The 264,603-nt window shown below is 39.0% G+C and overlaps 1 protein-coding gene and 2 pseudogenes across 1 annotated transcript; all 3 read left to right on the top strand.

Moving 5' to 3' along the window:
* Positions 1 to 14,375: 14,375 nt before the first annotated feature.
* Positions 14,376 to 15,722, top strand: LOC114708585 (annotated as a pseudogene).
* A 77,413-nt stretch (positions 15,723 to 93,135) lies between these two features.
* On the top strand, positions 93,136 to 243,882 carry Nexmif (neurite extension and migration factor). Its single transcript, XM_028891970.2, has 5 exons — positions 93,136 to 93,751; positions 224,059 to 224,107; positions 235,803 to 235,928; positions 236,601 to 240,960; positions 241,529 to 243,882. The coding sequence occupies exons 3-5, from the start codon at positions 235,850 to 235,852 to the stop codon at positions 241,620 to 241,622; spliced, it is 4,533 nt and encodes a 1,510-aa protein (XP_028747803.1). The 5' UTR covers positions 93,136 to 93,751; positions 224,059 to 224,107; positions 235,803 to 235,849; the 3' UTR covers positions 241,623 to 243,882.
* Positions 219,912 to 222,585, top strand: LOC114708603 (annotated as a pseudogene).
* Positions 243,883 to 264,603: the final 20,721 nt, after the last annotated feature.

Here is a 264,603-nt window from a genome sequence, read left to right as displayed (position 1 = left end):
TTTCTGTTTCTAGTTCATAAACCCATAGGGTTTTAAAGTTGGAAGGGGTTTAAAGGTCATTTAATACATTTTTTCTCATTCTATAAATGAGGAAGCTGAACTTCAAGAGAGACCACTCCACTAGAGGCTAAGCGGGGATGAAAACCCCAGTTCCTTATAGTCAGCTCTTGTGTTATACCACATTTCCACTCAGAAATGACATTTGAAAATAAATTGAAGGGTCATAATTGAGAATGGAGAATTAAGAACCTCTACAGGCCCACTCCCCAACAGAGCAACAATTTAACTGCTTCTTTTAAAGTTGTTCTAAGGACTGGAGAGATTGCTCAGTGGTTAAGAACACATACCTACTCTTACAGAGAACCCAAGTTCAATTCCCAGCACCTACATCAGTTAACTCCAGTTATAGAAATCCAACACCCTCTTATGTCCTCGGAAGGCATTTATAGTAATGTATACATACCCACATAGACACACATGCATGCACATAATTTAAAAATACAAATAAATCTTTTTTTTAAGTTACTTAAAAGAAAAAATAGTCTATTGAAAGCTTCTGAAAATGTCCTAGGGCCTTATAAGAAATGGAGAAACATTTAAGACAGTCTGATCTTAAGAACAGCAAGAGACTGTGGCCTTTAAGAAATGCTATGTTCCATATGCTCTGTGCTGGAAGCTCTACCCTGGGCATTCTGCTCTGAGCAGGTGTGGTAAAGACATGTAATGGGGGTACATGGGACTTCCTCATCCCCAGTTCCCAACTTGAGGCTGCAGTTTTACTGTCATCGAGAGCTGCCAGCAGTTTGTATCTACAGCCTGCCCCCCCCATGTGTGCTGTAACCCATTTTCTGCTGCTGTAGCAAATGTGAGCAAGTAAGCTATAAAGATTTGAATTTTACTTGGCTGTGGTGCTATCATATGGTGCCAACATCTGATCGGCATTGATGAGTGCCCTTTTGCTGTGTCATAGCATGGTAGAAGGTACCATAGGGGGAAACGGAGGAAGCATGCTAGCTCATGTCTCTTACAAAGTCAGTGGTGCCATCATGGACACCCCACCATCATGATCTCATTTTACCTCCCAAATACCACCACCAATACCATTATCATGAACCTTTTTCAATACAGGAAAGTTTGGGGTATACATTTGAACCATGGTTGAGTAGAAGCTCTTTTCCATATGTAAGAACAATGAGATGCTAATTGTTTTCTTCTCCAACTTACTCATGGGGTAGAAATTTCATTCAATATTGGCCTTGTTCCAGTGCAGTTGAGTATTGCACAATTTCTGGTCAAGGGAATGTGATTAGGGCAAAGAACTCCATGGCTACCTGTGGGAACTGACTTTATTTGGAAGATGGAGAACTCCTTTAGTAAAGGCATTATCAAAAGCAGTGGAGGTCTTGGAGAAGTTCACTTAGGACAGGACCTTCCTAATGCTGCAACCCTTTAATACAGTTTCTCCTGTTATGGTGACCCCCTCCCCCCAACCATAAAATTATTTTCATTGCTACTTCATGACTGAAATGTTGCCACTGTTAGGAGTTGTATGGTAAATATCTGATATACAGGATATCAAACCCCTGTGAACGGACTGTTTGACCCCCAAAGGGGTTGTGAGCCACAAGTTGAGAACTGCTGGCAGTTAAGAGGAGCTGGCAGAAGCAAAACAGAAGAGCAACCAGAAAGTTGACCAGAAATGAAAGAGGGAAAGAGCCTTCCTGGGAGCAGTCAGTTTAGGGGTTGGAAAGATTGAGCACATACATTGGGGAAACTCCAAATCCTCAAGGAGAAAATTAGTTTCTATAATTGCCATAGGTGTCAGTCTAAAATACCCAGTGTACAAGAAGAGTGTTGTAAGACACAAAAGCCAGCAAGAGAATGTGACCCAAGCATGAAGGACATAATAGTAAGTAAGTGCTGCCACAGGACCACGAGTGAACAGTAGTCATCACATACAAAGACATCCCAAATTTATGACAAGTAAAATTTGACCAGGCCCAGGAAGTCCAGAAGACGGAGTATTGACATTCAAGTTGCTGGGGGAAAAAGTCTCAGTCAAGAATATTCTAGCCAGATGTGTCCACTGGCGCAGTAGAGACATGACTTCTATGGAGGTAAACAACTACCTTAGAATTAGATTTAAGGCTCATTCCCCAAGAAGGAATTCATACCAGATACTGTAAATTTGTACAAAAGCCCATAGCTAGTTGAGATCATAGGCCCTAGGGGGAACTTACTATTATTGTTTTGCTAAGTGGATATTCTGTCAAACTGCCTTCTAGATATTTATGGTGTTCTCATCCTTGGGCAGAGAAGCTTCTATTTACAGTGGTCGGTGGTTGATAAGAAGACTCATAACTAGTCCTAATGCTGAGAATAAGTGACTGAGTGCTCATCTTTAAATGGGACATCTAAAAAAAACTCCACCACCCCTACACACACACACACACACACACACACACACACACACACACACACACACATGCATGCAAGGCTCAGAGAACGTTGTGGAAATGGGCTTGGAAAGAATGTGAGCTGGGAGGTGAGGAGTGCTGTGCAATGCTCTTCTAGAAATGACATGGCCATTGCTCTCATAAACTCATAGAAACTGGTTACCTTCATGAGATCAAGCCAGTCCAAATTCCCACGTGGATGCAGGAGGGGATCCTGAGGCCCTCCCTAATCAGTGAGCTATTAACAATGGCTGCTGGAGAAGGAAGAGTAAGTTTTCTTAGGGAGTGAGGCTACTGGTAGGTTGTCCATGCTTCTGTGAATGGCCTATATCCACGTGTATATGGGAAGTGTTAATTGGACTTGGTGGTTTACAAAGAAAAAAGGCCTGAAGTGGGGAGGGGGAACATGTTAGTTAGAGGGGTCTGCTGGGGGATTGGAGGAAGTAAATGCATTGAATACATGCATGGAATTGTCAAAGTATAAAAAGACAAACTATTACTTGTAATTTTACCCAAAACTCATTTGAAAATGAAGATGAAATCAGCCCAGACACCTTGCATTAAAATATATTGTTAATAGACCTGCAAGAAATACAAAGGAACATTTTCAGGTTCAAAATGAGCAGCCCAGGGAGTAATTTAAATCCACAGGAGAAAAACAGCACCAGTAAAGGCTATCTAGTAGGGTTCTTAAAGAAGACAATATTGTTTCTTCTTTCTTTTTTTCCTTGACTTATAAAGCAACTATATAAAACAACCTATATCATTCTTTGGTTGGAGTGAAAATAAAGCTGTCTTAGAGTAAAGGGCTATGAATGGTATCTCAGATCTGTAGGAACAAGTGGAGAGATCCATAAATCTTATATAGCAAGTTAATATCACAAGCCCATCTATACCTTTCTTGTGGCTTTTAAAAAAAAGTACTGATTATATTGTATTGATTTTTGACTACCAATGTGAATGTTTAACAATAATATAAAAATGGGAGTGTGTAAAGGAGCGATATAGGCATGTGTTTTATTTCATTCAGAATACTTAGTGTAATTATGAAGTGCATTCTCTTAAGTTATAGTGTATATTAGAAGTCCGAGAATAAAACTAAGAAAGTAACTATAAGCATGTATTTAAAACACCATTAAAGGGATAAAATACTATATTATACTGTCTATGGAATAGTAGAGAATTCTATAAAAGAGGATTTTTTTAAAAAAAAAAGCATATAGAAAAATAAAAATAAAAGTTCAAATGTTTACCCCACAATATCAGTAACTATTAAGTCAACAATCAAATCAAAAGGTAGATATTGCCAATTAGTTTGAAATATCAAGGTCCAACTGTATGTCATCTTTAAGAGATGCTACCTAAATGTGTTAAAGGTAAAAGAATAGGAAAGTGTTCCATGTAAATACCAACCATAAAAGTCAGAGTGGCTATCCTAATATCAGACATTATATTTTACAACAATAACCAGAAGTAGTGATTTCATAATCTGAACACTGTATCAATTAACTGAACACTCTACCCCAAGCCAATAGATTCCATCATCTCATGCACATGGAACATTCTTCTGCATAGGGCATGTGGTAAGGCATAAAATAAACCTCAGTAAATTGAAAATAATTGAAAACATACAAAGAATGTTCTGTGACCACAATAAGAATGAAATTAGAAATCAGCATTACAGAGAAACTTGGAGATGTCTGAAATATACTGAAATAAAACAATGTATTTTATAGGCCAAAGAAGAAATGGCAAAAAAGGGGAGACTTTAGAAAATACTCCAAGAGTAATAAAAATGATCAAATATAGCAAGAGTTCTTAGTTCAGGAGAGTTCATAATTTTGAATGTCTCTATTTTTTAAAATTGGAATGAATAAACTTGCATCTTAAGAAACTGTATATTACCGGGCAGTGGTGGCGCACGCCTTTAATCCCAGCACTCGGGAGGCAGAGGCAGGCCTAGTCTCCAAAGCGAGTTCCAGGAAAGATGCAAAGCTACACAGAGAAACCCTGTCTCAGAAAAAAAAAAAAGAAAGAAAAAAAAAAAACCTGTATATTACAAAATGAGCAATCACAAATGAATTAACAAATATTCGAGCAGAAGTTAATGAAACACAACAGAAACCCACTTAACAAAACCATGAGTTTTTCTAAACTTCATGATGTATATTTAGGTTCTGCCATTTACTCTAACATGAGTGAACTTGCAGAACAACAGGATGCTTAAATGAATCGGAGACAAATAAAAAATATTGCATGTTCTCATGTGTGGAATTTAAATGAATGGCAAAGAATAAAACTTGTTGACACAGTCAGGAATGATGGGAAGAAATGAAAAGGTGTAGATCAGAAGATACTGATGCAAGAAGAAATATCCAATATGAATAGATCTATAACAAATGGAGATTGAGTAATGGAAACTACCCACTAAGAAAAACAAGGCTGAGGCAGCTTCACCACTGAGTTCCACCAAGTGTTTAAAGAAGCATTAACTAATACCAATACTTGTAAAACTTGCCCAAAAATACAAAAGAGGGAACTCTTCACAATTCATTCTGTTATTCTGATACACAACCAAAGAACACACACAGAATAGTGTCTCTAACATTAATAAGTGAAGAAATTTATGAAAAAAATACTATCAAATGAGCCAGTATTGCTTTTGCATTGTTGTGAGTAAAATAAATTACAGAAACGAGCTGAAAAGTTAATTTTTGCTCACAGTTGCAGTTGGTTTCAGTCCATTGTGCCAGCAGGAGTATGTGACTGCTCACATCATAGTAGAACAGAACTCCAGGTCTGGAACAGTGACCAGGCTATAACATTCCAAGGCTGGCTCCTAGTGACCTATTTTCTAGCTAGTCCCCACTTCCTAAAGGTTCCACAGTCTCCTCAAATAGTGCCACCAGCTAGGTAACAAGAATTTAAAGTGAGCCTTTGGGGAACATTTCAAATTCAAACCAAAGCCGAGTTCTATAACATTTCAAAAAGATTGTACAACATGCCTAGTGGTGTTTATTTCAGATCTGCAAAGTAATCTAGTATCTAAAAATCATGTGTAACAAACGATGTTAATAGAATAAATGACCAAATTTATATGGTCACTTCAGTGAATTCAGAAAAAGTATTTAATAAATATAACACCCTTTCATGAAAACAATGCTTAGTATACTAGGCATAGAAGAAATTTTTTCTTAAACTGATAAGGATCATAAAAACATACTTAAAAACTTTTTAAGATTTTTTTTTATTACTTATGAGTATGTATATGCCACATGTGTGGGTGCTCACAGAGGCCAGAAGAGGGTTTTGGATTCCCTAGAGCTAGAGTGGCAAGTGGTTGTGAGCCACCTGATGTGAGTGCTGGACAATGACCTCTGAAAGAGCAGCAAGTGCTTTTAACTGGCAAGCCATCTCTCTAGCCCCTAGAGTTTTATTTATTTATTAGTTTTGAGTTTGTGTCTATGATGAGGGCAGAGGAATGCATAAAGAGAGCAGAGAACAACTTTGTGTAGTCAGTTCTCACCTTCCACATTTACATAAATTCTAGGGATTGAACTCAGATTACCAGGCTTGAATGACAAGCACCTTTACCTGCTGAGCCATCTCTAGCACTCCATCTTACTTTATGGTGAAAAGCTAAATTCTGAGCTCCTAAGTTGGGAGTGAGACAGGAGTGTTTATTTCTACTTAACCATTTCTATTAAATATTTTCCTGAACATTGTAGTTACAGCATTTAGAGAATGAAAACAAGGCTGGAGGACGCTCACTTCCCAGTTGCAAAACTTACTCCCAAAATATGGCATTGATGTACAGCTAGAAATATAGAAATTACTGTAATAAAATGTGGAGTCCAAAAATAAACGCTCACATTAATTGTAGATTGATTTTTGACAAAATTGTCACAATCATTCAATGAGGAAAAAATGTACTCTTCAACAAAGAGTGCCAAGACACTGCTTATCTACATGCAAAAGAATGAGGGTAGAGTCAACATAGTGTATGAAATTTCATCATCAAGATAGATCAGAAACTAAAATGTAAAGGCCAAACCCACAAACTCTTAGAAGAAAATGTGAGTAGATATTCCTGACCTTGGGTTAAGCAATGGTTTTGTGGATGGGACACCAACAGTAAAATTTACCAAAAAGAAAAATTGATGACCAAAATTAATTTTGTGTATTCATCAATGTAGTCCATGTGTGTGTTTGGGTGGGAGAGTGCACATGTGTGTACAGGTACATGTGGTAGCCAAAAGATAACTTCAAGTGTTGTTCCTAAGATGGCATCCACCTTTTTAGTTTGGAGCAAGGTACCTTGTTGGCCTGGAACTTATTAAGTAGGCTAGTCTGACTGGCCAGTGAACCCTATGGACATTTGTGTCTCCACCTCCAAGACTTGGGATTGCAAGAGGGTACCACCAACTGTGGCTTTTTAAAAACATGGCTTCTAAGGGTTGAATTCAGGTCATCATGCTTACAAAGTAAGTACCTTACTGATGGAGTTGTCTCCCCAGCCCCACAAATTAACTTCTGTGCTTTAAATGATACTATTAAGAATGGAAAAAGACAACCCTAGAAATGGGAAAAAATGGTAACTCATATGCTGTGGGATGTCTTTCTGTATGCTGTGAATATACGTTGCTATGATTGGTTAATAAAGAAGTTCTGGCCTATGGTTTGTCAGGATATAGCCAGGCAAGAAAAATCCAAGAGAGAGACAAGAAGAAGGAAGGCAGAGAGAGAAGAGATACCATCCCACTGTCCAGGGAACAGCATGTAATGGCACACAGGTAAAGCCACGGAACATGTGGTGACATATAGATTAATAGAAATGTGCTGAGTTTAGTTATGAGCTAGCTAGCAAGAAGCTTGAGCCATAGGCCATGACCATACAGTTCATAATTAATATAAGCATCTGATTGTTTATTTGGGTCTGAGCAGCTGCAGGACCAGGCAGGACACAGGAAAACTTCAGACTACACTCATTATATATATAGTTTATGCAATATATAAATGATGTATAAAAGAACATTATAACTCTAAAAAGCCACATGTCCTGATTTGTTTTTGTCAGTTTGACATAAGAAAGAGTTACTTGGGGAGAGGAACCTCAATTGAGAATATGTTTCCATCAGATTCCCTGGAGGCAAGTCTGGAGGGCTTTTTCTTGATTAATGATTGATGTGGGAGGGCCCAGCCAACTTTGTTACCCAGGTTTCTGCCTTGAGTTCCTCCTGTGATGGACTGTGTTATGGAAGTGGAAGTGGTAATGGTGTTTATCATAGCAATAGAAAGCAAACCAGGATTTCACCCAATAAAAATAGGAGGAAAAACTGAATAGAAATTTTCCAAAGAAGATATGTAAATAGCCAATAAGCATATGAAAAGATGTTCAGCATTATTAACTATTATGGAAATGCAAATTAAAACAATAGTGAGTTGCCACTTCATGCTCACTAGTATGGCTGTAATCAAAAAGCAGATAATGAGAATATTGGCAAGAATGTGGACAAATTGGAACCTTTATACACTGCTGGTGGGAACAGAGAAGTGCAACTGCTTTGTTAAACAATCTCAAAAAAAATTAAATGCAGTTATGTTACAACCCTACATATAATTATTTGATAATAGAAAAAGAATGGATCACAACTACATAACACATCACTGATTAACCTTGTAAACACGCTAAATCAAAGAAACTAAGCACCATTGAAATGCAGCTTTCTAACAGGTCCGGTTCCCATCAATCTTGGAGTCAGCTTCCAAGGTCACCTGTGTCCCTACTTTGCCCAGCCTGGCTGGCAGAGCTGCATGTTTCCATCCTTTTTGATTCTTTTATTTAATGCCACAGTTTAAATCAAAGACTTTTTCCCTTTTTGTTGTGTTTCAGCCGTCTGTTCTCCAGCTGTGCCAAGCTGCAACCACGGCCACTGTCATCTGGCAGGGCCACTTGTGGCTTAAGGTCTCAGATTGAGGGAAGCTTGGGCTCTTTGGTTTCTTTATGGGTTTTGCTAATGGAAAGCAGCGTACATGTGTTTTAAAGGTGTCAATTGTTTTGAAAAAAAGAGGAATATATAATTTTGTCCCTTAATACTTTGGTCTAGCAACTTGTGGTACATAGATGTCAATTCTGTGATCTTTTCTAATGTATGTACAAGTTTTTATATCATTTGTAATTGACTCATACAGACTCATCTTGTATAGTTCATAAAGACTGTGAAGGAGACATACCCCAGGTAGTTGTATGGCTCCTGGCCCTTCAGCAGGCCTGTGTGGTGCTCCCATGACTTTTCATCTGAGTAGTGTCTTTCCATTTGGATTTGGGTCTGGCTAACCTTCTGCTCGCTCCATCATTTGTCACCATGACTATTCCCATCTTCTTGGAATGGAGAAACTTCCTTATCCCCTGCCCACAGCTGCTCAAAACACCCTCAGTTACAACCCATCATGTACTGCTGCTGGAGTGCTGGGACTGGAAGAAGAAAGGGAGGTGAGAATGAAGGAAGGAAAAGCCAGCCACAAAAACCCACATCCTGTATTCTTCTAAAATTCTAAAATATACAGATCTATGGAATTGGAAGATAGCTTAATGCTTACCTCTGGCTGAGGATTGGGTTAGAGTGTGTTGTGGAAAATGAAGAGATTACTACTAGTGCATATGATGGCTTACTGGTGATAGCCCATGACGCAGAATATGTTTTGTGCATATCCTGATACTGTAATGTTGTTAGTATTTCTTTTAAAAGTCATGCCATTGAAATAAGAAATCAAAGTTCCCAAATAGGTTATCCTCCTTATTTTAATCATAGGAGACTCTAGATGCTACATCATGAGGTTTGTTCACAATGCTTAAAATCGTCATATAACTGGGTATGGTGGTGGTGGTATGGGGCAAGATAGTGCAGAGGTTCCTCTATCTTGTATTCTTGCTGAGGCTGTTTCTATCCAGGTTTAACTGATCTCCTTGTTGGAGAATCTCATGGAAACTACCCAACTCTATTCTAGGATGCTCTAACTAACTTATCTTAGCCTTTGTTAAAACTGCTTGTTTGTGCTGGACCCCTCCAGTTAATCTGTTAATCTTAGCTGCCTGTTTGTAAAGAACTTCCTCCAGCTAATCTCCAGCTAACCTCCAGCTAACAGCTTATCTTAGCTTCTGTTAAACTGCTTGCTTTAAACTGTTTACACTGCAATGTGTCCCCTTCAGCTGCCACGTGAGATGCCTGGGTGAGGTCTCTGCCCTTAAAAACTCATGGGCCACACCTAGGTTCCCAAACACTTGGGTGTGGTCCCAGCCAGTTAGACTAAAGACATTGTGTATGAGTGGTCATCTCTGGTGAGATCCCTGTAACAGTGTGTACCTATGATCCCAGCGTTCAGGAAGATGAGAGAGGACCATAGCTAGTGTGAAGATAACCTGGCTACATAGTAAGACCCTGTCTCAAGAAACAATTAGGGCCGGGCGGTGGTGGCGCACGCCTTTAATCCCAGCACTCGGGAGGCAGAGCCAGGCGGATCTCTGTGAGTTCGAGGCCAGCCTGGGCTACCAAGTGAGCTCCAGGAAAGGCGCAAAGCTACGCAGAGAAACCCTGTTTCGAAAAACCAAAAAAAAAAAGAAACAATTAGGATCAGAGTATAATAGCACACACTTTATTTACAGATCTTTGGAGGCTAAGACAGGAGGATTGTAAATTCAAGGCCAGTTTGGGCTACATAAACAGTTTGTGGCTAGCCTAAGTCACATAGCAAGATCCTATCTCAAAACAAGCAGAAAAAAAGGAAAGAAAGAAAAGAAAAGAAAAAGTGTAAGATGATGAGGGGAATATGAGAGAGTTTGGACAGAGAAAAGGGAAGAGGGAAATGATGTAAGTTTATTATTATAATCTCAAAACTATAAGAAGTAATAGAAAAAAATGTCTAGAGTTTTTTTAAAATCATACCTTTTATACAGTAGTGTTGAAAAATGAAGAACAAAACCAAGTTGTCTATAAAGGAAAGCTATTGCATAAATTAGAAACAAATTTTATGCATAAGAAACAAATTTTATGCATAGAATGCAGTTGTAAAGTATGTAATATTTTCATAGTTGTGTAGAGTATCACAGTAGGAAGAAATCTAAGATAGCTTAGTCAAGGGCTCAAAAACTTCTCCTAGAAAGGAACAGGTAATACTGAAGCTTTACTGACCAGTTGGCCTTTTCCACAACTACTTGATTGTGCCTTTATAGTGCAAATGCAGTTATGTAGGCGGAGTTTCTCATTGGGACCACAATCAACTCTATTCCACCAGCCACTTCCTAAATAACCACTCAGAGACTTACTATTAATTATAAATGATCTACCAATAGCTCAGGCTTATTACTAACTATCTCTTACAACTTAAATTAACCCATTTCTGTTCATCTATGTGCTGCCCCGAGGCTCATGACTTTTATCTCTTTTATCTCTCCTACATGTCCTGCTTCCTTTCTGTCTGGCTGGTGACTTCCAATCTGCCCTCTTTCTTCCCAGGATTCTCTCTGCCCAAACAATCCTGCCTAGCCATTGGCCAATCAGATTTTATTAACAATAACAGCAACATATATTTATAGTGTACAAAGATTGTTCCACAGCACAGTTATAAACAATACAGAAATGAATAAAAGAATGTATTTCAATAAAAATTTATTTACAAAACACACTTTCGAATACCTTCAAAGCCCCCACTTCTCTTTTTAGGAAACAAAGGCAAATAGAAGAGAAGTGTACTTCAGCCCAGGTCACAAAGGAAATTGAGAGTGTAAATTCTCTTGGAATCCCGTGGCAGAGGGCTGTTATAAATGGAGCAAGTCTGGCCCCTGCTTCCTATATCAAGGTGGAATCTGCTGACTCCAACAAAGGGCTTCCACCACTGCCATCCACCGTGATACGTCACACATAAGCTTCTTCCTCAGTACTGAGGCAATCCAACCATTGTGCCCTTGCACCTCCCAAATTGTGAGCTAAAAATAAACCTTATATATTTATAGAGGTCACTGTCTTCATTAGAGGCCAGTATTTCATTCTAGTAATGGAAAACTGGCTAATTCAGAACATTTAATGAGAAAACATTTTGTGTTTTCAATAATAAAAGTAACTGGCAGTAAGTATTTTGGACCCTGGTAGTGGGTTTCTCCACCAATGCAATAAACCAAATGTAGCCAAATTAAAAAAAAACCCCGGTTTAATCTGAGCAAAGCACTCCTAGGTGATCTCAGGGGAAGGAAGGAAGAGAAATCACATAACAAGCCTATGAACCAGAGCTTAAATACCCTGTAGGTGAGGTATTGAGCAGCCCCTGGGGAGGAGCTGCCTCTTGGTAGGCTTTCTGAGGGGCAGGGTTTGGAGGGGGCAAAGGTGGAGTTTCCAACAGAACAGTTTGTCTTTGCTGTCCTGTTATATCTTTTCAAAGCTTTCAGATACTAAAATGTAAGTACTTATGGCTGTCACACTCAATTGTAGACCTTTTAAGATAGGACTAAGTAAGTTATTTCCAGGTACTGCTTAATTGGCATCAAGTTAATACAGCCTAGGTGCTTTTTACCTATTATAAACGAATCTATTGTCATTAAATGTTACTAATGTGCAACACTGAACATTATTTTGTTATGAATATATAAGAAGCCAAATTGCCTCCCCCTTTTTCTCTAATCAGATTTAATATCAAAAAGTAATTATCTTATCTTTATCTAATGCTTTTCTTCTCAGAACATAATCTGATGTCTTATTTGTAGGAAACCCATCCAAATATATAATGCCATGTTTATCGTCCTTAATATAGCTTATATGTCTTCTAACCATACATGTTGTTTCCTTTTAATGTGGTATCTCAAACATTTGTACAATAAAGTGACTACAAAAGCAGTTATCAGGTGAATTCATGATACTTAAGAATCCTGAGAGATACATGAAATGTATAAATAACGATGAAGCCCCATTCACCAATCAGAGTCACTAACATAAAAAAAAAAACAAAACTACTTCCCTTTCCTGCCGTGTTTTTGTTTGTTTGTTTGTTTGTTTGTTGGTGGTAGTGGTTTTGCCCATTGGTAGAAGTGGGCTGCAAAATGACCAAATATCTAAAATCTAGAGAAAAAAGTTGAGGCATTAGCAACCTGGGAATTGAACTTTTATTTATGCAATAATTAAAATTGCCCAAATGAAACTTTACTTGAGCAAGTTGGTTTCCAAGCAGACATCCCCACCTGATAAACCTCTGCTAGTAAGGTGTTCTTGAGAAGATATACTTTGTTCCAAATGTAGACTTGTTAGGTTGAGTACTTAAAGAAAAATGTAAATAGCTTTCTAGATTTATTGATGAATGTCCTTTTCTTTTTTCCTTTTTCTTTATTACGAAATTTTCTACTCATTTCATATACCACCCACAGATCCCCCCTCCTCCCTCCTCCCTCCTCCCTCCTCCCACCCTCCGGCTCTCCCTCCTGAGCCACCCCACATCCCCACATCCCCCAAATCAAGGTCTCCCATGGGGAGTCAGCAGAGCCCAGCACACTGAGCCTAGGCAGGTCCAAGCCCTTCCCCACTGCACCAAGGCTGCCCAAGGCATCACACCACAGGCACTGGGCTCCCAAAAGCCTGCCCATGTACCACGGACAGATCCTGATCCCCCTGCCAGGGTGCTCCCCAAACAGTTGGAGCCAAACAACTGTCTTCTGTATCCAGAGGGCCTAGTCCAGTCCCATGGGGATTTCACGGCCACTAGTCTACAGTTCTTGGGCTTCCACTAGTGTGGCTGGTCATCACTGCATGTCTTCCCATCATAATCTCGATGTCCCCTGCCTGCAGAATCCCTCCTCTCTCTCATTGATTGGATTCCTGGAGCTCAGCCTGGTGCCTGGCCATGGATCTCTGCATATGCCTCCATCAGTCACTGGACAAAGGCTCTGTGATGACAGTTAAGGTATTCACTAGACTGGTCACCAGAGTAGACCAGTCCAGGCACCCTCTAGACCACTGCCAGCACTCCAAGGTGGGGTCATACTTGTGGATTCCTGAGCGCCTCCCTGGCACCCTGCCTCTTCCTATTCCCATGATGTCCTCATCTATCATGGTATCTCTCTGCCTGCCCTCCCACTTTGTCCCTGTTCCAGCTCGACCCTCCCATTTCCCTATGTTCTCATGCCCCACTCCTCACCCTCTGCTACCATCCCCAACTCACAGTCTGCTCATGTAGATCTCATCCACTTCTCCTTTGCTGGTTCATCCACGTGTCCCTCCTAGAGTCTTTCCCTGTTAGCTAGCCTCTCTAGAGCTGTGGGTTGCAGTCTGGCCATCCCTTCCCTCACATCTAGTATCCACTTATGAGTGAGTACATACTATGTCCTTCTGAGTCTGGGTTACCTCACTCAGGATGATATTTTCTAGTTCCATCCACTTGCCTGCAAATTTCATGATGTCATTTTTTTACTGCTGAGTAGTACTCCATTGTGTATTTGTGCCACATTTTCTTTATCCAGATGAATGTCCTTCTCAAAAGTCATATTTCAGTGCAGAATTTTGGTTTTCCTACAGTCCTGACATTTCTTTCAATCTGAATTCAGGAAAAAGAAAAAGTGAGAAGTATAATAACATGTTCAAGTGAAGCCTTTCTATTAATTTCAAATGGTCATCTACAAAAGTCCTAGAGGTCTTATATTGCTCTTCATATTTTAAGATGACTTAAAATGCATTAATTTCTCATGTGGCAGAACTCTACTACCATCTTCTCCTTGAGCTTGTTATCGATGACTGACATTGTCAGAAGTGATGCTTCATCGGCCAGGAAGTTGCCATAATCTGTATCCTGCAGGTGCAGCTTCAAGTCCTTGAGCATCTCAAGCTGCACCAGGTTGAAGTAATCTGCCTGACTGAGCACCCCAGCCTTGAGACTGCACACTAATCCCTTCAAGTAGCCATCGTCCACATTAAAATAAAAGCTCCCAGAAGAACAACTTGGCTGTGGCCAGGACAGCAGTCCTGGACTTCATTACTTATTGACAACATGTTTCTGCTCATCACTGGCAAATTTCACACTGGTGTTTAATTGCTGAACTTGTGCCTAAGTACCACCCACTAGGCAGCTTTGAGCAGATGGAAGCTGTGAACATCACACCGACACCTGCAGAGTTCTACAGTGCCATTCTTGTCGACACACCCTTGGCAGCTTTTTTCCAGGACTATATCTCAAAGTAAGACCTTGATGAGCTGAACAGTGAGATAATCCAAAATATGCTTTACAAGATCTATCTTGAGTTCGTCTACAAATTCTGCAGTTTATTGGATGGGACCAGAACAGATGGTCTCTTAGATTTGAAACAGACTGCCCCACCTTCATCAACACTATCAATTCTTTTGACAGAGCTGTTTAAGAAAGATCGTCCCAACCTCTTTCCACACTGTGGCCTCTACCCTGAGGGCTTGGGTCAGCTGGCTCAGGCTAATGACTGTGAACAGGTCAAGAATGTCACTGGTTACTACCCAGAATACAAACTGGTTTTTGAGGATGTAGGTAGCAATAAGACCCTGGGGGACCGATTCTTTGATCATGGGGTGAAACTGAACAGGCTGGTTTACCTGAACCAGTTCCATTTTGCTATCTTTTATGCCTTTGTAAAACTTCAGGAACAGGAATGTCACAACACTGTGTGGATTGCTGAGTGCATCGCCCAGCGCCATCACGCCAAGATAGACAACTATATCCCCATCTTCTAGCGTTCTAACCCAAGGTTCTCAAATGCACTATGTGTGTCTTTGTGTGCTGTGGTGAAGCCCAGGGCTCACTTGTCTGACCTGGTGAGGCACATTGTCCTAGGGTTGCCCAGCTTCCATGTCTACCTCTGGGACTGCTCTTAGACCTAAAAAGGGATTAGGGACCTCTCCCCTGATGAAGAATTGTCCAAGATCCCCTCCAAAGCAAAGAGCCTCCTAGCCCTCTGTTTACAGCCACTGACATGTTTAAGAAACATGTCACTTTCATGTCTCTGCCTAACCTGAGAACCCCTGGAGCAGTTTGAGCCTTCTTTCTTTTCTGTGGGTCATCCCCAAAGCCAAAGCCCGTGGGGAGAAAAGAGAGTGTGTGTCCTTGGAGTATGGGAGAAGTAGCTTTGCAGCCCTCTCCCTCAGCTCTGCCCCTCTGTGACAGTAAAATTGCCCTCTTTTAAAAGACCAAAAAACAAAACAAAAAAGAAATACTTTAATCTATAGCTCAGAACACAACTTGTTTGTGTGGTCTTTGCATCTCTCTTTATAGCCATTTTAATTTAATGTTTGAAATTGTAATTAGTAGTCTAAGAAGTGATGGTTAACATTTGACTCTTTAAAATATTTGTGCAAATTAGGTGTCATACTAATTTTATTGACTAGATACAACATGAATATGGTAGAGATTTCCAATAAAATTCTTCCTGATTAACTATGAACTGTTTTCATACTCTAGTAATTGGGGCTTTTGTGAATGACTTTTCAGTAATATCTCTCACTTAATAAATATCATGGAGGAAAAAATGTAAAGATAAACACAAGAAATTCCTGTGGCTACCAAGAAGCTGAGGACATAAGGTCTTGTTCCCACACACACCTTGGCTTTGGAAATTTGACAGACTAGAGGTCTAAAGTGATTAAGTAACAAGCCCAGAGCCAGTCAACTCACACTGAGCAGATGCGGGATCTGTTCTGTATTTCAAGTGCCCACTGGACCTTGAGTTTTATAAGAGTCACAGAATGTTTTTCAGCTCCTTAATTCAGACTACATAGCTGAAGAATCCAGGAAGGGTGAGAAATCTTGGCCTAATGGGTCCTAATTTCTAAAGCTGTGATGAGGATGAGAAGAAACCACTTGAGGATTCATTCTGTTCAGATGGCACCAAACCACAAAGCTAATTAGGTTACATAATTACTAGGATATGAGACCATCAGTTGGAATGAATGATCTAATATGTTCTCTTGGGCTTTATTTCATTGACTATTTTGGAGTAATTACTAGCTTATACAATTTAGCTGTCCTGTGACAATAAAGCTAAAAACAACCCTAACAACACCCCCAAAATTCCACGTGCAACTTTTCGTCTATTTTCACTTCTCTTACTAAGTAAGGCCATGTGAGAACTACTACTCCACATCTGACAAGATGAAGTCTTTCTTCTATTGTAGTTTTGATTTGTTATTGTTTTGAAACACTGTCTCACTATGTGACTCAGTGTAGCTTGAGACTTGCTATGTAGGCTGCCCTCAAGTTTGAAGTCCTCCTGCCTCATCCACTGAAGTGCTGGGAATATAGTTACGCTGCCACCTCAGACTCATAGGATCTTTGTGTCAGATCCAAGAATTACAATGAAAATTCATCACACTGTGTATTTTCAGAGGACAAGAAATCCATAAGATTTACACTGACCAATTAACCTAATAAATTCTAGTAGGTCTCATCTATGTTCAAATTTGAAACAGGTTTACTAACCATGTAGTCTTGAGTGTCAACTTTAAAGGAGCTAGAATCATCTAGCAGACAAGCCTTTGGGCTTGTGAGGGAGTTAATGTTGTGGGATAATCCTTATGTACATTGTGTACAAAATGTGTCTCTGCCTAAGGCACCTTCTGATTGGCTTAATAAAGAGCTGAATGGCCAATAGCTAGGCAGGAAGAGGTAGGTGGGACTTCTGGGGAGAGAAAGAGGGACTCTGGGAAGAAGAGAAGTGGGATTTCAATAGCCAGACACAGAGGGAGTCAGATGTACAGAATGGAGGAGAGGTAAAGAGCCATGTGTTAGAATGCAAATTAATATAAATGGGTTAATTTAAGTTATAAGAGCTAGTTGGGAACAAGTCTAAGCTAAGGCCAAACTTTCATAATTAGTAAGACATCTTTGTGTCATTATTTGGGAACTGGCATTACCAGAAAGACTGGCTACAGTTAAGATTGTGTTAGTTGAGGTAGGAAAAGCTGTAGATGTGGGTTGCAGCATTCTATGGTCTAAGGTCCCCATCTGAATAAACAGGAGAAACCAGCTAAGCACCAGCATTGATATCTCTCTCTCTCTCTCTCTCTCTCTCTCTCTCTCTCTCTCTCTCTCTCTCTCTCTCTCTCTCTCTCTCTCCTTACTGAATACAGATGCACAGGATAAGCTTCCCCATGGTCCTACTGAAAGACCATCTGGCTATTATAACTGTCCTCATAGTACTGAAGATATTTAGAGAGACCCTTGTGCCCCAACTTTTGATTATAAGATTATTGAAACAATGGGGCCCAAGAAACTGGAATTTCCTCCAAGAATTTCACGTTGGAGAAAAAAAAGTCTGAGGCCCTGGGGTCACCAGAAGCTGAATTTATCTCCTGGAAAAAAGATTTGTAGTTTGTCAGATGACCTTTCAGGAGAAATTCGAGGTGAGACAATGGTGACAGGTGGAATCACACCTTGGTCTGACTGCTGAGTTATGCATAACTCTGTCTCTTATTTAAATCTAAGCCTCATGTTAACACCCTGAATGTGGACTTGGGGGTTGACTACTAGACCTCTTTGTTCCTCTTTGTTTTTTATGTGGCCACGTTGAATAAATCTTTTTCTGGTTTTCACTATTGTGTCTTTAATTGGCTTAAGGAGGACAGGTATCTGGTCATTCCTTACTATACTGTCATTCCTCTCTTATCGAATGGAAATCTTTACTCTGTGACTTGTTTTTGATGCTTGTAAGGGCTCACAGTTGATACATTTCTGAAGTCTTAGCAGAAATTTGTTGGAACTGTTAAAGACTATGGGGACTTTTGAAGTTAGACATTGTGGTTTTTGTTTTTATTTGGTTTTGGTTTTTTGAGACAGGGTTTCACTGTGTAGCCCTGGCTGTCCTGGAGCTCACTTTGTAGACCAGGCTGGCCCCAAACTCAGAGATCTGCCTGCCTCTGCCTCTGCCTCCCCAGTGATGGGATTCAAGGCATGTGCCACCACCACCTGGCTTAGATGATGTGCTTTACTTTAGAGGTTGGTCATGAGCCTATTCGAACAAGGAGTGGAAGTTTATGGCTTAAAAGTGATATGTTTATATGTCAAGTTGACAGGGGATGGAGTCATGATAGCTGATATTGATTGTCATCTTGACAAGACCCAGAATCACCCAGGAGACAAGCCAGGGCAAGTCTGTGAGGGATTGTCTATATTGGGTTCATTGAGATGAGAAGACCCACCCTAAATCTAGACAATAATTCCATGGACTAGGGTCCTGGATTGGATACAAAGGAGAAACTGACATGAACCCTAGCATTCCTTTTTCTCTGCCTCCTGAATGTGACTACCATGTGACCAGCTGCCTTGTGCTGCTGCTGCCATGCTATCCTACCACAGGAGACTGTCCTCAGACTGGGGGTCACTGTAAATCCTTTCTTCCTAAGCTGTTTCATTAGCTCTTTCATCGTAACATCAAAAAGAGGAACAAAACCAGCCTGTGTCACTTGTTTCCTGGAGTCAGAAGGCAGCTTCCCTTTGGTTGTAGGAGAGTCAGCAACCAAAGGAATAAAATTATGGAAAAAATAAATAGAATCATCAAAAGTACAAACCCGGCTTGTTGTCACATGACTGTTAATCCCAACATGGCGGCAGAAAGAGTGCCACAAAAGCAAGGCCAGTGTGAGATACATAGTTCCAGCAATAATGGAATAAATAGTAAGATCATGTAGAAAAGAAAAGAAAAAAACAGAAAAGAAATTTAAGAAGAAACAAAGAAAGTATGATATAATTGCCTTCAGCAATATTATACATCAGCAATAACCAACACCGTGCAAATTATATCCTCTTATTTGTTTACTTGTCTTGAGGAAGGGTCTCCATATGTAGACCTGGCCTGGAACTTTCTATGTAGATCAGTTCAGTGACAGTCCTCCTCCTTTTGCCTCCTGAGTGCCAGAATCATAGGTGTGCAGCATCATGGTATGTTTTGTTTGGTATTTGGAAGCAAACTCAGGGTTCCTAGATAAGCACTTAGGAATTGAGCCACAAATTACATCTGGAAGTATAAAAACTGATATGGTGAGACTAACTCAGAGTGACCTATGGGACTAAAATTTGTTTAGTCTAAACATGGAAAAGAGATAAGGGTAAATAAGTGATCAGGAAAACAATATGGAAGAAGAATGTTTTGGAAAGGAAGAGGAAAGAGCAAGAAGTTAGGAAACAGAAGGGTTTTTCCAATAATGAAAAAACATGGAAACCAAATTAGGTAAATGCAAGAAGGGAATACACAAATTAAAATGTGAGGAAGTTTTTTGTTTGTTTGTTTGTTTGTTTGTTTTTGGTCTTCTCATTTTCTACTTTATGCATGTGGGTGTGGTGTGTATATATGTGCATGCATTTTTATGTGTGTGGGCAGGTGCATGTGTGCACATGTATGTGGAGGTTCAGGACTGAATGTCTAGTGTCTTCCTCAATCACTCTCCACCTCATACAGAGCCTCTCACTGAATCTACAGCTCCTTAATTCAGCTAGTTTGGCCAGCCAGCCAGCCTGCTATGGAGATCCAGTTTGTGCCCAGTGCAATTGCCAGTGGGCTGCAATCCCACATGACTTTTTCTGTAGGGTGTGGGGATCTGAACTCCAGATTGCATGGTTGCTGGGCAGGCACTTTATCAGCTGAGCCTTCTCCCCAGCCAGCTCCCCATGAAGGTTTTCTTAAATATGCAAAGTAAGGATGCGAATATAGTACTAAATTTATGTATAGTAGAAAGAACAAAACATGGAAAAATGTGGAACAAAAAAAAAAAAGGAAAAAAAAAGGGCAAAGAAAGAAAATTATGCAGTAATGAAAAATATGTACAGAAATTAAATGACTGTAGGGGGGGAATAAAATTAAAGTACAAATTTTAGTATGATAAAGAAAAGGTACTGCTAAAGGTGTATTTAAAAAGAAGAGCCCGGGCAGTGGTGGCGCACGCCTTTAATCCCAGCACTCGGGAGTCAGAGGCAGGCAGATCTCTGTGAGTTCGAGGCCAGCCTGGACTACCAAGTGAGTCCCAGGAAAGGCGCAAAGCTACACAGAGAAACCCTGTCTCCAAAAAAACCAAAAAAAAAAAGAAAGAAAGAAAAGAAAGAAAGAAAAAAAGAAAGAAAGAAAGAAAGAAAGAAAAAAAGAAAGAAAGAAAGAAAGAAAGAAAGGAAAAGAAAAAAAGAAGAAGAATGGTGGAAGGGTAAACATAGAAAAAGGAAGAAGAAAATGAAGTGTTGGAGAAGCTGTTTTTCCTGTCTTCCCAGCAAGTAGAGACTGCCCGTTATATGCTGGGCACAATGTAATCGACTGACCTTGTAGACCCCTGTCTTGACAGTGGTGTATGCTGCTTTTTGAGACTTTATTTCACAAGTGTCCCATGTCTACTGAGCTATGCTCACTTTATAAACGTCCCTTCTTTGTATGCCAGGGGCCTCTGCTGGTCACAGTTAGCTTTGCAGTCTATGGACTGGACAGGTGATCTCACCCTTCAGAGACCACAGATCATACCATCTGGAGTGCTGAATTTTCCAGCTGGAGTGATGTCTTGTAAGCCCACTGGGAATGTGGGAAGCAACCAAGGAAGTAAGATCTGTTCAAGTAGGAGAGCTGACTTAACATTTGGAAGAGCTCACGCGTATTAATCACCATTCTGGGCATGCAGTTGAGGTCTACGAGGCTTCTGGGGCTAAAGTGGTCTTGGGCTCTGCAAGAGATCTACAAGTTCTTGGACTCTAGACTCAGGTTCTTGGTCACCCAAGCTTCAATAGATATGAGTTCCATTTCCTGTAATGGACCTTAAATCAATTCAGATATTTGTTGATTACTCCCACAAGCTTTGTGCTACCATTGCACTAATACATCTTGGAGGCAAGACACCATTGTAATTTCAAGAGTTTGTAAATGGGTTGGTGTGTACCTTTCTCCTTTGGTAGCATGAAGAGTACCTTCTGGTACCAAGAACACTAGCCAATAGAGGTAAAGGCACCAGCTCAACTTCTCCATGTTCAATGGGTTGTGTAGGCATTGTTTTCAGCATTAGGGCCTCACCATCAGTTTGTAGAGAGCAACATTATAGTCTTGGCAACAGCCTGGGTTGTTTGGGGGTTCACATGAGACCCCTTTGGCCAACAGCTTGATCAGATGTAACCCATTCCCAGTACTGAAATTTCATATGGTGATGAGAGATGTCCAGTTGGGGCTCTGTCTCCTCCATTATTTTGGTGATTTCATGTAGATGACCTTCATATACGTATATATTTTAGGAAGCTTCTACTGTAATAGGTTTCCATACAACACTTCAAATGCCCCTTAATTTTAGATGTCCCTCTCCGTATTTCCTCCTTTGTGCCCTTCTTCCCTCCTCGTGCTCACTTCATCTGATTGTTCCAGTGCCTACCATTCGTCCATTGATAACTATCTATTCTATTTCCTTTTTCCTATGGAGATCTGTCCCTCCCCAAGTACTTTATTTGTTACCTAAACTCTGTGGTTTTTATGGACTGTAGCTTGCTTATCTTTGACTTAACAGCTAACATCAACATATAAGCAAATACATATAGTATTTGTATTTCTAGGTCTGGGTTACCTCACTCACGATGATTTTTTTTTCTAGTTCCATCCATTTACCTGTGAATTTATTTTTTTTAATGTTGGAGTAAAATTCCATTGTATTTTTTTATCCATCCATCCATTGACAGACACCTAGATTATTCCTAATTTCTGACTATTACGAACAAAACAGCATTGAGCATGGTTGAGGAAGTGTCTCTGTAGTAGGATGAAGCATCCTTTGAGTATATGCTCACAATTAGTACAATTGGAACTTGAGGTAGATCAGTTGTCGTCTTCCTGAGTTACTACCATACTTATTTTCATAGTGGTTGTACAAATTTGCACTCCTGCCAGCAACAGATGAGTGCTCCCCTTACTCCACGTCTTTGCCAGCATGAAATGTCATTTATTTTATTGAACTTGGCCATTCTGACAGATGTAAAATGAAATATCACAGTAGCTTTGATTTGCATTTCCCCAATGACTAAAGGATGTTGAACATTTTTTAAGTGCTTCTCAGCCATTTGAGTTTCCCCTTTTGGGAATTCTGTTTAGATCTGAACCTAATTTTTAAAATTGGATTATTTTGTTCTTAATATTTATTTGATACCTTGAGGTTTTATTGAGTTCTTTATATGTTTTTGATATTAGTCCTCTATCAGATGTGTAGTTGGTAAAAATCTTTTCCCATTCTGTGGGCTGCTGCTTTGTCTGAATGACAGTATCCTTTGCTGTGCAGAGAATTTTCAGTTTCATGAGGTCCCATTTATTAATTGTCAATCTAAGTGCCTGTGCTATTATTGGTGTTATATTCAGGAAGTGGTTTCCTGTGCCAATGTGTTCAAGGCTACTTCCTACTTTCTCTTCTATAAGATTCAGTGTAACTGGATTTATGTTGAGGCCTTTGATCCATTTGGAGTTGAGTTTTTGCAGGGTAATAAGTATGGATCTATTTGGATTCTACAGGCGGACATCCAGTTTGACCAGCACTATTTGCTGAAGATGCTGTTTTTTTTTCTGGTGTGTATTTCTGGATTGTTTTAATCAAAAATCAAACGTCCATAGGTCAGGCATAGTCTTCAGTACTATTCCACTGATCAACATGACTGTGTTTTTTTTTTTTTTTTTTTTTTTTTTTTTGAGACAGGGTTTCTCTGTGTAGCTTTGCGCCTTTCCTGGGACTCACTTGGTAGCCCAGGCTGGCCTCAAACTCACAGAGATCCGCCTGGCTCTGCCTCCCGAGTGCTGGGACTACAGGCGTGCACCACCACCGCCCGGCATGACTGTTTTTTTTAAATACCAGTATCATGCTGTTTTTATTTTTGTAGCTTTGTAGTACAACTTGAAATCAGGAATAGTGATACCCCCAGCAGTTCTTTTTTTTTTTTTTTTTTTTTTTTTTTTTTTTTTTTTTTTTGTGTGTGTGTGTGATATATATTTTTATTTTACAATACCATTCAGTTCTACATATCAGCCATGGGTTCCCCTATTCTCCCCCCTCCCACGCCCTCCCTTACCCCCAGCCCACCCTCCATTCCCACCTCCTCCAGGACAAGTCCTCCCCGAGGACTGTGATCAACTTGGTAGACTCAGTCCAGGGAGGTCCAGTCCCTTCCTCCCAGACTAAGCCAAGTGTCCCTGCATAAGTTCCTGGTTTCAAACAGCCAATTCATGCAATGAGCACAGGACTTGGTCCCACTGCCTAGATGCCTCCCAAACTGATCAAGCCAATCAACTGTCTCACCTATTCAGAGGGCCTGATCCAGCTGGGAGCCCCTCAGCCTTTGGTTCATAGTTCATGTGTTTCCATTCATTTGGCTATTTTTTTTTCAATAATTGAGTAAAACCGAAATTTATTATAAGCCACAGTCGCCCTAAGGACCTCCATGCTATATATACATATATATATATATATATATATATATATATATAGCCTTTATGGTTCTATGGGTTGTGGTCTGATTGTTCATTTTATATCTAGAATCCACCAATGAGTGAGTACATACATAACTGTCTTTCTGGTTTGGGTTACTCACTCAGGATGATTTTTTCTAGTTCATCCATTTGCCTGCAAATTTCATGCTTTCATTGTTTTTCTCTGCTGAGTAGTACTCCATTGTGTATATGTACCACATTTTTTTCATCATTCTTCCGTTGATGGGCATCTAGGTTGTTTCCAGGTTCTGGCTATTACAAATAGTCCCAGCAGTTCTTTTATCATTTAGGATTGTTTTAGTTATACTGATTGTGTGTGTGTGTGTGTGTGTGTGTGTGTGTGTGTGTGTGTGTGTCCATATGAACCTGAAAATTGTCCTTTTAAGATATGTGAAGAATTGTGTTGGAATTTTGATGAGGATTGTACTGAATCTGTAGATCGCCTTTGGTGCATGGCCACTTTTACTATGTTAATTCTACCAATCCATGAGCATAGGAGACCTTTCCATCTTCTGATATCTTCTTCAATTTCCTTCTTCAAAGACTTGAAGTTCTTGTCATGCAAGTCTTTCACTTGCTTAGTTAGAGTTACCCCAATATACTTTATATTATTTGAGGCTATTATGAAAGATATTGTTTCCCTGATTCCTTTCTCAATCCATTTTGCCATTTGTATAGGAAGGCTACTGATTTTTGTGACTTAATTTTGTATCCAGCTACTTTGCTGAAAGTGTTTATCAGCTGTAGGAGTTTCCCAGTGAATTTTTTTTTTTTTTTTTTTTGGTTTTTCAAGACAGGGCCTCGAACTCACAGAGATCTGCCTGCCTCTGCCTCCCGAGTGCTGGGATTAAAGGTGTGCACCACCACTGCCTGGCCCCACTGGAATTTTTAGGGTCAGTTACATATACTATCATATCATCTGTAAATAATGATACTTTGACTTCTTCCATTTTAATTTGTAACTCCTTGATCTCCTCTAATTGTTTTATTGCTCTATCTAAGACATCAAGTATTATATTCAACAGGTATGGAGAGAGTGACTTGTTCCTGATTTTAGTGGAATTGCTTTGAGTTTCTCTCCATTGAAGTGGATGTTGGCTATGGGCTTGCTGTCAACTGCCTTACTATGTTGAGGTATGTGCCTTGTATTCCTAATCTCAAGGGACTTTTTATCATGAAAGTTGTTGGATTTTGTCAAAAGCATTTTCTGCATCTAATGAGATGATCATGTGGTTTTTTTATTTGAGCCTGTTTATGTAGTGGATTACATTTATCAATTTACATATGTTGAACCATCCCTGTATCTCATGGAGGAAATCTACTTGATCATGGTGGATGATCTTTTTGATGTATCCTTGGATTTAGTTTGCAGGTATTTTATTGAGAATTTTTGCATATATGTTCATAAGGAAAATTGGTCTGTAATTCTCTTTCTTTGTTATGTCTTTGTGTGGTTTGGGTATCAGGGTAACTGCAACCTCATAAAATGAATTGAGCAATGTTCCTTCTGTTTCTATTTTGTGGGCTAATTTGAGGAGTATTGGCATTAACTCTCCTTTGAATGTCTGGTAGAATTCTGTGCTAAAACCATTTGGGTCTGGTTTATTATTGTTGTTGTTGGTGGTGGTGGTAGACTTTTTTAAAAAAATTTTTTAATTAACTTTTTTGAGATAGGGTTTCTCTGTGTAGCTTTGGAACCTTTCCTGGAACTCGCTCTGTAGCCCAGGCTGGCCTCAAACTCACAGAGATCCACCTGCCTCTGCCTCCTGAGTGCTGGGATTAAAAGTGTCTACTGCCTGGCTGCTGCTGGTAGACATTTAATGACTGCTTCTATTTCACTAGAAGTTATGGATCTGTTTAAATTGCTTATCTGATCTTGATTTAACTTTAGTAGAAAAATATCCATTTCTTTTATATTTTCCAGTTTGGTGGCGTACAGGTTTTTAAGGTAAGTCCTAATGATTCTCTGGATTTCCTCATTGTGCATTGTTATGTCTCCTCTTCATCTCTAATTTTGTTAAGTTGTATGTCACTCTCTGCCTTTTAGATAATTTGGCTAGGGAATTGTCAATATTACTGATTTTCTCAAAGAACTCTTTGTTTAATTGATTCTTTGTATTGTTTTTGTTTGTTTGTTTCTATGTTATTGATTTCAGCCCTAAGTTTTATTGCTTCTTGCCATCTACTTCTTTTGGGTGTGATTTCTTCTTTTTTATTCCAGATATTTCAGATGGGCTGTTAAGTTCCTAGTATGAAATCGCTCCAATTTCTTGATGTAGGCACTTGCCTATTAGAACTGCCTTCATTATGTACCATAAGTTTGGATATGTAGTGTTTTCATTTTCATTAAATAACTGAAATATTTTCATTTTATTCTTAATTTCTGTCTTGACCTATTTTTCATTCAGTAGTGAGCTATTCAGTTTCCATGAGCTTGTAAACTTTTGACTGTTTTAGTTGTTGATATCCATCTTTAATCCATGGTGGTCAGATAGGATGCACGGTGTTATTTCACTTTTCTTGTATCCGTTTGAGACTTGTTTATGTCCAAGTATGTGGTCAATTTTGGGAAAGTTCCATGAGGTGCTGAGAAGGTATGTTCTTTTGAGTTTGGGTGAAATGTTCTGTAAAAATGTGTTAGGTCCATTTGGCTTATGATGTCAGTTAACTAACTCCAGCATTTCTCTGCTTAGTTTTTGTCTGGACAACCTGTATATTGGCAAAAGTGGGACATTGAAGTCACCTGCTATTCTTGCATGATGGTCAATATGTGATTTAAGCTGCAGTAATGTTATTTTTATGGACTTGGGTGTTCTTGTGCTTGGTGTATTGATGTTAAGAATTGCAACACCCTCTTATTGGATTTTTACTTGGATGGGTATGTAGTGGCCTTCCCTATATCTTCTGATTAGTTTTGGTTTAAAGTCTATTTTGTCAGATATTAAAAATGGCTATGCTGGCTTACTTCTTGGTTCCATTTTCTTGGAATATCTTCCCCTGTCCTTTTACCCTGAGGTGATATCTATCCTTGATGCAAATCTCACCAACAAAATAGAAGAAACAGAAGAGAGAATCTTGGTTCCATTTTCTTTCTTGGATACAGCAGCAGGATGGATCTTGTTTTAGAATGAATTCTGTTAGTCTGTCTTTACTGGGGAGTTGAAGCCATAGGTATTGAGAGTTATCAATGAGTAATGTTTGTGGATTCTTGTTATTTTGTTGTTATGGTTGCCCCCCTTTGATTAGTTATTTTGGGATTATTTATTCCTTATATTTTCTTGGGTGTGATTAACCTCTTCAGGTTGACATTTTCCTTCTAGTGCCTTCTATAATGCTGGATTTGTAGACAGGTTTTGCTTAAATTTGGTTTTTTCATGAAATGTGTTTTTCTCCAGCTACTATGATTGAAAGTTTTGGTGGCTATAGTAGTCTGGGCTAGCATCTGTGATCTCTTAGAGTTGCCATTGCATTGTAATACAGATAGCACATCACCAATTTTTTATTTGCATTTTTATTTTATAATTTAATTTAATTTTACATATCAGCCACGGATTCCCTTGTTCTCCACCCTCCCACCCCCACCCCCGCCTTCCCCCCAACCCACCCGTCATTCCCATCTCATCACCAAATTTTAATTGAATGAAAAGCAAGTTGTATTGAGAAAAAAGTAAATCTGGGGAGTCTGGTGAATAATCATATTTTTAATCATTCACTTGAGGTTTCTAAGCAATTTCAGAACATGGCCAATTTTTCATTTTACCTATGAGATTCACCTTCATTTTCACAAGTATACAGTGAAATTTTGTATAAGCTACATGATAAAAGATGGTATCATTGTTCTTATAATGTATATGTTATTATGTTTTCTAGAATTTTCTAAGAATGATAGGTTTAGATTTAGGGTACAAACATGGATAAATATGGGTATAGTCATATATATATATGACATATATATATAATTCTATTTTTCTTAGCATACTCACTATTTTATTAGCAGATACCTATAGTTATAACTATAGATAATCTATAATCTTTTAACCTCCTTAATACCTACTGAATCAGTAGTTTAAAATTTTTAAATTCTGGTTTCTCTCATATCCATGTTGACATATAAGACATACTTTTTCTTCTTTTACAGTAATATTCTTTTGATTTTTTTCAAAAACTCTAAATGTTTGCAGTTTAGCTGAAATTATTTTAGAATTTAACACTATTTTATGCTGTTGTAATGTTATATATATATATTATTTTCTTATATTTATATATAGCTCTCTTGCTTACTAAAGTAGTCAAGAAGAACCAATTTCCTAACCCATAGTTGCAACCAACAACTAAAAATGATTTTTTAAAAAAAACTGTTTCAGGGCCAGGCAAGGTGGTGCACACCTTTAATCCCAGTACTCGGGAGGCAGAGGCAGCATGATCTCTGTGACTTTGAGGCCAGCCTGGTAGCAAATTTCAGGTCAGTGAGAAATGTCTACCAAAAATGTTTTCATCTCACAGCTGATATATTAGAATACAGTTATTTGATTTAAGAAATTAAGAAAAAGAGAAAGAAATAAAATTATGAAATTGGAAAAAAGTATAAATTAAATTATTATAAACACCACATTTTCTATTTTATTTTATACAACAGAGTATTTTTTAGATATAATTACTATGCTGGTTAAATTTGATATCATTTTGAGATTAGTCACTTGAGTTTACAGAAAAAGTAAAATTTTTTTTTTTTTTTTTTTTTTTTTTTTTTTTGGTTTTTCGAGACAGGGTTTCTCTGTGTAGCTTTGCTACCTTTCCTGGAACTCACTTGGTAGCCCAGGCTGGCCTCGAACTCGCAGAGATCCGCCTGGCTCTGCCTCCCGAGTGCTGGGATTAAAGGCGTGCGCCACCACCGCCCGGCAGAAAAAGTAAAATTTTAAGACAAGGTCTTATTCAGCCTTAAACTCATTAAGTAGCTGTGGTTGATCTTGAACTTCTGATCCTCCTGTCTCTACCTCTAAGTGCCAGGATTATAGATGTGTATCACTAGATGTAGTTTATGTGATACTGGGTATTGCACGTAGGGCTTTGTATATCCTAGAGGCAACATGAATGAGAAGTTAGTAAGACATTTTTTGATGATACAGTAACTCAGCCAATTCAACATTTATCCATGAATATGAAGAATGGCATCCAAAGAATCCTTTTCACTTACAAATGGAAAAATTCATGAATTAGCTGAAGTTGATGTTACTGCTTGGAAATAAATACACATGTTGCTGGAATATGAAAGGTGCTGAACTTTTTGAACCTTATGGTTTATCCTGGAACAGCTATGTTATCATTGACGGTATGATGATGCAAAAGCAGTGGTGGGAAATTTTCTGGTCCTTTAGTCAAGACAACTGCACCACTGTATTTTTCACCCCCGTGTACTTACACGAAAAAATTTAAATTATAGTTTTGTTCAATAATGTCCTTGATAAAAAACAATAGACTTTTGTGTTGGTTAGTTATTGTTAAGTTGCCACAAGCTAGGGTCATCTGGGAAGAGGAACCTCAATTGAGAAAATGCCTCCATCAGACGGGGTTGTAGGCAAGTCTATGGAGGCATTTTCTGACTAATAATTGATGTGAGTGGGCCCAGCCCACTGAGGCCAATGCTACCCTGAAAAGATAGCCCTGGGTATTATAAGAAAAGCAGCCGATCAAGCCATGGGGAACAAGCCAGTAAGCCAATTTCCCCATCACCTCTGCCTCTGCTTCTACCCTGTCTTCCTTCAATGATTGACTGTGATTGGAACATGTAAGCCAAATAAACCCTTTCTTCCCTGAGCTGCTTTGGTCATGGTGTTTATCACAACAATAGACCGAATTAGGACAATGCTATTTTATTAAGTCTTTACCTTTAAGTAAATTAAGAAAATTCTGTGGGATAGCACTTTTACTATGTACTGAAATATGACATAGGTCTTATAAAAAGCACTTGTTTGGTCAGAGAGCTGAGTGATAGCCACATTTTTTTCATGGAACACCATTTTCATTTGAAAAGAGAACTGGCAAAAGAACCATGGCTAGTCAGCAGGCATTGCCTCAAAATGGAATGAAGTATCCATGTTACTGCAAGGAAAATAATGGACAATATTTGTCACTAATGATAACATTTAAGCTTTCAGGGAAAAGTGGAACTTTGAAAAACCTGGATCTACCTCTGTGAGTCTGATTTTTCTAAAGAGATCAGTGATGGTAACATATATGGTATTCTGGATATTTTACAACTGAATGCATCAGAATTTGGAAGACCTACCCAAAGCCATGAAGTATTTTCTATACTATGAAATATTTTCCATATAGTTAATGTATGTCATTCCAAATTCACACATGGTGGAAGTTCCAATTAAGACACAAGATAGACCAATGTATTGAACTGTAACAGAATCTGAACCATGCATTGATAGAATATCAGAGTTCATGCTGTAATCTTAATTTAAAACCATTACCAATTGCTGAGTTTGTTACAGAATCAAAAAAGAATATACAAAATTATTAGAAAAAAGCTATTATAATATTTCTCCCTTTTCAAGCCATATAGTCATTTAAATCTAAATTTTCTTCAAGCAAAACAGGAGGTTATAGTGTGGAACATTAGTTTGAGGTGTGTTACATTCATTTATGCTGTGGGATATTTGTTTAATGATACAAAGATGTGTTGTATTATTTTTAAGTTGCATTTGTTTAACTCTGTGAAGCTGTGTTACTTTGCCTGTCTAAAACACCTGATTGGTCTAATAGAGAGCTGAATGACCCATATCTAAGCAGAAGAAGACTAGGCGGGGCTGCCAGACAGAGAGAATAAATAGGAGAGAGAGAAAAGAAAGGAGCAAGAAAAGGAGGAGAAAAGGATGCCAGGAGTCAACCACCTAGCCACACAGCCAGCTACAGAGAAAGAAGTAAAGAAAGATATATAGAATAGAGAAAGGTAAAAGCCCAGAAGCAAAAGGTAGACGGGATAATTTAAGAAAAGCTGGCTAAAAATAAACCAAGCTAAGGCTGGGCATACATAAATAAGAATAATTCTCTGTGTATTTATTTGGGAGCTGAGTGGTGAGCCCCCAAAGAGTTAAAAAAAAATAGAAGGTTGAATTCACAAGTAGACATGAAGTTAAGCTACACATTAAAAGACATTTGAAAAACTGTAAAACATTAGCACTCTTCTTACTAATATGTTGTAAATGATCTTTTTCCCATTAAAATGTCATATTTAAATGTTTAAAAACACTATATCTTTGTTAGACTATAGATGTACTATTTTAAGTAAAGTAATAAACAGAGGTTAAGTTTTCTAAAATTTACTATCCAATACAGACAATATTGATCCATCCATCCAATCAAGTACTGTTTGGGATCTTCAAGAAGATTTAAGACTATGAAATGCGTCCTGGGTACAAAACATTTGGGGACTGTAAGATGAATATTTGTGACATGAAGCTCCAAGCCTTGTTAGAAATTTAGCCTCTTGTCCGATGTGGCAGAGACAGTTATGGTCTCAACTGGGACTTTGAGTATCATGTATGAGTGCTGTGCAAATGCAAGTTCACTCTTGAAAATAACTTTATTTTCCTATTCTTACATGGCTTCATCATTTTAATGGCAAAACAAGAGTAAATATAATTCACTCATACCAGGAAAGACATATTATTAATAATAAAAACACTTGGATAATTTAAGATCCACACTAGTCTTTTGTCTATAAGTATAGAGTGTGTACCTCTTCTAGAGAAGAAAAAAACAAGCAAAAAATATACTTTATTCTCCTCCTTACTTTGTTCATTTCAGTCTTATTATGTCTGTGCTTTACCAATATAATCATCAGAAATAATATTTCAAGTATTATTCAATTGTACTTCAATTCAGAATCAAGTATGCATATTCAATTGTACATGTGCACATATGTGTATATGTATATATATACACCCATAAACAAACACAAATTATAACTATGAACATATCATGTTCAAGAACTGGCAGCCAAAGAAAGGGTCAGAGGTAGGTTTCCTATTCCCCTTTGATTACTTGTCTCCTATCCAAGTTATAATTTCTATAATGCCCAGCAGGTAATAGAAACTCAATTTGTTGTGTGAGTGAGTAGTCTCATAGGAGCATGACCAACAAAAGCATCTGGACAATAATTCCCTGCATCAAAATGGGATCCAATTTTTAAGCGAAAACAGCTGTTAAGGTCAGGTTTTGCCCTGCCCTCCAGTAAATTCACAGAGAGTATCACACACCTCAGACTTTTAAAGTCCCTGTTAATAGTGGAACTTGTTGAGAATTTAGACTCTAGACTTTGTTAAGGCTGCTGAGGCTCAGGAACCCGCTTCCAGTAAATCCTGAGGTAGTATCTTTTTAAATGTTTCTGGGGATTAAGGTTTGGAACAAATCAACTGTCCTAAACAAATTAGAGTCAAGAGTTCATAATGGCAATGGTTTGACTTAACTTTTTAAAAGTATCTTCTACGAACATAGTGGAGGTGGAGTTTGGAGTGGGAGTGAAGAAACATGCATTCCAGTTCTGGCTCTGCTGCTGATTGTTTCTGAGGATCCCTGGAGAGATGACTTCATTGCATACTCTGGATCATGTCTGTTTCCTGGAGCCTTACAGAACTGGCCTAAGAGAGTGAGAATGTGTGCAAAAGCATATTGAGCTTAAGATGAAAAGTTCAATGATCCAACTAAACTGAAGAATGAAGTTCTCTCTTATTTTCTGATATGTAATTTATTTTCTTGACATAATTTGAGAGCAGTCAAGAAAGTATGGCTCTATACCAAGAGAATCAAGTGATCCATTATGAAAACCAAATGTAGCTTTTTTTCTTCTCTCTTACAGCATCAGCTGCCCTTCCAGTTTTCCAAACTTGCATGGTGCATTTTCCTGATGTATTGTTTAGTCCACTGCTGTACCATCTCATAATGTCCTTGCTATGGCAGTCAGTAAGTGCATGGTACATGAAATGGATTCCCAGTGTAACACTGATGGTAGAGTTCCTTACCTTTTAATTCCTGTAATAGCCTGTCAAGTGGAGTCCCTACCTCTAGTGAACAAATAAGGCTCTGACCCGTATTTTAATTCCTGTTCTCTTTCAATCTTGTTCTCTTTACTACCATATTCAAGCTTAAGAGATAGCCAGACTTTTACTATCATAAATTGCATGGAGAACTCTTTTAAAATACTCAAACTTTGCAGAAAAATCATCCTGTGGAGTAACTGTAAAATGAAAGATTTAAGAAAAACCAAGAAGTGCCTGATTAACACTGGTATGAAGCTTGTCTTATTTTAAACTCTAGTGCCTCATGCTACTCCACTATTGTCCAAAGACCTGTTCAGAACAGAACATATTTGGAACTCTGAAAGCAATGTTTTGCATTAGATATGCGGATGATTCACAAGGCAATGCCTTCCTTTATTTTTGACTTGGTTAAAGTCAGCTCCATTGTCCCACTCTCTTCTTGACAGCTTCAAAATCACTCAAAACCCAGTATTTTGTCAAAGTAGTCCATTAAATTAGCATTGCTTATTCATTCAGACACTTGCTCCCGGGAGACCTCCAGTTTGTCCTTTCCTCTATATTCTCATTGTGCTTCCATAATTTAAGCTCTTGTTAACTGAAACCCTGAACTACATTCACAACTTTTCAAATGGAAAAATCCTGATGTAGTCCCTACCTCTTCTTCCTTTAGAAAATTGCAAACTAAATATAACAGATTTCTTTCTTTTTAGAATAAGAATGGAGAGAATCATGAAAGCTATATTCAAACAAAACTTACTTGAAAAATTAAAGAGAGATAAAGATAATCAAAAGCTGGTCTACAAGAAATGCTAAATTCAAATCTGAATGAGACATTAATGAATAAGAATGAAATATAGGAAAACAACAAACAATATTTCAGAATTATAAAATGTCTGTTACTTTTCCATTGATGTGACAAAATACCATGACCAAAGCATTTAATTTTGGGCTCACAGTTCTAGAAGGTTAGTCCATGACCATCATGGCAGAGAGCATGACAGCAGACAGGCATGGCACTGGAGCAGTAGCTAAGAGCTTGCATCTGATCTACAAGCAAGAGACAGAGTGTCTAACAGGGATTGTGGTGGGCTTCTGAAATCTCAAAGCCCATTTCCAGTGACACACCTACTCCAACAAGGCCACACCTTCTAATCCTTCCCAAACAATTCCACTAACTGGGAACCAAACATTCAAATTAATGAGCCTATGGGGGCCATTCTCAATCAAACTACTACAGTAAACAATATCTGTCATTAGTAGCTTTAAATGTAAATGGCCTCAAGTAATCAATAAAGAAATGCAGATTGGCTGGCTGGACTGATAAAATTAGATCCAGCTATTTGTTGTCTATAGGAAACACACCACAATGGTAAAGATTCTGACAGACTTGGAGTCAAAGGATAGAAAGGAATCTATCAAAGTAAACAGAAACCAAAATCAAGCTGACATAGCTACTGAGACATTTGATGAATACACTTCAAAGTGAGTCAAAAGAAATAAAGAAGGCTACTACATAGTTAATGAAGGGAACAATTCATCAAAAACACACAACACTTTGTCAACTGGTGTGCACCAAATCTTTGGGGTCCAATACCATAAAACAAACACAAATGAGTGTAAAATGTCACATAAATCCTAGTACAATAATCAGGGGTGACTTTATTACTCCACTCTCATCTCTATTCAGGGATTCAAGATGATTCAGTGGCACTTGCCACACAAACCTGGTGACCTGAGTTTGATCCCTGGAACCCACATAAAGGTGGAAGGAGAAAACCAAATACAAATCTGCTTTCTTTTCTCCACATGGAAGCAAGTGGCATGGCCACACATCACACACACACACACACACACACACACACACACACACACACACACACACACACACACAAATTTAAAAAAATTAGAGAATAAAATGAAAAATGAAAGTAGAGTTTACCAGAATTCTGCAGTACAGATAAGGCATTTCTAAGAGGAAAGTTTATAGCAACGAATGCTTGCATTAAAAAAATAAAATTCAGAAGCAAGACTTGATGGTCCATGCCTGTAACCCCAGAACTTGGAAGACAGAGGCGGGATGATAGGAGCTGAAGGTCATCCTCGACTGCACAACCAGTTTTGAGGCCAGCCTGGGACTGCATGAGGTCCTGTCTCAAAGAAACAAAAATCAGTTAGATCACAAACAAAATGTAATGATGTATTTGAAGGTCTTACAAAATTAAAAACAAAGAAATTCCAAGAAGAGTAGATGAAAAGAAATAATAAATACCAGTGCAGAAATTTAAATGAATTAAAAGAGTAATAAATAAAATCAACTAAGCAAAAACAATGGTTCTTTGGAAAGATAAACAGTAATATATAGTTAAACTAATCAGAGAGAGAAGAGAGAGGAGAGAGAGAGAGAGAGAGAGAGAGAGAGAGAGAGAGAGAGAGAGAGAGAGAGAGAGAGAGAGAGAGAGAATACCCAAATGAATAAAATTTCCTTTTTTGGCTCAGTCATTTATTATAAAGAATTTTTAAATTTCTTTTTTTAATTAAAAAAGTTTAAAGATTTATTTATTTCAATCTTGTGTGTATGAGTATTTTACTCATGTGTATGTATGTGCATCACATGTATGTCTGGCACCTGTGAAGGCCAGAAGATGGCATTGGATCCCCTGGAACTTGAGTTACAGTTGGTTGTAAGCCACTATGTGGGATCAGCCAGTGTTTTCAGCCTCTGGGATATCTCTCCAGCCCCTCTTTTTTTTTTTTTTTAACATTTCTCTCGCTTCCTCTCCCCTCTCTCTCCATGCCTCATGCCCCGCCCTTGTGCGTGCATGTATGTGTGTGTGTGTTTGTGTGTGTGTGTGTATGTGTGTGTGTGTGTGTGTGTGTGTGTGTGTGTGTGTGTTTGTTTGAATGGATGTACCATGTTTGTACAGGTATCTGCTCAGATCAGAAGAAATCATTGGAGTTTGTCCTTTGTGATATATCTGTTGAGGTTGCTGGGAACTGAAGTTAGGTCCTCTGGAAGAGTAGGAACTGTTCTTAACCACTAAGCTACATTTTAATAGGTTAGTTTATGGTGTCTTAAAATATTAGTTTATCTTTATAACTGGTTATTCTTTCCTATAACTACTAACAATTTAGTATTTTAGTTGTTGAGCTGCTGTGTCTTCACTTATATCTCAACAGAACAGACCTTCATGATTGTACCTCACCAAAATATCCTCTCCTCTACTTCCCTGGCATCCTAATATTAATGACAAATACCACCGAGTTTTTTCTCATTTTTCTTTTCCTCTACACCCCCACCCCCTACATAAATACAACCTGATCTGTCTCTATGATGCTACTTGTTTTCAGAGTTGACCATTTGGTATTGGGCAACCAGTTGGTGTAATCGTCTCTGGGAAAGGCTGTTTTTTTCCCAAGCTCAGCATTCTTTAGTTGCCTACAGTTCTATGTCTAGGATTGAGGCCTCTGAACCTTCCCCTGCCTATGTTAGCAAGTACATTGATGTTGTCCTTGTTCAGGTAAAGTTTAGGTAACCGTGTCAGTTCATGTATGAGATTTCTGACATTTCTGGGGGATAAAATTTCACAGCAAACTCCCTGTTCCTCTAGTTTTTTTTTTAATATCCCCCTTTTAAGATAATACTTGTAGGAGTTGTGTTGTAGATGTATCCATTGGGACTGGGCTCCACAACTTTGCATTTTGATTAGTTGTGATTTTCAGTAATAGTCTCCATTTGTTGTAAAAAAAAGTTTCCTTGATGAGTGATGAGAACCACACTTACCTGTGGCTATAAGGAAAAGTAATTAGATGTAATTAGTGATTATGCTGGTTTTGTCAAGTGGTGGTTATAGGTTCTCATTCAAGTTCCATAATTTCACTAGCCCTGGGTAATTGGCTAGGTTTCTAGTATCAGGCATCATTTCTTTCTTGCTGAGTGAGTCTTAAGTTCAATCAGAGAGCTGTTGATTACCTTCAAGGTAAGTGTGCCACTCTTGCCCCCTTAAGGTTATCATGCCATGCCAATAATTGTTGTGATTCATAAGCATCATAGCTGGGTAGGATTACTGGTTGCTTCCCTCCTTTGGAAGCTTATATGGTAACTTCTGGTGCCATGAAAGCGAGTCCTCAGGAAGGAGGCTTTCAGGTTAGCTCCAAATGGAAGCCTCTGGGCTCTGTGTCCAAAGTGTATAATGTCTTCAGCAACAATGACTTACTTTCCACATTTGGGGGCAACCAAAGACAACAGCAATAGCCTACAATGTTTTGGGAGTTTCCTGGACATTCCTAACCAACAACTCAAAAGAGAACTCCTCATGCCTACTGTTGGGGATTATGTTGTGTGATCTATGGCTTTGTGGGGGGTGGGGAGATTCATTGTCAGCCCAGATGGGAAAATTTCATTTAAACTATGTATGTCTATTACACACTGACTCATGTGTATTATAGGTATTTTAGGTAGATTGTTAATAGTATGATTCATTATGAAAATTTTAGACATCCTTATTGTTATTTTACCCTGTCCCTCCTTATTTTTTTCACTTATTCCCCCTCCCAATTAGCTCCCCTCCATTCTTCCCACTCCCTGCTTCAGATGACTTGCGCCATGCTGTTCCCCTCTCTATTTTCTCCTCCTCCCAGAAACAATCCCCTTTTCTTTCCTGGTTTCTGTAGTTACTCCAGGTCATGTACTCACATCTGAGGATTTGAAGCTAGGAACCTCAGATGAGAGAAAACATGCAATGTTTATTTTTCTGTGTCAGGGTTACTTCACTCAACATAATCTTTTCTAGTTTTATCAACAACCTGAAAATTTCCTTATTCTTTATGATAAATAGTATTCCATTGTGTATACCCACCACATTTTCATTATCCTTTTGTCAATGGGAGGACATTTTGGTTGTTCCTATTTTCTAGTTATTCTGAATAGAGGATACATGAACATGGCTGAGCAAGTATCTATGGAGTAGGATATCAGTCCTCTGGGCACATGCCAAGGAGTGGCATATTTGGGTCATAGGCTAAATCTAGTTTTAGCTTTTTAAGGATTATCTACACTAATTTTCAGAGTGAATGCACTAGCTTGCAATCCCACTAACAAGTAAGTGAATGAGAGTTCCCTTTTCCCCAGGTCCCCTCCAGAAACTCACACACATCTTAGTATGTAGCCAGAAGATTCGGGCCGCCCGGCCCGCGATCCCTCAGCCACTTATAAAATAATCATTCAGAGGCTTAATATTAACTACCAATTGCATGGCCTATGGCAGGATTCTTGCTAGCTAGCTCTTATAACTTAACCCATTTCTATTAATCTATATGTTGCCATGTAGTCGTGGCTTACCAGCAGCTGGTGTCTCTCTCACCTCTCCTTTTACTATCTCTCTCGGATTTCCCTGCCTGGTTCCATCCTGCCCTGCCATAGGCCAGTGCAGCATTATCAACCAATCAGAGCAACACATATTCACAGCATACAAAGACATCTCACAGCACTAGTATGTTTATATTCTAAATAGTACCCTGCATGTTCAAAGTATGTTGAATAGCACAATAACATGGACTCCAATAGAGAGATATCAGATCTAAGTTCTTAGCACATTTCATATTGGTTTGAATAGTTTGTTTTTGTATTTTTCATATCATGCACACATGAAGTGACCTGGACCCAGAAAGACTAATGTCACATGTTCTGTCTCATCTGAGGTTCCTAGCTTCAAATCTTTAGATATATGTACATAACCTGGAGTAAACACAGAAACATGACCTTTTCAATGTCGTGCACACATAGGACATTTCAGTATTTTCACAGCTTCCTGAAGTGTGTAAGGCAGATTACAGTTTGCTTCTGGCTTAGGAGTTCATGTCACTGCAAGTTCTGATCCATGTTCCCAAGGGCTGAAAGCTGAAAGAACTTTTGCGGGATCTTATTTGTTACCTGTTGATAGCATCTCATGGGAAGCTAGGCTATATTTTGTTCACCTTTCAATCTAGATGGAGAATTAGCTACTCAAAGGATTTTAAAAAGCTGGCTTTGTAATAATAAATTCCTTTAATCTGTTTTTATCATGGAAAGTTTTTTCTTCTTCCATTGCTTTAATTTGGGTATTAATAGCCTAGATTGACAGTTGTGGTCTTTCAGGACTTGGAGTACATCTTTCCAAGCCCTTTTGGCTTTAAAGGTTTCTGCTGAATAATCGGGTGTTATTCTAATAGGCCTGCCTTTATAAGTGACTTGACCTTTCTCCTCACAGCTTTCAATAACATTTTTTATTCTGTGGTTTTAATGTTTTGACTACAATATGTCATGGGGAGTTCCTTTCCTGGTCCTGTCTATTTGATGTTCTGTAGGCCTATTGCAGCCAGATGGACATATCTTTCTTTAGCATTATTGAGGCCAGGAGCCTGTGGCTAGACAGATCATAGGTCCTAGAGAAGAATCTACTACTATTATTCTGCTAAATGGACATAGTATTAAACAGACTTCTAGTGACATGTCATTATACCCATAAATTAATGCATCCATCAACCTTCAACAAAGAATTTTCTTTTTGCAGTGAATGGTGATTAACATAGAGACCCATAAGTGGTCAGGGTACAGAAAATAAGAGACTTTGGAGTTCTCAGCCCTAAATCAGACATCTGTATCATACCCCTCCCCCCAAAGTTTGAGATCATTGTGGGAGAAGGTGTGAGAAGACTGTAAGAGCCCAAGAAAGTGGCTGATTACAAGAAAACAATTTTTTGGACACAGAAGAGCAATTGCTTATATGAATTCATAGCATTTGAGACAGCATTCACAAGACTAATAGAAGCTGAAGCCATACAAAATTCCATTGTGGAGACGGGAGGAAGGACCTAAAGTCTCATCCCTAGCTAAGGAACTATTAGCATTGATAGCTGCTGTGAAAGGGAGAGTCAGATTTCCCTAGTGAAGGCCACACATCCAAGAGTATACAGACAGTATAAATTGGACTTGATGGGTCTACAAAAAAAAAAAAAAGGATACAGTTGGGTGGGATGGGGAGGACGGATCTGGGAGAAGTAGGAGATAGGGTGGGGCAATGTGATCAAAATGCATTATACAAAATTCTCAAAGAACTGATAAATGAGAGACGAGAAAAGGATTTAAAAAGAAAGAAAATGTTGGGGTATGGCAATGCATACCTTTTAATACTAGCATTCCAGTGCCAGAAGCAGGCAGATCTCTGTGATTTCCAGGTCAGCCCAGTATACATAGCAAGGATGTTTATCAGGGTTGGTTGCTGTTCCCTTCAAGTACATATCATATATAAGATTTCCAGAACTGGGGAAATGATAAATCTTCCTCTTGTGATTGGGTTATAATCATGTGGCACATCTGATTTTAGGATAGGGAGATAATGGGCCTGTCTTAATTGTTTGAATGCTTTAAAACTAGTGTTTTCTCAGACTGGGGGCAACGGGGAGAAGAAGTAAAAAAGATGTGTTTCATCTGGCCTGGAATAAAACAACCATCTATAATGTGAGTTCCTAATGGAGATGGACAGCCTGAAGGAGCTGGGAACATTTCCAGCTTACAGCTAGCAGGAAAATATGGACTTCTGTCATACAGCTGCAAGGAAATGAATTCTCCAATAACCTGAATGAGCTAAGAAGCAAATTATTCCCTAGAGTCCTCAGAAAAGCGTGCAGCCTGGCCAACATTCTTATTTCAGTCTCATGAGACTCTGAGCAGAGAAATGCAGCTCCCCCATGCCTGGACTTCTATAAATCTAGGATGTGATAAGTAAGTGTTGTTTTCAGCAGTTAAGTTTGTAGGGTTTTGTTGCTGTTGCTGTTGTTATATTGCAAGCAAAAACTAATTTAGTCTTTTCTCCTGGAGTTTAAGTGTATAGAAAAGAACCTCTTAGTGACAAACCAGTGAAGACATGCCCTGCAACTTAGAGTCATTATTACTTCATGGAAGTCTATACTAGGAGAATTTAACATAGCCTTATGCCACTACTATATTAATCATTACTTGAGGCTTCACCGACAAAATAGGAATATTGGTTATGTTAATCACCACTTACTTAGACTAAAAACTCAAATGAGAATCCATACCTAGTGGATGGCTATTTAGGATTGGAGGTGTGAGTACTTGATGGAAGAAGGGAAAGAAAGAAATAGCCATTTCACAAATAACAGGAGATAGATTGGCACCTTCAGAGAACAAGTAAGCTGCCCGGGTGTCTAAGAAGTTGTAATGGCAGAAGGCAGGGACTGAAGGACAAAGATCCAAGAAAACAGACTAGACTGTCAGACACAGCTTGAGATTCTTGTAAGCAAGTTAACCAATGTGAAATAAGAAAAAGTTCTGCAGAAGCCTGGTGTGTGTGTGTGTGTGTGTGTGTGTGTGTGTGTGTGTGTGTGTGTGTGTGTGTGTGTGTTTGCGTATTCATCCTTCATATACGTTTTCAAGTCTTAAAGTATTAAACATTTATTTTACAGATTTTTCTAAGGCAAACTAAGCAATGAAGAAACTGTTCCCACTTGTGCCAGGAACATAAAGGAAAAACCATGCTCTTCTAGAGGCCAGTTATGGCTGTTTGAACTAGGAACACAGCTTCAAGGGAGTATTTCCTGATGGAGGCCACCACATCAGAGAGGATAAAACTTAGTTCAACTTGAGTACTCCTATTGGACCTGATTATAAGAGGAAAGGGGCATCTTTTTGGTGATAAAATAGTTTTTGTATCCTGACAATGGTGATGGTTACATAGGAATAAAATTTCATTTATAAACTAGAGCTCCAAGGGTAACTAGTAAAATACTTACAGTTATGTGTGAGACTCTGTGTCATAGTCCCAACATTTTAAAAGAAATATATACCCCATCCAATCAATCTTGACTGAAATCTGGTTGATGTCTATAGTTTAGTCAATGTCCTGGTTTTGATTATGTCCTATGGTTATGTTATTATCAAAAAAAGCTCGGGGAAGGCTATGACATAACTATTATTTTTGAAATTCTGTGTGAGCCTGAATTTATTTTACAATTAAAAATATTTGATTGAAAAAATCTGAACACTCTTAGATTTCCATACCAGAAATTGCTAGCCTGATGAAGATGAGAAATCAAGTGAAAAGTGTTTTTACAAAGTTGTAACAACTATGAGACACCCACCAAGCCCCAACCCTGTGAAAGAAGCACAGAGTACTTAGCTGTATCTTTGACTGCTTTGTCAAGACCAGGGCTGTGAACATATTCTGAGAAACCCTAACAAAATCTCTCAATCTTCTAACTCATCCTTCTCTTCCATCCCTTAACCAGTCAACTCTGCCAGGGAAATTTATACCCAGAAGTGCAGAACAGAATGTTAAGAAAAGACCACCAGATTCATGATTGAGCTGTTTGTAAGACAAAGCCTTCAGGCCTCTGATTTACTATCCTACTGGTACATGGCTTTGCTTATTGTCATCTCTCTTCCAATCATCTGTGTGACTTTACACTGTGATATACTGTCTCACAGGCTAGTGCATGAGGTGGAAACAATGAGGGAACCAAACAGCAGAAGGCTCTGTCTGCAGTAAGCAGCTGTTTATGAAGTCCACCTCCCTCCCCTTAGAGAACATAGACACCTGACAAACTAAAGTGTGCCAGTATCTGCAGATGTGAGCATTTTCTTCTTCCCTAGCTCCGTTTGTGTCTTCTTTTCAAAAGAAAGGAAACCTCAAAACACTATCCTTGCTCTTCCAAGAATCCCAGCAAACACATCATTCACCTTGGGATTTAAGCAAACACAAATGAAAAAATGCATCTTAAAGGAGGACCGGGGTGGGGTGATATCAGTAAGAACCTTTTGCGTACACTAGTATCAGTGCAAGGTATGGGTTTTTCCCTTTTAAAAAAACACAGCTTGAGTTCTAAACTTAACCAGATGGAAATGTGCCTGCTGGAGAGTTGGAACTAATTCAGAAAAGATTGTTAGCCAATAGATGAGCCAATTTAGACCAGCATATGCCAAAAATGGTCAATCAAGTTGTCCCAAGTGTGACTCCCCCATAGCAGATGTCACTGTCTCTCTAAAGGGTTTTGAGTGCCATCCTCTAACAAGGAGGTGGTTTTTATACTTGCACACATAGACATAAATAAAACCTGGGCTTGTAGCCACCCTTCATTTTATAGCATTGTGGCCTTATCACTCAAACAGCAAAGAGCATAAGCCCCTTTTTCAGAGTTTTTAAATGAACACAGATTTTGAAATTAAACACAAGCTATGAGTTTACATACTTAATTCTAAGAAACTGTTCTCACTTCTCTAGTCATTATATGTTTCTCTGTCATAAAGACAATAGACATTCAAGACCATGATTGCTTATGCATCAATTCAAAAGTCAATATTTTGTTTGACTACCTTACCTTCTACCACTTGCCTCTTCACTTGTTCAATTCTGACATGTCTAGCTTTTTAAAATGTACATGAAAAATAGAAATTTGCTCATCTGAAAATAATCCCACCTTCAAAGGTATCTACTTTGCTAAACAATGATGACACAGTGCAGGGAGCCCATTCACATCCATTGTCTTATATTTTTCTGACAGGCTGGCAGGCTGATAGAGCTTTAGGAAACCAACGAAAGTACAGGCTCTATTGTTTTTTTCTGTCTCTGGTCGAACCATCATAAAAGCCCTTCCTGTGCCAAAGGTCAATATGAAGAATCTTAGATGCACAGAGAAGGTTGAAGTCAATTCTAAGCAAACTGAATGACATTTGAATTGGAACTCAGAGGACAGGCAACATTTGGACCTGTTGAGGTAGCAGGAAAGAAAACAGAAAGTTAGGAAATTATTTGACATAGCAAACAAACTGAAGCACAAGATTCCTGAAGATAAAGCCTACGAAGCAAAGCTGGGGAGATAGGCTGGAACCAGATCATGGAAGCTCTCAAGTGACACATTTATTTTTTAATTGGCAATATAGTTTTTAAGAGGAAAAATATACCAGAGAAATCCCTTTCAACATTTGTTCTGTCACCAACTAAAGATGTGACTTTGATCCCTAAGCTAGGTACACTGGTGTTTACCACTCTAAAGGCAATGAGACTTGAGAGAACAGAGCCAATAAATGAGGTGGACTAAAGACTCATGTAGTAGCCGTCTTTATTCAGAGTATCATAGAATTTATACTCTGAAGAGTCATGTGAGTAAAATATACAATCACAAGGACAAGCAGCACATGGCAGACAAGCTTCATGTGGAAAAACATGTTTTTCCATAGAGGCATGTAAAAAATAACAATCGCCAGTTGTAATAAGTAATCTGGAGTAAACTCACTCCTGTCTGCTACACCTGGGAGGGGCAGGAAAGCACATTCCAAGAACAATTCCATGTTTTTGAAGAAACTGAGATCACAAGGCGCTTGTCTTGTTTTCTTGGAGTTTTCTCACAAGCACTCAGAATTCTCCTCACATGACTCCATTCTTGCACCATGCTCCAACATTCCCCCCCCCGCCTTTTTAATTTTTAATAGAAAGATACTCAGAATGACTTTGATTTAAGATGCTGTAGATAAATCTAGTTGTCATTAAGCTTGTGTGTAATACTCTGTCACCAAGAACAGAGATACAAACAATGTCCGGTTCTATTGGTTACATTCTTATATTGATCAGAAAAAAATATAGAGAATAGCTTGAAAAGAAACACATATGATTAGTAGTTCTGGTATCTTGTAGAATGTAATCCCATATTTGCCTTTAATAGGAACACAAATATTATGATGTCTTATGCAAATGGGAAGTGATTCAAATACCAAGAAAAATTAGATGCAGTTCCTTCTTCAGATGAACGAATGAGTCTATTACAGTCCCAAGATCCAGGTATAAACACAGAGTCATTAATAAAGATAACAGGAACTGGATCCATCCAATCTTCAAGTTGAAGCAAAGGAGGATGAGGAACATGAGACCAATACACATGCCCAAAGGCATTCACTGCAGATGCACAGGTCAAAGCAGCTAGCATCACCAGAAAGAGATTCTCGTGTGACATAGGGCTCCGTGTGTTTCATAGAATGACTTCTCCCTTGGAGCATAGGGCCCATGTGGGCAGACTTGACTTCTGATGATATGGTCCATATCTCTTTTTGCCTTTTGGCTGGAGGTTTGCTATCTTTCTGGTGACTTCCACTGTCTCTTCATCCACTTTTCATTCTTGATGGCCTTGTTTGAGGTGGGAGGAGTCAAAGAGGAATCCATAATGTTTCAGTGGATCCATCTGCAATGACAGATGCACACCCCTTCCCAACCTTCCTCTGAAGAAGTAAAAATAGGGCAGGTTAATGCATCACTTGCTTGCTTCCTTCTGCAACAAAGCCAGGGAGGTTAGAGTGTACACGAGTATGAGTCTATTGCTAGGAATAATTCTACAACATAAGTAGAATCTGAAACACTAAAGATTTATGAATTAACCATAATAGATTAATCAAAACAGTGAGTTTCACCAGTTGGGCTGAAGAAAAAGAAGTATTAATAGATTGATGAATATCTGGACCATGAATCCCCCCTATACCATTAGATGAGCCACCAATAAAGTGAATACCTTCCTGTGGAATGGGAGAAGGTTAGACAATTTTTGAATCACAAATTCAGCTTGTATAAAAAAAAATCTCATAGCTTAACAGCTGATTTCCTATTCTTCCATAGTAACCTGCAAATAAAATTTGAAAATCCATAGAGTGCTGTAACACTCTTAAAAAATAATTTTTGGTTAAGAAAGAGTAAGATAATATAGCAAGGATCACATCCATATAACTGTTGACATTGAGGCCTCTCCTGATTTACTGTGATTCAGAATTCTTACTGAATAAGAAGAGTAAGGTGAGGAGTTAGTATTTATTTTATGACCTTGTGGTATAAATAAATCCATTCCAAAGGTTTTTCCTCTTAAGATATAATACCTGTAGGAGACAATTTAGTGGGGAAAATAAGTAAATTCAAAGGCAGTGAAGGATCCACAGGCTACACAAATGATTCCTTTAGTTGGAATTCAAAGTAGAATCTTTCCCTTGTCTCTCAAGATAATATTTGAGGACTGTCCAATGCTGTCTCTCCTAGAGTTTTAAATAGATTGGTTACTGCGTAAAGTTAGCTATTTCATAGGCTCTCCTAAGTCCTCATCAGGAAGTGGAAGGAATTTAAGATTAGATTGAATATCAGATTCCTCACCCCATGCTTCAGGGTAATTTTCAGGCAATGGAGGATATGTATTTAAAGGAGGCTCCAATAAAGGAGCTAAGGGAGTTGTCACCAGAATAGTTATTGGTGGTACTGTTTTTACTTTCAATTTTGCCTGAATGGGGAAATCATTTTTGCCTCTTTTGCCAAGTTTAAGGTTTGTTTATCCAGTTTATATTTATTCAATGAATTAGCCATCTCTTCCTCATGATTAATATCCTCCTTATCTTCCTTCAGTATTTTAATAACTGTGTGGATTAATGCCCAAGTGACCCAAAATTGAATGGGGATATTTCCCCCTTGTTTATATGCCTTTTCAATATTCTTTTAGACTCTGTTCCATACTTACTCATCTGAATTTCCTTCTTCTGGAAACCAGTATTATAATCATAAACAACTTGCAAGAAATTGAATAGTTGTGATTTTAATACTTGTGCCCCACCTTTCTTTAAAAATTGTGCACAAGTTCAACATAAGGCAAAGCCTTCCCTGGTTTCTACCCCCATTATTCTCATTCGCCTCCTTCTCTGAGGGTCCCCATTCCCTTATCTCACAGCTGACTTCGGGTCCCTGTGCAGACACCACTTGTTTACTGCTCTAAAGGGACCTGGGAGCTGATAACTGAGATGGACTACAGTCTCATGCAATAGCCAACTTTATTCAGAGCATCAGACAATTTATATTTCGAAGGTTAAAAAGAGTCACACCAGTAAAGTGTACAAACACAAGAACAAGTTGCATGTGGCAGACAAGCCACCCATGGCAGTCAAGCTGCACATGGCAAAAATACATTTTTCCATAGAGGCATATAAACAAGTAACAATAACCAATAGTGATGAATAATGTGAAGCAAACTCACTCATATCCTCTATGCCTGGAGGGCCTGAAAGCACATTCCAAGAACGACTCTGTATTTTTGAAGATGTCACATGACTTGTCTTATTTTCATGGCGTTTTCTCACAAATACTCAGAATTCTCCTCTTACAACTCCATTCTTGGACTGTGTTCTGACACACTAGTGCTTACACTAGGCGATTACCATGGGGATGAAATATGACAATGCACATCAAGCCCTTAAGATAGCGCTTGACATAGAGTACACAACCAGTAAATATTACCCGGTACTGTAATAGTTCATCTCTGTCATTTGGTTGGCTCTGTTTTCTCAACCCTAAAATGAGAAAGTAGGACTACACAGATTTAATTCCTAAAACCCTTGGATATCTTCAATATTGTTTATCATCATCATCTTCTTGAAGTCTCCTGTACTATACTATACAAATCCTACTTTTGAGCTGGTTGGAATTTTGTCTTTCATATAGAGGAAGGTTAGAAGTAACTCCCAGTCTCCTAAATATTTCATTCAGATGTACAAACTGGAAGCCTTTAGCCAAAAGTCTATAAGCCCATTTTAGGATACTCACAACCTCAATTTAATAAAGGATAGACATATTTATGCTGGGCATAGTGATGCATGAATTGAATCCCAGAACTTGGGAGGCAGAGTTATGTGAATCTCTGAATTTGAGGCCAGCTTTGCCTGTATGGTGAGTTCCAGGCTACATAGTGAGCCTTTGTTTCAAAAAAGAGACTAGAATTAATTTAGGTAAGAATACAAATGATATTTTAAAACATACATCTGATAAGAATCAATGTCTAAAATATATAAAGAACACAAACAACTCAATAGCAATGTCTTAGGGGTTTTATTACTGTGAAAGGACACCATGACCATTGCAACTCTTATAAATAAAACATTTAATTGGGGTGGCTTGCTTACAGCTTCAGAGGTTCAGTCCATTATCAACATCATGGGGAGCATGGCGGCATGCAGATAGATGTGGTGCTGGCTACATCTTGACCAGAAGCAGGATGGAGGGCTAGGGAGAAACCTGGTGCCAGGGAAAGTCTCAGGAATCCACAAGGATGATCCAAGCTAAGACCTCTAGCAATAGTGAAGAGGGTGTATAAACTGGCCATCTCCTGTAATTACATTGGTGACTACCCTAATTGTCATCAGAGAGCCTTTATCCAGTAACTGATGGAAGCAGATGCACAACCAAGCACTGGGCAGAGCTCTGGGAGTCTTCCTGAAGAAATGGAGGCAGGATTGTATGAGCCAAGGGGGTCAAGGTCATGATGGAGGAACCCACAGAGACAGCTGACCTGAGTTCATGGGAGTACATGGACTCTGGACCAACAGTTAGGGAGCCTGCATGGGACTGACCTAGGTGCATGTATGTGACAGTTGTGTAGCCTGGTCTGGTTGTAAGACTCCTAGAAGTGAGATCAGGACCTGTCCCTGGCACGTAGATGGCTTTTGAGGACCTGTTCCCCATGCTGGATTAACTTGCCCAGCCTTGATGCAGGGGGAGGAGCTCAGTCCTACCTCAACTTGATGTGCCATGCTTTGTTCAAGCCCATGGGAGGCCTGCCTTTTCTGAATGGAGACAGAGGAAGACTGGGTGGATGGAGAGGAGGGTAGGTGAGAGTCTGGGTGGGAACTGGAGAAGAGGGAGAGGAAACTGTGGTTGGTATGTAAAATAAAGGGAAAATGTTAATAAAATAGATAAAATAAAAAGCAGAATAGTTGTTACATGGGACTTATGTACAGTATGATGGCAATAGTAATAATGTACACTTGGTCATTGCTACAGAGTAGATCTTCGATGTTTTCCTCTCAAAAAACTTGGCTTGATTTTGGTAATCATTGTACAACATATGTATGTATAAAAATATCACTTTGTTGGCACACGCATTTAATCCCAGCACTCTGGAGGCAAAGGCAGGTGGATCTCTGTGAGTTCGAGGCCAGCCTGGGATCTCTGTGAGTTCCAGGAAAGGCGCAAAGCTACACAGAGAAACCCCGTCTCGAAAAACAAAAAACAAAACAAAACAAAATATCACTTTGTATACCACATAAACTCTTATTAATTCATTTATCTATCTATTTATTTATTTGTCAAGCATATCTAAATAAAATCAGGGCATAAGCCAATGATTGCCAAGTGTGCTGGGGTGGAGATGATCAGCTTACTCTAAAAACCAGAACAACTTTCAATCCCCATACATAATTGTATAGACTATGAGGAACTTTCATAAATTTTGTCTCATATCAACTCTATAAAATTAGTATCACTATCCAAATTTTGTTAATTTACTTATTGTGTGTGTGTGTGTGTGTGTGTGTGTGTGTGTGTGTGTGTGTGTGTATGTGTGTGCTGCACACGTGGATTTTTACTGATCTTTGTTTTGAGGCAGGGTCTCTTGGTTCTGTTATTGAATTGCACTCTCTAGGTTATCTGGCCCTTGAGTTTTCACCTGATTCTCCTCTCTCTGCTTCCTGTCTCACTGTAGGAGTGCTGGGATTACAGATGTGCGCCACTGCATCCAGGTTTTTGAAGGGACACTTGTGGCTCTAGCAGGCCTTGCCCTTTTCCCCCATCCCTTCTGCCTTGTTAAAAACCCTTAGATTACATTCCTGAAGCTAGCCACCAAGGTCTATTCCCTTATTTGGCCACTTCTTTCTACTGAGGCTGACTAACAAAGTCCAGCAATCAGAAGCCCCCTTTGACTCACCTAATTAACATGTCCAATTAAAATTAAACACATCATCCTAACATGGGGTTTCCCCCTTTACCTTTATAAGCCACCATTTACCTATGTGCCATGTCTGTCTCCTCTCTACCCTTCAGACAAAGTCCCCTATCCTTTCCTTTGTTCCCTTCCCCTTCTCCCTCATTCCCTATCTCCTTTACCACTGCACTCTATCCCATTCTAACACAAACCTCCCTCTCCTCTTAAAAATTATACCTGCAAAGTCATTTGCTGCTGTTTTCTGCCTGAGTCAGGAAGCAGCCACTTTAACTTTCTTCCCTGCTTAATAAAGGATCTCTCTGTGAAAACAAGTGTTTGGGTGTGGTTTGTGCCTAATCCTGGGTCTAGGAGGAAACCCCCACTGTTTGAGATTCTCCTTCAGTTTTTGGGTGGGTTCTGGGGCTCAAACTCAGGCTGAATGGTTTGCCAGGCAAATGCTTTTTATCTACTGTCATCGCAGCTGGTTAGTGATAGAACTGGTACTTAGGTTTCTAATTCTGTTTGCCTTTTTGTAGCACAACTCACCTTTTTGGTCACTCAGAGACCTAGAAATGTGTTAATATGCTCAAAGTAATATAAACGAAAGGAATACTGAACCTTCCAGAGAAATGGAACACTATTTGGCTCTCTGTTGAATAATAATGTTTAATAAAATTTTGTGTGAAAGCATTTAAAAACCACTACAAAAAATAGGACACTGTTTATTTGAGGACTTTCTGCTTTCTTCATTGGCATGGAAGACTAAATTATTTTTGTTTTTAAGTAGATGGTATAGAAAATTTAGGTGTTTGGTTAGGATGGACATTTTAAAAGAGTGAAAAAAAACCTTTGCCATGTCAAAAACTATTTCCAGACATTAGGAAAAATTGACCATTCTTTGTGGTTACTCTGTTTGTTGTTCAACACATAGGGCCTGCCATTTAGTAGTGTTTTCTTATCTCACACTTCATTGAACTGTAGGATCTTTTAGAGAAGAAGGGGCCTTTTTTTTTAAAAAAAAATGGGTCTTCTGTAGTAGGAATCTGCCTTGCACTTAAAAAATAATAGGTACAATATCCACATAGCACAGACACAAATTGAATAACTACCCATCCAGTGAATCAGCTGGCTCTTTTCTTAAGAATGCAAATTGGGCTAGAGAATTTCATCCTGTTTCCTAGTTTGGGATATGTGAAATGGGGTTATCTGGTGTAGTTGTAAGTTTTCTCTGGTCCCACCTGACTCCCACGGCTCCATGGTCCCGCAGCCGTTCAGACCCAAATAAACACAGGCTTATATTATTTACAAATGATATGGCCTAATGGCTCAGGCTTCTCGCTAGCTAGCTCTTACATCTTAAATTAACCCATTTCTATAAATCTATACTTTGCTATGTGGCTTGTAGCTTACTGGTACTTTACATCTTGCTTCTCCTGGCAGCGGCTAGCAGCATCTTCTCTGATCTGTCTTTCTCCTTCCTCCTCTCTAGTCAGAATGTCCTGCCTAACCTTATTCTGCCTGACCATTGGCCAAACAGCTTTATTTATCAACCAATCAGAGCAACAATCTGGCACTTCCTATAGTGAAAAGCAATCATATGGTGAAATTTGATTTGTAAATCTAGGTGGACAGCTAATGTCACCAATGGCTCTAACCGAGCATCTCTTGAGATCTTTAAAAATCCCTGTACTTAGAGGTCAGTGGGTGTAGCTTGTGGTCAGTAGGAGAGCATTTACTTAGCTCAAAGTTCTGTAGTGGTTTCCTTTCAGATCAAAACACTCCATCCTGTCTGGAAACTCTGTAAGACAGAAAGTAAACAACTCAAAATATCTTCAGGAAGTCCCTGAAATGAATTAGATTCACTAGGCGCTTGCCTTCCTAAGAGTAAACAAAGAGAGTTGAGAGTCAGTCTCAGACCAGCCAAGCTGCAAAGAAGACTCTGAGACCAGACTTGCTACCTAGGAGAAGCAGAAACCAGCCCAGCAGCCTGAAAAGGGGGCAGAGACCAGCTGAACTGCTTAGAAGAGGCTCAGACAAACTGAAGCACCTGGAAAGGACACTCTCCAACCTGTTGAGCTGCCTGAAGGCTATGAACTGTGCTCCAGGTTCCAAGCTTTTGTGAGCTGTGGTGGGCTTTGGTGATGCAGCTGTCTTAGATTTTTTTTCCTGCTCCTGTAAGTTATACGTCATTCATATATTTAAGTAAGTAACTCCAATAAAACTCATTGGTTTACCAAGTTGTGGTATCTGTACTTTGATCTGTTGTAGTCTCCCTATCTGAGGTGAATAAGAGTGTGTTTGTGTGTGTGTGTGTGTGTGTGTGTTGTATTTCCCCAGGAAAAAGTCTGTCACACATACAAAAATGACTTTAAAATCCCTACTCTTGTAGCAGGCTTTCTTTTGGGCCACCAACCAGCTCCCAAATTATGACAGAGACTCATTATTATTTATGAATGCTCAGCCTTATCTTATGTTTGTCCCACCAGCTCTTATAACTTAGTTTAACCTGTTTCTCTTCATTTACATTTTGTCTCAGGGCTTTTTAACCTTTCTTTCATTCTATCTGTCCTACTTTTCCTGCTTCTTCAGTGTCTGGCTGGCTGGTCTCTGGTGTCTCTCTCTTCCTCCCTTGTTCCCTTTCCATTCTCGCTCTCCTGTGTCAATCCTAGATTCCTCCTCCTACTTATTCTTTCTGCCTGCCAACCCCACCTATCCTTCTACTGCCTAACTGTTGGCTGTTCAGCTTTCTATTAGACCAATCGGTGCCTTAGGCAGGCAAGGTAAAATAAATGCAACACATCTTTACATGGGTAAACAAATGCAGCATAAACAAATGTAACACATCTTTACACAATTAAACAAATATTCCACAACAGACCCTATTTTGTTTTCTCTTCATGCTAGAACAGGAGGCAAAGTTTCCACATGAAAAAGTTAAAAATGAAAAAAAAAATCTAAATTAAAAGAGCATTGATGAGAATTTCAAACAGCTCTGTAAATTAATGATCATATGTGGGCTATACCCAAACAAATACTGATCACATTATTTGAAAAACAAATAATTTCATTTAATTCCCACTATAATCCAGTTTATAATTAATGAAACTGAACTTTAGTTAAATTAAGGAGCCTGCCTAAGACACAGGGGACTTTAAAACCACAAGATAATTATCAAAGCCAGTGAACTTGACAATAAAATGTGCTTCTTTTTTTTTTTTGGTTTTTCGAGACAGGGTTTCTCTGTGTGAAATGTGCTTCTTAAAGCTTTGCTCAAGACATTTCTATATCTAAGACAAAAGCATACAGAAATTAGCTCTAAAAGAAAAGATGAATAAGGGATGATCCTTTCAAAAAGTGCCCCAACTGTATTTAAAAAGGTAACTTCAAGTTATAAACACTTCAAAAATCATTGCCTGGGGTAGGGGTGGGGTGTTGACTCAGTGGATAAAAGTGCAAGCCTTTACAATATGATGATATGACTTCAATTTTTGGAACCCACAGAAAAATCTAGATTTGGCACAACCATAATCCTAGCACTCTTACCAGGAGATGGGAGGCCAAGACTGGAGAATCACCCAGAAGCTTATGGACCAGCTGAAGCAGAAATAAGAGACATGCTGCCTCAATACAGTGGAAGGACAGAACTGACTGCTGGGAGTTGTCCTCTGATCTTCATGGATCTGCTGTCACACACACACACACACACACACACACACACACACACACACTCCTTACTTAAATAAAAAGAAACCAATAATTTTTGGCCTTAAAAGTATATTTACTACTTGCTTTGTTGATATCTAGTTTCTTGTGTTCTTTATGTATTTTGCAAATCAGCCCTCTGTCAGATGTGGAGTTGGTAAAAATATTTTTCCATTCTGTAGGCTGACGTTTTGTCCTGTTGACATTTTGTCTTACAGAAGCTTTTCAGTTTCATGAGGTCCCATTTATTGATTATTGATCTTAGTGCCTGTACCATTGGTGTTATATTCAGGAAGTAGTCTCCTGTGCCAATGTGTTCAAGGCTAATTCCCACTTTCTCTTCTCTCAGGTGTAGCTGGGTTTGTCTTGAGGTGTTTGATCCACTTGGACTTGAGTATTATGCAGGGTAATAGGTATGGATCTATTTGTATAATTCTACATGATGACATCCAGTTAGACTAGCACCATTTGTTGAAGATGCTTTCTTTTTTCCAGTATGTATTTCCGGCTTCTTTATCAAAACTCATTGGCCATAGGTGCGTGGATTTATGTTCTGGGTTTTCAATTCGATTCCATTGTTCAACCTATCTGTTTTTATTCCAATACTATGTGGTTTTTTTTTTATTATTATAGCTCTATAATATAGCTTAAAATCAGGAATGGTGATACCTCTGGAAATTCCTTTATTCTGCAGGATTTTTTTTATAGCTATCATGGGTTTTCTGTTTTTCCACATGAAGTTGAGTATTGTTTTTTCCAGGTCTGTGAAGAATTGTGTTGGGATTTTGATGGACATTGCACTGAATCTGTAGATTGCTTTTGGTAAGATTGCCTTTTTTTTTTTTTTTTTTTTTTTTTGATTTTTCAAGACAGGGTTTCTCTGTGTAGCTTTGCGCCTTTCCTGGAACTCACTTGGTGGCCCAGGCTGGCCTTGAACTCACAGAGATCCGCCTGGCTCTGCCTCCCGAGTGCTGGGATTAAAGGCGTGCACCACCACCGCCCAGCCAAGATTGCCATTTTTACTATGTTAATCCTACCTACCCATGAGCATGGGAGATCTTTCTATCTTCTTATATCTTCTTCAATTTCTTTCTTCAAAGACTTGAAGTTCTTGTCATACTGGTCTTTCACTTGCTTAGTTAGAGTTACCTTCAGATATTTTACATTATTTGTGGCTATTGTGAAGGGCATCCTTATAAGTGGATACTATCTGTAAAGTAAAGGATAAGTAAAGGATAATCATGCTACAATCCACAGACCCAGAGAGGCTAAGTAACAAAGAGGGCTCAAGGGGGAATAAATGATCTCCCTGGAGAGAGGGAATAGAATAGATTTTGCAGGTGGCCTTGGGGAGGGTGAAGATAGGAACAGGAGAGATCAGGTGTGGGGAGGATGGAGGGAGAGACTACTGGGATTGGGGGCATTTCTGGGGTGAGGTAAAAACCTAATGCAATGGAAACTCCCTGGAATTTATGAGGGTGACCCTGGTGAAGACTCCTAGTAATGGGAGATACAGATGCTGAACCAGCCATCTTCTATAACAAGGCAAGGCTTCCAGTGGGGGACTGGGGCACCAACCCAGCCACAAAACCTTTGTCCTAAAATTTGTTCTGCCTGTAAGATGTACTGAGGTAATGGTGGAGCAGAACTTGTGGGAGTGGCCAACCAATGGCTGGTCTAACTTGAGGCCCATGCCATGAGAGGGAGCCCATGCCTGACACTACCTGGATGACCAGGAACCAGAAGTTGCATATCCCAGAGACCATAGGATAGAACCAAACATGACTGGCAAAAAAGTCAATGAAATGATTCCTAATGATATTGTGCTATACTCTTAGATCAGTGCCTAGACCACTTTATCATCAGAGAGGCTTCTTCCAGCAACTGATGGGAGCAGATACAGAGACCCACAGGCAAACATTAGGCAGAGCTCAAGGAACCCCACAGAAGAGAGAGAGGAAGGATTGTAGGCACCAGAGGGGCCAAGAACACCATGAGAACACGGACCACAGAATCAACTAAGCAGGGCTCGTAGGGACTCACAGAGACTGACTCGACAATCATGGAACCTGTACGAATCTGAGCTAGATCCTCTGCATATACCTTATGGTTATGTAGCTTTGTGTTTTTATGGGACTACTAATAAGTGGGAGCAGGGGCTGTCTATGACTCTTTGCCTGGTTTTGAGGCCCTTTCCCCCCATTGGGTTGCCTTAATATAAAGGTTTGTGCCTAGTCTTTTTTGTTTGTTTGTTTTGTTTTGTTTTTTGTTTTTTGAGACAGGGTTTCTCTGTGTAGCTTTGCACCTTTCCTGGAACTCACTTGGTAGCCCAGGCTGGCCTCGAACTCACAGAGATCCGCCTGCCTCTGCCTCCTGAGTGCTGGGATTAAAGGTATGTGCCACCACCAATGTGCCTAGTCTTCTTGTAACTTGTGCCATGTTTGGTGGATATCTCTGGGAGACCTGCTCTTTTCTGAGTGGAATTGGAGGAGGAGTGGATCTGGGAAATAGGGACTCTTAGGGGGGACTGCGAGGAGTGGAAGGAGAGGAAAATTTGGTCAGGATGTAATGTTTGAGAGAAGAATAAAAAAGGTATATTTACTAGGGGTGGAGCATGGTGATTCACATGTTTAAACACAGCAGTCAGGAAGCAAAGGCAGGAGGAGGTCTACAAATTTGAGACTAGCCTGGTCTACACTGAGAGTTCTAAGCCATCTAAATAGTGAGACTCTGCCTCAAAAAACTTTACATACTAGAGCTAAATAATCTCTGAGCTGGTGCCCCTTTTACCAATGTATGATACCACTTGTACCCTTTTCTTTTTATTTTCCTTTTTGTCCCTTATTTTTCTGAGACAAGATATCACTGTAGTCCAGGCTGGCCTGGAACTCAGTAGGTATCCCAAACTAGTCTTGCACTTACAACAATTCTGCTGCCCCAGGCTTTGAGATACTGGTAGTATAAGTCTGCATCATCATGCTCAGCTATATTTCTGCCTTTTCACCTATGTGGATAATTATCAACATTTTTTCAGAAAATGGTCTTTAGTTCCCATTTTTAGCTCTGTCATTTTAAGAGTTCCCACATGTTGTATGTGTATGCGTCTCTGTGTGTGTGTGTGTGTGTGTGTGTGTGTGTGTGTGTGTGAGAGAGAGAGAGAGAGAGAGAGAGAGAGAGTTTTGTTTGTATATGTTCCTGTGTGTGAATATTTGCATGCAGATGTATGTAAGTATGCATGTACGTGTGTGTTGAAAGGCTAAAGGTTGATGTTGAATGTCTTCCTTAGTTTCTCTCCACCTTATATTTTGACTCAGGATTTCCCACTGAACTTAGAGCTCACCTATTCAGCCAGTTTGTCTGGCACATGAGCTCCAGGGATCCTCCTGGATCCCTGCCCCAGTGTTGGGGTTACAGATATGTCAACCAGACTAGCCTTTATGTATTTGTGAGGATCCAAACTCAAGTCATGGCAAATACTTTACCAACTGAACTGTCCCCCCAGTGCCATATTTTTTCCTGAGGCAAGATTTCACTCTATAGTGCAGGCTAGCTTGGTTCTCACTATGTAGACCACATAGGCATCAAACTTGAGGTGATCCTCATTCTCCTGCCTCCCAAGTGTGTAAGACGAATTGCTCAATGGTCTTATTAATAAAGAAAACTGGAGCCAGATATTGGAGTGAAAAGTGAGAGATCAGAGAAGCAGAAAGAAGCCAGCCACGTTCTCACACGTATTTGCTTTTCTGTCCTTGCCCTCTTACTACTTCTCTCTACCCAGCTACATCACTTCCTCTTTCTGCCCAGTTCCATCACTTCCTGTCTGTGCAGACCTCCAGACCTCTATGGTTAACTAGTGCTGGGAATTAAAGGTGTGTGCCACCACGCCTGTCTCTGTTCCCAGTGTGGCCTTGAACTCACAGGGATCCGATGAATCTCTGCCTCCCAAATGCTAGGATTAAGGGCATGTGCCACCACTGCCTGATTTCTGTGTTTAACACAGTGGCTGGCTTTGTCCTTTGATCCTCAGATAAGCTTTATTGGGGTGCACAAATAAAATATCATCACACAAGTGCTAGGATTACAGATTGAAACCATCACACCTGGCACGTGTGCTTTTTAAGACAGAGTCTCTCTATATAGCTCTGGCATGCTTAGGTATTCATTGCATGTAGCCACAGACTCACAGAGATCCTCTTGCTTCAGCCTTCTAAGAACTGAGATTATAGGTATGTGCCACTGCATTCATCTCAGTGTTCTACATTCTTCAGTGTATATTCGTGTGTGTGTGTGTGTGTGTGTGTGTGTGTGTGTGTGTGTGTGTGTGTGTGTGTGTTGCTGGGTATGAAACTCTCTGCTATGTGCATGCTTGCAAGTGTTATACCACAGAGATCTCGCCGCCGCCGCCGCCGCCGCCGCCGCCGCCGCCGCCGCCGCCGCCGCCACCACCACCACCACCACCACCACCACCACCACCAGGGCCCAGTGTATGCTGTAAATTTGTCATTTGGTTCTAATTCCTCTTATTATGAAAGGCATCTTTGGTTTTAGTTTTGTAATTAAAGACATTGAAAATGTGATTTGATTAACGAATATGGTTTGTGGTAAGGCAGATTTTATTTAAAGTAAATATATTTAAATCGCAGGTTAGGAAGATTTGATTTTATAAACCATAAAATATTGGCATTGAAATGGAAATTAGAGGTCATTGAGACCAACCTTCAGTCTGACTCATGAATCAGATTATTAACTCCAACAGTCCTGACATTTTTCCTGGAAAAGTGCTTTTTTGTTGTTTGCTATAGCCTTAATGCAGGTTCTTCACCTCAGTGGTAGATGCAGGCTTCATTTTAGAAGGTTCACACTAATACATCTTAAAGCAATGATTCATTTTTTTATTCTTTTCATATTAATTTCACATCTACATAAGGAAAGTAAATAATGAATTTTTTACAAAGCTAATTGAAGCAGATACTTGTGAGGTCATCCAAGGAAAATCAGCTACTATTCAGCAGGTTAATAATGAATAATGGTGAAGGGTTCTTTTGCCAGACTATATTTAAAAAGAAAATTAAGATATTTCATATGATCAAAACAACCAATTTATTATTGAGTTTTTTCTTTGCTAAAACATATATAATTACTTTAACAAGATATGAATATGAACTCTCAAATTGTTTACCTAGTGAGAAGTATGTGTGTAGTAACCATAATTTTGAATAAATCAAGTTCCTTGTAATCCCTCAAATTAAAAATATTTTATGTAAAAATTTCAGAGCTCAACCACAGCTTTCTTTTTTGTACATTTGAAGGAATGATTGCTATTTTTCTATTTTTTCAAAAGAAATTATCAGTTAAAAATAAGTTTCTCAGCCGGGCGTTGGTGGTGCACGCCTTTAATCCCAGCACTTGGGAGGCAGAGGTAGGTGGGTCTCTGTGAGTTAAAGGCCTGCATGGGCTACAGAATAAGTTCCAGGAAAGGCGCAAAGCTACACAGAGAAACCCTGTCTCGAAAAACCAAAAAAAAAAAGTTTATCTGAGCAAGATGTGGTAGCCCACGCATGTAATCCCAGCACTGTGAAGTAGAGGCAGAGGCAGAAGTAGAATCAACAATTCAACACCAGCTACACGAGGCTATATCTTTTAAAAAACATTATGGGAGATGTGGTAGTTTGAAGGAGAAATGCACTCTATAGTCTTGAGCATTTGAATCCTTGGTCTCCAGCTATTTGGAGCAGTTTATGAGGTGTAGCCTTGCTTGAGGATACATGTCAGTGCAGGTTGGCTTTGAGAGCCTAAGGCTTTGGCTTACTCCTAGTATGCTCTCTCTGCTTCTTGCTTGCAGTTCAAAATGTGAGTCCTCAGCTTCCTGCTCCTCCTGCCTTCACTCTTCCATCATGGACTCTTATGTTTCCTCTTTTAAAAGTTGTATTGGTCATGGTGTTTTATCATAGCAATAGGAAAGTAACTAAGACAGGAAAATATTCCCTTTATTTATATATAAAATTTTCTAGTATTAAATCCTGTATCCATCACTGTGGGCATCTCAAAACAGGTTTTCATGACATGTCCATCCATTTGCCAGTGTGACTTTGTTGAAAACCTTAATAAAACTGTGTTAGTGAAGGATTGATCATCAACAAGTATTTTCAGGGTACCTCATCTTTAGTGGCCTGGTGATGTGAAGATTATTTCAATCTGAATCCACTGCAAAACACTGAGTTTAGTGAAAGTGTCAGAGATAAAAAAGATAATGATACAATATATTATCATTGAAATGTATGTAACCTAAAAGACAAATCACCTACTTCTTCTGCCTTAGGAAATCATGAAGAAACTGATTTGTGAATTGAGAGGGTGGATAAGTAGGTCTTCACTAGACAAAAAGAATGGAAGGGGCAATTTGAGCAAAGAGAACAAAATGTGGAAAAGTATGAGGATATTCTGAAATAGAATAGACATTGGTAAGAGGGGGGTGAAAGAGGAAAGGATGATTCTGGTGTTTCAGGAACACAGGGTAGAATTATAACAAAGATAACAAATGAAGTCTGGTATGTTTTGTAGGAAACAGGTAAAGAGTTCATGTTGGTATGTTTAATTGGTTCAGAAATACTTTTGAGGTAGTGTTATAGCAAGATACTCACAGATATCAGTGCCAGAGTCTGTCTTTCACCTTTGCTAGGATAAACTATTAAGAAAGAACAAGGGTCTGGAGAGATGGCTCAGAGGTTAAGAGCACTGGCTGTTCTTCCAGAGGTCCTGAGTTCAATTCCCAGCAACCACATGGTGGCTCTCAACCATCCATAATGAGATCTGATGCCCTCTTCTGGAGTGCAGGCATACATGCAGGCAGAACACTATACATAATAAATAAACTTTAAAAAAAAAAAGAAAGAACAAAAGATAAATAGAGCCAGCCACATGTTCCAATACTTTACAAACCTTTGAGAACTACTAATTTGTTAAGGAAGTATTCTAATTTGTCCAACTTTAGATAATTAGAAACTATCATTTGTATTCCATTGAGTCTTAATATACAGTCAATGCATGTACACTGGTTAGCAGTGGCCATGAGGTAAGTGCCTACTCTTTAGTCCAGGGATTGAAAGGGTGCAGTAGGGACAGAATTAAGTTCTAGTCCTCCAACTGATCAGGACTTATTGAGATTTTTCTGATATTCTCTCAATCACTGAAGTCATATTTTTATTTTCTGGTGTTTTGCTCTGTTTTAAAGGAAGGCTGGGTTAGTTTTGAAAGGCAAAGACCATTGCATTTTTGTTTTAATTTAAGTTCACACCAAGGTGAAATTTTCACACAGTAAATCTTTGAAAATTCAGTACAGTGTGCACCAAAATCCTCTAGGGACTCGTCCACTTGGTGAGGACCCAGGGTCCCTCTAGTTCTTCCTGATGTCAACTTTGATCCTTTCCTTCTAGCCTCCAGTCCTTTTTTACTCCACTAACCCATGGAACTTCTTTTTGACCAGGGATCCCATAACCATCACACTTGACTATGACTCAGATTGAGCAACAAAAACCAAAGAATGGAATAATCACACCAAAGGAAAGATCAAACATTATAACTCCAGATATACATATGCAGTACAAAACATCCTAAGTCCAGATGCAGTAGAGACATGAACAGCCAAGACAATACGCCTGTAGCGTGAATTGTTAGAAGTTCTTGTTAATACAAACAAACCCAGAGCCAGGTATTGGGTTAAAGCTGGAAGATCAGAGAAGCAAAACAAGCCACAGTCGCCTCACGTTGCCAGTTCCTCAGCTAATCCTGTTTCCTCAGACTGGAAGCCTCTGAGTCCTCATCCAAATGGATCTCAGCTAAACTGTGTTGCTCAAAGCCTGAAAGCTTAACCAGCTCTAGTTCCTGGTTTTTACACCTTATATAACTTTCTGCTTTCTGCCATCACTTCCTGGGATTAAAGGCTCTTGTTACCAAGTCTGGCTGTTTCCAGTGTGGCCTTGAACTAACAGAGATCCAGGCGGATCTCTGCCTCTGAAATGCTAGGATTAAAGGCATGTGTGCCACCATTTTATGGCCTCTATATCTAGTGGCTGTTCTGTTCCCTGACCCCAGATAAATTTATTAGGGTGCACAATATTTTGGGGAACACAATATCACCACATGTGCCTCTTCAAGAAACCAGCAACCCTACTGTGTTAGGCCCCGAGGAAAGCAATTTAGTCAAAACATAGGACAAGAACTTCAAAATAGCATGAATATGTTCGAAGACTAAGAGGATATGAATAAATGCCTTAATGAAGACTGAAAACACAAATAGTTGAATGAAATGATGAGAACAATTCAAGACATGAAAGTAGAATTTAACAAAGAAATAGAATTGCTAAAGTAAACCAGAACTGAAGTGGTAATAAAAAGTTCAGGATGTCAAACTAAAACTTCACAGTAAGCCTCACCAATAGATTACAAGACATGGAAGAAAGAATTTCAGGTATTGAAGAGAAGGTAGACTAAATGAATAGCTCAATCAAAGAAAATATTAAACCTGAAAAAATTCCAGGCACAAAACAGCCAGGAAATCTGGGACACTATGAAAAGATCAAACATGAATAACACGCACAGAGGAAGAAGAAGAAGAAACTTAGGTCAAAGGCACAGAAAATATTTTTAACAAAAATCATAGAAGAAAATTTCCCCAATCTAAAGAAAGGGATGCCTGTCTAGGCACAAGAAGCATACAGGATACTAAGTAGACAGGATCAAAAAAAAAAGCTCTCATGATACAGAAGCCACTAAATGTATAGAATAAGTAATAAAGAAAGCATATTAAAAGCTGCAAGGGAAAAAGACCAAGTCATATATAAAGGCAGGCCCATTAGAGTAATACCTGACTTTTCACTGGAAAGCCATAAGAGCCTGAATGGATCTTCTACAACCTCTAAGAGACCACAGATGCCAGCCCAGACTACCATATCCAGCAAAACTATCGATCACAATCAACAGAGAAAGAAAAACATTTCATGATATAAACAAATTTAAGCAATTTCTGCCTACTGATACAGCTCTACAGAAGACACAAGAAGGAAACTTTGTTCTGAAAAAAGGATTAACTGTACCCAAGAGGACACAAGTAATAAATAACCCCAGAATGCTGTGGGATATTGTTCTGTATGCTGTGAATATGTGTTGCTCTGATTGGTTGATAAATAAAATGCTGATTGACTAGTAGCCAGGCAGGAAGTATAGGAAGGGTGAGCAGATGAGAAGAATTCTGGGAAGAGGAAGGGCTGAGTCAGGAGTCACTAGCTAGACAGAGGAAGTAAGATGTCAAGGCAGAACTGAGAAAAGGTACCAAGCCACATGGCTAAACATAGATAAGAATTATGTTTAATTTAAGTATAAGAGCTAGTCAGTAATAATCCTGAGCTAATGGTCAAGCAGTTATAATTAATATAAACTTCTGAGTGATTATTTTATAAAATAAGCAGGGCCACGGGAGTGCAGGGGGCCTGGTGGGACCAAAGAAAACTTCCAGCTACAAATGGTGCCCAGATGTGGTGGCAAGAGTTTCTAACTAAAACCTGAGAGAGCTTAAGAAGAAATTATAAATGTAGCTAAGAGCACCTTCATAGTTCATGTCACTCCTGATGGGACGAGGTACAGTGGCAGGTTTGCAGCATGCAGGATGGAGCTACAGCATGGCAGATACCCACCAAGTTACACAAAGGTTTCTCCAAGCCATGAAGCACACTGCATGGCAGATTTAGCTTTTGCTAGTACAGACAAAAAAAAAATTGTTTCTGGGCTACATGCTGCTTTGATGGAGGCATAGATTCACTGCTTCCAAGAGTTGGTGGTGTACATGGCTCCCAGAGCTAGCACTAAACATACCACTGCCATATTGGGAGGCTGAAGTGGGTGGAGTTAGTAGCCAAGGCTTCTGCTTCAGTACTGGCCATTGAAGTTTAAAGCAATAGCTTCACAATAAGGCTGATTCAGATAGAATAAGACTTTAAATGGTTTACAGTGTGTGTAAAAGTGTACGTAGGCTTGGAAGAGAGAAAGAAATGAATATAGACAGTTATATAACGAAATAGTTTAAAAAATAAAGTCTTTACAGAGGCAGTAAAGGCAATATAAAAATAAGCCACATAAAGAGGGATATTACACAGAGAGTCTGGATTGTATTGTCTTTGGGATTTTTTTATTTTCTGGAGCTGAGGACCAAACCCAGGGCCTTGTGCTTGCTAGGCAAACACTCTACCACTGAGCTAAATCCCCAACCCCAAGGGATTTTTAACTGCAGAAAGATATTTGATTGTAAAGGCTGTTGAGTTAAACCAACATATATATTTTAAAGGTATCTTGACTTCAAAATTTGTGTCTAAGGATAAATTGCTTTGGAAAAGAGGTTCTGGTTTTGTTTCCACAGAAGATGAGAACCTATGGATTACTTCCAAACTAATATGGTTTAATCAAGGAAGACCCCCTGAGAGGTCTCCAGATGTTCCAACATCCAGATCAGCTTCAAGGCAACTGGCTCAGACAATGCAGCCTCACAGACTACTCTAGTCAGGACTTGACCATAATTCTTAATTTTCTCAGGATCCCCATGAGATTGCCAGCACCCCCATCCAACAGGTAGTAGTATGAGAAGCTACACCCAAATTCCCAAAATATTGTTTATAAATGTTTATTTTTATTTAAATGGGGTTGATTATAAATGCACTATCTTTCTAAAGAAGAAAAGGGGATAGTATAGATATGATAGGATGAAAGGGTAGATTACTGAACTTACTTTTAAAGAGTAACAATTTGGCTTACACTCTTCCTAAGATAAATCACATCAAAGATCAAACTTAAGTCCTGCAGACCCAGAGTGGATGCACGTTTGTTAGCTAGCATCAATTACATTAGATGGTATACAGAGCAAGCTGATGTTCAGTTGAGGGGTGCAACCTTCATTTCAGTATACCTCCTGTATGGGGTGAAATGAAGGCAAGAGACCCTTCATCTATACTGTTAATTCAGGACTATACAGATATTGCTTTTTTTTTCCCTCTCCATCAAGTCACCTCTAAGAGAGCTTCTTGAAAGAGAACATTCTGCCATTCCCTCTGCCCCACTACTGCTTCCAAGGTTTTTGAAAACATGTGATTAAGTATGTAAGCATGTGATGCACTTGCACTCAGCCCTTTGTCTTGCCAGTGCTGAGAAGATAGTCTTTGGATGAATATGTTCAGGGAGGAATTTATCGAGATAAGGGACCAGAAATATTGCTTCTAACCTAAGTCAGTGTCCTGTAAAGTAAATATCCACAAAGCTTATCAGGTTATATCTTCGTGTTCTTTTCAGAACTCTGGCCATATTATTGAAAAAGTATGTTTTTCTATTTTCTTTTTTAATGGTAGCTTCAATTTATTTCAGTATGCCATTATCCATTTTGCTTAACTGTATATTTGATAGAAAGCCGGTGCCATTTCTTTTTCTAATCACATATAGTCTTATCTATGCAACCCAAAACTATACAACTTACTTTTCTGTAGTTTTTCAGAGATTCCCTTGTATAGTTAGTATTTCAGTTACTTGAAATTGTATCCAAATAACAACTACACAAGACGCATGTGCTGTCTTTTGAACACACTGAGATAACTTTTGTTTTTTCTAACTTTCCTTCTGTGACTTTGTATAGTGGGAAGAAAGTACCTTTGAACAAGTAAGTCATGTGCACTCACTGGATTTCACTCATTGGTGGGTGGGGGATTGGAGGGGGGAGAACAAGGGAATCCGTGGCTGATATGTAAAATTAAATTTAATAAATAAATTCAAAAAATGAAAAAAAGTAAAAAAAAAGAGTAACAATTTGTTTAAAAATGTTTTACATTGCTATGGATTTTAGTTTATTGATACAAATTTAAAGTTAATTTTGTTATACTGTATGTATATTTCTGCTCTTGTTTAAAGTATTTTGTTTGCGCAACTCATTTGGAATTGTAGTGTATAGTTGAGTGTAACCTGTAGATGTAACCAACCATCTTATTAAAATAAGAAACACAAAACCAATGTAAAAGAGAAAGCCGAGAGGTCGGAGCTCAGAGCTAAAATCTTACCTCCTGCAGTGCTCCTACCTTCCCGAAAGAGAGCTACTTCCTGTGTGTCTGTCTTTAAATAGTCTTTCTGTTCTGCCTTCTCATTGGTTGTAAACCCAAACACATGACTGCCTCGTCACTGCCTGTAAGTACCGCTCTCCAGGTCTTAAAGGCGCATGTCTCCAATGCTGGCTGTATCCCTGAACACACAGAGATCTACCTAGCTCTTCTACCAAGTGCTGGGATTAAAGGCATGCACTGCCACCGCCACTGCCACCACCACCACCACGCTCTTGCTATGGCTCTAATAGCTCTGACCCCTGGGCAACTTTATTTATTAACATACAATGAAAATCACATTTCAGTACAAATGAAATACCACAGTAACTAGAGTTTTCCTGCCTTGCCCACAGTCAGGACAAATCTTTGTCACCCGCCAGTCCCACAGCTGCTCAGACCCGACCAAGTAAACACAGAGACTTACATTGCTTACAAACTGTATGGCCATGGCAGGCTTCTTGCTAACTGTTCTTACAGCTTAAATTAATCCATTTCCAGAAATCTGTACCTTGCCACGTGGCTTGTGGCTTACCAGCATCTTTACATGCTGCTTGTCATGGCGACGGCTGAGAGTGACTCCCTTTCCCTTCCTGTTCCCTTAGTTCTCCTCTCTGTTAGTCCCACTTATACTTCCTGCCTGGCCACTGGCCAATCAGTGTTTTATTTATTGACCAATCAGAGCAACAGATTTGACATACAGACCATCCCACAGCAGTTGAGGAATACAGATTAATAATTAGTCATCTATGATAATCAAACTTATAGTCATGTTAGTTAAATTTTCTAGGTGTACGTAGATATATTTTAATTAGGTAGGTAATCTTCAAACAGTTCAAAGACCTACAGAATATGTCATTTAAAATCTTTTAAAAACAGACTTTCCTGGACAATGAGACATGCCTGCTACTGGCAGCACCAATTTACTTCAAAGAGGAAGATGGGCATCGAAGACACTCCATATGGAGTTTATCTTCTTCTTGGCAGAAAATAGCCATTTGGGCAAGAAAGTGTTCTTGCCTAGACTGTGTGACAAAAAATGTTGTATCGACTGGACATGCAGGACCCATAGGAAGGTGACCACTGAACTTTGCAAGACAAGATGGTCCTTAAGGGTCCTGCTTCACAGAGGAGACTGCCAGATATTCTACAGGACACAGGAAGAACCAACTGAGAGACTCTAGGCCTGTAGGCTGAAGATGGATGCCCCAAAGTTGCAGAGGAATGTTGAATGACTGTTCAGACAGGGAGCTGTCTCTGTCATTTTCAGAATTTTGGAAGTTGCTTACAATGAATTTCCTGTTTACTTAGGCAATATTATATCCTTTTGGCATCTTTGATGTAGTTGAAGACTAGATAATTATAGTTTTCCTTAGTTATGATAAAAGATAAATTAGATATGAAACTTTAGACTCACAAATATAGGATAGATAGAATATTTTATTTAATTTTTCCAAATACAAATAGACTAGATATTATAACTGTAATTCTTGCTTGATAACTGTTTGTTATATGTAATTTTACTATATTAAAGTTAAAACCTTCCCTTTGGACTAGATAGAAAAGGAGAAGTGCTGTGGGATATCTTTCTGTATGCTGTGAATATATGTTGCTCAGATTGGTTAATAAATAAAGCTGTTTGGACTATGGCAGGGCAGCTTAGAAGCAGGCATGAAATATAAGCAAATAGACAGGAAGAGAAAGGCAGAGTCTGGGAGGAGATGCCAGCTTGCCACCCAAGGAACAACATGCCACCAGACTGGTAATCCACAGAACATGTGGCAAAACATAGATTAATAGAAATGGGTTAATATAAGATATAAGAGCTAGCTAGCAAGAACCCTCAGCCATTAGGCCATCCAGTTAATAATTAATATAAGCCTCTGTGTGTTTACTTGGATCTGAGTGCCAGTGAGATGTGAGTGGGAGAGATTTGTCCCAACCATAAGACCAGGTAGGACCTGTGAAACCTTCTGACTACAATAGAACAGTTAGTCAAGGGGGGGGGGCACAACATAATAAAATAACAAAAATTAGCAAACAGCTTATTAGCAACTCTTTAGAATAATGGTTTCAATTTCCCAATAAAAATACATAAGCTAACAAGTTTGATTAGAAAACAGGATCCTTCTTTCTGCTGTATCCAAGAAACATACCTTGCCATCAAGGACAGACATCACCTTAGGGTAAAATGATAGAAAAGGATAGTCTAGGCAAATTGAAGGAAGAAGTAAGCCAGTGTAGCTATTTTGATATATGACAGAATAGACATCAGACCAAAACTAATCAGAAGAGATAGGGGAGGATACCACATATTCATTAAAGAAAAAAATCCTCCTAGAAGATACTGTAGTTTTAAACATTTATGCACTAAAAACAAGGAAACACTACTATAGCTAAAGTCACATACTATCCTTAATACAGTGATAATGAGTGACTTCAATACCTCGCTCTTCCTAATAGGCCATCTAGACAAGAACTAAAAAGAGAAATGCTGGAGTTAAATAACATTATAAATTAAACAGACATATCATACATCTATAGACCATTCCACCCATACGCTAAAGAATATATTTTCTTCTTAGAAGCACATGGAACTTTCTCCAAAGTTGACCATATATTGAGACACACAAAAAAGTCTAAGATGATATTTTAAAAAACTGTACCATATCTGACCACCATGAATTAAAAGTGGATATCAGCAATAGAAACAGTAGCAGGCATACAGACTAATGGAAGCTGAACAACTCACTACTAAATGAAAATTGGGTCAAGACAAAAATCAAGAAGCAAATTAAAAACTTTTTGGAATTAAATGAAAATGAACACAAAACATGCTCCAACCTATGGGACACAAAAGAAAAAGTAGGAAAATGGCTTGAGTTCATTGGCAAAGGAAAGGACTTTCTGAACAAAACACTGATAGCACAGGCATTAAGACAAACAATTAATAAATGAGATCTCATGAAACCAAAAACTTCTATACAGCAAAGGACACTTTCAAGCAAAGTAGTAAACTAAAGAATGGGAAAAAAAACTTTACTAAGCATACAGCTGATAGAAAGTCCATACCTAGAATATATAAAGAACTAACACCCCCTTGAACTTCAAGAAAGCAAATAACCCAATTTAAAAATTGAGTATAGAACTAAACAGTTCTCAAAAGGTGAAACACAAATGGTTGAGAAACACTTTAAAATGTTCAACATTTTTAGTCATCATGGAAACACAAATTAAAACTACTTTGACATTTCTTCTTATCCCAGTCATAATGGCCAATATTAATAAAACAAATGACAGCACATTCTGGCTAGGTTGCAGAAAAGGAGGAAATTTATTTATTGCTAGTGAGAATACAAACTGGCACAGCCACTATGGAAATCAATGTGGCTGTTCTTCAGAAAGCTGGGAAAAGGACAATCCCAAGATCCAGCTATACCACTCTTGGGTATATACCCAAAGGACTTTACATATTACTACAGAGAGAGTTGCTCATCAATGTTCATTGCTGCTCTATTTATAAAAACAAGAAATGGAAATAGATTAGATATCTATCATCTGATGAATGAAGATGTAGTGTATTTACAATGGAATATCATCCAGCTACTAAGAAAAATGAAATCCTGAAACTTTCAAGTAAATGGATGGAGCTAGAAAAAAAACATCCTGAATTAGGCAACTCAAACTCCTCCTAAATACAAATATGGCATGTTTTCCCTTATATGTGGATGATGGTTTTTAAGCTTTATATATGCATGTTTCAATACAAATAACCACAGAAGTTAGGTAACATGGAGGAGGAAATATGGGGAGCTTCCAAAGGAAGTGGCAATAGAGTGTAGTTTTATAAAGAGATAAAGGAGGAACTAAAATAGGGGACTTAAATGGGGAAGAAGATAGGATTTCACAGTAATGGAAGGAATAATGGAGTGCTCTTCAAAAAGCCATATAGAAACTTACTACCATAGAAGCTTCCTAAATATATATGTATATGAAAGGAATTTAACCTCTCGAAACTGAGAAGCTTTTGCAGGGCAAAAGACACAGTCAATAAGACAAAAAGACAGCCAAGAGAATGGGAAAAGATCTTCACCAACCCCACATCTAATAGAGGATTGATCTCCACAGTATATAAAGAACTCAAGAAACTAGACATCAAAATACTGAACAGTCCAATTAAAAAATGGGCTAAAGAGCTAAACAGAGAATTCACAAAACAAGAACTACAAATGGCTGAAAGACATTTAAAGAAATGCTCATCATCCTTAATCATCAGAGAAATGCAAATCAAAATGACTCTGAGATACCACCTTACACCTGTCAGAATGACTACGATCAAAAACACCAATGACAGTCAATGCTGGAGAGGATGTGGAGCAAAGGGAACACTCCTCCACTGTTGGTGGGAATGTAAACTTGTACAACCACTGTGGAAATCAGTATGGCGGTTTCTCAGAAAATTAGGAATCGAACTACCTCAAGACCCAGCCATCCCACTCTTGGGCATATACCCAAGGAATGCTGATTCATACCATAAAGATACATGCTCAGCTATGTTCATAGCAGCACTATTTGTAATAGCCAGAACCTGGAAACAACCTAGATGCCCGTCAACGGAAGAATGGATGAAAAAAAAATGTGGTACATATACACAATGGAGTACTACTCAGCAGAGAAAAACAATGACATCATGAAATTTGCAGGCAAATGGATGGAACTAAAAAAATCACCCTGAGTGAGGTAACCCAAACCCAGAAAGACAGTCATGGTATGTACTCACTCATAAGTGGATTCTAGATATAAAATAAATAACAATCAGACCACAACCCATAGAACCATGGAGGCTATATATATATATATATATATATATATATATACCATGGAGGTCCCTAGGATGACTGTGGTTTATGATAAATTTCGGTTTTACTCAATTATTGAAAAAAAATAGCCAAATGAATGGAAACACATGAACTATGATCCAAAGGCTGAGGGGCCCCCAGCTGGATCAGGCCCTCTGAATAGGTGTGACAGTTGATTGGCTTGATCAGTTTGGGAGGCAACTAGGCAGTGGGACCAAGTCCTGTGCTCATTGCATGAGTTGGCTGTTTGAAACCCGGAGCTTATGCAGGGACACTTGGCTCAGTCTGGGAGGAAGGGACTGGACCTGCCTGGACTGAGTCTACCAGGTTGATCGCAGTCCTCGGGGAGGATTTGCCCTGGAGAAGGTGGGAATGGGGGGTGGGCTGGGGTAAGGGAGGGTGTGGGAGGGGGGAGAATAGGGGAACCCGTGGCTGATACGTAGAACTGAATGGTATTGTAAAATAAAATAAAATTTTAAAATAAATAAATAAATAAATAAATAAATAAATAAATAAGTAAAAAAAAAAAAAAAGAAAGGAATTTAAACGGAGTCATCATATAGTGAGGGAAATAATTCCTAAAATTAGGTATCTTTTACTAAAAAGTAAAATCCCCAGTAGTAGTTGTTGGTCAAAGGAGTTTAATAGACCACTTGCCCAAACATCACAGGATATCGCCAAGGTCATGATGGTAAGGCCCTACTACTGACTCCAAAACTTACTTATGTCATCAAACAAATAGAAAATTAACTGTTGCCCAACTGTAAAGCTTCACCCCAAAGACTAACATTCATGGTGCTGGAAGGTACTTAGAACTCTACTGGAAGAAAAGAGTAATTATCAGTTTCACTGAGGTACAAAACCTGTGATCTGCATAGAGACTTGTCTGCAAGATATTCTGGTGTAATAGTGGCACAAATTTTATGGGACTAACCAACCACTTCTTATTGGATTTAAGGCCCACATCATGAGATGTAATCCACACATTATACTGCTAAATTGGCCAAGAACCTGAGACAATATACTTCATGTGCCTAGAGAAAAGCCTACTACTATTATTCTGCCAAAGGAACAGCAATAAAATGACTCTGGATGACGTATTGTTATATCCATGGAGCAGAGCATTACTCAATCCTCATCCAAAAGATTGGAATTAAAAGAGATTCACAACTGGACAATGTGCAGAGAGTGACAGACTTTGGAACAATCATCCCCAGATGAGATGTCTTTATCAAACCACTCCCCTCAGTGCTCTGAGATTTATGCAGAAGAGGGAGTGGAAAGATTTGAAGAACCAGAGGCAGTGGATGACTCCAAGGAAAATGTCTTTCATGCACAACAGAAATGATGCACATGTGAACTCACAGAGACCATAAAAGCACAAACAAAACCTGCACAAACTCAAACCAAACAAAACCCCAGAACTGAGAAGGGGAAGTGGAAACAAAGCCCCACATCTAACCAAGAAACAATCTGTATTTTATATCTGCTGAGAAAGGGAAAATCAGTTTTCTCCAATGAAATGTCACTGGATATATCAACCATTTTCAAGGGCAGGCACTATGGAGTAGCTGGCCAACAAAAAATTAATTCACTGGTATTTTGTGGACTTTATATTCTGTTTTGGAGTAGATGACATAATATGGATGAACCTGGAATATATGTTAAATGAAAGAAGAACGTCATATTATAGTATGATGTATTCATGTAAAAAGTGTAGAATAGGCAAATCTACAGATTCAGACCACAGATTCATGCTTGCCTAGATTATCTGTGGCCAGAGGACAACTCCTGGGAGTTGGTTCTCTCTTTCATTGTAAGATCTAGGGTTTGTGACTTCGCAATGGAGACTCTGAAAGTCAGAAGGTCCTGGACAGATGTAATGCAGACACTAAGAGACCACAGATGGCAGGCCAGACTACTATACCCAGCAAAACTTTCAATCACTATAGATGGAGTGAACAAGACATTCCAAGACAAAACCAAATTTAAACAATACCTATCTACAAATCAAGCCCTACAGAAAACACTAGAAGGAGAATTCCAACCTAAGGAAGTAAGATGCACCCATGAAAACACAGGCAATAGATAACGCCACAGCAGCAAATCCCAAAGAATATAAATACACACACACACACACACACACACTATCACCAAAAATATAACAGGAATTAACAATCACTGGTCATTAATATCACTTAATAGCAATGAACTCAAATTGCCTATAAAAAGACACAGGCTAACAGAATGGATATAGAATCAGGATCCATCCTTCTGCTGCATACAAGAAACACACCTCAACTTCAAAGACAGACACTACCTCAGAGTAAAGGACTAGGGAAAAACTTTCCAATCAAATGGGACTTAAGAAGCAAGCTGGTGTAGCTATCCTAATATCTAACAAAACAGACTTCAAACTAAAATAAAAAAAAAAGATTGGGAAGGAAAACACATATTCATCACAGGAAAAATCCACCAAGATGAAGTCTCAATTCTGAACATTTATGCCCCAAATACAAGGGCACCCACATATGTAAAAGAAACATTACTAAAGCTTAGATCACACATCAAACCCCATACATTAATTGTGGGATACTTCAACACCCCACTCTCAGCAATAGACAGATCTGCCAGACAGAAACTTAACAGAGAAATAAGGGATCAAACAGATGTTATGACTCAAATGGACTTAATAAATATCTACAGAGCATTCCACTGTCTTCTCAGCACCCCATGAAACCATGTCTAAAATCGACCACATACTTGGTCACAAAGCAAATCTCAACAGATACCAAAATTAATTAATTAATTAATTAATTAATTAATTAAAATAAAACAACCTCCTGTATTTTATTTGACCACCATACCTTAAAGTTAGATTTCAACAACAATGAAAATTACAGAAAGCCTACAATCACATGAAAACTGAATAATGCTCAACTGAATGACCAATGGGTCAAGGAAGAAATAAAGAAAGAAATTAAAGACTTCCTAGAATTCAATGAAAATGAATGTCTTACATACCCAAACTTTTGGGAAACTATGAAAGAAGTACTAAAAGGAAAATTCATTGCACTAAATGCCCACATAAAGAAGTTGGAGAAATCTCACACTAGTGACTTAACAGCACACCTAAAAGCTCTAGAACAAAAAGAAGCAAACTCATCCAGGAGGAATTGACACCAGGAAATAATCAAATAGGGAGATAAAATCAATAAAATAGAAACAAAGAGAACAATACAAATGATCAATGAAACAAAGAGTTGGTTCTTTGAGAAAATAAACAAAATAGACAAGCCATTATCCAAATTAACCAAAAGAAAGAGAGAGAGAACATCCAAATTAACAAAACCAGAAATGAAAAAGGAGACACAATAACAGACAATGAGGAAATCCAGAGACACATCAGGTTATACTTCAAAAACCTGTACTCCACAAAATTGGAAAATCTAAAAGAAATGGATAATTTTCTGGATAGGTACCACATACCAAAATTAAATCAAGACCAGATAAACAATTTAAATAGACCTATAACCCCTAAGGAAATAGAAACAGTCACTGAAAGTCTCTGAACAAAAAAGGCCCAGGACCAGATGGTTTCAGTGCAGAATTCTACCAGAATTTCAAAGAAGAGCTAATACCAATACTCTTCAAATTGTTCCACACAATAGAAACAGAAGAAACATTACTAAATTCTTTTAATGAGGCTACAGTACCCCTGATACCCAAATCACACAAAGATTCAACAAAGAAAGAGAATTACAGACCAATCTCCCTCATGAACATTGATGCAAAAATACTTAATAAAATACTGGCAAACCGATTCTAAGAACAAATCTAAGAAATTATCCACCATGATCAAGTAGGCTTCATCCCAGAGATGCAAGGATGGTTCAACATAAGAAAATCTGTCAATGTAATAATCAAATAAACAAACTGAAAGAAAAAAAAAACCACATGATCATCTCATTAGATGCTGAAAAAGCCTTTGACAAAATCCAACACCCTTTCATGATAAAGGTCTTGGAGAGATCAGGAATATGGGCAACATACCTAAACATAAGAAAGGCAATTTACAGCAAGCCAACAGCCAACATCAAATTAAATGAGAGAAACTCAAAGCGATGCCACTAAAATCAGGAACAAGACAAGGGTGTCCATTTTCCTTGAATTTATTCAATATAGTACTCAAAGTCCTAGCTAGAGCAATGAGACAACAAAAGGAGATCAAAGGGATACTAATTGGAAAGGAAGAAGTCAAACTTTCGCTATTTGCAGATGATATGATAGTATACATAAGTGACCCCAAAAAATCTATCAAGGAACTCCTACAGTTGATACACACCTTCAGTAATGTGGCAGGATAGAAGATTAACTAAAAAAAATCAGTAGCCCTCCTATATATAAATGAAAAATGGTCTGAGAAAGAAATCAGAGAAACATCACCCTTTACAATAGCCACAAATAATATAAAATACCTCAGGGTAACTCTAACTAAGCAAGTGAAAGACCTGTATGACAAGAACTTTAAGTCTCTGAAGAAATAAATCAAAGAAGATATCAGAAAATGGAAAGACCTCCCATGCTCATGGATAGGTAGAATCAACATAGTAAAAATAGCAATGTTACCAAAAGCAATCTACAGATTCAATGCAATCCCCATCAAAATCCCAACACAATTCTTCACAGACCTGGAAAGAGCAATACTCAACTTCATTTGGAAAAACAGAAAACCCAGGATAGCTAAAAGAATCCTATACAATAAAGTCACCTCTGGAGGCATCACCATTCTGACCTCAAGCTCTACTATAGAGCTATAGTAATAAAAACAGCTTGAAATTGGCATAAAAACTGACAGGTGGACCAATGCAATTGAATTGAAGACCCTGACATTAATCTGCACACCTATGAACACCTCTGATTTTTGACAAATAAGCCAAAACTGTACAATGGAAAAAAGAAAGCATCTTCAACAAATGGTGCTGACATAACTGGATGTCAACATTTAGAAGATTGCAAATAGATCCATATCTATCACCATGCACAAAATTCAAGTCGAAGTAGATCAAAGACCTCAATATAAAACCAGTTACACTGAACCTGACAGAAGAGAAAGTAGGAAGTAGTCTTGAATGCATTGGCACAGGAGAGTACTTCCTAAATATAACACCAGTAGCACAGTCACTGAGAGCAACAATTAATAAATGGGACCTCCTGAAACTGAGAAGCTTCTGTAAGGCAAAGGACACTGTAAATAAGACAAAATGACAGCCGTGTCTGACAGAGGGCTGATGTCCAAAATATATAAAGAATTCAAGAAACTAGACATCAAAATACCAAACAATCCAATTAAAAATGGGTTACAGAGCTAAACAGAGAATTCTCAATAGAAGACTCTTAAATGACCAAAAAGACATCTAAGGAATTGCTCAACATCCTTAGTCATCAGGGAAATGCACATCAAAATGACTCTGAGATACCATCTTACACCTGTCAGAATGGCTAAGATCAAAAACACTGAAGACAACTTCAGTTGGAGAGGATGTAGAGCAAGAAGAACACTCCTCCACTGTTGGTGTGAGTGAAAAATTGTACAGCCACTCTGGAAACCAGTATGGTGGTTTCTCAGAAAATTGGGATCAATCTACCTCAAGACCCAGCTATACCATTCTTGGGCATAAACCAAAGGAATGCTCAACCATACAACAAGGACACATGCTGAACTATGTTCATAGCAGCATTATTCGTAATAACCAGAACCTGGAAAAAAACTAGATGCCCCTCAACCGAAGAATGGATAAAGAAAACATGGTACATATACACAACGGTATGACATCATGAAATTTGCAGACAAATGGATGGAACTAGAAAATATCATTCTGAGTGAGGTAACCCAGACTCAGAAGGACAAACATAGTATGTACTCATTCATAAGTGGATACTACATGTAAAGCAAAGGATAACCAGACTACAACCCACAGCTCCAGAGAAGCTAGCTAACAAGACCCAAAGAGGGATGCATGGATTGCCCTGGGAAGGGGAAGTAGATGAGATCTCCATGAGTAAACTTGGGGGTGAGGGGTGGGCAATGGAGGGTAGGAGATGTTGGATGAGAGCATAAGGGAATGGGGTGGCCGAGTTGGAACAGGGATGTAGTGGGAGAGCAATGAAAGAGATACAATGATAGATGGAGACATCATGGGGATAGGGAGAAACTGGGTGCTAGGCAAGTTCCCAGGAATCCACAAGGATGACTCCACCCTAGACTACTAGCAATAGTGGAGAGGGTGCCTGAACTGGCTTACTTCAGTAACCAGATCGGTGAATATTCTATCATCGTAGAGCCTTTCTCCAGTAACTGGTGGAAGCAGATGCAGAGATCCATAGCCAAGTACCCGGCCGAGCTCCAGGAGTCCAGTCAAAGAGAGAGAACAAGGATTCTATGAGCAAGGGGCATCAAGATCATGACAAGGAAACCTACAGAGACAACCAACCCAACTGGTGGGAACTCATGAAATTTAGACCAACACCTTTGGAGCCTCCACGGGACTAGACTAGGCCCTCTGCATAAGTGAGACAGATGTGTAGCTTGATCTGCTTAAGGGGCCCCTTGGCAGTAGGGTCAGGATCCATCCTTGGTGTATGAGCTGGCTTTTTGGAGCCCACTACCTATGGTGGGACACCTAGCACAGCCTTGAGGCAGGAGGAGGGGCTTGGACCTGCCTCTACTGAATGTACCAGGCTCTGCTGACTCCCCATGGGAGGACTTACTTTCTTGTAGGAGGGAATGGGGGGGGTGAATATGAAGAGTGGGATGAGGGAAGAGAGAGGGATCTGTGATTGGTATGTAAAATGAACAATACAATTTCTTAATTAAAAAAAGATCTATGATATGAAGCCAGGTCTTCAGGCCCATGCCATGTTGCTTTCCTTAATTCTTTTAGAACACTGTCAGGAAATGCATTCTCAAGCACAGTTTGTCACACCTACCATATTCTTCTTTCTTGTGGAACTTATCTGCAAGTCTCTGGTCTTCCAGAACAGCTGTGACTACAACCATCACTGCCAATATATATAAAAGATGGCACTGTCATAAAGAGGTGATGCTGGTGGCCATATTTTCTGTGCAATGGTTTTCTTTTGAGTCAGGTTATGCCTCTATGATCAGTAAGTGTCTGAGCTTAAATATCCTGTTCCAGTGAGTAGCTAACTCAATCATACAAGACAGGCTCTGTTGTCGGCACTGGCAAAGGAATGCAATCCCTGCCTTCAGGGGACTTCTGTCTTGAATGTCAAAAACGAAAAACAAGCAAACATATGATTTATTATTTACTTGTGTTTCATCAAGAAGGTAAAAGCTTCTATGGCAGAGAATCTTACCAAAGCTAAGGTGTAAGATTCAGGAAAGTCCTTAGAGATGTGATGTGTCATGTATGGAGAAGTTTGCCAGGTAAAGGAGGTTGAGAGAAAGAAACATACTTCTTGGGCAGAGTGAACAATATTCTTTGATTTGTTCACTCCTTCAACAACTATTTATTGAGTATCTACTATGAATTATGCACTGTTCCAAATGATAAGGATACAGTATCAGGAGAAAAAACACCTAAATCATATTCTCCTGTTGCTTACATTTTTATGGGAGAGGAACAGAAAATAAACAAATATGTGAAAAAAACATTATGTTAGACAGTAAGTGCTGTGGATATTCTAATAAAAGGAATAAAGAACGGTAGAGGATACTGATGTAAGACAGGGGTTAGAATGCAGTCTGTGAAAGCCTAAAGTAGAGACTCCTAATCCTTCCCATCGGCTGGAAGGAGGCAAGTATAGCTGTGCGACCAAGAGTGGATCCTTGTCCTGTTGCTAACTCCTTATACTCTTTTCTATTTATGTATCATTTTGTTTTTATGTACATCATTTCACTCTGCCCAGTCTTACCCAGTCCTTGCCAACACAGCAGAGTTGACCCTTATTCACCAAAAGCTTTTGATTCAGTGCGTTTTGGGGACAGTTTCCATGGGAACACGCCTTCAACTTTATAACAGGAGTCAATAGAGAATCAGAGAATTAGGATGCTCTGAACAGAAATATGCTTTTAGAAAACTTTGCTGTTTTGCAAATGTGTTTATGGACATTAATATCTTAGAACTTTAAATTTTAGTTGATTAGGTCAGACAAAGGTTAAAACATGTTGGTGGAATGACCAAATGTGCAGAAGAGAATTTTATCTCTGTGGAGAGGCACTATTCCTGACTTCTATTAGACAGGGAAGCAGTATACCTGGCTTTCATAGGAAGGGAAATGCAGCTCAGTGTTCAGAAGGCACATCTCCTTTAACAAGCATGTTTATTGAGATTGAATCTATACTGCATATCCAGAATGAGTTCCTAATACTTTGTATGGTATTCAAAGAAAAGCACTGAGAAATAGAATACGTACCAGGGCTTAGAGTGGAGGACAGGGCACCAGACATGGTGACGTTTGCCTGTAATCCCAGCATTTGGGGTGTGCAGACTTCTGACAGCATCATAATAGTAGCTATCATCTGTTGACTGTATATTTACTAAGTACTTCATGCACAGTACCACTAATCTTCATAATGTAGATAACCTTACACGGTAAATATTATTATCCTCATGTGACAGATGAGGAACATGAACCTCAGAGTGTTCCTGACACTATCACACAGCTCAAGGTTTAAATCCTAGCATTCACACAGAAAGAGGAAGAGAGAGAGGCTGATCAGGTAATTTACTTAATGTTCTGCAGTAAGTGGCAGAGCTAAGATTAAAACTCCAGAAGTTGTGCTCCTAACTCTCACACAGCTCTGCACAGGTAGCAATTTAAATGGAGGAGGGAGTTAATTTCTCTGAGAGGATATGAAATCCAGCTAATAAACAGCAGAAACAGTTCAAATAATATTTGATTCCAAAGTCTGTGATTTTTTTTGTTGTGCTGCCTTCTGACAGCATCATAATAGCTATCATTTGTTGACTGCATATTTACTAAGTACTTCATTGCAGTTCCACTAATCTTCATAATCTAGGTAACCTTACATGGTAAATATTATTATCCTCATGTGACAAATGAGGGAAAGGTGCCTCAGAGAGTGACTTGACAGCACTATACAGATCGGGATAGACATTCACATCTGCTGTGTTTACTGCACTTAGCTACCAATCATCTGAAGTGTAAGGAGCACAGGAGGTCAATGCCAGTACTGAGTGGGTAAGAGTGTGTGACTAAAGGCATCAAGTCGATGCTTTTGGAAGTTCAGTTAATATTATTTTACATGAAGTGGTGTCAACCAGCTGACACCTTCAAACTCCTATGATGTCCGCCTTATGAATTAAGGAGGTACATCTGCCACTTTCTGGTATCCCTTCCTTTCTAACTCTTTCTCTCTTCCCCTTATATCCATTGTTGTCTCTTTTCTATTTCCTTTCCCATTTTCCTGTCTTCCCTTCATAGTTGTACCCCTAAACTCTCTCTATTTCTAGGGCCATCTGAATTCAGGCAGGGAGACATGAGGACATCTGTGGGATGAGTTGCCGTCAGGGTCACATCAACCCCGAAACTTAATGAACCTCTTACAGAAACAGTGGTCCTGGTCAAAATGACCTCATATTGAATGAAGAACCTGGCCATTGTCCCAGATTTGTCAATTTTTTATTAATTTGTTGACTGAGTCATGTACAAGGAAGAACTTGGTGTTCTTTAGAGACATCCCTTAAGAGCAGTCATCTGTGGGCTATTGCTAGTGTAAGAGTGTGCATGAAATCCTCAGTTCATTCATTTATTTAGACACCACTTTCTTGAAATGTTTCTAATAGTGTCTGAATAATGTAGAAGTAAAAAAAAGGAAGCAAGGTCCCTACCTTCGGGAAGCCAAGAATTCTTAGTCTAGAAAATATGATCAAATGCATAATAGATATTTATAGTATACATGATGGCCTAAGAGCCCTGAGGAAATAGCCACTCGTTGTCCTATTTTCAAAAACCTGAGCATATTATTCTTTTTTCTTATTTATTCTTCTTGAGGGTGTCAGAAGTCAAAGGAAGCTTCACTGAGGCAGTGGCATTCAAACTAAGCCTTGACAGTGAGCAGTGGATCGCCAGAGGAGGGAAAGACTTTCCAGGCAGAGCAAAGTGCTTGTACAAAAGTACAGCGGTATGAAAAAGCATGCAGCTTCCGGCAGCAGCAGTTCCATACTTCTGGTAAAAGTTCAGCTCTATCACTTATCAACTGTGTGGCTGGGTACAAATCACTTGCCCCTCTTGCTTCCTTCTCTGTTAACTGGTAAGTATAATAATGATGATAATAATAATTTTGTCTATATTATATATCACATAAAAATCGTATAAGTAACAAATGCAATGGTTAACATGGAATTTAAATACTCTATGAAGGTGTGGATTTCTCTATTCTTTCCATCTTTTAAAAGCTACATGAAAGTGGGTGTGAAATAACTATAATTGGAAAGCACTATGCACATGTGCACCGGTAATGCTACAGAACTTCTGGGCCACAACCAAAGCCCCATAGAAAAGTACACAAACTCTGTTTTCAGCTTCTTGGCTCCAATCCCTTCTTGCCTAGTGTTGGGACTCATCATTCCATACTCTCGCCCCATGGACAGTTTTCTTCAGTATATGTTGGAGAATATGTGGACAAATCTATTTTTCTTCTCCTGTCCAAATATTCTGTTCTTATTCCTTTCTTACTTTTTTGCATAAACACTTGAACTCTCTTCTCTTTGTTCTACCATCTTCCATCTGAGAATTCCAGGAAGCCTTTAACCCACCTCTTTTATTCAAGTGTCTTAATTCTGGCATCTGGAATTCCTATGGTCAATTCCAAAGTCCTATTCACAATGTTGCTCCAGAATTTTATGTGGATGTTATGGGTCTAGCAGACATCATCAAATATACTGCCTGGTGGTCTTCTGTATGCTCCCATGGTTTCAGTATAGAATGAATGGTTGGGTTATTCTTCCGTTTAAAGGATTGTTATTAGATAAGATTAACAAATATGTTTTCTGATCCATTTAATGGGTGTGGAATGTGTACCTGTAACACAAATTCCTACATGGTCTTTTAATAATAATAAAAAAAACCTGGAACCAGATATTGTGGTAAATGCTGAAAGATCAGAGAGACAGAGGAACAAACCACAGACACCTCTTACCTCTAGGACTCTTCAGTCTGAAAAAGCCTTTAGCTGACAGGGATGCTTCTGTTGAAAAGCCTTTAGTTTCTGTCTCCTCATGTCTTATATACCTTTCTCCACCCAGTCATCACTTCCTGGGATCAAAGGAGTGTGCCACCGCTGCCTAGCTGTTTTCTCTCCTAGACTGAGTCAATGTCATGTAGTCCAGGGTGGCTTTGAACTCACAGAGATCCAGATGGGTCTCTGCCTCCTGAGTGCTAGGATTAAAGGTGTGTGCCATCACTGCCTGGCCTCTATGTTTAATCTAGTGGCTGGTTCTGTTCTCTGATCTTCAGGCAAATTTTATTAGGGTACAACAATATATCATCACACATGCCCTAACTAATTAGTATTTTCATGGGAAGCCACCACACACACACAACATGGATGCTGTTTTAGAAGAAAATGGTAGGTATTCCTGACAAACTCTATGGTTCTAAGTGTTACTGGAACAATGGACTTTCTCATTTATCATTGACAGTATTTCATTAGTGGTACTCTTGATAGATGATCATATATTTCTCAAGAAATGTCATATGCATTTATCCTCTCATAAATAATCATTTCTATAGCATATATGCATCTTCTTTCTGTAGCTACATATGTAAATCAACATTGAAAGATACACTAACATTCAAAGACAGGATAGTTTGAGTTGGAGATATTCTTGAAACCCCTCCTATTTGGGTTATAATATTATGGGAAATTAGAATTGCCTTCTATACAAAATCTACTTGGTTTCCACAAACAGACACTGAATTCTATATGATAACCTGGCACATTATTGTTACTTCTTGCCTGTCTTTTACATCTATTTCCTTCTATCCCAAAATTGGAAAGAAAGCCAGCCAGGTACTGAGATTGGCAATGTGTTGTATAGAGATGAATAAAATAGTTCTTCCCTGAAGGACTTGATATGTATTAGAGAGAGAAAGAGAGATAGAGATAGATAGATAGATAGATAGATAGATAGATAGAGAATTCATATATCTGTAATGAAGAAAGGATAACTAAGTGAAAATCTTTTTTTTTTTTTTTTTTTTGGTTTTTCGAGACAGGGTTTTTCTGAGTAGCTTTGAGCCTTTCCTGGAGCTCATTTGGTAGCCCAGGCTGGCCTTGAACTCACAGAGATCCGCCTGGCTCTGCCTCCCGAGTGCTGGGATTAAAGGCGTGCACCACCACCGCCCGGCAAGAGAGAGCCTACTGAAAATCTTATGAGCAAAAAACATGTGCTGTTAGGTCAAAAGAGAAGAATATGAATTTGTTTTGAGAAGAGTAATAGGTTGAATGGTGAACATTTCAAAGTTGTGTCCAAGTTCTAATCCCTGGCACTTTGGGTACAAACTTATTTAGGAAAAAGAGATTTTACAGATATAATTAAGTGGATATTTTGTGATAAGAGCACCCTAGTTTAGCATAGTAGTGTTTATATCTAATAAAAATGCCAATATAAGATGAGAAATTCAGAAACACAAAGAAGATCAGGAAAATGGATGGTGAGATCATAGTTATGTTATCTTAAGTAATGGAATAGCAGGAAATACCAAAAGCTGGATGGGAAACGTAAGGATTCTTCCCTAGACACACTGGAGGAAGTGTGGCCCTGCTGGCAACTTGATTTCAGATTTCTGACCTTCAGAACTGTGAAATAACAAATTTTTGTCATTTAAAGTCACTAAGGTTGCAGTAATTTATGACAGCAGCCCTGGAAACATCAAAGAAAGGCCATAGAAAGGATGTGATATTTCAGTTAAATCTTTTCATTGTTTCCACATTTATTTATTTGTTTACTTTACTTTCTTTTTTATTTAAAATTTTTAAAATTCATTTTACATACCAACCACATATCCCTCTTTCATTCCCTCCTCTGGCTCCCCCCACCCCTGCCTAATCACCCCCCGACCCACCCCTCATCCCCTCCTCCTAAAGTGTAAGTTCTCCCATGGGGGGATAGCAAAGACTGGTACATTCGGTTGAGGCAGGACCAAGCTCCTCCCCCTGCCTCAAGGGTGAGAAAAGTGTCCAACCATTGGCAATGTGATCCAGAAAGCCAGCTCATGCACCCAGGATAGATCCTGATCACATTTCCAGGAGCCCCTCAAAGAGGCCAAGCTACACAACTCTCTCCCACATGCAGAGGGTCTAGTCCATGTAAAGTTCATGAGTTCCTATAAACTTGGTTCAGTTGTCTCTGTAGATTTCCCCGTCATGATCGTGACCCTCCTTGCTCATATAATCCCTCTTGCCTTGCATTGGCACAGAAGACCACTTCCTAAATATAACACCAGTAGCACAGACACTGAGAGCAACAATTAATAAATGGGACCTCCTGAAACTGAGATGCTTCTGTAAGGCAAAGGACACTGTAAATAAGACAAAAATGACAGCCTACAGAATGGGAAAAGATCTTCACCAACCCCACATCTGACAGAGGGCTGATGTCCAAAATATATAAAGAATTCAAGAAACTAGACATCAAAATACCAAACAATCCAATTTAAAAAATGGGGTACAGAGCTAAACAGAAAATTCTCAACAGAAGACTCTCAAATGGCCAAAAGACATTTAAGGAATTGCTCAACATCCTTAGTCATCAGGGAATGCAAATCAAAATGACTCTGAGACACTATCTTACACCTGTCAGAATGGCTAAGATCAAAAACACTGATAACAGCTTTTGTTGGAGAAGATGTGGAGCAAAGGGAACACTCCTCCACTGTTGGTGAGCGTGCAAATTTGTATAGCCACTCTGGAAACCAGTACGGCACTTTATCAGAAAATTGGGAACCAATCTTCCTCAAGAACCAGCTCTACCATTCTTGGGTATATACCCAAGGAATGTTCAATCATACCACAAGGACACATGCTGAACTATGTTCTTAGCAGCATTATTCGTAATAGCCTGGAAACAAGCTAGATGCCCCTCAACCGAAGAATGGATAAAGAAAATGTGGTGCATTTACATAATGGAGTATTACTCAGCAGTAAAAAAACAATGACATCATGAATTTTGCAGGCAAATGGATGGAACTAGAAAATATCATCCTGAGTGAGGTAACCCAGACTCAGGAAGACAAACATGAGCCTTAATCAAGTAAGTGATGGAAGCAAATGCAGAGACCCATAACCAAGCATCAGGCTGAGCTCCAGGAGTTCAGTTAAATCTTAAAGGAAGACAGTATTTTAACATGAGAGGGGAAGGGCATTCTAGACTGAGGGAATAACCAGAACAAAGATATAGAGATAGAAAGTGGAGAATGTCCCTGTATTTGGAGAACCAGCTGTGTGGAGCAGGAAAAACAGGTTAGGGTTGTTTCGTGATTATTAGCTTAGGGATTTTGACATTTGTTTTTCAGGCTTTAAAGAGCCATTGAAGATTTGGGAGGCATGAAATAAGAAAAAGGAATTTCCTGTAACTTAACCAAGTTAGAGACAAGTACTGGCTTTTCTGAGCAGATAGTCATATTGGGTATGTGTTGACTCCACACATCTTAGATGCCAGTAAGTTGGTTTGTGTATGGCCAAAAAAGGTTGTATTTGTTATAGATGAATAAAACATCTTTGTCCTCACTTTGTCCTGCACTTACTCTTTTGAATCACACTCTTCATTCCTGGCAGCAGTTTCTTAGCACACATTTTGCTTTGTAATCTCTAGTGTAATATGCTTGGGACTTTGGCTTGAATGCTTATATGAATGAATCTGGGAGGCTAGTTCAGGAAACATCAGACCTCAAAACTAGGCAGAAATTCTGTTTCTTTTGTAAAGTAATCATTTCCTGTCTTTTTACCTGGTATCATTTTTTTCCATGGTATCAGGCAGTCATTATTCTCCAGACTACACCATCATTATTATCCCAATTATCAACATCAACAGCTACTAACAGAGTAAAAGGAGAACAGATTAAGAATTTTAAGTGTGGATAGAAATGAATTCACACCTTCTGCACAAAAATGTTGGGGAGGCCTTCTTGCAAGAAGGGAGATTTCAGAAGCTTCAGGAATTATTGTATAAATAGACATGTTCATTATATGCACATAGGTATATGTGAGTTCACATGCATGTGTGTATGTGAGCATGCATGTACATGTGCTTGTGCGGGTGTATGTGAAGATCAGAAGTCAATATCTGGTATTTTCTTCGCACTCCATTTTAATTTTTTAAGATTAATTTTAGTTTTAATTGTGTATATTTGTGGAGTGTGAGGGGTATGTACACATGTGTGAAGTTGCCCACAGAATCCAGAAGAGGGTGTTGGTCTCCTGGAGCTGGAACTAAACTTGGGCCTTCTACTAGAGAATTATGATCTTTCAACTACTGAGCCAATTCTTCAGTTCCATCACCACTTTATTTTTTTTGAGACAGGTATCTCACTAAACACAGAGCTCATCAATTTGTCTAAAATGAACTGCCAGAAAATCCCAGGAATCTTCCTGTTTCTGCCTCCTGAACCGTGGATTGCAGGTGTACATTGCTCTATGCTAATTTTTGTGTGTGGAATCCAAAAATCAGGTCCTCATCCTTTCGTGCTAAGCTCTCTATTGACTGACCCATCACCCCAGCTCCTTGTGAGATGTTTTATACACCTTAACTCACAAGCTTCCTTTACAAGTTCTCTGTTATGTAAAGATTATTTCTGTTGGTCCCTTTTTACTGGTGGAGGGACTACATAGCTTTGGGGAGACTCAATAAATGCCCAAAAGTATATTAGTAAGGGGCCGAACCCTGGATTATTTGATTCCAAACTACTAAAAAACAGCTCATTCTCCTTTCCTTCATGTGGGGTGTTGGTATTTTTTGAGGTGTTGGTTTTTACATCTTCCCCAGAACTGCAGTGCCAGCGAGGCACAAGGCTGCATGGTGGCTGGAGGGTTCCACTTGGTCTTCACCTTGGGAAGTGGCTAATAATGCCTGCTGATCTCTGTCCATGGTCCTGGCCTGGGTCTTAATAGTCCTCCTCACCCCACCCCTACCCCGCTCCTAAATTTCTTAGTGCTGCCAGGCCACAAACATCTTGGACAGTGTCTAGAGCTGTGAGACAGGGCCCAGCATACTGAACTGCTTGTACTGGCTTCATTGGGGGATTCTCCCAGTGGCCGTTTGCCACTGAAGATGGAAATAATTTTCTCCATACCTCAGTTTTCTAACTTTTGAATCCCTCAGACTGTTCCAGTATGTTTCAAAATTCCATTCTGCAAGGGAAGGGTTTCAAGTACCAGGATCTGTTCTTTCTCAGGCTGATTTCAAACAAAGATTTCAAATCATCTAAGAAAATGGGGATAGGCATTCCAGACACTTGATAAGTACCATTGTTTTTCTTATCTGGCTTGACTTGTGGGCCCTGCCATTGTCTCCCTCTCCGGCAACTCAGATTTTACAGCTTAGGACAGTGAGCTCAACCTAATAATTATGGCTGCTTGCTTCAGGGAAGCAGGAGGGAGGGGGCTAGAGTCTCTGCTGCAGGGCCTTTGAATAGCTGGTCCTGAATAGATAGCGTGATGTCTGAAAAACTCATTGTAAGTCACAAAGTTCTTCATTGCTATCATCTGAATCCTAAAGGCCACTCACTGGCTTAACTGCCAATCTAGTGTGTGGTCATGGCCTTTTTTTATGCATTTATAAAGCAGAGAGAGAGAGAGAGAATTTAAGGGTAAAGTATTTTAGGGTTGCAAAGTCTCACCAAGTGTGTCTGACTTATCCCCTCCAAGTTTTGCTTGTTCCCTGGAGCAAAACCTTGGTTTCAGCCATGCTAGAAATGTCACTGATTCCCAAACACGTTGCTTACCATCCTACCTCAGCACTCCTATGCTTTTTCACATGCTTCATCTGCTCTTCTCGGTATGTACCATGCTTCTACTTCCCTGGAGCTATCATATTTGCTGTATATTCAAGGATCTTGAAACATCTTTGTTCCCATGAAGTCCTTACTTACTCTTTCTTCTCACTTAGCCCTCTTTCTTTATAGCCCATTCTGTAGCTTCCTTGTGTTTATATATCCCCCACTAGAATATAGACCTCTTTGAAGCAAAAAGAATGCTTTTAGTTATTTCTTTCAACTCTGGAGACTTAATACTAGTTCTCAGACAAATAGTAGCTGAATAAGTCATGGAGTAGGAACACCCTGGCCAGTCCAGGGGATGCTGAAAGGGAAAAAAGGAAACTTTTGTCCATTGTGAGGAGGACAATACTTTTCCAATGCTGTTTAAGAGAAAGGAGGGGGTAATGAGTCAGCTTTTGGTTCCATTGTATTTAGTAGAATCTCTCAATGTATTAGGTGTTTCAGCTTAAGAAACTGGAAGATCTGATGTTAGTCTCAATTTGTTGACCTCCCAAATCTGGATGCCTTTGAGTTAGTTTGTCTTGTTCCTTGAAATTAACCAGGGAAAGGTCCAATAAACTCCTAGCCAGAGGTCATTATATGACTACCATATAGTCTCTGGATACCATGGCAGTACATTGTATAAAAAATAATATGATGATTCCCTTCCTTGTATATGCATATGATAGCAAAATAATGTTATTTCTGCCATTAACCTTCTATCTTTCTGGCATAATATTAAAATGGGCTGAATAACATCCTGTTTATGTCCTCAGCATAATAAAGAGATGCTTCTGGATTTATCTCCATGATGGCAGCACCTCTTGTGTCCTCAAACATTTCCAGATACTGCACCTCCCTTTACTAAGAACAGGTGGTGTGTGGGACTGTTGGGGAGGTGATAAAGCCAGCAGAAATCCATAGTACTTGTGGCTTTTGGTTAGAACTCTGAAAGGCTTTCACTACTTTGGAATACTAGTTTCAGAGTTCCAGAGGCTCAGAATCACCTAGATATGCATTAGGAAAGTAAGAAAGGAGTTAAATAATTTTCCCCAAAAAGAAATTACAGTGAAGTCTACATTTTGTTACCAACCTCTAGTTTTTAGTGAATAAATAAATTGTGCTCTCTATATCCTGCATAGAAGAACACAGGCCCAAAGAAGTTTGATTAATTGAACATAGCACAGCTTGTTTATGACAGAATTAAGGTCAAAATCCAAGTTCTTATAACCTAGTCTCATACTCTGTTTATCCCACCTAACCCAATATATTACTGATGGTTCTTAAATAATAGGGCCCATTTGCTCAGAAATGAAACTATCTTGGTTTGCAGTCTCACAGTGATTCTGTCTAATTTTGGATGTGCCTTATAGGAAAGATCACTTTATAGGATATTCTACTGATGGGTGATGGTGCTCTGCATGCTGTGAATGTGTTGTTCCCATTGGTTGATAAATAAAATGCTGGTTGGCCAGTAGCCAGGCAGGAAGTATAGGTAGCACAAGCTGAGAAGAGAATTCTGGAAACATGAAGGCTGAGTCAGGAATCGCCAGCAAGACACAGAGGAAGCAAGATGTAAAGGCAGAATTGGAAAAGGTACCAAGCCATGTGGCTAAACATAGATAAGAATTATGGGTTAATTTAAGATATAAGAACAGATAGCAAGAAGCCTGCCATGGCCATATAGCTTATAAGTAATATAAGTCTCTGTGTGTTTACTTGGGTCTAAGTGGCTACGGGCCCAGGTGGGACTGGATACATCACCTCTTCAGTTTAAAAAAAAAAAGCAGGGAGAGAGATGAATGATGCAAAGATTGGCCTACTGTGAGTTTCATCGTAGGCACAGCAAAGAACATGGTGAAAATTCACACAGTATCTTTATATTTAATACTGCTGTTGTGCTGGGCACAGTATTTAGACATGAGCATTGAAGATGAAAGTGCTTGCTCTCCTCTCCAAAAAGGAACAGTTTAGAAAGGGAGAAACATAAGCAGTATTAACATCCTATGTAAGTGTGCAGATTAAGGTAAACACAGATGTTATAGGGGCCCATAGGAGGATACCCAGGCTATTCTATAGATAGGGGTTGGGCCGCATAAGTTTGCTTGGAGTATTATTTAAATCAATTCCAACATCATTGAAACTATGAAGCAAAAATTAGCATATTAGTTGCTTTTCTCATCACTGTGATCAAATACCTTACCAAAAAACAAAAAAGCAAAAACAAATAAAACAAAATAAAAAAAACAAAAAACAAAAAAACCTTAGCAAAAAAAGATTGGCTCAATTTTAAGGGGATACTCTTCATCACTCTGTGGAAGACAGGGAAAAGATTATGAGGTCACATTGTGTCTATAGCTAGGAAGCAGAGAGAGAGAGAGATGAAAGTTGGTGCCCTACTCCCCTTTTTCATTTTTATTCTGCCTGAGACTCCAGGCTATGATGGTATGGTGCTGTCCACATTTAGAGTGGGTCTCTTTCTCAGTGAAACTCATTTGGAATACACTTATAGACATATCCACACATGTGTGTCCTAGGTGATTCTAAATCCAGTCAAGTTGACAATCAAAATTAACCATCATCATTAGCTATTATTAATAGAGCTATGTACAGTTTCCCTGTTCTCAAAGAGTTCACAGCCTATCACAGAAGAAAGTATCGATATAGAAGTGTAATCATGTAATTCATGCTATGATTATCTGTTTGAGAAAAATAGACATAGAAAATAGCTCACATTTAATATAGGCTGGCTATGTGCCAAGCATTTTTCTAAAAAATATGTAGTCCTTAGAATATGTATTTGTATATAAATTTATAATACAAATGTATAGTAGATAATATATGACTAACTGTATCCTATGATTGTATTCAATCATTCAACTCCCATAACAACCTAAGATTTACTTTTTTCCTCAATCACAGATGAAGAAATCGAGGCACAGAGAGATAAAAAGAACTTGCTTAAAGCCACATAGATGATGTAAGATGTCACAAGTGAGGAAGAAGCAAAAGTAGCCCCTAACATCTTTTTTATTTTTATTTTTTGGTACTGGGGATTGATTGAGCTTAGGGTTCTGTGTATGTGAGGCACACACTCTACCACTGACCTATATCCCAAACATTCCTTTTAGGTTTTTTTTTTTTTTTTTTTTTTTTTTTTTTAAATTTTGAAACAGGGCCTCAGTAATTTCCCCGAGCCATTGCTGAACTAATACTGTAGCTGAAGCGGGTCTTCAACTTTTGATCTTCCTCATGAGTGTTGAGATCACAGGCTTGTGCCACCAGGCCCAGCTTGCTCCTGGCACTCATAGGCAAGCCATGGTTTTCTGCTGGACAAAACAATCTTTAAAAAATAGCAACATTATATGAAGTTCCTCTGAGAACACAACAAAAAGAGACAAAACAAGGCCACTTCATAGTGTTGTCTAAGCACAGACAAAAAGGTCACTGTGCCACCATAGCCTTATTCCCACTTTAGTCTGACCTCTGTATAGATAACTTATTAAAATGGCATATTGCACATTTCCATTCCTTTATGATGGCATTCAACATGGAACAAACCCCCACTTTCCTTAGACCTCCCTCCAATTTACTTGACCAAAGCCAAAATTATCTAATAGACCCTTTATTCTAGCCATTTACTGTTACCCCATGGTTTTCCACTGTATTAACTTGTCTGGGGTGCCCTAACAAAATACTACAGACACAGTAACTTAAACAACAAAAATTTATTTTCTCACAATTCTAGAGGTTAAAAGTTTGAGAGCAAGCTGTTGGCCGGTTTTATTTCTCCCAAGGATGACTTCTTCTAATGGTGTCTCACATGCTCTTTTTTTCCCAATGTGTAAGTTCCTGGTATCTGTGTGTGTGTGTGTCTAAATGTTCTCTTCTTAAGTACACTAGTAGGATTGGATTTCAGTCCACACTAATGGCCTTATATTTTAACACAATCACTTCTTTAAACACTCTATTGCAAAAATGGCCACAGCCTGAGATACTGAGGCTTAGAGCTTCAGCATGTCCATGTGTATATTTTTTCCTGGCTCAATATTTTCGCTTGTAAAGGACAGTAATAAAATTGTGTTTGTTATGACGATTAAACATAAGAATGCATGTGGGTTGCTCACCATATAGTGGTTGGCACATAGGTAAGCACTCAACTAAGTTTGGATTCTTTGAGGAATGAGCCATTATTTGTGGATGAGTTTCTGCAATATAAAAGAAAGGGAAGAATAAGAGTATTCCAAGCAGGTGGAGTGGTAGACTTTAGCTAAGCCTCCCTGAAAACACACCCAGAAGTGTATCTCCTAGGTGAGTCTGAGATGCAAAAGCCTGTCCCAACCTCATAAGACACTCTATGGCTCAAGAATAAAAGAGCCCTGGACGTGTGCCTTTAACTTGACACTAACCTCTGTGTCTTTTACTTTGTCAGGAAATATATCGCCCCCACCCTATTCACACTATCTGTGTCTGTGCTGTTTCTTGGGAGGAGTTGGGTGACAGGCTAGAGGCTCTGTGAAGGGCTATAGAAGTTACACATTGCAGATCTCGAAGTCTGACCTTAGAAAATGAAGCTGTAGCAGTGGAAGCTGAGAAATCTGAAATTGAGCTCTGCGTGACTGAGGAAGGTGGGTTGTGGCAATGACTTGCTGGAGCAAGTACACACAAAGTAGCTAGCTTTATTCTCTCTGTTCTAGCGTCAACATTTAATCTTTCACCCTGGTTTCTAGTGGCGATGATTGTGGCTCCCAGACCCCAACCTTACACCCAGGGTTTCATGAATACTATGTGTTCCCGGTGGGTCGCTTTCCAATCCTGTGCTGTTTTCTGTTGGGCTCCCAGAACGTCAGAAGGGAAATGACCACCTAAGGAATTTTCCAGTGACAGCAGTCAGATCCCATTTCCTTCCCGGCCATATTCAGATTCCCTTTTTCTCTCTTTCATTTCCTAAAAAACTCGTCCCTCTCCAGTTCTCTCCCTTGTTCCAATCCTCCCGGCACAATCCACCTTCCCGGGGCTTGGGCCCTGAAGTTAAGGGTAGGTTGGATGAATAAATGCTTAACGCATGGAGCCATTGAGATATTCTTCCTGAAACTTCAGAGCGCCCCTCTCTGAACAACATAACTGCCCTCAAAGGCGTGGGAGAGTGGTGTCCGGCTGCGTGTCTGCCAGGGGAAGAACAAGCCAGTGGCGCGGTGGACTGGGCGGGCTGCGAGAATGTGAGTGGGGGGCGGGGTGGGGGTGGGGAAGGGGGGTGCGCGCCCTTTATGACAGGTGGCCGCGCAGTGCGCGCTCCCGGACGTTTGAGGGGACGGCAAGGAGGGACAGACGGACAGGGTGGGAGGGGGGCACATGAGGAAGGGACCGCAGTGAGGGTAAGGAGAGAACGAGCAGAAAAGGGAGGGCTGTGGTGGGGAAGGAGGGTAGGGAGGGGAACGCGTCCAACAAGAACAGCCGTGTTGGAGGAAACAATGGCAGGGGCAATAGCGATGGTGGCAGCCGAGGCAGTCCCACTCTGGGCACCTTTCTGAATGGGCAGAGGCAGCTCTGGAAGCAGAGGGGAGCAGGCAGCGCCCGCAGAGGCTCTGAGCCAAGCAGCCCAGGGAGGAGAGGGGGGAGGAGGAGGAGGAGGAGGAAGAGGAGGAGGAGAAAGGGGGGAGGAGGAGGGGGCCGAGGCAGGGGGGAGAACCCGGGAAGGAAAACCAGTAGCATCAGCAGCAGCCGCCGCCGCCACCACCACCACAGCAGTGGCAGTAGCGGCAGTGGCAGCATTTAGCAGGAGCGTTCCCAGCGCTAGCGGCAGTCGCAGCCGCCCTCCGCCTCTCCCGGTCGGGTCGCGGACGGCCGCAGCCGCCGCGCAGAGCCGGCTCCAGGCGCCGCGCGTGCAGCCCGCGGAGCAGGCAGACGAGCGGGCGAGCGAGCGAGCAAGCGGGCGAGCGAGCGGCGCGGTGAGAGGAGCGCTGGCCCGGGAGCCGGTGGGCGGCCGCGGAGGCTCTGACTTCCCGCGCCCGAGCCCGACAGCTCTGACTCCATCTAGTGCGGCGACGACGGCGGCGGCGGCGGCAGCGGCGGCGGCGGCGGCGGAACCTGAGTGAGCGAGCGGAGCGAGGCGCGTCCACCTGGCGGGCCCCGCGCATGGAGCAGAGGCGGCGGCGGCGGCGGCAGCAGTGAGCGGGAGCAGCGGCGGCAGCGCGAACAGCTGCAGCGACGGCGGCAGCCCAGCCTTCTTGACTGCAGCCGCCACAGCTCGGGACGCCGGCTGCCGGACCCCGCCAGCGACGTGCGCCTCGGGGAGGCGGCCTGTGAGGTGAGTGTGAGCGCTGCCATCCAGCTTGCACCCCCCTCTACTCTCTCCCCCCCCCCCCCGGCCTTCTCGCTAGCTCCCAGGCCGGCGCGGGGAGGCGGCAGCTGGAGGGGGTGGGGGGGTGCGAGGAACTGAGGGAGAGCCGAGCGAGAAGCCGGGGAAGGGAAGCCAGCCCGGAGGAGGTCTGTGTGCGAATGGCGTGCGTGTGGTGTCTGTGTGCGCGAGGGAGCGAGGCCGCCAGGGCGAGGGAGCCCGGCTCGACCCGCCGAGCGAGCGCTGCAATCTAGGAAAGGCCTGTGTGCAGCCGCCGCCGCCGCCGCCGCCGCCGGCGAAGGGGGAGGGGAAGGGAGCAGGTCGGAGCCGCCGCTCGCACGGCACGCAGGGCAGCAGGAGCCAGCCGAGTGCCACCTCCCTTCGGCTCGGTGACCCTGGGCTAGCCCCGACCGGGGAGCCCGGCACGGCCGAGGCACGCTTCGGAGCGAGCGGGAAAAGCCACGCGGCGGCCTCGGCTGGCGTCCCGGCCGAAGCCGCAGAGGTGCGAAGCCGGGGTGCCGACGCCTCCCCCCGGCCGGCGCTCCCGCGCGCTCAGGGCGCCTCTGGTCACCGCGCGGCAGCGCCACGGCGACCCGCAACAGCCGGCCGGAGCCGCCCGCCGGCGGCGAGGAGAAGTTAGGGACCCGAGCGAGCCTCGCCCAGCTTGTCACCTTTGCGGAAATTGGCCCGCTGCCCCTTCCCGCTCTCCCGGGCGCTCGGATGGACGCGTTTCTCCGCGGCTTCGGGAGCTCCTGGCTGCCGTGCCTGCAGGCACGCTGTAGCTCGGTCCCCGCCAGCCGGCGGCCGGGAGGCCGTGGGGCGGCCCCGCTCGCTCCCGGAAAGTGTGCAGACCGCGCGGTTCAGCTGAGGAATCCAGGGGTTTCAGCATGACTGCCCCGGTCTGATTCGTGAGGGACCGAACCACCCGCGCAAGGCTTTTAGTCTTTTTCGAAGTTTAAAAAAAAAAAAACAGTTGAGATCCTCATTTCGATACCAGCACTCCAGATTTTTGTCTAGCTTCTGGTAGCATTTTGAAATGACTGAGGCTCATATTTTGCTTCTGGGCTTTGGCTACTAACATGTTGAATTCTGGGCACAACAGCACACTTAGCTGTGTGGCCTTTTTTAACGTTCCATTTTCTAGACTTGTCTGAGAATACACAATAGTGTGTGGGGTTGGCAGGACTTTTTTTTTTTTTTACATCTATAAAATACTTTAGCGCTGTTTTTTTGAAAAACTGTTTTAGTTGGAGAAGCAGAGTGTGCTAACAGTTCCTGGAATATTTTGCTTAGTGAATAAAAGGTGCCCCAATGGTTTTCTCGGAACTGCAAGAGACCATTTGGGGCTTGCGGGGTGAATCGCACATCTTTACATATGAGTAGCATGACCAAACATTTTATTTACAGCAGTGACGTTCTCATGGCTGAGGAGAATTTACACTTATTGAAAATATATTTTTAGAAAGAAACAAAAAAGCCCTAAGTAACTGTCATTTTCCATATTAACTAGAAAACCGGCTAATCAAATAAAACTGGCTGAGTGTCTGAAACTCTATCCCAGTGAAATATGTGGCTGTGAATATAATTAACCATCTGTCTAGTGAGCAATTTAAATTTGGGCTGGTACATTTTTATTACAGTCTCTAATTTCTGGAAGACTTGTACATTTTACCCAGCACTAACAACAAAAGCGTATTTGCTTACTAGGTCAAAAATTTCCTTGTGTGGTAGTGGGATTTCCCTTCTCTCCCACCCTTATTTCCTATGTAGTCTCCATACTCCTGGACCCGGGAGGTCAAAACAAACCTCTTGTTTTTTGTAAGTAACATATTTACAATGAGGAAATTCAAAGCAGGTCTGGCAGCTAGTGATTAGACAGTTTTGTTTCTTGGAAATACTTTGCGAAATTTTACCTCCCACAGAACCTAGATAGATTGCATGCATTGGAGGTGAAAAGATAGACTTTTTGTGTGTTCAAATAGGGTAGGGTGATTTAACAAATTTGTAAGACATGATATCTGATTTCATTTACTTTGTCTTTTTCTACTTAATTCTTTTTGTAGGTTCCCCTGTCCTTCGCTATTTTTACTGTCTTCATATCCCCCATACCCCACAGAAATAAGCTCACAAAAATCATACCCTTTTGCCCCTTTAGGTAGTTTTTTGCACTAACAGTATCAGATCTGTGATTTTAACAACGTCGAGACACTGCTTTTTTTTTTGAGGACCACACATTCAAAATATCAAAACATAAAAGGATATTGTGCATATTTAAATTTTTCCTGTAGTGTGATTTTAACTTGAAAGTAATTACTTGAAAAAGCTGAAGAGTTTGGGGGAAAGATTAGATTTCACAGACTCCAACCAAATAGCTATTATTAACATAATTAAAAAGAACCACAGAATGATTGTGCAGCAGGCCAGAGAAAGCCATTTAAAAGAAGATACTTTTCAAACAAATATTTGCCTAAATTACAGCTCTGATAAATGGGTAACAATTATATAAGCACATGGCAGAATTTGACATATGTCAAGTCTGTTAAATAAATCAGCCTGTTCAATGAATAAATCTTCGATGCATCAATGCTTTTTAACACACACAGGCACATATGCAGGCACACACGTGCAAACCTGTAATAGCCCTGTTGCCAAAGTCGAACAACTGCAGAACACCGCTGCTTTCTCTTTTACTCACTGTCTTTCTCCCGTCTTTTTCTTTTTTTTCACAATCTGATTACCTGTAAGCTACCCAGAGAGCAGAGAGAACTAAAGATGTGCTGTCGCTTCGCTTCGCTTGTGTTTACGAAGGTAGAAGAGAGAAAGAAAAAGCGATAACGGCTGGATTTAAAACACTCAAAGACGAGCTCATGGAACTCTTAACACAATCACTGTGAAGGTTCTAGTCTCACTGAAGTATTTGCTTAGGGGAGGGACTGTCTTAACCAAAGAAGCATTGACTGCAGTTTCTCTGTTCCTAAATCTAGTACTAGAGTTTGGTTTTTTTCTTCTGCAAGCCCCTTCCTTCGTAATAGTAGGAGATTCTAGTTGGTCTTTGACTGTTATATGTAGCCCCCCCCTTTTTTTTTATCTGTTGGGACACATGTGGTTAAAATGTTCCTGCTGGCGGTAAGCAAAACAAAGAAAAGGATCAAAAGGATGATAGGGAAGGGGAATAATTTACTAAGAAGTAGGACATTAAGGGTTGTTTTTCCCATCTTGGATTTCAGATTTAAACTTTAAATTTTATTTCATTATTTTATTTCCTCTGAAAATTTGAGCTCCCTAGTTAACAGTTCCTCACCAGAGCACCTTTTCAAAACCAAGGTCATAAGGTTAGACACAAAGAACTTAGCTGGTTGTCCAGGACGCCTATCCAGAGCTGTTTGAAAACAAAACAAAGAACCTTGGACAAGAGCACAACTTCAGATTTCCTTTTAGTTCGTACCCTCACTGCTATTCAGAAAATGTGTTTTCAGGCAGAGACGAAAGCCCCTGTCATATCAAACAACATGGACATTATGCAGCAGTATGCACATCACAACTTAGGGAAGGGGCCGTTAGGGAGGCTGCTCCAGGTAGAGGCCAGGCCTTTTGTCTCTCCCCTCTCTATATGCAGTAATTCACAGACTTTGGCTAAGGAATGTGCCTTTTTTTACCCCTTGTAAGTGATATGATCTAATGTCTTTCCTTTCCTCATTCTCTAGTAGGAAAGGAGACCTAGCGTTCGTGTTGTCTCTGTTGTGTTCTATTCCATACTTTTTTTCTTTTTCCCATGCTGAAGATGGAGTACAGGACCTTATACATGCCAGACAAGCACTCTACCACTGAACTACATTCTCAGCCATTGGTGTTTTTGTTTTTGTTTTTCATTTTAAGACAGGGTCTTGTTTGTAGCCCAGGCTAGTTTTGGACTTGTTATCCTCCTACGTCCTAAGTACTGTCGTTACATACATGTGCCACAAAACCTGGATGAATTCTTGAGACTAGCTATTATGCACATGATTTTTTTCCTAAATGGTATGTCTATAGATTATCTTATTTCTTCCCATAAGATGACTTTGATTTAAGCAATTATGTACCATTTTCTCAAGTACCCTCAAATCCTATTAAAAATGTCAACTTCATTCTCCCAATGCTTTTTTTTTAAGTGTCACATAAACTAGCCTAAGAAAGAAACTTCTCCTGATTTTTATCTGGAGAGTGTTTAGAGGCTTGAGAACAAAATTTGTACACTGAACCTAAATGTTGTAGTAATTTTGACCCACCCGCCATCAAGAACAAGAATAAAGACAGATGTGATATAATACCTCACTCAAGAGGCAGAGGCAAGAAGATACTGAGTTTGAGGCCAGCCTTGGAAACAGTAAGTTCAAGGCAATCTTGGGATATGTAGTGACCCCGTTTTATTTTTTTTAAAGGAAGGGTTGCATAAAGCCCTGTGTTCAATCCTTAGCAACATCTAAACTGGACATGTGTGTATCATGGTAAAGTTTAAAATCATCCTCAAGTAGATAGCAGATTTGAGACCAACCAGGATACACAAGATCCTTTCCCACAGAAAGGGAGGGAGGGAGGGGTGAGAGAGGGAGGGAAGGGGAGCAACAGGGGCCTGAAGGAGGAGGAGGAAGATGACAAGGAGATCCATTTCATTTGGATGAAGTTGAAGTATTTCCTCTGTGGGAGATTACCAGTAGGTTAACATACGTTGTGGCATACTTGTTTCATTCTTAAAAAATTCTATGATTACTTGAAGTATAAGACACCTTTAAATTAAGAAACTCTATTTCCTAATTTGAGATTATAATTAATTTGCAAAGCTTGGTAGAATAATGAGCTTCAGAGATACAGTGACTCTTTAACCTAGTTCATTCTACCTTTGTTGGCCAAGAGGTCTTTCTATAGAAGAGCCTCAGAAGGACTGATGCTTTTGTCCACAGAATTGGAATATTGGAATATTCAAAGATATCACTACAAAATGGAATTCCGTGTTTGCACATACACATGCACTCAAAGAGGTACCCGTCTACACACTGAAGAGTGCCTGTTCTTACTCTCATGAAAGCCTGGTAAGAGCTGGGGCCCTAGAGAGCCTTAGAGGTTAAGAGCACTGACTATTTTTCTAGAAGACCTAAGTTTGATCCCCAGCACCCACGTGGCAATTCACGACCATCCGTAACTCCAGTTCCAAGGCCTCCTAAGGCATGTACATAGTACATAGACATACATGTGGACAGAACACCACACCCATGAAGTAAAATACTTCTTTAAACATTTTAAGAATTAACAAGCTTAAAGTTTTTGGAAAACCTTAGGGTTAAAAAGTACATCCTGACCACTATATTGATGAAGAAAAAAAATGTAGCACTAAGGGAAGTATGAATAGGAGACAAGACGATCTTTTAAACTGTCTGCCTCCCAGTCTTAAGTGTCTGTGATTTGCTTGTTTGCTCGGGGGCTGGAGTGAATGAAACTGTGGTTCCCAGTCTAAATATGACCTTCCTATCATGGAACAATAATGTAAACAAGAAGAAAAAAAGCGAAGCCAGTTACAAGTGCCTTGTGTTAATATTTTCAAGCTCCTATTACTTAGTTGAGCATTACCAGATTCATTGTTAAAACCAGTCTACCTTCCATCAACTAATATCTAGAACTTGAGAGATTAACCAGAACCAGGAAGAATGGAAGGAGGATTACCTAAAAAGCAAAATTTGTAAGTGAATGTTTGTTTCAGTCAAGGTATCAATAATTATCTTACCTTTCTTTCCTCTGCAGTAATCTAAATTGTGTGGTACTACTGCGTTTTCGCTGCCTCTTTTCCCAGTATTTGCCGTGGTTTACCAGGTACTCCTGTGATATAGTAACCTAGAAGTCAGTCTCAATGACTTTTCTGAGCAGAAACTCACTTTCTCTTTAGCTATTAAGTAAATGAAGCACATTCAGAAGATATGTTGCCTTACTAAGTAGAGGGATAGAAAAGGGGACATCAGTATTTAACCCAGTGGTCCCTTATTGGGGCATGAACTGGTATGAAAATTTGATGGCCACAAAGTTTATGTATGCTCTTCAGAGAACTGCATATTTATATACACATACACAATATGCATACATTTCAGGAAGTCCAATCATGAATTGTGAGTTAAAAGCCTCTGCATGACCAGTCAGTGGTGATGCACGCCTTTAATCAATCCCAGTACTCAGGAAACAAAGGCAGGTGGATCTCTGAGTTCGAGGCCAGCCTGGTCTATAGAGTGAGTTCCGGGAGGGCCAGGGTTACACAAAGAAACCCTGTCTTGAAAAACAAAAACAAGCCTCTGAACTGCCTGTTTCCCAGTTGTTAAAGAAATCCTCTTGTGTGCCTGTCATGGTCACAGTAGCTTGAAATGAAAGCCATGAAAAAGGACTCTCAAAAAAACACGTTACTTTACTCATGGTTCATAGCTCTCAGCTACTGTTCCAAATATTTTTCTGATTAAACTTCACAGGCATTTTATTATGAAAAAGAACTACTTAATACTTGCTTAAACATTACTATTCCTACCCTAAATAAGTTGCCTCATTTCAACAAATCCTAGACTTGTTAATTCTAGGATTTTTAAAAATTCTGTCTCATATACATATATGGAGAAACAATGGAAAAAAGAAGCTATGAATGTGAAAGAGTGAGGAGGGGTATATGGAGGGTTTGGAGGGAGGAAAGGTTGGGGAGAAATGATATATTATAATCTCAAAAAACAAAGAAAAAAGATGGAAACAAAATGTATGTTCAGCTCTCACCTCAACAACTTGCATATTAATATATTCCATCAAAGCTCCATCATGTTCATTTTCCCATACCCCTCTCTTTTGTGCTTTCCTGTCTGTATATTTTACTTAACCAAGAATAGAAAACTATTCTTGGTACCAATTGTTAGGTGTGGTGATGGGGTCAGAGAGGGAAATGACAGATACGTTCATGAGACCCTTGGGATTCATGGGCCTTTTGGAGTATTAGTCATTCGGGAGTGAGTTAAAAGATTTCATCCTGGAACTCTAATATCATATACTAAATGCAAATCTCTGTAAGCACTGCAAAAATAAGCATATGCCACATCTGTGCCTTGCAGTTGTGATGGTAATATGTAGAATTCCTATTCATGAATAAATGTTTATGGCATTTTGTCTTAGCAGTTTGGACTATATAGTGTATGAAGGTTAATAAAATTTAATGCTTTGTGGATCTATTAGTTATCATTTATAGTATAATTCATCAAATATTTTTGGGCATCTATTATGTGATAAGCATTGGGATATTGGGGATAGAGAGACAAAAAGAATAAAATGAATTGTCCTATCATAGCCAATTAGGTGGTTACGTCTTTTACTTACCTTTTTTCTAGTTCAGTGCATTTTTCTACGGTTTCTGTATTATATGTCTTTGGAAAATAACTATCATTATTTTAACATAGAAAATTCCTCAGCAAATATATCTCAAAATGGACTGAGACAAGATTCCCAGCTTCTGTGGCACACATGTTTCTGTTTTTATACACTTTTTTTGTTTAATAGGCTCCATTTAATCAAGAGCAACGTGTTTCTTCTCCTTGCAGTTCTGAGGGAAGATGTTCTATCATTGATTTCATTGGTGATGTAGAGCAAATAGCATTCATCATTATATATTGATGATTGCCAGAGAGCACAATCTATACATGCTGGTGTATTGCAAATGTGATTGCATGTGAGTGTGAATGTGTGAGAAGGCCAGAGATGGACATTGAGTGCCTTCATCAATCATTCTCTACCTTGTTGTGATTCAAAATTAAATGTAAAATTAAATTTTAAAATTTTATTTAAAATTAATTCTGAAATTAAATTTATCCTTTCAAAAATTCATACATATATAATGCATTCTGATTACTCTCACCCCCCATCCTCTATTATTTGCCTCCCATCCTTGCTAAGGCCTCTCTACAAGTCCCTTTCCCACATTTATGTCCGTTTTGTCCACCTTATTTTTTGAGGAAAATCTCTCACTGAACCTGGAGCTTGTCAGTTCGCTAAATGGGCTTGCCAGCAACTCCCTGGGATCCTCATGCCTTCTCTTCTCTCATGCGGGGATTGCTGTGCCTGATTTTTTATGTGGATGCTGGAGATACAAATTTAGGTCCTCATGACTGTGCAGTAAGCACTTTACCAACTGAATGCTCCAACGCCCCAGTGTCCCGGTTGTCTATCTTTGAGTGGGTTAGTTTTTAACTATTGGTGGATACTTTGGTTTTCTACTGTGGCTACTATTTTTAAAAAACTTACCCCAAACTTAATGATTTAAAACAATATAAATTATTATTCTGTAGTTGTGGATGTGAGTAGTATGAACTCTGTTTCACTAGGCTAAAGTCAAGGTATGAAAATAGTTGTGTTCCTTTTGGAGACCACAGGAGGAAACTCTATTTCCATTCATTTTGTAGCACCTAGATACTACTTATATTTCATGTCATGTTAAAGACCTTCCATATTCAAAGCTTCCAGTGGACGATTGAGTCTCCACATCTCATCACTTCAATCTTGTTTACATGTGCATCTCTGATTTTTACTCTTCCTCCTCCCTTTCCCACTTACAAATAACACTACAATTGCATTGAGTTTGCCTCAATGGACAGTCTCCCCAACTCAGAGTTAGTTGATTTGCCACCTTAATTCTATCTACAATCTTAATTCCTCCGATACCACATAACCTAAAATATTCACAGGTTCTGGGAGTCGGGTGTGGACATTTTTGAAAGGCAATTGATCTGCCTATCACAATTCGTTTTTCTTTTTAAGTTTTATTTTGCGATAATGAATAGATTGACAGGAAGTTGACAGGACAGAGGGGCCTTATGTACTCCTCATCCAGTTCTCCCAATTGTTACATCTTGCACAATCATAGTATAATTTCAAAATCATAAATTTGACTTTGAAATAGTGACTATGTACAGTTACATGCCATCATATCACACATGTATATTTGTATAACTACCAACACTATCAAGAAAAAATATTATTCCATCACAAACTACATCCATTGTAGTTTTTGTACGTTTACTCTATGCCATACCAAATGTCCATAATCAGTATTCTGTTTCCATATCTATAGTTTCCTTATTCCAAAAAATATTACATGAATGGAGTCATAGAGTATATGAGCTTTTCAGGTTGGCTCTTTTCACATAGCATAGTGCCCAGCTCCACTGGAGATTTTGTTGTTGTTTGTTTTTTTAAGAAAGGATCTGACTGTAGCCCTGGCTAGCCAGCACTCTTAGAAATGCCATTTCTTTTCTTTTTTTTTTTTTTTTGGAGGGGGCAGGGGGTTGAGACAGGGTCTCTCTGTGTCGCTTTGGAACCTTTCCTGGAACTCACTGTGTAAACAAGGCTGACCTCGAACTCAGAGATCTGTCTGCCTCTGCCTTCTGAGTTCTGGGATTAAAGGTGTGCATCACCAGGCCCAGCCGTCCCATTTGTTTTGTATATAAAGAGTTTGTTCTTTCTTACTGTTCAGCAGTTTTGTATAGTATGACTATCACAGTTTAGTTTTTCACGTGCTGAGAGACTTTACTTGTCTACACTTTAGTCTAATAAACAAAGCTGCCGTGAACAGGTTTTGAGAGAACACAATTTCATTTTTCCGTGATAAATTTTTGTATATGATTACTAGTTTGTATGGTAAGTACATGTTTAGTTTCTTAAACCAAAAACGAGTTTTGTACTTTTAAAAATAAACTACCCTAAGTTGGGCATGGTAGGACATGCCTATAATCTCAACATTTGGGAGCCTGAGGTAGGAGGAGCTGGAGCTGGAAAACAACCTGAGTTACGTAATAAATTCAAGTCCAGTTTGGGCTACATAGGGCGAAACTGGTTGGGGGGGGAGAGAAGGAGGGGGAGGAAGGAGAGAGACAGAAAGAGATACAGAGAGACAAGAGAGAGACACACAGAGAGATACACAGAGAGAGGGAGAGAGAGGGGGAGAGAGAGAGAAACTATTTTATACAGTGCCTGCCTGTAACTTATTATAGCCTACTAAGATTGACATTTTGGCTGCTTTAGTAAATTATAGAAACCTTGCCTTTCTTAACTAACTTTACCCTTCCCTATTTATAACATAATGATTTTTAAATATTTCTTCTCTATGTATTTATAACTACATCGGCTAGTGTTAGAATTTTTTGCTTCAGCTGTACAACATAATTGAGGAAGGTTAGATTTCTTTCTTCCTGAGGTTCCAAGATCATGGCTTTTGCATTTTCCTTTCTGTTTAGAGAACTTCCTTTAACAATTCTTTCAGTGCAGGTATTCTAGCAAGAAATTCTAATTTTCTTACATTTGAAAATTTCTTTATTGCTCTTTAATTCCCCAAAGTATATTTTCACTGGATCAAAGTTGACAGTTCTTTTATGAATGTGCTTGAGAAATATGTCATCCCATTCTAGCTTCCATGGATTCTGACGAGAAATCTGCTGTCATTTTAACTATTTTCCCTTATAGATAAGGTTCCATTTCTCTCTTTACTGCTTTCAAGGTTTTTTTAAAAGAAGTTTGACCATGATGTGCCTTGGCATGGAGTTCTTAGAATTTACCTACTTTGAAATACAGTTAGCTTCTTGAGCATGTGGGTTTATGTCTTTTGCAAATTTTAAGACTTTTTAAAAATAGCTATTGTTACTTTAAATCCCTGACTCACCTCCTATCATTCTTGGTTTCCTCTGATCATCAGAAACTTTTTGCTTCAGTCCTATAATTCCCAGAGACTCTGGACATTTACTCCAGCCCCCTCTTTTTTTTTCACTCAAATTGACTAATTCCCATCATAATTATATGGTTCGGTAAATGCTAACCGAACCATTTTTGTCACAGTAGTTTTAAAGTCTTTTGGTAATTCCATTTATTTTTATTTTTTCTTTGCTTTTTGTTGTTGTGGTGGTGGTTGTTTTCTTTTGTTTTGTTTTCAATACATCCCGATTGCTGTTTCCCCTCCCTCTGTCCCCCCAGGTAAATCTCATATCTTAGCTATTTTGATTTGAACAGTGGTTTCATTCAGTTGGAGATCTTCTGTTTCTTAGTATGAGGGATGCTTTTACTTATTTTATTGTTTTGTTTTGTTTTTGAGGCAGAGTCTCACACTGTAGTCCAGGCTAGCTTGTAACTCACTATATAACTCAGACTGACCCAGGACTCATGACAGTCCTCCTGTGTTGACCTTATGAGTGCTGAGATTACTGAGCCACGGTAATTAATGAGCTTGATGAATGATTTATTTTTTTTATTTCTTTTTATTTTACATGTGTGCCTGGGTGTATGTGCACCACGTGTATATTGGTGACCATGTAAGACAAGCAGCTTCCCCTTCACTCCAACTTCAGATTTTTTAAGTTGTAAAGTTGAAGCTTGCATGATGGTTAACAGTTTCTATTTTGAAGAACTGAGTCTCAGTAATGTTCAAGTGTGTTTCTCAGAGCCACACTATGCATCAATCTGATCCACAGTGATAACTATAGGCCAGACCTTAGTCTTTTCTCTTGGATTTCCCTATCGATGGTCTCTTTAAACAGGAGATAATGGAAAATCTTACTTTCAAATGCATGAAAACTGTCTTTATCCATTGTGTTTAATACTCTGCTCCACCTGACTCCCTTCCCAACCTACTGCTTCTCAATTATCAATAGAGCCTGTAAATAAATTTCCCTTTGATGTTGCCCAGGATCTGTATGTTGTTTGACTGAAACTGTTTTCCTGATCTATAGTGTGGCTGGAGCAAGGTCATTGCTGCCCTGAAAGAGTACAGCCTGGATCCAGTACTTCAGGTACATCAGACAAGAGATGCTTGAGCTCCTGTGTGTGAAAAGGGGTCAGAATGGGAAGAAACATTCAAAACAACCATTATATTATAAGGTACCCTCAAAAAGCAAAAAAATTATTACTGAGCGATGAGCAAAAGGGCATAACAAAAGGGGCCAGGGCTGGAAATCAGGAGACAGTGAGTTGATGAAAACAGATGGATTCAATGACTAATAAATATGTAACAAAGAGTCCAAGATTATAGATAAACATGATATTTTTATGACGATGGTATTAACTTGGGAGAGGGGATTAAGGGGTGGGATGAAAAGCTTCTCTTCATTAGGTTCAACTTTCATAATAAGACAAAGTTTTTTAAAATATTATAAACTAAGTTACTGTGAGGGAATAAATTCAGAAAACCATGTTCCGTACATGATTCCTGGAAACCAGTATGATTTTGGTTCAGAAAAGAATGACAAAATAAATATCACTTTGGGGTGTGTAACTGATACCACGAAAGGGTAAGTGGTTGGAGGAGACAACCTCTGTCTGGAAAAAAATCAGTTAAACAGAAGAATTTTAAAATGATATTATAGTAGAGGGTGAAAACAGGAGCTTCCAGGATCCCTAATCTTGAAAGATATGCATTTGTTCAACTTCTGACTTACAGACTAGAACAGAAATTTGTTGAGTTACTTTGGTAACTTTGATGTATCAAGGCTCTAGGACCTCTGTCTTGTCTCAGTGACTGTGTCTTTATTTTTCTTTCTCTTGTTATTTTTTCTCCTCTTTTCTAGTTCTCTAGTTTAGTTTTAAGGTTAAGTTCATTTGTCACTTATCAAAATAAGCCTTGAAGGGTAAGGGTATAGCTCAAGAGTAGAAAGTATTCAAGGTCCTGTAAAGAAGAAACCCACAAACATGTCACAATACTGAAGTGTACAGAAAAAAAAAACCAACACTTTTCTTTTAAATTTATGTATGATTTTTGTTTTGAGTAATCAAAAGTATTGCAAAACACTGAGAATGAGTGATACGACAGACATACCTGAATATATCCTCAACTTGACAAACTTTAACATTTTGAATTTAGTTGCTTTCGATTTTTATCAGAAAGAGAAAATGAAACGCAGCAGACAAGTTCAATTCTGTCCCCGAGGCCAGGCTTGTTTGTAACAACAATAAATTTGGTGTATATTTTCTAATTGTTTCTATATCTTTGCACATGGAGTTGTAGCCATAAATAATATATAGAACTGTACAGTATTTTTTAATTTTATGTAAGCAAAATCCTAAAGTATCTGCCATTCTCTTTTTTTTCCTGTTCAACAATTTATTTGAGGATTATTTTACTTTCTTAAATTCTCCATATCTTCTCTATATCTTAAAGTCAATAGTACATGTACATTATTTTTCATTATAAAAATATACAAATCATGTTACGCAAAAATTGGAAAATTCAACCAATTGATGTCTCAAGATCAGAGAGCTCAATGCCCCACTATAAATTTCAACTGGCGACGATTCTACGCAGCTCAGTTAGCCCAGTGGGCCTTGCAATAAAATACTGAAGATCAAAATTGGAAGGGGCCTGAGGGATACATCCTTGCCAGTCTCTTCACACATTCCTGAAGGAATAAACAGAAGCCAAGAGAAGGAAAAAGAACTTAACAAGAGCACACATCCAGTATTTTATTTGAGCCCCTTGGCTCCTGTTTTATACTTGAAACCTTTCCAAAACAAACAAAATGATAGAAAAAGACACCTAAAACTACAATTTTAATTATAAATGTTTCATTTTTGATAAAATATAGGGATATTTTAATATTTTAATACTAATATTTTAGTATTTTGATATTTTTTGTTCCTTTTCCTATACAGTTTTTGTGTTCCTCTAATTGTTATTTTTTCCTAAATGGAAACAGGCTATACTTACTAATTAATATATTTCCTAATGGAATAGATTTTTAATAGATTATAATGTCAGAATGCATTTTTCAGAAAGGTTTTTGTGCATTGAAATCTTTTCAATATTTGTTTTGTTTTTTTGAGACAGGGTTTCATATACATACAAATGACTCTAAAAGGACTCAGAATGTTGTATGTGAGGCCATGAATTTGAGAGGGAGCAAGGAGGTAGAGGGAGGGATTGGAGGGAGGAAAATGAAGGGAAGAAATTATGTAATTATATTTTTAATTTTAATTTTAGAAAGAAAAGTAGCAAGCACTCTCAATCCATTGAGCCATCACTCCAGCCCTCAGATATGGTTCTTTAAAAATTACCAACAACAAACCTTAGATTATTGAAGTATTCATTTAGGACAATTAGGTAGCTGTCCTAAGTGCTTGAGGTCTGACCACTGGACACCATACTAAATCCTTAGAGCTCTAAGCTCAAAATTTACATTACATGTCTCCCTCAACCATGTTCCACCTTATATATTGAGGTAGGTTCTCTTGCTGAATCCAGAGCTCACTATTTAGGCTAGTCTGGGTCATCTGTTTACTCCACCTTCTGTGTACTGGGATTACAGAAAAGCCACCATGCTGGGATTATACACAGGCCATCATACATACTTGACTTTTACATGAGTTCTGGGAAATCCAGTGCTTACTGAGCCATCCCCCCAGGACTGGTGATAGATTTTTGTTTTGGGCAGTTCATCATATTGAGACAACAAAGCACAGAGATTGAACAATTGAGTATCACACAGCAAAAAGGTATGATGCTGAGGTTAAAAATAAAATAAGTGGGGGCTGGAAAGATAGCTTAGTGGTTAAGAGTGTTTGCTGCTCTTACAGAAAACTGGAGTTCGGTTCCTAGCACTCATTTCAGATGGCTCCCATCTATCTGTAACTCCAGCTCCAGGGAATCTGATGCTCTCTTCTTGCCTCCACGTGCACAAACCCACATTCAGACAATACATATACATATAATTAAAAATACAATAGTAGTTAAAATAAAATGAAAGTGCTATTATCCTTGATATCTTAACTTTTTACATTTCTATTTGTCTGTCTATCTGTCATGTGTTATATGTATGTGAAGCACATATGTGTTACAGTGTGTTGAGACAATAGGATAACTTTTAGGAGTTAGTTCAGTCCTTTCACCTTATGATGGTATGGAACTCAGGCTTGGCAGCAGGCACCTTTACCCAATAAACCATCTTGCCAGCCTATATCCCAGGTCTTGGGTCTTGTAAAGCTGAATCTTAGCCCACTGAAACTCATCCATAGTTCTACTTTAATCAATTAAATTTGGTGCTGGTTTGCCCTTGCTGTCTTTATATTGGCCAAATGTCAACTCACAGTAGTTGTTATGAAGCCTTGCCAATTTCAATTTTTCAGTTCTCATCTCCACCCTTTTGTGCAGAGCTGAAAAGTCACTCGAGTCATGCTAGTTGCTAGTTACATTTTGACCCCAAATTTGTCCAAGGATAGTGTGTGTTTGGAAGGGGATGGTATTCAGTTACTACTATGAATCAGTGATGACTCCAGGATTGGGAACATTCCAGTCTTATTTTACTTATTAATAATTTATTTTTATTTTTTATTCATCCTTCTCTCATACATTATATCTATATTTCAGTTTTAAATAAGAATAAACAAACTCCTCTATAAAGAACCATCATTCCTATCAAAAGATTTTTCATTTTAAAATACCTATTTCTAAAATTGCATAGCTACAGCCACCTATTTTTGAAAAAGATATCAAAAATATACATCAGAAAAAAGACAAATGATGCTGAGAAAACATGTTATCCACATGTGAAGAATGAAGCTAAATAAATATCTCTTATCCTGCACAAAAATCAATTCAAAATGGATAACACACCTTAATATACATGAAACTCTGAAACTTCTAGATGGAAACATAGACAAAACACTTGAAGATAAAGACTTCATTAAAAGCACAGGAAATAATCAGCAGAGTGAAGAGACAGCCTACAGAAAAAAAGAAAATCTTTGCCAACTATATGTCTCTCTCTCTCTCTCTCTCTCTCTCTCTCTCTCTCTCTCTCTTTCTCTTTTTTATCAACTTGAGACAACCTAGACTCAGTTAAGAAAATGCTTCCATCAGATAGCCTGTAGTCAGTCTGTAGTGGATTTTTAAAATTACTGATGTGAAAAAGCCCAGCCCATTGTGGGTGGTGCCACCACTGGACATTAATTACTTTTCTGTTGCTGTGATAAGACACTATGACAAAGGCAGCTTATAAAAGGAAGAGTTTATTTGGGCTCATGGTTCCAGAGGGATAAGAGTCCATCACCATCATGGTAGGGAAACATGACAGCATGCAACAGGCATAAAGGCTGGAGCAGCAAGCTAAGGGTTTACATTTTGAACCACAAGCATGAAGCAGAGAGCAAGCACTGGGAATAGTGTGAGACTTTGAAACCTCAAAGCCCACCATCCAGGGTTATACTTCCTCCAGCAAGTCTACACTTCCTACACCTCCCTAAACATTACCACCAACTACATAAAAGGCACTGGAAGGCATTCTTATTCAAACCATCACAGAAGATTCTTTTAAAAATATATTTAACTGCCATGTAATGCAGCTATACCACTACTGAATTTTGAGTCAGCATATCAACAAAAATGTAGATACTTGCTCATCCATTTTCCCTGCTGTACTATATACTTAAATACATACACATGTATCAGCACATGTGATAAATTGGTACAATCATTGAACCAATAATTACAATCAATTGATTTTGTTCTTTATTCATATTTATGTCAGGATTCCATTCAGTATTCCACATTACATTTAGTCATTGTATTTCCTTAGACTCTTTTTGAGTGTAACAATGTGGTGGTTTGAAAGAAAATGGCCCCCAAAGGGAGTGGCACTATTAGGAGGTGTGGCCTTGTAGGAGGAAATGTGTCACTGTGGGGGTGAGGTTTGAGGTCTCCTTTGCTCAAGTCATACTCAGTGTGACACACAGTTCACTTTCTGTTGCCTGTGGATCAAGATGTAAGACTCTCAGCTCTTTCTCCAGCACCATGTCTGCTTGTACATCACCATGTCCACCATGATGATAATAGACTAAAACTCTGGAACTGTAAACCAGCCACTCTAATTAAATATTTTTCCTTTATAAGAGTTGCCATGGTCATGGTGTCTCTTCACAGCATTTGAAACACTATGACAGACACTATTGGTACCAGGGACTGGGGTATTGCTATGATAGGCCTGACCATGCTTTTGTTTGAAGGAATATGGACCTTGGGACTGTAGATTAGAAAAGCCATTGTGTGCTTTAAGTCCTGTTTAGTGGACCATACTAGTAGGAACATGGAAGGCAGTGGTACTGAGTGTGATTTGATGACTGTGGGGGCTGGCTAATGAGGTTTCAGAGGAGAATTTTAGTATGTTGCCTAGAAATCACTCTTGTGGTATTTTGGTGAAGACAGTGGCTGCAAAATTTCTGCCCTCGTCTGAAAAGTCTGCCTGAAGCTAAAGTGAAGAGTTTTGGAAAATAACCTAGTTTTGACTCTATCATGTGGTAATGAAAAGGAGCAAGCTGAGAAAGTGAAACTACAAAATGTGCAATTTGAGGAGAAAAGGGCACCAGGAAGTAGAATGAAGCTAAGTCTTGTGTTCAAGGAAATAAACAGATTACAAAATGGAATAAAAGGAGTGGTGGCCTCAGGGCAAGACCCCACCTAGCTAAGCTTCCAACTTGTGAAAAGGAATTGAAGAATAGCTTAGGTTTAGGTGTGGTGGTACATGTCTTTAATCTCAGCAGTCAGGAGACAGAGGTAGGCAGATATCTGAGATTGAGGCCAGGCTGGTATACAGATAGAGATTCTGGACAGCCAACCTTAGGCAGTGAAAGAAATCATTGAAAACAGAAAACTAGTGAACATGTAATTCAATGAGAGGGTCATGCTCTAGCCCCAGAAAGCAGCAGAACTTGATAGCTTCAACCACATGGTTCTGGCTTTAGAGTAAAGGATATAACAAAGGGGTTATGGAATCTCCCTCCTCAACTAAGGAAAGCCACTGAGGCCAGGCATGTATCAGAGATGTCCCTGAATGGAGGCCTAGAGATGCCATTGTATGAAGCTGTGAAGTTGCAGGCTGGATTGCCTTGGAGAACTCAAAATGTTAGAGATGGCAGAGTTATGGGATATCTGCCGAGGAAAACTGCTAACAGTGAGTGTAACCAGACCAAGAGAAAGAAGTGTGTTGGAGTCAACAAAGCTGAAAGGAGTTGGAGATCTGAAGAGTGCTTTGATAGCAGACATGAAGATGCAGAGTTTGGAGTTTTCCCTGCTGGTTTTCAGTCTTTTGTTCAGTATTTCCTCACTATACACTCTTCTGGAATGGTAATGTATATATTGTGCCATTGTGTGTTAAAAGTTTGTGATCTGCTTTTTTATTTTGATTTTTTTAGGGGATTACAGTTAAGAGATTGCACAAATCTCAGAAAAAAACTTTGAACTTTAGACTTTTAAATAAGTTTGAGACTGTTATAGACTATGGGGACTTTTGAAATTGGACTGAATGCATTTTTTTACATTGTATGGAGGTACAAGCCTTTGGGGGCCAGGGAGTGGAATGTGGTGGCTTGAAAGAAAATGGGCCCCAAAGGGAATGGCACTATTAAAGGGTATAGCTTTCTTGGAGTAGGTATGGCCTTGTAGGAGGAAGTGTGTCACTGTGGGTATGGGATTTGGGGTCTCCTTTGCTCCACCTATGCTCAGTGTGACACACAGTTCACTTCCTGTTGCCCGAGAATCAAGATGTAGAATTCTCAGCCTCTTCTCCAGCAACATGTCTGCCTGCATGCTGCCATGTCCTACAGTGATGATAATGGACAAAACCTCTGAAACTGTAAGCCACTCCATTAAATGTTTTCCTTTATAAGAGTTGACATGGTCATGGTGTCTCTTCACAGCAATAGGAACCCTAACTAAGACAGACAATTTCTCAGACATCAAATTTCTTTTGATGCCCTTTAAGTTTTCAATACTGCTGTTCAGGTATTCTGTAGAATATACTTATCTTGGTTTTTTACTGGTGTTTTTCTCATGATTAGACTGGGGTCACATATTTTGATGAATAACAGAGGTAATGTTTAATGAAACATGCTGTCAACATAACACTTGATACTGACTATGATCACCTGGCTGAGGTACTGCTTATTAGGCTTCTCCTGAGTAAAGTTGATCCTTCCACCTTTTTATAATGAACTTTCTGAAAAGAATAAATTTTGATAGTCTACACCTTAAAGAATGGAGAGTTTTATACCTCCTCGATAGACTATCTACACGAATTAGTTGGAATTCTTGTGCAGTAGATATGTTTCTATTCTCATTTATTATTTATTTGTTTGTTCAATCATTGTTTATGTCAATAGTAATTCATGCATATTTATTTCCAACTTTGGGGCTGTGGCCCAATACTACTTTATTATCTTGTATCTCAAATTATTCTAGCTTTGGTCTTTGGAAACATTTTCAGTTGGATCCTGTGTCCCTCTGAGATATATGTTTTTGGTATACAAGTTAATTTTTTTCCCTTTGAGCTTGGTTTTTGCTCTACTAACTTCTTCCATTAAAAGCAAAACAAAACAGAACAACATATCTCTTGCATTTGATAGCCCACAAGATTTCTGAAAACATCTATCATTATACCTTCTCCAGTCCTGTCCAGACTGAACAATTCCCCACCCATTCCATTCCATCAACATTGCTCCCATGACAGATTTATTGACTTCTTACTATCCTAGTTGCTTACTTCTAGAAACATTCCATTTTGTCATTTACTTGAATTACTACTTCCCTTTACTCTCTGTTTCCTACAAACAAGAAACCAAAGATTTTTTTTCTAGAAACTGTGTATGGTGGTACCTAGTATCCAGACTATGTCAGTGAATATGTAAATGACTCTTCGGTAATCACCCTAAGAGTTTGAGGGGAAATATATTCTTATTTTGTGAAAGTTTAATATGTTTCAAAACTACTTCAAAATTCAGTCTTTTGACCTTTCTCACTTCTTCATGAAGTGGATAGCATAGGTTGTGGTATGGAAAACTAAGGCTCCGAAACAGTGCTTAATCCAAGTTGCTGTATGAATTGTGCAGAACTAGGTTCTCCTAACCTACTCCATTAACCTTTACATTTTGTTTAAACTTCAACTGTGTAGGCCTTCAGTTTTAATATTGCTTATAGGTTGAATATCACATGTGATATAACATATGTGGAAAAAACTCTGCAATGCAAGCATTAAAGAAATAAAACTCACTTTTGTATGATGGTAGATAGTTATTGGTTGGTCAAACCAGAGCCTAGAATGTGTGTGTTAGCTTTGGGAATAGAAATGTGAACAGAATGTTTTCTTATTGTCCTTGCCTGCTGCAGATATTAAGCAGCTAGCTCTGTGTCTTTTTTTAAAAACTACTTATCAAATACTAATGGGAATGTGCTGAGGTGTGGCTAATCCCAAACAGTGTATAATCCCCAAATAATTTATATTGTAATATCCTGTCATACAGACACACCCCAGTGCCCCATCCCTGCTCTTCTATTTTAGAAGATTCAGAGACTGCACTGAGAGATTTGACAAATGGGGTCAACTTTTATTGCTGGGCTGTCTGTGTTCATTCACACACAGGGTAAGAAATTTGTAACTGTCTTGTCACATTTCCTTTATATGTGGTTTAGTGATCTTGGAACAAAAAATATATAGAGAAAATTTTTCTCCTTTACTACTTGGCCATTCCATCAATCTGAATATCAATTTGCACGAAGTATAAATTATGGTGTGTACAAAATATTTCAAATCACAGCTCCTTGGGATGAATGATTGTCATACCCAAAGAATATGAGACATTTAAAGTGTCTTGTGCAGAAAAGAAAAATAGCCGTCTATCTGTGGTGCCACCTACTGGCCAGGATAAAATGGAGAAAGTAGCAAATAGGAAGCGCTGAATTTCAAGTCCATGCTAGGAGGAGGAGGAGGAAAGAGCTAGACTTTTCAACTTTAGTGACAAATTGTGGGAAGAAATAGGTGGATATAGACACTATCCCTGCTTGGAGAGTTGAAGTTGTTGAGGATTGAGGGAACCTACTTATATTAAGTCTTAGCTTTAATGTATTATGGATCTCTAAGATCAAAGATGACTGGAGAACTTGGGAAGTGTGATGATATAATTGAGTCTAATAAAGAGGAAAGGAAATTGGACAGATTTTTTAATTAAAAGAACCTGTGAACACTGTTTCTTTGCCAATGTATCTCTTTTTACTAGAGAAAAACTAAGTACTTTGAGAACATAAATATTTTGCCCCCAAATGATTAGGTTTTGTAAATATGGTTATTGTAGTTTTTCCCTAAATCAGGGGTATCTAAGTTAATGGCACAGCCAGATTCACTGTGAGTATAAATTCAAATGGGCCTGGCTGATCTTGTGTTTAGACAGCTTTACATAAATATAGGAGACTAGAATCTTTACAAAATGTCCAATGAATTCAAGATGAGACTTTGAGGAAAAGTTTCCACACCATTTATAGATGCAATCAGATTGTGTGTAGACATATGCTGAGTATTTAAAAATTATTCCTTTTTTTGTCTGAATCTAGTTTTCATATATGACTCTTGGATGAAATATTTTCCTATTCTCTCTTAGATTTCTTCATTCTGCCTCATGTGTGTTGAATGCATGAAGTTCAATATAATAGTTTTAATTTTATTGACATGACTTGCTTAGCTGTGGCTTTACAGCCAGACATGTGGTAGTATATGCACATCTTCCCTCTTTAATCAGATGTACCTTTTTATGTCTCTAAAGTACATGAGGGTGAAAAATAAAATGCTTGGACTTTTAGTTTTCCATTTGCTTTGCAACATGAAGACTTAAAAACTATGTACTTTATCTTCTTGAATGATGAAATAAAACACCTTCACTTTTTCTATTTATCAGAAACCATCTACTTTTTTGGATTATTCAGACTCTTCTATCTTCATTCTTCAACTGTTTAGTGCCACTTCTAACAAAGCACATAGAATCCCCCTGATTCTACCAGAAGAGCAGTCATTGCTCTTAGGTGTGTGTCGAGGGGGGGGGGCATTACAGGGGCTAAAAACCAATCAGTCCATTTCTGGTATTTTCATTCTAAGTCAGCATCTTTATTTAAAGACAACTGTCTGGATCTCCCTCTTTGCCTACCCTCTCTCTTATACATAGATATTCTCTCCTCTTTGTCCTTCCTTCCTCCCGTGCTAATACTGTGGATCGACTGACAGCTCAAAAATACTCTAGTTCAGTCTCTGACATTCCATTGCCCCTGTGGTTTTAATTAGGTGTAAATTCTCCTATGCTTGCTTTGAAACATGCCTCAGGATCTTAGGGAGATGGCAGGCAGATGGGGTATTAATGCAGGGAGATGTTTCTCTCTTCATGGTGCCCATGCAACATTTATTGTCATTAAAATAGTGTCATTAAAATGAGGTGGCTGATGTTTGAAAATGAATGCAAAGTTGCTCATTGTTCTGTGGATCTAAGCTTTGAAGAAGAGGTTGAATTGGAGGCAACACTTGAACCCTGCTTATGCAATATGTATCAATGTATCTATCACTTAATAGCAAACCCCTGACATGAGGACAAAGATTCTAAGACTATATTAGGGTTGGGGGATAAAGATACCTGTCTCTTCTGCTTGCCAAGCTGAGAGGAAAAATTGGCAAAAATAGCCAGAGTACCGAGTAGGAAAACTGTAGATATTTTCTGAGCCCTGTGTAAGATTCTTGGTTAATTCCTTTGAGCCCCACCACGTCCTGGAAGCCCTATAACACATTTTTCTTTCCTAATCAGGTTTTCCTCTGGTGCCCAGGTTAAAGAGAAATTGATTCCTTTATAGCTGGTGTTTAGCTTTTGTCCTTCTGTATTCCAGCTTTGAATTGAGAAACACTCTTTTAGTCTATAGGACTGCCCACTGCTGTTTAGGCTTAAGCATTAAACAATCTTACAGATCTAATTAGTATTTATGGCCTGTGGCCAAGTCAACTAATTTTGCTTTGTAGAATTTCTAAGAGGGAAAAAAAAATCATACTTGGTGAAACTTCCTTCGAAATATTTCCTTGCAAATGGAAGTGTTGCTGACCCAGTGGAAATATTTTGTAGTGGCTTAGATTGGGAACGACCCCCACAAACATTCTTTTCTGTACTGTGTTCTTTATTACTTCACATTAGGTTAAACTGTGAAGAAATGAGGATGATAGTGGCCATATTTTGAAAAGTAGAATAGATTGAATCAACTGTCTAGAGAACACAGCTTGATTAATTCAAAACTGAAGGCCTCGCCTCCCCAGTCTCATGCTCCACAGCAGTAATTTCTTCTTGGCTAGAGGCCTAAGCATCTGTGTCCAAATCTCATACGCTTTCCTGGATGGATTCATCAAGTCAAACCTTGAGTTGCTTAGAGTTTTTTTCACCCTTCCCTAATTTCAGTTAAACTTAAAAATGAGAGCCATTAAATAGCAAAACAAACAAATACAACGATAATAACAGAACATTTTGTCCTGGCCCTCAGAGGTCAATTTAATGTGATTAGCAGCATAAAACTTCACAAAGGCTTTCGCTGGAGGATTACCAGAAACAGCATCATTCAGTTTGTTGCCATGCACTGCTATTCTTTCACTTTGGCATTATTTATTGATTGAAGCAGGAGCACAGTATTTGTACCTATTAAACCTTTTAGTTTCCTTTGAGCTTTTCCCGAGTAAAGGGGAATGGCAACCATTATTGTTGAACTGTTCTCAAGGCTAAAAACCTCCTGCATATTGTTTACAAGCATGGTTACAAAGGCAAGGACTGAGGCAGAATTGCTCTGCCTGATTTGATTCATATCAAAGGTAATGCTGTGTGCATGTGTGCATGTGCGCCCCTTTCACACAGGAGCAGTGAGCGAATACAGCGAGAGTTTTAAGGAACAGGGGCTAGAAGAACAACTTTCAATGAATTAAAACTGCATCCTGAGAAGATTCTGAAATTTAATTAGAAAATGGTTGTGTTTTTTTCTCTTGCCTCCTCCTCTCTCTCCTTTCATCCTTCCCTTTCCAACAGCACCGAAGTGAAATGATTGAATGATTCTCGGATTGAAGCTACACACCCACTGTAGGTCTGTTTTGAGAAAGGGATTTTTTTCTCCCTGTATTTAGTTGGTAGCAGCAGGAACAGCATATATAACGATGAATATAGTGGCCGTGTGGCATCTTGCCAGTGCTCATTCCCATCTCCTCTGTGCTACTCTCTGGTTGGGTAAACAGGGTCAAAGCTCTAAATGATTGGTGTGTCCACTTTTCTTAGTGTATCTTGTGGTTTCCAGTGTGTGCATTCAGTGTTCAACCACTAACCCTCTGCTATATGGCCTGAAAGAGCTGGAGCTTTGATTTCTGAGTGTAGGAATGCTTGAGTGTGACTGTGTACAGTGGATTCACCCTTGTGGCCACAGGGTCTGTTGGGAAATTTTGGAAAAGGAATTGAGCGTATTTTTTACCTAAGGAACAATAATGTATTTGAAAACATATACATAATTCAAATAATGTATTATAAAGTATAATTGCATGGTTTAAAATTGGAAATTTTTGTCTTTAGAGTGCCTATACCAAAATCCCTTAATAATTTTTCAAGTCTGTTGCCAATTGCCAAATTATCTAAACCAGAGCTTTGGCATTTTCTTGGTCTTTTCTGGCTCCTGTTTTCTTCTAGTATGTGCTTGATTCTAAAAATTAAATCATACCTACTTAATATGGTAGATGGGCATTTGGCTTTAATACTTTCCCTGAAATCGTTCCTTCTGTGCACTACATTAGGTATAAGTTCACCACATGTGATGTATATACCTCTCCAGCTGGTGATGAGAGACATAATAGGTCTAGGATCAAAATCCCAAAATATAATTGAGGTCACTGATATACACCTAAGATGGGAGAAGAGTAAGAATGTGAATGATGATAGTGAGCTGTCAAGAGGAATTAAGTACCTGCTTAGGGTGGGAGGAGGTAGGTATTGAGTAGGAAAAACCTAGAAGTGATTCTCACCCTTCCTAATGCTATGTCTCTTTAATACAGTTCCTCACGTTATAGTGATCCCAATCATAAAATTATTTTTGCTGTTATTTCATAACTGTAATTTTGTTACTGTTATGAATCAAAATGTAAATATATGATATTCAGGACATCTGATATAGACCCCCAAAGGGGTCATGACCCACAGGTTGAGAATCACTGATCTAGAAGGAGCCAACAGGAAAGAAAACTAAAACGAACTAAAAAGCACTGTGTACTTAATTATGGCCATCACCAAATACATTTTCTGCTCCTTGTTTCTTATCTGTGAGATGTACATGATGTATACCTTAATGCAACAAGTTCCAGACAAGGTCAGTCTTTTCATTCATTACTTTAATGAAATTGTATCATTTTTCATGGGCTTTATTGGCTCTTTCTTGTTCATATCCTTTCAAACTCAAAACTAGATGTACCATTTTAGAAAAAAAAATTGAGACATGCTCTTGGAAGAAGAATTTACCATTCAGTCACATACACACTAGCAGACACTTTAAAGACTCATAATTTTTTATGGTCCTTTGTGATCCTGAGTGTGAATTTGAGGGGTTTTTTCCTTTTCTGTTGAGCAGGATCTTATATTTGTAACTCAGGCTCACAGCCTAAAACTGGCCAAGTGGCCTAAGATAAACTTGAACTTGCACTCTTCCTGCTGCAGCCTCCTGAGTGTGAGATTGAAAGTGCATACCACCATGCCTTAGCTTTAAAATAAATAAATATATTCATTTGTTTAGATAAATTTAGGAAATAATTAAATACACAAAATAAAATAATGTCTTTGCTACAGGTTTTGAGATAGTCATTCTGGTATGTGTATTGTGACTGATATGTTCCTCAAATCAATTTGCTGAAAGCATCTTTAGTAATATTTTGAGAATATTTGTTTCAAGGTGTGTGGGTTGGGAATCATTATCATTGCTGTTTATAGACCCTGGATGTTTTAGCACACATAATATTTTATTTGTAATTATGGTTCCTATGCTCATTTGCCCCTTGCCTCTTCTGTACTCAAACAAAAGAAAACTTTTTTATCCCTGATGTCAGCACTTGGCTTCCTTCCATCTCACTGGTTTTCATTTTCAAAGCCCAACAATTTGCTTTCATCTCCCATTCCTTTCTTTGCTACCTTTATTCTTTAACCCTGCAAATTCATATATCCCATTCTGATCCTCACAGAATACTTCTGTCTCTGCTTCGCAGACCTCAACATTAGTGGACATAATAAGCACTATATAATTTTGCAGAGATTTCTAGCTTTTAAAGTACTTTTGCATCTATTGTCTTATGTGATCCATATCACCCTCAGTAGGTAATCAGTATGTGGTTATTCCATTCTAGCTCAAGGTCATGTAGCTAACTAAGGGTGGGAACAATAATGTTTATAGATAAATAAGTTCAACTACATTTAACTCACCATCAGTTTCCCTAGCCTAATTCCCTTTCTGCTTTTGTTTTTTGAAATTCAGCATATATAGGAATGGCTTGGCAAATATGAGAATTTTGTAAATTTGTAAAACTGAAAGGAAATCACACATGGATATCCCTAGCTGGGTCACTTGGTTCTTCAGTGCTCCATGAGACATTATGCTGAGAAAAAGAAACCAAGACAATCCTTGATTAAGCGGTCACCAAGAAGACTCATTAATAGATAGCTAGGATTCTTTGCTCTTGCTAAAAAAGGTTTGCTAATCATGAAAAACTATAAACCCCTGACTGTAGATGGACAACTGGAAAGACTAGTAAGGGTAACCATTAGTTAGTGTTTTTCTAACATGCTTATTGGGCACTAGGGAAATCTTTTTGTCATAAGACATACAGTTTCAACATGGGAAATTTGCTATTTGGGACATCTGGAAATGTCTGGAGACATTTTTAGTAAGAATTAGGTTGGGAGTTGCTAATGACATCTAATGGGCAGAGATCAAAGATGCTTCTAAATCTACAATTCATCCCTACCTCATACATACAACAAAAAAACAGTACAACTCAAGATATGAATAATGCCCAGATTGAGAAATTCTGGCCTGAGTCTCCGTTTTACAAAATTAGTTTGGGGGCCTGGAGAGATGGCTCAGCAGTTAAGAGCACTGGCTGTTCTTGCAGAGGTCCTGAGTTCAATTCCCAGCAACCACGAGGTGGCTCCCAACCATCTGTAATGAGATCTGGCGCCCTCTTCTGGCTTGTAGCCAGAACACTGTATACAAATAAGTAAATCTTTTTTAAAAACAGTTTTGTTTCCACTTTCACCCTGAGTACCTGCATTATGAGTGTACATTTGTGGATATTTTTCTTAAATATCCATTTTCAAGTTTATCCATTTAAGAATAGCCCTCAGATAATTTAAAGAGTAGAACTGTGCTCCAAAGAAATGATTGTGCTTGAAAGTGGACTTGATATTTACTTGGAGTACAAGACTCATGTGGGATTTTAGGTATATCACATATACTCAAGGACACAGGATCACCTGTTAACACTCATGTAGGTGTTTTCTCTAGTTTATTTTTCATCATTGTGATAAAACAGTGACCAAAAGCGACCTGTGGAAGAGAAGGCTAATTTCCTCTTACACTCCCATGCCCAGTTCATCATTGAGGGACATCAGGGCAGGAATTGAAGCAGAGACCATAATGGAATATTGCTAACTGACTTGCTTTCTGTGGTCTGCTCAGCTTGCTTTCCTATACAACCCAGAACAACCTGCCCAGAGGTAGCACAGCTCACAATAGGCTGAACCTACTGTCACATAAATCATTGATCAAGAAGATGCCTCACAGAAACGCCCACGAGTCAATGTAATGAAGACAGTTCCTCAATTAAGGTTCCCTGTTTCATGTCAAGGTGACAAAAAACTAACCATCACAGTGCTCTTTATCTTACTTTTGATTTTCTAATAATTCCCAGACTTCCTAAGCCTCAGTTACTACTTGTGCAGTGGGTAGAAGGGGCTGTTGTCAGCTTTGGTATATAAATCTAGTCAGAATTGCCTTTAAGCTTCCTGAATACTTTGGGAGTCTGAAGATGATTTGAGTTCTTTCATTTAGATAAGTTGAACTAAGAGGAGTGGTGAGGTGATGGTTTGAACGATTGTTGCCTGGGGTTTTTCCCTATTGTGTTATATGTAAGAAACTATTTTAACAAATTCAGCCACTGCAGCCTTCATTGTGGAAGAATGTAAGGAGAAATCCATGTGTGTGAGAGGAAGAGGTACAGACATTTGGTGAGCATTCAGGTATGTTTGGACTTTCATGTTTGGGCTTCAATTCAAGGTCCTTTCATTTGTATAATAATTTTTCTTGACTAAATAAATAGTGATCAAGCTTCTAAAATTTGATATTAAAGGTAATAAATGGAATTCATTCTTTTATACCTTACTGTGGTACAGGTGTCTGAGTATAAACAATGGAAGGGATAAGAGTTATTTGCATTTATTATGGTCCTGGAGTAATTAGAAACTTTGTAAAACTTCTATATATTGCACAAAATTTTAAGGTTTGTGATATGGAGTCTAACTTTATGGAATTAAGAAATGTAACAAAGGGCAAGTATTGGTAAAATACTAAAAGCAAGTTTTCTCTTTCGGCTCATGTCTCATCCTCATAGGAGTTTGGAAGACAGTAGTGATGAAAGCAATGTGGACTATGGAGGCCCAGCTCAAGTGGTTTCAGAAGGGAATAGTATTCAAAACTGGGCCAGAGACCATTCTTGTGATATTTTGGCAAATAGTATGTCTAAGTTCTGCTCTTCTCATAAAAACCTGTTAGAGGCTAAACTGAAAAGGTTTTAATTAATTTTATTGACAGAAACAATTTCAAGGCAGCCTACTATGGACTTGTGTGGTTATTAGTGATCACTCTTATGCAGATCTACAATTAAAAAGAGAAAGCAAGATTAAAATGCAAAATGTACAATATGAGAAGAAAAAGAACACCAGGGAATGTAATGTTAGAGCCAAGGCTTGTACTGAACCAGGTAGAAAAGGCTTTAGGAATTATCTATTCCTGTACAGCAACAATAAAGGAAAAACTCCATCCCAAGCAGACAGCAGAACTTGGCAGCATTGGCCTTATGGTTCTGACTTTAGAGTGGTGATGCATACAAGAGTAAGGAGTAGTGGAATCTCCTCTGCAGCTAAGGAAAGCCTCTGAGGCCAGGCATGGGACAGGGGAGTCCCTCCATGGAGGCCCAGAGAGGCCATTGTGTGGAGCTGTGAAGGTGAAGCCTGGATTGCCTTGGAGACCCCAAGATGTTAAAGATGCCAGAGCTGTGGGATGTCTCCTGAGGAGAGCTGCAAGCAGGGAGTGGAACCAGCCCAAGAGACAGAAGTATGTTACAATATTCAATGCTGGGATAAGTGGAAGTTCTGAAGAGCTATCTAAGCCCTTTGACTTCAGACATAGAGCTATAGGATTTGGAGTATACCCTGCTGTGTTTTGGTCTTGCTTTGGTCTAGTATAATGTATATTCTATGCCATTGTATGTTGGAAGTATGTAATTTTCTTTTTGATTCTACAGAGGGTTACAGTTAAGAGATTGCCTTGAGTCTCAGAAGATTCTTTGGATGGTTATGAGACTGAAAGACTATGGGTACTTTTTAAAAATTATATTAAATTCATTTTGCATTATGATAATGACTGCAAGCCTATGGTGGCTAGGGAGTGGAATGTGATGGTTTGAATGAGAATGGCCCCCATAGGCTCGTATGTTTGAATGATTAATCCCCAATTGGTGGAAATATTTGGTATGGATTAGGAGGTGTGGCCTTGTTGGAGGAGGTATGTCATTGAAGGTATGTTAGTGCAGGTGATAACTTCTGCAGGTCTCTGAGGCTTTGTTGATTTTTCTTCATGTTTTCATGTTTCTCTGACTGGTTCAACTCAGTTGGCTTGTCTTGAATGTCATTGATTCGTTATATTTGTTTGGTTGCACAATTTTGCCTTTTTAGTGAATCTTTCATCTTTCGTCCTTTGACTCCAGAATATCTATTCAGATAATTTTTATAATTTCCATGTCTTTATTTATAGTCATTGTTGAGACATTGTTCCTACACTCCCCTCTAGTTCTTTAGATATAATTTTCCTTTAGTTTTGTAATATAGTTATAATTACTTTATAGTGTTTTTTCAATAAGTTCACCATTTGAGCTTCTACTGGAGCAATTTTGATTGGTTGCTTTTATTCTGCATATGCACCATATTTTTGGAGATTTCTTCATGCATTTATTTTCTATTTTAAATGGGAGAGCTTAAATAATATGATTATTTAAAATAACAAGCAGGATACTATCTAGAAATCACATCATTCCCCTACCTTCACAGGCTCATGATTGATATTGTTCAGTAAATTTCAATAATTAATTAAAGTCTATATTTTGTGTCACATGTGGCCAGTGAAGTCCCCCTGATTAGCTTAGTAGTGAGCAATGAACTGATAGAGATTTCCTTAAACACCTACAATCAATAATTTTTTTAGTCTTTACAGAGGAACTTTGTGCACATTGAGGAGCATTCTTTTTTAATAGTATATTTATTTTTATTTTGTGTGCATTGGTGTTTTGCCTGCATATATATCTGTGTGATGGTGTCAGATCCCCTGCAACTGCAGTTATAGACAGTTATGAGCCAACATGTGGGTGCTGAGAATTGGACCTTCATCCTCTGGAATAGTAGCCAGTGCTCTTAAACACTAAGCTATCTCTCCAACCCCAGGGCATACTTTTAATACTAAACCTGGTGTGTTATCACTTTGTGTTTGTGTAGAGCCTCGGGATAAGAAATGTGTAGTGGTTACAGATGTAGCTCAATTGATGGAGTACTTGCCAACCATGAATAAAAGACTGGATTCAATGCCCAGCACTGCCTAAACTGGCCATGGTGACACAAACTTGTAATCTCAGCACCCAGAAGTTAGAGACTGGAGGTTCAGAAATTCAAGGTCATCCTTGGCTACAAATTAAAAGTGAGCCTGGCTGAACTCCAGGAGTCCAGTCGATGAGAGAGAGAGAGAGAGAGAGAGAGAGAGAGAGAGAGAGAGAGAGAGAGAGAGAGAGAGAGAGAGAGGATTCTATTAGCAAGGGACACCGAGATCACAATGGGGAAACATACAGAGACAGCCAGGCCAAACTAGTGGGAACTCATAACTGTGGACCAATAGCTGCGGAGCCCCCATGGGACTGGACTAGGCCCTTTGCATAGGCGAGACAGTTGTTTAGCTTGAACTGTTTAGGGGGCCTCTGGCAGTGGGATCAGGATCTGTCCCTAGTGCATGAGCTGACTTTTTGGAGCCTAGTGCCTATGCTGAGATACTTTGCTCAGCCTTGGTAAAGGGAGGAGGGGCTTGGACCTGCCTCAACTGAATGTACTAAGCTCTGTTTTCTCCCCATGGGAGACCTTGCCTTGGAGGAGGTGGGAATGGAGGTTGGGATAGGGGGGAAGGCTGGGCAGTGGGAGGAGGGGGAGGGGATCTGTGGTTGGTATGTAAAATAAATAGAAAAAAAAATTTTTTTTTGGTTTTTCAAGACAGGGTTTCTCTGTGTAGCTTTTGTGCCTTTCCTGGGACTCACTTGGTAGTTCAGGCTGGCCTCGAACTCACAGAGATCTGCCTGCCTCTGCCTCCTGAGTGCTGGGATTAAAGACGTGCGCCACCACCGCCCGGCCAGAAAATTTCCTAATAATAATAATAATAAACAAGATAAATTTAAAAAAAAGATGTTCCAGGTCATTCTCAGCTACCTAGCAAGTTCAAGGCCAGCCTGGATTTCATGAAACCCTATCTCAAGCAGAAATTTCCAAGTTAGATGGTAGACTAGAAGCTGCATCTTAGTAAGAAGATTAATTCGGTCAACTAAAAAATACAATGGATCATAGAGAGACAGAGACAGAGAGGTGAGAGGAGAGAAGGAGAGAGGGAGGAGGGATGGAGGGATGGAAAGAGGGAAGGAGGGAGGGTAAAGTGCACAACACTTGCACAGGTTCAAGCCAAATTGGGTTTCCACATGAGATGAGAAAGTGGACACAGAGTTCCACCTCCAACCAAAAGTCCATTTGCAATGGATAGCAGCTAGCAAAAGGAAAGTCAGTTTTCTCCAGTGGAGTGTCACTGGCTATACCAAGCACACTCAAGGGCAAGCCCCTCACTCAGTAGTAGTTTACCAACACAAAACAAACTCCATGTTTTGTTGTTTGTTTGTTTGCTTGTTAATTTTGTTTTGTATTTTTGTGGGTTTTTTTTTTTGAAAGAAGGAGAGTGAGAAAGATCATAGAGTTGGGTGGGCAAGAAGGTAGAGCAGATCTGGGAGGAGTTAGGAGAAAGGAAAACATGATAAATATATTGTATGGAAATTTTTTTAAACAAAAAGTTTTTTAAAGAGAAAAAAGTGAGTCTGGGATACATAAAACTGTCTCAAATAAATGAAGTGAGAACTCGGACCCTTTTCAAGTGTTTCCTAAACATGCACACAAATCTGAACATAAGTGTAGACTTATACATGTGCCCATAGAGATATCCAGGAACAGTTCAGAGTTTCTCAAATCCCCCTTATAAACATTTTACTATCCAACTTTTCCTTTCAGACCCTTTTCTTAGCCTGTTATTTTTACCTTCTGTTAACTCATTCCATCAGACAGCCATGATGTTAAACAATTGCCATTGGTTGTTTTCAACAAATGCCCCGAGGAACAGGCCATTCACCCTGGGATAGCTCCCAGTCATGTCAAATAAAGACAAGTTTTGTGAATAGGATATTCCAGGAAACCACCAGACAAGTCAAATAATGGTAGGTCTCTGAAAATAGGTTATTGTGAGACCTCCAAACCTATTCTGCCTCTCCAATGACTGCTGACTTCATTGTGTTCTGTTGATTTTCAGTGTCATTGTGGGCTTTTGATTTTCAAAGCTACAGCAGAGATTGAAAAGAGTAGGAAATGTGGAATGAGAATAAGGAAAATTAAAACACCTCCAAAGCTTACTCTTATTGCTGAAACACAGTCATTGTTTTGCATAAATGCTCCTTGAATTGCTGTCTTTTGTTAATTTCCAGAGTTCTGAAAACATCAGTTTGACAGTTTTTCAGCATTCTTAAAGATTAAAGGGCAAGATTTTTTGAGAGCATTATGTCCTTTCTTCTGATGTCATTCTGATAATGTCATTCTGATAATTCTAATATGGTTTCTTGATATTAGTATGGTGAAGAGTTGGAAGTATTGGAACCATTTTTAGCTTTAAATTTTTTGATATATTTTCATTTATGTGTGCATTTATGTGCCTGATTGTCTTTATGTGTACCTAGGCACACAGTGTTGACAGAGGCCAGAAAAGGACATCAGTTCCCCTGGAGCAGGAGTTATAGGCAGATATGAGCTACCCAACATAAATGCTGAGAATTGAACCTGCATCTTCTACAATGGCAGCAAGTGTTCTTAACCACTAAGCCATCTCTCCAGCCCCCATTTTAAACTTTTTAATTGGAAATAATTTCAAATGAACAGAAAATAAACAACTATACTGAGTAGTTTTAAACAAGTTCACCCAAATTTACCCATTATTAATATTTTGACTCCTTTGATTTATGATTTTCATTACATTTTTCCTGAACCATTTGAAAATAAATTATATATCCAATAAGGATATATAGGTCATATAAAATAAGGTTATATAAGTATTATAAAGATATTAAATACTTCAGTATTGAAAATATATATCTTTCTACCAAAAGAGGAACATAAATAATCAAGCCAGCTATAAAGCCTTTGATCTACAGTGGTCCTGCCTGTAAGATATGCTAGGGCAATGGTGGCACAAAGCTTGTGGGAGTAACAACCCAGTCTCTGATTTAACTGAAGGCCCACTCCATGAAATGTAACTCATGCCAGACACTGCTTAGGTGATCAAGAACTTGAGACTAGATAGTCCAGGGACCTAGGGGAAAACTGAATACTATAGTCTAAAACAAGTGTAGCAATAAAATGACTCCTAATGATATTCTGCTATATTCATATATCAGTGCCTTGCTCAGCCATCATCATAGAAGCTTCCTTGAAGCAGATGGGAGCAAATACAGAAATCTGCAGCCAGATATTATGTAGAGAGTGAGGAACCTTGGGACACTCAGCCTTAAACACAATGTCTCTATCAAATTCTTCCCCTGAGGGTTCAGAGAACCTGGAAGAAGAGGAGATAAGAGCCAGAGGGGATGGAGAACACTAAGCAAACAAGGCCCTCTAAATCAACATGATCAAAGCTCATATGAACTTACAGGGGCTGAGATAGCATGCACAGGGCCTGCAAGGAACTAGGTCCTCTGAGCTTTATTATATCTTCAGTTTAATGTTTTTATGGGATTTCTGAGTGTGTTAACGAGTGGGCCTCTAATTCTTGTGCCTTCTCGTGTGCTCTTTTCCTCCTGTTGGTTTGTCTTGTTTAATTCTGATGTTAGTTATAGGTTTTTTGTACCCCAGATAATAGGTTTTTCTGCCAGCACAGTAAGAAAGATCAAGCCAAACTGAAAAAGTAGAACAGGTTTATTTGAGCAAAGCAACTCCTAGGTGGGTTCTCCAGTCCCAGAGATGAGGCCTGAGAAGCCACACACCCAAACTAAAGCAGGGAGATTATATAGCCTGTAGGTGAAGGGTGATGATGTGTCAGTCACAAGCTGGGTTTGTGCTGGAATGCTTGGGCAGGGACTTGGGCTGTTGGCAGCAACAAGGGAGGAAGTGTTGCAGATTCTCTAAGAGGATGGGATATGGAGAGAGAGAGAGAGAGAGAGAGAGAGAGAGAGAGAGAGAGAGAGAGAGAGAGAGAGAGAGAGAGAGAATGGAGCTTTCTGGATCATGCAGGGGCAAGCTGGAGGTTCCAACTGAATAGTTAGTTTTTGTTTTATCTTATTATATTTTATTCATTATATCATATTATATTTTATGATCCTTTAGATGCCTGTTTGTTTTCTAATGAGAGACAGAAATGGCATGGATTCAGGTGAGAGGGGAAGTGGGAAAGAACTCTGAGCAGTAGAGGGAGGGGAAACAATAATCAAGATATATTTTGTGAGAAAAAATATTTTCATTAAAAGTAAAAATAAAAATACATAGCCATATATTCACACACACACACACACACACACACACACACACACACACACACACACGGTTGTCATGTGCCTTTAGTCACATAAATAGATCACCCTATTTGCTTGCAAGTTGATTAGAAAAAGCTATAATACTTTTTTCTAGGAATAACATTTTAAAAGAAAACTTACAGGTGGGGATATAACTGAACAGTAGAATACTTTCTTGGTGTGTGTATAAGGTATATATAAGGCCCCGGCACTAAAAGAACAGATCAGCTTAAATGGTTGCCTAGAAAATGGACTCTATTTCTCCTTCATTTTGAAATATATCAAAAACAAGTTATTAGGTTAGTTAAAAAGGGAAACTATATAGCCCTCTGAATTCAGGTATATTCTCAGAATCCTTCCCAACACTGCCATCCTTTTGATTGTCTCCTTTAATGAATGTCTCAAGCTTGTCTCCTTTTCTTTCTGAGTAGTATCCCTTTGGTACCTAACATGTGACAAATATGAAGTGTTTGGGTTTAATCTGTCAAAGTATATCTAAGTGAGAAGCATCACAAGATAGCTGGGGACCACAAAGAACTTTCCTTGCAGGAAAGACCCTGTTAATTAAATTTTATATAAAGGCTCACCAAATATATCTTTTTCTCCAAGTCAAATGTTGTATTTCCCAGAGAGACTTCAACTACGGGCTTTTCTGTGAAAATCAATTAGTCTTATGATTATGAGATAGCTATCCTTTAAAAACATTTGTCACAATGATAAAGTCTATACCTTAACAGAGAAAGGTTTTTGCCTTCACTTTTTGCCTTTCAGTTCTTTGTCTACAACAAATCTTAATTTTGTCTACGACAAATATTGATTTGTGCATGTGTGAGTGTGTGGTTGAAACTAAAGTCTCATATATGATAGGCAAGTGCCCTGCTGCTGAAATGATTTCCAATCTAAAAAATATTCGAGATGATTATTTTCTAGTGGAGAGTACAGTAGAACGCTTTCCTATGCTGAATAACTTAGTCCTCTGAATGTTGTTTCTACCTTCATTGTCTTATATATAAACCTATATTTTCATGGCCTAAGTTAATGACTTTCTTGGTCCAGGAGCCTATTATCTACTTATCCATATTACCATAGCCTGCTAGTCCCTCCCCCAAATTATTTCAACTGGTAAAAGTTATTTAAGTTAGTCTATTTTGTGTTAAAATGCCTTGTTTTGTTTTTCAAGACAAGGTTTCTTTGTGTAGCCTTGGCTCTCCTGGAACTAGCTCTGACCTTTAACTCACGGAGATCCACCTGCCTCTGTCCCCCAAGTGCTGGGATTAAAGGCATGTGCCAACACAGGCTGGGTAAAATGTCTTTTTAAAAATATTTTTTACCTAATTTTGGTTGAACAACACAAATTTGTTAACAGAATTATGTGCTATGAAAAGTGTTTCTTGGCATTGTGTCTATTATACTTTATAAATCTAAGAAATTGGATGCTTTAGTTGAAATCATCTTTAAAAACAATTCTAAATGCTTGTATGCCTTCTTTTGGGTCTTTATTGATCTTTATTTGCTCTTTATTGATCATTTCTTTTCCATTTTCTGCCTATTGACTCCATACCCATTCTATTCTATCCAACTATGAACTACCTACCTTCCATCTCTGCCTGTTCAAATCTTGCTCATTCTTATCCTAGTTAACTAAGTGTATATCTTAGGAAGACAAAGACTTTTTATTTTAAAAACTCACATACTACTAAACAATACCTTGACATGGTACATACTAAATTTTGAAATCTTGAATATTGCATAACTAACTTATAAAGAAAAGATGAACTATGAATCCAAGAAACTTTTCTTGGTAATTGTCCTGGTTTGATTTTCTTGTCAGCTTACACAAGCTAGTGTCATATGGAAATAGGAACCTCAATTGAGAAAATGTTTCCATTAGATTGCTTATAGGCAAGTCCGTGGGGCATTTTCTTGATCAATGATGGATGTGGGAGGGCCCAGACCGCTGGAGGTGGTCCCATCCCTAGACAGATGATCCTTAATAGTTTAAGAAAGGAGACTGCATAAGCCACAGAAAGCAAGCCAGCATTCTTCCCATTCTTCCATAGCCTCCACTTCAGCTCCTGCCTCCAGGATCCTGCCTTGAGTTCCTGTCCTGACTTCCCTCAGTGATGGACTGTAAGCTGTCAGATGAAATAAACCCTTTTTACCCCAAATTGCTTTTGGTCAGAGTTTTATCACAGCAATAGAAAGCAAACTAAAACAGAAATTGCTGCCAGGATCATGAGGTATTGCTGTGACAGACATATCCACGTTATTTTGGAGAGATTGTGGCAGGAGTTTGGAACTTTGTGCTGAAAAGCCATTGACTGTTCCGAGCATAATGGGCTATTCTGTTGGGGCTTGGAGGATACAAGTATTGAGAGCAGTGCAGACTATGGGGGCCTGGCTTGTGAAGTTTCAGAGGGAAGCAAAGACTCTACCAGGGCTGTGTGATACATTGGAAATAAGAATCTGCGATGTCCGCTCAGCTGGAAGTGAAGAATCAACTGTGATTAACAAGAGACCAGCGTCATTGAAGTGAAACCTTTGCTTTACTGCGACAATTGACGCTGGTTCACTGGGGCTGAGAAATCAGCTGCTATTAAGAGACTAGCATCATCGAGAGGAAATCTTCTGGGGAGTATTTCCTCAGGATCAGTACACAGAAGCTGTATTTCAGAGGGGACCAAGGCTGCAAATAATGCTGGCAGAAAAACTTGTTAAAATGTAAGAGAGTTTCCCACGAGGTACTAGTTTTGAAGACATAAAGGGGTCATGGAGAGCATCTGAGCCTTAACACTGTTTGAGAGGCTAGAAGAGGCTAGTGGTAAATGTGCAGCCTAGTTCCAGTGGGGACCCCAGCATATTGGAGATACCACGACTGTGGGAATACCACCAAGGAAAGCAGTAGCCAACAAGACAAACTATTTGTATTGTGGATGGAAAAGTTACAGAAGTGGGGCTACTCAGGACTTTTGGAGTTTAGAGGAGCATGAGTGGGTCCCAGATGCCAAGCACTGTACTTTTTACACTGTTGAAGTACAGTTTGCTTTGAATTGATTGTGACTGTGCCCTGGTTTTTCCCTCTTGGAGGAAGAAATTATATAACTGCATTTTCATTTTTACAAGATCCCTCAGTTAAGAGATTTTGAACTTTAAAAGAAACTTGGATGTTTTAAAGAGACAACCTTTGTGCATATTTGAACTTTTAGACTGTGAAACTTTTAAAGTTACCTGTGCTTTATATTGTGATGTTAATATTAATATGAGGTGTTGGGGACAGACCAAGGAAGGCTTAATGCAAGTGGTTGTGTTCTTGTTTATCCAAACTTCCGTATCCCTTTTACATTTCAGGGTATTGTGTTTTAAGTTGCTTTGAACTTGTTTCAGTATTAGTTTATACTCTGTGGCAGACCAGCCCCTACTCTTAATTTACCCTAGGAACTCTTGAGGATTGAGGGATAAGAGACTTAGAAATAGAGAGTAAAGAAACAGAGAGAAACACAGGATAGACTCGGGTGGGCCTGGATCCTTATCCACCGGCCCAGAACTTTATCCCAAAGGTCTATTTATAACAATGCCAAGGGGTGGATCAAAAGACCCCCTCCTATTGATGTAACCAACCTTCTTATTAAGTAAGAAACACAGAAACAATGCAAAAGAGAAAGCCGAGAGGTCAGAGCTCAGAGCCAAAATCTCACCCTTCCGCCTGCGGTGTCCCAGCCTCCCGAATTAGAGCCCTATTTCCTGTCCTGTTCGTCTATTTAAAGAGAGAGAACAAGCCACAGCTATCTCACCTCACCAGTTCCTCAGCTGGTCCTGTTTCCTCAGACTGGAAGCTTCTGTGTCCTCATCCCAATAGCTCTCAGCTGAACTGTGTTGCTCCAAAGCCTGAAAGCTTAACCAGCCAAATGCTTCTAGTTTCTGGGTCTCATGCCCTATATATCTTTTTGCTTTGTATCACCACTCCCTGGGATTAAAGGCTGGCTTTCTGGGATTAAAGGCGTGTGCCACCACCGACACACTCTTGCTATGGCTCTAATAGCTCTGACCCCCGGGCAACTTTATTTATTAACATACAATCAAAATCACATTTCAGTGTAATTAGATTACCACCACATTTCCCCTTTTCTATTTTAATAAAAAGAAAAAAAAAGCAAAAGGTTATGACTAACAAAAGAAAAACTATATACAAAAGTACAATAACTATATACAATATATATAAATAATAAATACCTAAACAGGTATTGGACAAATTAGAGAAAATAATTCCATTATCTATCCTATTTTGGTAAATCCAAGATGTATCTAATGCACTTTCTATCCTAATTAATTTTCAACTATAAGTAACTAATCTTCAACCATAACTAACTAATCTTCAACTCCCTCAGAGACCCAAGAAGGAAATAATATTAGCTAACAAAAATAAAAAACAGGAAGTGCATGCAAGCAACTTCCAAAAAATTTGTGAGTTGACAGAAACAGCCAGCTGCCTGGGCAGTCACCTGAGGTATCTCCGCAGTGTTGGGGCATCATCTTCAGCCTATAGGCTTAGTGTATCTGACAGACTCATTTGTGAAGTAGGATGTACACAAGGTCAACAGTTCAATCTCACATTGGGTGAGAGCAGTCCATGTACCAGAAACACCTGAATTCCACTAGTGTCCTGTCATGATTCAGGATTTTAAATTCTGGAAATTGTTGACAGTTTTTAAATTCAGCTGTCCATTCTTCTTGGCTGTGTATATATGGCTTCATCTCAGCATCCCCTTCTTCTCCACATCCCTTTATTAAATGCCAGTCTACTTTTGAGAGGCATGAGCTTTCAGCTGCTGTTCCATTGTACAACAGAATCCATCGGCCCTCTGCCTGTTAAGCTGCCTTCGAAGAAAAGGGCACCGTACCTTTTCCGGATGCAAAGGCCACTTCAGGGATGGGGCCATATTGTCCTGGCCTCAGAAGATGCCTTTTGATAAAGCCATAACCACACTTGTTTTGACAAGAATCAGTAGTCCATTGTTTCGTGTTTTGTCTGTCCATTTTGTCCTGTTGATTCGAGGATACTTTGTTGTCCAGTGGCTAACTTTTGCCACAAGGAAAGTTGACTCCATATGCAGTTTCTTCAATGCCCATATTTTCTCTGAAGTAGATTAGTACTGCCAGGAGGTGACATGTCTCAAAAAAGAAAAATTTTCTAAGTTATTAAAACATTTTAAATGCCATATTCTGTAGATCTCTGAAGGGTTTGAAGATGACCTGTCTAAAACATCTCTGCTCAATTTTTAAAACATATCTAATATGACTACAAGTTCTATTGAAATGTCTAACTACTAACTTTCATTTCTTTATATCCTAGTAGTTGGTAATAATAACATTCAAGGATCAGAAATTTGTATTACATTGTTAAATGAATGGTATAAATACAATTAGAAATATACATATAGCATTTTCTAACAATATTAGTTTCAAATTTGTATACAATATAAAACAATTCAATCCAATGTAAAGTATTAGTAATTGTCTTTTTCTTTTTCTTTCTTTCTTTTTTTTTTAAACAAGAACCTTAAATCTAATCTCCTTTGCTTAGCCTTTTTCTTAACCCTTGACAATAACTTGTAACCAACCCCCTAAATACTGAAAATTATCCCAGACCCAAAACCCATTAAAAAGACCAAAAAACCACCGACCTCACACCACCTCTTTGGGAATGTGGGCGTCGTATTCTTAAAATTGCTTCCTGCTGGGTATGGGCGAAGTTTTCTTTATCCTGAAAGAAAAATTTTAGGTTAATTGTCAAATTCTAGGAGAGGTAACTATATCCTTCATTATACAGTCCGTGTATAATGCCAAAGTTCAGGGTTTATCTCAAGTCCTTATTCAAGTAGTCTTTGAGACTGAATCATCTCAGCTAGTCATCTCAAAATTGCTCTGAGCATCTTGTAGTTCAAAGCTGATCTGTGGATGATGTTTGTCAGCTTAATGATATTATTATTGTCCACGTGGAATTGTTGTTGTTGTGGGGCCCCATCTTCTTTCTGGAGACTTCAGTTGATGTTAGGCCTGGCCGTGATTTCCTGCAGAAAACTGATAAGAGACTCGAACACAAAAACATATATATGCAGCTAGCCTTTTTTCTAGAATTAATTAGTACTCTATATGACCATTCATATCTTAACAAAGTTTAAAATGTATATATATCTATATATCTTTATATGTTAATCTTGTAAATTTTGATATAAAATTCATACTTTAAGAAAAGTTTAAAGAATCAGAATAGAATCAAAGAGTTGAGATTAGTAATAGAATAGTCCCTTAATTAATTTGGCTTTTGTCCTGTACCATAGCAGAAGATGGCTCTTATTCTGGCATGATACAGGGAGTTTGCATTTTCCTTTTAACAACATGCTTGAGTTTAAAGAAGGAGAGAGCCATTCTCCAACTCCAAAGTCAGCTTTAAATTTTAATTGAACTGGGACTATTAGAAAACCAATAGTGTTAAATCTTTAGAGAAAAGCAGAAACAAACATTTAGGAAGACATAAAATTTTTCAGATAATATATACCCATACACCGTTTCATTCTGTTTCTTGGGATAGATGATTTGTCCCTTTTCTTCAGTTGTCCCATTTGTCCAGTGTTCTTCAGATTCCTTAACCTTCATTCTCCTAAAAGACAAAAGCAAAAACCTTTCCCCAAGACTAATTTTGGGGATATTTCCTTTTGACAAGTTATTATCTGATTAAATGAAAAGCATGTGTTATTGATACCAGTTAGTTTAAATTGGATGTTCATGCTGGTTGATGAACTATCACCTCCTCTAATTAAGAGGTCTCTCTTGTTCAAATCGAACCTTTATCAATTTTGATGGTACCCACAACTTATCTTCTCCTGTAAAAACAAAAGCAAAACCTCGTCCCCAATGTAATACATACCCTGGTTTCCATTCTGAGGTTAGCACATCCTTAAAGTATATAGGCTGATTTAATTCTGTAGTTTTTTCTATTATCCAATGTCTCTCTGCAGCTGTTGTTCCTTTCTCATTGGCATTCAGAAAATTCAAAGTTAGAAGAGCATTATGCAGTCTATTTCTGGGGGTTTTTGTTACCCATTTCTGTTTATTTAGCATATCCTTTAGAGTTCTGTTTGATCTTTCTATAACTGCTTGACCTGTAGGATTATGTGGTATGCCCGTAATATGCTTTATATTGTAATAAGCAAAAAACTGTTTCATTTTAACAGAGACATATGATGGAGCATTGTCAGTTTTGATTTGTGCAGGTATACCCATGATGGCCATAACTTCTAGCAAATGAGTGATTACAGAATCAGCTTTTTCAGAACTCAAAGCAGTTGCCCATTGAAATCCTGAATAAGTATCAATAGTGTGGTGTACATATTTCAATTTTCCAAATTCTGCAAAGTGAAACACGTCCATCTGCCAGATTTCATTTCTCTGAGTACCCTTTGGGTTACATCCTGCTGGTAATGGCGTTTGATTGTAGAAGGAACAAGTAGGACATTTCTTTACTATTTCTTTGGCTTGTTGCCAGGTTATTGAAAAATCCTTTTTTAAACCTTTACTATTAACGTGATGTTTTTTATGAAATTCTGAGGCCTCCAGCACATTTCCTATCAATAATTTATCAATCTCATCATTGCCTTGTGCTAGAGGGCCTGGCAGACCAGTATGGGATCGAATGTGAGTTATATATAAAGGATGATTCCTTTTCCTGATTGTATCTTGTAATTGAATAAATAGTGAAGTTAATTCTGAACCATCCTGGATAAATTCTGCAGTCTCAATATGTAACACCACTCTTTCAGCATACTGAGAGTCAGTTACTATGTTGAGAGGTTCTAAAAAATCTATTAATACCAACAGAATAGCATACAATTCTGATTTTTGAACTGAATTATACGGACTTTGAACCACTTTGCTTAAATTTTCTGATTTGTAACCTGCCTTTCCTTCTTTGTTGGCATCTGTATAAAATGTACAAACTCCAGATATGGGTTTTTGCCGTACAATTCGAGGCAAGATCCAATCAGCTCTCTTTATAAGATCAATTCTATTGCTTTTGGGATATTTGCTGTTAATTTCTCCCAAAAAATTACTGCAAGCTCTTTGCCAAGGTTCACTTTCTGTCCATAATTTTTCAATGTCCTCCTTAGTTAATGGTACGACAATTTCTGCTGGGTCTATGCCTGCTAATTGACGAAGTCTCAGTTTTCCTTTGTAAATCAAGTCAGAGATTTTTTCCACATAAGTTTTTAATTTTTTATTTGATTTATTCGGCAAAAATATCCATTCCAATATAATATCTTCCCTCTGCATTAGTATTCCAGTAGGAGAACGCCTAGAAGGTAAAATAACCAAAATGCAATCCATCTTTAGATCAATACGATCCACGTGCCCTTCATGCACTTTCTTTTCTACCAAGGCTAATTCTTTCTCAGCTTCAGGTGATAATTCTCTTGGACTGTTTAAGTCCTTGTCACCTTCTAAGGTTTTGAACAAATTAGTCAGTTCATCATTTTTTACCCCAACAATAGTTCGTAGATGAGAAATGTCTCCAAATAATCTTTGAAAGTCATTAAGAGTCTGTAATCTATCTCTCCGAATTTGCACCTTTTGGGGTCTAATTTTTTGTAGCTCTATTTTGTATCCTAAATAATTAATAGAATCTCCTCTTTGTATCTTTTCAGGAGCAATTTGTAATCCCCAGCAAGGCAAAATTTTCTTTACTTCTTCAAACATTATTTCTAAAGTATCTGCATTTGAGTCAGCTAGTAAAATATCGTCCATATAATGATAAATTATAGATTTAGGAAATTTTTTACGTATCACTTCCAATGGCTGTTGTACAAAATATTGGCACAGAGTTGGGCTATTCAACATTCCCTGTGGGAGGACCCTCCATTGAAATCTTTTAACCGGTTGAGAATTATTATAAGTAGGCACTGTAAAAGCAAATCTTTCTTATCTTTTTCTTGTAAGGGTATTGAAAAGAAACAGTCTTTTAAATCAATAACTATGAGAGGCCATCCTTTTGGTAACAGAGTAGGCAAAGGCATCCCAGATTGTAGAGAGCCCATTGGCTGAATTACTTTGTTAATTGCTCTAAGGTCTGTTACCATTCTCCATTTGCCAGATTTCTTTTTAACAACAAAGACAGGAGAATTCCAGGGGCTACTTGATTTTTCAATATGCTGAGCATTTAACTGTTCTTCTACCAGCTCTTCTAAAGCCTGGAGTTTCTCTATTGTTAAAGGCCATTGGTGGACCCATACAGGCTTGTCTGTTAACCATTTTAAAGGTAGAGCTATTGGTGTCTTTGGAAGATCATCAGTTATTGTGCCCTGTTCTTGTATAATATGGATGGCTGGTGACCACTCATTAGAATAATATCTTCTAATATTTCTCTCAGTAACATGTGTTAGGTTATGATTTGTTTCTGAGATTGGAGGGATGTTAATCTGAGTATCCCATTGTTGCAACAAGTCTCGACCCCACAGGTTCATAGTTATGTTAGCCACATATGGTTTTAATTTTCCTCTCTGTCCTTCTGGACCTATACATTCGAGCCATCTTGCACTCTGTTTCACCTGAGATAATGTCCCAATTCCTAACAGTTGAACGTTTACCTCCTGAAGAGGCCAAGTTGGATGCCAAAATTGTGGTGCAATTATGGTAACGTCCGCACCTGTGTCTACCAGACCAGACAACAAAACACCATTTATTTTTATCATTAATTTTGGTCTTTGTTCATTAATAGAAGTTTGCCAAAAAATTTTCTTTATGTTTTCTCCTGAATTTTCTATTCTCTCTGTTTCATCAACCTGACCAGCATGATTTATTTCAATAGGCATTTGGTTATTTAATCGCTCTCCAGAGCAGGCATTTCCTCTATAGCTGCAGGAAAGGTTTGAACTGGATTTGCACTGGGGGCCTGCGCAAGGCCCCTCTGGGAGTTTCCCGAAGACTAAGGCAAAGGATTACCCTGTCTGTCCTTTGTTGATCTACATTCGTTGGTCCAGTGTTTTCCCTTACCACACCTTCTGCATACTCCAGAAGGAAGGGGCATTCTGTTGCCCTTGTTCCTTGAATAAACATTGCTTCTAGGAATGACCTGTCTACAGTCCCTTTTCAAATGTCCTTGCTTTCCACATCCAAAACATCTAACATTCCTCAGACCTTTTGAAATGGCGCCCGAACGTGGGGCTAAAGAAAAAAAGGGCTAAAGAAAAAAAAGGAAGAAAAAAAAAAGGGACTAAAGAAAAAGGACAAATGAACAGGGATAAAGGCCGGTGTTATGAAAAAAAATAATAATACTAAAGACAAAGTCCCTTAACCAAGAGGCGCTCCAATATGTCTGTGTTTACTTGGTTGGGTCTGAGCGGCTGTGGGACTGGCGGGTGGCAGAGGTTTGTCCTGACTGTGGGAAAGGCAGAAAAAACTCTCCAGCTACACCCTCCCTTGCTAGTTAGACCCTTCCAAACACTTGATACTCAGGCCCGTGGTCCAAACAGCCTCTTATGCAGTCCTGCTGGATACAGCCACTAGGAAAACTAGTGGCTCCAACAGTACTCTATTTTTTTTTTAAGTTTTGAAACATTTTTTCTAAGACCTCAAATCCCTGTAAGAGTTGAAAGTTCTCCTGGGAGCGGGAGGTTGTAGAGATGGCTTAGTGGTTAAGAGCACTTGCTGTGAAGAGGTCCCAAATTCGGACCCTAACACCCACAAGGCAGCTCACAACTATCTGTAATTCCAGCCCCAGGGAATCTGACACCCTCTTCTAGACTCCACAGTCACCAGGCAGACATGAAGTGCACAGACATACATGCAGACATTCACATAATATAGAATGAATATATAGAATAAATATAGAATAAATCTTAAAAGAAAAAAATGAAATCACAATATAAAAAAATCATTCTCCTGGATTTAGTCTATTAAAATTTTAAAACTTTTCATAACAAATTGATATCAGTTAAATGGACATAACTTTTAAAATTTAGCTGAGATATCATCTATAAATCAATATTAGTTACTGCCAGAGTGTGACAAGCTTAGCATTAGTTTTATTCATATTTCTGTGTTTTAAAGCATGCAAATAGTTTGGAACGTGTTCTTATGAAAGGAATGGGAATGGAAGATGTGTGTGTGTGTGTGTGTGTGTGTGTGTGTGTGTGTGTATTCCCAGTTGCTTAACTACTTCTAACTTATTTGCCAAAATTCAAAACAAACTATTACAAAAATTGTTCTGTATATGATAGTATACATAGCTATAATCTCAACATTCAGGAAGCTAAGACAGGAGAGTTGGGCTCCATAATGAGATTTGTCTCCAAATTTTGTAAAAAAAAAAAATGTTTTATAAATCAACCGCCTTCCTCAGTTTCTAATAGGTAGTGGAATCCTTCTATTTTGCAAAAGCCATGGACTTGTTCCTTTATTTAATATCTTAGCACATATTAAGATTGAGAATGGGTTCAGAAGTATGTTTATTTGGTAAAGAAAGAAAAGGACTATAGTAAAAGGAAGCATATCATTAATCATCCATGTTTTTTTTTAGGCAGTTCAGATTTAAGAATGTGTTCACGTGAAAACTGGACTCTTTTTAAATTACCATTATGTCCATAACTCTTGAAAAACCTTAAGTATATGGGCCACCATTTTGAGACCTTTGTTCTACACCGTTTTGAGACTTTTGTTTAGAGTACTCTAAAGAAATGGATGAATGACTATATTTATTAGAACTGTGGAATGGATGTATACTGGGAGTATTTTTATGCTGACTCATCATCACCAAGGTGTGTTGAAGACCCCCACCACATTCAGCCTAAGATGATGAAAGTATCACCTATTATAAATATTTAGAGCAAAGATGCTCCAGATTCTTCCTGATTTCAGTACTTATATCTAGCATGTTTCACTCTCATAACAATCTCTCACTTTAAGTTTATAATTTATGAGCTTAAACTTGCTGTTTTAAACATACTTACTGTTTTAAGTTGTACCATTATTTTAAGCAGATGTGCCTGAACAGACAAAATTTATTTACTGTGTTATATTGGGTTACTATGAAAATTTATCATAGGCTGGGTACTTATAAACAATAGAATATCACTTTCACAGTTCTGGATGCTGGAAATTTTCAGATCAAAGCCCCAATATATTGAATGTTTGATGAGGTCTTACTTTCTGGTTCACAGATAATTCTGAAGTGTACCTTATTTGGAACAAAAGTCCTTGCAGGTGTAATTAAACAATATCAAAATGAAGAGATAATTACAGATTATTTTGTGGGCTCTAAATGTGTGTGTGTGTGTGTGTGTGTGTGTGTGTGTGTGTGTGTACTATAAGGAAGAATCTCCTTAAAGGTCTACAGAGAGTGCAGCCCTGCTGCTACCTTGATTTATGACTTCTGACTTTTTGAACTATGAAGAATAAATTGCCACCATGTTTTAAATCCATGGTAATTTGAGGTCGACATAGATCCAGTATTGAACATGTGGCTTTTAGTCAGCTAGCTTGAATCTGATTTATTTATCATGAAAGATCAGTTAGTAGTTTCGGTAAAGGTATTGCTTTTATTACATTTTCATTCATTTTTATAGGAATGGGCACACATTGCAGGTAAGTAGAAGTCAGAAGACAACCCACATGAGTCAGTTCTCTCCTTCTACCATGTGGGTCTTGAAGAATAAATCCAGGCCGTCAGACTTGGTATAAAGTGCTCTAACTATTAAGCTATCCTGTAACACGAATCTTAAATGGTCTTATTAATAAAAACTCAGAGCCAGGTATGGGGTGAACGCTGAAAGATCAGAGAGACAGAACCAGCCACAGCTACCTCACCTTACCAATTCCTCAGCTGATCTTGTTTCTTCAGACTGGAAGCCTCTGTGTCCTCATCCGAATGGATCTCAGCTGAACTGCTGCTCAAAAGCCTAAAAGCTTAAAAAGACTCTAGTTCCTGGTTTTTACGCCTTATATATCTTTCTGCTTTCTGCCATCACTTCCTGGGACTAAAGGCTCTTGTTACCATGCTTGACTGTTTCCAGTGTGGCCTTGAACTCACAGAGATCCAGACGGATCTCTGCCTCTGGAATGCTAGGATTAAAGGTGTGAGTGCCACCATTTTCTAGCCTCTATTTTTAGTGGCTGTTGTGTTCTCTGATCCCAGATAAGTTTATTAGGGTGCACAATATTTTGGGGGACACAATATCACCACACTATCCCACCAGCCTGATATCATTTTTAAACAAATGAGAGCATTTTTCTTACCATAAGAAAAAATTAGAAGTAGGAAAATAATTATAACCCCCAAATATTATTTAATAGGCTATGATGTTTTGTATACAGAAGAAAATTTGGTAAATAAGCAGACCAAGCTAAACATGAGCTATCTATCAGTGATTGTAAAATGAATAATTCTTCATTTTTACATAATAGAGTGCACTCAGTTGAAAGGAGGAGGGGGGTCAGTCAAGCCTGTAACTTAATTGTCTTGACTATTTTAGTTGACTAGAAAGCCATTTGATGAGATAACTAAAGTGAATTTATATCTTACCAAGTGTCTGACAAGTAGCGTGTACTCAAATTTTTATTTTGTATTATATTAATATATTCTTATTATATACTGTTACTGTAAATAATGTGTAGCCTTGAATATTTTTTGAAAGGATATTTTGTGTGTGTGTGTGTGTGTGTGTGTGTGTGTGTGTGTGTGCGCGCGCTCGCGCGCGTGCGTGCGCGCGCCTGGGTGCATGCATGTGAGTACCTGTGCAGGCCAGAAGAGTGTGTCAGATTCCCTAGGGCTGGAGTTACAGGCTGTTGTAAGCCACCCAATGTGGGTACTGGGAGCCAAACTCTGGTTTTCTGGAAGAACAAGTGCTTGTTATGGCCGAGCCCACTCCACTCTCTGAATGCTTTTTAAGAGCTATGAACTATGTGATATAGGATGTGCACAGTGCCACCTTAAAACCGTATTTCCCAAAAGCTACTAATAATTGAGGAAGTGAGACAAAGCCTATGAACTGTGATTTTTCAAATGACAAATACTTGGCTTTATAAATCAGCATTTACACATTAAAATGAATATTGTCTTCTAAATTGGTCACTTTAGGATATATATATATATATATATATATATATATATATATATATATATATATGCCTCACAAAATTGGCATTACTTAAAAGCGTTTTGGAACTCTTCTAGTAATATTTTCGTCAGAGCTTGTAGTATGTTGCTCAGAACTTTATGGGTAGAAGTTATGTCTCTTGGCACCTAGTTGATCTTTTAAGTTAATTTCTTTAAAATAGAACACGTGTGCACAAACTCAGATTTGTTTTATAAAGACAATTTTGTTTCATTACTTTGTTAACACGTTTTATAAGTATTGAAATGGGACATTTAGAATTTTCTAGTGCCATTTCCCTCACCCAGCACGAATTCCTTGCTTCCAAGTTCTGATGAGAAGAGTTGATTAGATATTGCTATGGATCAATAACTTCTATGTGTCTCCTAGTCTCTTTATTTTTAAATGAGAGTGCCTGCTGGCAACACACCACTGCATATTTGGTATGTGTGTGGGTCACATATTTTGTGTGTTTAGGCAAAGGTCTCTGGATCAGATTGTTTCCGAGGAGCTGGGTTGGCAAGACCTCATCTGCATACAGATTATAGTAGCAGCTTCTTTGTCGCTTTTCCAGCCTCTGCCCCTGTCTGATCCTAAAAATCAGCGTGACTCAATTCAAATTTTTGTTATGACAACACTGTACTTCTAAATACAAATTTCTGTTTCATTTAGTCTTTGTTACACAAGAAACCAGTCCCAAACACATTCATTTAAAATAACAAAAGTAAATTAAATAGCTGATAGTTTCTGAAGACACACTAATCCACTAGTAACTAATTATTGTTAGTCCTCTAATGCTAAATGAGACAAAATGTAGACATGGCCAATACAGTACATGAAACATAGAGAAAATACACAATAAATATTTATTATTGGCTTCTGTAGCTTAAAATGTAGTTAATGTCTAATTCTACCCTATGGTGAAACAAAAGTGAATTGTTAGTTTTTCATCTACATCACAAAGCTCCATTTATATAAAAATATTTTTAGTTTATATGCACTTGAAATATTTCTCCTCCAAGATCAACACATTCAGGTTCTGTTGTCATCCTTGCACATTAAGATTTATAGACGATGTATAAAAAATGGAGAAAGGAGTAGTGCCAAAAGCTAATTATAGTTCACAGGCCAGATATCCATATGGAACAATGATCTTGAAAAGGTTTTGTGATGAAGGTAAAATCTATCTGGGCTTAGGATTCAAGTAGAGTTTGGATGGACTGAAAAAGGACGTGAATACATGCTTTATATGAACTGAAAGGGGTTTGACTAAGTCATGTGCAATGATGAATATGTTTATTATTGGCTTTATCCACCTAGAAAAAGAGTTTTTTTTTTCCAGGGGTGAGGTAGTTGTAAATAAACTTGAAAATGGTTTCATTCTTTAAGGCTGTGCGCCCCTTAACCAGCTCCTGTAGCAGCTACAGTGGCTGAGGGTAGCTGGGAGGAGAATCAGTAGTTTCTGCCAAAGTAGCTCCTCTTGCCTTTGGAAAAAGAATACTAATTACTGTGGATGCTAATTGTTTCTATTTGAAAATTCTTATAGTGGTTTTTCTGAAACACGTTAAGTGAGCATTAGGTGGGTAACTAAATCACTGCCAGTAAAGAATCTTCTTTACTACTAGTGTGGAAATACTTAGTTGCATAAGAAAATGAGCTTGGTACCTCCTCTTCTATTATACTGTTCTTGGGATCTGATAATTGGAAATGTTTTAAGAGAAAAGGTTATAATTACTGTTCTGGAGTTGTGGCTTTTAGCTCTTTTCCATTTGAAATTTTATGTTTATTTTTTAAGTGACTCACTTGGAGGAATATCAGTTGCCAAAAAAACTCACTATATACATTATCCACTTGTGTTCTTGAGTTATAACACAAATGGCCTGGGAGTGATGGCACATGCCTTTAATCCCAGCACTTGGAAGACAGAAGCAGGCAGATCTCTACAAGTTTGAGGACAACGTGGTCTACATAATGAGTTCTAGATCAGCAAGAGCTATATAGTGAGAGCCTGTCTCAAAAACATCAATCAACAACAATATATTTGTATGGTGTTAGAAGATCTCTGTGTATACTGAGAAGAGTAGATTGTAATTTATTTATTTGACTGGCCATACAGACCCATAAAGTTAGCACCTTCACTCGGTCTCTCCTCCAGTCCCCTTGCTCACTTTCTCCTCCTTGCTTCCCTGCTCAAATATACCTTGAGATCTTGGCATATTAGCTAATGAAATTTTTGAATCCCATGGGGTTTCTAGCCTTCTTCTCAAACAAAGTCAAAGTGTGTGAGGTTTTTTAACATCTCAAGTGAGACATTTTCTAATTTTTTTTAGTTTTTTTTTTTAAAAAAACACCTTTACTTTTGTCTATTTTTCAGCTATGTGTCTGCTCATAGTAGATTGTTCATTTTCTGAAAGAGAAACAGGATAGACGAAAAGGCCTAGATTCCTTTATATACCATAGTGAAAATATTATTTTATTATTTTCTTTTATCATAGCATCTACTTTTATATGTCTCTCCTTCCCCTAAGTGCTGGTTACTGAGGTATGCAGAATGGACACTCAATTTCAAAATGTCCAATTTAAGGTTCTTATTTCCTAAAGCTTGGGAGCACCTATTAGCTAACAGATGCTACATGTATATGACCATTAATTCTCCATAATAAATACCTACCATGTTTGATTTGTTAGTAAAATAATTATTTAACTATATTCACTACTAAAAAATGTGAACAGTAACCAATCAGGGCAAACTCTGGCTCATTTGAAAAACAAAGAATGTCCAAATGGTTTCACTAAAAAAACTAGTCCAGGACTTATTGCTAGATATTGTTTAAAGTGGTGTCCTAGATCTCTAATGCTTATATTCCTCCATACTTTACCATAAGAGGAAGTCTAAAAATGTTGACTTAATGAATTAAATCAGAGGTCTCAATGACTGCTAAATCATTAGCAGCACCTCTTCCAAAATGTTTTATATCTATGATGTAGCTATAGCCAAAGTATAGAGAGGGTATATTTTTATGGTTGATAAAATGACCAAGGTTCTTTAGCTCATTTAAGGAGAAATAAAGCATGTCATCTAGAAATTCACTAGAAATCTCAGTCTCTACTCCCTAGCCCCCTGTGTTAAGTGTTCATGAGGTTCGCCAGGGGAGTTGAGGAGGTTTCCTGTAAGCAACCATTCCTTGTTATGTTGAGATAAGTAGTGTGAGAGGAGGACTTGGAGACAGGGAGAAATGCCAAAGATCCCAAACATAGCCCATTATTCCAGAGTATTTATTTCTTATAGACAGGATTGTGTTAGCTATGTAACCTAAGCTGGCTTAGATCTCACAATCCTCCTTCATCTTCTGAGTGGTGGAATTCTAGATGTGTTCCACTAGTCTTTCCTTAGTTTGGGGACTTTAATGATTAATGATAATTTTAACTTGAAAAAATTATAATTTAAAATCACAGCATATACAATGAATAGTATTCTAAAATTGTAACATTAAAAGGCTTCCCAGTCATGTAACAAAGAGTATTGGGCTGGGGTATTTCTGTTGAATCACTAGGAGAGCAGTCAACTGTCCATTCTTAACTAGACACTGAATATCTACTAAATATAAAACTCTATGGTAAATGCAAAGATGAGCAAGATAAGCTCTGGCTCATTTTAAAAATCATATCAAACTTGTGTCATTGGAACAAGATGAATAGGATCCCAAGGCCTTACTATATACTAGTTTTATTATGTGAAGAGGAATAAAGTTACATGTTAACTGGTCTAAATGGTACAAAGAGGTAAGCAGCAGTAATAATGACTTGTAATAATTTAATAAATGCAATCATCATAGAGAAGGGGGGATGTGTATATTTTTCCAGGACAATTATTTTTAATGGCAACTGAACTTAGTTTATACTAACAATAGACAACGTGCCACTGGGAGAAAGATAATTATATCCTAAGGTAAAGATTGAACAGGTTACTAGAGTTTTGCCACAACATTCACAAAGGAATTAAAATTATAGGAGTATATGTGTTTAAGCTTATTTAGGTTTCCATCAATTTGGGGGCATGCCATATCCTATTGATATAATGATGAATGATGATACCAAATCACATATGAAAACTCTTTTCTTCATAACTGGGTATGTGTGATAGAGTTTAGTGGGGGCAGTCCTTCAGTTTCATTGTGATTTAGCACCTAAGGCTTAAAACCCAACAGTTTAAAACCCCAAAACAAATGCTGGGGTAGAGTAAAATCTTTGTCTACTATCTGATGCTTTCAAAGGATACCCAAGTATTGTTAATGTGTGCCAATAACGTCATAATGCCCATGTAGCAAACTGGCTGAAGGGGGCTGGCCAGTTCAAATATAAAAGCATCTCCATTGAAAACATAGTGAAATATTAATCAAGAAATTTTATTGACGAGGCATAGCAACACATGCCTGCAATCCCGGATTTGGGAGACTGAAGCAGGACTGACTTTGAAACCAATCTGGACTATGTAACAAGAACCTATCTAAATCAGCAAACAATATACAAAAATTATATTTCTGCGTGTTTTAAAAATCCCATTAGAAAAACAAGGTCAATGTCAAATCACCACACTTCAGTTATTTTATATTGAACTTCCATTTAGCTTTATACATTATTGCATAGAAATTTTTCCTTTTTAAAAACGCCAGTTAAAATGTTCTTAAATTGAAATTTGGAATTCTAGAAGCCTTAGCTTTCCCTGTGTTCAAGATTATTAAAATTACCACATAGGTTGTTTGGATCAAGTTAATCTATATATAAGCTTAGCATATTTTGCATATACATACAACTGCATCAGCATATCAATATTTTATTATTTCCTGGATTGAAGATATAGCTCAGTGGTAGAGCTTGCCTGGAATGTACAAGACCATGGGTTCAATCTCTGTACTGTACTCCAAAAAGAAAAACATGAATTCCATTTTGTGTTCTTAGAACTAAAGTTTACACTTAGATGCAAGGTTACTCTGAACTAGAAATAGTTATACCTTAACCTCTGAGCCATCTCTCTAGTCTAGCGCCTAAGACCATGATATTTGTTATCTGTGGTCTGTTTAGATTACTTCTCCATGTAGAGCAATGCTCTCTTCTGTGCTTTTCATCACTTATTTGGAAAACTCACATCCCCCCACACATATATGTGTGCACTCACATACCTATTTATATATAGACTACTGTTCTGTTCCCTTTAAATAAGAAATTGCTGTCTTTCCCACATATTCAAGGATTATTTTTTTCTGTTCAATGTTTTCTTTATTCCTTCCTCTCATAAGAACGTGAGTTAGTGGTTATATACAATTTCCAGGTGACTACTGTCTGATAGTTTCACCCTTTCCTTTTGAGACCTGATCATTGCTCTAACTTTCCTTTATTCACAGTAGTCTACTTAGCATGTCAGTGGGATTTGCATTTCTGCCTTTGTAGGTGAAAAATACCTTGAAAATGCATAAATAGTAGGAAGGGCAATGCAGTGAAGAGATTAATCTATCTGTTGGGACAACTGAGCTGTAGCATGTGACAAGAGCAAAAAAATAAGTGTATGATCTTTATTAGTTAATTAATATTGTCTTACCTCTTGGCTATCTAAGATGAGTATCTGTTCTGTCCAAGGAAAAACAAAATGGCATTTCTTATGTTTGCTGGTATCTAGAACTATTAAAATGTGTAGAAGAAACTGGGTGTGCCAATTTCTATCTTGTCTAGTGCTATTATTTATTACCTTTTCTAGATAATTGTGCAAGGTGGATTTTTCAGCATGTATAGTTATTATCTATAATGAGTGCTTTAGTTTAGATACATAGGAGAAAATATGGCCCCTAGTGTTCATTGTTAGATGTGGACCCATAGTACAAGTAAAGAAATTAATTAGAATGAAGATTTCAGGACAGTACTACAAGTGAAGATTTTATGTTCTTTTTTGAGTGCTGGGATAATGAAAATGCCTGAGTAACACTGCTTTCAGGCAGTTACTTGTTCTACATAATGTCTCACAGCTGCTTGGTAAGCAAGAGGACTGCTAAACCCAGAACCAATCATAAGTTATTTTATTTGTGAGGTAAGGAGTATTACTGTTTTTGAAATCCACTATTTTTAAGAAATAGTATGACAAGAAGTAAAGGCGTGAGCTGAAATTAGAAAGCAAATTCACTCATTTTGTGTCAATATCAACTGTATATCCACAGCAATCAACATAGACTTTTACTTCCATTCCTGTTTTTGAAAGCCTATAGTAGATTAGTCGACAGTTACCATGAATGTACTAGATACCTGCAGCAGAACATGAGAATTGGAGGTTTTTTTTAATGTATTAATTGGTCCCTCATGTTCTCATCCCCATTGGGATGGCCAAGTTGGGGGAGGGAGGGAGGGAGGGAGGGAGGGAGAGAGAGAGAGAGAGAGAGAGAGAGAGAGAGAGAGAGAGAGAGAGAGAGAGAGAGAGAGAGAGAGAGAGAGCAATAAAAGAGATATCTTGATAGAGGAGGCCATTATGGGGTTAGAGAGAAATCTGGTGCCAGGGAACCTCCCAGGAATCCACAAGGATGACCCCAGCTAAAACTCCTAGCAATAGTGGAGAGGGTGCCTGAACTGGCTTTCTTCTGTAATCAGATTGGTGACTATCGTAATTGTCATCAGAGAGCCTTTATCCAGTGACTGATGGAAGCAGATGCAGAGATACACACCCAAGCACTGGGCTAAGTTTCTGGAGTTCAGTTAAAGAGAGGGAGGAAGGAATCATATAAACAAGGGGGACAAGATCATGACAGGGAAATCTACAAAGACAGCTAACCTGAGCTCAGAGGGAGCTCACGGACTCTAGACTGACAGCCAAGGAGCCTGCATGGGACTGACCAAAGCCCTCTGCCTGTGGGTGATAGTTGTGTAGCTTGGTCTGTTTGTGGTCCCTTAGCAGTGGGCCAAGATCTGTCTCTGGTGCATGAGCTGGCTTTTTGGAACCTATTCCCTATGGTGGGATGCCTCGCTCAGCCTTGATGCAGAGGGGAAGAGCTTGGTCCTGGTCCTGCCTCAACTTGGTGTGCTGTGCCTTGTTGACTCCCATGGGAAACCTAACCCTTTTTGAGGAGTGGATGGGGGATATAAATGAGGTGGGAGATGGAATAGGATGAGAGGAGGGAGGGGAAACTGTGGTTAGTATGTAAAATAAATGAAAAATTAATAAAAAAGAAATACATTACTTGGAACTGTAACTGTATATATTTCTACAGCTACTCTCATCTACTGCAACAAAATTCCCCTGATATGTTGCACTGTAGTTTTTAGTTATCATTTTCTTTTTCTGTCCTCATTGCAGATTATTATCTATCATCCTTCTTCTCCTGTTCCCCCTCTTCCTCTTCTCTTATCCATACTGTCCTTCATCTTCATCTTGTCATCCTAAATCAGTGGTGGTTTGAATGAGAATGACCCACATAATCTCTTATGTTTGGATACTGGGTGGCCAGTTGGTGGAACAGTTTGGGAAGGAGTAGGGGGTGGAGTCTTGTTGGAGGAAGTGTGTCGATGGGAATCAGACTTTGGGATTTCAACTGACTTGTGTCATTCCCAGTGTGTTCTTTGCCTTCTGTTTGTGAGTTCTCAGGTGTTCCTTTGCTCTGCCATCATGTACCCTAACTCTATGGACCCATGATCCCAATTAAATGCTTTTCTTTATAAATTGCCTTGGCTGTAGTGTTATGTCATAGCATTAGAAAAGTAACTAATACAGAAGTTGGTACCAGAGAGTGTGCTGTTTCTATGATAGATCTTGCCATGTGTTTAGTGTTTTGTTTTGTTTAAGAATGTGGAAGCCTTTGGCACTTTGTACTAGAAACATAGTTAAACAGTGTAAGCAGAGCTTAATGAGCTATCTTAGTAGAAGCTTGGAAGACAGTAATAGCCACCAGCTAACCTCAGAGGTAGCTGGGCTAAGAGCCAAGGAGAGGGCAGAAAAGCAAGGCATATTAAGCCTGGGTAGACAGGAAGTCGCTGCTCCTTGGAAGCTGCGGAGTTGGTGAGGTGAGGTTAGCTGGTGGCTTTCTATATTTCCCTAAACTCTCTAAGGCTTTAACCAAAATTTCTAGCTCCGTGTTTTTTACTTAATAAGACCATTTAGAAATTCATCTACAATTTTCAAAAGATATACTTGAGTTTTATTATTGAGTTGTGAATATTATTTGTATATTCTCAATATATGCCAGTTATCACATATGTAATATGCAAATCTTTCTGATAGTCTCTGAGTTGTTTCCTTCTTTTGGGTGGGGTCCCTTGCCATACAAATGTTTTTAATTTTGAAATTCAATGTATTTTTATTCTATTGCTTGTTTTCTTTTTTAAAAAATTGTTGTTTAATATGGCTTCATTTAGCCTAGACTGGCCTCATACTTGCCGTGTACTTGAGGATGACCTCAAACTCCTGATTCTCCTGCCTCCATCTCCCAAGTGCTGGGATTGCAGGAATTTGCCACCAAACCCAAACTATTATATTGGTTTTTGCGCTTTTAGTGCCTTATCTAAAAATTTGTAGTGAAAACAAAATCATGAAGATTTCCTTCTATGTTTTCTTCTGATGATTTTATTTTATATTTTTTGTAGTGTTGGGCATCAAACTCAAGGCCTCAACCATGGTAGGCAACTACTGTATCACCAAGCTTGCCTACCTCCACTCTCTTTATAGGATATTATAGTTTTATTTTGTTAATTTAGATATTTGATTGACTTTGTGCTAATTTCTATGTATACTATGAGAAAGGGATCAAAGTTCATTATTTTGAATATAGCTATCCAGTTTTCCAAACATTGTTTATTTCTTTTATTAAATGGTTTTTGACAATCCTATTGAATCATTAGGTCATGTATGTAAGGATTCATCACTTTCTTAATTTAATGAGATCCTATTTGTCAATTACTGGAATTATTTTCTGAGTGACTGGAATATTATTAACAAAGTCCTTACCACTTGGAGGGATCAAACTGGAACTGACTTGGAAGCCCCTCCCTAAGGACTAACTCTAGTAGAATCCAGAGGTGTTATGCAAGCTGACAAGGAAGAAAGGCAATTAAAAGACCTACCCAACTGTAATGCCCATGAACCACAACAGTGATCAGCATGGAAAGGGGTCCATACCCCTTTCATATACCCAGGGGTCCAATAGTGACACTTACATCTCAGTGGCAACCAATAACTGTCTAATTGGACTTCAGGCCTGCTCAATAGGAGGGAATTCATGTCTGATACTGGAAACCTAGCCAGCTGCCTGTGGCTGGTGTAGTCATGAACCCTAAAGGAGAGCCTACTGCTATCCATGTTCCTACACTAATGTAATTCCCAGCTGCATTCTAAATCCCTTTCCTTATCTCCACGGGTAAATGGAGAGCATTGCAGAAATCTACAAAGAGTCAAGATGCAGAAAACAACAGACTGGGGTATCCAATTTGAACTGATACATCTGCAACACAACCCCTACACCCAGGGCTCAAGAAACATCACAGAAGAGGGTGCAGAAAGATTGTAAGAGCCAGAGTACAGGAGTCTGTTGTGAGATAGTGTCTTTTATATATGACAGTGAGTTGGACCCATAAAATCTACATAATGACAACACCAGTTGAGGTGCCAACATGGATGGGGGAAATCTCACAAGGCCCCACCCCTAGATGAAGTGCTATAAGAAATTCATGAATGCTAAGAGATGGAGGATCAGTCTTCTCCAGGAACGATGGATTCAAAAGGGAGGAGGGGGGACATGGGAGCAGTTGGAGTGGGGGAGAAAATGGGGTGGGAATTATGTAAATATAGTAATACATACATTTGTTATGTTATGAAACTCTCAAAATAAATACATAAATAAATATGTAAAACAAAGTCTTTGCCTATGCCTGTATCTTGAAGTGTTTTCCATACTTTTTCCTCTTAACAGTTTTCAAATCCTTTTGGTATTGATTATTGTGCAGAGTGAGACATAGAAAGCTAGTTTCATTTTTTCTAGATGTATATATCTAGTTTTCTCAGTACAATACCTAGAAAAGGCTGTCCTTTCTCCAATGTGTATTTTTGGCATCTTTGTCAAGATTCATATAGCCCTGTGTCCTGAGCTTGATCCCCAGAACCCACAGTGAACACACACACACACACACACACACACACACACACACACACACACACACACACGTATACTAAAAAGAAAAAGAAAATGTAAGACTGAATATATAATTAATTCTTTGCATGTTAACTCCCTGTTGGTTCATAAGTTACACCCCGTATAATTTTGTATTGTCATGTAACCCCAAGAAACTTTCTATCGACTTTAATTTCTAAACAAAATTACCTGAGCTCTGGGATTGGCTTGGCACTATTTCAGTCCTTGCTGTCAGTGAGTTGCTTCAACCTTCCATATAGATCCTCAGAAGGTATATAATGTTTTCATTTAAATTCCATCGATTTAAACCAACAATCAGGAAGAGTCTATTTAAGAAATTTTCTATAAAGAACACATAATTTTTTGAGTTGCTGCTAATAAATATCATTAACAATTCAGACAGAGGTAGGTTTTATGTTTAGAAGATATGTGGGTACAAAACTAAAGTAGTGATTTATATTTTACATTTCTATGTCTTCAGCTTCATCATGAAAATAAATAATGAATTTTTACTTTGTGTATCAAAATAAACAAATAAATATGTAAAAACAAAGTCCAAAGCTAACAAACACTTTCAGGATCACTGGAGAAGATCTAAGAATTAAAGCCAGTGTCTAATTTTGTCAAAGACATGATGATTTCAGATCATCAAATATAAGTGACTGGGAGCAATTCTTAAGACATTTATTGTGCCATAACTGTAGTTGAACTATCCACTGTAATCTATTGCAATTCTAACAATACTCTCTGTGAATCTCCCATTTCATAGTTAGTTTAAATCAGTTGCTTTCTATCTTCTTTCCCTGCCTCTAAGACATTTCCTACACTGCTAACAGACCATCCCTTTGAAATATATCCTCTTTGTACATGTCCTTATTTCTCTACTAAAAACTACCAACGATTCCCACTAGCGTTAATGACCACTAGCATTAGGCACTTCATGATCCAACCCTAGTACATTTTAACATCCTCTATCACTATTCCTTCACAGGAATTTCTGCCCTCTAACAAACTGTTCCATTAACTGTTACCCCATATGTCTGTATTTCTATTTCTGTCTTAACTCCATCCATTAACCACAGATGGAATTCAATTTTTCTAGTTTTCTTTGGCTAGCCTATTCAAGTCCTACCATTTTCAAAGAGCTTTCTTCAACTACTATAGCTCAAATGACCTCTTTATTTAAACTAAAATGTACCCTCTATTTTTTTTTATTCTTTAGAAATGTTTATGTATAGAAACATTTTGCCTGAGTGTATGTATGTGCACCATGTGTGCGCCTGGTTCCAGAGAAAGTCAAAATAAGGCATGAGGTCCCCTGGAACTGGAGTTACAGATGGTTGTGAGCCAACATGTGGGTGCTGGGTATTGAACCCACCTGGGTCCTATGCAAGAACAACAAGTGCTCTTCACCACTGAGCCGTCTCTCCAAAAACTATTTTTGATTCTTATCTACATTAGCTACTCTAAATTGTTTCAATTTTTGTGTAAGTAGAATATCTGTACCTGGACAGATACTCTACACTACTGGATAGGTATCACCACACATAATTTCAAGTTATACTACACAACCATAATGTTAACAACACCATGGTTATGGCACAAAAACAAGCACACGAATCAATGGAACAGAATAGAAAGCTCAGATATATATACATATGTGTGCATGTGTATCAGCAAGTGCTGTTACTCTCTTAGCCATCTTGCTGGCCCTCATCTCACATAGTTTGTAATTGTTTGTGTCAATTATATATGTTATTGTGTGTTGTTAGCTAATTCATTTGTGTCAGTTACATAGCATCCTATGTCTGATCATCAGAAACCGCCCCAGGACCGAGACTATACTTCTCTTTTTATTCCCACCAGTAAATATCATGAAACACTTACAACTGAAATAAGATATTTCTGGATATTTGAGTCTGGATCCATTGTACTATAGTGGACCTCTATAACACTTTAGATTCCACAATAGTACTGTGAATGTTGGCTCAAAACAACAACATGATGTTTATTACTAATAGCGTTGTTTCCAGAGGTATTGTTAGAATGCTACCATTCAAGATTCAAACTAAAAAGCAGAAACAAATAATTATCTGCAAAACGAGATCTGACTGGCTAATGGACTATTCTTGGCTTTTCCACTTGAGTCTTCCAATTAAACTCTCTGACCTCAGAGTTCCTTACCTGCAAAATGAGACAGTAATTAATACATTGATAATTGTCATGATGATTAAATACAGCTATGTAAATATCACAGTACCAATTCCTTGAAAGAACAGGTAACCAATTGCCTGTTTGAAGGGGGGTATGCTAGAAAGACGACAATCTCTCTTTCTGATAAAGCCATTCAAAAAATTTAGTCCTGTGTAGTAACAGCCATAACTGATGATACTCAAGTTACTGTCAAGCTCTAAAGTGCTACAATTATAACATTCATAATCATTTTCATGTGTATTGAAATTTATGATAAAAATGCATTCACACTTACCTCATTTGAACCTCAAACTGAAAATAAAAACTTGAAAATATTTAGTTATTGAGCCTCCGCTATATGCTAGAATCTAGCATATATTCTAACAGCTAGATGAATATGTGTGTTCAATAAGACCACTAAGTGCTAGTAATGTTGGTGATATATCAGAGATACATACAGATGAAAAATCTTGTCCTCATGGAACTTACATTCTGATAGATTGAATTCTGAGTGAAGCAAACTGAATTCTAGTTCTGATGTAGCTACTAACTTAACATTGAGAGAAAAATGTGTGTGTGTTTATATTTGTATATGTTCTTATCTAGATGCTTTCATGAGGTATGAGTTGTTGTAAATAAATTATAGTTCAATGCTATTCATTCTCAAAGCTCACTTAGAATACACAGAATTACTCTGATCTTTGTTTGGTAGCACCTGCTGGTGTCTCTTAGAAAATCACTTTATATCAAGGAGAGACCTGGGAAAACTATTTACCCCTTTCAGCATGTTAGTTTATTCATGTGCTGTTAGTTTTGATTTTTGTTTTGTTTAAATCTTGAATTTAGTGCAGAGTAATGTGAAGTCTCTGAATTGTTTGCTTTCTGTCTGTTTAATCAAGGCTGTGCCTTCTAATTATTATAACTCTTTACAGGATCCCTCACTGAAAGAAATATTTCCTTTGAATGTTTTTCCCACCTCTTTTCTCACCCTCACATCTTCCCTGGGAATATAGGGCCTATTAGTATGATTGCTGTTTGGCTGCAGGAGAAACTAAGGTATGAAGAAAGTAAATAGTTAGGTAGGCCTATATTCCTGGAATTAGAAGTAGCCAATATTACTCTTTGACGTGGACCTTATTCACTACCCCAGAATTCAGCCAGTTCAGTCAGCCATCACATAAGAAGAAGAAGAAGCTACATTTGTTCTGAACTTGGAGTCAGAAGACTTGCTCTTTGTTCCTGGTTCTGCCTCTTTCATGACCTTGAACAAACATCTAAGCCCTCTAGATTTCTCTACAATTAGGCAGATAAATGATAGCTTTTCTTAAGACTCTCATGTTGTCCTATTCTTAAGAAGTCTTTCCCTGTCTTATCTTACTTTCTCTAGTATTTTTAATCTCAGCCTTTATTCCTTTTTCCTTCTGAGAGGTCTACTCTCTTGCAGTCCTGACTCCTAACATCTTTGACCAATCTCCTATTTATTTTGGGATTATATTTGTCCTATGTAATTTCCTGTATTCTCCTTGAGCCTAATTTATGATATTTACAATGTATACTGTATCTTGATGTATTACTTGTTAAAATAATATCAAGCACTAAATACAATGACAATTAAAAATCCTAAATAGCTATCTTACTTTAAGGTGCAAACAAAGAACTTCATTAAAATTACTCTTTAATGAAGAGCCTATCAAAAGCCATGGAAGCTACATGTTAATTTGGAGTGGAGGAATGGATCTGTGTGTGTGTGTGTGTATAGTTAAGTTTGGATAGTGCTTGGATCTGATATATTAATTGTGTGTACCAAATGAGTTATTGCTCTTGATTAATAGTGAGTAAAATTGCTTCTGAAATGTGCTAGTTACTATTTACTGATGCCGAATACTAGAAATACCGATAAAATGAAACTCTCCTTCCTAATTACTCCCAGAGTCCAATTCTTCCTTCTATCTAATCTTCACTAACTCATAGCAGCATGCTTTTCAGCAAATTATGATTTAGTCAATTTGTTTGGGGAAGGAAAGAATAATTGAATCATGTAAATGTTCTCCTTGAAACTAGATTTTTTCTTCTGTTATGTTTATATGGGAATATATCATATGCACCCCACACCATTACAGTTTTTTCTCCAAGGGTAAGAGGCACAAAAGTCATCTTGCTGCATTGCCCAAGAGTTTAGCATCCTGATGCTCTATGAGGAACAAGAGAATCCAGTTAATATCCCATAGAAAGCAAATAAAGTAGTAGGCTGGCTGTATAATGTCTGGTCTGCTCTTCAATTTAGGAGGGTGTGGGATAGAAGAATCCTAACTAACTATGCCTAAAGGTTCAGAGAAATGGTTAAGTAACCACCTCTTTTAAAGGAATAGATGACTTTTGTTAAGAAGAAGTGAACATTCTTAACTAGTTTTTACTAGTTTTACTAGTCTTTTCTGTCTATGCTAAGTGACAACTACTGCCAGCTGAGGAATATAGGTACAAAAGAATACCTTGGGCTAACAGAGGATTTTTGTTTTTCTATGGATTGTGTTAAATATATGAATTGCAGTTTTAACACTGGGTTTAAGAAAATATCATCAATGAGACCTTTAAATGGATGAAACATAAGTAGAATACTTTCCTGTGTGCTTCTTGTGGGAAGGAGGGAGGAAGACCTATAGAAAGTGTATGGGTTGGAGTTTTCCTTCTAGTACTTTCTGTAGGGCTGGATTTGTGGATAGATATTGTTTAAATCTGGTTTTGTTATGGAATATCTTGTTTTCTCCATTTACGGTGATTGATAGCTTTGCTGGATGGGAAAACCACAGAAACAGCTGACCCAAGCTAATGGGAGTTCATGGACTCTGGACTGACAGCTAGGGAGCCTGGATGGGACCACACTAGGCTCTCTGAATGTGGGTGACAGTTGTGTTGCTTGATGTGTTTGTGGGTCCCCTGGCAATGGGACCAGGACCTATCCTGGGTACATGAACTGGCGTTTTAGAGCCCATTCCCTATGGTGTGATACCTTGCTCAGCCTTGATGCAGCGGGGGAGGGGCTTAGTCCTGCCCCAACTTGGTATGCCAGCCTGTGTTGACTAACCGTGGGAGGCCTTACCCTCTGAGGAGTGGATAGGGGTGGGATAGAGGGAGATGAGGGGGAAATGAGAGAAGGGAAGGGAGGGGAAACAGTGATTGGTACATAAAATAAAATAATAAAAAAGAAAATGTAGGAGAAGGAAGGGAAAATGAAAATCATATTTGGAGATGATATTGGGAAGATAATCAGTAATAAGCCTTATCTTGGAAGACGTCTAATGCTGGACTCAGTGGATTAAAGCTTTATTGTGAATAATACAACTAGAGAAAGTCTTATGGTCTTTACTAAAAGGAGGCAGAACAATACAGCTTTAGAATTTAAACAAACCTGACTTTGAATTACTTTTCCTAATGCTTACTGTTAGGTCTTAACAATACTGCTGCTTTTTTTTTTCATGCCTCACTTTTTTCCTTTCTACAGCATGGATAATAGTCATTGTCTCATACAATCTTCAGTCTTAAATGCTATAAATACAAAGTGAGATGATATATATAAAACTGAGTATCTGGCTACTCAATAAATAGGAGATGTTATGAGTAATCCCTGGACCTCATATTATAGCCCCGTGATTCTAGTTTGATAACTGGGCTTTGGAAGAAGCAAATGAGACTGTTCTCTGTGTGGCTATTATGTCATTTTCAATGTGTAGAACAATTTGCTAACCTTCATATATTATTTGATTTGATTTTCATAATGACCTACAGAATCCATTAGGACTGTTACACAAGGGAAACCACGCCTAGGCTGAGGGGTAAATAGTTTCTCTAGTTATAAAATAACGTCATAGCTAGGAACAGAATCCAGATCACTTAATGTTCAATTCAGTATTCTTTTTATTTTACAATACTCCCCTGACTGGGTTTGAATTACTTTTACCTTGATTTATTTCTGACAAACTTTTGGTAAATTGTATTGGATGATTTTGAAAGTTATATCTGCATGCTAGGCATGGTAGCTCATGGCCACAATTCCAGTACCCAAGGGGATAAGACAAGAAAGATGATTGCTGTGGATTCAAGGTCAGCCTAGGCTAGAGAGTGAGACCCTGACTCAAAATAATGAATAAATAATTAAATAAATGCACAAATAAGTAAAAGTACTTGAATGGAACAAGGTTGTTACAGAAATATTCACATACCAGTATTGTATATAATTTATGGTAGCCCTATTAAAAAGTTCCTACACCTGCATCTCTCTCTGTCATATCCTTGAGATCTAGCATTTATTAAAAATTAAGTGAACAAAATGCCTCTTGTTCTTGAGGCAATCTTTCTGCAATTGTAGGTTTCTTTTTAAAATTCTGATTAGAAAGGATTGTAGATTTTAAGCAATAGAAGGCTGGTTCAATTTATAACTGCAAATCCATATTGATATATTTTCTTCCTCTTGACAGATCCCACTACCAGTAGTGGACTTAGCGTTTTCTAAGTTCCACTGTTTATTATTCAGCTAGGCTATTTTTTTTCTTCAGTGAAATACTACTTACTGCGTGTAAAATATCACACAAGATATAAGCGTAACTGGTACCAGAATCCTATGGGTTTGTGGATTGTTGTGTGTAGCAGTTACCTTTCTTGTTGCAGTGACAAAAGGGAGCTTAAGAGGGAAAAGGCTTGTCTTGGCTCATAGTTTTAAGGGTAGAGTGTGTCATGGTGAAGAAGGTGGACATCAGGAACTTGAAACAGCTGCTCACATTGTGTCTACATTCAGAAAGCAGAGACGCATGAACAATAGTGCCCCCTACTGGCTTTCTTTATTCCCACTCCAGGACTCCAGTCCATGGAATGTTGTGCAAACTATATTCAGCCTGGGTCTTCCCACCTTAGTTAAAGTCCTATGGAAGCCCTCACAGACATGCCTCTGCCATGGGTGACTTTTAAATGCTATCAAGATGACAATCAAAATAAATCATAGCTGTGTGTGTTGCGGGGGCTGCAAAAAGCAGTGTTTTATAGTTCACTAGGAAAACGTGGATTTGGCATTAGAAAATCTGGGTTCATGCTTAAGCATGTCTGTCACATGACTCAAGTTTCCTCCCTCTGTTAAGTGAGGACAATGAACTCAACCAGTTTCATCTCCGTATTTGTGGAACAACGTTCCTCTACAATTCGTAGTTGGGTGCATCAAACTTTTAAACTAAAATTTGTGAGGTGATCCATTCTACAATTTTTTTCATTATCCTAAATTTTTCATTGTAGAGGTTCTTTCAGCTCCTTGATTAAAGTAAGCCTAGGGGTGTTTGTTTGTTTGTTTGTTTGTTTGAAACTCTTGTGAAAGGGATTTCTTTTCCTTGATTTCTTTCTTGGAAAATTCTTATTGGTATATAGAAAGGCTACTGATTTTTTTTTCTTTTCTACTAAGGGGAGACTTTTCAGATTAGTATACAAAATGATGGTTTTCACCCTGAGCTACTGGTTTTCATATACTGATTTTTGTACCACATTGCTAAGCCTTTAAGTGTTCCTTGCACCACAATTTTATGGTGGAGTCGTTAGGGCCGTTTAAATATGGGATCATGTCATCTGCACATAGGAGTACTTTAACTTATTCTTTTCCTATTTGGATCCATTTTATTTCTTATTACTGGAGCTAAGACTTCTGAGCATTTTATCAGATAAGAACAGTGGCAGTTCACTCTAGCCTCGATTCTGATTTTAGAGTAAATGCTTTCATGTTTTCCCCACTTTGTAAAATGTTGGCTGCAGGTAGTCTTTTTATGCAAGATATGTTTCATCTATTCCCAGTTTCTTCAGGACTTTTATCAGTAAGGGATTTTGAACTTTGCCAAAGGCCTTTTATGCATCTATTAAGATGATTCTCTAATTCTGTCCTTAATATTTATGTGTTGTATTACATTTATTGATTTGCATATTTTGAATCAATCTTGCATCCCTGGGAGGAAACCAACTTCTTCATGGTGTATGATCTTCTTAATATGTTCTTGAATTCAATTTGCAATAATTTTATTGAGAATTTTTGAATTTATGTTCACCAAGTAAATTGGTACACAGTTTTTAAGTTATAAAGTTCTCTAGAAATGAAAGATCACAGGGCCACATCTGGCACTCTTGCTGGCAATAATTCTGCTGAGCAGAATAAGTTTGATAGTGTTCCTTTGCCTTCTGTTTTGTGGAGATTGTTGAGGAATATTAGTGATAGTTCTCTTAAAGGTTCGGTAGAATTCAGCAATGAAACTGTCCAGCCCCAAGCTTTTCTTTGTGGGGAAACTTTAACTACTACTTGAAATTACTTGTTAGGATCTGTTTAGGCTGTTTGTATGTTCTTTATTTAATTTTCTTTTCCTAAGTCGTAAATGTCCAGGAGTTTGCTCATTTCTTCTATATTTTCCAGCTTTTGGGGTAAGTTTTCAAAGCTTTCCCCTAGCAGTCCTCTAGATCTCATCAAAAATTTTGGAACATCCCCCTTTCACCTCTAATTGTATTAACTTGAATCTTTTCTGTTTTTCTTTCCATTAGTTTGGCTCTATGGGCGTGCTTATTTGCTTACCTTTCCAAATAACTACGTTTTAGCTTGATTGCTTCTATGCATGATTCTTTTGGTCTCTAGTTCAGTAATTCCCATGATGACTTTTACAATTCCTTTGGTTGTTTGTTTTCATGTTTTTCTAAGACCGTGAGGAGCATCATTAGGTAATTTATATGCAGTCTTTCTGATTTTCTAATGTATGTGCCCATAGCTGTCAACTTTTTTCTTAGGCAGAAAGAGAGCAAGACTGGGCCTTATGTGGGATATAGCTCAGTTGATAAAGTTTGAATAAGAATGGCCCCAAAGGCTCATATATTTGAATGTTTGGTCCCCAATTAATGGACAGTTTAGGAAAAATTAGGAAGTGTGGCCTTGTTGGAGGTGTGTCACTGGAGATGGACTTTGAGCTTTCAAAAGCCCATACCAGGCCCAGTCTTGCTCTCTTTTTGCCTGCTGCCTGTGGGTCCAGATGTGAGCTCTTAGCTACTGCTCCAGCTCCATGGCTGCCTGCCTATTGCTATGTTCCCCACCATGATGATCATGAACTAACTCTCTGAAACTTTAAGCAAACCCTCAATTAAATGCTTTTTTATAAGTTGTCTAGAGAGTGGTGCTTTGTCACAGCAATAGAACAGTAACTAAGACAGTCATTGGTACCAGGGACTGGGGTATAGCTGTGACAGACCTGGCCATGCTGTTGTTTGGAGAAATATGGAAGACTTTGGGACTTTGGACTATAAAAGCAGTTAAATGCTTTAAGTAGAGCTTAATGGGCCATCCTAGTAGGAGCATGGGATACAGTAGTGCTGAAAGCAATGCAGACTGTTGAGGCCCAGCTCAAGAGGTTTCTGAGGAGAAGAATATTAGAGATCATTCTTATGGTATTTTGGCAATGAATGTGGCTCTTTTCTGCTCTCATCCCAAAGTCTTGCCAGAGGCTAAAATGGAAGAGCTTTGGGCTAGTATTGTTAGCAGAGGAGATTTCAAGACAACATAGTATTGACTGTCTTACATGGCTATTAGTATCACTTTTATGCAGATCTACAAGGAAAATGAACAAGGGAGGCAAAAAGAAATACAAAGTGTGCGATTAGAGAACAAAAAGATTGCCAGGGAATATAATGTGCTCAAGGAGATGAGAAGTTTGAAGGCCTGATGCTAATTGTAATAAAAGGAGTGCCACCCTCAGGGCAAGATCTCATCCAGCTAATCCAGCAGCCAGGGAAAGGAAAAGGTCCAAGAGATTTCCTCGGTCTAAACAACAACAGCAACCCAAAATTTATGCAAATATATAATCCAAAGAAAGGAGCAAGTTCCAGCATCATCAAGCCTCAGAACTTGGCCATGTGGTTCTGGATTTAGAGTCAAGAAGGGATACAGGAGATGAATTGTGGAATCTTCCTCCATGGTAAAGGAAAGCCACAAAGGCCAGGCATGTGACAGGGGAGCCCCTGCAGGGAGACCATTGCAGGAAGCTATGAAGGTGAAAACTGGTTTGTGTTGAAGTCCCCAAGATATGGAAGATAACAAAGTCATGCCCAGGAGAGCTCCAGACAGGAGTGGAACCAGCCCAAGAGAAAGAAGTGTGCTGTAGTCAACAGAGCTGGAAGGAGTGGGAGATTGGAAGAGCCATATTTCCGTACTGGGTTCTGGTGTTGCATTGGTCCAGTATTCCCTTTTGGAATGTATATTCTGTACCATTGTATGTTGGAAGTATGTAATTTGCTTTTTGATGTTACAGGGTATTACAGTTAAGAGATTGCCTTGAGTCTCAGAAGAGACTTTGAACTTTGCACTTTGAAACAGTCTTGAGACTGAAAGACTATGGGATTTTTGAAGTTTGACTAACTGCATTTTGTATTATGATATAGCCACAAGCCTATGGGGGAGTCTAGGAAATGAAATGTGGTGGTTTGAATAAGAAGGCCCCCATAAACTCATATGTTTGAAAATTTTGTTCCCAGTTGTTAGATGGTTTAGGAAGAATTAGGAAGGGTGGCCTTGTTGGAGGAGGTATGTATTAGTTAGCTATTCCTCTGGGGTGGTAGTAAGGGAAGCAGGAGGCTAAGTTGGATGTGTTGCTCCCCTATTCTCTAGAAAATTCTACACTTGCCTGGTACATCTGCTGAGACCACATTTGAAACTCCCTCCTGGAACTTGATTAAAGCCAGGCTGTCCTTTCACTGGGTCTTGGTTTCTGGGTGGTACCCCTTTCCATTTGGAATGAAAAGTTGTAGATTTATTGAGAGGTTGAAGTTATTTCCGAATGCAGACCACACCCATTACATCTCACACTTAGAGGCCTCCATCTGTCTTTACTTGCTGCAAGTGACAGACTCCAGTAAAGAAAACTCCTGCCAGAGAAGCCCCAGCCACCACATGAAGCTGGACCTATTGTGATTCCAGCCACTTGGCCATAAGATCACAGAGCATAAATCATGGAACAGCAAGCAACAGGAGGAAAGAATAGAACACAGGTGTCCTCTCTTTCTGAGCAAATGGCACACAGCCTGTCCCTTAGTTACCTGGTGGCTGTCACAGTAGACATTGCTAAATTGATCCCAGTTCTCAGTGATGGCACTGTGAGCCTCACTACCTTAAACATGGGGCTCTAAGCATATGGCACATGTCACAGAGCCTGTTTTGCATTCCTGGCCTGAGGACACTCTCATGCCAGACACGAACAGGGAATAGTGCCAGCACAAACATGGGCACAGTGAGCTGGGAGGGCCCTGTGCAGATGCTGCAGAGCTGCGGTGTCTGGAGGTCTAGATGAACCATGTGAGAATTACTGCTTGAGCTGTTGGAAGAAGCAGTCTCTGTTGTCATGGATACTGAAAGAACTACATAGGAAGCAGTGGAACTGACATGTAAAGTAGAGAATAAAGCAAGTGCCAGTCATGAAGTAGAGTCTGAGTGTCATCTTTACAGGCTGTCCTTACAGGAATGTCTTTCCATTACACCAACATGAAGAATATGCACACTGCAAAACTGCGTAATTTGAGAAAAATTAGAAGATGCTTTTCTTTTTTAAAAGATACATATTCTCTCTCTCTCTCTCTCTCTCTCTCTCTCTCTCTCTCTCTCTCTCTCTCTCTCTCTCTCCCCCCCCCGTGTGTGCGCTTGTGTGTGTGTGTGTGTGTGTGTGTGTGTGTGTGTGTGTGTGTGTGTAGAGGACAACATGAGGGAGGTGGCTCTTTTCTTCCACCATGTAAGTTTTGAGGATGGAACTCAGGTTGGGGCTTGGCTGAAAGCATCTTTACCAACTGAGCTATCTCATGGACCTGATGACACATTTATTCCACCTGTGTTCACACCTTAGGGTGATGGTATGTGGGTTGTCTATAGTGTTTTGGATTGAGGATTTCTTCCAGATTTGGGAAATACCTACATTTTCTAATATGTAAAGAGATGTCCTGGTGAGGGGTCCCAGTGTACACACAAAGTTCATTTCTTTTTTATACACACAGCCTGAAGGTTATTTTATATTATTTTTTCTTGTTTTTTAACTTCATATACAAAATACACAATTTTTTTAAAAAAAAATGTTGTGCATGAGACAATTTTATGGTGTGAAATTTTAGATAGATTATTTTTTAAAGACAAGATCTCACTGTACAGCCCTGGCTGGCCTGAAAGACTCTATTTAGACCAGGTTGGCCTCAAACTCACAAAGATCCACCAGCTTCTGCCTCCCAAATGCTTGGGTTAAAGATGTACAGTACCATGCCAGAAATATTTTTGTTTTTAACTAGTGATGCTCAATTTGCACCTCTGTCAGCATCCGCACTTCCTTTTGTTGACCTTCAGCTTGTGGCAATACGCCTGCCATTGCCTCCTCAGTGCTGGAAATACAAGTATACCCTACCGCACCCAGAACACACACTCTCTGTCTCTCTCCCTCTCTCTCCCCCTCTCCCCCTCTCTGTCTCTCTGTCTCTGTCTCTCTCTCTCTCTCTCTCTCTCTGTTGTGTGTGTGTGTGTGTGTGTGTGTGTGTGTGTGTGTGTGTGTATGGGTGTCTGTCTGTCTGTGCACATGCATGTGTATGCTGGTACATGTATCCATGGAGGCTAGAGATTGATGATGGCTGGCTTCCTCGTTGCTCTACACCTTATTTTTGAGATGGTCTGTGTTCTGGCTTGAATGAGAAATGTTCCCCACAGGCTTAAATAAGTATTTGAACACTTGGCCCCAGTTGGTGGCACTGTTTGGGGACTTTATGGAACCTTTAGGAAATGGAGCTGTTGTGGAGTAAGCACATCATTGGGGATAGGCTTTGGGAGTTTCTGGCCTTATCCCACTCCGAGTTCACTCTCTCTGCTTCTTACATGTGGGTGAAGATATGAGCTCAGAGCCTCTGGTCATCACACCTATTGCTCAATTCCATGCTCCCCACTGCCACCATTATGGACTCTCCCTTTGGAACTGTAATCCAAAGTAAACTCTTACGTAAATTAAAAATAAAGAAAAAGAAAGTATGATGAACAAGAGGGCAAAAAAATCAAAAGAAAACAATCTAGTGTTAGAGCAGTCTGATTCTTCAAAAATTTGAAGCACTCAGTTACATGTGCAAGGATGGGGAGCAATTGAACTTGTGGAGTCTTATCCCTTCTATGACTTATGCACAGCAAAAGAAACTATCAACAAGGTGAACAGGAAGCCTACAGAATTGGAGAAAATCTTTGCCAGAGATACTTCAGACAAGGGATGAATATCCAGAATATATAAAGAATTATAAAAATTAAAGAGCCCCCAAAACACAAAACTGACATACATAAATGAGCCAATGAATTGAACAAACAGTTCTCAAAAGAGGAAATACAAATGGCCAACTAGTATTGAAAAAAAGTTCTTAACTTTTCTAGCCCTTAGAGAAACACAAATTAAAACTACACTGAGGCTCTATCTTTCTCACTCCAGTCGGTATGGCCACCATCAAAAAACAAATGTTGACAAAGATGTGATGAAAGAGGCATCTTTACCCAGTCTTGGAAAAAGTGTAAACCAGTACAGCCACTGTGGAAATCATTCAGGGGGAGGCTCCTCAAAGAACTAGAACTAGGACAATATGACCAGTGGTACCACTCCTGGGCATCTACCCAAAGGACTTTTGAAATCTTATAACAGAGATACTTTTTTAAAAATCTATGTTTATCACTGCTCTCATCATAATAGCTAAGAAATTGAATTAGCCTAGACATCCATTCATAGATGAATGGATAACAAAAATGCAGTATATAAATACCATGGATCTTATTTAGTAATAGAGAAAATTGAATGGAACTGGAAAGCATTATATTAAGCATGGTAAAGCAGGCTCAGAAAGACAAATATTATATGTTCTTTCTCATATACAGATCCTAGATTCTAATAGTTAAATATGTATATCTAGGTGGGAATAAATATAGAGGCCAAGAAACTAGAAGTTGGCCCATGAGAAGGGCTATGTCCTGTGTTGTTAGGGTTGTATTCAGAAATGTATTGCCTATACCTATATCCTGAAGTGTTTTCCTTTTGAAGTTTCAGCATCTCTTTAGCATTTTCAGCATTTCTTGTTTTAAATTAGCATTTTTGATCCAGTTTGAAATAATTTTCGTGCCTAAAGAGAGATATGGATCTAATTTTATTCTTCTGTAGGTACATACCGAGTTTTTTCAACACCATGTATTGAAAAGGCTTTCATTTTTCCAGAATATGTATTTGATACCTTTGTCAAAATTTAAGTGTCAATACCTGTTTAGGTTTATCTCTGGGTCTTCATAATGTTCCATTGGTCTACATGTCTGTGTTTATACCAGCACGATGCTGATTTTGTCACCATGGCTTTGTAGTGTAATTTGAGGTAAAATAATATGATACTGTGTTCTTCAGCTGTGTTCTTTCTGCTTAGAATTGCTTTCTCAATCTGTGGTCTTTGTGTATCCATACAAATTTTAGAATTATTTTTTCTGAGTCTTTGAAAAATATTATAGAATTTTGATGGAGTTTTCATTATTTTTGTATATTGCTTTTGTTAGTATAGCCATCTTTATAATATTTGATCTTCCCATCATATAATATCTTATTCAATTTATTTTTTCAGTGTCTGAACAATTTTCTTCAGTGCCAGCTTGGTTGTCATAAACTGCCTAAATTTATGTTTGCTTGAAATAGTCTTACTTTTCCACCTATTTTTTGAGATTATAATTACAACATTTCTTCTTTCCCTTTGTTCCCTCCAGCGCCCCCCCCCCCCGCCCCCATATGTCCCTACCTTCTCTCCTTTAAATTCGTGGACTCTTTTTTCACTAATTGTTATTGCATGCATATATATATATATGTATATATATATGTACCATATATGTCCTAAATATGTGTGACATATATCATGTATATATTCTAAACATAACCTTTTAGACCACATAATATTACTTGTATATTTGATAGATAATTTTGCTGTGTTTAGTAATATTTGTTTTTAATTACTTACTTTCAAGGCTTGAAATCTATCTTTCCATGATTTTTTGGCTTTTAGAGATGCTGACAACAAACTTGATATTCTTGCATTTCTGCTTCTAAATGTTAGTTGGCATTTTTCCTTTACAATTTTTAGTATTGTTTCTTTGTTTTGCATTTTAACATCTTTACTCTATGTGATGGTTTGAATAAGAATGGCCACCATAGGATTATATATTTGAATGTTTAGTTATCAGGGAGAGGCGCTATTTGAGAATGATTAGAAGGATTCAGAGGTGTTGCTTCGGTGGAGGAAGTGTGTCTCTGGGGGTGAACGTTGAGGTTTCAAAAGCCCACTCCGGGCCCAGTGTCTGTCTCTCAGCCTACAGATCAGGATGTAGCGCTCAGCTACTGCTCCAGAGTTCCTTCTCCAGCACCATGTCTGCCTGCATGCTGCCAGGCTCCCCACCATGATTATAATGGACTAAACCTCTGAAACTGTAAGCAAGCACCCAATTAAATGCTTTTCTTTTTTCTAATAGTTACTATGGCCATGGTGTCTATTCACGGTGATGGAACAGTGACTAAGTCACTATATGTTGTAGACAGTTTCTTCTCTTGTCATGTCTGGATTTTTAAAATGCTCTCTCTATTTGGATATATATTTCTGTCTCTATGTTTGGGAAATTATCAGCTATAATTTCACTGAATAGATTGTCTAAGATATTTGGCTTTGTCTCAGATCTGTCTTCTATCCTGTAAATTCTTATATTTGGTTGTATCCCAGACTTCCTAAAAGTTTCAGTCATCCTCATTGACTTGTTTTTATTTCTGTATGTCTGTATGTATTATTGTCTAAACCTTGTCCTCCATCCTTGATATTCATTTTTCTGCTGTGTCTTATCTCTTGATGATACATTATGCTGTGTTAATAATTTGATAAATTAATTCTTTCATTTCCAAAATTTCTGTTTGTTTTTCATTGTCTCTATTTTGTTGTTGAATTCTTTCTCCATTTTTATTTTCATTAATTTCTATCCCATCAATGTATGTGTGCATATATGTGTGTGTACATGTGTGTTTTAGGGGGTCACATATGAGCCATATTGTGCTTATGAAAGTCAGAGGAGAACTTATGGGAATTGTTCCTATTATTTATAATGTGTGTGTGCCAGGAGTTGATCTCAGGTCATCAGACTTGGTGTCAAGGAAAGCACCCTCACCACTGAGCCATCTCACCACTCCTCATCACACTTTTCATCCACTTTGGTAATGTGCTTATCAGTCTTAAATTTATTCATTTACTTTGTAGGTCTCAAGTTAAATTTCTCGTATATTTATTTGATTCCTCTATTTAGTTTTTGAACCTTTGTTGGGGGGGGACAGTGTGCACATGTGTGGATGTGGAATAAAAATGCATTTGTGTGTGTGTGTGTGTGTGTGTGTGTGTGTGTGTGTGTGTGTGTGTGTGTACTGTGGTGGTAATCTAATTATACTGAAATGTGATTTTGATTGTATGTTAATAAATAAAGTTGCCCGGGGGTCAGAGCTATTAGAGCCATAGCAAGAGTGTGGCGGTGGTGGCACACGCCTTTAGTCCTAGCATTCCAGAGATAGAAATCCCTCTGGATCTCTGTGAGTTCAAGGCCACATTGGAAATAGCCAAGCATGGTGGTGACACACTCCTTTAATCCCAGAAAACCAGCCTTTAATCCCAGGGAGTGGTGATAGAAAGCAAAAAGATATATAAGGCGTGAGGACCAGAAACTAGAAGCATTTGGCTGGTTAAGCTTTCAGGCTTTGGAGCAACACAGTTCAGCTGAGAGCTATTGGGATGAGGACACAGAAGCTTCCAGTCTGAGGAAACAGGACCAGCTGAGGAACTGGTGAGGTGAGATAGCTGTGGCTTGTTCTGTCTCTTTAAATAGACGAACAGACAGGAAATAGGGCTCTGATTCGGGAGGCTGGGACACCGCAGGCGGAAGGGTGAGATTTTGACTCTGAGCTCTGACCTCTCGGCTTTCTCTTTTGCATTGTTTCTGTGTTTCTTATTTAATAAGAGTTGGATACATCAATAGTGTACACAGACCAAAAGTTGAAGTCACCTGCCTTCTTCTATTACTCTACACCTTATTTTTGAGACATTGAACCTCTCACCAAACCTACAGCTTGCCATTTCTGTTAAACCAGCTAGCCAAGAAGCCTAAAGTTCACAGGATCTACCCAAATGGTGGAAAGGGAAACTCACTTATCCCAAGTTGCCCTTTCACCTTCACACATGTGTGTGCCCCCCCACACACACACAAATAAATCTAAGAAAATTTCAAAAGTTAAAAAAAAACCCTTAAAACAATGTATGAGCATAAACAGCAAGTGGAAGTGTATTGTATATGCTCAGTCACTATTTCTTCCTGGTTCAGTGAGAGCCTGTCCTCTGTGTTTAACTTAGGTCTGTCCTTCAGGACACTGCACTGGTACAGTCATAATCTTTGTATGTTGGCTTGGCTCCTTTCTGCTATGGCATGAATGGGGAGTGTTGGTGATCTCTCAGCTCAGACTCCCTTACTACCCTTCTGCTAGCTCCACAGACTGTATAGTTTGGGACCTGTTGCTTATATCCAGATGCAGGACCATATTCCACATTCTACCTGCATACTTCCATTTCTCTGGAGTTGTGTGGGCTGCTTGAGCTGTTCACCTTTGCTGGAGACATCCTGGAGGTTGTGGTCAATTCCTAAGGAGCTATTATCCCCAGTTGCAGTCCTGACAGATCCAGCAGTGTCATGGGCTCATTGCTTGTTCCTCAAGGTTGAGATGTCTATCTTCTGCACTATATGGAGAGCCATTTCAGCACTTTTCTATAGGGTCACACATAGGATTGCACATAGAACTGGGCTATTGGACACGAAGCCAGTGGCATTTTTTTCCTGCTTGGGTAGAAGGCTTGGTGCAGCCTTGTGGGGTGTGTTTCTTTGTTCTGCTTTGCTTAGGTATTCTTTCACTTCTTTTTAAGTGTAATGTTTATATAAATTCTTTGATAATGTCATACAATCTATTTTGATCATATTCACCCTGTACCCCACTCCTCCCTCTAACTCCTAGATCAATCCCTCACCTCCTCTCTCTTTTTAATTCTTTTTCTCTAATTATTAATATCATAAGTATATACATACAAATATGTAAATGAAACTTGTCCATCCAGTGTCACTCATATGTATGTTTTATTTTAATTTTATTCATTTTTATTTAATTAAAACATAATTACACTATTTGCCACCTCTGTGTTCTCCCTCATGTTTCCAACCCCTTCCTTATAGGCTCTCCTAAATTCATAGGGCTTCTTATGTATATTCATGTGCTTTTAAGGAAGCTCTTCTGTAGCTGGAGTTTTTTCTCTCCAGGTCCCACCAAACCCCAGCAGTTTGACAGCCCACTTATAAAATAAACACACAGACGCTTATATTATTTAAACTCTTTGGCTGTGACAGGCTTCTTGCTAGCTGTTCTTATATCTTAAATTAACCCATTTCTATAAATCTATACCTTGCCACGTGGCTCGTGGCTTACTGGCATCTTCACATGCTGCTTGTCATGGTGGCAGCTGGCCGTGTCCTCCTCCCCCCCCCCGCCTTCCTGTTCTCTCTCTTCTCCTCTCTGTTAGTCCCGCCTATACTTCCTGCCTGGCCACTGGCCAATCAGTGTTTTATTTATTGACCAATCAGAGCAATTTGACATACAGACCATCCCACAGCACTTCCCCTTTTCTTTTCTTTTTTTTTTTTTTTAAGAGGAAGGTTTTAACTTTTACACATCTCCAAAGCCAGCTTGGTATATTTGGGGATTTGGGCGTAGCTTCTCTTACTACTTCCTGCTGGAGGGGGGCGCTGTATCTTATATGGGGACACAAAGAAAATTTTAGGATTATGGAGTAGTCCGTGAGGGTGTATCATCTGAGCTAGTTGCCTTGAAACGATTCTGGATGTTGGATCATCTGAACCTTGGTGTCATTGGAGACCTTTCAGGGGGTTTTGGCTGGTCAAACCTGATGTATCTTAATCTGGAACAAATCAATAGCCTCTGGTTTTCTGTGGAAACAAAAGCAGAGCCTCCTTCCCAAAGCAACATATCCTTACATCCAAATTTTGAAGTCAAGGTACCTTTAAAATATACATTTTGGCATAACTCAACAGCTTTTGCAATCAAATGTTTTTCTTCAGTTACAAATATCAAAGACAACATAATCCAGATTCTCTGTGTGGTAGCCATCTTTATGTGGCTTATTTTTTGTATTACCTTGAGCCTATTGCTTTAAACTGCAGCATTCCAAGACTGAACCAGCACTGTGGCTACTGGCTCCACCCACTTTAGCTTCCCAACATGGTGTTGGTATGTTTTCTGCCAGCTCTGGGAGTCATCAACTCTCAGAAATAGTGGGTCTATTCTTCTATCAAAGCAGCGTGTAGCCCAGAAACCTCTTTTTTTGTTTTGTACTAGCAAAGGCTAAATCCACGACACAGCTTAATGTGCCACTTGCAGAGGCCTCATTCCTGCCATACTGCAGGTCGAGTGCACACACCAGGAACCTGCCATAGTAGCTCAAACATGCAGGCTGCCACTAACTTGAGAGAAACAACTAGGAACTGTTTTTTAGCTCCGTTTTAGACTCTTTTTACTCAGGTTTTAGGTGGAAACTCTTGTCAACACGTTGGGCACCATTTGTAGCTGGAGGTTTTTTCTCTCTGGGTCCCACCAAACCCCAGCATTCCAACAGCCCACTTATAAATAAACCCCAAAAAAAATCAACCTCTCACTTTGCAATATTCTCTTTTATTCTTTTTGTGACTCTCTACTTCCCAGTTCTCACTGCAGCAACCTCTAGTCTGCCATCTTACCTGGAAGTCAGTATTTTCTTATTCTGATTGTTCTTTCCTCCAGGTAACACTAATACATCTTAGTCCACATCTTACATATATATATTTGGGTATTGAGTGTTACTCTGTAGCTGAGGCTAGACTCAAATTCACTATGTAGCTCAAATTGGCCTCAAACTGATAATCCTTCTCCCTAAGCTTTGGAAGTCCTGTGATCACAAGCATGTACCACAAATTTCTAGCTCATCCCTTCTGTATAATGCAATATTTGGATGAGCATTTGTGTTAGTTTTTTTTTTTTTTTTTTTTTTTTTTTTTTTTTTTTTTTTTACAAGACTGATAGTATTCGGCAGAGTATCCATCTGGTTCTGGGCTTCTGTTTGCTCAGTGCTCATACATATTTCTTATATAGATCTGTTTAAGTTGTTTATATCCTTTTGGTGTAATTTTGGAAGGCCATATGTTTCTAGAAATTTATCTTTTTCTTTCAGATTTTCCAATGTATTGGAATACAAGTTTCACTGGTACTCTATAACAGTCTCCTGGATTTCACTGGTATCTGTTTTAATATTCTCATTTTCACTGCTAATTTGGAGTTCTCTCTTCCTCCCTCCTTTCTCTCTCTTTCCCTTTCATTCCATCCCTTTGGCTGTTATTTAGCTGGTTAAAAGTTTATAAGTCTTTTTGTCTTTTTTTTTAAAACTAACTATTTACTTCACTGATTTTATTATTTGTTTACTCTCCATTTCTGCAATGATCTATATTTCTTGCTTCCTACTGAGTTTGGTTTAGCTTGTTCTTATTTTTCTGACCCTGAGGTGTGTCATTAAATTATTTGTGAATTCTGTCTGAATTTTTAGAGAGGCACTCATACTTACAAACTTCCCTATTGGAACTGCCTTTGCAGTATCCCAGATGTTCTGATAAATTATAGTTTCACTTTAATTTGATTCTATGAGTATCAAAATTTCCTTCCTCAGTTTTTCTTTCTTTTTTTTTCGTTTTTCCTTCCTCAGTTTTTCAATAATCAATTGGTAATTTGTGAGTATATTTTAAGTCTCCATCTCTGTATATATTTTTGTAATTATACTCCAAAAGACCAAAAAATATTCTAAAAGTGAAAATGGGGAAAGGAGAAAAGTAAAAAGTGATGGCTATAAATTAAGAGAGAGAATAAAAATTTTACTATTAGAGGATGAAGGGAAAGAATAGTAACAGCACAAAAATAATAAAAGAAAATCATTACAAATACAAAATGAATATATGTGTGCATAGACATGTATGCATGTGGGCATTACAGGCCAATACCAGCACTGTAAAAGTAGAGACGAGAGGATCATCAGTTTGAGGGCCAATGTGGCCTACAGAATGATTTCTAAGCCAACTTGAGCTACCTAGTTAAGACTTTGTCTCCAAAAAAAGTTTTAAAAATTAAAATGTTGTGTCCTCTACCAGTTGACACATCTATGTTTTCATGTCTATGACTATGCGCTTCTTAGAGAAAACAAACACAGAGGATAGTCATCTTTCCTTTTTTGTGTTGTTAACCAATCTGACAATGTAAATGTTTTCGAACTGCGTATGTTGGAATACCTTTGTTTCCCTGCTTGCTAGTACAAGGTAGCAGGTACCAAGGCTCCCTCAGTCAGACTTTACTCCAAACATACAAGTTAAACATACTTTCTCCACCCCCACCCAGGGCCTCCCTGATCCTGAGATCCACGGTATGTTTGGTTCATTGGCTTCCCAAGAAGTCCCACATAGGGGATGGGACAAATTACACAAGGTAGAGTGGTACAGCAAATACTATGTTTTCTCTACTCCCAGCTGTAATTTTCTGGGTCCCAGTCTGCATGCAATCATATGTGCTTTCTCAGTCAGTTTTCATCTGTCCACTGAGATGCCTATCTGAAAGAGAAAGGGAGCTCTACTCCATTTCACATCTCCCACCTAAATGTATTGCATATATTTGTCAATGAGCTTTCTTTAGCAACATGTTGATGGGACTACACTGGGTCAGGAGGTAGATGCTGGAAAGTATAGAGTGGAAAAATTCATTGCAAGTTCCATGGGGGAAGGAAACTGTAGTGAAATATTTCTCAAAGCAAGCAGCCTAGACATGACCTTTTAAAGAAGGCTTTTGCATTGTGAAATGCAGAGCACTTCCCAAGCACCAGCATGCTGTGCAGCTCCCAGCAGCTCTGTCTCTGTGCAAGTTTTGCCCACTACATCTTTCTCCCTTTTTGATAGTATCTCTGCCATGCGCTGAGCTACTACAGCCTCAGTGCTGATGCACTCTTTTCACCTTCTGTTCCAATAGCCAGAGTGTAGATGTGATGTAGATGTAACCGTCTTATTAAAATAAGAAACACAGAACCAATGTAAAAGAGAAAGCCGAGAGGTCAGAGGTCAGAGCTAAAATCTTACCTCCTGCAGTGCTCCTAGCTTCCCTTTTGCCCTTTTTCTTTTTATTAAAATAGAAAAGGGGAAATATGGTGGTATTTTATTTGTACTGAAATGTGATTTTCATTGTATGTTAATAAATAAAGTTGCCCAGGGGTCAGAGCTATTAGAGCCATAGCAAGAGCATGGTGGTGGTGGTGCATGCCTTTAATTCCAGCACTTGGTAGAAGAGCTAGGTAGATCTCTGTGTGTTCAGGGATACAGCCAGCATTGGAGACATACACCTTTAAGACCTGTAGGGCTGTACTTACAGGCAGTGATGAGGCAGTCATGTGTTTGAGTTTACAACCAATGAGAAGGCAGAACAGAAAGACTATTTAAAGACAGACACACAGGAAGTAGCTCTCTTTCGGGAAGCTAGGAGCACTGCAGGAGGTAAGATTTTAGCTCTGACCTCTGACCTCTCGGCTTTCTCTTTTACATTGGTTCTGTGTTTTTTATTTTAATAAGACGGTTGGTTACATCTACACCAGAGGCTCTGCATTTCCCCAAGTCTGTGTCTAATAATGACTTGAGTGCATTCTCTCACTCACTTTCTGAAGAAGCTACTTTCCAACTGTTTTGATTTCTAGCAAGGAAAAACTTAAAAATTTTGCTGGCTTCTAATACACAATCTTGGTGTGTGTGTGTGTGTGTGTGTGTGTGTGTCCATATTATCATATAACATCAGTAATATACGATAAATTTATTAACAATAAAGCATGTATTTTTATTAATTTTTTCCCAACCTGATCACAGTTTCCCCTCTCTCCTCTTCTACCAGTCCCTCCCAAGCTCCCCCCATCCACTCCTCTTTTCTCTTCAGAAAAGGGCAGGCCTCCTATGTATATCAACCAATCATGGCATATTAAGTTGTAGTAAGACTAGGTACCTCCTCTCCTATTAAGGCTGGACAAGGCAACCCAGTAGAGGAAAGAGTCCCAAAAGCAGGTAACAGAATCAGAGACAGCCCTTGCTTCCACTGTTAGGAGTCTCATAAGAATACCAAGCTTCACAACTATAACATATGTGCAGAGGGCCTAGGTAAGTCTTATGCAAGCTCTGGTTGGCGGTTCAGTCTCTTTGAGCCATTTTGAGCATTGCTTAGTTGATTCTGTGGGCCATGTCCTTGTGGTATCTCTGACCCCTCTGGGTACCATAATCATTCCTCCCCTTCTTCCACAAGATTCCCTGAGCTCCACCTAATGTTTGGTTGTGGGTCTCTGCATCTGTTTCCATCTGTTTCTGGTTGAAGCCTCTCTGTTGACAATTAAGCTAGGCTATGAATATCATTAGGAATCATTTCATTGACTTTTTTGCCAGTCATGTTTGATTCTATTCTAGGTCTCTGGGCTGTCTAGCCTCTGGGTCCTGGCCCTCCAGGCAGTGTCACGGGTGGGCTCCCTCTCATGGTATGGGCCTCGAACTGGACCAGTCATTGGTTGGCCACTCCCATAATTTCTGTATCACCTTTACCCCAGCGTATCTTGTCGGCAGAGCAAATTGTAGAGCGAAGGTTATGTGGCTGGGCTGGAGTCCCAGTCCCTCCACTGGAAGTCTTGCCTGGTTAGAGGAGATGGCTGGCTCAGGCTCTGTATCTCCCATTGTTAGGAGTCTTAGGTGGGGTCACCCTCACAGATTCCTGGGAGTTTCCATTACACTAGGTTTCTAGCTCACCCAAGAGATGCCCCTGATTCCAGCTGTCTTTCCCAGTACCATCTCCCTCCATCCTCCCCACACCTGATCCTTCCTGTTCCCATGCACTCCCATCCAGACCGTTTCCCCATCCACCTGTGATATCCATTCTATTTCCCCTTCACAGTGAAATTCATGTGTCCCCCCCTTGAGACTTCCTTGTTGCTTAGCTTCTTTGGTTCTGTGGATTATAACATGGTTATTATCCTTTACTTTATGGATAATATCCATCTATAAATGAGTACATTCCATGTTTGTTTTTCTAGGTCTGGGTTACCTCACTCAGAATGGTCTTTTCTGGTTCCATCTATTTGCCAAATGACAAATTTCATGATGTCATTGTTTTTAACTGATAAATAATACTCCTTTGTGTAAATGTACCATATTTTCTTTATCCATTTTGCAGCTGAGAAGCATCTAGGTTGTTTTCAGTTTCTGGCTATTATGAATAAAGCTTGTATGAACATGGTTGAGCAAGTGTCCTTGTGGTTTAGTAGAGAATTCTTTGGATATGTGCCCAGGAGTGATATAGCTGGGTCTTGAGGTAGATCAATTCCCAATTTTCTGAAAAACCGCCATATTGATTTCCAAAGTGGCTGTACAAGTTTTCACTCCTACCAGCAATGGAGAAATGTTCCTCTTGCTCCACATCCTTGTCAGCATGAGCTGCCACTTGTGTTTTTTATCTTAGCCATTCTGACAGGTGTAACATGGAATCTCAGAGTCATTTTGATTTGCATTTCCCTGATGTCTAAGGATGTTGAACATTTCTGTAAGTGTTTCTTGGCCATTTGAGATTTCTCTGTTGACAGCACACGTACATCCCAAGCTCTATATCCCAGTCCATATGGTTGCTTTACCAGAGGTAAAGCTGGTCCTAGGTATCCCAGGAAAAACTTGTATTTTAAAGGAGGTATAAACAACCCAAATGTTTGTTTGTGTATGGTGGATAAATAAAATGTATTATATATCTATAATGGACTAGTATGCAGCTTCAAAAAGGAGATCCAGTCACATGCCACAACATAGATGAACCTTGAAGATATTGGGATGACTGAAATACCTGGGCAACGATAGGATAAATGCCGCATAATGGGGGGGGGGAGATTATAGGGGTAAATAACAATGTTCATGGTACATATGTATGAAAATGATATAACAAAGCCATCATTTTATATGTGAACCTTAAAATTAGTGATAATAAAAATACTTAGTCACAAATAGCCAAACGAATGGAAACACATGAACTATGAACCAATAGCTGAGGAGCCCCCAACTGGATCAGCCCTCTGGATAAGTGAGACAGTTGATTAGCTTGATCTGTTTGGGAGGCATCCAGGCAGTGGGACCGGGTCCTGTGCTCAGTGCATGAGTTGGCTGTTTGAAACCTGGGGCTTATACAGGGACACTTGGCTCAGCCTGGGAGGAAAGGACTGGACCTGCCTGGACTGAATCTACCAGGTTGAACTCAATGCTCAGGGGAGTCTTTGCCCTGGAGGAGATGGTAATGGGGGTGGGCTGGGGGAAGGCAGGGGCAGGGCGGGAGGGGGGAGAACAAGGGAATCTGTGGCTGATATGTAAAATTAAATTAAATTAAATTATAAAATTAAAAAATAAAATAAAATAAAAATAAAAATAAAAAATACTTAGTCACAAGGTAATTATATTAAAAGGAAATAATTCAGCTGTATGGGCTCTACCTATATGGGTCAAATTAGTACTGTTGCAAATCAAGCTAGAACTGAGCTAGAAACTTCCTCTATGCTAGATAACTTTCATAGTGCCAGAAGAGCTATGTAGCTGCTAGAAGAGAATAGCATGACTATTCTTACGTAGCTATGGGCTCTGCATGCTACACTACAGACCTGCAAGACAAGCTGTGCCCGCTGATGCAATAGTGGCATGTCCATTGTGAGCATACCCAGCCACTTTCTCATTGCATTTGAGGCCTGCTTCATAGGAGGGAATTCATACCTGTTACTGTAAATATGATAACAAACCTGTGGCTGTGGAGGCCATAAGCCCTAGAAGGTAAGCTACCAATCTTGTTTTGCTAAATGGACATGTTATACCCATCAAGTTGCCCTCTAAATATTTATAGTTATGCATATAACTATAACATATATATATGAGTGCTGTCGTCTGCTTTGGTAAGGAAAGCTTCCTTGCAGTGGGCAGCAGTTACTGCACAGTATCATAAGTAGTCAAAGTGCTGAGAATACGTGTGATGGTTTGAAAAAATGGCCCCCAAAGGGACAGACACTATTAGGAGGTGTGGCCTTGTTGGAGTAGGTGTGGTTTTGTGGGAGGAAGTGTGTCACTGTGGGGGCAGGCTTTGAGATCTCTTTTCTCAAGTTTCACTTAGTGTAACAGTCAATTTCCTGCTGCTTTGTGGTCAAGATGTAGCCCGCATCATGTCTGCCTGCATGCCACCATGCTCTATATCATAATGATAATGGACTGAACCTCTGAAACTGTAAGCCACCATCATCTCAATTAAATGTTTTCTTTGTAAGAGTTGCCATGGTCATGGTGTCTCTTCACAGCATTAAAACCTAAGACAATAAGTCACTATGGATTACCTAGCCCTAAATGAAGCATCTCTATCACCTGCTCCAAGGCTTGAGGAACTTTGCAGAAGAGGAGACAGAAAGAATGTAGAAAGAATAAAAGAAGGAATGTTGTTAACTGCTCTCTTCGTGCTATGGCATGGTTGTTGCACTGTTGAAATGTAATTGCTTACATAAGACATGCATAAGATTGGGCCTATCAACAATCTGTTATGAATGATGGAGGGGATCACAAGGCCCCACCCCTCCTAGAGAATTTATTGGTTGCTGGAGTGAAGGGACAATGAAGATTCACCCCACTTTGCAGTACTATTGCCAGTTTATGATTGCTGAGGGATGAGAAAACATTTTCTTCAGTAATGTAGCCACTGGTAACTTGCCAATGCTCCTGTAAGTAACCCTTATTCAAACAGCTCTAATTAAAGTAATTGTGATACCCCAAAACAAGAAATGAAAGTAGAAGAGGGACTGGTTGGGAAGAGGAAGGATATCACTAGAAATAAGAGGGAGATAAGAAGAGATAATAATAGGGGTGAATATGTGTTTTTCAAAACAAGGTGTCTCTGTGTAGCCTTGACTGTCCTGGAACTCACTCTTGGCTGGCCTTGAACTCAGAGATCTGCCTGCCTCTGCCTCCAGAATGCTGGGACTAAAAGTAAGCACTACCATTGCCCAACAACAAAATACATTTATACATGTATGAAATGCCATAAATGATACACATTATTGTATATAATTAATATATAGTAATTGAAAACAAATTATTAAAAATAACTTCAATCATTTAGTTCATCCCTTAAACCCTTTTGTTCTACTATGTCAGAAGCAAACAACAAGCTATCGTTTATTGAACAGAAGTTAGCCTTCACCAGATAGTAAGTCCAGTTTAGTACCTTGATCTTAAGCTTTTCATATCCCACCTCTGTGAGAAACAAACTTTTATTACTGACAAATTACCCAAGGAATTTTGTTAAAGCAGCATGAAACACTGTACTTCTATTAAAGAGCAAAATCCAAAAATCCAAATTCTGATGAAGATATCAAGTAATAGGAATTCTTGTTCATTGCTGGCAATGCAAAATTGGTACAGCAATTTTGGAAGATAGTTTCTTCATAAAACTGAATGTACTCACACTATATAATGCTATTGTACTTATCCAAATGATTTTTTAAAAACTTAAATCTATACAATAATTTGCATCTTATTCAGCCCATCAAGATGTCCTTCAGTGGGAAAACAAACAATGTATTGGATACATACAATGGAATATTCAGTCCTTAAAGGAAATTGGCTATGAAGCCAAAAAGACACAGAGAAATCTTAAATACATATTGCTGAGTTTAATAAGTTAGTCTGAAAAGTCTGTATATTATATAATTCCAACTAATACAATATTCTTGAAAACCAAAACTATGATGACAATAAAAGTGATCAGTAATTGCAGGGTTGTGGGGGAGGAAGAAATAGTGCATAGTGAATTTTTAGGACAGTGAAGTTGTGTGATACTGTAGTGGTGGATCCATGCCATACATTTGTCAAAGCTTCAGAGGAGGATGGCCTTATAAATTGTTTTAAAAAAACTTTTATGTGAAGTTGCAGGGGAGGGGCTGGTGGCTCTGGAAGGTGTTGAGAACAAGTGTGAATTAATTAACACAATCGAAACACATTGTATGGATAGATGAAATTCTCAAAAAAGTAACATATTGTTTTAACATATAAAATCCCTGGCATGGTTGTGCATGCCTTTAATCTCAGAAATTGGAAGGCAAACACAGGCAGATCTATGTGAGTTCCAGGCCATGAAAGGCTATATAAGGAGGCCCTATAAAAAAAAGTAACAAAAAAAAAACACCTAAATAAATAAATGAATGGAAGAAAGAAGACATTTAGAAGTCTGGAGAGGTAGCTCAGAGGTTAAAAAGAGAATATTTGTTGTTTCAGAGGACTAGAGTTGGGTTCCCAGAACTCACATCGGGCAACTCACAACTACTTGTGACACGAATTTCTTCATTGTTTCCTTAGTTTATCACCGTGTTTGTTTCTTTTGCTTCTTTTTTTCAATTTTCCATTTTCATATTTGTGCATTGTATCCATGTTTATCTGTATGCAGCTTGCATGTGTAAGTATTGGTACAGGTCCATATGTGTACACACGTATGTGGAGGTCCAAGCTCAGTGTCAGAAATTATCGTCAATGTTCTTTCACAATAACTCATCATAGTCTCTGAATCCAATCCAGAGCTCACAGATTAGCCAGCTTGCTAATTAGCCACCCTCATTAGCCAGCTTGCTCTAGGGACTCTCACCACACCCACTTATTGTTTATGTAAATTCTGAAATAACCACTGAGCCATCTCTCCAGCCCTTTTTTAAAAAATTATTATTATTTGACAAGTTCGTACATGTACATAATGTATTTTTGATCATTTTTTGTCCAATTTTTCAGATTTATTTCTATTTTATTTTTTTTTCCTGGCCAGTTTTGCTTCCCCACTTCTATTTCCCCATGTAGCTTCCCCTCTGATTTCTCTTTTTTGTATAGTATTCCATTTGGCTTCTGATTGTTGCAAACCGTCATTGAAACTAAATATTTTAAGTTAATATAATTATGGATTTATTAATAAAATAAAAACGCATTTTATTTTTGTATAAATTATGTACAAATTAAAACAATATACTATATTGCCATATGTCTTAGTTTGCTTTCTCTTGTGATAAAACAGCATGACCAAAACCACTTGGAGAGGAAAAGACTTATTTGGCTTACAACTTTATAGTCAATCATCCAAGAAAGTCAGGGCAGGAACTCAAAGCAGAAACCTGGAGGCAGGAACTGAAACAGAGGCCATAGAGGGGTACGACTTACTGGCTTGCTTCCCATGGCTTGTTCAGCCTGCTTTCTTATATAACCTAGGACCACTTTACCAGGAGTGGCACTACCCACAATGTCCTGGCTCCTCCCACATCAATCATCAATCAAGAAAATGCCCTCACAGATTTGCCTACAGGCCAATCAGATGGAGACATTTTCTAAGTTGAGGTTCCCTCTTCCCAGATAACTCTAGCTTGTGTCAAGTTCACAAAAAAATAACCAGCATATCATATGATTGGAGCTTCTGCTCTGAAAAAAAAATGTATTAGAAGAAAGTAAGCGAAAAATACATTGTGAAATAAGTTATAATAACTGGACCTAAATGCTTTCCTTGCTCTTTATTAGAATTATGTAAATATAAATATGCATACAAGACTCTGCCTTAATAAGCAACCTCTGCAGAAAGACCCTTTGGCTTCAAATTCATGAACTCCAGGTGAAATGTGAGCTTCTGGGCTTGTCTGTCACACTTAGAGAACTATTAAAATTTCACTGAGGGAAACATGAAATATAACTGTAGCTATTAGGTCTAAGCATTACTCAGTTAAATGGGGTAGTAATAACCTTATTCCCTTTTCTTGCTTGTCTCTTTCCTTTCCTTTCCTTTAAGATATTATCTCACTATGCAGCCTAGGCTGGCCTCTAACTCACTGTGTAGCCCATACTGTCTTCAAATTCATGGTCCTCCATTCTGAGTGTTAGAATTATAATTACATTCCACCATGCCACTCTGTATATATAAGATCCTCTTTAATTCTCTTGCAGGCTGATAATATTTGGACACCTTTGCTGAATTTTAAGTTTATTCCCTTCTCTAGTCTAATCTGACCATGGGTTATAGGCAGCTAGAATGGGCTAGAAAACTTTTGGTGCTTTAAATGTTGTTCAAGATGGTGATCTAGCCCTTTAGTTTTGAGGTTGGTGTACTGTGTGTGAGTATACATATTTATCACACACAGTCACCATCTTCGAAAGTGAGGGTGCACATTTTTCTCAGCCATCTCTTTCTTATTAAGCTGTTAATGTAATGCTAACATCTGAAGCTAGTGCATTCTGGTTCTAGAAGGTTAAGAGTAGTTTCCTTGGAGTAAAACTGAGTTTAGACTGAGCAAAGAAAAACCTTAATTTCTTAAAGTATGTGTGTGTGGTGGTGGTGGTGGTGGTGGTGGTGGTGGTGGTGGTGGTGGTGGTGTGTGTGTGTGTACAAAGGCCAAAGGAGGACACCAGGTGGCCTGACCTATCACTCTCTGCCTTGTAAGGTCTCTCACTGAACCATAGAGCCAGGATGACAGTCAGAAAGCCCCACTGATCCCCTTGTCTCTGTCTCACTAGGGTTTCTGGCTTCCTCACACTCATGTCTGACTTTTTACATGGATGATGGGGCCTCAAACTCAGGTCTCATGCTCGAGCAGCAGGTAGTCTTACTGAGCCACCTTTCCAGCCCTAACCAAAGACCGTCAAAGATAGGGAGTATTAATAATGTGATTTCTTCAACTAGGTCCAAGTTTCTTCTAGAACATTACTCATTCTCAAATATTACCTCCTTGTATCTGATAATAGGCATTTTGAAAGCATTTTGTTTAACTAGCAATCTGTCCTTTGCTCAAGCACCATGATTGAGCAGTCAGTCATTCTTTGGCATGAAGCAATATACAACTTAAACATCAAGATACAAATTTAGGTTAGGCCCATTTTCTGTTCTTAAACCCCACCTATATTTTGGCTTTCACACTGCCCTCATTTCCTGGAGAACACAAAACACTTCCCAGATTGGAGACGGACACCACATATAGTTTCATTCTGATTCTTAGCTGAAGCCGTCTCTATAGGATTCCTGGTGCCTGGAAGGCGAATTGAGCATTCCACTTTGATCTTGTATTAGTAAAGCAGATGGTTTTGTTAAACAACCCCCTAAGGAAGATTTGGGTCTCTGTTTCTGCTTCCCACACAGCCAAAAAGAATCCCAGACTGGATAGAGCTGAATGGGCCTTTGAGGCAATTTTGCTCAATCCCTCGTGGTACATACTGAAAATTCAAGCCTAGAATTAAATAAAGAAACTTGTTCAAGGTCACAGTTACATAATGAATTTCTGGCTTCAGGAGAGACTATTCTCCCCTCCTATGTTAAGGAGAAATCTAACAGATACCATTTAAACTATGAACTATGTGAATGAGTATTTCATGTATGCCTTTATAGTTTAATTTTTAAAATAATTGGGCTAATTTTATATTTACAGAAAAATTTAAAATGAAGTCCAAATATTTTCATATATTGATGACAAGATTCTCTCTTCTCTTACATTGCGGTGGTATTGTTTCAAACTGCAGATTTCATCAGTTTTCTATACTAGCATCTATGTGTTAAAAAATCGGGATAATGATAATTCAAAACATTTGATCTTCATATTTCCTTAGTCTTCTCCAACCTGTGACAGTTTCTTAGGTTATTGGTCAGATTTTTTTGAACAATTCCCCTCAGTTTGTCAGTCTGATACTTTTCTTGTAATTGCCCAAGGTTATGAGTTTTGGAGAAAAACCCTCCCCTCCCCTCCCTCCCCTCCCCTCCCCTCCCCCTCCCCTCCCCTCCCCTCCCCTCCCTCCTTTCCCTTTCCCTTTCCCTTTCCCTTTCCCTTTCCCTTTCCCTTTCCCTTTCCCTTTCCCTTTCCCTTTCCCTTTCCCTTTCCCTTTCCCTGTTTTCCATGCTTGAGACATCCACCCACGCCAGCTCAACTTCCTTGAAAGGGAGAATACTTGTATATATTTACATATGTAGACATATAATTCAATTTTTTTTTTTTTCTGAGACAGTGTCTCGCTGTGTAGCCCTGGCTGTCCTGGAACTTATTGTGTAGATCAGACTGTCCTCAAACTCAGAGATCTGCCCGCCTCTGCCTCCCAAATGCTGGGATTAAAAGTGTGTGCCACTATAAAAAAAAGTGTGTGCTTCACATAATGCAATTTATAAAAGTAGATACACAATTTGGAGTTCTTCTTTAAAGAAGATCATCTTTCGTTGATTGTTGTTTAATCATTTACTTAAATGTGTATGAACTTATAAGTGTTTTAGATGTTGGGTTTTTAAGCCAATACTACCTTATCTGTTTTGTTGCTCAAATTATTCCTACTTTGACCATTAGGGATTCTTTCAGATTAGTTTCTATACTCTGTTGACATGAAGCATGAATTTTATCTTTTTAGCTCCCTCATTTTTTAGTTCTTCAAAATACTCCAGACTCACATTGTATTTTTCCTTCCATAAACCTAGAATCTGCAATTTCTCCAAAGAACCTTGGTTCCTTTTGTTGGAGGGTGTATTTGAAAACCAAGATCAGAGAGTATCCATTCTTACTAAACTATCATTGTTTCTATACTTTCTCAATTGACAAGTTAAACAATACACATTCATGAACTAATCTATACATACATGCTCATCTGCAATTATATATATATCCATTTGTATGTATATTAAGCTAAATATGACTGCAAACCCATATCTTGAACTAATCCAGCACTAATCTAGTATTCTGTTCCTGTTTATCTACAGATTTTTTTTCTGGCTTCTACTACCCATTATCCATTTACTGATTTCTTCGATCCCAACACATGCAAACCAGTTTCAGAATTGACCTATTTTTCCCCATGAGAAACAAACTGACTGACAAGAATGTTTATGTTCAGTTCTTTATCCTTACAGTTTTGAGTCACAACACAATTTTTTCAAGTTGAATCTGCCTTATAGGATATATGTATGTATATATATATATATATATCATGCATTTTTAATATAGTTAGATTCATTTATCACATTTTACATTTTATCTTGTGATCCTCTAACATCTTGGTTGACTTTTAAATTTACATGTACTAAGGCTATCTCTTTGTGAATTAGAGGTGTATGATTTTTGACAGAGTTAGAGAATATGCCCTAGTACCATACAGAAGAGTTGTATCACTTTCAAAGTTCTTCTGTCAATCCTCTTCATTACCAACCAGGACTTCTCTTAATATCCAGACACTACTGATGGGTTTCCATGTCTATATTCTTCTTTTCCACAATGGCACATTAATATAGTAATAGAATATGTAGCCGGTTGGGTATAGTTCCTGTTTCTTAACAAAACTGGTTTAAGATTCAGTTCATAGCATGTGAACTGGTAGTGCCTTTTTAAAATAGTCCCTTTTGGTCTTTGGCCATATGACCCTGAATATGCCCAATCTCATCAAGTAATTACTTTTACTACTGAGTACTATTTTATTGTAGGAGTAATTATCCAATATCTTGTTAAAAGGCATCTTGACAGTTTCTGACGTTGGGAAATTATGCTACTGTAAACATGTATTTGTAGGGTTTTTTGTGTAAAATACATATTTCTAATTTACTTTGGTAGATTCCTAGCAATGTACTTGTTGGATCAAACTGTAGGTCTATTTAAACTTGTGCGTTTAACATACATTCTCAAGACGTTTGTGTTGAAGTAGTTTGTAGGATGTAGTAGAATATCTGCTTGTGCGCTGAATGGAATAATTATCATTCTCAAACCATATTCTGTGTGGATAGAAAATGCAATATCCACAGGATGATAGCTCCATCTACCAGAATGATGAAATTTCTGTGAAATGACCACTAGATGATCAAGTAATTGCTAACACCTAGAAAGTCAGAAATCTTTGCAAGATTATGGAAGCATTAAACTTTAGTCATTTTACATACAAATAACTCAATTAAATAAGAAAACAAACAACTGAACATTTTTTAAATTGGCTAAAGAAGTGAATAGAGAGCTTGCAGAAAATTCTTAATAAATACTTTTCAAGGAGTTTAACAGCCATAGTCAACAGGTAAATGCAAATTAAAATTACTTTGAGTCAAAATGGCTAACATCAGGAAAACAAATGACAACTAATCTTGGTGAGGATGATGGGAAAGAAGAACATTAACACCATTGATAGAAATCTAAACTGATACAACCAGTGTGGAAATCAGTGGTGGAAGTTTGTAAAATAACTTAAAAAAGAACTATTACATGATCCAGTTATACCACTGCTGGGCATATACCCAAAGAACGATGTCCTTCCACAGAGATACTTGCATATCCATGTTTACTGCCGCATTATTCACAATAGCAAGGATATGGAATCAGCCTAGATGTCCATCAATAGCTGAATGGACAATGAAAATGTAGTGCATATGCACAATGGAATTTTATTCAGTCATAAGGAAAAATGAATTATTAATTAAATTTTCAGTAAAACTGATAGAACTGGAAAATAAATTAATTGAAGCAACCCAGTCTCAAAAAGGCAAACACTTTACATTCTGCTTAATATTTAGATACTAGCTTCTAAATTATATATACATATACATATACATATACATATACATACACACATATATATCATCACATTAGAAAGAGTGTGTATAATCACTAGGAAACTAGAAAGGGGCTCTTGAAACAGAGAAAGAGAGCTGTAAGGCTTAAGGATGAGAAGGGTATCAGAATACATGTAATATCAAAGTGAGAAGAAGAATATTGTTGTCAACAGGGAATTTGGAAGGCAGAGAGAGACAGGGGAGAGGAGTACAGAGTGTCAACCAAAACTAAGTATGTAACAAAATACCATAAGGAAACCTACTACTTAATTAAAAATAAAATAATAAACAAGTGTCTGTGGGGGTAGCTCAATTGGTTGTAAATGTAGATGTATCCATTGGGAATGGACTTCACAACTCTGCAGTTTGATTGGTTGTGGTTTTCTGTAGTGGTCTCTATCTGTTACAAAGAGAAATTTCCTTGATAAGGGGTGAAGACTACACTTATCTATGAGTATAAAGGCAAATGTTTATAGATTACTGTTGGGTAATGTTGGTTTAGTAAATTAGTGTTTGTATATTCTCCTTCAAGATTCATGATTTCACTAACACTGAGCAGTTGGGTAGATTTCCAGTACCAGGCATGCTCTCTCCTTCTTGTTGAGAGGGTATTAAATCCAGTTAGTGATACTGACAAGGTATGTTTGCCACTACTAACCCTATAGGGTTATCGTGGCATGCTGGTCATTGATGTGGTTGATAGGCATTATGGCCTAGAGGGAGTATTAGTTTCCTCCCTCCTTTGGAAGTTTGAATGGTACCTTCTGGTACCATAAAAGCTAGTCCTCAGGGAGGGGGTATTCAGGTAAATTCTAGCTCAGGGGTCTCTGGGCCGGTTTCTGAAGTAGATAGTGTCCTCAGCAATAGGGACTTACCTTCCATCTCTGGGGGATAACCATGGAGCTAGATAAGATTTGATCATGTCATGTCAAGTTTATGCTCCTTGCTGACCTCATTGCAAAGTAGGAACTTTGAACCACATTATCTGGGTTATAATGCTAACTATCTGATACTTGTAGTAGAGTCAAAGAACCACAGGAACATCGGTTGGCCTGGGAGGCCCAGTTCTGTACCTTTATTTTACAGTTGAGGAAAGTGAGTGAGGCCTAAACCAAAAGACGACAAAGAACTCTAATTAGCTAAGTAATTCTCTCTTTGTGACTGATCACATCACCTAAATTTTAACAGAAGAAAGTCTTGGTATTAGTCAAGTAGAAAGGGAGTTCTGGAACCCTTGTGCTTTCATCTTCAGCCTCCAGAGAAAAAGATTTATCCTAACTGAAAACTACTGATGCAATGTACAGAATGGGAGGGATCTGTGAGTTTATGTACAACACTGTTTTAGATTACCTGCTTCGGTTTTCCCTCTGATTTTTAAGTACTCTTGCCCCTTTTCCTATCAAAGTCAGTGAATTGTTTGTTTGTTTTTAAAGATTGTAAATAGAGACTGGCTTGAAGAATGTCCTTAGTTTCTGAATGTTATGTTCATATGACTATGTGTATGTGGTTGTTGGAGGAGGGCCTGTGTTAGATTCATAATTGTAATCATTTATCAAAGCTAGAGCTCTTATTTGTATGCATGTGTGTGTTTGAAACAAGATTTCATGTAACATAAGCTCTTATCAAACTGGCTATGAAACTCAGGCTGGCTTTGAACACATACTCTTCCTGCCTCTACCTTACAAGTGCTGGGATTTTAGGTCTATGACATCACGCCCAGCCCTAAAATTGGAGGGGTCTGCCTGTTTGTTTATTTGTTTTGTGAAATAAGATCTCACTCCGTAGCCTAGGCTGGCCTTGAACTCAGTTTGTATCCCAGACTGACTTTAGAATTGTAGTCCTTCTTCCTCAGCCTTCTAAATTCTGGGACTAACGGTGTAAGCCACCATGCCCAGCAAGAGCTCTTTAATGACAGCAAATATCTACCTTTTTCTCTTGTCCAGGCCAGGTTTTTTTTTTTCCTGTTGTGGCATTTAAACCTTATTACAGTGCCTTACCATTCTCTTTTTTCTTGAGCATTACATTCTTTTTTAATAGATCTTTAAACATAATATGTTCTGATTATTGTTTCCCCCAACTCCTCTCAGCTCCACCCCACTTCTCCAACCACCCAAATCTACACCCTTTCTTTATATCTTATTAGGATACAATGTGACAGGTCATGTGGTAGCTTGTATCTGAGAATACCTCTGTAAATAATTGAGCTGTCTCTACTTTCTCCCTAGATGTTCCCCGCTGTGTATGACAGAGAAAAGTAAACCTACGTTGATGTCCATTTCTACTAATATTAATTTGTGAGAGTTTTATTTACCTCTGAAAAAGTGAAAATCTTCCCACTCTTGCCTACTGTACAACCAACCCAATATTGTCTGCATCAACAAATAAGTATCTTTTATAAGTGATATAAGTCTGTGAAAACATGCACACATTGTAAAAAGGACTAGACTTGCTGATGCCAAACTCTGAGAGGTAAAACACTCTAGGAAGCTATTGCAAGATACAAAAATTATTTCTACAAGGCTGCTATCTACCTATCTGCCCAGCTCACTGTAAAATTTTGCCCATGCCAAAAAAATAAAAGCTCAGCTCAGGGCCTTGAAATTCACACAATAGGATTTTATTTGTTTTTTTTTTGTTGTTGTTTGTTTGTTTGGTTTTTTTTTTTTGCTTATTTTATTTTTGAGACAGAGTCTCTCTGCATAGCTCTGGCTATCCTGGAACTCATTATATAGAACAGGCTGGCCTCGAACTCACAGAAATCCACCCTCCTCTCTCTGGAGTCCTGGGATTAATGGTGTGTGCCACCATGCCTGACCCACACAATAGGATTTTAATGTTAAAGATAAAAGCAAAGTTTCATAATAACTCATTGATTGTTGTTCTCTTTAAAATATAAATAATGGGCAAGGGACATAGTTTAGTAGTAAAGTACTTGCCTGCCTTCAGAAGGCCCTAGGATCAAACCCCAGGGCGGCAAATAAATAAGCAAACAAAAACCACACTCACACACACACCCCTTATCACATACATTTTATAATGCTAAACTGCATAGAAAATTTTATTGAATCTGTTTGTCTATTTCACTACCAAGCCTTGTCTTCACCACTGTCACAACATAACAACGTAGTCAGTAAGAGACCACGCAGTGTTAAGGAAGAAAGTCAGTCATTGGAAGTTTAGAGCAATGCAAGGTTATTATAGTCACAAGATCAGGCCAGGGAGGCTGCAGATTTTTCTTTCCATTCTTACTCTAGTAACCACATTGAACAAAGCTAATCTTTCTCAAACTTGTGTAAAGTTCTAGTTCTCAGGAACAAGATAGACCATTTTGGGAAGACATACATATCATGACTAGTCAGTCTTTAAATTGTAATTTCTTTCCTTGGCCATATAGTTTTGTAAAATATAAGTATAACCTCAAACACCTTGAAATGGGGGTGAAATGCATAGAATAGGAACAGAGAAGTTCAACTTTACTCTGGTAAACTTTTCATCTTTAGATATGCACCTACTTCCTTTTTTCTTTCTTTCTTTTAAATGTGGGCTTTGGGACATACAGTTAATGACTATCAGATCTGAAAGTCTAGGCTCTATCATACTATTTTATCTGCTTCCTAATTTCCATAAAATATATATGATGAATATTCTAGTGCAATAAAACATTAGATTTCATAAAGAACGTAAAATTTATAAAGAATTTAATTCTCATTTCAACTCAAGTCATTTGATTTTCCTGAAACTCGATTTCCTTTAATATAAAGTAGAGGTGATAATCCATAGTGACATTGTGAGACAGTATACCCAATACCAGTTCTGCATTTGACGATTTTGATTTGTTAAAAGTACTCAGAAGTCATTATAATCAGATCACTATTTGTTATAGCAAAAAGATAGAAAGCAGCACCTATAAAGGACAAAATGTACATTAGGCAAAGCCTTGACGATCCCAGGAATAAGTTTCCAATGTTTTCTCAATATTAGACTCACACAGGATATGCTTAATTCCTAAGCAATGAACTACAGAAACACAGGGAAAGTAGTTTTCTCAGGAATGCTCTCTGAAAAGGAAGCATGGGCTTTAGTAATTGAGTGGAATTACTCAAAACCCAGATCCCACAGAAAAAAAGGACAATAAATTACATTTTGTAAAAGCTATCTAGACACTTTTTATTGCATAGTTCAAGATTTCAGGCATTCACGATGCCCTTGTCAATTTGTAGCACAGGGATCATTCTAAGACTTCAATTCTCAAGAGCCAAATGAGGACTAATCACATAGGTGAGCACTTTGGAGAATATATAGGATTTGATAAAGTTGGGCCTGCTGGGCTCTTTTCCTTTTCCAGATGGGTATTAAGATATTAAATTACTGTATGTAGCTATATAATATGATGTGTGTTAATAATACAGTGTGTGAGAATTACTATCACAGCTGTATAATAAGAACTAGAGTTGGTCTAGGATGTTATTAAGTACAGCAAGAATACAAAATTGCCTGGGAAGTTGCCTTGAAAATTGAAAAACTGTTTTTTAAAAAAAATCCTACTAAGGATTTTATTTTTCTCTGTGATTACAAATAATTTCATCACCAGCATCGTTCTGCTCCTTACCAGTTTCACATTGTACTTTCTTATCAATAACTCTGATTTCTTAGTGGGTTGTGTTTTAAGAGTTTTGTTGTTGTTTGTTTGTTTGTTTCAATTATTTTTGTACAAGCCACAATGTTCAATAACCCAGGGGATTTTGACAAAGACCTCCCAAAGAAAACACAGAATTGAACCACTGGAGAAGAGCATACCCAGATGCTTCCCAGAAAATCATAGGCAAGTCTCAGTGAAGTACTTTTCCTTATGGTGACCAGTACCAATGGTAAAGTGGAATTGGAATGGAAATGAATTCATATGAACCTGAGTATGTCTGTAGTTAGTGTACCACTTTTGAGCTAAGTACTGAACTAGATTTCCAGCCCAGCCTTGATGTTTCTTCCAAAGGGCAGGGTCGGGGGGGGGCACTCTAAGGATGAAGAAAAAGAACATAAAAAGAAAATCCAGGCATTTTGCATAGTGATAATGTCCATGCATAGAAGTGAAGATGACATTGCACATACGCTTACCTAAAACATGCCAAAGGATAGTCTGTTTTCTGTCTGAACCCAAGTAGTAGTGGTAAACAGTAGACTGATGAACAGCTTAGGAACGTAGATCTTGCAGAGGAACCACAAGTATCCTAGTGGAACTTTGTTAGGAAAGTGGGTGGTTAAATATATTTTATCTGCCTTCAAGCTTTTCCTCTGCTTTAAGCCCCATCCCAAAAGTGGGACCTGAGGTAATTGCCTTTATTCTGTATATGAGCTTAAGTTGGCTCACTTGTTTTGCTGGTATATTAATTTCTCTCCTTGTCTTGGAGCAATGCCAGTGATTCTCCTTAAATTGGTCTTCTGCTGCCAGACCTTCCTGGCCCTGGAAAGTGTTCATATGTAATTTAATATAGTCTCTTTAGAGTGCTGGAAGAAAAGGCTAGAGATAAGGTGGAGACCCTGAAGTCAAGGGAACTCATAACTTCTTTTGAAGGAAAATATTTGGAGGTTGTGCATAAAGAAACAAGGGATTGACTCATTCCTTGCCTTATTACACCTTGCCTTAGAAAAGTTTCTTCTAACCTTTTATACCAGTTAAAATACTAACCCTAGCATTTGCATAACTTTTTATACTAATACTTTCCTATGTATTTTTGGATCCTTGCATGATTTTTATTGATGCACCAAGGCCAAACTCAAATGTTTTTTTTTTCTACACAGACACTGAATTTAACTTCTTCTGACCCCTAGAGGATTTTTTGTGATGCTCCCTTGATATTTAGTCACTGTTTTTCTATTTTTAAATTCTAATTATTCATATATGTATAGGTTTCATTTATTAGATTCAGAAGTGCTCAATGGCGGAATCTGGATAGAATTCACTCACAATTGACACAGTGGGCAAATGATGAATAATAGGAAAGAAGTAGAGTAGAAAAAAAAACCACTCAAAGCTCAGATAACATTGATAATCGTTTAGTTACTGACAGAATTTCAGTTTGGGTATTTTTCTAATATTGTATTACTATTTTTGTATTATTATTTTAAAATTCTCCAACACACTGTTTCCCAGAGCACACTTACTCTTCACAAAGATGGAGATGATTTAAAGAAGTGGTAGACCGTGATAGATTGGCATAAATTCACTAGATAAAGTGTGTAGAATTGTTGTGGGATATGCAGCTTAGTTGGGAAAGTGCTTGCCCAGCAGGCTGAGGCTCTAGGTTTAATCTTAGTATTGCCTAAACCTGGTGTCCATCTGTCACCAACACTGGAGAGGTGGAGGCAAGAAGATAGAAGTCCAAAGTCATCCTTGGTACATAAAGATTTGAGGCCTGCCTGCCACAAGAGACTCTGTCTCAAAACCAAACCAAATGTATACAGGATGCTAATCTGAGCAAACAAATCAGTGAAAGCACTTAATAAGGAGGGTAGGAGGACATGGGTTTTTTGGAGTAATGAGGCGATGTCTAATAACCAGGGCTCTTTTGGGGCATGTATTAAAAAGTCATGCAGAAATTTGGGGATATTTAGTGGAAGGAAATAAGGGCTGTGCAGAAGGCCTTCTAAGAGGGAATGAGGGAGGGGCTGGAAGCACACTTACTGCTCTTGTCGAGAGACCTGGGTTCCTTTCCCTCTAATGTATGTACTCCAAGTACTTCAGAAACTGAGGGAGAATAATCAGAAGTTAGTGTGGGTTATTACCCTTGTCTCATAAAAAGTTTTAACTTGCTCAGTTAGCATAAAATATTAGTTGCCAAATTTCCAAACCTAAGCTTAGAGAAAGCCCTTTCAAGTTTAAAAGCTTTTAGACTCTTTGCCATGATAATCAGAATTTGTCCTAGCCTAAGAGAAGCTGCGAACTTATTATGCCCCTCTGACTCTCCAAATCAGAGCAATTTAAAGTAATTGGAGCTCTGAAGAAAGAGCGTGTCCTTAACCTACCCTCTTCCCATTCTTTTTATCTGAGTCTGTCCTAAGAACACTATCATTCAGTCAGCATTTGTTTCAGGGTTCTCAGATTATTGCCTGCTGTTCAGGCCCTTACACATCTGTGTTATCTGATAGGTTTCCTATATTGCAAAGACTTATAAAATTTTCAGCAAGTCGTTCCCTGTCCCATTCTCAAGACTAGCAAGTATGGAAAACCAATTGACTTCACTAAGCAAGATATATTACACCCTGATAAGGGAAAATATTAATATAAAATTCACAAACCCAAAGTCCAAGGCTTCTGTCTTGCTCCTCTTATTCTCCTTAGTTTCCCCCTCCCTCTATCTTTCTCTAATTTCCTCTCTCAAACATACTTGTTACTGTTTGCTGTTTGATACCAACCTCACATTTGGTAAAGCACAAAAAACAGCATTGTGGTCTTATCTCTTTCTACTACTAACCTCCTAATTCAGTTCTCTCAGCAGGAGAGCTCAGCAATCTCTCCTAATATTCCTTTCCAACAAATATCCTCTTATTTCTGTAGAGAGCAGCACAACTTCACTAAAATCAACTTTATAACTTCCCATCCAAATAATAACCTAGTCTCCCATCCAAGTACTAACCAGGCCTGACCCTGCTTAGCTTCTAGGATCAGACAAGATAGAACACGTTCAGGGTGGTATGGCTGTAGACTGCTTTATAACTTCCAAAAGCCTGCCTCTGAAAGCCAAAGGAAGAAAGTGGCGAAGTAGGAGCCAGATCCTTGAACCAAAGCTGTGGGAGGCATGATAGATCGGTTAGTATTAATAGAAGGAGCATAGGTCCTGAAGACCTTAGTTTGGACTTAGTTTCTATTTGAATGATAGTTGCCCCACCTTTACTTACATTTATCATAAATTAATGTACCTTTAAGGTAATAATTTTCATCCCTGGAGCAGGAGAGCTGACTCAGCCATTAAAAGTGTTTGCTGCTCTTACCAAAGACTAGAGTTCAGTTTACAGCACCCACATCAGTCAGACAGCTCACACTCTCCTATAACTCCATCTCCAGAGGATCTGATGCCTTCTAGCTTCTACACATACCTGCTCTCTCTCTCTCTCTCTCTCTCTCTCTCTCTCTCTCTCTCTCTCTCTCTCTCTCTCTCTCTCTCTCTCACACACACACACACACACACACACACACATATACACACACATCCATCTATCTATCTATATCTATCTATCTCCACATGTGCACACACACACATAAAATTAATCTTTTTAAAAAGAGAATTGGCATTCTTACTTGTGCCATATAACAATAACTAGCATATACTTTTAAAACATTTGTAGATCCACATACAGTGTAATGGGTTTCATTATGGTATTTTCATAATATATGGTTCTTATTTGTCCTCCTCCTATACAGACCTCCCCTGTCCCTTTGCCCCTCTATTGCTCATTGTCTTCTGCTTTTTTATCTTATGTATTCTGTTACTCTATCTTTCCATGACCCCTTCACTTAAGATCTCTTCCTCCCAAGCTGGGTGATGGTGGCACACGCCTTTAATCTCAGCACTTGGGAGGCAAAAGCAGATGGCTCTCTGAGTTTGAGGCCAGCCTGGTCTACAGAGCAAGTTCCAGGACAGCCAGGGCTGTTACATGGAGAAACCCTGTCCCCAAAACAAAAAAATTTCCCTCTCCTTTCATGGTTCCCTTTATAATTTCATGGCCCACATTTATATTCACACACATGCCTACACTCACACAAATTTAGACTAGATTCCATATATGGTAGAAAACATATAGTATTTGTCTTTCTGAGTCTGGCTTATTCCTCTTAAGAGAATTAAATTATGTTGAGTCTTAACAATTTCCAGTACTGTGTATTTTCCTGAAAATGTCAGGATTTTGGTTTTCTTTATGGCTGAATAAAATTCTACTGTGTATGTGTACCACATTTTCTTTATTCATTTATCTGTTGATGGCTATTTAGGCTAGTTCTGTCTCTTAGCTCTTGTGAATAGGGTGACAGTAATCACGGATATACAGGTATTTCTATAGTAGAACTTGAAACCTTTTGGGTATATGCCCTACCATATATTTAATGTTCACTTGAGTCACAAAGCCCCCCCCACACACACACACACACGGTGCTGTCCCTTCTCTTTCCAACTTCTCTATACTGGAATCAGATCTTGTTTTTACTACTTCCTAGCTTTACGTGTTTGGTTGGTTTCTTAATTTATTTGACTCTTAAGATTATTTCTCCTTCCATGAAAGAAAGATAGTGCCCAATTTATAGTTCTATTGCACAGACCAAATAAAACAACAGATGTGACATATTTGTAGCCTATAAAATACTGTGAAAATATAAGGTAGTTTTATCATGTTAGTCAAGAAATGTCAAAAAGCACAAAATTTTATCACATCTATGAACCATGATTTTCACTAGATCATGTGGTATATTATTCCTGGCCTATTTATAGACCCAGATTTGCTTAAGTTCAGTTCACTTGGATACCTTGAGTAAAGTTAACATTAGGGGGAAAAATCTAATCTTTTTCTGTTTGATACAAAGGCCAGTAGCAATTATATCACTTGAATATAGTTAGATTTCTTTTGCAGTAGGTATCTTAGTGATATCCCTAATGAATGCCCAGGAATGATTAAAACAGACTGCCTTTAACAGAGGAAATATGCTACAGGCAATTAGTAAAATGTAAGAAACTTAGATGAAAAATGAATCTACATTCCCCTAGCTGCTTCTAAGTATGAAACAAAAATGTATATTCCAAATTTCCCTATATGTAGAATATCCTTGAGGAGGTGACAAGAAAGTAGTAAATGATTCTTCATTGCATACCATTGTAAGATTTCTTCCCTGAGGAGATGTGGGCAAAGGATTACCCTTCTTTTAACACCCCCACCAACAAATCAAGGTATTAAAGTTTAACTTAGGCAACCACTGAGCTTATTGTGTTTACTTACAGAGGATAGGTGACTTCAGAAAGTCTCTCCCAGCAAGGATGATGGATTCTTCATAGATATATAGATGGAAGACCCTCACACAAACTTCATTTAACCTTTCCCAGTCTTAAAATCCCAAGATCCTCATTGCATGTCCAATTAAGGTATAATTTCATACAAATGACTGGGAGGCTCAGGAAGGAGCTGTGGATTCTCCAGTGAGGATGCAATCACTCTCACTATCCCTCGTTCTTTGAGGGAATATCACTATTCAGCAGGCTAATCTTGATATCTTTCTGGTCTCCTGCAAACAGGCATAGCTCATCTGATGAAGGTAGTAGCTGTTTTCTTTGGAGTACCACATTCGAAACATATATTCAGATCACTTTGTAGAGGCTTAGTGTGGTAGTATATGTAAAAGCCTAAGGTAATGTAGCATGTATTAAATGGTGTGGAACAGAAGCCATTCAAAAAAGGTGGAGATCTTTGTAGGCCAGAATAGATTTCAGAGGGCCAAGAGAAAGACAGCAAGGATATTTTTGTGTATATTGGGACAGGAAGAGAAAGAGTATCTTCCAGATAGAAGGATCATGTCGTACTATGCATGATGCCAGTTAAGGCTCTTGAGATACGGCAGAGACCAACTATAGAAGTTTTTGAAATCCTGCCAGAGGAGACTAAACTGGATATGGCAGGCAGTGGTGACCCTTTGCAAATTACTGAGTCAGAAACCTGAAGAGAAAATAATGTGTTAAGCAATACACAGGGTATATTATTGTAGACATAAGCACGCACTACAAAATTCAATTGTTAGCATTCCTTGTGTGATGTAGTGGTAGGTATGGAGAAAGTAGTATGCATTGAAAGCAAGATATGGCCAAAAGGAGAGAAGAGAATACTGGGGACCAGAAAGTCCTTTTCAATCAGTCAGAAGTCTGGCATGATAGGGGATTTTAGTGGAAAAAATCTTATCCATTGGGAAACAATTTGATCAGTAAATGACTACTTTATAGATAGACCTAAAATGCAGTACCTTCCCAGAGCTGAATCAGTGAATGGCTTCTGGATCTGACCAACTTCTAGGAACCAAGATGTGCAACAATCTTTCCTCTCCAGACTTTCTCAAAACTTGTGGACTCAACATTTGTATTAGTGTGACTGGGTCAAAGTGACCTCTGTTGTCTGAAAAGAAAAAAGTGCCAAAGACAAATTAAACAAACCCAGCACCAAAAGACTATAAAAACAAAGGAGAAATTAAATAGAAAACAAGAAAAATGTCATTTAAGTAGCAAGCTGGTTTTAGTTACTCGGGAAAATGTTCACTTTGACACACAGCACGTGCATCTCTTTTCTACCCTAAAATACCAATACACAACCTGAACATAGTGGCCTAGAAAGGTAAGGCAGTGTGGCTTTGAGAAGATTACTTAAAACTCTAAGAAATCTCAGTTTTCTCATTTGTGAAATAATTACTTAAAACTCTAAGAAATCTCAGTTTTCTCATTTGTGAAATAATAATGCTAGTTCCTACCTACTTTGGGGATTTTGTGTAAGGATTAAATAATATAAAGCAATATAAAGATTCTAGAACATGGTATGTGTTTGGTAAAGATAGTATAATTATTAGACATCAAGAGGAGATTGGTTACCTTATTACTGGATCTTAAACTTGAATTAATTTAAAAACAGCTAACATTTCTCCCATCTGGCTGTTTAAGTGGTAGCTAATGGGTAGAATTTAACCTAATCCGATAGCAGCTGCTTAAAATAGTAACTGGATTTCAGTCTATGTAACTACCTACAGTTGAGTAGAGGTTATGTTAGAGGAGTGGTCAGCAACTACTAAATTCATTATGTAACTTGTTTTGGTGGAATACTATATCTTTGTCCTTACTTATTGTAATAATATTCTCTGAATAAAATATGCCTAGTACTAAGGGTAATGTGGCTCTAACTGGTATAAAATATGCATTTCCCCATAGAGTTTGATTATGATATAGCTTCACTTGAGAGAACTTAAGAAAAAATGAAGATACCATATTGGGAATCATTGAAAATACTATACACAAGCTATTTATTGCCATTCACCTGCAATATGCTGTCTGTGGAACCTGTTAATACATACCAGACACATGGATACTGTTCATTGATCTGCAGTACATGTGATGGTATGCTCATATTTTTTGTTACGCTTGGGTGCTTGGATGAATTGCCTTCTTTGTTCAGAAGGACTGGGATTTAATCTAAAGAAGTACAAATAATACCATGACTTTTCTGGGTGAAGTTATGTGTACATCTTGCTCCTTTGCCTTTGATCACTTTTATGGTTGTGTAAACAAATAAATAGTTCAGGTATAAATAAATTATACAAAAGTAACTAAGTAAGGGGGCAGAGCCAAGATGGCTGACACGTGCAAGGCTCCCTGCAGCCGCCATGAAGGATCTGTGGTGGCTGAAAGCTAAGCCAGAGCTGGGGTGCTGCCCTGCTGCGAGGCATCCACAGAGCCTACAATATCTCTGGAACAACTGAAAAAAGGCAGGTCTGATGGAAAGATGCTTTTAAAAAGTGGTCTCATGAAATTGGAAAGAAAGATGGTGGAGCAGAGCAGCTCACGCACAGCAGAGAATGGGGAAACTAGAGATGTGGTAATGAAGGGTATGGGAGCAGTATAGGAAAGTGCAGCCACAGTGGACAAAGAATGTGACTTACTGAATAGGACCAGCGCTCCACCCGCTGGCTAGCCCACAGCATGGAACTGCTGCAGATACAGCCCCGTGCAGCTACAAGTGCAACAGTCATGCTCACTGAGCCTCGATGTGCGGTGGCCTGGAGCTCATTTGGATCCTGTCTCCAGATGCCTTGCCTAGCTACGTGACCATCCTGACTCTGGGTGACTGCAGGATATCTGAGACAAGTCTCTGTGATAGCCTAGTATTTGTGCTTCAGAAACCAGAAACCTTAAACTACTCCCATGACTCGTTGCAATGAGTATTTGCCTGTAAAGCTGTTTGGGGGAAAATATATTATGTGACACACTGCAGTTTGCAATGCCACTTCAGCAAACAAATATGCAGTGGAGAGGTGGGAAATATGGAGGAACAGAGCAGTATGTGCACAGAGAAGGGAGGTGGAACTAGAGATGAGACATTGGTGACAAGTGTGGGAGAAGGCTACTGTGGACAGGGAAGCATGTTGTTACCGAGTATGGAGCCAGAGTGGTGTGCAGCAGCCTGGAGCTCTTGAAGGCTCTGCCCCAGACACGATTGCCCTGGCTCTGAGCAACAACAGGATGCCTGAGACGGACAATGGTTTATTTTCTGGACTGGGACTTCTCAAAAGACCTCCAGGGTCTGGGCTGCCCCCGGGAAGCCATGTTGATATCTGTCATCAGTGCTACAGCTGGGGATGTGCTGTTGTCCGTGGTCCATGCTGCCCCCCAGACCATGTTGATTCCCGGGGTCCATGTGGATGCCTGTGGTCTGTGCTGCCACTTGGCCCGTGCTACTGCCAGGAGCCAGGTGGATGATGGTCAGTGCTACCACAGGAGGCCATGTTGATGTCTGTGTCCATGTTGCTGCCAGACCCATGTTGATGTGGGTGGTCTCTGCTGCCTCTGAGGATCATGTTGGTGTCCGTGGTCCTGTTGTGGCCCAGAGCGGTGTGGATGTCTGTGGCCCAAGTTACCACTGAAGGCCTTGTGCTATCCCCTGAACCATGTTAATGTCTGTGGTCTGTGCTGCCACTGGAAGCCTTGTTGATGTCTGTGGTCTGTACTGCCTCTGGAGACCATGCTGATGTCCATGGTCCATGCTGACACTGGAGGCCATGTGGATGTCCATGGTCTGTGCTGTCACCAGAAATCATGTGCAAGTTCATGATCTGTGCTGCCACTGACTGTAAAGAGTAAGGAAGCTTCTTTTGCAGAGTTATCTATGACTGCAGACTCTGTTGAGAATGAGAGACATAGAAGGCTTCTGAGACAACCTCTCTCCCACACCCCCACCCTCCAAAAAGAAACAGTCTAGACAGGAAGCCATTGAAAAGAACTCTAAAAATTGTGATAGGGTAGCTGGGCAGCGGTGGTGCATGCCTCCAGCACTCAGGAGGCAGAGCCAGGTTGATCTCTGTGAGTTCAAGGCCAGCCTGGTCTACAGAGTGAGATCCAGGACAGGCACCAAAACTTCACGGAGAAACTCTGTCCCGAAAAACCAAAACCAAACCAAACCAAACCAACCAAACAAACAAACAAACAAAAAACAATTGTGATAGGGATCCTGAAGTGTAGCTCTTCACAGTAGTGCAGGTAGGGGTGGGAAATGACTCAGTTATCTTTAAGGGACTGGCCACTGGGAGTTTGACCATGCTCCAGTGAGTATATGGGCAACACATACTGGACTTGATTTTTTTTCCTTTCTTTTTTTTCCAATCCTTTTTTGTGGGGGATCACCAGGGTGGGGGTAAACCTGCAAAGACTGGGAAGTAAATATGATTGGGGTACATAATGTGAAACTTCCAAATAATCAATAAAAATATTGTATTGGAAAAAATAATTAACACCATAGCTACAATTAGAAATTTGTGGATCACTGGATCTAAGATGCAACAATATTTTCTACAATAATGTAGCAAGTAATAAAATGTTTAGCCTACCTTGGCAATTCCACTATAATGGAATCAAATTACTATGGTACCTTGCATTATCTTGTCATCCCATAGTTTCTTGATGACAATTATTTGGGTGATCACAAAGATTTTAGTGTCGGTAACTATAGCTGCCACCTGAAGTGACAAGACTGGACCCTTATACTCAGGCTGAGGTTATGAGCAAAAAATAGCAGTCAACTTCATCATATTAACTCATCTGAAAGTTTTCAAATTTCTTCTCTCCATACCTACTTACTAGAAAAAAAAAAAAAAAAAAACAAAAAAAAACCAGTTCCTTGGTCTCAGTTCTCCATACGGCATAAGATTGTTTCTCTGGCAAGTAAGCTCAGTACATGAGTAAGGCATTAGCAAAATTACCAACTGAATTCTGTGATGTGTTTGCAATAACAAGGTACCTTTTGTTAAAAAGTCTCTGTAGGGGTTATGGCTCGTATTTATAGGATCATATTTAGAGCACTGTCTTTATAATACTAGTCTTTACCTTTTCAATATCCAGCATCTTAACAAAAAAGTCTACCAGTTAAACATATTGTGGTTAGGAGAGAGATAGGAATGCCTTGTCTGAATATGGTACGATTTTTCCAGAACAATATAAATGTACTGGAACATTGTGTGAACAGAAGTGGATGATAGCCACAGAACTGATTGAGAAAACTAGAAAATTGGAGCAAAAATTAAAAGAAGCCAATAAAAGATGGAGACGGCTTCTCATGGAGGTGGGGTGAGAAAGGACTGTTTTTTTAAGGGGCTAGCCACTGGAAGCTTGATCATTCTCCAGTGAGGATATCGGCAATACAAATTGGACTTGGTTTTATTCTTTCTTCTTTTTTTCCAGTTCTTTTTTGTGAGAGGAGTAAAAATAACTTAGGTCAGAATAATAGCGCCCCCCCCAATTTTTTAATCTATGTCAAAATACCTTGTCTATAATCCATATGTTGTCTTATTGTGTAGTAGATTCATTTGGTCTAGTAAGATTTTTATCTAGGTATGTAATGAAAGATAATTAGGCTGTTTCTTATACTAGAAAAAAAAAACACCAAAATGTGGATTTTTTTTCATTAACACATAATGGAAGATATTGGGAGATATTTTGCTACAACTGTCTTTCCTGTGATTCATAACCCATATTCCTACCTTCTTACTCGTCCCTTAGTCTTTAAGTGAGACTGATTCTTGGAGTCCTAATGGTCCTGAGTTCAAAGGAAATGGGTTATGTAGTAAGGAAAGTCTGTAATATCACCACATTCATCTTATTATCTTCTAATTCAAGCATAGTACCTACCTTAGTAATCTAAGAGTTATAAAGCATATTTTATGGTGAACAACTTTTATTTCTTTGTTGAGAATGTTATGGGTCAATACACTTATGTATCAAAAGTGACAGTAGAATGAATGACCCACTGAATATTTATTTAAAATCTGTAACTACTTAACAAAAATCTGATTTATTTCAAAAACGCCAATCACTGTATGTGTGTGTGTGTGTGTGTGTGTGTGTGTGTGTGTGTGTGTGTTTCATTGTGGGTCAAACCAAGCATGTCATGCATGTTAATCAAGCTGAGCTACTCTCTCAGGCCAAAGTATTTTTTATTTATTTTCTTGAGGTGCTGGGAGTTGAACCTAAGCATTCCTTCATCCATTGTTTCCTCATCTGAGCCCCAAACAGCCTCTAAATAGAAAAAGTATGAATATTCATCTTTGTTTTACAGAATTATATACTAATCACGTGATAAAGCCACAATTTAAACTTGAGCCCTGGCTCCTAGTCCAGCATTTCTCTTGTCTCCCACTATGAACTCCTGTGATTCGTTTTAAGTTGACTAGCCTAAAGTGCTACTTTGATAATTTTTCTTCCCTACTAAAAACTGCATTGAATAAAATACAGTATCAAAGCCTTCAGGGCCCAGGCAGCCCCATCTCAACAACTTTATATTGTTTTATTGGCCTTTACTTTTTTGTATCTACAAACCAAGATGACAGATATTTTATTGACTCACAGTATGGTGATATTCAAGTGCAAAAATGTATGTAGCCATGTCATTAAATTGCAAAGTCCTCTGTAGTCAACATTCATTTATTAACTCCTTAAATTCGACTGGAAACAACACTGGAAAAACAGACTGAGACCCTGTCTCAAAAACAAACAAAACAAATTAAACAAACCACAGCAGAATTTCTTCGACTCTTCTTGTATTTCTTTTGATTAAGTTTCATCTGACAAAATATCTTAATTATAATGCTAACTCTTGATTTCAGGTGTTCTGTAAGCTGGAAACAGGCTGCAGTCTCCTCTGCTTTTTACTTACTAGTTTCCTATAAGTAGGTATTTTATATATGGGATTATTTTACTACAGCAGCCTTAGTTAATGAGTTCAAGATTGCTACTGAAGTCTTAGCATCAGAGCACATATTTGTTATTAATCTTTTGATTGCCACAGAAAGAAATGAGTTTCATTGTGACATATTCATTATATTTTGTTTTTTGTTTGCCTCCCACCTCCTTTCCCTGTTCTTCTTGCTCATCCTCTCCCTCCACACAAATAGTCCCACTTTCTATTTTCATGGCACATATATTCCAGTATCCTATTTTGTTCTCCCACCCCTCTCTTTAGATATTTTCCTCACCTTCCACAATGCCTTTCTACTTTCATGTAGTGTGCGTGTGCGTGCGTGTGCGTGCGTGTGTGTGTGTGTGTGTGTGTGTGTGTGTGTGTGTGTGTGTGAATAGTTTTATTTCCATACTGAGAATGTTTCAGAATGATGTGGCAATGTATTTATGTATGATAAATGGCAGTAGAATAAATGATCAACCTAGAGAGAATCTATTTTATGTCCCCATCACAGACTGAGCCCTTGCCCTCAGCCCAGTTACTTTAGCCTGTTATATGTGATAGAACTGTGAGCTCTTCCAGGAGTTACTTAGTGCTGAATCTAAATCCTGCTTTCTCTCCTGCTGGTTAGGTGGACTTGAATGAGTTAACTTTTTCTGAGATTTTTCATTATTTATTAAAGGAAAGAATAACAACTGTTTAACATAACTGCTGTTTGCATTAAAGTAATAAATATATTTAAAATGCTTAGTAGAGTATCACTCAATACATATTAATCTTCTTTTATCATACTGGGAATGTAAAGTGTAACCAGTTGAGCTTGTGGGTGGATCAGTGTAGAATACATCCCCACTCCTAAAGAAAGACCTTCTGAGAACATATCTTAAGCATGGAGAGGGTTGCCAGCATCCTATCTGAATACTAATGGCAGCATTATTATAGATATACATGCAAGCAAATACTCCATCGTTAGCAGCTGTGTTTAGTTAAGTAACAGATTTAGAAAGTGCAGACTTTAATCTGTGTTTTCTCCTTGGATTTCATCACCATCTGATTTACTTTTTTTCTGGATAAAAAGTGTAATTGTAGCTTGATTTTCCCCCTCCCAATACACAAATTCCAGTTATCCTCCAAAGAAAAAGCTGCCTTTTTTAAAGCCTAAGTGAGAAACCGTGTAAATATTAGAGAGACATGGCACTAAGTGGATACCTGAAGACGACTTTAGAGTAAAAACTTTAATGACTAATGCCTTTTTCCTGAACAGTTCTGTTTCCTTAATGTCCGTGAAGAATAGATAACTGTAGAAACACCACATCAGAGCTTTATTTCTCCTTGTTGCATAGATGGGTGAGTTAATAACAGACAAGAAAGAAACTATCGTTGAGTGCAAGAGGGTGAGAGCAGTGTTCGTGGAATTGGAGGTATCCCTTTCCTCACAGAGGGGCTGGAGGACAAGGCAGCAGAGGCTTTTGTCATCAACTTCCTGGGACGGAAACTATTGGTTCCTCTAACCTCTCTCTTCCACCTAAAATCTTTGGATCCTGGACTCTACCTTGGGATTTGAAATTTGATAGCACAGGGTTATCAAGATCTAGGGGAAAGCTCAAATGTGGTCCTCAGAGTAACTCTGGGGATAAGAGCTAGAAGGTGGTATTGTACTAGGACTGTGTGAAACCATTACGGCTACAGTCGGGAAGAAGCTCCACTACTGAGAGGGGAGAGCTTTTCAACTCATGCTTAACCATGTCCCTCTATGATCCACAGCTTCACTTCCCTCACTACTCTCAGCAACAGGCAGGTCTGTAATCCCAGTGCCCCCAGTGGGGGAGAAGCAGAGACAAGAAAATGCCTGGAAGCTCTCAGGCCAACTACCTTGGTGTACATAGTAGCAAACAAGAGATTTTGTCTCAAACAGTGGAAACTGAGGACTCTTGTCCGAGGTTGTTCCCTGACCTCAAATTGAAGCTGTGGTATGTGCATGTGTGCGTCACACACACACACACACACACACACGTACACACACTCTATACACACATATGCACAGAGATAAAAGTGAAGTCAGTGTATATATAAACCATTCCCCTCTCATAGTAACTGTGTGTATGAGAGAGTGGATCAGAGATATTATATAAATGAAGAAACTGGAGCTTGGAGAATTAAGTGATTTTTCTCAGCACCACACAGTGACTAAGTGGCACAGCTGAGACTCAGAAGCCAACCTGTTGACTTCATTCAAGACTAATTCCTTTTTCTCCGTACTCTTACTTCTACCTATATCCAAAAATAACACTACTGAAGTATTATCTATTACTGTCTCTACTGTTTGCGTGTATCACCAGCTTTATGAAATAGTTGGGGCAGGGAGAAAAAGAAATTAAACGTATTTACTAAGCTATGTACTCAGTACTAAAGGGATGTAACAAGTAGCTGTTGTTGGACCATAGTCCCCTAAAGTTGGTTTGAGATCTTTGATTCTACAGCTCAGACTTAATAGGGTTATGAAATCAAGAATTTAAAACCAACCAATCCTAGTTAGGAAGGTTTCATGTTGGAGCCCTTCCCTGGGCCACAGAGTGCCCCTAGTCCTGTCAATACAAGATCTGATGCTTGTGGACAGAATTTTCTGGATAGATAGGGCAAAATACATTTGTTGTCTTGGAAACCTAAAGCAGTCATGTACCATCAAATAAAATTTGTGGAATCACTGTTAGGATATCTTGATTATAAATGCGTTAAAACAAACAGTGTGATGTAAGTATAGAATATGTGGCGATGATAGACTGTTACAGGGTTGAGGTTACATTGTAAGACTAAGAGCAGGTTCTTCTATTTTTCTTTCTGCCTTTATTTCTTCATAATATCTGAGGAAGCTTTTAGTCTCTTTTCATAGGGTTGGCATTTGATTTTCGTTTTCATTTTCATGATATGTTTGCACTTAATTGGGGCTGTGCCAGGTTGACTGTCTGCTGTTTGCTCTCCACAAAACTTGATTGGAATCTAGCCTGGGTTAGAAAGGCAATTGTAGAGTGCCACAGGCAATAATATCCAGCCGAGTGGAGTGGAGTGGAGTGGAGTGTCGTTTCATTTAGCTTTCAGACTCTGCACAGACACTTGGAGAAGTGTGGCCGAGCATTCCTGAAAAGGCATGCTTTTTGAAAATGGGGGAAATATGGGGCCAAGGTGCCAAAGGCAAAGCATACTTATCTGCCTTGGCCAGTTTACATGTATTTTAATTGAAAAACCTTGTGACTTTCGCTGAGGAAAAAAACTATGGATTGGGTCTTTAAGGATTTTTTTTTTAACCAGCTGCATTCCTCTACTCCTTAAACCTCCTTGTCTTTCATAAAAAATGTAACCCAAATGTGGCAAAGTGAGTGAATGTCTTCTGTTATTCTTTCTCATGTATGACTGAGTAACTTGAGAGGGGCTGAATTTTCTTGGACTTGCTGTGTTTTCTTGTGTATCTTCTTAGAAGTTGACCAAAGTAATTTTAGATGTATGCAGCTGATTCTCTTTGTGTCACATGAAGCTACCCAGTCTACTTCCTCCATCTCTTACTTAAATTTATTCTTCAATGCTGTCAAATTCTTATCCAATTTCTTGAATGAGTCCACTGACAGAGGACTCACTTTTTCCTATGCCTCTCCCTTAGCCTTCATTTCATCTTAAGACTTTTCTCTTAGTATTCTGAGCTAGTATGCCTCCCTCAAGTTATTTCCCATTGTGGTCTAACCAAGTCCTACTTCAACCTTTTGTGGTGGATAGATTTAAAGACAAAACATGCATTTCTTAAATTTCCTCCCCCAAACCAAACTACAATTTTGAGTGTTCTTGTTCTGGACTTTTCCGTCTTAATAATTTCTAGTTGGCCTGCATTACTGCTTTACGTAGAGAAGCTGATTAGAATGAAATGCATTCATTGCCTTTCTCCCACCTTAATGACAACCTGTGCCCCTTGTTCAGTTATTTATTTGTATTTCTGTAGATTGTTGTTTTGTGGTTTTTGCTTGTTTGTTGAGACAGAATCTTATTATGTAACCCTGATTTGCCTGGAACTGTCTATGTAGATCAGGCTGACCTGAACTCATATTGATCCACCTGCCTCTTCCTCCTGACTGATAGGATTAAAGAAAGGCGTGTGTCACTACTCCTATCCTAGTTTTTAATGTATTTTTGTAGATTGTTAATACTTTTAAAGTGAGGCCATTAGCACTGACAGATGATTTTAATTAAAACACATGCCATCAACATCTTCTTTCTACTCACCCTCCCTCCCTCGGGAGATAAACATTCTAATTTGGCATGACATTATTTGGCCAGCAGTGCCTGGCATGTGAAACGCCTAAAGGTCATCTTCCATTGTTTTAGCCTTCCAGAGTAGTTGAATTAAGTTCAAACTCAGGATGTTTTTGAAATCTTAAATCTCTCTGGGGATGGTATTCATAACATCTTTGAACTGGATAATGCTACAGTAAATGAAATATGCTGCACTGGATTAAAAGGTTATTTCCCTGGTGTGTCAAGTTAACAGACAACATGAAACTTCCCATTAGGCCTTGGACATCTCTAGCTGTCAGTGCAGTAACCCTGTCTCCATTAGGTCTCTAACCCCTGCTGTTCTGTAAAAACTTTAGCCAGGAAGCTACCTGTCAGAGTGAACGTTGAATGGCAGCAAGGCCAAGAAAAGAAGACAGAGAAAAATCCAAAACCAACAAAAGATATGAGAGACTTCATAAGTTCAAAATCTGAGTCCAGGGAGTCAGAGCTTAAGATCAGTGGAAACCCAGTATTTGAAATTAAGAATAGGAAAGAAACTTCATCCCGGACAAACAAAATTGACAATGACAGCAACGGTCAATGAATAATACCAGTAAATTAAAATAATAAAAGACAGGACAAGTGTTATAATACTTGCAATTAAAAATGAGCTCACAGGGCTGGAGAGATGGCTCAGCAGTTAAGAGCACTGGCTGCTCAGAGGACCCGGGTTCAATTCCCAGCACCCACGTGGCAGCTCACAACTGTCTCTAACTCCAGTCCCAGGGGATCTGACACTTTCATACCAATGCACATAAAATAAAGTTAAATAAATTATTTTAAAAAATTAGCTCACAAAACCAAATACTTCCACTTATGAGTCTCTCTCCCTGTCCCTGTCCCTGTCCCTGTCCCTCTCCCTCTCCCTCTCCCCCTCCCCCTCCCCCTCCCCCTCCCCCTCCCCTTCTCCCTCTCCCTCTCCCTCTTGGTTTTTCGAGACAGGGTTTCTCTGTGTAACTTTGCATCTTTCCTGGAACTTACTCTATAGCCCAAGTGGACCTCGAACTCACAGAGATCGGCCTGGCTCTGCCTCCTGAGTGCTGGGATTAAAGTTGTGCGCCACCACCGCCCGGCTCACTTATGAGTCTCTTAAAGACTTTTTTTCTGTGAAGTCAGGAATTTCCATACAATGCTAGGCCATGTATCCTATCTGTCAAAATGAAAGTAAATCTGTAAAATGTGATAGGTATATACCATAGAGCATTATATAATGTATAAAAAATTTTAAAAATGAAATATATGCATAGAAGAGTGAACAAATCTTACAAATGTGGTATATAATAAGAACAACTAAAATAACGAGGCCTAGCATGGTCATGCACTCCTGTAATCCAGCACTTGCAGGGGGACCACTGCAACTTTGAGGTACAAACACATAACAGTACTCCTTTAAATGAGTGTAGAGACATGCACGTTTATCACGTTAGAAGGGTTACCTGTGAAAGAGTATAGGAATAAACAAGAATAACTGAGTAGTATGCAAGAGGAAAATGTTGCTTGGATTATTGGTGTTATTAACCCTTTTCATCTGAGAGCAGTAAAGTATAAACATTAGGCAGGCATGTACAAATTTAAAAAAAGACCAGATGACTAGGAAGTAAGAACAATAATGCTGTCTGATTTACTTTTCTGTGATAGTGAAAATGTTCTGTATTGGCTACATTAGCCACATGTCATTACTAAACATCTGAAATGTGACTAGAATGACTGAGGAGCTGGTTTTAATCTAATTTAATCTATATTTAAATTTGAATATTGACAGCTGACTAGTAGCCACTATATTGGAAGGTGAAATTTGAATGTTCCAAAAACAACCAAATATTTGCACAGAAAAGGACGCTATAGTTTTTTAAAAACATAGTCATTATAATACTTGGCTCTACTGATAAATGAGAATAGTGAACGAACCTAAGAAAACAAAGAAAGAATGTGATTGCCCTTGTCTTCTTCAGGAACTATTTTTATCATTAATAAGTGACCTTCCACAAGCCTGGTCCCTCAACAGTCTTTCCTACTGTGGACTTGGATGATAGAACTGGGAAGAGTCCTACATAACCAACTGTTGCTGTTCAGCACATAAGCACTTTGAAATGGAAGAATGCAGATTTTAAAGCACACAGGGCCCAGAATGCACTTTGGCTTTGGTTATCATGCAAGATTAAGTTGACCTGGATGCTGCAGAAGATACCTCGGGGAGTTACTTTTGATTATGTTGTTCTGAGAATTTGTTTGTTTGTTTGCCTTGGTGTGGGTGGTAGTAATGAAATTCAGTGAGTCAAAACAGATAGAAAGTGATAGATGGTAGCTAGAAAGTTAAAAGAGCTCTAAACAGAATGACTGCAAAATTATTTTTATATCTAACCCTTCTTCTTTTCTGATGTACCTTATCTTCCTTATCCTTTTCCCTTATTATTAGGTAGCCCATTCATAGTCCCATGTACAAAATTAAAAGAATGTGACAGAAATGGTTTCAAAGGGGATAACAGGAACATAAGCTTATGAATATACTAAAACTAAGACTATGTGAGGTTACTGAAATTTTCCATTCTTAACTTGAATACGATTCCATAGCAATTGTAAAAGTATTTTGCAAACATTCAAACTCACCTTAAAGTAATTAGTCACATGTAAATAGCTCATAAACAAAGAAACCATCATGGAGTCAACTTACTAATGGAAGATGCTTAGGTTCTATGACTTTTGGTGGATACAGGTGTTGTGGCTGTAAAAAGGTTCAGACCTCCACCATCCTATTGATGTTTGAAAGGGACTACTGGGATCTACTTCAAGCATATCCAGAAAAGGAATGTGGTAAGGATGGAGTAAGATGTGAAACACTATATCACAACTTGGTATGGATTGCCCAGCATCTGTGTTGTGATGGCTAGTTTTATGTCAACTTGACACAAGTTAGAATTGTTTTAGAAGAGAGAACCTCAACTGGGAAATGCTCCCACCAGATTGACCTGTGGGAAAGGCCCAGCTCATTGTGGGCAGTGCTGTCCCTAGGCTGATGGTATTGGGTGCTATAGGAAAACAGGCTGAGTGAGCCTTGGGGAACAAGCCAGTAAACAGAACTGCTCCATGGTTTCTGCTTCAGTTCCAGCCTCCAGGTTCCTGTCTTGAATTCTTGCCCTGAATTCTTTCAATAATGGAAGTATAAGCAAAATAAACTCCCCAAGTTGCTTTTGATCACTTTTTTTATCAGCATAGAAACCCTAATCAAGACATGTGGGTTTAGGGAGATTTCATTGAAACTCAAGTGGGAAATTATACCTTTCTTTGTGAAATGATCAATGATGGAGTCTTTCCAGGTGGGGGCAACCTAGGCATATGGACCTTCATAAATTAAATCCACAGTTGAACTATGATCTGGGGAGCCTACCCTGAGTATTTGCAAACCTTCTACATTATTTTGAAGCTAAAATAAAACTACAGAAATGAATATTTGAGTCAACCTAAGATCCATATCAAAGAAAGACTTGCTTTGAAAAATACACACCTACATCATTTATGCTACTAATGGCTTATTTATAGAACTTATTCCTCATCTCTGTTTGGCTCATGGCATCACCTAACATATAAACTAGATATTTAATATATGTAGAATGTATTTGTCATATTTCCATACTCATGTGACACTTCTGGCCTTCCAGATTTCTATATAACCAATAGGACTAAGGAGATAGGGTGCTCAATAAAGACATAGGTTCATAAATTTTCATCAATGTTTAACTACTTTATTCTTCACTTCTTAGAATATACCTCTATTTTGAGTATACATAATAAGAAAGTCTTGAAACTATCTCCAAAATTAAAAGAGAAGACAAAGGAATTTATTTTTTTCATTTTTTAAATTTATTTATTAAATTTAATTTTACATATCAGCCACGGATTCCCTTGTTCTCCCCCCTCCCACCCCCACCCCCTGCCTTCCTCTCAGCCCACCCCCCATTCCCATCTCCTCCAGGGCAAAGCCTCCCCCGAGGACTGAGATCAACCTGGTAGATTCAGTCCAGGCAGGTCCAGTCCCCTCCTCCCAGGCTGAGCCAAGTGTCCCTGTATAAGCCCCAGGTTCCAAACTGCCAGTTCATGCACTGAGGACAGGACCTGGTCCCACTGTCTGGATGCCTCCCAAGCAGATCAAAGGCTGAGGGATCCCCAACTGGATCAGGCCCTCTGAATAGATCTCTGACAAAGGAATTTATGAATGGCAAAACTGAGCTCCTCCTCAGTCAACTGCAACAGCTAGCTAAGAATCTCTTGATCCTATAATAGCACCAGTATTTCTTCCTGGACTAGACTCGTAGTAATACTTTTGCTTATGGTAGTTTTGCATTGAATTGTAAGTTTTCTTCAACTTACTGTGAGTCATTTATAGAAAACTCTTGTTTGCTTACCTAAAACCTAGCTAATCTAGGATGAACGTGTATCTTAGTAATAGAGCACTTGCCTACCATGCACAAGAACTTAAGTTCAATGCCCAACCCCAGTCTTAGAACTACAAAAAGAAGATGAAGAAAATTATCACTTGTTTACCACTCTAGAAGTGATGAGACCTGGAAAAATGAAACTGATAAATGAGGCAGACTAAAGTCTCATGCAATAGCCAACTTTATCCAGAGCATCAGACAACTTATACTCTGAGGATTAAGTAGAGTCACATGAATAAAGTATTCAATCACAACAGCGGGCTGCATGTGGTGGCCAAGCCACACGTGGCAGGTAAGCCCCACATGATGGGCAAGCCACACCTAACAGACAAGCCACATGTGGCAGGTAAGCTCCACATGATGGGCAAGCCACACTTAACAGACATGTGGCAAAAACATGTATTTCCATAGAGGCATACAAACACAAAACAATAGCCAATTGTAATAAATAATCTGAAATAAACTCGCTCCTATCCGCTACACCTGGGAGCAGCATGAAAGCATAACTCAAAAACAATTCCATGTTTTTGAAGAAACTTAGGTCACAAGACTCCTTTCTTGGTTTCTTGGAGTTTCCTCAAAGCACTCAGAAATCTTACACTACTTCATTCTTGGACCATGTTTTTATTTTTTAACAACAGGATATCCAGAGTAGTTTTGATTTGAGATGCTGTAGATCAATCGTCATTTGATGCATGAGTATCCTATAAGCAAGCAAATTATAACCATAATGAACATTATTAGAACAGTGAGAGCATTGTAATACTCTGTCACCAAGAACAGAGATACAAACTATGTCCAGTACTATTGGTTACATTCTTATATTGATCAGAAAAAAAAAATCTAGAGAATAGCTTGAAAAGAAACCCATATGATTAGTAGTTCTGGTGTCTTGTAGAATGTAATCCCATATTTACCTTTTACGGAACACAAATGTTATGATGTCTTATGCAAATGGGAAGTGATTCAAATACCAAGAAAAATTAGATGCAGTCCCTTCTTCAGATGAACGAATAAGTCTATTATAGTCCCAAGGTGCAGGCATAAACACAGAGTCATTAATAAAATAACAGGAACTGGATCCATCCGATCTTCAAGTTGAGGCAAAGGAGGATGAGGAACATGAGACCAATACACATGCCCAGAGGCATTCACTGCAGATGCACAGGTCGAAGCAGCTAGCATCACCAGAAAGAGATTCTCGTGTGACATAGGGCTCCGTGTGTTTCATAGGATGACTTCTCCCTTGGAGCATAGGGCCCATGTGGGCAGACTTGACTTCTGATGATATGGTCTGTATCTCTTTTTGCCTTTTGGCTGGATTTTTGCTATCTTTCTGGTGACTTCCACTGTCTCTTCATCCTCCACTTTTTGTTCTTGATGATCTAAGGTAGGAGGAGTCAAAGAGGAATCCATAATGTTTCAGTGGATACATCTGCAATGACAGATGCACACGCCTTCCCAACCTTCCTCGGAAGAAGTAAAAATGGGGCAGGTTAATGCATTACTTGCTTATTTCCTTCTCCTTTTGTGAGGGTCCCCACTCTCATCTTGTAGTGGGCATCAAGTCCCTGCTTTGTGACACCACTTGCTCTAGAGGTGGTTGGGCCTGGGAGGATGGAACCTATAAATGAGGCAGACTGATGCTTTGTGCAATAGACAGTTTTATTCAGAGCATCTACTAATTTTTACTGAGAGTTAAGAGGACATGAGTAAAGTGTACAATCACAGGGCAAGCCGCATGCGGTAGACAAGCCATGCATGTGGCAAAGTCATGTTTTTCCATAGGGATATATAAACAAATAACAATAACCAGTTGTAATGAATAATCTATTTGCTACACCTAGGAGGGGCATGAAAACATAATCTAAGAACAATTCCATATTTTTAAAGAAACTGAGGTCACAAGACTCTTGTCTTAGTTTCTTGAAGTTTTCTCACGAGCACTCAAAAATCTCTTCACATGACTCCATTCCTGAACTGTTCCAACAACCACTGAAAACCTTTAACATTTCTTACTTGTGATGTTGTCTCTCATCCTTCTCACACCAAAATTTTCTCAATGATGTTTTCACTCGGCCTTACTAAATAATTGAATTCATTTTAGCACTTGGAGATTAAATGAATCCCTAGCTCCAGTCATGTTCCAACTTCTGGTCCTTTGTATAGCAATCTGATTTCACACTGGGAAATAAAACATTCTGTGCTTTTTTTCAGTATATGCAAGTGTGTGTGTGTGTGTGTGTGTGTGTGTGTGTGTGTGTGTGTGTGTGTGTAATAGGGACTAGTCTGCTTTATGGTACAACACAAAATTTTAAAATCTGAAGTCTGGATTAGCAGAGCCCTTTACCCAGGTGATTGTGAACTTTTTTTCTCCTACCCCTCTCTATTCCATCTTGAGATAAATAAGAACAGCTTTTGGATTTGTAACACTACTCCTCCAATAAAGAAAAACAAGACATTAGAATTCTGATTAGTGGCCATTTTCATTTGTAATTTATTCCACCTAGCAAAACTTGATGCATCTGGGGATACTTCTGGACTAGAAGCTAACACACATCCAGTGTGTTATAATACCAACATACATTGTGTTACTGGAAAATAGTTCCCTCTTTTGGAACTTGGTTACTGTTTGTAAAGTGAGGAATTTGGGATTAAACTATCTTCCAAGATCTTTGTAGCCTAGAAATATAGTTCAGCAACTAGTTCTGAAAAGAATTTAATAACACTTTTAAAATTTAATTAACAGGAAATATCAGTAATAAGAAAAGAGATTAGAAAACATGGAGAAAGTAAAAAAATAATTCACCCTAAAACTATTGAACTCGGGCATTAAATATAACTCGGTGATGCCTGGCAACAAAGGCACTCTGTGATTATGTCTTATATAAACTCATCCTCATAAAGTACCACGCTCAGTGATGAAGTCCTTCGAGGGGCACACCAATTTGTACATACCAATAGAGATATATAGGTTGGTTTGTTTCAATGTGCCATTAATACTACCCAAATGGGTCTACAGTCAAGAAGATAGGGACACACTTTAGGAAGAACCATCTGACTAACTGTGATTGGACTTCTCTATCATTGACCTCCTCCTCATTCTTTGGACCTGAAAGAAAAAAAAGTTCTGAAACTAAAACTCCTTTGTAAAGGCAAAGAAACTCTAGGATGTGCCAGTAAAGTTGAGTGCTACATACAGTATAAATATTGAGAAGTAAAGTCTACTTCCTATTTGATTCCTGTAGGTTCTTCTGCTCCTTTCTGTTCTTATTCCGATCTTAGTGAATATTATTCTTTCTAGCATTTGTATAGCCTTTTAACATAGGCAGTGCATTTTGACTCCTTTAAGATTGATTTCTGGTCTTACAAATGTGGTCTACTTGGAAATTTCTTTCGAGTGATGTCACAAGATGGTGAAGATATGACTAGAGGAGAAAAGAAGTGATAAGATTGGAAGACTCACATATGAGCTAGGATAAAAAGTAAGCGCCATCATTTTTTATCAGGATCCTCATCAAGGAGCCTTCCTACCCCAACTTTACTAGTAGTTGCCAAAAATGAAGGCAAGTGGACCATTCTGAGCCCCGTTACCAGGAACAGCACTCTACATGTTATATTTAGTAGGATTAAAGTATGAATGTATATATAAAAAAAAAAAGGTTGTAGACAGGGACATGCAATGGAAAGGAATACAGAATTCCCTGATGTATATACTTATCTCATCTCAATATCACCCCAAGTTTAAATGAAAAAACTGCTTCGCGTGTGCCCATTTGAAAAAGTGAAATATGAGTTATTTAGAACTACATGAGCTCTTAGATATAATTTAGCTCATCTCCTCTATTTTATAGCTCATAAAACTTATATCCAGAGAGGGGAAAGGAGCTTATCTAATGTTACTTAAACTTATATGGTTAGAAATTGTATTCTGTTCATCATAGAATATCACTTCTTTTACGTGAATTTTGGGGGTGCTTCTTAAAATTTTGAAATATTTATCATGAGATAACATGCTACTGCTTGGTTTTTGAGATATATAGACTCCAGGAGGGGAAAATGAAGGTAAATACAAAAGAAGGAGGGGGAAGATTAAATAACACTAAAGATGTCTGAGAAAGTCATAAGGAATTTGTTATTAACTATGTTTCTAAAAAACCTATAATACATGTAATTCTGTGTAAAAATACACATATATAGCTTAAATGGACTTCTTTCATCTGGGCTGACATGCTTCCTCCAAGAGCCAAAGACCACCTAACCAAAACCCCAGTACCAGACATAAGAATCCCTCTTTTGAGTTGTTGGACAGGACTGTCCAAGAGACTCCAAAAACATATAGCCTATGGCTGATACCCTCAATTGTCTTCCATATATGGAAGGTAAGTCTCTGAAGACATCATGCATTTCAGAAACAGGGCCCAGGGGCCCCTGAGCTGGCACTGAACTGAATGCCCTAGTAAGGACTAGCTTTCATGTTATCAGAAGGCGCCAGGCAAACTTCCAAAGGAGGGAAGCAACCAACAGTCCTATCCAGCCTATGAACCACAAAAACCAGCATGGCATGTAACCCTACAGGTACAGTAATGGGACAAATACCTTGGTGGTAACCAACAACTTTCCAATTGGACTTAAGTCCCGCTCAACAAGAGGGATACCATGCCTGGCACTGGAAACCTAGCCAAATGCTCAGTGCTAGTGAAATCATGGAGGATCTTGGAGGAGTACCTAGGAAGAGTACCTACAACCACCACTTTACTAAAGTGCCAGAATCCCTAACAACCTATAAACATGTCCTTATACTCACAGGTAAGTATCGTCTTCACCTGTCATCAAGAAAAATTCTCTTTGCAACAGATGGAGACCATCACAGGAAACCACAACCAATCAAAATGCAGAGTTGTGGAGACAAGTCCCAACAGATATATCTAAAAAACTCCCGACATCTGAGGCCCATAGGTTAGTGGGGAATTGAGGGGTGGAAATATTGTAAAAGCTAGAGAATCAGTGACTTTACTGAGAGATTGTATCACCTAGTAATGTCAGAGGCTACACCCATAAAAATCTCACCAACATGACTGGCTAAACATGAGCTGCACAAGAAAAACAGTAGTAAACATGCTAAGTTGGACCAGGAGAAGCCCATTAGGCTTCAGCCCTACATAAAGAACTACAGCCAACTAAGGAATGCTGAGAGCAGGAGAAATAGTCTTCCACAGGGAAGAGCACACCAATTGGTCACCCAATACTGTTGGGAGCCAAATGAACCTATAACTTTCTCGGAGGCCCTGATGAAAGGACAAAGGGAACATTAGTTCTGTGTCCTTCTCCAGGAGCAGACTTGGCTAGACCCAGCCTGGAAGGGGTCAAGTGTATGGTTTCTAGGAATCTGAATCTTCCCCTGGGGCTGTGGTTATTAGTCCTAAGACAGTAGTGTCTTGAGGTATCCTGTATTTTCTTTGCCAACATTAGCTGATTTAGCTCTCTGCTGACCTTTGCCATTTTCCCCTGATCCCAACTATTGCTTTTATTCCTCACGCCCTGGTCCTCCCACTTGACACCTAGCTGATAGAGACCCTTATTCATGTGGGTTCAGGTCAAGTGGTACTCAACTGTAAGGCAGTAATATGGGAAAAATCAAGAGTGAGTACAGCCGTCATAAATATATAAAAGAGGTGAAAGAATCAGACTATGAGACTGGCTAAAAATAAATAAGTGAAATGAAAAGTTTAACAAAGGGAAAGAACGGAAAGGGCCAGGAGTAACCCTGGGACTGCCCTCTTCCTTCAGATGCTTCTTTCGCTCCTGCTTTCCACTCCTTGTAATGTGTCACTAGAGAGCTTAGAAAAGTTCTCTATTTTTATTTTTAAACACTTCCCTTGGCTCCCTGAAGAAGGTGCTGTAAATTTAAAAACATGGGAGTATATAGGTAACAGTTTAAAGAAAGAATATCACATATGAGGGCCAAGTGAGTTTCCACAGTGGATCTGTACTGTGGAATTGGATATACGAGATTGCTTCGACCCACAGCATAAATATTATTCAGTTGTAATTCAACATCTCCATAAACCTGGACTCCAAAAGAGAAGGGTGTGTGTGTGTGTGTGTGTGTGTGTGTGTGTGTGTGTGTGTGTGTGTGTGTGTATTAGAAAAAGAAAATCAAATAATAAAGATAAAAAGCCCTGAGCTCGAAGAAGTATGTCAGCTCTTACATTACATTCACTTTGTGATGCTTCAGAGAACAAGGGAAAAGTTTCTTTCTTTATTGATGCAATCATAAAATCACCTAAAATGACTCCTACCCATTTAGCTGAGCAGAGTATCGGTACTACAGCAGGGAATTCTACAGACAAATGGAGGAAAAAGAACACAGTGGGAATGCAGTGGCAGCAGCTGCGCCGCCAAGTCAGGAGCCCGACCCCAAAGGGATGTGCCGCCAGAAACCCGGTGCAGAGCCCACCAGCGATATGTCGACCTACAAGCAGGCCACACTGGACAAGGAATACTTGATGGACTCCCTTTCTGCAGGCGACATGTACCCTATTGCCTTGCATGTGAACTTCTGCAGCTCCCAGAGCAGTCAGGGGTGCCGGGTGATGCCCACCCAGTGAAGAAGCAGCTGGTGGTTCTGGTGTAGTTTCTGACAACAGAGCTGGTTGTCTGCCCGGCAGCCCGAGACATCCAGTACCAGACAAGAACGACCCCAGTATGTCTAAGGAAGACCTGAGTCTCAGTGGCCAGTTTAGTCTTAAACTCCATGGGCCCCACTGTAAACCCCTGCCAGGACTTCTTCAACTATGTCTGTGGGGTCTGGATCAAGGCCAACCCTGTACCCGATGACCACTCACACTGGGGGAGCCTCAGCAACCTCTGCAAACAGAACCAAGCCATCATAAAGTGCTTGCTCACAAGTTCCACTGCCAGCTTGAACAAGGCCCAAAGAAAGCCCAAGTGTATAAGCATGTGTGTAAGAACAAAATGAGGATTGAGGAGTCCAGGCCAAACCCCTGATGGAGCTTATTGAAAACACTGGGGCAGGACTATCACAGGACCCTGGACCAGGGACAGTTTTGAAGACATGCTGCAAATGATCACACCCCACCACCTAACCTCACCCTTCTCTATGTCAGTGTGAAGTCCAAGAAAGCCAACAGCAATATGATCCAAATAGACCAGTCCAGACTCAGCTTGTCCTCTTAGAGACCTGAACAAGGTGGAAAATAAGAAGGTGCTGACTGAATATCTTAACTACACAGTCCATGAGGGAAGCTGCTGGGCAGTAGGAATGAGGACTCCATCCAACCCCAGATACAGCAGATCATGGACTTTGAGATAGTGCTAGCTAATATATCACTATCTCCCAGGAGATGTGCCAGGATTAAGAGCTCATTTGCTACAAAGTCACAGGAGCCGAGCTGCAGAGGTTGGCACCCCCATCAACTGGTTACCTTTTCTCAAAACCATTTTTTTAACCCGGTAGAGATCAATGAGTCCATCATAGTCAACAACAAATAACACATGGGACAAGTCTCTATCCTCATCAACACCACCAACAAATGCCTGATGAACAGCTACATGATGCAGAACCTGGTACAGAAAACAAGCTCCTTCCTGGGTCAGTGCTCTCAGACCAGTGATGAATGCGTGTAGGTCATATATGGGTCAGAGAAGACCTGCCTCCCCTGATGTAAGTTTTTATTTTGAGCCCCATGCTTGTGAAAGCGACCTCCACTGAAGACGGCAAGAACATAAGCAGTGAGATAATCTTGGAGATCAAGAAAGCATTTGAAGAGAGCCTGAGCACCCTGAAAGTGGATGGATGAAGACACACAGAAAATTGCCAAGAAAAAGGCAGGTGTCATCTACAACATGATAGACTACGCTATCTTAATCATAGACCCAAAGAAGCTGGACAAGCCCTGACCCAGGTGCAGAAGTCACTGTATATTCAAGGCTCCCTTCCTAGAGATGCTGCTCACCTGCCATGGTGGCTCTGCTGGTGCCGACTGGAGGAAAAAGGCTCTGATGTCCCTGACTGGGTCCTTGCTAAGCCCAGTGAGGAGGTCACCTATGTCCAGAGGTGGCCAACAGGCAGAAGAACATCCCAAGACCTCCCTCAAAGGCACCATCTCAGTGGGTATGTGGTTTCAGATTGTGGAGTTCCTCCTCCCTGCTTCAAGTTGAGCTCTAGTCCCAAAGCCCGTTTCCAGATCTGACTTTTCAACATCTCATGGAGAGTCACAGACACCCAGCTCAGGAAAGTCCCCAACAAAGATCAGTGGAGTATGACCCCCACCCACCCACCAAAAGTGAGATTGTGTTTCTAGCTGGAATCCTGTAAACACCATTCTATACCCACTCTGCACCCAACACCATGAACTTCGGTGGCATTGGTATCATCCTGGGCCATAAACCGGGAATATGACAAGGATGGGAACCTTCAGCCCTGATGGAAGAACTCATCAATAGAGGCCTTCAAGCAGTAGACCAATGTGTGTCGCAATACAGCAACTACATTGTGAACAATCTCCACACTGCTGGGGAGAACTACCCACAATGGGGGCCTCAAGGCAGCCTACAGGGCTTGCCAGAACTGGATGAAGAAGAATGGAGCTGAGCAGACACTGCCTACCCTGGATCGCTCCAACAACCAGCCCTTCCTGGGCTGAATTCTTCCTGGGATTTGAACAGGTCTGGTGTGCTGTCTGCACACCTGAGAGCACCCATGAAGGCCTCAGTACAGACTCCCACAGCCCCCCTGCTTTCATGTCAATATCAAATGGTCAGCCCTGAAAACATATATACAAGTAACATTATACAGACTGAGCAGGTTGTATTTAGGAAATATATATATATATATATGATGAAAAAAAAGAGACCATGTATTTGAAAGAGAGCAAGGAGAGGTATATGAGAGTGTCTGGAGGGAGGAAAGGGAATGGAGAAATGATGTAATTATATTAGAATCTCAAAACTAAAATAAATGGATTTTTCAAAGAGAAATACGAATTGTGTGGTTCTCAACCTTTCTAAAGATGCAACCCTTTAATACCATTCCTTATCTTGTGAGAGCCCCAACCATAAAATTACTTCATTGATACTTCGTAGCTATAATTTTGCTACTTTTATAAATCATAACGTAAATATCTGTGTTTTCCAATAGTCTTAGGTGAATCCTGTGAAAGGGTCTTTTGACCCCATGGGGGTCACAACCCACAGGTTGAAAACTGCTGCTTTAGAGTTTCTTTGTGATCATTTTTATGTTCCCATTCTTAATATTTTTTAAAGCTGTATGATTGGATATTTAAATATTTTTTTCTTTTTTTTTTTCCGGAGCTGAGTACCAAACCCAGGGCCTTGCACTTGCTAGGCAAGCGCTCTACCACTGAGCTAAATCCCCAACCCCTTATTTAAGTATTTTTTGTACTTAAAATATTATGTAGGGGCTAGAAAGATAGCTCAGTGGTTAAGAGCACTTGCTGCTCTTGCAGAGGACCAGAATTCAGTTCCTAGCATTCATGTTGGGTGGCTCACAACCTCTTGTAAATCCAGTTCTGGGAATCTGTGCCCTCTTCTGGACACTATGGACACACACACACACACACACACACACACACACACACACACACACACACAATTTTTTTTATTCTTGTCTCATATATTCCATCCCGACCGTAGTTTCCTCTCCTTCCTCTCCTCCCAGTCTCCCCTCCTCCCCTCTCCCCCAGATCCACTCCTCTACTTCCCTTCACAAAAGTGTAGGCCTCCAAAGGACATCAACCAAACATGACAATGTTGCAATAAGACATACCATTATATCAAGGCTGAATGAGGCAGCCCAGTAGGAGGAAAAGGGTGCTAAAAGCAGGCAAAAGAGTCAGAGACACGTCCACTCCCACTGTTAAGAGTCTCACAAGAACACCAAGCTATGCAACCATAACATATATGCAGAGGACCAAGGTCAGACCCATGCAGGCTCCATGATTGTCACTTCAATCTCTGTGAGCCCCTATGAACCCTGATTAGTTGATTCTGTGGGCCTTGTTCATGTTGTGTCCTTGACTCCTCTGGCTCCTACAATCCTTCCTGCTTCTCTTCCATGAAATGCCTTGAGCTCCGCCTAATGTTTGGCTGTGGGTCTCTGCATCTGCTCCTATCAGTTGCTGGATGGAGCCTCTTTGATGATGACTGGGCTAGAATATGGTCTATGAGTATAGCAGAATATTATTAGGAATAATTTCATTGACTTTTTTTTCAATTGTGTTTGGTTCTATCCTAGGTCTCTGGGCTATCCAGACTCTGGTTCCTGACCTTCCAGGCAATATCAGGTATGAACTCCCTTTTGTGTTGTGAGTCTCAAGGTTGGACCGTCATTGATTGGCCTCTCCTACAAGTCCTGTGCCATGTTTACCCCAGCATATCTTTCAGGGAGGACAGATGGAAGGGTGAAGGTTTTGTGGCTGGGTTGGTGTCCCAGTCCCACCACAGGATGCCGTGCCTGGTTATAGAAGATGGCTGGTTCAGGATCTGTATCCCCCATTACTAGGAGTCTTCACTAGGGTCACCCTTGTGGATACTAGGGAGTTTCCATTGCACTAAGTTTCTACCTCATCCCCAAAATATCCCCCAATTCCATTCATTTCTCCCTCCCCCAACCTGATCTCTCTTGTTCCCATCCTGGCCTGTCCCCAGTCCACCTGCAAAATCTATTCTGTTTTCCCTTCACAGTGAGATCCATGTATCCCCACTTGAGCCCTCCTCTTTACTTAGCCTCTCTGGGTTCGTGGATTGTAACACAGTTATCCTTTATTTTATAGCTGATACCACTTTTGAGTGAGTACATACCATGTTTCTCTTTCTGGGTCTGGGCTACCTCACTCAGGGTGATTTTTTTCTAGTTCCATCCATTTGCCTGCAAATTTCATGATGCCATTTTTTTAAAAGATTTATTTATTTATTATGTATACGGAAGAGGGCGCCAGATCTCATTACAGATGGTTGTGAGCCACCATGTGGGTGCTGGGAACTGAACTCAGGACCTCTGGAAGAGCAGTCGGTGCTCTTAACCTCTGAGCCATCTCTCCAGCCCTCATGATGCCATTTTTAACAGATAAGTAATACTCCATTGTGTAAATGTACCACATTTTCTTTTTTTCTTTCTTTTTTATTAAGAAAATTTTTCCATTTATTTTACACACCAATCAAAGATCCCCCTCTTCCCTCCTCCCAACTCTCAGCCTCACCCTCCCAACTCACCCCCCACAGCCACCCCACAAGAAGGCAAGGCCTCCCATGGAGAAGCACATCCAGTAGAGGCAAGTCCAAGCCCCTCCCCCTGCCTCAAGGCTGCACAAGGTGTCCCATCATAGGTAGTGGGCTCCAAAAAGCCTGCTCATGCACCAGGGATGGGTTCTAATCCCACCGCCATGCAGATCAAGCTACACAACTGTATTGCCATGCAGAGGGCCCAGCCCAGTCCTATGCAAGCTCCTCAGCCATTGATCCAACTTTAATGAGTTCCCACTAGTTTGGTTTGGTCGTCCCTGCATGTTTCCCTATTATGATCTTGATGCACTGTACCACATTTTCTTTATCCATTCTTCAGTTAACATCTAAGTTGTTTCCAGATTCTGGCTATTATGAATAAAGCTGCTATGAACATAATTGAGCAAGTGTCCTTGTGGTAGGATGGAGCGTCATTTGGGTATATGACCAGAAGTAATATAGCTGGATCTTGAGGTAGATTGATTTCTAATTTTCTGAGAAACCACCATATTGATTTCCAAAGTGGCTGTTCAAGCTTATACTCCTCCTACCAACAATGGAGGAGTGTTTACCTTGCTCCACATCCTTGCCAGCATGAGCTGTCACTTGTGTTTTTTATCTTAGTCATTCTGACAGGTGTACAATCTGGCTGTGACATCTGTCAAACCCAATGATTGCCAGGTTGATTTGGCTGATCTGGCTGACTAGGCAGGTGTCCCCTTCCTCGTTCACCGCTCCATGTGTGCCCCTTCAGAAGCCACACTACGTTGAAGAGAATGACCTTCCCTTGATAGAAGAGGACCAGTCTTTGGTTAAACATATATGAGTAGTTGCACTCCCATGCTAGAACCTCCAAACAAGCTCTCAAGGTCCACACACACCTTTTTTAAATTTTAAGGGATTAAGTACATATTTCTAACCTAGATCCTTGAAATCTTGTGATGTATCAGAAAATAGAGTTACCAGGCAGAATTATGGATTAAAATGCTATCTGCTACTAACTTTCTTCTGCTGACTAGAATTTGACTGGGAAAAATGGTTATAGACAAGGCTAGCTAGACTGGCCTGGAATACCTTCTATGGACTTGTCTGGTACAACAGTACTGTCTTCTTGTTTCATTTCAGTCTCTGACAAAAACCTGTAGATTGCCTACCATCAGTACCAGTTTCCTGGTTGATTGCCCATTTTCCACTGTGACATCTACACCCAGGTTAGCTTCATTATCCATGTGGGACCTGACAGTCTTAATATTCACCTGCTTTATTCACATAAACATATTGCATAAAGACTTTTCTGGGGTTACTCTGGCCTGAAACCCATCTGCTTACAATGTTCTTTTTACAACTATGTATTAACTTCTCTACCTCTTTCTGCTGTATGCTGATTGCTTTCCCTCACTCAGTCTCTACAGCACATTTCTATAGTTCTGCTGAAGGCCAATATCTTTTTCCATTTCTATTTCCTGATGCCTGATTCTTGAGATTTTTGTTTTATTTTTTCAGATTGTACACTTGAACTTTATTTCCTAAACTACCTCTTTGTTTTTTTTATGACAAAGTCTCACTCTATAACCCAGGCTAGTCTCAAACTTGTGATGATTGTCCTGCATCAGTTTCTCGAGTATTGGGATTACAAGCATGACTTACCATGCCTGGCCTTATCTCCTTACATTTGTCTCTACCACTACCACTGATCCTAAAGTTCTTCACAACTTAAAGCTCTGTAGTGTCCTTCTGAATTACTCCACAGCATAGTTTCAGGATATATTATCTGCTATATCTTCTTATACGTACCACTTTTGGCCCAGCATGTACTGTTACCCAAATTCTCTCTCAGCTTTTCATGCCAATCAACATCATTTTAAAGCAAATTTTATAGAGTACACACCACACCCTAAAACAGGCCCTTTAGAGATAAGCAATATCATATAGCCTTTTGGGTAATACCAGACATTAAAAAAGTGATGGGTAAACATGAAAGAGAGCAAAGATTTTTAAGAGCCCAAAGGACAGAGACTAATTTTGTTAGGAGTGGTAAGAGTTAAGGAATGTGACTAGGGAAAAGATAGAGAAGTGAAAGAGAGGATGGGAAAGAACTGAGAAAGGGAAAAGCATGCCTGGCAAAGAGCATCTCCAATGTAAAATACCTAGAAGAAAAAAAACACATATTAAGAGAACATAATATAGGTTGTTCTCCACACACTGATGGCACTGCCTCCCTCATTGCTGAAGACAACACCCACACAACTCATTGAACATGGAGAAGTTGAACTGGTGCCTCCACAGAGCCTTTGCCCCTACATTCTAGTGTCTTTAGTACAGGAAGTACTCTGCATAATAAATACCCAAAAAGAAATATCAACACCAACCTGTCCACTGACCATTTGATCTACAATTCTGTTCTTTCTGCAAGATATGCTAGGGCAATGGTGACATGAAGCTTGTGGGAGGGACCAACCAATAACTTATAGACTTAAGGCCACTCCATGAGATGAAACCCACACCTGACACTGCCTGGATGACCAAGAACCTGAAACTAGATGGCCCAGGGATGTTGGGTAAAACCAAATACTACTGATCTACTAAATAACATAGCAATAAAATGGCTCCTAATGACATTCTGCTATACTCATAGATCAGTGCCTTGCTCAGCCATCATCAGAGAAGCTTCCTCCTGTAGCAGATGAGAACAAATGCAGAGACCCACAGCCAGGCAGTATATAGAGAGTGAGAGACCTTGGAACACTCAGCCCCAAATGGGATGTCTCCATCAAATCCTTTCCCTGAGGGCTCAGGAAAACTTGTGGAAGTGGAGGTGGAAAGATTGTGAGAGTCAGAGGGGATGGAGGACATCAGGAGAACAAGACCTAAATGAACATAACTAAAGCTCATATGAACTCACAGAGACAGGCAGCATGCACAGGGCCTGAATGTGTCTGTACCAGGCCCTCTACATAAATAATACCTTTCAGTTTAGTGTTTTTATTGGATTCTTGAGTGTGCAAACAAGTGGATCTCTGATGCCTTCTCTTGGGTTCTTTTCCTTTTGTTTGTTTTGTCCAATTCTGGTGTGTTAATTTTGTTTTATCATATGATATTACATTAGTTATAAAAAGAGAACATAAAAAGAAGAATATTTAGAATATTGAATATAAAAAAGTAAAAACACAGTAAAAAGGAAATAGGCCTTAAGAAGTTGAATTATGATTTAGAAAAACATTATATGCAAGGCTAATAGAACATTTTAATACCAGTCATCGTACCTATGATTTTATAGCACCTCCTTAGATGATAGACTGGAATGAGAGATCCAGGAATTTCATGGAAGTTCTTTAGCCTGGACTCTCTTCCTCTCTACTCCACTTCCCTACCCACAGCTCCTGAAAGATCATTTTTCAAGATGAATCTCAAATGCTCTTGCTTAAAGTGAGGTCCTTCATGATTTCTCTCCTCTCCATAGGTAGAAAATTGCATTATAGGTGCCCATAGAAACATAGTACACTCTTCTGGTGTACTATGCCTATATTAGAATTTGTTCATGTGCAGTTTCTCCAACTAGATATAGAGTACCTTGAAAACAAGCTTCGAGTCTTATTCGTCTGTCTTTTCCACAGTAGTGCCTGATAAAACATATAATCATGGATAGCATTGAGTCCATTTGTTAACTGGTTTAAACCAGTGTTCCAGCAATTGATACTACTCAAACTCCAATGACTTTGTCACAACTATGTCATTACCTTGTTTTGTTTTTTTTCCTTGGTTGGGAAAAGCAATGGATCCCCTGCCCACACTGACACACACACACACACACACACACACACACACACACACACACACACACAATGCAACTAACACAAATACTGGTATGAGCCATCTACACCCTCAGACACAAGTCTTCAAGGCCTCTGGAGAGTAACATAACAACCCAGTGAGACAGAATCAGTGAGCCTTCCTTAGACCTAACCAAAGGGAAATGAAGGTAGAAGGGCATGCTTTCCCAGTTTTGATTCAAATTACCTGTCTCCAGCTAATGTTATTCCAATGCACTTCACTGTGTTATTTACTATTCTTACAAAAGTGCTAATCAATTTGTACTTAAAATAGATTTTTTTAAACCTTTCCAAATTTGTTGTCATAAATGTCTTATCAATGGGAAAAAGCTAACACAAGCTCAGGGTTGAGGTATAAAAAATTATATTCTCTCTCCAGAATTATTGTTGTAAACAGCCAAGATAGATAGATAGATAGATAAGAAAATTAATGCATTTAGTTGTCTATCTTAAAGTTAGATTTGAAAAGTCATAAGAAATTACTAAAAGATTGCTTATAATTTACCTTTTTAATTCTAGAAAATAAGGACCTAAAGTATTGATATCATTAAATGAATTCCTTTTTGAAAGAAAATGAGAATTACTAAAATCAACTTTACAAAGTGGTTATACATCAAAATGAGATACCTTCTGTATCTATATCCAGCCTAGAACCTAGTACATACTCATTGTCTTTCCCCATCTCAATTCACCAAGCCCCCACACCTTACTCTGAATTTCTTTGTCTGCTGCCAAAGTATATTTCTCCTTTGTTATCAGCCTTATAACATTTTCTTTACTTCTGTGCTACAAATTCTGGGTACTGGTTTTTTTTGTAGTTGTTGTTAAAGGAAAGATTTTTCTGTTAAAGGAAAATTATGTCCTGAGAGAAGTAATATCCCAGAGTAAAGTCAGAGTTATTATACTATGTCCTGGAATAATAGTCTCGTCATGTCTGACACGATTGGATAATTGTTGATACTTATAAGTGTATTGCTCCATTATATATTTCATGGAACATTAATTCTTAGCAATAATAAATACTTGTATGAAGCAGTGTTTCATTATTATGCTTTTCCTGAACAGAGTACAAGTACAGGTCAGTAACACAGAAATTTGTACTTGTATAGCCTTCTTTTGGGCAGAGGTTGAAAATGGTAAGAAATGGGAAGAAAACACTTTGGATTTTAAGATTAAAATATCTGTTTTCTTTATCAAAGTTCTGAGTTATTCTCATGGATTTGCCATTATGTTCATTATGACATTAGCTATCATAGTTCCTCTGTGTCTTGACCTTTCTGGTACTAAAAATAGACTTTCTTGAAATTAACTATAAACATAAAAGACGAGAAGACACTAAGGATTGAAATCTACAAATAATGCATTTATTTATTTATTTAAAATATGTCTTAATTGAAATAGAATTACATCACTTTTCGCCCCTCCCGAACCTCCCTCCAGCACATCCCTCCAACCTCTCTCATGTCCCCACCACTCTCAAATTGATAACTTCTATTTCTTTATTATTGTTACAAATGCATGTGCACATGTGTGTGTGATGCACAAATATAAATAAATACAACTTGCTGAGTCCATTTTGTTGTTTGTGTGTATATAGTTTCAGACTTGCCATTCTGTATTGGACAACCAATAAGGAAGTTTATCCATGGGAGAGACTAATTCTCCTTCTCCAAGCAGTCATTAATTATTTGTCATTCTTTGTCTAAGGATAGGACTCCACAAAAATTTTCCCTTCTCATGTTAATATGTCCATCTCAAAGTGGAAGCTATGAGCCCTGATACCTGTCTCTTAGTTCAATTGACCTTTTACTTTTTTGTACAGAAGATTTTAGTTTCATGAGATCCCAATTGTTAATTGTTTCCTTGGTTAGGTTTACACCTATGGAGTGGGGGGTATTCATGCTTGTGTGTGCGTGTGTGCATGTGTGTGTGTGTGTGTGTGTGTGTATGTTGTGTGTGTGTGTGTGTACCTATTGTGAATGAAATTCCTTAATATCCTTATGATTTTCTGAATTTCATTGTTCATTCTCTTTTCATTTATAATTGCTTTAACTTTAATCATTTAATTTTTAATTAATTGCAATAATGTTTGCATTAACTGTTTCTTCTGGCTAACTTTGCTAGAAGGTTATTAATACTATTTATTTTTCCAAAGAACCAGCCCTTTGTTTTATTCTTTTGTTTTGTTGTTACTGTTGTTCCTAGTTCATTAATTTCAACCCTTATTTTGATTATCTCTTCCCATCTTTTGCTTCTGTTTGTTCTTTTTGTTTTTAATTCTTACTTTTTAATTTTTATTAAGAAATTTTCTACTCACCCTACATACCACCCACAGATCCCACCTCTTCCCTCCTCCCACTCCCCAGCCCTCTCTCCCAAGCCACCCCTGATCCCCACATCCTACAAATTAAGGTCTCCCATGGGGAGTTGGCAGAGCCCTGCACACCAAGCTAAGGCAGGTCCAAGCCCCTCCCCGCGGCACCAAGACTGCACAAAGTGCCACACCACAGGCACCGGGTTTCCAAAAGCCTGCCCATGTACCAGGGATGGATCCCAATCTTTTTCTAAGACTTTAAGGTGCATCATTAAGTTATTAATTGAAGATATCTCAAATTTTTATATAAGTACTTAACACTGTAAACTTTCATCTTAAGGGTGTCTTCTCTGTGTCCCATAAGTTTTGGTAAGCTGTGTTTTCATTTTCATTCAATTCTATTTATTTTCTATTCCCTTATTGATTTCTCTAGGGACTCATACATCATTCAGTAGTATATTGTTTAACCTCCATGAGTTTGTGTACTTTCTGTGATTTCTATTACTGTTGATATCTAGCTTTATTCCATTGTGATTAGATGGAATATAGGATATTATTTCAACTTTCCCATATTTGTTAATACTTGTTCTGTATCCTAGTATGTGATCAATTATTGATAATTCTATGGGCTGCTGAGAATATGTATTCTTTAGTAGAATGTTCTATAGATGTCTGTTACATCTATTTGATTAATGATATTGTTTAAGTCCAATGATTTTCTGGTTGTTTTTCTTTATTTAGATTAACCTGCTTGTGGTGACAATAGAGTATTGAAGGCACCCACTATTACTATGTCAAGTCTCATCTGTGATTTTAGACCTACTAATGTGTCTTTTATGAAATTTGGTGCACCTGTGTTTGATACATATGTTTAGAATTGTAATATCCTCTTGGTGGATTTTTTTGTCTAGTATGCAGTGTCCTTTCCTATCTCTTCAGACTTGTTTAATTTTGAAGTCTATTTTGTAAGTCTATGTCTGCCTGTTTGTTAGTTCCATTTGCTTGGAATACCTTTTTCCATCCTTTTACCCTGTATCTGTCCTTGATGCTGAGGTGTGTTCCTTCAAGACTACAGGAAGATGGATAGATAGATCCTGTTTTATAGTCCAATATATTAATCTCTGTCCTTTTAATTGGAGAAATTGAGACCTTTAATATGACACTGTTCAGTTATTATTGAACAGTGTTTATTAATTTCTGTTATTTGTTGTGACATTGCTGTTTTCTTATATCTCTTTTGATTAACTGCCCTGAAATTGCTTATATTCCCTATGACTTCTTGAGTGTGTTTGTCCTTCACTTTAGACTGACATATTCCTTCCAGTAGACTCTGTTGAACTGACTTAGTGATCGTAAATTCCTCTAGTCTATTTTTATCATGGGAAGGTTTTATTTTTCCTTCAATTTTAATTGATAGTTTTACTGAATATGATAGTCTGGGTTGACAATTTTGGTCTTTCAGAATTCGGAATACATATTTGCAGGCCCTTCTGGTGTTGAAGTTTCTGTAAAATAATCAGGTATTATTTTGGTGGGACTGCCTTTATAAGTAACCTAACCATTTCTTCTTGCAGTTTTCAACACCATTTCCTTAGACTCTGTTTTAGCATTAACAATGTCTTGAGGATTTTCTTTTCTAGCTATGTCTATTTGGTGTTCTATAGATCCTTGTACCTGGCTGGACATGCCTTTCTCTAGGTTTAGGAAATTTTCTTCTATCATTTTATTAAAAAATATTCACCATACATTCACTGTGGTATATTTCATTTATACTCATAATTCAAATATTAGATTTTTCATGGTATTTCAAAGCTCCCCTGTGTTTCGTTCATTTTTTTAATTCTCAAGTCCTTCATTGAGTGATACAATTCCTCTTCATCTTTCAGTCCCAACACTCTGTTTTCCACATGATAAATTCTGCCAGTAACGATTTCCAGTGGGATTTTTAATTTGACTTACTAAGTTTTACATTTCCAGCATCATTTCAGTTTGGGTTTTATTTAACAATTCTTTTTCTTTATTAAATTATATTTTCATATCTTGAATTGACTTCCACATTTCATTCAGCTCTTTGTTTGGTTCCCTTAGAATATATACCAATCCTCTTTGAGTTGTTTGAACACAGTTTTAATCATTCTTTTGAATTCTTTGTCATGAAGATCTCACTCATTTTCATTAGGGTTCATTACTATGAGATTGGTAATGGTTTGGGGACGGGGTGGTATATTTACTAATTTTCTGTTGATGTGATAAAATGCCATGACCAGGGAAACTTATAGATGGGAGAGTTTATTTGGCTTATGGTCCCAGAGGGATAAGTTTGTCATGGAGGGGAATTGTGACAGCAAGCAAACATGGTGGCTGGAGCTGGAAGCTGAGAGCTTACATTTTTGAACTGCAAGCAAGAAGCAGAAATAGTTAACTCTCTAAAACTCTCAAAGCATGTCTCCAGTGATGTACTCCCTCCAATAAGGTCCCTCCTGAACCTACCCAAATAGCCCACTAACTGGGGACTAAGTACTCAAATATCTGAGCCTACAGGGGACATTCTCATTCAAACCACCACAGGGGGACATGTTCTGTTTTTTCACTTTTGTTTCTGTACTAGAATTTGTGCACCTGAAGTAGTTTGTTAGTTGAATCCTTTTTTTCTTCAAATCACATTTCTTGTTTCAATGTGGGCATATACAACATCCATGAGAGGATTAAGCTATAGAAGGTTGAGGTGTTTTGTTTTGTGGTACTGGTATTGGAGCTGAGGGCTCTATCACTAGTCCTCTTTTGAGAGCCCACTTTTGTCTCTGTAAACAGACACCATCCAAGGGTCAGTATAACCCTTGTTGGTCCTCTCCTCTGCAGCCTTCTGGTGTAGCTCTCCCCATCTGTTGCTCTGGACAACCTGTGGTTGGGGGCAAGAGCTCTCAGAAAGCTAGGTGTAGTCAGGAGGTCTATGTCATATAGAGGGGTAGGACTTACCTACAAATTCTGGAAAACACTGGAGGAGCAATTTATAGGGTTGGAAGTAGTGGTCCTAGTCTGAAGTGTGAGAATGGAATATCCTGGAGGAACTAGGTGGCCTGGAAGCATGTGAAAGCAAGATCCCAGAAGAGCAGGAAGTCCCATGAAGTTAAACAGTGAAATCTACCCAGTCTCAGAGGAAGGGATACTCCATAGGGTTGGAAGGAGAAGGGACTACCTGGGAAGATAGGGAAAGGATGTTACAGATGAGCTGGTTGAAGCTATAGGATGGGAAGGAGCAGAGTCAACTGGTGATACAAGAAAGGGAGTTCCCAGAGTAGCCATGTAGCCTATGGAGTGGAGAAGAATAGGCATATCTGACTACACAGGTAGAGGAAGTCCTGGAGGAGCAGGACAGGTCTGTTGGAAGAGAATGAGTGGGTCTACCTGGTGGGTACCAGAAAGATAAGTCCCAGAGTCAGCCAGGCAGGTCCGTGGGGTTAGAAGTAGTGGGCATACTTGGTGCCTCATAGAAGGAATGTCCCAGAGGAGCTCAGCAGGCCCTGTTTTATTTTGCTTTGTTTTTGAGTCAAGGTCTCACTATGTTGACCAGGCTGACCTCTAACTTGTCCCCACTACTGAGTGCTGATATTACAGGCATGTGATGGCATATGGCCTTAGTGTGTGCTTTTAAATAAAGGGATGAAAACTTGAAAGCTTGACTGGGAAGAATGTTTAGGGAAAGAGGTTAGCTGAAATGAGTAGGGATTTATGGAGTGGCACATGATGATCACCTTTATCTCAAGTAGACTCATCTATCATTTTCAATATACCTAATACCCAAGTAAGTGGACAAAAATGAAGAGCTATAGATGTTTGTACTGTGTCTTAAAAGCACCACACAAGGCTGCAACCTTTTCATAAAATCTCGATCTTACTTACAGTCACATTTTAAAAATCTTGATATGTTTTTAGAGTAGAGGAATGGTTATCAAAATTCCATTGAAGTCATATAAATCAAGAAACTAAGGACTCCTCTATCCCTTTCAGTTTTAGAAATCAAAGTTTAAGACATAGAGAAAATAAGTGTGATATATAGCTATAGATATGAATATAGATGCAGATAAAGATATATAGATATGCATATATCAAAAAATGAGACCATGAATTAGAGAGGGAGTGAAGCAAGGAAAGAGACATGGTAGGAGGTGGAGGAAGGAAAGGGGATATAGGGAAATGATGTGATTATATCTTAATAATAAAAAAATTAAGTATGATGTATATGAATAATATATGTGAATTGGTTTGTCTTTAAAGAACTTGTGGTCATCAAAGTAGAAACAAAACTAATTTCCACATAGATACACATTATTGAATGTTATCCTAGACTTTGCATATTTCCTAATTGGGCAGCTGTAATTAGGCTAATTTTGTACACTTACCTGCTTCCTCCAGTTTGGGTTTTGAATAGTATAGTTGTTGATAGGGAATGTAAGTACCTTATATAGTAGATGTGAACTATGAACCAAAACCAGCAGAAGTGATGAAGCCAGTCTAGAAAACAGATCCCAGCAAGTGTTTTTAAAACTCTATAACTGAAATAACATGTAAAACACAAAAACTGAATGACTAACATTGTATATTTGAAATATGCAGGTTGGACAGCATTTGAAATTGGGATGAAACAGTAAGAGGCTACATTCATGGATAACCAACAAGATAAAGCTATTGCTGCCTCAGCCAATGGAGAAAACAGTCTGATTAATGGAGTCAAAGAAAATGGTAAGAGAGTTTACTTGTATACTTAATGTATATGTATATATTATCTTCCCTGGTAGTCTTTTTTTATTATTCATGTGGATTTTCAGTATACAGAAACTTGCGACAGATTGAATCCAAAATATAATTAAAGTTGATGTAAATCTAAACTTTATTCTACCAAATCTTTAACTGAACTAGAAGAATCCCTGAGAGTTCTCAGATAAATCACCTTGCTCTGTCAAATCCATCTGCTAAATGGCGTTCCTCAAAATTACTAGTAAATTACAAGTATGATGTGAAACTTTTGTAGACACACTAGGAACTTTTCTAACATAAGTTTTCAATAACAGGTATGTGTCTCATAGCTAAAACCATGAACAGCACCCTACGCAGTTTCCTTTCTGAAAGCTTTGACTTTCCAATTGATCCATCAGTCCAGTTCTTTCATCATTTCTGAGGGGGCTCTATCTTTTCCTGAAGAAGAATCTGAGCCTAAAAATGGTTATTTGCCACTTGTATGAATGTTCAGTATTAAATCGGAGTTGTTTTACTAGTGTTTAGGTGGTAATAAATAAAGCTAGAGAAAAAAAGGCTATGATATCCAAGCATTAGAAACTGACCAGGGAAAGGGACTTGATGAGCCTTATCTAAGACCCTTACCTTTATTCCTGCCTTTTTCCCCTTTTTCTCTAGACTCAGAGGACCAGGATGTGGCAATGAAGTCATTTGCAGCTCTAGAAGCTACTACACCAGTCCAACCTATCCCAGTGGCACAAAAAGAGCCCTCGATGTTTCCTAGGGATCTCCCACCTCTGCCATCTAAGAAGCCATGTGTGCAGAGCCCTCCATCTCCTTTGGGCCTGATCGAAGCACCTGATCATTCTGCTAATAGTGCTTCTGTGAATGCCATCTCCCTCACATCTGGAGTTGCAAAAGGCCTGAATACATGGTCACTGCCCAGTGAGTGTGAGAAAGCTCCATTTGCTATAATGGAGCCTGCAGGCATGTCAGCTCTGAATGGAGACTGCCTCATGCAGCCAAGCCGGACTTGCTTAGGTTGCTTCATGGAATCAAAAGAAGCAGTAGACCCTGAACCAGGGATCAGTCTGAAAGTCGGTGATCTAAACAGAGATTATGAAACATGTGCAGTCTCCGATATAGGGATCCAATGCATTAATGCTGGGGAAAATATAAAATATGGAGAGCAGCTGCTTTCAGACCAGCTATTAGGCTTCCCTCTGCATAAATCAAGGGCAGGAGATAGACGAGAAACTGAAAAACCTGACATTGACTTGGAAGATCCAACACAGAAAAGTTATTATGAGGCATTACTGTTAGATAAGTGCAATACTGAAGAAGCTTTACTGGCAAATTCCAATCAGGACTGGGGTTACTTTGAGACTTTTATTAGTGAGAGTAAGATTGAACTACTTGACCTCTGTTCCAAGAATGAACTGTCTGTTAACCTTTTCTCTGAAGAAGATGTGGATAACTATATGTTCGATGATGATGAGTCAACGCTAGGCAGTGATGTCTGCTCCCTCAAAATTCGATATGAGTCCTTTCAGGACAATGTTCGAGACAAGACCACCCTTCTGATGCAGGAAGATGCCCAATTCAATTTTTTCCCCAGTGTCTTTACTACATGTCCCAAGAGGGAATCTAAGAGTGGAATCCTCAAGCAGAGCAGTGATCTTTCTCAATTCAAGGTCCCTGATGTGAGCATCATCTGGGGAGAGGAAGATAAAAACTTGGACAAGAAGAAAGGCAAAGAGGAAATACATGAAGACAAAAGTGTAGAGAAAAAAGATGAAAAAGATAATGAAGAAAAGCCTGAATTAAATAATAAACCATGTAGTGGGCTTGAGGTAGAGCAATTTAAGAACCTAAAGCCGGACCATCTTACTAATTCCCTGGAGACATCAGGGAATTTCAGTGATGACAGTTCCTTCATTGAGGTCTCATATGATGCCATGGGGGAGATCAAAGACTGTAGCCGCTATATGGCTCGGGACACTAATTCTGGAAGCTCATCCTCCCAGCAGAACTATGGGCTGAGAGCCAAGAGAAAAGTCAGATACAGTGAAGATTATCTATATGATGTTGACTCACTAGAAGGGGAAAAAGTAAATGAGAGGAAGGAATGGCCTCCAGGTGGTTCCAAAGAAGAAGATGACGATGAATGGTGTCCCAAGAAGAGAAGAAAAGTCACCCGTAAGGAGCCTCCTGTTATTATCAAATACATCATTATCAATCGCTTTAAAGGTGAGAAGAACATGCTGGTGAAGCTTAGTAAGGTAGATGCCAGTGAGACAACAGTAAATCTGAGTGAGAATCAGCTCAGTAAGTATGCCAAGTTATCACCGTTGAAGGGCTTTTGGCAAAAGAAGAAAAAGCAGAGAAACAGCAACACAGACTCCATCAAAACACCCTTATGCCAAAAGCAAAGTTTTGAACCAGGTAGCTTTGAGATGTCATTCCTGCCACCTGCTCGTAAACGGAAATCTAAGCTTGGCAATAGACACAGGATTCAAAGGATCCAATCCATGGAATCTTCAGCAAGTAGTAAGCAGGTGCCACTCTGCAGTGATCAGAGACAAGCTAGTAATCGCAAAGAAGAAGGCAGCTTGAAAGGTACATCAAAGTCAGCACCTCTTGCTGCTCCAAGCTGTGCCAGTGGATCACATTTACGTGGCATCATAGTCCCTGACTCAGTGAAAGTCAAAACCCAAGACACAGAGTTTAAGGGGCCTGAGAGGAAAGTGCTCAACAAAATTAAATTTAAAAGTGAAGCTAGACTAAAATCCAAAAAAATCAAAACTGGACAAGAGAACAAACCAGTTCAAATGAGCCCTGTCTTAGAAGACCAATCCTCCAAGGCGAATTTAAAAAATGAAGTCATTCCTGGAACCTCAAACAATTCCCACCTGTCTGAATTTCACGAGACAAAGGTGGTTAAGAATTCCACTTTCTTGCCAACCACCTGCTCTTCTGAAATGCCTTTATCTTCTGCTAATGTTGCCACAAATATACCTGTTATCCCTGGAGGGTATTTACAAACACTCTTAGATGCTTCTGACTTGTCAAATAATACTAGTATCTCATACTTCACCAACAATTCTCCAGAGCAAAATGAAGGCAGCCTTGCTCAAACAGAAAAATCATTTGTCCCTCTCCAGTCTGCTCAGGACTGTGTGCTGTCCTCATCTTCTGAGTCTGAGCTGCAACCGTCGTCTCATAACTTCAAACTGGAAGCAAGCAACTATGGAAGTATGTGGTCCAACAAGGCTACATCTGGCCCCCAAGAGTTCATGACTGAAGTCTCAAGGGAGATAGCCACAAATCAACCTAGTGAATTTGAAGCCTCCCAAGTAGTCTCCATGGAGAATAACCTCACAGCTATAACATACAGTCCTGTCTGCCTCAGTAGTGGTTGCAACAAGGTTCTTTATGCCTGTGTGCAGGACACCCATCTCCCATCTGATGACTCTTATCAATTGTGTCACTTTAGTAATGGAGAGATCTGCTTTCCTTTCCAGCAGACTCCAGTCAGTGCAGATGATGATGGCCGACTCTTTAGCTTTGATTCGATGACTCCCCTTTCTGTCAGTTCAAGCAATTATTGTTCCTTAAGCTTGAAATCCTGTGAAAAGGATGGTGATGATGATATCACCGATGACTTCTTGGCCCACTGCAGCCCCAAACTGGTGATCCAGCAGAGCATTGATGAGATAACACCACTTAAAGAGTCCACTGACCTCCTCGATATCTCCAACTTCACTCCTGACAAGTTCCGCCACTCTTCCCTCTCAGAAATGTCTCCACCGGACACACCCAGTCTTTCTCCTCAGAGTACCAGATGTGAGAATATCAAAACAATGAAAGGATTCCAAGAGGGTGTCCCAGGATCATTGGGCAGCATGGAGAAAATCAAGTGGGACTGTAGTACTCTTTCCCAACAGGTCCAAGCAGATGATGGTTTTACATTAAATAACCATCAGTTTCAGTTCCATATGTTCAATGATGAGGACTCTGTTGGCCTGCTCCAAAAAAACCCTTGCCTGTCAACGTTTGATGAGTCAGCTGGGCAAATTAGTACCAACAACAAAGTGTCAAAATCAAGAAAGAAAATTTCACCTGGCAAGAGTGGGGCTGTGAGCCAAAGTTCTTCTCAGAAAAACACCAGGAAAAAGTCCCCAAAAGCCAGCAACAAAGGGGTTGAAAAGCCACCTAGCAAAACCTCCCGCCAGGTTCCTAAATCAGCAAAGAAAGGGAAATATGTGGCTGCTGTCAATGGAGAGAAAATGCAGATTGGGATTGGCCGTAGTGGGGGCCAGCCCAACAGTACATCCTCTAGTGGAAAGGCACTGACTGAATGTATTCAACATGGTGGTCCTGTTACCCCTATGAAGATGCCAAGTCAGAAGGGACTTTCTGGAGACTGGGCTTTGGGAAAGGAAAGCAGGCCAGCCTGGAATGACATGAGTGTAGTCACTAATACCAACAACCTTCTGGATGATGACCAACGGGAATTTCAAGAACCTTCCTACATCTTGTCCAACATTGCCTCTGGTATGGCAGATGTGCAGAGATTCATGATGGCCTCCATAGAGCCCCTTTGGGAACCCATGGAGCACCAAGGGGAGTCCACCACATTCTACTCCCCTGATTCCAATAGCCTAAAATTAAAAACCCTCAAAATATTAGCTGGGACACCACAAGAATCTAAGAAAAAGGTTAACAATGGATCATCAGGAGCTACTAAGAATCACAGGTCAATCAAAGGTGTGAGCAAAAGCAATGGGAAAGGAGCAAATGCTGATCCTGGTCGTGCAGACATGCCTGGTTATAATGAGGACTCTCAGTCTGCCTTCTTTGATAAAAAGTACAGTAACATGAGCACTTTAGGCAATAACGGACCAACACACAAAAAATTATATCGTCACAAATCCAGCTCCAAGGCCCTGCGAGATGAGAAATACAAGGGAAAGCGTGTGGAACGAGAACAGGTCCACAAGGAAGAGGCTGGAACAGCTACTTTTGAAAAACTGAGGTAATACTACACCAAAATGGCTAAGATGAGATGCGCCCTTGGCCTTCCTACTACCTGCTGAGCCCAGAGTTCCTCATTTTTCCCTCTTGAAAGCAGAAGTTTGCATGAGAGACTCTTTCCCATTCTCTTCCTTTTTCAAATTAAAAAGAAAAGAAAAAAGTGCATGGAAATCCCTGTGCTTTTTAAGTCACTCAAAATATCAGCAATTTTGTTGTGGCTTGGCTAGGGATAAGCTCTAACCAAGGCTACGTTTTTCTCCTATTCTGCGTTAAATTTTGCTTATTAAGAAAATAGAACTAAAATATGCTCTTGAATGATTTTTGGAATGGAAGGGCTTTGCAATAAAGACAGAATCTGAACAACATAATCAAAAAGTCATCTAGACAAAAAGCCAAGATCATTTAAACAAGAGCATTAGTTGTCAACACATGGCAATTAGGAGTGCTTTCTCTCTTTCTGCATCATACACCATCTAGTATGGTGTCAAAATATGTACATGGTGTGATCCCTTCGTGGGACATACACTAAAACTTGCTAAGATGGTATCAATTCTTTGATTTTTCTGCAGGGATTCCAACTACAATCTCCTAAAAGCAGAAACAGCATTTGGGGTTTTACCTGTGTTTGAAGAAGAGACTCACAATTTCCAGAAAGACATTTGATGTTTGTGTTTTATTTCTTTCAAAATAAGCTTTGTGGTATGTATGTTGACCTGTAAGTGCTTAAAGAAAAAATTAAATTGTGGGAATAAGTCTTTGAAATCAAACTTTAATCTGATGTTCTGTGTAAAAGACTTTAAAAGTCATACAGTTGCACAAGTAGTTTATGCACTGTTTGCCCACAAGGAAAAAATGGAAAACATTGTGCCAAACTACAAATAAGTAACTGTACTGTATATAGTTTTACTTCTATATCAACACTTGGTTGTGAGTATTTGGGGGAACTTGCCCCTGTTAATTTACTAGAAACATTCCAGTGATTCTTGCTATTAACCACCCCCACTTTTGTGGATAGCACCTGTAGATCACAGTGGAAAAATATGTTGTGTTATAAAATTTACCAAAACAAAGGAAAATGTTTGAATTGTGCCAAATTTTCTTACCTCATCTCACATATTTACCCCATCATCAGTTTAGAGCTCATCAGTGATTATTAAATATATATATACACACTCACACATGTATGCAAAATGCATGTGTGTTTACATAATCCACACATCCACACATACATTCTTTTTAATGTTTTAAACTCTACTATCCTGTGTGGAAACATGAACAGTTAAACAAGGCACAATAAAGATTTATTTGTTCCATCGACTAAGGATTAAAATGTTGGAAAAGCTTGAAGGTCACAACAGCTAAGTCCATCAGGGACAGAGTATGCACATTTACAGAACCTTGTACAAGGAAATAAAACAGCTGCTTTGAAAGTTTGTTTTCCAAAGCAAAATCTGTAGCGGAAAGTAATTTAAAGTGCAAAGTTATATTGCTGATACTTTATATCTCAGTTTTATATATTTTATAATAGCCTGGGATAAATTATAAAATAGCTATAAAATTGACACTAATAATAAATGAAATACATAGATTGCTTTTATTTAAGTAGTTTCCTAAATGTTTTATTCCAGTTTTGTCAAAAGTGCACTCAAAACATGGCTTTAGTGTTCTTTAAATGTTGATCTTGCAATGCCAATGTCATTTTTTAAAATGGCATCTCAGATTGACAAAATGTTCCTTCCTATGATTAAATTCGTATACTATCAGGTAAGCTGAACAATGTGTGGAAACAACTAATTTAGGCCATCTATACATAGTCTGAGGATGACTACTCTTTGATACCATACAATAAACATAAATCTCAAATTTTAATCATTTTTAAAATCACATTTTTGGTTCAGCCCTCCCTTCCTCTATGTTTAAAGAAACACTTTTTCACAGTTCCAACATTCCTCACTACTAGCCTTTTCTTCCCCTTTATTCACCACTTGACTTCTAACATTTGATCTCTTTTCCTTGCACAGTTAAAGGCCTATGTGCCTGATGACTGATGCATTGTGGCACAGATGAGAAAATGGATGTGAAAGCGCTTTGTAGATCATAAAGTGCTATACCAATATAGGGGATTAATATTATTAATGTTGTTGGTTGTTGTTGTTGTACTATTCTTACTAATATTGTTACTAACCTATTAACTTGTGAATATAGAGGCTGGGGTGGGAGGGAGGAGGATAAGTGGGTGGGGGAAAGGGGAACTTAACAAAACAGGGAAGATGTTTCAAAAGAATTTTTTGAATAAAATATGAACAACCTACCTAGTCATTGACACATAAATATATTCACAAACAGAGAAGCAATGTTTTCCAGTAGTCAGAGAGAAATGGAAGGGAGCTTATTATGTATATAAATACACACATTTCCCAGTCCATGATTCCTTTCACCAGCTTACTCTACTACTGACAGCTAGGTAGTAAGATGAACAAGCCCATGATCTAGAGTGTGTGTGTTCATAGCATCAGTCTCTTTTGTCTGTGGGGATGAGTGGGTGAGGAGAAGTTTGTGAGGATAGTTCAGGCACATTCCTGGGCTTTGACACTGTGCAGTGAGCCCTGGAAAATTACTTAGTAGAAAGGCACCAGATGAGACAAGTCTCCTGCCCTACAGCGGCCATCCAAAAGAGAGAATAATCAAACTAGAACACTTTCTTCTGTTTCTTGATACTCTGATAGCTAGCTGTTTGCTAAATGCTATGGCTATTTCCTAGGAACTAGTCTTTGTTTGGTTTTAGTTTTTGTTTGTCCTGTTTTGCAGCTAAATTTTTGCTTGGAATCACCAACTCAGCCTGTATTGTGATCCCCAAAACTCCATACCTTGAAGTCCATCTTGCTGGCTTATAGGAATGGAGTGCTTTTTATGTAACCAAAAAGTGAAAATTAAAAAAGACATAAAGAAAATGTTCTATGAGTATAATGTGTTTTTATAAAAGTAAATATGGGAGCAGTTGTCCCAGATTTTTTTTTAAAGCATCATGATGTTCAGCTTTGGAGAGTGTAGTAAGAATGGGGTAGGATAGCTTGAAACCCTTGAAAACAGTTTCCTCGTCAGAACTTCATCATCAGTCCTTTGGAGTGGATACTCTTTCGGTTGCTCCTGTGGAGCCCACCAAGGGCCAATCTTAGGGCATGGTTCATATCTTTCTCCAAAGAGAACTGCCATTTTCAAGCACCTTCTTATCTGCCTGCTGTGCATTGTATGTTTTAACATATAAACTAGTGACTTGTAACCAGTCATTTTGTACTGAAACATGACAAGAAAGTGAATTTGAGAAGTGAGCAATAGGCCAAGGCAGAGATGCTTATTATCTTCATTATACTATGCTCTGCATTGCTGAGCACTTAGCATTCTGTTGGTCCTGTCTCTGCTCTCAGAATTCTTTTTCTTTCTGTCACAACATAGTAGGCCAGACTTACTGAAGATCTCTTGTTCAACCAACTGCCTTAGTGGAGTGAGGACCAGTATGTGAAAATAGTGTTTTTCCCTATCACTGATTTCTTCAAGTCAAAACTCCTGGACTTGCCTTGATCTGAAATTTCTGACTACTCTCTTTTATCCTCTCCGTTCTGAGAAGCTGCTTCCTATTAATGCCTCCTCAATAGGGTCTCCTTTAATCTTTACTTTCCTGGAAATTATATCCTCCATTATTCTTCTTGCTTAACTTCCATCAGTCTTAGAATTTTTCTTCTTGTATAGTATTATATTCAGTCTCCCAAATTAATAGTCTAGGAACTTCAGCTAGAGGCTTTCTTCCGGAAGTTTAGAGGGCTACCTTCCCAGTCTTAGTCACTCAACACACACACACACACACACACACACACACACACACACACACGCACGCACGCACGCACGCACGCACGCACGCACACGCACGCGTGCGCACAATTGAGAAAAGTTAGAAACTGCTTTCTCTTGAAGATGCATAAGAACAGGTCCAATCTCCTATTGTGGTTAGGTGCTGTACTACATGGGACAAGGGCACAGATGCAATGGCCTAGCCAAGGGTCTAAAACTTGGAGGGTTGTGTTGAGACTAGAGTAACTAGCTTGAACCCGTGACCACTCTCTGCCTGTCCAGTGTCTCAGCTCTCAGCTGCTTCACAGATGCTGCTTCCTCACAGCTTTCCCTTGTGGCTTCTTGCTGCTCTGTGCAATTGTGTGTTAAGGCCTTATCTTTTCCTAAATCTTTTCAAATTTCCTGCACTTACTTTGTCGTCACTTCCTTAGCCATCTCTCTGAAGTCCTTGGTGCTAGGTGGGCTTTGGTGACAACATTTTCACCTTCTCTGACTCTTTTCTTTGCTGGGAAGAATCGTTGGGGGGTGGGGAACACAAAGGAGGTTGTGTGTGTGTGTGTGTGTGTGTGTGTGTGTGTAAGAGAGAAGCACAAAGGATGCTTCAAGTGCTGTAATCAGCTCTCATCCTGTGTTATTTCACGTGAGGTCTTGCAGTTCTCGTGAATTTCCATTTTAGTGGGTTTGGATTAGTGTGTACTGCATAAAGGAAAAAAATTGAGCCAAGGACCTCTTAGCCAAGCTTGCTCTTACCAAACTGAACTCGTGTAATGGAGATCCACAATGGATATTCTCTCAGAGCAGTTCTGAGAGATGAAAAGGGTTCGTGCTGAGTGTCTATGCTGAAGAGGGAAACGGAACACTAGTCCTAACTGTTGCTAGAACTAGAAAAGTTTGCTTTCTCCTGTATGACAGAAAAGTTGTCAAATTTAAACAGTTTTCACTTTCATTTAGGGATTTTTTTAATGCTGCCAATCATTACAGAAATATCTCCTTTTATAAAATAAAACTAATGTGAGTTTTGTTTTCTAATCATAAAATTCACTAAGCCAATCATTATATTTAGAAGGCTTAGCACCAAAATCAAACATTTTCATGACAAATAGAGATCTTGTCAACATAATGTAGGCTAGGGATTTTATAAAGATTTCTCAAAGATCCAAGTAAAGGAGAAAAAATTTAGTTGGGATGTTTAATTTGGGATACACTATTATCAGCTTGAGAGTCCTCAACCAGCATGGGGTTATTTTGATGACTACACAGGCTACCATTTAAGGCACATTTTTCACTCAACAGTAAACAGTAGCTACAGTCATGAAGCAGAGATCCCATTGCAGCTATAGGATACTTGAGGTGTACTCTTGGTTTGAGAATCATAGCTAAATGATAAAACACTGGGGCAGGACACTATAAGAGCGTGCTTAGTACAAAGTTTTAAGGAGTGAATGAGGCTTTTAAAAATCAGTGTTTGGGTAAATAAATACTAAAGAAACACTCACTCATATGACATGGAAAGGATGTCTGTCTATCCAACAAGCTCAGGGCTCTCTGAGTCTAAAGGACAGCCCACTGAAAATGAAGAAAGGTTACCTGGCATGGTGGTTCATGCCTGTAATCCTAGGCAGGAGGATTGCTGAGAGTTTCGGGCCAGTCTGGTCTATAGTATGAGACCCAGTCTGAAATTTTTTTTAAAAAATTAAAGAAAGAAGGAAGATGAGGTAGGAAGGAAGGAAGGAAGGAAGGAAGGAAGGAAGGAAGGAAGGAAGGAAGGAAGGGAAAGGGAAGGAACGGAAAGGAAAGGAAAGGAAAGGAAAGGAAAGGAAAGGAAAGGAAAGGAAAGGAAAGGAAAGGAAAGGAAAGGAAAGGAAAGGAAAGGAAAGGAAAAGAGGAAGGAAGGAAGGAAGGAAGGAAGGGAGGGAGGAATGGAAGGGGAAGGGAAGGAAAGGAGGAAGGAAGGAAAAAAGGAAGGAAGGGGAAGGGAAGGAAAAAGGAAGGAAAGAGGGAAGGAAAGGAGGAAGGAAGGAAGGAAGGAAGGAAGGAAGGAAGGAAGGAAGGAAGGAAGGAAGGAAGGAAGGAAGGAAGGAAGGAAGGAAGGAGTACTGAAATCATTCTGCCTCTGTGAGAGATGCCTGGTTTTACAGCACAAAAGAAAAGGCTTGAATGGAAACTAAACTAAAGGGGCCTTTTGATTTTCACTCCCAGGGAGGCAGAGCGCTTCAGAGTCTCACTGGGATAGCTGTAGCACTGACTGGAGTTTGCTGCCTCCAGAGTTTTGAATGTACTTACTAGTCTTTAGTTTCCCTAGAACTGAATGCACCTCGTCAGTAAGTTAAATGCTTTATGGTGCTAAAGAAAATGATTATCCCCATTTTTCTTCTTCCCCAAGCCCCTTAAGCATTTCAGAAAATTTAAAGTAAAAGCGTTTAGAGGCCCTTTTTATGAATGTAACCTGTTTCTGTTTGACACATGACACTGCAACTTTAAAGTTAGGAAATGATTTGCCTTTTTCTTTTAGAATTAAGCTTTATAAATAATCTGTAGAGTCAATTGAAGTATAAAGCTTAAGGATCACTCTTAAGACGCCTACAAAATCTTGTATATTTTTAAGTGTGCCAATTTGTAACATATTTTGTAAGTGTATATTTTTCTTAGAAAAGTGCCGTGAAGTGTCTGTATGTGAGAGTTCTCCTTTTTCTGCACCACTGGGTGCTAATGAAAGGATATTTACTTCAAAGTTTCTGGTTTTAGAAACCACAATACAAAGAAAAATACACTTTTGTTGGGAATTTTGTAACAGAAAATATGTTGTGAAAGAGTGTAGTGATCTTGTGCAAAAGAAAATGAACATTTGTGAGCTTCTTGCTGTTTTATAGAATTTCTTGTAAATTATTCTTGTAACACCTCTGGTTTTGTTGTTCTTGTTGAAAAAGTTTTAAATATTTGTGACTGGATGTATGGTGAAACTGTCATAATGTTACCTAGATGAGTTTTGTTATTGTTTATGGAATAAATAAAAGAAAAGTTTAAAATACTGCTTTAGAATCATATGTAAACAGAATTGAAAACATTTCTAATTGAATTTATATCTTAAATAAACAGTTCTTCAGTGTCTAGAGCAGTGTTTCTCAAACTATCTCTGGTGAGAGAGCAGTTTTTCTTGCAATCCATCCCAAAATGTTATAAAACAATACAAATGAATTTCAGTATCTCCTATTGGAAAAATAGGCAAAATAAAAGCCCACGTGTATATAGGTCAATATGTAAAGCTATCTTTCAAAACAAGCAGCATAGAGAAAAAGAAAAGAATTACAAAAAGTTGGTATCCTGTTTGAAAATAAATGCACTGATCAATGTCAAGTTGCTACAGGACTGAAACCACTAACACTATGGATAAAACCCAAAGCATTATCATTTGGGAACTTGTTAGGAATGCTGAATGACAAGCTATTGTGCCAGTTCTGCAGAATCAGAATATGAATTTCAACAAGATCCCTAAGTGAATTGTATACACGGAAATGTTTGAGAAGCACTGGGCTAGAATTTTGTGTGACCCTCAAATTTGGGAATTATTTTCTAGTTTGTCCCTTCTTCAAAGATGTTAAAACAAATGGTATCCTTCATTTGTGCTCCAGATGGATTCTGCAGAGAAACAGTCCTCTCAAAATGTAAAATCTGTTTGTTGAAAGTAATAAATGCTGATTTGCCTGGTACCCAAGAATGTCAGATTTTCCATAATTCCCTACAGTTTCCGTATTATCCTATTTACTTTTCAGCCACAGTCCCTAGTTCTTTTAATCAGGACTTCCCAGCTATGTCCCACTACAGTATTCCCAGGATGTTGATACTTGTTGTGTCTAGAAAAGAAATTAGTCTTTACTTTTATGTCCCCACACATTTGAACTGCTCATCAGAGCCTAGAGCTCTGGCTAACCACAAGTCATTGTAGAGCACCCAAGCCAATAACCACTTCCTTTGTTTTGAATATCACTGCTCCAAGAAGCTGAAGAATGTGTAGGAAGAAGTGGCCCTCTTCTCACTGGAATACACCCACCTTCATCATTTCAACTACCCTTTGATTTTCCACAAATGTCTCCTAAGTATCCTGCATATACATTTCCAGTTATAAACTGGTCATCTACTTAAACTTTCTACAACATCCTCAGATCAACTTATTCAAGATAATAATTTCTTTACCATATGAGTGTGCCTTATCACAGTGAATTAATCTTGCCATCCACCTAGTCAGCAACTCTTCACCTTTAACCTCACATCCATCTGGTTACCTTAAATTCTTGCACCTTTTCTAGCTCCATTAGTACTACTTTAAGCTTTAATTTTTGTTGTTGTTGTTGTTTGGTTGTTTTTTTTTTTTTTTTTTTTTTTTTTGAGACTGGGTTTCTCTGTGTAACAGCCCTGGCTGTTCCTGGAACTCTGTAGACCAAGCTGACCTTGAACTCACAGAGATCGGCCTGCCTCTGCCTCCTGAGTGCTGAGACTAAAGACGTGCGCCACCGCCGCCACCGCCGCCGCCGCTGCCACCACCACCACCACCCCACTCCCCCGCTGCTTTAATGATTTTTACCTGAGCTATTTCATCATTGTCTTAATTCAGTGAGTTTCAGAGTTGGATTTTTATACCTAGAAATTCTGTAGAATCACAGAAATTTTAACTTGCTAAATAAGAATGTTGAAGAATTAAACTATTCATTATTAGTTCAGAGATGATTTTAGCACCAAAAGATGATGAGGCAATCTATTTCAAATGCATTATATTATCTTTTTTTTTTCTCTTCACCATGTGTCACGGAAGACTGAAACCAGAGTTCCAGAAGTTTCAGTCCATGGTCATGTGTTCCTATTGTTGTGGGGATTTTTGTTTTGTTTTGTTTTGTTTTGTTTTGTTTTTTGCAGAATATCATGATGGAGAGGGTATGGCAGAGCAATGTTGCTCACCTCATGGCAGCCAAGAAAAAGAAATACAGAACTATCTGAAATTAAAATTTATCCTTCTGGGGTACACACCCCTGGTAACCTACTTCCTCCAAATAAGCTCTACCTCCTAGTTTCCACAACCTCCCAATAATGTAATGGAATGAATTCACTAATGAAATCTCATGACCCAATGACTTCTCAAAAGCCCATTAGCTAACAAACAAGTCTTTAATACATGAGCCTTTGGAGAATTCAGATTAAACCATAGCAGGTGATTGTGGTACTGTTTTAATAGTTTCACATTTGAAAATGTAGTTATTAAACCTTTCATGCTATAACCATCATGATATCTAATCAGTGTGTCTTATCCACAAAAATTAATGTACTCAGAATTTGATAGAATTTCAGAGGTTTTACAGCTCTGGGTTTTGCTTTGTTTTTGTTTTGTAACCTGAAGAAATAAACTGGAACCCCTCCTGCCTCAGCCTCTAAACTATTGAGATTACAGGTATGCACCATCCTACCTGATTTCCAGTAACAGTTTAAAATAAATAAATCACATATAAAGTAAAATTCCCACTATCCTTCAGAACCTGGAAAGGAAAAATCTCCATCTATCAGTGTCACAAAAATGTCACTCCAAATAGCAAATATCTTCCTCTTATTTGGGAATCAGCTGACAGAGCAAGCTTGTACCCATCACTTAATAGTTGTGAGATTTAGGATTACTTTAATCTCTGTATTCCAAAGTCTCTGTCCAAAAACCAAAGTATAGTGCTAGCAATATAGCTCAGTAATTGTGCACAAGACCCTGGGTTTGAGCCCAGCACACCACACACACACACACACACACACACAGAGAGAGAGAGAGAGAGAGAGAGAGAGAGAGAGAGAGAGAGAGAGAGAGAGAGAGAGAGAGAGCAGGTGGGGGAGTCTAACCAAATAACCTAGTGTTCTAGCATAACAATGCTATCCCTCTCATAGGCTTATCAAGAAGGTTGAAGAACACACTTGTGAAGTCTTGGTACCAATAAACAGTTAAAAGTCTTGCTTAACAACTATTATTGTTTATTAGATACATGCACATATCTTCAAAGTTCTTATTTTGATTTTTAGAGGTCACTTCAGATGTTTGCTGCAAATAGTTATCTTTTTATTTGGCTTCCAGCCAAGAAAATTAGTAAACTAACTCAAAGAGACTTGGATCATCATTTTTAGAAAGATGACATTTTGAAGATAAAATTAGAAAAGCTATTATATGAAACTTTATTATTAGAACTAATTTAATGTTGGTGGCAAGGTGAGATAAAGCTACAAATTATAAATCGTGAAACCTGGACTCTACTCCTGACTTTGCTACTAAATTAAATTTAAAACACAAACAAATCATTTCCCTCTGTGCTTCAATTTCCCCATTTGGAAATGAGGTTATACTACATGGTTTAGCATTAAGAGCATAAAATGTGAAATCAGACAGCCTGGATTTTAATCCAAACTTCTTTTGCTAACAAGACTTACCTCAATTTCCCAACCTGCAATATGTACCTACATATATACACACATATATGTCACATGTATATACATATGTTTTATATATATATATGTATATGCCATGTCTATTTCATGGAACTTAATAATTGAGATAACACATATAAAACATTTGAAATGCTGACTGTTACATGTATAAATGCCCACTAAATACTAGCTATTATATTAGAGGGTCCCTCCTACAATTTAAAGCCTATGATTTATTATCTAAGCTGCTGTGGTTGAAGTGCAATTTGCTGGTAGTTATTTGTTTACAGTAGATATTTCTTCACTATTTGATTTATTCAATAAAATGTCGAGTACCTCTTAGGTTTCAGCAACCATGTTAGATAGTAAGGATGTAATGGTTGACAAAATAGAACTTTGTCTCTCCTCATAAAACAATCATACAAGCACTTTGGCTAGTAATGTATAATTTAAAAGTAAAATAAGAACCCTAAAGTAAAAGAACATACTTCTGTAGAAAGCATGAAGAAACTTGACCAGGGGCTGAAGAGATGGCCCAGCAGTTAAGAGCACTTACCTCCCTTCTAGAGGACCTAAGTTCAATTCATTGCCCCATGTCAGGCAGTTCATAACTGTTTGTAACTTCAGTTCCAGAGAATCTAATGCCCTCTTTCTGTACCTCTTTAGCACTTACACATGTGGCATATGCAAACAGAGAGACATTCACACATACATACATTTTTTAAATTAAAAAATAAAGAAACTTGGCCTGATATTGGAACTGGACTGTAATAATCAATAGGATTTACTCAAATGAAGAACATTGGGGAAGAGTTGCCTTTTGGTAGAAGAGAGCATTTGAAACTACAGAAATCTGACATACAGAAGACAAAATGACTTTGACAGTGTACTGATAAGGCTTTTGCACCCTGATAGACCTCTCCGCTGACACAGCAATTCAAATCAAACCAAATCAGACTGAATTAGAAAAAGTCCCGGTTTAATGGGTAAACATTCCCAGATGATTCTCCAGCCCCCCACAGAGGAGATGGAGATGAGAGACCAAAAAACCACTTGTCTGTTTTCTGGGATGCAGCCTAAATACCCTGTGGGAGTGGTCTTGAGCCTCTTTGGGGGAGGAGCTGTATTTGGCAGGCTTTGAAAGGGCAGGTTTGGAGAAAGAGATGGAGGAAGGAAGTTGAAGTGGATCTTCCACCAGAACATTCCAGACTCTTTGGGTATAGGGGCACTGGTTCAAGTCTGGCTACTTCCTGCGGGCTATGGGATGATGTGGGGAAGTGGGGAGTTGGGAGTAGGTGGGTTTATATTCATCAGGAGGTGTGAGGGGAGGAGCATCTGGTTAATTGTCATCCTGAAGACCTCAGGCATCTGTTTCTTGAGGAAGCAAAGAAGGCAAGTTTCTAGGGAAAAAATAGATCATTAACATCTGCCCTAGTTGTACTGCAAAGATGAATGTAGAGAGCAGAAGAGCAGATAGGCCCTTTATTGGGGCATCTTGGAAAACCGGAGGGTGGAGGGTCCCAGCTGCTGAACAGACCATGTATCCTGAATAGATGCTCGCTTGAGCCTGGAGAGATGGTACCAGCATGGGTGTCCCAGGAGCTTGGCAGCCGAGGGGCTAGTGAGGATCACAGTATAAGGTCCTGTCCACTGGGGCTCAAGAGACTTAGGAGCTAGCTGTTTGAGGAGTACTCTGTCCCCTGGGGAGAGTGGGGCAGGCTCAGGGGCAGTTGGGTCTGTTGGTGTTGGGGCAGGGAGATAGCTGTCAGCATGTGAATGGAGAAGGGCCTCAGAAGAGAGAGGTAGGGGAGGTACCTGGCCAGTGGGGGAGTTTGGGCCAGAAGGTGATAATTGAGGAGGAAGGGCCTTCTGTAAAGGAGCTCAGAGGGGCTCAGGCCTGTGGGAGAGCATGGGGTGGCCTAAAGGCAGGTTCAGGGCAATGGGGAAGAAGGGAGGACCAAGATAACCTAAGTTCAATGGAGAGCTTGGTGAGCTGTTGTTTGATGAGTCCATTGGCCTCCTCAACCTTTCCCAGGGATTGTGGGATAGATAGAGATAGATAGATAGAGAATGTGGAGTTTCCAGGAGATGTTGAGAGATTCTAATAGGAGCTCCATGACACTGCAAATCCTTGCCGGGTTGGTGTCCTCTAATATCTGGCACTGACTGAGAAATGAAATGGGTGACCAGGACCATGGCTCCTGCTGAGCCAAGACAAGTATATTCAACCATGGTCTCTTGTAACCAGTTTAGAAAAATGGCCAGGTTTTTGTCAGCTAGCTGTGTAGTCTCTCAGAGCTTATCAAAATTAACAACTTTGTCCAAGACCATTTCCATACCTTGGAGAAGGCAACAAACCATGAGGTCTCTGCTCTGAAGACTCACACAGTTCCATCAGCTCCAGCTACCTCTCAGAGAGGGCAGAGGAGGGCAGGAGTCTGGCAAGACTGAGTATGAGAAGAAACCAGGGAAGATTTGGGGGCATTAGGCCAGTGTGTAGAAGGGGACCAGGATGTAGGTTGAGGCATTGGGGAATGGGGGAGCTGTTGGGGGGGAGGGGAGGATAAAAAGGTGGGTAAAGAGGGGGAAGAAAGGGGAGGAGTGGAAAGAGGGAGGAATGTGAGGAATGTTGGCCAGGGAAGGTATCATGTGGCCCCAGAGGAGGGGGTTGGGTAGGTAGAGTTTGGGGGAAGTGGGGGAAGGGCCAGTGTCTCCAGAGCCATAATCAGGGCAGAATTTTCAGGGTCCCAATTCCCAGATATGTGGGAATCTGGAGGCACCATGACCCTAGCCAACAAGACCGATGTTGTGGGACACTGGCTGCTATAGGGAGGGTGGGAACACAGAACCCAAAAACCATGGACATAGGGTAGGGTAGTTCTGTCCAATTATCTCCATGCTGACAAAAATTTTCAAGATCGCGGAGGATGGAAAATTCTAAGGTTTTCTTGGGAGGCCACCTTGACTGGTTATTGAGAACATACTGTGGCCAGGCCTTCGTGTTCAGAGAAATCAAGCGTTCAGGACAGATGGTATCAGATAGCCCCAATTTGAATAGATTTTGTAAAAGACATTGCAGGGGCATTTGGGGATCAGGCTTTGAATTGTAAGTGCTCATTTCTCAAGTCTATGCAGGGGACCCAAAGCCTAGCGCAATGTTTCCACTGTAGTAGGCCCTAAGTCAAAAACAGGGGATGTGGGAAATTCCCTTTCAATAGAACATCTTCTGGAGAAGGGGTCCCATGGAACAACGGCAGCCCTTTACTCTGGAACAGGTTGGAGCCTGGCACGGTCATGTATTTGGCAGGACACTCCGAAAGTCAAAAGAGGCTCTGGGCCTCTTAGGCAATGACTTGGAAAGGACAACTTACCCAGTCGAAAGCTGATCTTAGGCAGAGAGCAAGTATGGGGGAGAAGGGTGTTTTCCTACCATGTGGCCCCAGGCCAGTGGGGGAAAAAAATCAACCCCCTTGGTGGAACCTCCAGATGAAAGGTTTTTTGCACCCCAATAAGCCTCTCCGCTGATGCAGCAATCCAAGTCAGACCGAATCAGATAGAATTAGAAAAGCTCTGGTTTAATGGGTAAAGTGTTCCCGGGTGATTCTCCAGCCCACCAGAGAGGAGACCCACGTGTCTGTTTTCTGGGATGCAGTTTAAATACGCTATGGGAGTGGCCTTGAGCATCTCTGGGGGAGGATCTGTGTTTGATGGCCTTTGAATGGGCGAGTTTTGGGAAAGAGATGGGTGGGGAGGGAGTTGAGGTGGACCTTCCACCAGAACATTGTAGACTCTGGGTATAGGGATGCCAGAGTGCCAGGGGTTGAGGTGGAGCTCCCACCCAAACATGTACAACTTTTAAAATAGTTCAAATAAGAATCGATTAAATGTAAACAAGCCCAATGAATTTCAACATAGGCAGGGATGTAAAAGTTAAGCTTTGTTATCTTTGTGCCACATTTTATTTAGATATGAAATAGAAATATCCTCTGTCTTTTCTCATACTAGTGTTGAATTATGCAAGGATGGTCCTCTCATAAAGTCCAGACAAATGTTACTCATCTGTGGTTTTGAATTAACCTCAATAAGTCTAATTTCTACACTCTGAAAGTTGGATCTTCAAGAATCCTCCTAGCTCAGGCATTTTTATAACCATAAAACATATAACCACTTTAATGCACAGTAACATATCACTTTAACTTAACATGCCAGTACCCTAAAGCTTAAAATATTTAAAACATGAGTCTCTTTTCTTCTTCTAATTCCCTCAGTGCTACATAGGCAGCTAACTCATAATCTTCCATTTTATAAAATGCCCTCAGGAAAGTATTAGGGATTGAACTTGAATTTTCATGTTCTTAGTAAACAAACATTTTCCTTTCTTGCTATTTTAAGCTTAAAATTAAAAGAGCAAAACACTGTCATTTCTTAAACATGTTAAACAATGTGTGAGTTTCCTATTATTTATTCTTACTTTTATTATTGTTGCATTCATGTAATAAATACCTGAGAGAACATAAATAGAAAAATGGGAGGACAGGGCTAGTGAGATGGCTCAGCTGTAAAGGGATGTGCTGTCAAGCTTGACAACCTGAGTTGTCAACCTGGGTCCCGACACAATAAAAGAGAATCAACTCCCTCTGACCTCCACACACATGCGATAGCAGGTGTATGTCCACACCCACACATGCACATCATATGCGTGCATGCAATAATAAATAAACTGATTTTAAAACAATTTTAATCAACTTTATTACTTAAAACTTGTAAATAAAAACATTAACACAAAAGAAACCAGATTCTAAGTTTATGCATCTCAGTGCTTTTTATAGTTACATAAGGAATTCTGAAACTGTAGAAATAAGAGAGGAAAAAGATTCCCAACAAATGAGAAAATTTTTAACCAAAATTAGATGAAGTATAAAGTAAGTATAGTATCAAGAGAATGTAAAAGCTTTAAAAAAAGAATAATTAGATGAAGTCAGAATAATACTAAAAGTATAGTAGGAAGAAGAAAATGGAAACACAAGAAAAGGAAACAGAAAAAGAAAAAAGATTGCCCATTAATAAAAAGATATATAAATAAGGCTGGATTACACATATGAAGGAAATAAAAATAAAATATAAGATCATTAGTTTCTTAGTAAGATAAAGTAAAAATACTACTAAAAACATTGTGAAAAAAAATCCAAGAAGCCAAAGGAAAGGGAGAAAATTGAGTACTAAGCATCTCTCTAGTTCTTTGAAATACACACACACACACACACACACACACACACACACACACAGCATGGCAATTTCTAAATTTTCTCCTGAATGAATTGGGAATGTAGGAAGCAACTATAGCTCTGAGATCAGTATAGACTGACTTATCTTCAGACTTTCAAAACCCATTAACTATTGATCACTCTGCTACAGCAATGCAGCTATGAGCATGAAGGTGTCTGGAGCTTCAGAGTTCCAATTCTGCAACACACTGGACCTAACAATGTTGATACACCAGATGATCTCAAGTTTAAGAGTGTCAGACTCCAGAGTTAGTCTCAATGAGGTCTTTTCCAGGCACCGAGGATGAAGCTGCTGTTTCCTATATAATTTACAACCTGGACCAAGCCTCCTGCCTCATGAACTTTTTGGGTTATCCCAATCTCCACAAGTGGCTCCCACAGTAATCTCTCATCCTGGAGTTGTGACAGGTTCAATTCAAGATCATTGACTTGTGATTGTTCCCTGTTCTCAGTCTCTCAGGAAGAAACTCGGCTTTTAAAAAAATGTGATTTCCTCTTTAGGTCAGGGGAGCTCTTCCCCATGGCTGATCTATCTTATTGAAGAAGTCACTGAATCAGCAAAAGCCACAACTAAAGTTGAAGCCTATAAGAGTAGGACAACCAGTCTCTCTTCACCAAGGCCACTTGTATGAAATTTTAGATGAGGTTTTCACTTCCAGTTCCTCCAATGGGGAGCCATAGAACTGGGACTGCATTCGACTAGGCTCCTTTTGTTATGTGACATCCTTCTGTTTCTCCAGTTTTCAGCTGTCTTATGTCTTTTTGAATTTCTGAATTCTTCCTCTCTTTGTTTGTTTGGAATAGAGTCTATTTTTTCTTATTCTGACACTTCTTCACTAGGTCACATAGAGGCAGCTTGTAGTCTGCCATTTTCTTTTGTGCTATTTCTTGAAGCACAAAAGATTTTTGTTGTTGAGCATTTTAATTAAGTTTTATTGTTTGAGAAGTTCACACATGTACATAATGTGTTTTAATCAAATTCTTCCTCTCTAAATCTTTCTGAACTCCTACTAGCATTTTTCCCTCCCAGCTTTATATGCTTGATTTTTTTTCAAATGCAAAACAAAACACCAAGACTTATTGCTATTAGTATATGCACAGTTGTAGGATCATCTACTAACGCGTGGATAGCCTCTCAGGGTCTCATTTCCTCAAGAAAACTGAATGCCTTGCAGACACTATCAATTTGAGGTGGGACTTTGTGACCCTCTCCCTGTCTATGATGGGTTTTTGTCTGGCTTAATCTTTTGCAGGTCTGGTGCATGCTGTCACAGCCACTGTGAGTTCATATGTGCAACTGCTATGTCATGTCCAGAAAACAGTTTTACAGTAGACATCCAGGCTCTTGAAATCTTTCTGTCCCTCCTCCCCAATGATCCCTGAGCCCTGGGAAGAGAAGGTATGATACAGACATCTGATTTAGGGCTAAAAACTCTACACTCTCTTATTCTTCCTTTTTACCAGTTTTTGAATTTTGAGTCTCTGTTTTAATCACCATCTATTGCAAAAATAAGCTTCTCTGATGAGGGTTGAGAGATGTACTAATCTACAACTATAAAAATAAATATTAGGGATGGCTTCATACTATGTCTGTTTAGCAGAATAGTAGTAGTTGCTGTGGGATGGCCTATATGTCAAATTGCTCTGATTGGTCAATAAATAAAACACTGATTGGCCAGTGCCCAGGCAGGAAGTATAGGCAGGACTAACAGAGAGGAGAATTGAGAGAACAGGAAGGCGGAGGGAGACACTGCTAGCCGCCGCCATGACAAACAGCATGTGAAGATGCCGGTAAGCCACGAGCCATGTGGCAAGGTATAGATTTATAGAAATGGATTAAGATATAAGAAAAGTTAGCAAAAAGCCTGCCATGACCATAGAGTTTGTAAGCAATATAAGTCTCTGTGTTTACTTGGTTGGGTCTGAGCGGCTGTGGGACTGGCGGGTGACAGAGATTTGTCCTGACTGTGGGCCAGGCAGGAAAACTCTAGCTACAAGTAGTAGGGTTTCCCTTAGGACCTATGATTTATCTATCCATTAATGGTGACAAACATAAGTTCCATATTGTGCAGTGGGCCCCAAATCTAATCACCAAGTGATTTGCTAGTCCCATAATTTTGTGCCACTGTTGCACCAGTGTGGATATCTCTCTCTTTTGTAGCTAGCTGGATTTACAGCTGGGCAAGACAGTTATTTTACTCCCCTGATAGCATGCATAGAGCCTTCCAGTACTACAAAAGCTGTTTATTAGGGATGAAGCTTTCAAGTTGATGCCACCTTGATCTGGGTGTCTAGGATATGCAGTGTCACACTATTATAAGATAACTATTTAAACTCTTTAAATATATTTAAATTAAATTCATTAGTACTTTAATTATATTAATTATATTCAAGTTTAATTATATTAAACAAATTATATTTATTTATACTTAAATTTAAATGCATTAAATAAATTTATTTACTTATTTATTTTAGAAAACATCTACAGCAGTAGGCTTCCATAAGGACTTTTCAAATGCCTTTAGCATTAGTTACCACTTCCCATACTCCCTCCTTGTCTTGGCTAGTTTTTTGTCAACTTGACATAGGCTACATTTATTTGGAAAGAGATGACCTCAACTGAGAAAATTCCTCAGTCAGATTGGCCTGTAGGCGACTTTGTGTGACATTGTCTTGATTAATGGTTGATGTGGGATGGCCCAGCTCATTGCGGACAAAGCCACCCCTGGGCAGGTAGTCTTGATTAGACTGAGTAGGTCTTAGAAATCAAACTAGTAAGCATCATTACTCCATGGTCTCAAAGATTCTGCCTCCAGCTTCCTGTCTTGAGTTCCTGCTTTGTCTTTTTTCAATGGACTGTGACTTGTGATATGTAAGACAAACAAACCTTCTCTTCCAAAAATTGATTTTGCTCATGCTCTTTATCACATCAATAGAAACCTAGCTAGGATACTCCTCTACCCTGTCCTCCTGCTCCATATTTCCCCCTTCTCCCTTCAATCTTTTGAGCCCATCTTCCACAATGTTTCCTAAGACTTAGTTTTAGGGTTGTGTTGTAGATGTACCAATTTTTCTTGTTCTCTGAATTTTGATCAGTTGTGAATTTCTATGATAGTATCTTCATCTTCTGCAAAAAAGGGGGGCTTCTTTGGTGAGGGAAAATAGCTACACTTATCTATAGGCATAAGGAAAAATATTTAGTTTGCAATTAGAGATTGTACTGGTTTAGGAATATGGCAGTAGTAGATTCTCCTCTAGAGTCCATGACCTCTCCAGCCATGGATGGTTGGATATTTTTTTACACTATCAGGCAGTACAGTACAGTAAATTCCCTACTATTTATTGTGCCTTAAGTGCAATTAGACAGATGTTGGCTACTCCCAAGTTATAAGTGCTGCAATTGCATCTTTCAGTGCATCTTGCCATGTTGGTCATTGTCGTGATTTATAGGCTTTACAACTGGATAGGACTACTGATTACTTTTCTTCTTTGGCAGCTTGCACAGATAGCATCTTCAGATACTACCAAAGTTAGTCCTCAGAGAAGAGTTTTCCAGCTCAATTCCTCTAAGTCCTGTGTCCAAAGTGTCTGGTATCTTCAGCAATAGGGTCTTATACTCACGTTCTGGGAAGCAACCAAGGCAAAACAATGCCAATAGCCTATATCATTTGGGGAGTCTCTTGAATCCCTGACCAATAACTTGAAAAGAGATTTTTGTTAGCTAGTCTGTAGTTCCTGAGGGGCAGGGAGCATTATCACTCCAAGGGGCATCACTTAATTCAACACACATATATAGTGCCACTCCCTTTGTGGGCCATTTTCTTTCAAAACACCACAATAACCAACTCTATTCAGAACATCAGACAATTTATACTCCAAGGGTTAAGTAAGAATCACATAAGTAAAGTGTCTAATCACAAGGATAAGCCACACATAATGGGTAAGCCACATGTGACAAAAACATGTTTTTCCATAGAGGCATATAAACAAATAACAATAGCCAGTTGTAATGAATAATCTGAAATAAATTCATTCCTATCCATTATACCTAGGAAGAGCATGAAAACATAATTCAAAAACAATTCCATGTTTTTAAAAAACTGAGGTCACAAAACTCTTGTTTTCTTGGAATTTTCTCACAAGCAGTCAAAATTCCCCTTACATGACTCCACTCTTGCATCATGTTCTGACACTAAGGGAAGTCTGCTAGAGTTGAATACTCTATTGATGAAGAATTGAAATGGGCTAGATGAAGCCAGCTGTGGATCTTGACACCATTTACCATTTCTGGAATTTTGTTATTTTCTATGGAAACTATATATTATAATTATGGTTTCTACAGGAATATCCTGATATCAGGGAGTGCAATGAAAAAGGTATTCCATTTTACATTCATAACGTGAGCCTTTAATTGCCTGCCTTATCTAACCATATTTGAATTGCTTACTGTGTTTTAGTGACTCTATCAAAGTTATAATATTTTAAACCATGCAGTTCCATCTGAAAAGGGTAAGGTTGTGTTTATGCTTTAGGTATATTTGTGCTAGTGTGAAATTATCACCTCTGTTTCCATGGGTATAGATAACCTCCTTGGCTTGAAGTTTTCCTTTTAGTGCCTTCTGTAGGGGTGGATTTGTGGATTGATATTGTTTAACTTTTTCACAAAATATCCTGTTTTCTCCATCTATGGTAATTGAAAGTTTTGCTGGATATAGTAGTCTGAGCTGACATCTGTGGTCTCTAAGAGTCTGAATGATATCTGTCCAGTCCCTTTTGGCTTTTAGAGTTTCCATTGAGAAGTTGTGTGTAATTCTAATAGGTCTCCCATTATATGGTACTTGACCCTTGTAGCTTATGATAGTCTTTCTTTGTTCTGTATGTTAGTATTTTGATTATTATGTAGCCAGGGATCTTCCCTTTTCTTGTCCAATCTATTTGGTATTCTGTAAGCTTCTTATACCTTTTTAGGCATGTCCTTCTTTAAGTTAGGAAAATTTTCTTTTATGATTTTGTTAAAAATATTTTCTGGGCCTTTGAACTGGGAGTCTTCTCCTTCTATTCCTATTATTCTTAGGCTTGGACCTTTCATAGTGTCCCAGATTTCCTGGATGTTTTGTGTCAGGTACATTTGTACATTACAAGCTATATTCCATAGATGCATAATATATGCAGTATAAATGCTCTCTTGACCTTATGAAAGTTGAGAGTTATGGTTTACATATTCTGAACTAATTAGACAACATTGGCCTGAGGTGGTGTGTTTCCTTTAAGGAACTAAGTTTTTGTAAGGGTGTTTGCCTTCTTTAATAGATCATTTGTTTTAGAATTCTTTTCTAAAGATCAGTTTTCTCTTTTTTTCTTTTTTTTTTTTAAAGACACTAAGAGTTTTAGTGCTTCTATGTTGAAGTGGTTTTTTTTTTTTTATTCAAAACCTTTGGGGGCTTACTATTTACTTGTTAAATTTTAGTGGGCCACATCTTCCTCATTGACATTAAAGCTTCTAAAAATAAATGCTGTCAGCAGCAAGAATGGTAGTGCTTACAAGACAAGTATTTGGGGAGTGGTTAGCGGCATACCTGTAAGTACTTTGATTGTAGAAATGCATGCTTGATTAAAACCATATGTGGCTAGTCAAACCACTTTTGTAGTTTGAGAAATGCAGGCTTTGTGTGTTTTTAGCCTATTGCATTAAGTTATTATTGTCCTTAGTTTATAGTAAGGGTCAAATTTGCATTTAAAGAGGTCATGTGAAACCTGTTAGCACTTCTTAACATCAGTACTTGGGGAATGCTACTTGTTTTATCTACCGATACAAGGAATAAAGAATGAAGAATTAAACAGGAAAAAAAACCTTACTATATAGCTTAGGCTAGTCTCAAACTCATGACCCTCCTGCTTCAGTCTTCCAAATACATATATCACACCATGCCTAGCTCTCGGAAGTTATAATACTGGTGTTTGATTTTCTTTTTTTGACACAAGTCACCACAGTTTACAACAAAGACCCTGGGAATTCGGGTTTGAATAGAATACTAGATCAAGTTAGCCACCTCCAGCCAGCATCAAAGACATTGGTTATCATAGACTGCACCACAGTTGAGTGGATAAGAAAATAAAGAGAAGGGTGCCTGGAGTTAAAAGATCCCAGTGCTCTTACTAAGGCTGAATAGTTTCTCCCAAGCAAATAATTTTTAACTGTATGTTTCTGGTTAATGTTTAGAGTCCTGAAATAGCTGTTTTAATAATTTTACCAGTTTGATTTTCAGAGGATAAAATTTGCTAAGTCCTCATTCTGCCTAAATTAGATCTTTTGTTTCATCTTGTTCTTCTTTATTACAGTGTGTCCTTTCTGCATTCATTGATCTTGTTTATAGGGCTGGAGATACGGCTCAGTGGTTAAGAACACTGCTTGTTCTTCCAGATGACCCAGGTTTGATTCCTAATGCCCACATGGAGGCTCACAGGTGTCTGTAACTCCAGTCCCAAGAGATCAATCCTCTTCTGGCCTCCTTGGGCACCAAGCGTGCAGATGGTACATAGACATATATTTAGGTAAAATGCCCATATGTATAAAAATATTTTTAATTGTATTTATTTTAAAGATATATTTTTTCTTTTATGTGTGTGAATGTTTTCCCTGTATATATATGCCTGGTGCCCAAGAAAGTCAAAAGTGAGTGTCATAAGCCAGGCGGTGGTGGCACATGCCTTTAATCCCAGCACTCAGGAGGCAGAAGCAGGTGGATCTCTGTAAGTTTGAGGCCAGCCTGGTCTATAAATCGAGTTCCAGTACAGGCTCCAAAAGCTACACAGAGAAACCCTGTCTCAAAAAAAGAAAAAGAGAAAAAAGAAAAAGAATAAGTGAGTGTCATATTCCCTGGAATTGGAGTTTCAGGTGGTTTGAGCCACTATGTGTGTGCTGAGAATTGAACCCAGATCCCAAGATCCTCTGCAAAAGAAGTAAGTCCCCTTAACTGCTAGGCCATCTCTCTAGCCCCTATTTTCTTTCAATTGAAGATAATGTTGTACATATTTCATCAAGAGTGGTGGCACATACTTATAATGTTAGCATTTGGGCATCTGGGGCAGGAAGATCAAGAGTTTGAGACCAGCATGGCTACATAATATAACTCTATCTCAAAACAAAACCTCTGTGTTTATTGTGTATAGTATAATATTTTGAAGAAAATTTACATAACAGAATGGCTATGTACATCAAGTTAGCGCATACATTATGTCATAAATCTATCCCTTTTGTGGTAAGAATGGTTAGCATCCACTTATGGTGATATTTTATTTGTATTAAAATGTCATTTGTATGTTAATAAATAAAGTTCCCCTGGGGTCAGAGCTATTAGCAAGCCATAGGAAAGCAGGGCAGTGGTGGTGTATGCTTGTAATCCCAGCACTTGGTAGGCAGAGCTAGGTAAGTCTCTGTGTGTTCAGGGATACAGCCAGTATTGGACACACATGCCTTTAATCTCAATACCAATCATAGAAAACCTGGAGGTCTATATAGACAGGCTGTGACAAGGCAGTCCTGTGGTTGGGTTTACAACCAATGAGAAGGCAGAACAGAAACACTATAAAAAGACAGACACACAGGAAGAAGCTCTGGTTCGGAGAGGTAGGACCACCGCAGGAGGAAGGGTAAGATTTTAGCTCTTAGCTCTGACCTCTTGGCTTTCTTCTTTGCATTGGTTCTGTGTTTCTTATTTAATAAGACGCGGTTGGTTACATCTACATCCACTCTCTTAGTATTTCTCAAGAATAAATAGATTATAAAAGCCAGAGGTCCAGGAAGCTTACTGTTAGTATCCCTTAGGCATGACAGGGAAGCTGCAGCCAGGAAATCTCAACAATATGGTTGCCTAAATGAGACCAGCATAATGAAAACATCAATTGACATGCCAGTAGGGACAGGGGAAATGCCTGATGGTCTCACCCATCAGTGAAGGAGCTCCACAACTGCTTAGAGAAAAGAATTTGTTTCCTTCATGGATGAGCACCTATACATACAGATGTCTGATTTCAAGTGGTCAGTCCTGCACACATGTACATACAAGCAA

The sequence above is a fragment of the Peromyscus leucopus genome, chromosome X (assembly GCF_004664715.2).
Source record: "Peromyscus leucopus breed LL Stock chromosome X, UCI_PerLeu_2.1, whole genome shotgun sequence".
In the NCBI taxonomy this organism is placed as follows: Eukaryota; Metazoa; Chordata; class Mammalia; order Rodentia; family Cricetidae; genus Peromyscus; species Peromyscus leucopus.
The sequence above is the reverse complement of the archived record's forward strand: the minus strand, read 5'-3'. Positions and strand labels throughout refer to the sequence as shown.

Excerpts from the sequence above, each read along its gene's own strand:
- Nexmif (XM_028891970.2), top strand. The coding sequence starts at position 235,850 with ATGGATAACCAACAAGATAAAGCTATTGCTGCCTCAGCCAATGGAGAA. Across the intron at positions 235,929-236,600 it reads TAATGGAGTCAAAGAAAATG|ACTCAGAGGACCAGGATGTG; the intron begins GTAAGAGAGTTT and ends CTTTTTCTCTAG. Across the intron at positions 240,961-241,528 it reads GCTACTTTTGAAAAACTGAG|GGATTCCAACTACAATCTCC; the intron begins GTAATACTACAC and ends ATTTTTCTGCAG.